General features: G+C 53.7%; 1 protein-coding gene across 2 annotated transcripts; it reads right to left on the bottom strand.

Annotated features, from left to right (window-relative positions):
* Window positions 1-50,877: 50,877 nt before the first annotated feature.
* On the bottom strand, window positions 50,878-172,071 carry RXRA (retinoid X receptor alpha). 2 transcript variants are annotated; one of them, XM_076355139.1, is made up of 11 exons: window positions 171,940-172,071; window positions 92,923-93,188; window positions 87,642-87,792; window positions 85,906-86,085; window positions 75,541-75,597; window positions 71,238-71,407; window positions 65,374-65,503; window positions 60,376-60,508; window positions 59,156-59,247; window positions 57,351-57,456; window positions 50,878-53,615 (listed from the first exon to the last, which is right to left on the bottom strand). In XM_076355139.1, the coding sequence occupies exons 1-11, from the start codon at window positions 171,965-171,967 to the stop codon at window positions 53,468-53,470; spliced, it is 1,461 nt and encodes a 486-aa protein (XP_076211254.1). In that variant the 5' UTR covers window positions 171,968-172,071; the 3' UTR covers window positions 50,878-53,467. The 2 variants fall into 2 exon arrangements, with proteins under 2 accessions (XP_076211254.1, XP_076211255.1); XM_076355140.1 differs by lacking the exon at window positions 75,541-75,597.
* Window positions 172,072-248,927: the final 76,856 nt, after the last annotated feature.

The following is a 248,927-nucleotide window of genomic DNA, read 5'->3' as shown; positions in this document are numbered from 1 at the left end:
GGCTACTGGGTGATTTTGGATGAGTCAATTCATCTCTTTGTGCTCATGTTTTCACCCTGTAAAGTAAAGAGGTCTCGATCTCCTATAGCTCTGCTCTACGTAAAAGGCGGTGGGAGGAGTACTGCTCTGCCAGGTTCAGCTGGCCTTTGCTGAAACGCGGGATGCTGATGTTTAGCGATCATTAGTCTGATCCAGGCAGGCCTCATCTATAATATCTCCCAGAGAGAAAAGTCCAAGGTGTTTAGAAGCAAGAGCCCTTGCTAAATTTATGTGGAGGCACAGTTTATACTATATTTAAAATTGACCAGAGAGCAAACGTTTGATCTGCGTTCAGCCTTTCCCCACTTCATTCTGAAGATAGTCACATTTGAGGATCTGAAGTCTGGATCTAATATATAGCACAGTATTAATAGATGTTGGAAAGGGTTGCTACAAGCTATTACTGAGGCAAAGTAAAAGAAATCAGATGTTTATATACAATTATGCTATTGTGCAGATCAGTGGCCGGGAGAGAGCAGAGACAGTAAAAGGGAAAAGTGCCTTTTTGCATTTGGGGATGGCGTCGAGATGGACAGATAAGGAGAGGAAGGCATGAGGGGCTCAGGTTTCCCCGACATCCCTCTTGCAAAGCGGCGCAGGGGAGAAACAAGTCCCAGATCTGCCGACTCCTGCTTCATGCGGATGGGGTGGGGGTCCCTGCTTGTGGTGCCCCCACCGAGCACGGAGCCATGGGTGGATGTACAGCATCGGAGCGTGAAGCCAAGCCTTTACCCTGCCCACGGTGACAGCAGTGCCTGGCCGGCAGCACGGGCAGCAGACCCTGCTCGGCTCAGGCCAGCACCCAGAGGGACTACTCTGCTCTGTGTCAGCTGCAGCAGCAATAAAACAATTTTCAGAGAGGTTGCTCTACTTCTCCTTTAATCATCTGGCTCTGTAACCCACCCAGCAGACAGCGGGATTGCCAGCAAATCAAAAAAGGTCGTTCATCTCCACCTTGACCCTGGGGTTGGCAATAGCCAAATTTCACTCTGAAACACACGCACTCGTACATCAGAATCATGGTTTTGTTGCAGCCTCCATCCGAATCCTCTAGCAGAGGGTTCCCCAGGCATCTGCGGTGCCGAGCCAGCCTGCACCAGTGGTGCTGGCCCCTGCCCTGTGCTGGAGCAGTGCCTCGTGGCACCCGAGCCTGGTGAGAGAGCCGCCCGTGCCCCTTGGGACAGCAGGACTGGCACGTCACCCGGAAGACGAGGAGACATCACGACCCACAGCTGCCCTGTGGTGCTGTCCCAGCCGGAGCTCACTCCTCGCTGCAGGCATGGGCTGCAAAAAAAAACCTCCACCAGCATCCCCAGGGAAGCTCCCATCGCCAGCGCCCCGGCCGTCCACGCGGCCCATGGGAGGATAAAGGCAGAAAGAGGGAGGGGGGGGAGAGAGATAAACAATTTCCTACACAGTCGTGGCTTGAGCCTATCTTACAAGAAACACATGGTCCCTGACACAATATTTAGCTCTACTGTAACATGGTCCATTTGGAGGCTGGTGGCTGTGTGGAGAGCTGTAGTAAAACATTCTTTGCTGGTAACACACACATACACAGAAAAACCCACCCTTAATAATAATAATTGTGGTTAACTCCATAAAGGCTGGAGAACAGGACGGCAGTGAGCTGCTTCTGGAGCTGGGATCTGCTTTGGCATCTTGGCAGGCTGAGCAAACCCCCAGCTCCGCTGGTTTGAAACGCTTGTCCCGACGGGTGCTGACCCCTTGGCTTTGCCTCATTAGACGAAGAGGAAAGGAGCCAGGGTCTTTTGGGGCTGGATATTTTCCTTCAGCGTGCTGTTTCTCTGCTCAGAAAACAGTCCCAGGGAGGATCGCTATGTTAAGCCAAAGAAAAAGCCTTCTTTTTTTTTTTTTTAATTCAACTTTTCTGCTCATTAGCTCAGGAACTTACAGTTGGAGTTGTCACTAGGCTCCTCCTGCCAACATATTGCAGGGCTTCGCGGGAGTTACATCATTTGGCCTCGGAGGACCAGCTAAGTGGAAACACATTTGCGTTCGCTCATGTTGCTCGGACTCCTTTTCGCTTGCTCCCCAGTTTCACGGGCGCAGAGCATGAGGTCAGGCAGCTCTCGGCACCCGTGCAGCGCAGGGTCCTGCGCCGGGGCATGCACTGCCCGGGAGATCGCATCCCATGGGCACTGAGCTCCCCCAAACCAACCAAAATCCTCCTGCAATGTGTCCAGATCACCTCTGCCTGGTGCTGGGCAAAAGCACGAAAGCCCGGGTATTTAGCTCATCCTGGCTAATCCCGGCAGGGAGTAATCCCTCCTGCCTCCTCACGTTTCCCTCGAATTTCTCCTTCCCCTCCCAGCTCGATCCGAGCCAGCGTGACCCCATGGTCATCACTCTCTGCTCTCTGCCCTTCCCACTCCTTTACTTTCTGCTCTGGAGCGCAAGGTCTGCTTTGCCCAGGCAAAATTTTTCTGCCATTTCTCCAGGAGTCAGCTGGCGTGTTCCTCTCCAATCAGCATCAGTGAGGAAATGGCTGTATCTGGCGTGGTCCATCACTCTGGTCCTCATCATCAAGAGTGGGAAGAGAAAAAAAGGGGCTAGATGGTCATAAGGAATTGTTTGTTTCTTTAAATATCCAACATTAAAATGTTTTGTAAAATAACTGAAGGAGAAGGAAGTTCAGGAAGATTTTTTTGCACCTCCCCTTCCCCTTTCACAGCCGGAAAATTCAAACAGAGGGTTTTCATTTACAATTAACACTGGCTCATCTTTCATCTTACGGCCTGTGGGCAGAAAGCGATGTCCTTCTCAGCACTCAGGGTACCTGCTGTTGGCAAGAGGTGAGTTAACACCGTGTCATTCACTGGGAAGAGTCTTTCTAGAATAGGTGGCTAAAACTAAGTGATAGCCCAGTTCCACGTGGTAGGAAACTCATGTCCCTTGGCTGCGCTAACGGTGCTTGGAATCTGGGGAGAAAAGCCTGTGGTGGTGAAAGCCTGTCTGCTGAAGTCAAGGAAAACCATGAGCTGTTACAGCAGAGAGCATCACATTTCTGAGCTTGCAAGTTCGGTTCAGGTCCTGGAGTAGCCCCATTACCGAGCCCATAAATGATGTCCATCTGGACCCGTTTGTTGCCCAGCTGTGCTTCCTCTGCCCGGTCAGAGCATGACCATTTCCAGCTCAGAGGAGGCCACTTCCCCGCACGTCGTGGCTCTGCTTCAAGGACTGTCTCCACAGCTAAGGAAAAATGGGCACCAGCGGTCCCGGCTGTAGCAGCAGCCTGTCAGCACCACCGTCCGCCTCCTCCCCAGCCCAGATGTCCTGATTTCCAACATTTCCCTCCCAAACGCCACGCAGGACCAGGAAAAGGGAAATGCTTTTTGCAAGAAGTGTTGCAGCCACTGAGCACTTTTGTCTCAAGGCTGCAATTTCACACTCCAAACAGCTTTTGCAACCTGCTGAAGGTAAGTAGCACATCAGTGATGTCCCAGACTGAAACGAGCCGCTGTGGGCACGGGGCAATTCCTCCTGCCTTTGGTGTGCGACTCTTTCCGTTCCTGTCCTGGCATCGGCTGCCCAACGCTGCCTGAGAAACGGGGAAAGATGGCAAAGGCGATCCCAGCTAGCGCGAGCGATGGGGGAACTGCAGGAAGCGAAGTAACACTGATGGCTTTCTCCGGTGCAGCCTGGCTATTTGCATTTGCAGGGTTTACATCATGGAAGAGCTCCTCTGCTAAAGCCATTTCTCGACTCAGCACAGTATTTGCATTTCTGGCCTGTCGGATTTTCCACTCTCTTAGTGCCGGGACACCCCAGGGGCCCAGCGGTCGTGCAGGGCAGGTTTCCGCGGGAGCCCCAGGGCTGTCTGCCACTCCCAGACAGCTAAAATGGGTGGGTTAACACCTTCACCTTGAGCGCCGTAGCTTGGCATAACCTGAGAGAAATCCCCACCCAGACTACTTGCTCTTTTACATCGTATCAGGTCATTAAAAACTGAAGTTAAAGGGTCCGTTAATGCCTGTTCATTTAAAAGAAAAATCAAACTTTACTAAAGAATTGAAAACACTGCCAACACCAGCCCAGTCTTGATATAACCAAGGGCAAATAAGATCCTGCAGAAGAAAATTTATTAATGATGTAGCCTGAAACGTTTCTGACCATGATGGGACTATGCAGCGTTAATATCACCTACAATGGCTTCATTTGCTCCTCTATTAGTCTATTAACAAAATTACAAGGGTGGCTGGCACCCAGCCATGCCTACAGTAACTCTCTACCTTGCGTGTTCCTTGCGCTGTTCTAACCGCCCTCAAACCCAAAGAGAAAGGGGATGATAAAGCAAAAAAACCGAGGGTCCCCACTGACAGGTTGGAGTGGGTTTTTAATTAGTTGCAGAAAGGTGCTGGCGACCCCGTCGCAGGGTGCCCGGCTGGCAGCGACTCCTGGTCTGCCCGTGCCCCAGCCTACCCGGGGAAGGGGACTTGCAGAAAGCCAGAGCTGATTTGAAGCTTCCCCACTGGTTTGCGTGTCAGTACAATCCCAGCTGCTCCTTTCCTGGGTGCCACAAGGAGCTGCTAATAAATAAATCATTATTTATAATAATAAAGCCAAGAAGCTGTCCTTTCAGAGGCCACCCCTGAGCTCCCTGCCAGTCATTAGCTTGCCACAGGAAGCTCTTTGAAAGGAGATGCGTTTGAGCAGACCTCACCAACACGAGCAACCGCTCTCCCTGCATCTGCCTCACGCCGCAACATCGACACCAGATTTTCCTCTGGGCTGGGGAGTCATTGATGATTTTTAAAGTAAATTTGTGGTCGTGGTTCATTTTTTCTGTACGTTGACGTTTAGTCATGAGAAAGCAATTTCTTCAGAGAATGCCCTGAGCCTCTCTTGCTCCTGTGTGGGTTTGTCTCGGAGGATGTGGTGCAGGGATGGCTGCAATGACTCACGGCTACGTGAGCCCCACGGCAGGCAGAGGACCCCGGGGAAAGGAGCCCGGTGCAGCGGTGCTGGCATGTGGCAGCAGGTCTGAAACATAGTCCTCCTCATGGAGAAAGCAGCCCCTCAGCCCTCATCCTCCTCCCTGTGTCCTCTCTGACTTTGAAAACAGTGTGAGGAGAAGAGTTTTGAATAAAAATGTCAGGGGCTTATTAGCTCAGCCTGATATATCAGATCTTAAAATCAGGATGTTAATTACTCCCATGCATTTGATCAAACAGCCAAAGCTGCTCACCTAGCCAGAGGTAACCTTCTGCAGCAGATCGGTGTCAGCTGCCAGAGGTAAATGATGTCCCTCTTTCCCTGCACAGTAAATGCTGTCCAAGTGGTTCTCCATCCTGAATGGGACCTGTTGGTGTCACCATGAGGCCGGTGAGGTTGGTGTGACAGCTGGCATTTAAGCCTGGGTTTGCCTTGGCCTCTCTGTGTGGTTTCCTTCACGTTTCTCTGTTTCTGGCTACAATTATCTTCCAAGAGCAAGAACAACTGGGGTGGTGGCACTGGCATTTGCACTGCGAGTGGTGTGAGGATCAGCCAAAACCATGACCTGGAAAGCTGGGGTTTCTCACAAACGGGGCAGAGCTCTGGGTTGCCTTGTGAGCTCTTACATGGACCTATGTATTGGCCTCAAATACGTCAGTTCCATAGCTGAGTTCATGATGCTCTGGAGGGTTTGCTCGCAGAGGAGGGTGGGAGCAAGTAGGAGGAAAAAGCTGAGAATTCAGCAAAATGAAGCCTTGCTTTGGTTCTGTTGCAGGTGCTCTGCCATCCCTGCCTTTCCCAACAGGGCTCTCTGGAGACTTGAAATATCCATATCTTGTCCAGCTCCACAAGAAAAATTACATTTAGATATCTTTTCCTGCAACAGTCTCTCCATCCCTGCAGAAGCTGGAACCCCTTTGGATGATGGGCAGGGTATGGAGTGCGTCTGTGCTCTCTCTCCTTGGAAGATTTCATGCTCTTGACTGAATGTCCCTGCTGCTTTCTGTACCTGGTGCCACATCCCGGGGCTGGGGCTGACCATCCCGTCTGGGAGTGACCACAGCCTCGGCCGATGATGCGGGAGGGCACTGCCGACCATGTGCTCCTCGCCTGCTGGGAATTCATCCCGTTACCATGAGCCTCTTGGCACCCTCCGGCTGAGTCAGCCCCATTTTCCAAGCACCGACTTCCTCCAAAGGACGAGGCACAGCTCTGTCCCCTGAGCTCAACCCTGAGAGATGTGAGGAGCGCCTGGTGAGCAGAAACATGACATTCCCAGACACAATTGTTTAGTGTCTGGCTGTGGCGGCTTATCAGCATTGAGTCAGCTGTGTGGGTGAGACTGTCTCCCTCCTCCTTGTGCCCCAGCACCTCCCCAGGGCCATTCACCCAGCGAGGAGGGGTAAGATCAGCCAGCTGTAGCTCAGGCTGTGTCTTATCAGCCAGGCATTTGGACAGGGGCTCCCAAAAGCCAGCGATCCTTCCACAAGAGAGAAAGTCCCCATCCTACCAGCCCCCATTTGAATGCCTGACTCCACCAGTAATGGGAGGACAGGACCTGCAAAAGGCTGTGCTCCAGTGGGTAGGGGCTCTGGGGAGGCACGTGTGTGTGTGTGTCTGTGTTCCCAGCTCATCACCAGCACAGGGAGCACCGACTGGGAGTTACAGCCAGTTGCCCCTACCCATGCTGCAGCTTTGCTCCCTTGGCCTCAAGAAACCCACGTCTGGTCAGGGTTCGAATCAGCACAAACCGATGCAGAGAGGGAACGGGGATCCCCGCGCCCCGTTGCAGGCTCACACCTACGGCCTTGAAGGGAGCAGCAGCAGAAAGGGCAGGTTCCCGTTAACACCCCAGGGATGCATCCTGCAACATGCTGAGCCCAGTCCCTTCCCCTTGAGGGCCTGGAGGCAAGCAGAGAGAAAGCAAGCATCTTCCTCATTGCCGCTATTATTAATGGCAAGACCGCCATCGCCCCCAAGGCCCCGAGGAGCGATGCCTGAGGACCACCAGGAGCCCCCCCGGAGCATCCCCGCGGCGCTGGCTCGCTGGGTGCCCGCTGCCCGGGCGCTGCTCCGGTGCTCCAGGAGCTCGGGAAAACGCAAGCGTTAGCACCATCTAGTGATGCCGGCTGCGGTCCTCTCGGTGGAGGGCTGCCCGGGCCAGGCCCTGAGCCAACTGGCCCCGAAAACCCCACGGTAGCCGGGCTGGGCGCTGGTGCGCTGGGTTGGGTGCCGTGCATGGCAGTCCTGCCCCAGGGAGGGGGGGAAGGGGAGAGCATCAGCAATCGGAAAATTGGGTAATCCCATCCCAGGGATAGATCCTGGGTGGTGCAAACCCTCCAGACCCTACTCACTAAGCGTGCTGCAAGCGCTTCATCCACCCGTCGCAGCCGATCCCCACTCTTCCACATCGGCCTCCGGCACAGCCCTGCCTGGGAGCACGTCGCAGGGCTTCCACCGTCCTTTGTGCAACGCAGGAGTGGTTAGCTCTGCGGGATGCTGCTCCGGCTTCAGGGTGTGTAAGTCCCTGCCCTGATAGTGCAGAGGATGCAGATGTCAGCAGGAGCCCACCCAGGCTCATGGACACGATGGCACTTGCTAGCAAGGGTCTTGGGGTAGCAGATACTCTTCTTAAAGACCCGATTCCCAGAACCATGTGGATTTATAAGAGTCTCAGTTTTCGCTTAATAGTACTTACTTGAAACACTAGGAAAATACGAGCTACGAGAGCGGCAGGGCTTCAGAAACTTGAAAAGCCAAGTGAAAGAGGCATCACAGATACTGAATTTTAGAGATGAGTGGTAAAAGGGCAGTTCCACTTAGTGAAAATTTTCAAGTTATCAAGGGAAAATGTGGTCTGTTCCATACTGAAAGCAAAATGTTTAAAAGTCAGGGGGATCACCTGGAAAATCAACCCTGCCCAGGACAGGCACCTCTGAGACTGGGGCATCTCCAGGCCGGTTTTGTAAAACTGCATTTTGAGCGATGAAGTGCCACCGAAAGCCTGCTCTGCTCTCTCACAAGGTGGGGGTTGTTCAGACTGGAATCCGAAATTATGCATTTTGCTAACAAAGCACAGCCTGACAGCCTCCTAGCACAAAATATTCATCATATTCTAGTTCTTTGCCCAATTCCAGTCGAAAACATCCCAAGCACCTTGTCCCAGAACAGCTGATACCTAAAGCACAACGGGGGACAGGCAGGCAATTTGCAGGGCATGGCAATAGCATGGATCACTGCAGTTATAATAACAGCAAGCATCTGGGAAGGGATTTTCAACCTCACTCTTCAGGGTTTAGGTTGGCCTGTTCTTATTAAAGACCGGGATGAGACTTAATATGGGCAGGCACACCCGCTGCTGTGGGAGTCCTCCACCTGCCTCCAGAGCAGCGGTATCCGGCTGCTGTAAGAAACACAGATGGGCTTCAGGTCTCATTTAACCTGGGATTTCCTATGTCCTCCCTGAGCAAGGTTTGACTGTGTCACTTAGACCTGCCTGCCGAGCATCAGCCCGCTTTTAGGTTGCATCCGATCCTCTGCATCTCACCTTTGCTGGTGCCTCTGCAAGAGGCGAGGCTTTCGTCCCTGCGAACAAGAGGGCAGCTGCCAAGCCCTAGTGATTTCCACTCCCCGGGACGGTTTGGGCTCCCCGGCAGCGCAGTGCTCGGTGGGGATTAGCTCTGTTCGCAGCCGAGCCCGCGAAGGCAAAAGGCAATGTGGTGTGGAGGGCTCCCCCAGAGCACAGGGTTGCTGCCCACGTCTCCGAAGCCTGAGCTGCATTTCCTGCCAGCTCAGCTCCGTCTCTCCCTTTTTTTAAGGAATACACAGCATTTTCCCAGGCTGGGCTGACAACCAGTTTCCCCTGTGTCCAGGGGCCCGCTGGCCCTTTCCTAGGTGAGCTAAGCAAGCACAAATGTCCTCCCTAAACAACAACAGAGAGGAGACAGCTGGATTTGAATGCGCGGTTCTTCTGCAGGCTCCCTTTCAAATGAGTCATAAAAGTTCCTTGGCAGCTGCCTCTGTATATCTAATTGGGATCAGGTTAGGGGCAATGTGGATAGCTGAGGATGGAAAATATGTGTCGAATTTACTCCTCTGTCCCACCGCTGATGCGAAGGCTTGGGAACGCTCCTGCTGGAGCCCTCTGCTACACGCCGGCTCCTTTCACTCTGGTCTGAGCCATTCAGGGGCTTGTTCTCCTTCCCATTCCCTGCTGGAGTCTGTCCTTCCATCCTCTCCCATCTGTCCCTCTGTATTCCCCCCTTGAAGCATTGCCTCGCCACGTTGGCAGGGCAAAGAGCGCTGGGGGAAGGGGGGGACAGCAGGCAGTAGCCTCGGATGCCCCAGGCACTCAGCATGACTCACATTGTCCAGGCCACAAAAAAGGCAGGCAGCGTGAGGACCGAGGCTTTTCCATCTCTTTTTTGTCTGAGAGCAGCAGCAACTGGCAAACCGTCCCATCCCCTCTCGGCAGGCAAGCGGGGAGCAGCAGCACCGTCCTGCCCTGCTTGCTACTTAGCAGAGGCATAGCAGAGCTCTCACTTGTGCAAAGCACAGTAATTCCCCCAGACCTTCTCTCTGGTGCAAATCCGTCAGAGTGGCTGCATGTTAGATCAGGCTGAGGCTAAATGATGAGTCCTGTCTCTCTCCGCTCAGCGATATTACTGCAATAGAAATTAGACATGCATGTCTCCAGTGCAGCCCAACCTGAGTCAGTGGAAAGCAAACCCAGTGAAAAATGCTCTCGGTCTTCTCTAGGCATTGCTTTAGTTTCAAAAACAGTGGCAGGGCCTGGAGGAAGCACCACGTTTCATAGCGCATGAGGCGCAGCTTGGACATGGTGCCCAGCACCTCGCTCTGTGCACCAGTGCAGCTGGATGAGGGCATCCCCCTGTCCTCGGTCCTGGAGTCTCGGTGCTCGCCCCACACACCTCTTCCCCACAGACCCACAGCGAAGGGAGGAAGGACCAGCATAAAGCTCTTGGAAGGAGGTTCCCAGGAAATGGAGACACTAAGTAGTCCCTGAAATCCTGACAGAAATGGAGCTCTTGGCAGAGACCAGAGCCATGTTTCTTAGTAGGTCTATATTTGGTTGAGAGAAAGAAAAGCCCCTCTAAGGAGCCTCTGCTTTCAAGGCAGAAAACAGCACCCTGGTTTGAACAGAGCCTGGAAGTAAGGAGGGAAATCCTACCAGAAACATCCTAAGAGGCTGCAAATTCCCTTCTGCACCCCATACCCTTCCCCTTGTCATGGCATCTCAGCCGCCAGTCCCACCACCAGCTGTCAAACCCGGCTGTCCATCTGCTCGCCTCCCTCTCCCACAGCCCTCCTTTCAAACATGAGCCATGATAAAAGAAACCCTGGAAAGCCCCTCTGCAGCACCCGCTGCCGCTGGGCACATCCCTCCCAGCATCACCATCAGTCAGCCAGATACTCTCCAGGCCTGTGGCCAAAAAAGCTGATGACTCTTCTTTTCTCAGCCATTTCTATGCCTTAAGTGGACATTTAAAAAGGAAAAAGTGAGAAATGAGCAGAGAGTACTGGGACCGCACGTACAGTCTCGCAGGGCCAAATGTGTGATGCCTGCCTGCCAACCTCCCTGCTCACTTCTTCCCCCGACCGTCCCCTTCCTGGTGGACACTTCCAGGGGCTCTTCGAGGTGCGAGTCTGTCACACTTTCTACTTTTTCCCTACGAAGGTGTTGAAGACCCCAGGAAAAGTATGAGCTCTGCTTAGACGGTCCCACACTGGTAATTCCGAGCCGTCACACAGCGTCTTAAAAGATCTCACCTGGTCAAGCCAAGGATGAACGGTGCTGGGGCTGCTCTTCACCAAACGGGGGCTCACTTGGCAATTTCCCTGCTGTTTTATGGGGCAGTACCTCCCAGATTTGGGATCTGGTACTCAGCTCACAGCAGCAATATCACAGCCCAACCTCGTCACAGCTGCTCGTGTCCATACAGGACCCATTTCTACACTGGCCAGCGAGCAGCCAAGACCACAGAAGGATGTCTAGGAGAGAAGGATTTGCTTGGGCAGAGGGTAAGGGGCAGGAAAGGCTCATCCCAGCAGGGAGGACCCATGCAGATGCTCACTCCAGGGGATGTTTGCAGAGCAAAGAGCTGGACACTGGATGCTCCTGGCTCCCAGCCCAGCAGCGTGCCCCTGCCCGCGGTGGGGACAAGCCGATGCGACGTCTGCAGTTTGGCTAAGATGTCTTAGCTCTTCTGCTGTTATTTTTGTAAGCATCCTCCTGGTGGTGTGTGGTGTGATCACAAAAGGAACTTTGCCCTCTCTCAGCTCACACTTTTCCTAAGAAAATAAGTTTGGGTCTTTGCCAAAAAGCTCAAAGTGAAAAAAGTTATCTTTTAAAGTTAAAATCTTCACTATTTTTGGTGTCCAGAAGCTTTATGGAGGAAAACATCAAATTGAAAATATCTCTACAAAAATTCTAAAGTAGTATTTTGACAGAAAACTTGGTGTTGCTGAAATTTCTCATGCATAAAAAAAATAAAAATTGAAGAACCATCTCAGCAGCGATGCTGATCCTGGAGCGTGTGGCACTCTCAACCATCAGATACTCGTGGGGCTTGATCAGATGCTCAGCATTTATTTGGAGAGAGAGGCTATCCACTTACAAGAAGAAGGACCGAAACAAATGCAAGGAGGAGCTATGGTCCTCCTGTTTTAGGACAGTGGCCTCTAATGGGTGGGAACTTCTCACAGGCAATGGGAGGTCACTGCTGTGGTAGGATATTGGGTCATGTGGACCATTGGTTTGATCTCTGATCTCCTCAGCAATTGTACTAGTCCTAAATTCCTAAAATTTCACGGTGGAAATAGTCTTAGGTTAACATTCAAATGGGGAGCGATTGGCTCCATATTCTGGTAATCTGTGGGATAAGGAGCGTGGAGCACCGTCTGATCCCACCGGGTTAGCGGAGCCAACGCCAGGCTCTCCGCTGCTCTTTGGGAGCTATTTAGAAATCATGGAAGTCAATAAATCTTTGAAGTTATTTTGGGCTGGAACCCAATGATGTTTAATCGGAAGCAGATGCTGATGGAGGTCTTTCCTGGAAGGCTGGTGTGGGGGCAGGCACATGGGCTCTAAAATATAGAGAATTTTTATTATTGTTACTATACGTTAACGTCCACGCTTTAGAAAATATTTCAAATGTACTTGGATGTGTCATAGGGTGCCTTGTACCAATGACAGGCAAAGGCTATACATTTCAGAGGAGTTCAAAATCGAATGAGAGCTGGATTTTGATGAAAACCCCCAAATCACTTAATTTACTGAGGCTAAATGTTCCTGCAAAGTCTGCTGGATTGGATGGACTATGTGGGTGGACGGCTGGGTGACCGGCAGTGGGCTCCTCCATCCCTGGTGCCCTCAGGCTGTTTTGCCTTGGGAGAAAAACACTATGCTTTTTGGACTGCCTCCAAATCTGCAAAACTGACTTAAATATTTCTAAAACCGCTGCTTTCTGGTGGGGAAGAGCCTGCCAAGGCCAGAGGCTGGGATGCTGCCTTACAGATGAGGTCTGCCGCCTGCATCCCAGCCCATCCAGCAAGGCATCCCCCGCCGCAGCCTGGCCGCAGCCCTGCCCAAGGCTCAGATGATGCCCTGGGCTTCCCTCGCAGGCGTGAGCCAAACACTACCTTGCATCTACAGCCCTTAAAATCACGTTGAAATGAAGAGGGGGGGACACACAACCCTATTATTTTTCCTACCCTGTAACAACCAGAAGGTGAGACAACTCTGCTACCACGCTGCAGCCAAACACTTTGCTGTCAGGAGCCACAAGAGGGCATTAGCTTTATATTTTTCCCTACCCAGAGAAATCCAAGACAATTTCTGGATAAAGTTCCATTTTCCTATGCCCAAGTAGAACTGTGGGAACATTAGCTTGTGAATCCTAAAGCCATAAGAAGATGGGTTGGCTAATAATGGTGAGCCTGACTTCCTTTTAATTCTTGCAATTTGGCTTTTTAGTTGCCTCTGTGGAATAAGGGGAAGGCGGAAAGCGTTCCCTCTATGTGGGAAAAGAACATTTTGAAAATTTGAAAATAAACAAAAAACAAATAAACCCAAGCCACAACATTGCCAGTGCCTGAAGAAATTGAGTAAGAATTAAAAGCAACATTTTTAAAAATGTTGCAAAACACCGTACTGATTACACCTCATGTGTCAACAATTTTTTGGGTAACGAAAGTAGATTCAGCGTGCCTGCTGGCATCCAGCTCTTCCTTCTGAGTTTGATTTCGAAGGAGGTATTTCCTACCCCGACAGCATCTGAACTGATGTGTGTCTGGTGTCACTCCAAGGTGTCCCACTGTCCTTAGCTGAGTTCACTGCCTTGAGTATAATTACGCTTGCTGGATTAGGGCCGTATGCTGCAAGTACCCTGCAAGCGTGCAGAGATATTTTTCAACCGTAAAGTGCCATTAGGCCTAGCCCCCTTAATGAAAAGATTGTGCAAAGCAGATGAATGTCATCAGGCTGAAGCAGAAAACAAATCGGCAACAGAGTGCCCCTTCGTCTTCAAAGTAGTTTAAGTATTTCAGCAATATCAATATTGAAACAGAAGTAGGTAAAGAAGTCAATATAGACCAACACATATAAAAATGAGACTTCTAGACTGGGGTTTAGAAGAGGAAGGTGCTATTAAAAATGTTACAGCTGCTATGTCCATCCAGAAGTGATGGAGCCGCCCGCAGCGGCTCAGGCAGCACCGTGCCCTTGGCGAGAGGCGATGTCAGGGCTGGAGTACGAGTGCAAGGGGAAATCCTCGGTGGAGGTGACAGCAATGCAGCAGCACGGCAAGGTCCCAGCGCTGACCCCCTGTTCTCTGCGCCCGCCCAGGGCCGTGCAACCATGCACATCCCTGCCAGGCTGCAGCAGGGACGTCTCCTCCACCCAAAATGGGACACGTCCCAGTGACATCGGTGTGTGGCAGCGGGCTGGCATTTCACATCCCAGGGTCTGCTGCAAAAGGCATGTCCTAGGGAAGGGCGGTACCCTGAGAAGGGTGAAGGCAGACCTAGACTGGTATTTGGCTTGTGCTGGTCTCCTTGTGCCATATGAATTGTTGGTAGACACAGCTTTCATTTCTGGTCTGCCGATGTAAGAGGCAACACAATGGAGCTGCTCAAAAAACATTCCCAAAACAGTTTTCTTGAGTTCAAAAAATGCACCGTTAGTTGAAACCATGGCTTTGGTGAAAATGCATCCACTCTGTGTAGGAGGCACCATCCTGGAGGTAAGAACAGCCAGCAAATATATGGGAACAAGTAGCGAAGGAACACAATGGTGGACAAGGAATGAAAAAAAAGGAATAACGAGGGAGCTGCACATCCTCAGCCAGTTCCCACGGGGACGGGGCTGTTTGCCGCTGGTCTGGTTCTCAAGAAGGGTTTGCTGCAGACATCTTCCCCCCACTCAGATCCAGAATGGACTTTCTAATTCCCTGTGCTCTTTCCCTTCCCTCTGCCTGCCTTTCCAGGGGGCTCCTGGCCTCCTGCGATTCCCTGCCTTCCTTCTTTTCCTATCACCGCATGCCAAATTTGATTAAAACGTTGCTGGTCTCTGCCAGCTCATGAGAGAGAAGGAGAAGAGAGGAGAGGAAGGAAAAGAAAAAACAATTGGCCCTTTCTCTCCTGCCTTTCCAGACTTTGCACAGGCTGCATGAGGTCTCGTCTAGGACACTGCCGTGTGTGTTTCTGGGGCGGTCAGGGCCCGTGCCAGGGAGCAGCAGACACCCATCCTTCCCGACGGCAGCGCTTTGGCTCAAGCACGATGCTCATGAGCTGGCTGGTGATTTCCTTCCCTTTGCTTCTCCTCTCCAACCTCGGCAGCAAACACGCAGCATCCCGGGGTGGTGCAGGGGTCCTGCATGCATCTGCATCACTGAGTGCCTCTCAGTGACACCCCCGAGGGGAAACAAGCCATCGAGCAAAAACTGGAGGAGACAGCGTAAGCCCATCCAGCTCCATGGGGTGCTATGGCCCTGCAATGCCAGACCTCTGCCAGCGATCCCCACCTCCTGAGCAAGGGAAAAAATAAAAAGACACAACCAGAGGGCTCCCATTCTCTCCACTGACCCCATAAAATGAGGGGATGAAAATTTTGGCAAATCTGTCCTTAAGCTAATTAAAGATTGACAAATGAGACAGCATGGACACAGGCCCATGAAAGCCATGAGTGATTTTCGCCGCATTTCCACTCTGCAATTTAATATTCATGAAAGGCCAAAAAAAGTCCATATCACCTCTTATTTGAAGGCTAACTAGGAAAAAAAAAACAACAGAAGAGGTTTAGAGGGTCAAGCCAGCCACAGTCATGCCATGTATTTCTGGAGGTTCAATGAGCCCCAGCTCAGCCGGGGGGACTGCATCCATCTGGCCGCACATCCGCATGAGACCCTGGGACCAACGTCTGTGCCATCAGCTGAACTTTGAGATCTCTCTACAGGGACTTCTGCACAGGGAAAAGGGATCTCTGGTCAGGGCACTGCCCTGCCACATCTTCCCCTGCTGTCACAAATGGCCAAGTTGAACTGTGAGCAGCTGAGGATAATCAGAGACATCCCGCAACTGCTCAAACTTCATCAAAACTGAGCAAATCTCTTAATCCTCAGACCCAGAGAGGCAGAAAGGTGGAATATGCAGCCCTCCGGCCACGAGGAATTCAGCCGCCAGCGCCGCACCTATGTGCACATGCCTGAGTGTGTCTGCAGGTGTCTGGGAGACAAACCTCTCTGAATCCTCTCCGTGAAGAGCCCTGAAGTCGTGGGGGAGGGCTGGAAACTCTGTCTCTCTTCCTTGGGGGATTTGATGTACTTCCAAACCATTTGGAGGCTGCCAGGTTCTCCATCTCAAGGGGAAACAACAACGTGCGTTAATCAAATGAATTTCAGGTTCCTGCTGCCAGCACGTGGCTGTGGCACATTCACTTCCCGAGCTGACATCTGCCATCATGCAAAGACGTGTGGATGCCAGCCCTCGCATAGCAGCACAAATACCTACCCCAGCTAACCCACCCCAGGTGAAGCTGGAATGGAGCCCATCGCACATACCGAGGATGAAAAATAAACCTCATCTCTGCAGGAAGCAAATCCCAGAGGGGAGAGCACGTCTCTGGTCTGCCCAGCCACCTCTCCTGGTTCAGGGTCCTTCCCCACCACCACCCTCCATCCCTTGGTGACCGAGCCAATACTGAGCTAAAAGATAGTAAATATCCCAACAGCCTTGCAGCTGTATCGTCTGGGGCAGTGGCATCCCCGGTGTCTTCTTCAGAGCTGCCTTTTCCTCTTTAATATGATATATTTTGAAGGCCAGATAATAAGGCCATTAATTCTTTGGCTCATGCTGTGAACTATTTAATGGAACATGACAAGAAAACAGTGTTTCTTTCCTGGGAGTAATTATTGTTTGACTTTAAGTCTTTACCTACGGCGATAGCTGTAAGGAGAATAGTCCCATTAAAGGCAGGTGGGGACTTTAAATCCTTAGAAATGAGCACCGTTTTTAAACCTGAAAGACATCATAAATGACCATAGCTGGGCCAGTTAATTCATACCTAATTTCAGAACATTTAATGGTGCTTCTTTTCATCGCTGAAGCAGACACTCGGAGACACTAATAGCTGGTGTTTTACTACATTGCACCTCTTCCCGTGCCTGGAGCCAGACCGGCCGTGGGGCTGAACGAGCGGGCGGCAACAAACTATTCCTCCTTACAGGGATGTTTCGGAGAGCTGCCCCGTTTCTCTTTCCAAGAATCAGTCTTTTCCAACAGCAAAGACAACACGTTTCAGGATGAAATATTTCCCCCAGGTCAGAGTAACCGCCCCTTTCCTCTGCCGTGGCAGAGGGATGCATCCCATGCTGAAGGCGGTGTTCAAGCGTATGCTTATATTTCAAGGAGGGGCTTAATTAAAGCCAACCACATGTGAAAGCACCATCCAGACAAGATGGTCCAAGCAGTCAAGGCCTGATTCAGAGCCTGCTACAATCCCTAGAGAGGCTCACGCTGCCGTTCGGCAGCATGCGGACCTGGCTCCCGACGCGGTCCAACCATGGCCAGCAGCTCTGACTGATATCAGCTGGGCTCTGGGGACATCACACGGCCGAGGGGATCTGGAGGGGGTCCACGTGGCAGTCTGCGATGGCTGCCGGCAGTGCAAGGGCCAGCGAGCAACACCCCATGAAAGGGATTTGGAAAAAAAAGCTTTAATAGAGAGAGGTGGATGGGAGGAGGATGGGGAAGGAAAAAAGGATGGAGGAGGTGTGACAGCAGCAGGCAGACACGGAGCCCTGACCTTGAAGCTGCATCGGACAAATACTTTGCCTCTCCTTTCCCTTCTCACAATCGCAGACCCTACCGCTGCCGGCTGGAAAATCCTCATCAAACATAATTAGCTTGTACGGGTTGGCTGTATAGGTTTATGAGAACTTCTCCCTCCAGTTTATTATTGTAGGGTTGCTCCCGATTGCTAGGCTACGCAGTGTTGCTGTTGGCGCTGAGGGATGTTGGCTGCGTCGGAGCCCACATGTGCAGCGCTAGGTGACTCATGAGATCTGGACCGAGCGTTTCAGGCTGCCTTTAAAATTTCTCAAGAAGAACATTCTCTTCTGCTGAGGCACGGCCCCAGCCACCACGGCTCCCCGACAGCCTGCACCAGCCCTCCAGGCAGGAGCGAGTCCCGGGCAGCCCTGCTCGGGACCCGAGCACCCGTACAACTCCAGATCTGTGGGGGAAGAGCCCTGGAGGGACTGCCCTGCTCCCATGCACCGGCACTGGGGGATGCTGGGGGACGCAGTGGCAGCGGAGCAGGACCCCATAGCCCCAGGGCAGCCCCGCTCCTCACCCAAACCATCCCCCCCCGGCTGCAAGCTCTCATCACAGCCCCCTTTCCGAGGAATGCTCAAAAAGTGGCTGCAGCACTGGCTGATTTCCCTTTTCAGAGCAAGCCTCCCAGGGGATCTCTCACTAATTAATATTGCTCTACGGACAGACCATGCTTCCCCGTGAATCAGCTGCTCTTTGCGTGCACAGCCCGGACACATGCTTTTGCCTTTTTTGTTGATTATTTGGATGTCACTTCCTCTGGCTCTTGGCATCCGAAATGGCATGGTCCGAGTGCCTGCTTTGAATTTGCAAGTGCCAAGAGTGATGAAGGCTCCATGGGTGAAAAAGCCACTCCTGGGGAGCCATATCCCCCATGTCCCGGGGGGCCCTGGGTGAGACAGCTTTCCCGGGAGCCAGGGCCAGCCCGGGGCTGGGCTGCAGCTCTGGGAAGTGTGTAGGAGTTCAGGAGTTCAGCCACGACTGATGTGAAACATCTCTAATCTGCAAAATTGGCCTGGAGAAAGCTGTGTCCCAGCCATTGGCTTCTCTTTAAAGTCAAAATCCCAAGAGTGGATAACAGACTCAGAGCCGAGCAGCCCCGCTCCGGACAGGGCTTACACTGAACTCGGCTCGCAGAGGAGAACAAGCATCCCACAGCTCCCATCTCCTTTCTTTTAACAATGTTTTGCTCCATAAATCAAAGAGCTACATGGAACCACAGCCCACCATCAGCTTTGCATATTTACTAGCAAACACACATCTAAAGCCCAGACCTCTGCATCTCACTTCCCCGCCTTGCTCCCCGGTTTTCCACGGCGCCCCAGCCTGCAGCTCCCGGCAGCCCTCGGAGACACCGAGTGGCTAGAAACTACATTACAGGCACACAAAAGCCTGGTAACTGCGAGTGTCGTGCTAGAGGATAGCCTTACCTCTTGTCCCTGCCCTTAAAAAGTTCTGGCATGTCTCTAATCAGCCCCTCAGGTGCCTGCTGGACCCTTGGATAGTAATAAATCTGGGATTCCAGCTTGCACAGATTTAATAAAAGGAGAAAGGAAAAACTGTTCCTCAAAAGTTGCCCTTTAATAGCAACTGTTTCTGGGACAGAAACCCCATTTTGTCCCAGTTTGTGCAGCACCTTGCAGAGGGTGCCAAACAAGTCTCGTGAGGACGGCTGGATGGCGTCTGGCAGGGGCTGTATTTTGGGGTGCATTGCCCTCTGCTCTGGGGATGCGGGGTCCTGCTCTGATCCCACATGCGTGGCTCTTTCCAGCTTATGTTGAGCAGCTCAGAAGTGACTGGGGTTGCAATGGTGAGCAAGGGCAGCACCTGCATGAAGGGGCACAGGGGTTACAGAGCAAGACTGAAATAATCTCTCTTTCTAGTTTTCAGCCTAGCTTTCTGCAAATACAGTGTTCAGGCCATCGCCTTGCCTGCATAGCTGTCAATCCTCCTCTCAAACCTCCTTGCCAACTTCTGCCAAATTTGGTGGAAGCCCAGAGGCCTGAAGGGGAAGAGTTTTGAAGTTTCATGAAAATGTGCAGCTGGATAAAGCTGGGAGGATCCTGCACCTGCCCCGTCTCAGACAGCAGGGCCAGCGCAACCCTACCAGCCGTCAGCGATCCCTCACCGCCCTGTTCTGGGGCTGGGCTGGCGGCCAGGTGCTCAGACATGGCCTCAACCTGCCATCTAGTGTTTTCCTCCTGGCTCTGGCTGCCAGAGCCTGCAGCAGGCAGGGAAGCGCAGCCCATGGCTCAGTTCGGCTGGGAGGCAGGAGGAGCCGTGGCAACACCTCCAATGGGACCCCCAAAAGCAGCGGGGCAGGAGGGTGCTGCCAGGCTCTGTCACCAAAGGCAGATGCAACACCCTGGGCTAGACCCTATAAAACCATCGGTGTTAGTGCCTGCAGGCCGTGGTCCCCTCCTGGTTGCTACCAGGGATGCCCTGGGCCTTTCCCAGGTGTGCAGGCAGCTGCCGGGGATGCTTTCTGCCTCCACCTCCTCCCAGTCGCTCTCTAGCCAGGACTGGGTGCTTGCTATGTGCCTTGCACAGTTGCAGCTGCTGGAGCTCAGCCCTGGAACGTCTCACGCCCGTGTTCGGACGGAGCAGACAGCCTGCCAGCTCCGGCAGCGCCCCGATTTGCTCAGCGCTTTAGGACTGGGTTTGCAAACTGGGCTGGGGGCAAGCCTGGAGGTAAGCCTGGCTTTGCCTTGGCATTTGCAAAATGCAGGCGAGATGCTGTCCCGCCGGCCAGCCCCCCCTCTCGGCAGCCCCCGCCGGGGAGGGCCGAGTCCCCGGCTGACCTCACCCCAGCATCTGGAGCTGCTCGAGGCTGCCCGGCGCTGCAGCTCTGACAGCGGGACACACATCGACACGCTCCTCCTTGCTGGGCTTCTGCTCTGGTTCGCCAGCAACAGAACAAGCAGACAGTGGGGTCAGCAGGGAGATTAAGGGCGTTTCAAGGCTGTGAGGACTTTTTGCTGTTCTTTATTTCCTCCCTCTTTCTGAAACTACTTTTTTCCCACAGCACAGCTCATCTTTGTCAGCAATGAGAGCTTGACCCTCATTGCTGGTTACCCGCCCTGTGCCTCACAGCTCTCCATTGCCGTCTGCTGTCTGCGTCCCCAAAAGCCAGCAGCGAGACTAGAACCCTGATGCGATGCGTATGTGACAGAGACATCTCAGAGAGACATCCCCTGCCGCAGACAAGGCTGTCACCCGTCCCAGGTGGCTCTGGTTCCACCGAGCACATATGGAGACATCACGCTAGTGAAAAGTGCTGATGGGATGAGCCAGGAAGTAGCAAAAATCAGAGCTGATTCATGAAGCTTGGTGGGTCTGGGCATCAGAGGTTAGAAAACCAGAGCTTGCTGCTGCTTCTCCCAGTTAAGGGTTGACCTGATGTTTCTATCACACACACAGCAGGAAAGCTCCTAGGAAAGCCCCCCGCTGCTGCCGGGGGAAAAAATCCTGGTTCCTAAGTCACTCTGATGGCTTATGAACTTGTCACTGTGTGTATCAGATACTTGCCCTTTTCCTTATACTTTTTTCCAGGAATCTCAGACACGAATTGCCTATGGTTACAGAATTGTCCAGATAGGATTTTCACATAGCACTGCTGGGCAAGTGCCATACTCCAAGGAAACAGAGCATCCAGCTCAGCCTCTGGCTTAAAACTGTTTATAAAAATCAGCAATTCTGAAAATGGAAAGATTAAATTAGTCCAAACAAAAAGGCCCACTCTAACCACCGCAGACTGAGCTGGAATGATGTCATGTAAACAGGGACGGGGTGGCCGCAGTTATTGTCAGGAGTCAGATGGAGCTGCCAAAGAAAATAATCAGGTTATTTCTCCCTTTGAAGATTTCAGGGTTTGACCCCAAAGCAGATGCAGGTGGACATCCTGAGATGCACCCCCGTGTCCTCGCACCAGGGCACTGCCTCTGAGGCCGGGAGAAAGGCGACCCGGAGGCATCGGGGCGAGCGGTGCCACAGCATCCCCAGCCCATGGGACAGGGTGGGCGGTGCTGGGATGGCAGCACCCCCAGCCCTTCTGCAGACGTGCTGCCTGGTCTCAGGGACAAGCTGTGGCCACCTTCGCCCCCGTCCCCAGAGACAGAGTAACGTGCTGGTCTTAAACAGCCTGGGTTAAGGGAGTCAAAAAACAAAGCAACTTTGGGAAAACAGCCTTTCCCCCTCTCTGTCTCAGCTTCCATTTGTTAACTTCCCTTTCAAAATGTGGAGGAGTTTGACATCAGGTGGTAAATTATCCCTGGACCCTTTAGAATAACAGATTACTCGTGCTTATAAGACACAGTGGTTTATTTGTTTTGTAAACCAGGGCCTCTCCTGCTGCTCCAGCACACACTCCCTCCCTGAGCTGAAATCCAAGCCCTTTGCACCGAACAGAAGCGCTATTCATTCCCCTGCCCCGTCAGCTCAACCCTCTTCGAGAATCCCCCTCCGGTCCCCTGGCTGCCACCGTTCAGGCAGACACAGAGGTTGGTGTTGCCAGCCTCAGGGCATGCAGAGAGGACAGTTTCAGAGGCTCACAGATGAGGCTGGCACAGGACTTTTTGGCTGTGATGCTTTGCCTCTGCCCTTCATCCTAGAATGAAGTTTTGTCCATAGGATGCCCGTGGGCTCCCTGCTGCTGCCTGGGACTGGAGCCATGCAACCCTCCACGGGCTCGGGTGCTGCACCCTGCGCTCCATGCCAGCGGCCAGCTGGCTGGCTGGGGACAGAAATGACACGGCAGCCGCTGGCATTTCCCAGAATGCTCTACAAAGCAAACAGGCACCAGGACACATCTCTCTGGACGATAACCATGATACCGAGAGGAGAGCTCAGCTGAAAGAGAAAAGGCATGGGCATGGGCATGGGCATGTACTGGTGCCGTGTCCCTTGGGATAGCAAGAACAAGACCTGGGGGAAAGGGGAGGCTGAACACCTGCAGCACACAGGCAGAGGGAACGCAGCCCGGCCAGCCGTACTCATGCTCCAGTGCTTTTAAGACGGAGAAGGGGTGTTTCATGCCAAGTCCACAGGGCCAAGGGTTTTCAATGCCCCATTTTAAGCACGACAGCTAGCGCTGCCTTGATCCTCTGCGGAAAAGGCAGCTGGACAAAGCGCCCTTGTCACTGCGCTCTCCCTTGAGAAACAGATGGCAGGTCGTAAAGGAGGAATAGCAGCTTGGCAGGAGATAGAAATCAAAACCAAATGGAAAGCAGCCTCTTGAGAGGTGTTCCCCTCCTGAAATGCTTATAGGAAAATGCACAGGCAGGCTCTGAGGTGGACTGTGGGACATGACACAGGTCGAGGCAGGAGGACACCCCTCTCCTAGAGGCAATACCCGGGGCAGCAAGCTGTTCAGCGAGTGCTGCCATTGTCTCCCCTCTCCTCCTTTGCCTACGCTCAGGACCTGGCGTAACCAGCCTGAAGAGCATCAATGTTATATAAAATTCGTGAGCTTATTTGCCTATTATCTCCAGTTCACTCTTCAACTTTCCATTGCCCCCGTAAAAATTTCCCCCAGGGGCCAGCAGGTTTGATGTAATACTTTGCCTGGCTCTTCCCACCCATTGCATCAATGCCTCCAGGCTGCACAGCAGCACGACGTGGCGTAGCCTTTCTGTGCGATTAACTGAGAGCCCGGCTGGGCTCAAGATGCAAGGCTGAGCCACACGCTATCCCAAATGCGTTCCAGATGATAGCGGAGCGGCATGTGGCAGGGTCCAGCTTTGCAAGGCTGCTAGAGCAACACCTCGTAATAACTCTTCACTGGCCAGAAAAGTTTGAATTTGAGGGACATTTCTATTTGGGGACCAGATGCTTTCTGATCGTGGGGCCTGATGGAGACCCCTCTACCAATTTTTTGGTTAATCCTGCTCCTCAGGAAGGGGCAATGCCACTTCCCAAAGGGTTAGACAGTCTTGATTATATCACATGGATTACAGGAATGACAAGAAGCCCCGATCATGGACAAGGCTGCAAATTCAGGAGGTGTCAAGCTGAACAGAAAATACCAGCGAAGGCAGTGCCTGCACCGACGGGGCTCTCCAGGGTTTCCTGATGCTCTGCCAGCCCAGGGCAGGAATTTCTTTCCCCACCTGCCAGCCAGTGGAAATGAACTCAGAGCTGACAACGCGCCAGGACCGGGGCTGCAGCTAAGCAGAACTCAGCTTGGCAATGTCAGCTGAGACAACAGCTGAACCAGCTCTGAGAGTCCAAATTAGCACGGTCTGGGAGACCCTAAACCCAAAGGAGACCTTCTCCCTTGGACTCCTGTGTCCTGGTAAAGCTGCACAAGGCGCCCACTCACCCATAACCTCCTTACTTCTGCGTTGAACAACGCACAGGTTTCCCCACTTCTTTGCATGCCCATATTTGAGGGCCATAACTATGTTTTATGCCCTGCCCTGGGGTCCCATTCACACTAAAGCAGTCCTGCTAGCAAGAATGGATCAGGCCTCAAACTCCCCCATGTACCTGCTTTCTCCCCGGTGTTACTGGGGAGCGGGGTGTAAAAGGGTGTGCAGCCCTGTCCCCCACTGCACAGCCCCTGGCAGAGCTGCCGTCCTGCCTGCTCCTCCCCACCGTGAGCTACGGCTATGCTGGCCCCGCACAGCGACTCTCCATCCCTCTCAGCTGCTCAGCTGGAAGCAGTAATCCATACTTCAGCAGCAGGGAAAGCAGGTTTCAAAGCCACGAGGCAGGCATCCTAGCAGGAAGGTGTTTGGCAATAAATGAGTTGATCTTCTTGGAACAGCAGTGAATAAAGAAATGCGTGAAAGACCATTAACATTAATGCCACATAAAAGTCAGCCCTTAGTAATCCTGATTTGTCAAGGAGATACTGAGAAGCTTCTGCTACCTGGTCAGATAATCACTTTCTTTATCAATACAAATAATAGATCAATGTCCACCTTCCTTCTCGCTTTCTAGTCCACTCAGTGCTGCAGGTCTTGGAGGTTTACTCTCCCAGCACCCGGTACCCTTCCCTAAATGCCATCTGTCACTTCCCGCTCAGCCTGGCCCAACGGGGCTTTATAGTTTCCGAGAACAGAGTGCAATGCATCCGCACTGCTTCCCGGGAAGCGGCAAGAGATGAGGCACGACCTGTGGGGAGCCTTTTCTCCTGGAGGAGGGGGACACTTTCCATCGAAGTTCCGCAAACACGTCCCACAAATCTCTCGACAAGGAAGGTCAGCAGGACTGGGGTGCAGAAGAGGGGGCTATATCTTTGCCCCATTGCAGATTTCCTGAAGACTCTAACAAGTCCCCTGACTTTCCCATGCCTTTGGTCCCCTGCAGCAAACGGTGATTTTTGCTGATCTCTGTTCCTGTGGAGCAGAGATTCCCTCGCCCACCATTTGCAAAGAGCAGGTCCCATTTCCAGACTGTTTGACTGTGCCCATGAATTAGCCCTGCCTTGGCTGGGTTATCTGCTTCCAGCAAGTGCTCCTTTAGCCCTAGCAATGCATGACTAAACCCCAAACCGCATCTGCAAGGCTGAGGCAAGGCCTCCTGCAGAGACCACCTTCCCAAAGGCGCCCTCTTCCCTGACAACCCAAACCATCCCAGAAACGACATTTCCTCCCGGCTTTGCAGCTCCGGTTACAGCTCGGGATCCGCAGTCATGACGCACCATCGTGGTCTCCAGGGCCACGAGCCACAGCTGAATTTGCAATCTGAGCAGGAGAGAGTGGGGAAGAAAGGAGGCGTTTGTACCCTGTTCAGCTGATGAAACCTGTACCGTTTAGCAAAAGCACACAAAAATGCAATGATTGCGCTGAATGCAAAGCCATGTGAAAAGCTCATTCCGTTTCTACAGTTCATCAGCCAGGCAGCTGAGACATTTCTAATGCTTGTGTCTCCTCAGAGGTTTTGGTCTATGCAGCATTATCATACAGTCAAAACCAAAACTCTTGGCTAGGCTCTTTGCAAAAAAAAGAAGGAACTGGCTTAAATTAAATGGCTCATCTCACTCTGTCAAACTCAACTGCAAGAAACCATGTGAGTTCAGCAAAAAATCTGCTATCTGCACTAAGCAAATACAAATAACCTGCCGAGCAGATGGGAGCAGCTGTCTAGGAAAATTTGTACTAATTGTTGCTTTGCTGGAGAATTCACGGCCTCAGCTGTGCAGTTTGAACAGCCACTAAAGCATGGGCGCTGTGCAAGCTCCGAGAAACACAGTGATCAGCTCTGGTTTGCTTTTCGGAAAGGAAGAGAGGCACGAAGGCCGGGGGTAAAGCTGGGTAAAGATCTGAACCCTAAATGCCAAAGTACAAGGAGGCAGAATGAGCCTCTAGAGACCCAGGCACCGAGAACAGCGTGCACCCCAGCCTGAGAGTATCATCACCACTGTACCCAGATGCCACTTGTTGGTAAGATTTATTAGACCTGATTTATTCCAATGAGACTTGGAACCACATATTTGCTAGCAGATACCAGACAACTTCAAACATTTCCTCTCCTGCATTACTCCAGACGCAGAATGGAGACAGCCTCTTTTCATTTAGCTTAGAGGAATGTTCAGTGCACGGCTTAGTGGTTTGGGTCATCTTTAAACAGGATTAAAGGGTAATTACAAAGTTTCTCTCTGCTTCAGAGAGAATATCGACTGCATCAGGCTGTAAGTGCTGCGGCACGGATGTGACTGAGCTCGGGCTACTCCTGGAGACTTCAGATGCGGAGGCCAGCGTCTGCATTTGCAGGGAGGATCTGCACAAAGCTGCCCTTTCAAAACCAGTCTTCGGTTTTCAACACCCAGAAATCTCTACCCAGTTCTCCATCCTCCATCACATCTACTGTCGCTGTGGAGGCAGGAGCTTCAGCACAGCCGTGGTGGGAAACCCATGCGAAAGAGGCAATGAAATTGCCCTGGTTTTTTTCATTCTCCAGGCTGAGCCACGAGCTGAAAGACGGCAAACCTGGGGAGCTTCAACCTCTCCGCCAGCATTTTCATGCTTCAGTGGAGTCACTGACTCTGCTGGGGTTCGCTGGAGAGGGAGGTATTATGGCCTAATGCAAACGGCACAAAGACGACTGAACATAATTAAGGCCCTAACGACAAACGTTGGACTTGGGTTTAATCTGCCAAAAAATCTCCTTCATAACATCCCCGCAGAGGTATAAAATGCTGAGCAAACCTGGAAAAAAGAAGATAGCGCTTTTCATTTCCTAGACTGATTTATGCTCTACAAACAGTATCACATGCTGTCGCTGACAATTTCATGCTGAGTTACTTATGCTGCCTTCCCGACATAACGATACCTACAGATGGGAAGGAGATTTGGTATGCCTCGAAAAGAAGCGAGGGAATATTTCTATTTGACAGCTTGTTTTCTTTGGTCAATGCATCGAAGGATCTTAGTTCATTATTTCATGTCTCGGCTCAGTTCCCAGCCACCAAAGGGACAGCCGAAGCCGTGGGGTTAGACAGAACTGAAATACTTTTCCTGATTTCGCCTGAGCAAGTGAGCAAGATGTGCCTGGGGACAGGGAAATGAATTAATTGCTGTAATCTGAGTCCTGAAGTCCTTGAATGAACATTTTAATTGGGTTAAAAAAAGGGGAATTCAGTGCTTTAAAGCACTTCTAGAGCCAAATGCCCTAAGCTACAAGGCACCCGCGGGTGCTCTGCTGGGACTGCAGCCCCGAGGGACCGTCTGGGGAGGAGATGCTGGTGGGAGCGGATGGAAGAGGAGGAGAAGGAGGAGGAAGAAGAGGCAGTAGCAGCACGGAGGTAGCAGTGGGGATGTGGCTGAGGGGGACCAGCGGGTCTGGCTCCCGGCCCTGCCAGGGCTCCTCCACGTAGTTGAGGAGTTTAGCCAGGCATGTTGTGCGGTGCCCTCGCCTTCACCCTACCTGCCTAATATCCATTCATGATTTAGGATTAGTCTTGGCTTCAAACAGCGAGGCTAGAGCTGTAACATGAGCTGAAATAGCACAGGGTAATAGCCTGTGTAAAGAACAGCAGTAAAGGAATAATATTTTCTTCATATGGCGATTAGGAAAGCAAAGGCGGGTGTTGGGAGAGGGTTTGGGGGGGTCGGGTATCTCCCATTCAATACCCAACTGATGGAAACTGGTGTGACTCTCATCCCTAAATATCTTTTCAGGGCTGTATGCATGTGTCTGTATGGCACAAAGGATGTTTGGACAGGAGAATCCCTTGCAAAGAGGGGCTGGAGGAGGCTGGTTGCGAGGCCCCATGAGCTGTAAACACTTGAATTCTCATTTGCACTCCTGCCTCCCCCTAAGGATTTGCAAAAAGCCAGCAAACCCTTCAAGGATGCTGAGAGCATTGTGTGCAGGGTGTTTACAGTGTATTATTGAAAGGCCTAACCTGCATCTCCGCAAACATGTCAGGAGATGCTATTTACTGCCACCGCTGAAAAATCTTGTAAAGGGTTCAAAATGTCATCCCATGGACAGTGTTAACAGCTTGAAAAGGTCAGGCTAGTAAAAACATATACACGGGACAGCTGAGGTGTAAATTGGCTGCATGGATTGCATGTATAAATGGGGCATTCACTGAGCACGGCCACCTTGAAAGCTCAAAGCAAAGACAAGAGCAACGTTGTGCTGCAAGGAGAGGTCACGTCCCAGGACCTGCGGACCTGATTTCTTCTCCTTCTGCTGAGGGCTCTGGAGAATGAGTCTCAGCAGGTTTAAACTTGACCGGTCCCAGCTGCTGCACTCATCCTGCCCCTCTGTATATGTTACTGCTCCTGGAGCAGGAGAGACCCAGAGTCTGCACAGGGCTTGGTTCACCATCCTAAGGACGCCCCTCGTATCCCTCCCTCTGAGAGGCTTTTGTGTGTGCCTTTGCTTAAATCCAACCACAACTGTTAATGCATCCATATTTGCAGTCCTTAAGTATTTGCTTTCCAGGAACATTTGTGTTTCGTTGTTTCCAGTGTGCGTGGAAATTAGCTTTTGGCTTTGATAACCCATAAAAGCAGCAAAAATGCCGTTCCCTCAGAACAAGCCTCACCAAAGCTGCTGGAGCGAGCAGAAGATTTGCATTGGCTTGAGTGAGCTTTTAATCTAGGCCTGGCTGTCGTCTGCAATCATGGCACACTTCAGGGCTTAGGAAAAGCAGCTCCAGCCAGGCTGGCTGGACTTGGGCTGCCTTGCTTTGCTGTGAGCTGCATGTGCCACCACACTGAGCGGCCGGTGGCAGGGAAGATCTGGGCTCTGTAGAAGTTCACGCTCCTTTTCAAGTGATTGCATTGGAGAAGGATGCAGGCACTCTGCAAAAAGCTTGCAGAACTCACTAGCTAAATGATTAAATGTGCAACAAATTGCTCAGCCCCAGAGACAGGACAGAGAGAAAGGAAAACCAGGGCTTTGGCATCCCCGGAAAAGTCACTTCTTCTTCCTCTGCCTCCTCTTTACTTGTTGCCTTTCTTGAGAAAACAGCAAGAACTTTGAGGCCAAGGACTCCGGAAAGTCAGTGTCCATCCCAAAGGGACTTTGACCTTATCTTAGTGTAATAGCAGAAAGCTAAGCAAATAATATTCATCACTGCAATCACCATTCTAATTAAGATTTAGCTAGCTGTGAGACAAAGATGCAGCGTGGGGGTTTCCGTAGGAACCTGGCTGAAGCTTAACTCCAGCGGGTTCCCCTTGGCCTTTCAAGCTGCACCTCGATGGGAAGAGAACTCAAAGCAAGAATTCAGCCCAAGTGCCACACTTTGCCAAGTTAGAAAAAGAAAAACCTATGGGAAGCAGCTGAACCTGAACCTGTTAGTGTGGAAAAGCCCAAGGCAGGCTTTGGGGCTGCCCCAAGCAATAAATGCATCTTTCACCTCCTTGAGGTGGACACAGCCATGCAAGCCAAACGGCTGGGGGCTGCAATGCCCAGGAGTTGAAGGGAACAGCTTCCAAAATGAGGCGAGAGACGTCCAACTCACCTGCTCAGGTGAGGTTTTTCCCTTCAGCTCTTCCCAGGGCAGCTGCACAACTGCAGCAGAGCTGACCTGCTGGTCCTCCCCCGGCACACCTCGCCTCTGGCTCCGGGGAGCCCGGGCACACTGTGCATGTACAGACCCATTCCCAGGGGGACACCAGCCATGCCTGGACTGATGTCTGCGTGCCTGCGGGCCCGCGCTTAACGCGGGAGGATTGCCTGGGACCTGGGCAAGGAGCATTCAGCCTCTCCAGGCTTTCTTCAGGTTCAGATGAGAGGAAACGTTGCATGTTTTAAATGCCTGCACATTAAAGGCTGCTATTTGATTGCCTGCAGAAAAGCTGTGTTGCTGGGACGTCTTTCACAGCGGCCGAGCACAGGGGGATGTTGGGGACCGGGTGGGCGCTGCTGGCTCCTCTTGCACACCCTTCCCTGCAGCCGAGACCCTGCTTCCCCATGTTCAGCTGGCTGCCTGTGAGCCGCAGGTGGGCCCTGAGCTGAGAGCCAAGTCCAAGGTTTGCAGCTGGCTCCGGTCTCCACAAGGAGCTAAAGCAAAGTCCCCGTTCTCCAAACACAGCTTGTGCTGGGAATGTGGGGATGCATTTTGGTGTCTGGCCATTTGCCAGGCAAGAGGGACATCCAAGGGTGGAAAACAGCCTTTTACTCCAGTGATCCAGCCCTCCAGCTATTCCAGCTGCCTGGAGATTGCCCACAGTCTCCTTTCCTGCCGGCCACCAGCACGCACACACAGGTACTGGGGTATCTCAGGTACCCGCTGTGGGTACACTGGCTCCCTCCCCTTATGCAGAGGTTGAGGACGGGATGAGCTTTCCTCCTCCCACCACCTCCAGGCAGTGGTCCCCTACTTTGTGACTGTGAAATAAAATCCCCTTTGCTGGAAGGAAACCAGGAAGGTTTCCCAGCATCACCCAGAGGGACGTCCCCTCCTACACCGCTCCCACCGTCTTGTACACCTGTACAGTTTGTTCACGCAGATCCGGGGAAGCTTTTATCTGCAAACAGATCTTTCCCTGGTAAACAGGGAGCTGTAAGAAGTCTCCCGCAGGACAAATCCCTGGAGGATGATGCTTTGCGAAGCTGGGGAAGCAGCATCTTTAAGTTCTGGGGAAATCAGGCTAAAGCTGATCCTTGCACAGAGCAGGGCAGTTGGGTTTGCTTTGCTTTGATCTCCCCCGTCTTTGGCTATTCCAGGTTTTACTAGGAAATGACTCTCGGAGAGAAACCCAAAAGCTCAGCGTGCATCGTCTCAGGAAGCTCTTAATCAAGCCGGGAGCTTTCCCAGGCGTGGAGCCACCCCCACGAGCCAGGAGGAAGCTCTTGCAGCCCGGCGTGGGCGCCGGCCACAGGCAGCCGAGGCCGGAGGCTGAATCACAGTGACAGCAAACCCCCCACAAACACAGACGCCAGAAACCAGAGGTCGAGTCCCACCTTGGGGTGCTCCCCATCTCCTCCTCCTTTCCCCGCACCCAGGGGCACCCTGCACCCCGCGCAGCCCCAGCACGCGGTGAGACACGGCTGCGAGAGCTGCAGGAGCTGGGCGGAGGGGAGAGTGGGGCAGGAGCAAGGGCTTTGGTTTCATGGGAGGCTGGAGGAAACGGGGAGCACCAGGTACTGCTTTACCTGCCGCAGTGGAACAGGGCCAGGGGACGGGCTCAAATGCTGCTGCAGAGCCCCTGGCACAACTCATGCTCCCCCAGACAACGCCAGGGACCAGGCTGCTTGGAGGCTGCACCCTGCTCCAGGACGGCAGAGCTCCGTTCACCGGGTGCAAGTCATGCTGTGCCACTTGCCCGCAGGGCCAGAGAGCAAACCTCGGCCCAGTTTACAGTATGGCCATCACCACGGGGTGAGAGGAGCCCAGCCCCGGGCCTCGCTGCTCCCAGCGCCCAGGACGTGCCCTGCAGCCTCAGGCACATCTCGAGCACGGAGAAGCTCAGAAAATCTGGCCCCTGTCCCAGGATCGCTGACAGTTTCCCTGACTGACCTTGGGCAAGTCGTTTAATTCTCCCACTTTCATCCTCTGTCCAAAAAACCTAAGATAATAGCACTTCCTTCTTCCTGTCCATTTACACCATAAGCTCTTTATGGGGTCACTCTGGCGGCGTGCGATGGAGATGAGTGTGCTTGTGGCTGTGCTGGTAAGGGCAGGGTGATGTCTGCCGTGAGCCCTCCAGGCCGCAACGAAAACCCGCTCACGACCCCCCGCTGTCCCTGGGGATGCTCAGGACCCGCAGGAAGGAGCAGACTCTGCAGTACGTGGTCCCTCGAGGGGCTGCCATCCCCTCATGTGCTCAGGGCTACATCAAGGCGGGAAGGAAGGAACTGGCCTCTGGGTTGGATGACCAGGAATTCTGGAGATGGAGCTGGGGAGGAGGGCTGCCTCTCCGTGGCTGGGCTGTGGCCCCCAGGACTCCCTTCAATCCCTAGGTTTTATGAACTCCCTGGATTTATCACCAATTCCCTCCATACAGGCAAAGCTCTGCCAGGATCTCTCTGTTGTTTTAAACTGCAAAGCAAAAGAAAAGGTTACGAGCTGATGGAGAGATGCCAGGAAAACCCCAGGAGGGCTAATCCGCGGCAAAACCTTCCTGTACGCAAGCTGATGGGCTGTTTCTGACTTCAGCCCAGGGGGAGGGACAGAGCGGGGAGCGCTGGACAGGCAAGGAGCCCCCAGGCACCCTCAGGGTGGGGGTCCCCAGGCAGGACAGGCAGGCAGCAGGCAGGTTTCAGACAAGGCAGATCCGCGGGGAGGTTTTACTCAAGCTGGATGAATTTTTCCATCCCTTCAGTGCCGGGAAGGAGAAGGGAAGGCAGCGCAGGCAGGGGTGTTTCACCACCGCGCACCACGCAGCACTTCAACATGGGAGATCTGTGGTAAAGAGAGGCTGTAGAGCATCGCCCGTCACTCCTGCTTTGCTCGGGGCTCCTCCAAAAACCTCAGCCAGGCCTGACTGGGCCACAGGGACCATCTCTGGGGCCACCACAGCCACCCATGAGGCCACGCTCTGTCCTGCTCGTGTGATCAGGAGTTTGGACTCACATCAGTGTTTCCACCCAGGCAGGGCAGGGCTTCCCCTTGATTTTAGGGTTTTTTTACTTCTCTTGACGAACTGGTGAAACCCAAGTTTTTTCTTGGATATTTTCCTTCAGACAACCCTGGGTTTGTACTGAAATAATCAGGGTCTGTGTCTTCAGCAATGGTGAGCTGAGAAATTCCAGCTGAGCACCGTTTTCTGAGTTTCAGCAGCCAAAAGATTAGGAAATAATCCTTTTTTTCAGCCAAAGCTCCTGGAGAATCTCCTCTGCCCTCATTTCTCATGAGCAAACACACACACACACACACACACACACACTTCTTTAAAAAGAGACTTTTGCGTGGAAGCTCCAGCAGCGCCCATTTGCTCCTCGGCATTAACACACTGATGCCCACCCGAGCCATGCCCCTTCCCCACCACCGTCCCCTGCCCCACGGGGAGAAGGGACCCCAACATCACCCTGGAGGCTGACGGGCGCCTTGCAGCGGGGTGACCACCCTGGTCCTGCCCTGCGAGCAATGCCCAGCGTTGGCTCTTTCCAAAGCTACTGCTCCAGGAAACCCCGAAACACTCAATGAAAGCAAGTCGCTGACATGTCCTCACATCAGCTGCTTAATCAGACATGCTGCGATCCAGAGCTGTTCATTTAAAAAAAAAAAGGAAAACACGAGAAACCCAAATTGCTGCTTTATCCACAGCCAAGGAGCGACTCGCACATTTTTCTAATACCTCCGCTCAGTCGCTGGCTCCCCCAGCATCAGCAGTGGTGGCTCTGGGCAACTGCCTTTGGCACGGGATTTCCCCTCCCCGTTTGCACACCTGATTTCTTCCCGTGGGAACTGGGGGCGTGGGGGGGAATCTTTCCATTATTCCCAAGCCTATTTTATGACAGCTTAACCCCTGTCAGCTGAAAGCCCAGCTCTCCTGCAACCTCCTGCTTTTTCCAACGGAAAGACCATTAAATCTGACAGCAACATCTTTATCCTTTCAAGTGGCTCTGTCCCAGTGCCCGGCTCCAGGCTCCGCACAGAGGCACTGCATCCAAACCTCCCGAAACTGGCCCAGGAGGCAGTGTCAAATGGGCAGGTTAGCTGGAAGTTGCCTGAAAACAGGAGTCCTCGTGGTTGCTAAACTGGGATCAACAGCTCCTGCTTATCCCATTCGCCAGCTGGGCTTCCAAAAAGTGAATAGTCCCTTGTCAGTGTGAGCAAGAAGGTCCCAGCCCGGGACATTTCTCAGCTGGGAGCAACCCAGACCCAGCACTGCCCACGGGGTCTGGGGGCTCGTGGCAGAAGCAGACTGCTGCAGAACAGAGGAGCAGTTCATTTGGATAGATACAGGAGTCATTTCTCCCTCTCCCAAGGGATCAGCAAGGCACAACCAAGGCTAGGAAAGCAAGAAAGAAAAAGCCCATCTGGACGGCGCCCTTCTTCTGATTCATAATGTTAAATAAAATGCCAGAAACTGATCTCTCTCTTTTTTTTTTTAAACAGCCAGTAGGCCCTTCATATTTTCCCACTTACATCATCCAACATGGTTTGAATCTACAGTGACTGGTAAAGCCTCAAAGGCATAATTGCAGTTGTCTTAGGAAAGTGAAATCATATGGTGTTCCCAAGATCCCCTCCCCCTTGCTTTTTTCCTTTTTTTTTTTCTTTTTTTTTTCCCCCCTCGCTTTTAATGTTTCTCACTCAGCTTCCAGATGTTTCCTGAGGAAAAAAGAAAAAGAGCAAGAAGCAAAGGAAGGCAGAGAGGAGGGTGCTGTAGTGGAAAAGGCCACGTGGCAGCGAGAGCTCCCCGGCCAAAGGAGGGGAGCGGTGAAAGCCGCAGCCTTCGTTCAGAGCCTCCCGGCAGCTCCCCGGCTGCTGGGGCACAGCGACCTTGCTGCCTGTGGGCCTGACGCTGGACCACGCTCTCTCATCCCATCCCATCCCATCCCAAGCCTGCCGGGAGCTGGCCCAGCCTCTCCATCACCCCACGGTCCAGGCTGGGAAGCCTCTAAAGGTCCTGAGCTGAGCAAGGGCTGCTGAGCATCAACATATGCCCCGGGCACAGTCAGCCTCCACATTTGGGAAGTCCCAGAGCCGCGTAGGACTTCTTGCAGCCCTACAACTCAGACCAGCCTGTCGCCCCGTACCGAAGTGGTGACTCCTGACAGAGCCTTCGCCAGTCCCTTCCTGAGCTCTGCGCACTTTCAGGACTTTGATAAACCGCCATTTCTATGGGTTGCCAAAGGCTTTGTGGTGGTACTTCCACCCACCCACAGACCTTGGGCTTAGAGGGTGAGTTTGCACCTAGAGACCCTCACATGAGGCACTTGCATCAGTTTTTAAACACCCCCAAGCACTGCAGGCATCCAAGCCCCACTGACCCTCGCGTATGATTGAGGGTAAAAATTTAGGACCGTGCAGGAGTGCCAAATGGCCTGGTAGAGACAGAGCCCTGCACACTGACTCCGGAGGAGCTCCTCTGTCCCTGCAAACAGCCTCGCTACAAGCAGAAATGCTCACCCCGCGATTTAGGCAAGCACAGCCTAGGCATGGTTTCAATTAGGGCTGTAATTTACTGAGCTGGCTTGGAGGAGGGTAATGCAAACTCCGAAGGAGGTGCCTGAAACCCTGCCTTCTCTCCGCCGAGCTCCCTTTCCTTGGGGAAAGGGAAGAAGGAGTCACACCCTGCTGAAAAAGCCTCTTTCTTCCTGCACAACCCCTGCTGTGCTGGGACCAGAAAAGCTGTGGTCCCAGAGGATCAGGGATAAGCCCCATCAGTGGGGCAGGCTGTGCTAACCCCTCCTTGTGCCTCTCCCTGCCCTGCGATGGGAGGAGAAGCCACACTGCCCACAGGAGGAGGTGGCGAGCGGTGAGCTCAGACTCCGAGGAGGGGAGGGCAGGGAGCAACGTCTGCAGTAGCCAGACCAGCCTTGCCTCCCCCCCAACCAGCAGAGAAATCCCACCTGCAGTGCTTTCCTGCAGTTTTGTAGGGGCTGTAAGAAAGCGAGGGTGGCCCCATGCTGCAGGAATGACCTTCCCTTTGAGCTGACAGAGCTAAGGATGCAGCAGCACTCTCAGCACCGTTCCCCCACAGCACACAGGGTGCTGCAACCCCAGGAGACCGCCAGGATGACACCACTTGACCAGTGGGCCCGGCACAGTTGTTAGGGAACGAGGCAGGTACATTTTGCCAGAAATGAATCAAGCACTTCCTAGGAACTAGAGAGCCCTCCGAACTAGTAGCATGAGGGGGTGGGAAGGGATGCAGCCAGCCAAGAATCGTTGAGAGTCTGGGTCAAACGCATCTCTGAATCAACTTAAAGACCTCAAAATTAAGTCATATCCAGTGTCTTCATAGCATCAAACTCCTAATAGTGAGGGGGTAGTTTCCAGCCTCCTGTTGGGAGTGCAAATACAGCTCATCCAAACCCATTCCAGATGTTCTGCCCTTGCTGGAGAGGAGGGAGGAACCATAGCTGCAGCCCCCTGGATCTATTCCTGAGTTGTTTTAGAAACAACAGTGAGTGCAATGCATCCCATCTCCCTGCTCAGAACATGTAGTAGGCTGAAGGGTTGTTTAGCGGTGCAAGATTGCTGTTTTGTGCCTCCCAGGGCAGGCACAAAAAGGGTTAAGTGTAATCTGTATGGGAACACATCTCATTTGTACAAAGCCAAGGCCTGGGAGGGCTTGTGCTTCATCCCACAGGCGGTGTTTGAAGGGCCTTCTCTACCCTCAGCACACAGTTTACCGTTCCCAGTGGAATAGAAATCTAGCTCCACCCAGGGCAAGAATGAGACCTGGCTGGAGGAGCCGGAGTCAGAAAAGGAAATTTGGCCTCTAAAAGATTGTCTTTAGTTTCTAGATAGTCTGCGCTTTTGCTTCTCAGCCTAGGCCAACCAGATGTTACTATCGCGGGCCGCTGCCCAGCTCCACACCAAGGCCTGCCTGTCTGCATCACTGTCCACAGTCAATAGAGCCACTATGTTCTTCCCCGGAGAATTCAGCACGACTGACCGTTGAAATGGGCATCTCAGTCCACACACCATGCAACACCCACCAGCACAGCAGCTCGGGAGATCAAACAGTGAAAAAGAGAAGAAAAAAGGGGCAGAGAGAGAAGAAAAGGAAGAGAGAACGTGTCTGGTATTCGGGTTTGGGAACGGCAGAGTCACAGAGGCAGCGTTAGCGAAGCGTTCAGCCTTGCACAACCCTCCCTGTATCACAGCGTGACTTGGTTTTGGCAGCAGTTTCACCCCGTTTTCCCCCCCCCGCCGCCCTCCTGCTCGGGGTGCGCTTTCAGGCAGGCACGCCTGGGTGCCTCCCCGCCGCCTCTGATCCCCCGGGGCAGAGACCGGGGAGGGCAGAGAAGGGGAAAGGGAGAGAGGCTGTGGGAGACCCAAGCGATGGTGGGGTGGAGGGATGGAGGGGGGGGGGGGGGGGGCAGGACCAGTTGCCAGCGCGTTGCCGTGGCAACGCGCCGGCGCAGCCAATGGGAGGGCGCGGCGGAGGTGGCTGCGCGGTGCTAGGGCGCCACCTGGTGGGCGCGACGGGGCGCGGCACCGGCACCGCGGGACGGATCCGGGCATCGCCCGGCCCGGCCCCGGCCCCGGCCCCGGCCCCGGCAACGGAGCCGAAACCCCGGGGGCTCACCCACGGGGGCAAGCTGAGGCCTCCCCGGTAATCCCGAGCCCCACCGGTTTGCAAGCTAAAGTTTCACGGCAGCTTGGTTTACACCACGCAATGCCGGAGCGGAGCACAAGAGTTAAGGGAGTTCTTTTCTCTTCTCTGATCTTGATAAAACCAGTGGGAACCTCAGGTCCCAAGTTTAAAAGCTTTGCTTCCTTGCATAAACTTGCCTTCATGTTAGCAAGCCACAGGCTTCCTCCGGTCCTCCCCAAAACTGCTTTGCAACGGGTGCGAGCTCTAACTTGTTCACACTAGGAAACAAAGCTGGTCAATGACAGCTTCCCGAGACTTCCCGAGAAACCTGTCCATAGCGCTGGCTTCTTATTCTGGTTCCTAACACTGGTTTCCATACTCTTATCTTCTTCAGATCATGCAAATCATGTAAACACAACAGGCCCAGGGAGGTTCCCTTCCCTTATGACACCAAGCTGATGCGCTGGATTTTCCTTTCAGGCTGAAATTTTCCCATGGGAAAAAAGAAAAACGCTGTTTATGCGGCACTGTCAGGAGTGGAAATAGCCCCCACACACACACACGCGCACACACTGCTGACATTACAGGTGCTAGAACCAAAGCTCTGTGGGAGAGGGGCAAAACTGTACAGCACCAGTCACCAAAACGTTCGGCCTCTCAGCAGAGCAGAGAGCATTAGTGTAGTTCAGAGCTGTTGTAGGCAAAAAACCCCACAGCTTAAATTGTGAAATCTTACAGGTGGGAGGTAACTGGATGTGTACCTATGGGGAGGCAAATGGCAAAATTGAAGTGTTGAGCTCTCAACCAGAAGCCTCCTATGCACAATCTGCAACCAGCACAGGCTGATTGTAAATTTTGACGAAAGAAAGTGGAATATCCTGAATCCTGCAACTAATAAAGAGGCAAGAGACAGAACCACTGATTAGGAGGCTGATCACACATTGTGCTCCTGCACATAGATTATTTAGATCAGGAAAAATGTGGACTTATATTTCTAGGAAGAAGACGAGACCAGAAAGAAGGGTTCCCGAACTGAAGAAGTGCTTTTGGAGAGAAGCAGGGAGCCTGGAAAGAAAGGAATTTCCTCATGGCTGGAGGAAACATCCTGGGACTGGTAAGATCCTGGAGATTAGGGAGGTGCGCGGAGGCAAACGTGGGGGATGCTCAGGGAGGTGAACGCAGCACTGGGGGGAGCAAGTGAGTCAGTGTGAGGGAACCGAGTCCGGGAAAAGCTCGGGTCTCGCCGATAGATAAACCCCAGCATCCAGATCCACTACGGGCTGTCCTTTACTCTGTCTTGCTCGTGACAAGGGCACACGGCTTTGCCATACCCCTGGTTTTCTCCTCTGTGCTCAGGATCGGAGCAACCCAGTGCTCCAAAGACTTCGTGCTGTCTTCTACTCAGGCTGGGAGGTGAAGGGCTCCTCTCTTTACTCCATTTTCTCCTCAGACCCTTTGTCCTGGCTCTCTGCCCAGCTCCTCCGCCACGTCCTCAACCTTCAGGTCACTGCCCAAGTGCCCTCCCTGTCCCCAAGGTCCCTCTGCCCTGTGGGCCAAGCGCTGCGATGGACAGCTGCTCCAGTGGGGCAAGCGTAGCAGGTACCGCCACCAAAATCCTTTGAGCAGGGTCTGCCCCTGAGCTCCACAGACCTCTCTGTGCTGTGACCGAGGACATGTATTCACGGGCCAGCTCTCTGAACCAGGGCTCATTATGGCGATGCTCAGGCAGAGGCTGCAGAATGAGTCTTCAGCCTTTTGTTTGGCTCCTTAGGACCCGGATTTTGACTTTTAAAACACTTTTATAAAACTCTCTAAATAAATCACATTCTGTGCGCTTGAGTCAACATTAGCCTAAAAACCACCCTCCTCATAGCTCATGTCAAGTAAATAAGACAGGCTTGATAACTGGCAAGAGTGATTTATAAAGGCACCATATGGGAGCTTGCCTAAGAATTATAATTGATTAGAGAGCGGCAGAAATATTGCCGTGGTAGGGAGCATGAATACCTCAAAGGTTTAGCTCCTTCAAGGGGCCTGGCGCTATAGTGACTCTGGCGTTCATTCCAACCCCAACCCTGCAAAATCACCCTCCATCCATACCCCAGTGGCAGCCAATTCCCTGAGGGGCATCTCACCCCCGTCACACAGGAGCAGCGGTGCTGAATCTGGAAGCCTGCTGATAACTCGAGGACGTCCCAGGATTGCAGAGGTAGGCATGTAAGTGCAGCCGTCCATCTGCCAAGCCCTTTGTTTTTTCTTAGTGCTCTAGGAAAAACTTCTGGCCTGGGATCTGTCTAGACACTGCAGGCAGGTATCAGGCAGCGGTTATTCTCGTGGAAATACCTCCAGGTGCCGACAGACAGTCCCAGGCAAGCAGGGAGGGGAGGAAAGTACCGTGGCTTCCCTCTTAATGAGGGATCTGGGGCTCAGGGAAAAGCAAACAAGACCCCGTGGCACACTGAGCACTTAGTACATGTCGGATTCATTCCCCACTGCGTTGCAGCTCATGCAGCTCGCCCAGGGCCGTCCTGAGTCTCAGCATGAAGTTGGGGGTCTCTCGGTGCTGTCTACACATAAAAAGTGCTCCTTACAGACCTGCGGCCTGAACTGTCTCCGTAGGCAAGAAGAGAGAAATAAAAGACTCTTTGGAGTGCGTGACAAAAATTCATATTTCTAGCAGTAGGTAGCATCCAGAGCACATTAGACAAGAGTTGTTGAGTTAATTAGAAATGTATATTTGATACCCAGTCTGAACAGGGCCCTGCACACTGCTAAGGTTTAATAATTGATTTGTAATTTATTTGCCCATTAATTCTTCCTCTTTCAGAGCGAAGCCAAGAGCTCGTGCACACTCGTCCATCATCCTGGCCAGCAGCACCACAGCCCCTTCTCCCACAGAGCTGTCGGAGGTGACAGACTGGAGCCTCGTGCAGGCTGTAATTAGTTACTTACTTCAGAAGCTTTTTATAGGAGACTGCGTGCCTCCTGAGTAAGATTAACAAAGGGTTTATTTCCTGCGGGCTCGGGCCACGTGTCAGCAAAACCCAGGCTCCAGAAATTATTGATTCGCTTTCCATAAGGTTTGCATTTTCAAGGTAAGTGATTTGGCTGTTACAGGCATCACGTCCCGGGGCTCCATCCATCACGACACAGAAACGGGGCTGACCAAACCACTGGGAGCAGGTTCGGGTTTAAACAGAGGCTGCAACACTTTCTCTCACTGTCACCATGTATTACAACAGGAGAAAGGGTTTCCAGGGTGCCCATTCCCAGCTAATCAGAGAGAAAACTTAATTGTGATCCCCAGGTTACTGCAAGACCCCCGCTCCCTTCTGCTGTCACAGGATCAGGGGTTTTACAGGCTCATTCCTATATGCTCATTCCTTTTATTTGCCATATGTTTTCTGATCCTTCAGGACTGTATGAGAGTTGTGGTTTTCAAGCCTTCTACCACAAAGCAGATTAGAAGCCCCCATTGCTTTCCAGAGGAAAACAAAGTTTCCCAGGTGACCAGGAGATCCCGGGGTCCTGGAAACCAGCAACAGCCCACATGGACCAGAGGACACGGAGACATCCAGGAGCACCAGGACAAACAAGCAAATCACCACCAGGATGGAAAAGGGCCCAAACAACAACAGTTGGCAAGCGAGAAAGTATTTCGAATAGTCAAGATGGACATTTCACAGAGGTAAAGATCACACTTTTAATAAAGAAACATATAGCTCACACTCTTGCTAGGAAGGAGAGCCCTCTGTTTCTGCCCAGTGCTGCAGGGCAGAAGCAACTGTCACTCCTCCCATCTCACCAGTCCTCGTCCTCTTTCCACTGGCCTGAAAAAACGCTGGCTGTGAGAAGTGCTCTAAAGATACAGGCAATAAGGGGAGAAAAAGAGGCGAATGTGAGTAGGAATGGCTCCTCCCCACATGGGCATGGCAGAGGCATGGCAAAGCCCCCCAGGAAGGCCGGGAGGCCCAGAGACAATTTTGGCAGGAGCAAGGCCATAGAACAAGCCAATCTTCATGTGTGAAATCTCACATAGAGCTGCTGCTATAAATAAGGTTGATGGATTGATTGCCATAAATCATAACCCTGCTTACATCCCAGAGCTCTCGCAAGCAGCAGGGATGCTCATGTGGCTGGTTGCTCTCCCTTGGCAGAGGCAGGAGAGAGATTAGTCATTTGTTGTGTTTCCTGAAACCACCTCCTCCCTCCCCCACAAGACAATGTCTTGAAAAGAAGGAAGGATTTGAAGCTCCTTGTGAAAAAGGCTACAACAGATCTTAATCATTGAGTTCCCCAGATTCGTAGGATCATGCCCTCATAGTCCCAGGGAAAATGCTGCCAACAGCAAGGTTACTGCTTATTTTGAGCAGAAGAAAACGAGAATCCAAATCATCTTCCTTTGAGGTTAAAAAACTCATTTCTACTGTGTTTACCGGGATGACACAGCGACTGTACGGTAGCCCTGTCCTCTTGACCAGATCAAAGGGTCTGCTCCCACCGGAGCTGGGTTCACCCTCGGCCGCAGGCTGACCTGGTGCAGCAAACGCTACAGAACTGCGCAAGGCGAGAGCTGTGGAGCAGGATTAGCTGTGTGCTCTGCTCGCACACAGCGATGGCATCTGCCTGGAGGATGATCCTCCTCAACAGCACAGAAACCCCACCCAAGGCTCTCCGTAGAGGCACAGCCTGGTTTAGTGGTTACAACCCGAGGCTGCACAAAAGCACCTGGTCCCTGTGTTTGATCTGCCTGTAACTTCCCTGGCTTCAACAGTGTTCCTGATTTACATCCCCGTGAAGATAGGACAGTCTCACCCTGGACAAGGTCCCTCAGCAAAACACCAGTGGTTGAAACCCAACAGCCCCAGCGACACCGCAGCCAGCAGCAGCCCAGGGACTGCTCCCCTCCTGTGAACCCTTTAAAACCTTTTCTACGAATATACTTTTCTTAAAGTTCAAAACATTCTGGGCATAAATCCTTCTCCTCCCTTCCATGCTGCTGGAAGTTTGCTACCGGCTGTATATTTTTAGATTTTAAAAATGTCACCCTCAACTGCTCTGGGCGCACATAAGTACTGTAAGAAACAAACCATATAGACTTCCTGTCAATAACACCAGCCTCAGATGGACTCCTGCAGCCCTGGCAGAGTAAATTACAGCCTTTCCCCCCCAAATGATGGCTGGCTGCTTATTATTGGCTTTCATCTTTATTGCCTCTTAAGGTAAAATGGTTGGAGTGACAACAGCAAATAGCTAGCCACAAATTGTCTCTCCTGCCAGCCTTCCTCCCGCTTGTCAGCAGGCTGAGATGCTCGGAGAGCCCCCAGCACACAGCAAGGATGCTGAAATGGGCTGCGCGCACCCTACCAAGCCATCCAGGGGGCCTTCCTAAATCCCACCCAGCCCTGGACATCCCCTGCTCTCTTCCCTCCCCTCTCCTGCCACAGTCCCTGCAGGGACCGAGTGACACAGGAGGGGCATACACCAAAGGAAGCACTGGACAGCTGGCCCCATTTCATCCCCTCACTTACACCACTACAAGTTTTCCTTGTGTGAGAGCATCCCCTGTTAGACACCAGTGAAGCCACAGCTAGCTGGATGGTGCAAATGGCTCTACACGTGGGGAATGTTTCATGTGGCTCATCCCTTGCTCACTACCGCAAATCAGCCCCTGAGACCCACTCCGCTCCCTCTGCTGCCACCAGAACAGTCCAGTTTGTGCTTGGGGACACGGTGCTCCGTAGGGTCAGAGCTAAAAACTGGCTGAACTGAGACGTACTGGCTTTGTAATGCAGAGCCTGAAACTCGCGGTGGGCACTTCTGATGTGCTTGAAGGAATCTCCTGTCAATGAGCCTCTTCCAAGGGGCAAGGCAGTGAGCTTGGGGCAGAAAAGGTGGGAATTTCCAACAGAGAAAGATGGCAGAGACAGTGGTCCCCTAAAAAGAAACAAGATCTATCAGCATGTGAAGACCAGATCCTTCCAGGCAGGGGTTAATCCATGGGGTCTTTGGGGACCCACCTCCACCCTCCAGATAGCAGGAAATTGTGCACAGCACGTTCTTTGCCATAAGGAGGGAAACATTTTTGGAGCAGGAACAGACAGGCCAGAGCAAGCTTTTCTCATCCAACCGGAGTCTGACGGGAGGATCCGGTTTCAGAGGATTAGGTAATGTCTTCGGATCGCCCAGGAACCCTCATCCTGATGTGTCTGCTCAGGCAGCGAGCTGGGAGGGGATGCAGATGTTGATGGCCATGGACACACAGGAGCAGCCCTCCCATCCTGGCTGCACTCAGCCTCCTCGCTCGGCGGCAGCGTGTGGGCAGGGATGGGGCAGGGATGATGGGCCCTGGCTAGTGGCTGATGGGGGGCAAGAGACCCAAGGGGACAGTGCCATCCCTCTCTCTGCTCGTCCTGTGGCACACTGTGGTCAGAGTCCATTTGATTGCCAGTCCAGGGGTGAGGAAGGGCTTTCCCCTCGTGCTGGGCTGGTGGGACGTTGCAGAGGCAAAGGTTTCCTCTGTCTGCAGCGTACGGTGTAACCCCCTCCCAGGCTCTGCCAGGACATTGGAGACCACCTTCCCTGTCATCGAGACAAAGCCCTCCGGCTCCTCCAGCCCCTCCTGGCAGCACAGTGTCCTTAGGGCCCCACCACCCTCCTACGATGGTGGCAGTGCCATACCCCTGCTCCTTTCCCACCGCAACCAGGACAAGTGGAAAGCAACACCCTGCACGGGGACAAAGGGGCAGGGAGCCCCAGGAAAGGGGCTCCAGCCTGCGAAGTTCACAAGCAGCAAAGCAGGAGGGTGGTGGGAGGCTGCAGTGGGCGGACGGGGCTGGGTGGGAGCACCCTCCCCGCTCTGCTCCCTCGCAGCCGGCCGACCTTGAGCCAGGTGATTCCCCCTCCCTCCTCTCATTTCCCTCCCCGGCTCACTCCAGCTCTGCGGTGAGCTCATACAAGGTAGCCCCTGCCACGGCGAAGAATGTGGCTGACTTATTACAAGGTAGGGTGCTTTTATGTTATAAATTAAAAGGTCCAGACAAAGTGAACACCAAGAGCTGTGTCCTCAGGAATCGCAGTGACTCAAACACAAGCTTTTTATAAGAAAATAAATTAAATGACTTGGCTGTTTTGCTCATCGGGCTGTTCTACCTTTAACAGTATCTTAGCAAACACTTGTGCCTTCATTTAATCTTCTTCAGCCTAATACCCACCATAAAAGAAATACAGCAGAACGCCCGCCTGATAACTTTAGCGAATCTCCATTTGACCCTCCCCCTGGGTTTTGGGTTGAGTGTTGAGTGAATGAGCTTTAAAAGCATCTTTTCATTTAGTCTTCCACAGCAGAAAATCACCGAGCCAAGAATCATACCTCACTTTGTCAGTAGAAAAACAAGATGTGGGCTTAGTGGAATTGAGTTGCGTTGGAGCACGGTATGGAAAATCTTGCATATAAAGCCAAACAAGGTTTCACTGCCAGTGTTGTAAGGGAGAGAGATGCAAAATTTTTGTGGCTAGTATTTCTCGCCTGTGCCTTGGGATCTCAGGCTCTTTGGAAATGAAAGATACTCATTTTAGGCAATGCTTTACTTTAAGCATTTTGTTAACCCTTTGTCATACTGCAAGGAAAAAGCAGACGCTTGTGTTCTTTCAAGGAAAACAAGTTAAAATCCTTAAGATAGAGTGTTTTAGGTGGTGGGTTGTTGATCTGCGCAACTCGCCACAGCAAGAAATTTCAGAGTCAGGACAGAAATTTCAGAGTCAGGGCAAGGAGGAGAGAGGGAAATGGAGGTGACCGACAGCAAAGCATCTTTCGGGGACAGAAAGCTGCTCAGCAGACGGGCTCAGAAAGCCCTGACGTCCACGCGTGGCACCAGGAAGCGTGAGAGGGAGGCAGAGCTTCGCTTCACGAATTTCGCAGCTTTCCAGGACGTTGTCAAAAGCGAGCGACAAACCAAAACACCATATTTTTTTTTTTTTTTTTTCACGGGTTGTTCCGTTCCAGCCCCGGGGATGCCCCGGGCAGGGGGAGCGGGAGCCCCGGGCAGGGGGAGCGGGCGTCCCGGGCAGGGGGAGCGGGAGCCCCGGGCAGGGGGAGCGGGCATCCCGGGCAGGGGGAGCGGGAGCCCCGGGCAGGGGGAGCGGGCATCCCGGGCAGGGGGAGCGGGAGCCCCGGGCAGGGGGAGCGGGCATCCCGGGCAGGGGGAGCGGGAGCCCCGGGCAGGGGGAGCGGGCATCCCGGGCAGCCGCTCCGCTCCTCCCGCACGGGCAGGGCTCGCTCCGGTCGGGAGGTGGCAGCAGCACTTTGCTCTTTGCTCGGACGGGCCACGCCGGACCCCAGGGGCTGCCCGAGGCGATGAGCCCCGCTCCTGGGAGCTGCTGGCCCGCAGCCTTCTCTAAATTCAGCCTCTGCGCTTCAGCCTCCTGCCCTGCGCGTACAGGCATCCCCGCTCGCTCCCAGCAGATGAAGAGCTCCCGGGGTCTCCAGCCCAAAGTCCCAGCAGGGAAACACCCGGAGCGCAGCTCCCACACCGCCCTGGGGAGCCGGGGATGGAGAGGGGAGCGCTGGGGCAGGGGAGGGTGATCAGCTGGGTCCTCAGCTGCGTCCCCACCGCTTGGAACCCCAAATTTTGTTTGTGCCAGGGACTGACCCTGAAACCCAGGTCCTCCAAGCTGGCTGTGCACTGTCCCAGTGCTCCCATCTGGTCCCATTTTCACCCACACATGGGCGAGGCGGCGGAGGCACCCTGAGGCACGCCTGGCGGTGGGTGTCTGTACGGCTTGGTGATGCCATGGGGAAACCCGTGGAAATGTCGCTTGGAAAACGTGATGCAGAAGGCCAAGGTGCCCTTTGCAGCCCCGGCGCGGGGGAGAAGGCTGCCCCGTGGGGGCACGGCGGGACCCCGACCCCGGCCCCGGGGCCAGCTGGGGTGAAAAGGCTACTTGAGAGAGGTCAGGAGGAGAAAACTAACCTGCTTTTCTTTGGCAATTATAAAGTGACAAATTACCAGTGAAAGAGCTCATCTGTCTGTATTTATTTGGAGAGTCCCTCCTAGCTGCAAAACTAAGGCACGGAGAGGACCGGGATCACAGCCCTTCTCTTAAGGATTTCAAAACAGTCTGCTGACACCTCACTCCATCTCTGTCAGCACTGGGGACGCGCAGAAATTAAGTGGCCAGCCTGGTGCCACCAAGCAAGATGCATTTCCGAGAGCGAGCACCCTGAGCATGCTCTGCACCCCCCACCCCACCCCCCGACACAGCATCTTCCACTCTGCATCCCCCCATGCACCCGGAGGACCGGGATGGTGTTCTGCAGAGGATGCTGAAGTCCACTCCCGATCCCACACCTCCAAGAGCTCAGACTTTAAGGAAATCTAATATTAGGAGGTTCCTGATAAACCAGAGAGCTCTGGACCCCTTTGTGCATGCCATCCCTGAGCTCCATGTCTCCATGCTGCTCACAAAGCAAGGGCGAATCCTGCGCACACCCAGCTCCGAGACACAACAAAAGCCCCAAGCCAGTGCATGTGAGAAATGTTTAATTGCATTACAACCATCTTCTGTTATCAAGGAATCAGGAGGGGAGTCAAAACAGGCACTTCGATCCCCGCGGAAGCTGGAGAAAGAGCAACGAGTTGGCCAAGGTGCAAACCTCCTCCTCCCTCCCCGGCAGCAGAGGAGGGGGAGCAGGGCCCTTCCCCAAAGCTGGGTTTGGGGGCCTGGGAAAGCCCCCCCACCTTCCCGGGGGAGGGCACAGCAAACACAGCAGCAATCACCCACAAGAAAAAAAAAAAATTAAAAAAAAATCAGTGGCCAGCTTGGCTTTGCTTGGCTTTCTGTTATTAGCATCTTCAAATATGGAAGCAAACCCGATTTTCAAAGCAAAGCGTGGTTTTCGAGCCAGTGGGCAGCAGTAACCCGGCCAGCCCGTGGCGCGAGGGCGAGCATCCCAGCGAGCGCTGCCCCACGGGTCCCGGCTCGCTCCACCCCGGGAGACGAGGGGAAAAAAAACCTCAGGAAGGGAGGTAAATATTTACTCTCTAAACACAAACTGCTGCCTGGAGGTTAACAAGACACATAAGCACCCTCTGCAACAGGAGCCATCAGATGTGTGAGTGTGGCCGGCCGGGTGCTCCCCAGTCCCTGGGGTCTCCCATAGCGGGGCAGGGGGGTGGGAGCAGGCAGCGGCCCCGCACTGAGGAGCAGCAGGTTGCTGCCGAGGCGGATAATCCCCTGCGCCCCTTCCCCTGCCCTCCGCAAGCCACCTCCCAGAGCTTCCCAAATGAAAAAATATTGCTGCCAAGTTAGAAACACACGGATCGTCACTAACCAAATTGAAACTCTTATTTTCCTTCCCTATTTGACCGGCTCTGCAGCCGTCGGGGAGGATTTATCTCTGCTGTAAACCCTAGAGCAAGTTGAATCTTGTTTGTACCTGGCAACAAATCCAGGTTAAGCTAAGGCCAGCGCTAACGGCTCCTGTTAGCTGCTGCACATGCTGCACCGGGGCTCCCAGCACCTCCCTGCTCCCCAGGCACTGATGTGACTCCAGGAGGGCTGGTGGCTGGAAAACAGCCCGCTGTGCCCACGCGTCCGCTGCAGGACAGCTCATCGATACGGCCCCGTCACCAGGCTGGGGGTGCTGCCCAGCCTCCCATGGCCCCGCGCTCTCAGGACGTGCCCCTGGGTCTGATGCTCCCCCTCCCCGAAGCCCAGTGCCCCAGGCAGAGCTGGGAGGACTTTGCCGGGTGCCATGATGGCACGGGGACCGTCCCTGCCCGCAGCCCTGCCATGGGCCCAGGGTGGCCTCGGTCACCCCACTGCCACCCACGCAGGGAAAGGCCACCACCCACAGCTGCCCGGCCAGCATGTCCCCCCGGGGGTCTGGCCACGCTGGGCATCCCAGCGGCCGCAACGGCCACTTGTCCTGTGTTTGGTGCAAGGCAAGGAGGAGGGGGACGCGCCGGGGGCGGGGGGAGTGATGGTGTCCCTAGCAGGGTGCCGCTGGAGATGTCAAAGGGATCTGAAATTCATTCAAGGGAGATCCCTGAGGGGAAGGAGGAAGGATCTCCTTCGCTGAGGCTTGGGGTTCCCCCACGGTTCTGCCGTTGCTCCTTACAACCAGCCTGGATTGACTCAGAGTCGGCCCCGCGGCAAGCAGGAGGGATGGTCCCCTGGGGACGGGCACCCTCCAGGGCGATGGGGACCCCCCCAATGGGGACAGCACCCCCATGGGGGGGACCTGAAGGAATAACTCAAGACACACCGGTGAAGAACAAAAGGACTTGCACTGGGTTATATTTTAAAATGCTCATATATTTTCTTTTTTTTTTTCTCCTTTTTTCTTTTTCTTTTTTTTTCTTTTTTTTTTTCACAATTCTAATACAATTGTTCATCAAAATACTGGCGTTTCCAGCAGCAATTCTTTTTTTTTTTCTTTTTTTTTCCTTTTTTTTAAGTGAATAATAATATACGGTAGTGATTTCACAGTAAAACAGACCTGCGGGAACGCCGGATATACGTGACAAAAGACACCCCCAGACCAGCCCGCCCCCTCCCTCCCCCCTCCCCGAAAAAGATTTTGGAAGTGGGGGGAAAATAAAAAGTTCATTCAAAAAAATTATTTCAAAAGAGATTTCATATAAAGCCTTTAAAACACGGTCAAAATTTTCTCCCTCTTCTCCAGATCCCTGTCCCTGTGGTTGAACATTTACAGAGAGAAAAAGAGAGAGAGAGAGAAAGAGAGAAAAATAGAGAGAGTTCATAACAATCTCTGTAGAAGAAACAGAACAATCCAGAAAGAAAATATCCAAGAATACGTAAGGGATAAAATTACATTTGTACAAAAATAGATTTTAACTTTATTGATGCTTTAGATATTTTTCCTTATCTTTTCTCTTTTTTTTGTCATTCTAAATTTTAACGTATTTTATTTTTTTTAGCTATGCATCCCATAGCCAAGGCATCCATCACTAAGTATTGGGAATTGCTAAAGCTATTTTTACTCAAAACCACCTGCTGCTCAAAAGAAAAACAAAAAAACAAACAAACAAAAAAACCAAAACAAAAAGGCATCTTAAAATAGATGCATTTCCTTTGTCTCGAGGAATACAGATCCACATTTGGCATCTGCCAATTCGGAAAGGGCTTCAGATACAATGTACTCGCTTACATGAAGCAAAAAAAAAAAAAAAGAAAAAAAAAAAAAAGCCAGAAAAAAATAGGAAAAAAGAATCGACTTAAAAACCACAAAAAGTCTGTAATTGCTACGGTTATAATATATGTATATGTGAGTGAGGATATTTATACAGTGTATATATCTACAGTACATACATGTATACACACGCACATATGTATCAACTTAAACCAGATCATGCACGGTCGGCACTGATGGGGACAGCATCAGCTCTTGAGCCACGGTCCCGCCATCTTCAACCCTTTCTATGAGCGGGAGCTGAGCCCAGCCAGCCGCCCAAGGGCTCTCCTCCCCGGCGAGCTGCGGGGCAGGGTGGGCGGTGAGGACCTGGGGGTGGTGGGGCAGGGGGGGCCGCCGGGTCCAAAGTGCAGAGAAGCTGCCGGCGAGCTTGGGGGGGGGGGGGGTCGGTGTGGGCTTCCCGCACCCGTGGGCACTGGGGAGACGAAGGTCCTTTGCCTGTAACTCCTCTCCTCAGGTCCCACCCAGCAGCGATGCTCGGCCCCTTCGATGCTGATGGATGCTCAGGAAGCTTCAGCACCCTCGCGGGGTGGCCCACGGGCGCGCTGGATTCGGCTCGGTTTGGGTTAGGGCTCGGTTGAAACGCGCACACGCAAGAAGGCAGCGAGGAACATCCAGGGTGGCAGGCGGGTGGCTGAAAAGCTGATGTTTGTGCTATCTTTAGAAAATTAAAGATTGTCCCACCAACAAAAAGGAATTTAAAAAAAAAAAAAATTAAAAAATAGATCACCCTAATCAAACCAGATTTTTGCTAGAGTACTAAGATCTGGTTAAATGAAAGTCCTACCTCTCTAGTGAATAATGTGCCTTTTTTTTTTCTTTTACCCATGTATCACCTCTTCAAACAAGCATGTAGTATATTTATAATTATTATGATGAGGACAAAAAAAAAAAAAAAAAAAGCCAAAAGTGAAAAAGAATACAAATGAAAGACTCAAACTCATGCAAAAGCACGTTGCTTTAAGGCTGCTCTGGCAGGTGTTACTAGACGCACAAAAGCTTTTCCTTCTGATGGGGAGGGCTGGGCTGGTGATGCTGGAGAGGGAGGCGCGGGGGTGGGCTGGGGTCCGGGCCCTGGGGGTTGATCACACGTGTTCAGGACCCGCCGGCAGCCCGAAATGCCCGGTGTGGCTGCCGGGGGAAATCAGAAGAGCTCTGCTGAAAGCAACAGTCAATGCTGAGTTACAGCAATGCAGGGGCTCCCTCGACACCTGCCGAAAACAGAAAGCCCAGGACAATGCTCAGCCTTTCCCCAAAACCCTCCTCAGCTGGGGGCATGAATCGAGGCCACGTGCTGTTCCAGCAGGGAAACTGAGGCACGGAGACATGCGTCCTGACCGAGAGCCCCTGGCCCACAGAGCCTTCCCCTTTGCACCACGCTACTTGCTGAAGACACCCCCTTGCTTGCGGTATTTTATTTTTATCAGGTCAAATGCTAACTGGGATGGGATGGGATGGGATGGGATGGGATGGGATGGGATGGGATGGGATGGGATGGGATGGGATGCGATGGCACGGCACGGCAGGGCACGGCAGGGCATGGCATGGCATGGGATGGGAGCTCCCCCTCTGCAGCCCGGCGGTGCCCAGGGCTGCAGCCGGCCAGACCGCAGCCTCGCAAGCCACCACAGCTCAGCACCCAGCACCAAACAGCCCCTTCCAAGACATCGATCAGGAACAAAGTGGTTCCACCCAACGGAGAAGGACAGCGGGTTTATTCTAGTGCACCGACTATCACAAAGCACCCTCACCCTCTCCAGCAAGTGAACTCCAGGCTCCTTTCCACCAGCAAGAGCCGGGCCGGGGGCTGCCGGCTGCCGGGGGCTGGTTTGGCTCCGGGTTGAGCTCCGCCGGCTGGCTGGGAGCTAACACCTCCCTGCAAGCCCCCCACGGGGCTGCGCCAGCCTTACGCTGGCAAGGAACAGCCTGCTCGTGTTTACTGGCACCCTTTACATATTTCATTTCTCTCGCCTAGTTTTCTTGGCAAATTCTTGCAGGATGAAGCTGTTTAATAATATTTTCGGCGGCGTGCAGGCTGCTGGAGAAACACAGCCAAAACACTTTCCCTGCCTCTCTGGATTTGCCACTTCGGGCCAGCCTAAGGGAAAGTTATGACCTGAAATCCTGAGCATTTATTTAGCAGTGAGATGGTCTGGTTAACTGCAGGGGATGGAACGGGGGACTCGAGCTGCCAGGCAGGATGCCGACAGGCGGGCAACAACTGTGTCCCCTCAAAAACAGAGGTGGGAGCTGGTGGGCACCGCTCCATCCCCCCTCCAGGCACAAAGGAGATGTTTGAAGAGCCAGCTACAACCCACAGGGAGAAAGAAGAGAAAGAAATACCTTGGAGACCTCACGCTTTGTTGTTTCAAAGCACAGAAGACATGAAAGCGGCGGGGAAGCCCTTGGCCCGAGGCCAACCACAGGCACCTCGTTCTTGGCTCCCAGCACCCGCCCCACGGTGTGTTCGGGATAGTCCATCCTGCCAAGGGGGGAAAAACCCTCCCCAACGTCCCCCACCGCTTGCTCTGCTTTTGGAGCTTTTTCCTAACTCATTTTTTCGGTGGGGCTCTGGAGACGCCCGCTGAAGGTGAAATGGGGATGTGAAGGGGAAACGCTCCCTGGCTAGGGGATCCTGTCCTGTGGGATGTGGGTACGTTCCTGGGACCACGTCCCTAATCCCTAAAAATCTGTCCATCTCCCTGCCGCCACGCAAAGATTCAAGGAAAGGACCGTGCAAAAAGTGCTTTTGGTGCTCTCGGCACCCCGGATGGGCCGGGGATGGGCACGCTGCCCTCACGGGCAGAGGCTGCTGCCGCGTCCCCCACCCAGCTGGGACCTCTCAGCCCCCACGTCCCTGCCCAATGGGGGAGATTCAGGGGAGGGGGAGCCCTGTTCTTGCTTCACCACTAATTAACAGCCACAATTACCAGCCTGGCCAAGCACTCCCACTAATTGTTGCCTTGCAGTGTTTTGCACCGCAGCTGCTGAATCAAGAGGAGCAGCCTCCTGGGCGAGTCGAAACCCCCTCGTGAGGCGAGGGCTCGGGCGCTGCCGGCCCAGGGGAAACCCCGCAATGCGGGCACGGAGGGGGCGTTTTGCCAAGCCCACCCCATCAGCTGGAAATGCCCCTCCAACCTCACTGAACCAGGTCAGGACCAAAAAAAAACAAGGAGCCATTGCCGACACGCCAGCTCCTGCTGCTCCAACGCAACAGCCCTTGAAATAAAGCGCGGGTCTGGCGGGACAGGCTGGACCGAGCCTCGAGAGCGGGGCCGTGCCGGGATGCTGGGCGCAGTGCTGAGGGCGGGGGTCCCGGCAAGACCCCACGAGCTGGGGAAGGGCGATGTTGAGTCCCTTGCAGCCTTAAAGCAAGTGCTCCAGCTGGCTCGTGTCCGCGTGGGCAGCTCCACACCAAGCGCAGAGGCGTATTTGGGAAGAGTAGTGATTCTCGGCTGCCCTCTGGGATGGCAAAAGGGGATTTTTCAGGTGCTGCCGCCCGCGGGACTCTCTGCACAGAGGGTGAGAGGGTGCCCTGACTCCCTGTGCCACCAGTCGCCTCGTTATTTGGGGGGGGATTCAGCGCAATCCCAAATCCTCTGCTTTTAATTGAAAGGAGAAGGCTCTGTGCAGCCACGGGTGACTCATTTGCGGGGCACGGGCCGGGCCGCCTCTCCAGCCCGCCTCTCCCTCCGTGAAGTAACTACCGAGACTACTAATAATAGTTAGAAACCAAAAATAGAACTCTTTTTTTTTTTTCCCCCCTTCTCTTTTTCAAAAACTCCATCCTCTGAAAATAGCCAGCTGCAATCCAGCGAGTTCAACCACTCCCCTCGGCTTGTCCAAACCCCACTGCCCCAAGGGCTGGGATCGTCCCCGTCCCTGCTCCTGCCCCGGGGGGAAGCACCACCGGCCGCGGCATGCACGCGGGGTGATGCCAAGTCTGGCCGGCGGCTCACCCCGAAACTCATGGAACGGCAGGGGCCGGGGCAGGGGTGCGAGCCGGGGCGGCGGGTGGCAAGCTCTCTCCACTCCCACTTCTCTACATCTAGCGCAGGGAACCAGCGAGCAGGTCTTGAGATGCAGCAGTGACAGCAAACGGACAAAGGTGAAGGTGACGAGGAGGCGAGGACGGCAGGGGGTCGCCCCGGATCAGACGGTGCCTCCAGCGCTGGGGAGAGGAGGGAAGGATGGGCTGGGGCGGTGGTGGAGGAAAGCAGAGGAAGGGGCCCCGTGAGACCCCAGCCGGGCGAGGGACTGACCCAGCAGCAGTTCTCTAAGTCATTTGATGGGGCGCTTCCAGCATTTCCATCAAGAAGGTGTCGATCGGCGTGTCGCCTATTAGCTTGAAGAAGAAGAGGTGCTCCAGGCATTTCAGGCCGATGGACCGGAGGGCTGGGAGACGGAGCAAGAGCTTTGCGAACCTGGGGGCAGGAGACATGACATGGTCAGCCATCCCACCGGCAGCCCCGCTTCTGCCCCGATCCCCAAAGCTTCTGTGGCCACTCCTGCTCAGAAGGGCTGGGAGTCAGACACAACCTCTTTTGCTACCAAAGTCATGGGGCTACACTCAGAGCTGTGCAGAGAAATCATTAATTATGTCCCCAGCCTTGAAGGTCAGGCAGCCACAGTGCATATTCACAACAAACATGTGCTGATAGCTGAGCTGGAAGAGTAAAATAAGAAATGAAAGGCCGTCCCCGGACTGGGGTGCACCACTGGCTTCATGCACCCGCCCAAGAAGCTTGTGGGGTCCCTACACCGCAGCCACAGGGAGGAGGCATCACGGGGCCAGCCTTGTCGCAGGCAGTGGTGTAAGCAGCTTCAGCAGGGTCTTTGGTCAGGGAAAAGGGCAAGCAGCCAGGGAGGGGATGGAAGAGATGCTGAGTGAGGTTAGTCGGCTCGGCGATGCCCCTTTCCTGCAGGCACCTGGCACCTCCCAGGCCACTCCGCCAGCCATCACTAGGGCTGCTTGCTGCCGAGCCCTGGGGGACTGCTGGCGTAGCAGAAACCCAGCTGACAGCCGGGCTGGAGGCTCCTCAGGGGTGAAGCCAATGGAAGGAGACAAGGGCTTTGACACAAAAGCTGGAAGGAGCGCTGCGAATCAGCCGGGACATGGGGTGCTCCCCTTCTCCCTGCCCAGAGCGGGGCTCCCACGAGCCCGAGCCAAACAAAAGCCCTTTCTCCCCAGCCTGCCCTGCCCAGCAGAGATGCTTGTCAGGTCGCACCCTCGATGCCGATGCCGGCAAGAGCCGACAGGCAGGAGGGGTGCGCAGCTGGGCAGGGGAGAGCCAGGGGGGCTGGGGAGAGCCGACAGCGCTGCAGGAGCTGGCCAGGGTGAAGAACATGAGCCTGAGGACCAGCCGGCTGTGCCGGGGAAAGTCTGCTGTGTGTTGGGCTCCGAGAGAGGCAGGAGGCTGCGGAGCCAGGAGAAAGTCACCGGCTCCTGCAAGGGTGCTTGGGAGCACCCCGCGGTGCCACCCGGGGTGCCCCCACCCTGCCTGCCCACACCCCAGGGGTGCAGGCAGCAACCCCAGGCGCTGCGGGATATCGCCTCCCCGCTCTCAAAATGGGGGAAAGGCCCTTTAATGGCCAGGGGCACATTTATTTGCTTTTACTGCTGCACAATCAGGGCTTGAAACCAGCCCAGGGAGAAGGGGACTCTCTAGAAAACACACAGATAGAGAGAGACATGCACAAACATACAGATATTATACATGCATGCACACTTCTCTCTCCCTGTTTTTTTTTTTTTTGCTGAGCTGGCGAGAACGGTGGGAGCAGAGCCAGGAAAAACAAATCAGTCCTACCATCCCATTCAGGAAGTTTCACTTTAAACCAAACCAGATGATGGCTCCAGCCCTTGGATACGTTTAACTGTGAGATAACCAGCCCGCAGCAAAATGTGCCAGGGCTGCGGCCAGGAGGGGAGAAAATAGCCCCGATTCCCCGCGGCTGCTTGGTGTCACGTACGCACCATGCCCTCCCTGCAGAGGAGCAGGGGCTGGCGCGGGGGGAGCACGGCTGGGTTTCTCCTAGGAATGCCTGCCTCCATCTCGCTGCTGCAGAGAAGTTCCCTTTTGGTGTTTACATGATGCTCGCAAGCTCTCGATGGCCGGGGACTAGGCTAAAGTCATGCACCAAAGGGCATCTGAAGTGGTGGGGAAGCCAAGCGCTCGCCGCAGCGTGGAGCAGGAGAGGGTGCCTGCCACGGGCTCGACCAGGCGCTTGCTCAACCACAGGAAGAACTTGTTTCCAGCCCCAGATGGTGATCACATTGTGCCATAAGACCAGGAGGATGGAGAGAGCTCCTGAGAGCTTTGTTTAGCTCTTGTGCAACTTTGGACTCCCAGCCCACGAGTTAACCCTCCCGAGCCACCCGGGCTTAGTCCACCATTGCCCTGCACCATACAAGAGATGCAGTAAGGTCAGCAATGCCTCTCAGGACAGCCCTAAGCATGCAAAAACCTTTAAGGTCACCAAGGAAGGGTGTGAGGATCACACAAGGAGGTCCCCAGCCCAAGGTCATTCAAAGCCAGTGAGAGATCAAACTCCAGAGCCCCTGGTGCAGGCTACTGAACCCAAAATGCTCCCTTACACATTGCTGATCATTGAGATAGAGCCCTGGGGAACTGATTTTGACTGGTGGCTCAGTGACTTTGCTCAGTCATGCACAGCGGCTTCGTGGTGGTTTGGTCGATGAAGAGCGGGGCTGTCCCCATGCCAGCCCCCTGCCCAGCCCCACCCCAGCCTGCGGCAGCGAGCAGCGGCGTGCGAGGGCAGCACGACTCAGCTGCAGACACTGGATGCCTGTGCGAAGCAAAGAGTTCATCCTGCTGGGGGAATAATCCAAGAGAGCTGCTGGCCACGATTCCCAACGCAGCTCTCCTTGTGCCAGGTATGGCTGGCTGCTCGTTGTGAGCCCCAAGGGAAGCAGAGCTCTTCTGAAACACCAGAACAGCCAAAGTCCAGGGTCTGGGTCTGGATTTGCTTAGGAACTGCAATTTAATAATGCTTTTTGGAAGAGGAGTCGGCTTGAGAGTTGGCCTGGGGTCCACATAAACCACCCGGGGGAGGAGAGGTAATCACCCCTGCTCCGTGCACCGTGCTCATCCCCCACTTCCCTCCTCACCACAAAGCCAAACACACCCAACAGTACCTCCATCCCAACTCTCCCCGCCACAAGCCAACCATGAACATCCAAGCAGCCCATTTACAATGTGTCTTTTTTCATCTGCCAGCACATTGGTACCCAAAGGGGGGGAAAACAAGTCCAATATTACTTCTGAGGGCGTGATCTGCCCACTGCGTTCATTGATGTAACAGCATCCTTTATTTTTTTAACCATCCAGACACGCAAGACTGGGAATGCAGGTGAGATGCAAATCCCAGTTGCTTGGGCTGTTTTTCCCAATATTCACGCCTCAGCAGCGATATGCACCAGCAGCAGTTTCCAGAGCTTTGCTTGGTTTCTCAAATGACTGTCAGTAACTTAACTGGCAGTTGCCAGCTTCAGGCTGTAACTGGGAAAATGCGCCCACTCAGCTCCAGAGCAGTCCAGGAAAACATTCCTAATTCCCCCTCCCATTCCCAGCTGGATTGGGGGAGGCGGGGAGGGGAGAAAAGAGCATCAATTGAGGCTTTCACTTCCCAGTAATGATGCTCATCTGCCACTGAAAATTAACTCCGTGTGCGTCTTATTTTCGCTGTGGTTTGCTCTCCGTGGTTGCCAAAAGGGAAATGATACCCCTTCCCCCATGTGCTCATCCCACTGCTGTGGCCGCCGGAGCCGGGGCTCCTCAGGTCTCGGCACCGCCGTTACTGCCCAGCCTTGTCCTGGCTGCGTTACGTTTACTGGCATGGGAATAAAGAGCTCTCTGCACTTCACAGGGGGATTTTCTAAGGACGTTCACAGCTGAAGCAGGTAGAAATGAGTGGTTTTCTCTGCAGAGAACGGTTCACTCCCAGAAGATGTGGGAACAGAGAGCCCTAAATGGAAGGGACCCAGCATCCGTACACTGCAGGTGCAGCGACCCCGGGGACGGCACCTGGACCCTGTCCTGGGCTGCAGCACCCTTTGCACCGGCTGCAGCACCCATTGCACGGGGCTTTGCAGGGGCGCGAGGCTGCAGGAGGACAGGGCACAGCCAGCAACTCACCTCCCGGGCTGGTCGGGGTATTTGTGTTTGCAGTATGCCTCTAGCGACGCGTACACCTTCTCCCGTAACGCCTCCACTTCAGCCGGGTTGGAGAGACCTTTCGAGTCTGGAAGGCAACGAAAGGACCATCAGCCAAAAAACCTCCAGGCTTTCCAGGCAGGCACGGACCCCCCTGTACACACCCCCCAGGATGCACAGCCCCCTCCATCCCTCCTTGCACCACCAGACCAGGGTACAGCATGGATGTGGGGTCTGAACCCCAGGAATTTGGGGCAGTACCTAACACCTCCTGGGGAGCGTTCAAGCCCTGCAGGGTTTGCCCTGTGACTACAGATCTGTTTTACCATATCTGTTGGGGTACCTCATACCCCAACCCCAACCATTTTGGCTCATTCCAGTGGTCACAGACCCTCACGAAAAGGGTTTAAGTCCTGGGCTGGTGGGATTTCTCCCTCCAGCACGAAGCACTGCGGCAGGGCTAAACGAAAAGCCCTCGCTCTGGCAGGTCCCCCACGATGCGATGAGGATCTGTTTTTAGTAGGGTGAAAGGGACAGTCAAGCAATCGATATCCCCGAGCACATGCGCCACGGGAACCTCTCCAGATTCCCCTTCTTCTACCATATACGGCTAATCCCAAATTACAGACAATAAATTACTGGTGATTACAAGGGGGGGGGATAAGTCAAGCAGAAAAACAAACTTAAGAAACAGCAATAAACCCTGCTGAAATGCCCTGGCCTGTGTTCGGTGGGAAAGGCCAGGGAAAGAGCTTTGCCTGGGCACAAACCATGCTCCTGCGAGGGCAGGGAGGGGAAGGGGTGGCCACAGTTGTGGAGGTCCACCCTTGTCTGCCATCTGCTTTTGCTCTGGACTGACCCATTCTAAAATACAGAGAACCCCCCAACAGATCTGTACAGGCATCTGCAAGCTGGCAGTCTATCTCCTGCTGCAGCAGGGCTTTGGTCTCTGAAACGCCGGAGACAACCCCAGGCACTGAACCTTCTTCTTCCCTTGGGCAGCTGGGGCCAAGGGGGAAAAGCAAGCAGCGTGAAGCCTCCTGGAGTCTGTAAAACTAAGCAAGCTGCAGACAAAAAATAAAGTTCTTGTGTATTTTATGAGCACGTTTCATGCCTTTCACCCTCTCCAGGTCTGCAGAGGGCTTTTCCAGAAATGCCATTAATAAAAGCCCTTGGATGTTGAGATCGAGAAACAGAGGACAATAATGTCCATGCTCTAACTTTGCTCTAATCCATACTTTTGTCTTAAAGGATATCTAGATTCATTTTTGCTCCTATTCAGGGACAACTCCCTTTCTACACTACATCTTTCTTTTTACAGAGTTGGCTGAAACACTGAAAATAGGAAGACTGGGTACGTTGATCAAGCCAAAGCCTCTCAAGCTCAGCAGAGAACTCAGCCCATCAGTAGGAGTCAGCTCCAAAAGCAGCATTCGCCATCTCCTCAGATGATCGCAGCCAAGTCCCGGCCCTGCATGGAGAATATTTTGGACCGTGAACCACGCTGCCCTCTACGAAGGGGAAAACGCCTTAGAAAGGGAGGCCTGGAGAGCAACCCTGGGCACAGAACCAGATCCATCCCTGACCTGCAAAGGACATGCTTGTAAGGTGACAGATGCATGTGCAGCACTTAATTTGACTTTCATTCTTGCCTCTCTTCCTTCTTGCCCTGTCCTCGGGAGTCGGGTGCCCTCAGTTATTTGCAATGGAGCTTTATAGGTAAGAAAAGGAGCCAAAAGGACACAGCATCAACCAAGAGAGGACAGGAGAGAAGTAAGGGCATGTACCGGGGTTGAAGAGGACAATGGCTCGCAGGCAGCCTAGCTCTGTCTTGTCCATCTGCATGTCTCGCATTTTTGACACGAGTTCTGTCAGTACTCTGCAAAGGACACAGAAATCACAGATGTCAGCGTTAAAAAGAAATGAAAAAACACCCCGGTGTCAGACCCAGAGAGAGGTCTTCTGGTGCATGGTTAATGAAGTCATGGGACAGTGCTCGCTCATACCAGCTGAGGATATGCCCTCATTTTCCTCCTGTATCAAAAATAGCTCATTAGGAACATCAATAGTTTCTGTGAGATACAACAGGGACCATAAAAACTGGCTTCATACATTCACTGAGGGGCTTTGGCACCTGAGAAAGCTGCCTAAAAATAAAAAATAATAATATAAAAAAAACCCCAACAGGTATCTAAAAGCAATTTCCTCTGCCGGTAATTTTTATTACTCCCTTTGCTCTTACTGCAGGTGCCGGTCTTGAAATATTTTCCACTGATTGCCCAGTTTTTCATGTTAGATCCTGCAGTGAAGTCATGATCTTGCACTTATGACCTCACAGGAAACAAATGATGTCACCCAGGTCCAAAGAACAATTTCCTTGCAAAGGTAAGAAGCAAAGGTGATTTGGTTTCAACTAAGCCATATCAAGATGAGTCCTGGGCAGAGAAATAAGCCACAATTTAAGCAGCGTCCGGAGCCACACTGTGGGTCAAACACCCTGGAAGTCTGGCTTTAAAACACTTTCCCAAAGCACGAGATTAAAGAGCCCTCGGGATACGCATGTGGAACCTGCTGGGTATTTTTGGTGGTTTTTCATTGTGAAAATAAAATCACGTCTTGGTCCAATTAAAGATGAAAAGAAACAAAGGAGTGGCCTCCTTGTAACATTAGAAGGCATCTGGGCCCCATGAAAGAGGCTTTGATTTGCACTGGGCAGCCCTCTCCCTGACTATTGCGGGCTGTTGGTTTCTGCAGGTTTAAGAGGAGGGATTTAAAGTCATTGCCTGCAGCAAAGACCATGACATTTCCATGCACGCTGTGGGATGGACACGCCTCAGCCTGGGCTCCTCCAACCACGAACCCCATATGCCAACGCATCTCCATCCGACCCCTCAAGCAGGTTGCAACGCCGGGAACGGAGGCAGACCGGTGCGGAGACAGAGACGGGGATGTCTAGGCAAGGTGGCATGAGATGCGTTCCCCACCATCCATCCCTCCCTCTGCCCACCTGTCAAAGATGGCCCCGACGCCAGCACTGTGCGCGCTGTTCCGGTGCACGTGGAGCCCGGTGGCTAAGAGGATCCCGTCTTTCACGGCTATGGAGCGGTGGGAGAAGGAGGCGATTAGGAGCTCATTCCACCCTGGGGAGGAGAAAACAACCAAGGCCGCAGGTTAGAGCCACGGGGTCCTCAGTGGGTTCGGGAATCGGCAACGTCACCTCCCCGGTGCTAAAAAGAGAGGAGGAAACCGCTCAAGAACCGCCTTTGCTAGAGTAACAAGGCTGGATATGGGAAGGGAGGGGGGAGCCTACCCTTTCTTGGATGTCAGGGAAGGAAAAAACCATTAAAGAACAAATGCACTAAAAATATAACGCTAATAAGGGAGGCAGTTTCCTCTATAAACCTTGCAGGCACCAGAGCAAACAGCTCTCTGCCCTGCTCCTCTCACTGTGAACCTACGAGTGGGTGTGGAGCCCTGCGTTCCCCCTCTGACCTTATACTCCGTGCCCCTGAGCAGTTAAAGACCTATTAACACTTTATATCAGCTAATTGGGCTCATTTTCAGGCCATAATGGGGCACAAAAGTTCATTCACCATTATTCAGCTGTGTAAATCGGGACCATGAAAACTCTTGCTTGCAGGTTTGTTGCTTCTGCCGTATAAATACTGGAAGGGATTGCCTCTCCTCTCACCTGCCGCTGTACAGGGACATCCCACGTCCATGACTGCTCCTCTAACAGCTTTCCATAGATGCTTGGAAATCAGCTTTTGTCTTATTAGTTACTGGACGTGCTACTTCAGGAGATAGGAAAACACATCCTCTGAGCCCGGACACCACTGGAGCAGTCTGGGCTAGTTACAAATGGGGAAGGGAAGGGAGATGCGACCTCCCTCCCCGCCTTCCAGCTCCCCTTCCTAATTTAACACGTCTTCAAATTCTTAAATCGGCTACCAGCTGAGTTCAAGAATGCCCAAAACAAACCCGTAACAAGAAGAAATGCTGTAAAGTTTTGAAGGGTGGAAATTTTGGTGACTTTGAACCAGGAGAGGCATCTCCAATAAAACAAGATGGGTCTTCTGCAACCCTGGGGAGTCTCACGCTCATCACGTAGCTGATTTACCCGGCCTGAATGTGTTCTGGTGTCCAGAACACAGGGCTCCTTGGCAGGGTCCAGAAATGTCAGGATATTCGATTTTATTTTTTTTTCCCAGGCCGGGAAAGCAATGCAACAACATCCTTCACCTCCTCTCCCGCCACAGAAACATGTCTTTTCTCGCTGACTGGAATAAATACAACGTCCACGTGTGCTGCATTTACCTACTGTTGCAGAGATGGGTTATGCCATTAGAAATGTTGACAAGGAATAAAGTTCACTCTTCCCTAAGTGGCCACAGGATGTTTCCACCCCAACCATGGGAACGTTTATTTGGCTATTTACTGGGCGAGGCCTGGCACTTGCAGAGGGATTGCAACACTGAAACCCAAGGAGGACGGAGGAGAAGACGTGGGACTGCACCAGGAGCCCGCAGGAACCGTGCTCCGTGGCTGAAGAGGACCTCCCAGAGCCAGACCCACAGAGAGGTGCCGTGGGTGCCTCCCACCAGCCGTCACAGGCAGACCCACAGCAACTCCACACGCAGCCCCTCCACGCAGCCCCAACCAACAGGAACCAGAGCTGGTTCACAACGTCCCTCCACGGCACCGGCTTTCACAGCTCTGCCCTGACTCTCGGCCATCACCCAACATCCCTCTGCCGCGGCTCCGCACAGCCCCAGCGGCGCCGAATCCAGCCTCCGGCTTGCCAAGAATCCGTGAAAGTGGTGAGGCTGCGGGGTGCCACCAATATGTGTGCTGGGCTTATTCCAGCTAAGGACCGCTGGATTAATCAGCACCCTTCAGCTGAATTATTCCCATTTAGAGCTGGGAAGTTTCGGCTGAAATGGGGAACCTGTTTCTACCCGGTGCTTTCACCAGAGCATCCCCAAAGAGCTGACAAGATAAAGCAGCAAGCAGGAAAAATTAGGTATAACCACAGGCAGCAAACCTGAGTTAGAGATCAAACAAGTCTACCCAAAGAGTTTTGCATTTCAGCCCAAGCTCTCGAGAAGCAGAGCAGATTTCTTTGATTCTTGCGACTCCTTTCTCATCAAACAAGGTGGCTGCAGCCTCCGGGGATGCTTTGGCTCCTCTGGGGTAGGGAAGGCACCTGGCAGCGTAGTGACCATCATGTTAATCCATCTCACTACCAAGTTTCCCCACCAGCCCTATAGAATGAACTGCAGCTGCAGAGATGTAGTGCTTAGCATCCTTTGCCAGGCTGGCCTCGATGCAGAGAAAACATCAGGTTATTCCTGTCTCAGCCATAGCAAGCTTGGAAACAACAAAACCCAGGGAAAACAGGCTTAAAAAGTTGGGTCTCCTCCTCCAAAAAGCTCAGAGAGGGAAGATTTTTAAGTGATTCAGGATTAGAGGAAAGCTACTGCTGGCCCATCCAGCAGCGCTCCTCCAAAGACGTGTGCTCCACTTAATTTTGCCTCCAAGGATGCACGACTGAACCTGACTGATGCTCTTAGCTACATTTTAATACTTAAATATTTCATGGGCAGGTGTTCTCAGCAGGCCGCTCTCCCCACTCAGTAATAGATAGAGCAACTAGTTAAAAGACTTGGGGGAGGTTATCTGAGGCCCTGACAGAGATGCTCGGAGCAGGGAGCCCATCGGAGCCGCTCCGGGTGCTAAGCCCACCTCATGGCCATGGGGTTAGAGCCACCATGAAATCTGGGATGCGATGGGGTCTGCAGCCCCCCATCCTACCCCGTGGAGTGGCCCCTCCAGCATGCCAGCTCGAAGCTGGTCATAACAAGCACCAGCACAAAGGAGAGAACGTCAGGTCAGAAAGTCTCCAGTTCAGCTTTCATTAGCCTTCTTCTAAAGAGAAAGGAAAACCTTGAACTGTTGTTGCGGGTTTTGTTTCCATTTCACAAAAGAAAAAGGCAGCTTTTTGTCTGAATCCAGTTCTTCCCTGCAATATTTGCAGAAAGCCCTCAAAGATTTCTATAGAGATGCTTCCCCTCCTCATCCACTCTCACAAGAGCCTCTAGAGACCCTCTTCAAAAATACACTTTTTGTATTTTCCAGAGAGGGCTGTGAGCCAGCTCTGGCAATGCTCACACCCACGGAAAAATGAGAGAAGCACCTTCACCGAAGGGCTAGCAGGAGCCGGCCAGGGAGGGCATGGGACTTGGCCAAGTCTGCAGCAAGAATAAAACCCCCAAATTCTCCATTCCCAGACTACTGCTGTAACCACTAGATGAATGTGACTATAAAAATCTCCTTTCAGTAATATAAGAAGAGTGGAAAACCTACACCAGTAAACGGTGTGACTTGATCGCCCAGAAACCACTGAGGTCAAGGATTTCGGAGAGGTTGCAAGAGGGACTGGGTATTTGTATGTAGGCCCAAGGTACGCAGTTACACTGGCTGACAGTCAATAAAAAATTGCAGAAAGTATTAAGATTCATGCATTTGGGCTACAGTCAGCCATATTAAACAGAATGACAGCTAGGGTTTGTGTGGCGGGAAGGGGGAAACACCAATCCCATCATCTTCCTACTCTGGAGCCCTTACACCTTCTCCTGAAGCAACCTTGGACCTGAAGGAGTTCTGGCAGTTCCTACGTTTTGTGTTGCAGTGAATACTTTGCACTTGGTTCTTAAAGCACTTTCCTGCCCAATTTCATGGGCATTTATTTTGGGGCATACACTTTCTACAGTAAGAAGCCAGAACGCTGCCATCAAGGTGGATCAGCGGTGTCTCATCTACAGAGGCCATTAACCCGAGGCCAGAAGAGTGCAGAGAGAGGAACACACACCCCTGGCAGGGTTTTCCTCTCTTGAATTCCCTACAAAAGTGCATTTTGGGGAAACAAGAGGAACTTTTAAAACTACCAGGGACTTCAGAGTCCTTGGCTTGCTGGGGTTTGGCTGCCGGGCTGGTTTGCACCAGGTAGCTCACCAGCTCGCCCTGCTCTGAGGCTGCACCTCTGCTCTGCACCAGACTCCTCCATCGTTCCCTTTTGAATTCCCTTGACTACTTCGAGTAGCCAAGGTCAGTGTCTCTCATTGCCAAGCGGAGAGCTGGGTGCCACTGCCAGCCGTCAAGGTCTCCTCATTTCCTCTCCCAGTCTCACCCTTCACATGGAGTTTGTCATCTGCTGGAAGCAGCTTCATGTGTCCCACTGACAACTTGCTTTCCTCTTTGTTTAAGGGAGCAAAGCTCTCCGCTGCATCAAGCCAAAGCCTTTTTAATCACTTCTCTGATGATTGGAACGATGCAAAGAGCTTCATGCCTAAAATGCACCCTCGTCAAGCTCTGCTCTTGATTTCTTGCCCTCCCTGGTCTTTGTGCGTAACCTGCCAGCAGTAGGGGCTTGAATTTACTCCGTGGGAGAAGACCCTTTTTACAGCTAACTGCTTTTCACCTCCCAAAGCCTCTCTGTTCCTGCAGACCCCCTGCCGCACAAGAAATTTAAAATAAGCCCAGAGAATTTTATTTTCATCTTGGTGGGTGGGAGAAGGAGGTTGATATATTTTTCTCTCCTTTCTGGTTTTAATTATGATCAAACATTTTAGTTTGATGAAATTTCATGGAGTCCCAGGCTCACTTGGTCTTTCAAGTCTCAGCTTGGGAGGAAGGCAGCGCGTAGCTCCCTTGGTTTAAATAATCCAGCGCACATCTCCAAGCGCCTCGCTCACCAGAGAGAAAGCCGGGCCATTTTGCAGCTGATTGGCAGCTGGTGCAACATTTTGGATCACATTCAGCAACACATCCCTTGGGGCTTTTTAAATCCTATTTAGCAATTGAATTATCAGAGGCTATTACTCAGAATCAGTTAATGGCTTTCAAGTTGCCAGGACCTAAATCTAAGTGTAATACCTGTCACCGTCGAGATGTAGTACTCCTATGGCCCCATGCCAGAGCCCACGCGGGGACAGTTCCCACTCACCTGCTCTGAGCAAGATGACCTGGTCGTCCAGGGGCAGCTCGGAGAAGTGGGGGATCCTCTTGGCCCACTCCACCAGGGTGAAGAGCTGTTTGTCTGCTGCCTGGCATATGTTCGTCACCGGGTCATTGGGCTGCCAAGAAAAGGAGATTGGAAGGCTCAGAGAAGGCACAGCAAGGAGAAGAGGAGAGACTAGAGGAGTAGCTGAAGGGACTTGCTGCCTCCCTGCTGCAGGGAAGGACCCCGAAGTCGAGAGCACCCCAGAAGTGGACGTTATCAGTCACAGGGAAAGGATGTGACTTGGCTTCTCCACCACATGGTTTTAAGTAGGTTTAGCAAGCTCCAAAACAGGAACCAGGAGTGTTGAGACCCAATATCCATCACACTGACTGATGAACCAAACTAGCTCCAGCCCAGGGATGGGCAGGCTTCTGCACCCGTGCAGCACGCACGTTCCCTGTGCCAGCATCTCCCAACTCGATAAACCAGCAGCAGAGGGGGCATTACAGAAAAAATGAGAAAAACCCTTTCCTTTGAAATATTATCCAGTAACAAAAACCATCTGCTCTCAAGGAGGACAGTCAGCCTAAACACACCAAATCCCTGTTTAAAGGAACTGCTAACAGCTCAAGTGGGCTTGTGATTAGGAACTGGAAGAGCCTGTCTAACCCTGGCGAAGACAGACCTCGCTAGTACAAGTGTGTATATAGGGTTTACCTCTCTGGACAGGGATGTATGAGCCCCTCCACATATCCCACTGTAATCCCTGCTGATATCCAGCGGCTTTGATTATACGATTATTTTTCTTCCATGTCCTTAAAAGAGCAGTTTCCAAATCGAAGGAGGAGTGTTTATTTCACCCCCAGATCGCCGGGGAGGAGGAGTGTGAATTCAGCACGGCCGAGATAGAGCAGACCCCACGCCAGCATAACCTCTCCCTCCAGCAAGTCTCAGTTTCAGCAGGACACGGCCATTCCTCACTGCCAGCTGGTTGCATTACGACAAACCCCTCTCCCAGGCTGGGCAGATGAGGATCACGCTGCTCAGTCTCACTCCTGCCCTCCGGAGCCATGCCTTGGACCCCTGCCCGGTCCCCTCCGCTGTCCCCTGGCAGCGAACACAAACTCTGAGCCTCAGTGGCCAAGGTCTCCCATGCTCCAAGCTTAAAATAACCAGCATCTGGCAAGCTCAGGGGCACCCGCCTTCGAAGTATTTTCACCTGTTGTGTGCAGAGATGGATGGGAATGGGCTCGCGTTCAGCAGTGCAGCTGAGGAGCAGGGAGCATCGTTACAGGGATTTTCCCTCCTTGCTCTGCCCGGCTGCAGCAGCTCCTCAAGGAGTGCAAGGGCAGAGGAGTCTTGCTCCGAGGGAGCTGGGGCTCTTCCCTGGGGAAAGAGATGTGAACAGGGACTGGGCTTTTCCTCGGGAGAGGGAGATAAAACAGGATTTCCTCTGGACAACAGGAAAACCCTAAACTGGGTGTGAGGAGGAGCTTTGTTTCACTAGGAACACGAGGAACATCAGCGTTCAGAGGCATTTGCGGGAAGGGTGAGAAGGGACACCCTTGGCCCAGGCTATAGGAACATCACCAACTTCAAGTCATCCCAGTTTGGTCAGCAAGCTGCAGCAGCCAGGTGAGAACCCAGGCGTCCCAGCTCCTGCGGGGCGGGATGGGGATGGAGCCCTGCTTGCCCCAGAGCGGGACACGACTTACGGGAGACTCCATGTTCCAGTAGAACCTGACCCACGAAGCAACAAGTGCCTGCACAGCCCCGTGAAAGGGGTATTTTAGGAAAGTTAGATGTCTTTGCCAAAGCTTTTATCAGGGGTTGCTTCTAGGCAGGTTGTCACCGTCTCTAGGACTCGCCCTGATGCAGCAAGCCGGGCTCCACGTCTCCCAGCCCTGGCTGTATCACCACCGCTCTGCAGGCAGCACAAGCTGTACCCAGCCTTCAGTGCTTCATACAAAGCCTCAGCGAGGGGCCCAGCCTTTAATTACACCTCAGATGGCAGTTCCCGGAATCACCACGGTGCTTTCTGGCAGAACTTCATCACCGTAGCTTGAGAGGCAGCTAAAAGTATCATCCCTGCAGGCCGAAAGGGCTGCCTGTCTCCAGGAGGGGATCTGCAAAGTGGTGCTAGAAACCCTCCTGGTGCACGGTAAGCAAATCCCCTCCTGCAGTAAAGAGCAAGGGCACGGTGCCGGAGTGTGACAGAACGAAAGGACACGCAGGCACCTGATGCTTCTGGAAAACCGGAGCTTGGAGACATCTTCCAGAAAATGGTGACTTGAAACCAGCCGCCCAAAGGCCAATTAAGAGCTAATGGGGATAACACCTCTCAGTTACAGGCTTTGCCTTTCAGTGGCCAGGAGCCCATCCGAGGTGGTGCTTACACTGCAGGAGCCCAGCTTTGCGGCTGCCGGGGACACGGGGCAGAGGCAAACCCATCCTCGCGCCCCGTCATACTGCTCGGGGACAGGTACCCGCTGAGGGCGTACGGCCAGTGCCCAGCTCCCGAGGGGCTGGGATCACACGGGGTCTCCGGGCTTGCTGGGACACACAGCATGGAGGAATCCTGCAGCCATGCTCATTTACAGCTTGTGGGAACCTCCCAAAGGGTTTATCCCCTTTGCCACAGTCAGAAGCCAGACAACCATTGCAATTAGCAGCTATTTGCAGCCTCTGAAGAGCTGTTATCAGGGGCTCACCAGTGCAATTACTTCAAGTGAGTGTTTTAGTGATGGTCATCAAAACGCTAGTCTTGGCACTCCCCTACCACCCAAGGCAGGAGAGCAGATTCGTAGGGGCAGATCGCTCTGTCTTAGCTGCTTTCTGCCTGGCTCAGCGTCCTTCCCCGTCCTGTCTGTGCCACCCACAAGGATTGCACCCCACTGTACTCCCCTTTCCCCATCATGGGCTTCAAACCATGAACATACCCCATCCTCTCTGGTATCAGTCAAGGTGTCAGGATAGAGATCCCCTCCCTGGTCCCATACTCGGCCTCAGAGCAGCACGCTTTGTCAGCAACACGTTTAGATACTAGGGCTGCCAGAACAGCTCACGGGTTGCAGCCCTCCACGCCTCCCCTTTACCAGCTCTGAGGACTGTGCTGAAGCCCCACGGAAGGGTCCCACACTGTCCTCGGTGGAAGAAATCAGTGCCAGCGCCAGCCTGGCAAAGCAGAGGGACCTCCCTCAACCAGAGTTGGGACCTCTGCTCTCAAGAGCAGCCGGGGACAAGCTGACAGTCACAGGCATGAGAGCATCTGGGAGAGGAGGGTCTTAACTCCTACAGTACCCTACCACCTCCATCCCAGCCTGGCACAGCCCGGTGGAAACGTCCTTGCACGCACTGGAGCTCTCCAGCTCACCGGCAGCATTCAATGCAGATCGACTAAGGTGCAGGGGCGCAAATAAAAGGACCCAACATCCCAGGCTAATAGGAAACAGCTTGTGTTTTACCCCGTGTCTATTAGGGACTGAATTTGTCTGCCTTTCCATCACATGGGCTCTCTGGGGAGGGCTGGGAAGAGGGCAGCTCCTCCGTCTTCCCTTGCCTCATCCGGTGGCCTCGTCACTGCGAGCTGCTGATCTCATACATCTGCTAAACCTGCTACAAATGTCACCTCGTGGACAGAAGCTGCTTGACAATAATAGGGCATTTCAACAAGCCTCCTGCTTCTATTTAGATGCAACACACATCCTTGTTCACAGTAATGCGTGTTGAATTATGCAGGAACCAGCTTTCAATTTGCTACAAGAGGCTGAGGAGACGCAGCGCCAGACGAAGCCATTTATTTCAGCTCGCTCTCTGGGGTTTGTTTTCAAGTCAGCATAACACCGGCTACAACTCCCCTGAAGTATTTTTAATCCTGATAGCCGTCAGAGCCTCTCCAAGCCCCACGCTAACCACGGCTGAGCTGCCTCCTCCAAAAAAGCCCCTTGCAGCTTCATGGTGATGGGACCCTCCGGCTGGAGGGCATTGCTGCCTGCAGGGTGCAGCTGGGCTCTCAAATGCAGGGGAGCACCATGGCCCTGTATCTGCTTCTGGAGAGTTTCCCTTAGGAATCGTCTCTGTCCTTAGCAGGAAGCCTTGTGCACTGAAAAGCCTCACTTTGCAAGCCAGCCATGAAGTGTCCTTGTAGGTAAAGGCCAAAAAGAGCATCCCATAGAGGCAAGTCAAGACTTAGACTCCTACAAGGAGCAGCCTGACTCCAAGATCTCTTGTCAAGCCCTGCCAGATAAGGTATTCCCTGCTCAATCCTCCAGCCTCGTATGAAGAAAGAGATAAAGTATTATTGTAGCAGAAAATAAATACCGCAGAGTCCCTCCACTTCCCAGAAATAGCTGCATTTCATCATCTCAGCCTCACAGACACCTAGCACAGAGCAATAGGAATTGCAGAGGGATATTTCAGTGTATGTTCCTGCTCTCCTGGGTTAGCCAGCCTGCACGCTCGCAGAGCACCAGCTGTATCTCTGTGCTCCCCTGAAGGACTGCCAGGCAGCCGGGAGATGCTCCCCACTCCAGCCTCTTCCCTCCCCAGCAGCAAGCCTGGCAATACCCTGCTGGGTATTGGGGTAATTTATACCCTCCGCAGCCCTGATGACACCTTGCAGCGGCGGTGCCCCCTCCGGCTAACAGAGCATGCCGTGGGATGGTGCGTGCCTCCCAGAAGGCATCGCTGTAAGGCAAATGAGAAATTAAACATGCGCAGCCGACCCCGGCCCCAAAAGCGCACACACAATGGCGCACGGCAGCTTATGTTTTTTCTTCTCCCTCTCCATCTCTTTGCTTTGAGACTTCCCAGTCCCTCAGTATCCCAGGGCTCCCCCGGTGTACCCGGGGTGGGGGTGATTAGCCCCACTCCTGACCCTACTGCTACATTAGTTGCCTCAATTGCAGTCCTACCTTTTAGAGGCATTCCTCTATTCCCATTACCTTCACGGGAACAGGGGCTATTGAGGAATGGGGAATGCATCCTAAATGCTGCCTAGACTGGGCAGCATGTACTTTCTCTGCGATAGGGCTCTTTATGAGGGCTTTGCATAGGGTCTATCCTAGAAACAGAATTTCAGAGGATAGGTTGGCTCTCACATTTGGAGGTAGCTGCTTTCCAGGGAGGCTTTCTCTAAGCAAGGCTATAACCTGTTGATAAGGGAATCTCTTGGGAAAGGGACCAAGACAGTTTCCCTCATCGCAGCTTCTCACTCTTCCTATTTCCGTCAGCTCTCTCTTGTTTACACAAGGCCCTGTTAGAGCCCAGATGCCTCGAGCAGGCCCAGTTATAATGCCAGCTTCTGAATGGGAAAGGAACACGAAAGCAAACGTCTCGGCAAACTTCTCCAGGTTTTCTCTTCTTAGAGCCAAGCAGCTGTATAATTCTGCATCTGAAAAGTCACACCCCGATTTTACAACTCTTATCTCTTTGCACTTCAGCCGCACAGCTCTGTTTATTGGCTTGATTGGACTCTGAGCTCTTCAGAGCATGGAGTGTCTTCCTGCCTTTTAGCACTAATGGCTGTTAACTAAAATAAATCTTCTCTGTGAGCCCTTCTAATTATGCCTTACAGTATCTGTTCCCCTGCTATGGCAGTGAGACAGACAAGTACCAGTGCTGGTGGCTGCGCAGGGGGAGAGGGGTTTGCTTTCCTCATGCTTTCATCTAAGCTCACACACGGCATCTACAGCAGAGCTAAGAAGTTGCGTTTCTGAGCTCTACTTATTTCTTTTCCCGTAAGATAACCCTCTCTGACCTAGGCTCGCTGCTGTATTCGTGCTAGGTCAATCCTGAGGCCCCACAAGCTATCCCTTCTGCCCCCTGTGCCCAGGATGGGGATGGGGCCAAGGGGAGAGGTGCCTTACCGAGCTCGGCGTCAAGCCCATATTTGCTTCAATGTACGTCTCTGTCTTTGGCTCCACTGCGAGTTCAGCTTCCAAGATCTTTTCCACGGGCATGTCCTCGTTAGCGCTACTTGTTGACTCCACCTCGTTCTCGTTGCGGTCCTTCCCCCGCTGCCTCTCCTCCTGGACGGCTGGAAGTGGATGGAGAAGAGACAGTGTCAGCCTAGGGCTCCCGGCCACAGTGTCACGGGCTGAGCTGGGACCCCGAAGCTCCACGGAGCTATGCGCGTTACTTAGCCATGAAAACCTAAAGCATCGTCAGTCCTTGTGACCTGTAGGAGCACACAGACATCTAGTGTCTTGCTCTCCCACCTGACCTTTCCACCAGTGTGGTCAGTGGGTCTCGGGCTTGGATAGTCCAAGGGGGGTATGAGGTTTGGGAAAGCCGCTGAGCAGCCCTGGCCTGGGGGAGCTGCTCCGTGCGCACTCCCGTGGGAGCACGGCAAGGGAGGCTCCTGCTCAAACCTGGCCTTTGCCAGGAAACTCCCCTTTCTGCAGAGGGAGAAATCCTGGAAGCAAAAAGGTTAAAGACACATGATGAAAAGCAAAGGAAGCAACACGGCGAGTCACCACGGGAGAGGGAAATGGATGGGTACTGCTGCAGGAGAAGAAGAAAACAAGGAGGTGAAGTGACAGCATAAGGGAATCCTAAAGAAAAGAGAAATCAGTCAGTTTAAAGCCTAAGTCCAGAGTTCAACCATCTTCTGAGCCTGTTAGTGCTGAACTTCCATGGAGGTCATGTCATGCATCTAGTTCCCTGGTCCAGCAGTGATGCTAATGGCTGCCACAAGGCTCCGTGGCAGGACGGTGCTACCGTGGGACAGGAGCTGGGAGCAGGGATCTGCCGTCAGGTGCTCTATGCAAACCACTATCCTGTCTTTGTCTCTGGGCAATTTCTAAACGGACAGGAGAGACCTGTCCCAAATCCTGTGTGGTAGGAGTAATCTAGCCAGAAGCATGTCACATGCTGATGAGTTAACGTCTGAGCAGTACATAGATGAAAAACACTTAATAGATGCCAATAACATTATTATTAATGATCTCCCTTTGAAACCAGCACACACGCTTTCCCTAAACCTGGAAAGTAGCTTTATGCAGACAGTTACGCCGGTAACTATCTCCTTCTCAATCATCATGTTACACACCCTAAATCACACACTTTTCCACACACCGTTGTTTCCCACAGTATGTTTTAGCCCAGTCTAGCTGAGAACAGCCCAAGCAACGGGGTTTCCATCACTGGTCATGAGAGACAACTCCTTGAACTTGTCCAGCTCTTTGTTGAGGTCTGAATGAGGCATTCAGTAACGTAAAAGGCCTGCTATTTATTGACAATTATCCTAATGCTTTACCTCTCTGCTGAATTTGAAGCTGGTTATGTGATGTTAAGAGAAAGCAGCAGGGGCACAGGTATTGTTCTAGGGAAATCAGAGCTGTCTGTAACACAATAAGGCTTTTTAGGCAATCAGTGGGAGCAGCTCTATGCAAGTGCAAAAATAAAACCTAGAATATAAAACTTATTTCTTAAAAAAACCAGGAAATTAAGACACATGCTAAAAGAGTCCTATATGGACGTTGATCCCATTAACCCAGCTCCACCCCAGCACACGAAGGCCTGGGGCTGTTTTCCACTGCTCGCTCTCCCCTCCTGCAGCAGCCGCCGGTGCAGCGTTGCTGTCTGCTGCATGTCAACAGTGTTCAGACGACTTCCATGTGAAAGCTGTTATGCAAAAAGCAAGAGGTTATTTTTTGCAAACTGCTCTTAAGTTTATGGGCTGCAGAGGCTCCCGAGGCCCACGCAACGTTTTCTGCTTGGTCTGCCAGAGCCAGGTAAGCTGCTGCTGTCAGAGCTCAGATTTGTGTCGTGGCTTTTGTCCATCTGGCTCTTGTCTGGCACAGATTCTTCTCTTCAGTTTTTCAGGCCAACATAAAATCCTGCTTAAATTTCTCCCCCCACCGCTACTCCTGCTTTCTCAGTCATCAAAAGGCTAGAAATTTTTGCTTAATGCCAACCCTTCTTCAACAGCACAGATGCACCAAAACTCCTTTGGGCACATTAGAAGAGATAAAACACCTACTAAATAACAGAAAAGCCTAAGAGAAAGGCAAACCCTCAACAAATGGGATTTTATAAAATGACTTAAATGCCAAAGACCTGATGCACAGTTGCAGCAGGTCTCAAGGATAAAGGTGCAAAGCGTGGTTCCTTGCTCTGAGATCAACCACCTCCAGGGCTGGGGCCACTCCACCGGGAAGGGGTGTTAGTCCAAAAAACACATCCTCTTGCTCAGCCGCCAGTGACTTAGCTGGACACTGGGATTTGTGGGAAAGCATTGCAGAGGTCTGGGGAGACAGCGGCTACTTAAAGCCTTAAATCTGCAAATCTCAACCTCATCAAAACCAACAGTCACATTCTTGGGGGTGAAGAATCAGATACGCTTGAAGGGTTATAGGAGAGTGAATCTTACAGGTCATCACGACAGCATTTGCTAGCGATTAGGCTGAATCTAGCTGATATAAACGAGATGGAAGAGACAGATGGAAAGAGATTATACATATAAGTAGTTATTTCTATTGATCTGTGCTTTGAGCTGCTACACCAGAAAGTTGGTGCTGCTGCTCGCTGCGGAGCTGGTCAGCAGAAAGCTGACTCATCCCAGCCTGCTCAGCCCCACACAAAGCCCTTGACGCTCGCCCCTGCCCAGCTGGCTGCCAGCAGCAATGACACACCAGGCAGAGCAGATGGCGTATTCTCACCGAGTATGTCAGGTCCAAAGATAAACCAAGCCCTTGCCAGGGAGAGCCTTACCTGCTTTGCTACCCCCGTGTTTCCAAGACCAGACAGCCCTCTCCAAAGCCAGGACAAGCCTGGCATCACTTTGCGATCCCCCGGGCAGCTTGGATGACCTCCATCCATCCCCTGTCCCTGGCTCTCTGGGCTGCAGGAAAGCAATGACCGCTTCCCAACACTGAGCTCAGAGACGCCGTTATCCTCACTAACCCCTAAGAAGCTGCTTCACGCACAGGTCTTCACCGAGGTGTGCATCTGCAGGATGAGGTGACTGTACTACGTGAAGTTCAGTTGCTGCTTCCTCGCAGGACTCGCGTTACCAGGCATTTATGAACCCGACCTGTTCCTCACTTGGAAACGATGCAGGACACCTGCCCAGCCCTGGTTGTAGGATGTAGCTTTCGGGGATGCCTGCGAGGCAGCGACTCCTCTAGACATTGACTCAGTTGTAGATGCTATTTTCTCTCCCTACAGTCAGCTCGAGGAATGAAGCGGGAACAGCTTCATTCTTCATGTGAGCAACAGGTTTGCTCCTGCAACAGTTCTGTGCCCGGCCTCGGGGTACAGTTGCCCTCTGATGATCATCTTACAGTCACCTCATTCTTCCAGGTGTGGCACTCCCAAAGTCCCTCTTCAGGATCCAGAGGTTGAATTCATTTCAAATCTAGCGTCCCCACTTTCCCAGTTTCAGATTCACCCTGAAGCATCATACAGCTCCAGGCGTGGCAAGCCCAACACGTCCTGAAAGGCGCGGGGATTTGCCATCGGCATTCAAGACTTGTACTCTGTGGGTTCCAAGACTTGGACTTCCCTGCAGACGCAGCCATCCTTGCAGCCTGTGCTTCAGAAGCTCAGCAGAACCGAGAGGACATCCAAGGTGCAAGGAGCAGGCAACAGTGTCTAAGAGCTGCCAGTCATACAGCTTCTTAGCAGAGTCCTCCATGTCTCTGATCTCCACTGGCATAAGCCCAGTGGTAGATGTCTGCAATTTACTGCAATCAGCATTTCCCCAGACCTGCTGAGGACCTGACAAGCTGGTGCTCCTTCTTAGCAGAGATGCTGAGGGACACATCGCCATTTCAGAAAAGATTGGGGACTGTGTTTCTTGAGATGTAGGAAAAATAGCAGGTGGGGTAAGGGGAAGGAAAGAAGGAGCAAGTATTCAAGCAAATCAGCTTTTTTTTTTTTTTTAAATCATGCAATATGAGATGTTTGCGTGAAGGAAAATCTTCAGTAGTGAAGAGACCCCCACCATAAAAACCTAGGACCTTATCTCTGGAGTCCACTCCCCACTCCCACTGGGGATTAGACAAATAAACCATGGTGGAGATGACAAAAATACATTTTTCAAATGGATTTGGTTTGGGAGCTGGGTTTCTTTGTGGCTTTGTTTTTTATTTATCTTTTAAAAAAGAGAAATACAAACGTGGTAGCTGCATGGCAGCTTGTTTGGTAATATTGAAATGGGAATACCTTGTTCTTCTTGGCTTCCCAGAAGTCTTGTGGGCCGGGATGGATGGTGCTCCATCCCTGTAACACAGTAAAATTTAGAAACAAAGATCATTATATCATTTGGTTCTTGTTGCTTCTGCTGGATTTTTCTCTTCCTTTCATGTAAGTTGTAAACTCACAGGCTAAAGACAGAAAAACAGAGGGGTTCTGTGACTGGCTCCTCCAACCCAAATTCTCCCTTGTGGCACAATCAATGTATATTTAAGAAAAAATAAATATTCTCAACTCTAGAGAGGCCACAAGATGCTTCTCCCTCCTGTCTCACACGTGATGCTTCACGGGATTAGCAAGGACAGGACACAGCGTGGCAATTCAGGGGAGCTGGTTCTGCTGCTAGCTCCCTTCTCCTGCTCATCATCGATGGCCCCCTCTGCACTGCGCCCTTCTGCTTAGCTGGGTGGGTAAGGAGACATCCAGCTTCTGTTCAAGAGGACCTTGGGAAGAGGATTAAACTAGAGAGTGCCTGTGATAACAAGGCACTTGACAGCATGACCTACGAGGACCTTTCCAAACCTCAGTTGGGCTCTCTTGCTCTTACTGCAATAAGATGGTGATAATGAGGTGAAGGGCTGGAGGACACATCCCCGCTGCTGCCGGCTGAGCTGCCGCGCACCAGGAGGAGGGAAGGGCTGGCAAGGGCTCTGCAAGACGAGCGTGACCCTCCCGTCTCCCATCACACTCAATTACTGCCTCAGCAGATGGGCTCATCTAGACAAACTATGGGGCTTGTCTCGGATGGATGCGGGGAAGCCATCGAGAGGAGCCCGTGCCCTTGTCCTTCCACCTCACCGCTCAGGCCGTAGGTGTTAGACAAGATCCACTCTTAGGACCACGCTGTTCCCAACGATGCTGATTTTTCTGGTCATGAGGGTGGCACAGCATTTAATCAACACTGTGGGTCTATTCATCTTAAATGTAGGAGGCGAGCCAGGCACATTGCTTGCTGCAACCCAGAAAACACTCTCCCGTGAGGCAAAGCAGTCCCAAGCTGTCGTTACACCAGCCCTGTCTGCCGCGCCGTGTTTCCAGAGATGAGCTTCCCCGCGCTCTCCTCTGTGTTGATGGCTGCACCAATGCTTTTATTTTTCTTCAAGGAGACTCGTATGGTTGAGAGGTTTTCTAGTCTGATTTTCTTAACATAAGGGAAGCATTTAAACCTTGCAATCCACTTGAGGAGAAAAAAAGATGTTGTAGTCAAAGAGCTCTGAGAGGCAGCCCCACCTCCTCCAGCTATGTCTCAGCCGAGCCAAGGACAGAAGCCTGTGTTTTCCATGGCACCTGATGAAGAGGCTCTCATGTTATTCTGCTTGATTTGGCCTGTACTTGCCTAAGGCTGGTTGCTGTCATTTTTCATCTCGAGCTTCTCCAGCCCATCTGCACTTCCCCAGGCCACGGTACAGAAAGATACGGAGCCCCATGTGTCAAGACCGCTTCTTGGTGACCTCTCTCTCTTTAAGAACCAAAATGTCTTGTCCCATGGATTGCAGATGAGTGTCAAGACTGCTTCTTGGTGACCTCTCCCTCTTTAAGAACCAAAATGTCTTGTCCCACGGATTGCAGATGAGCCTCAGCTGCCCGCGTGCAAGGGCTGATGTGCAAAAATGCCGGCTCCATCCTCTGCCGGTGTGCACATCAACACTGGATGCCTTGCCTTTGCTCGTGGTGCAGCATCTGATGGCTAAATAAGCAGGTTTGAGTCCACTGCAAAGTGAGCAACCAACCTAGCTCCGGTGCCCAAACCAACCAGCGCGGGTGGCTGCGGTTGAGTAATGAACTTTCCAGCTGCTGGAGAAGAACAAGCTGCTTGCTGAGGCTCTGGGGAGGACTTGGAGGACACTGTTGAGAAACCACTGCAGCATCTCCAACTCCTGCCACTTCATCACAAGCCTCGTGATGAACGTCGCTAAGTCCCTGCTCTTTGAGCCGTATGAACACCCCAGAATCCCAATCCTCCGGCAAAAGTTCTTTCCTTTTTAAGCCTTGGGCTCGTGGAGAGAAACCTGATGCTGTGATCTGCAGACTAATTAGATTTAAAAAAAAGAAAGATGTCAAGAGCATGCTCTGTTTTTAAAGCCTGGTCATAGATGCAATGCGGGCCCTTGCAGCCGGATGCCCCACGCCGCGGCACGGCCATCCGCCACGGGCACTGCCACGCTCAGCGGGCACCGCGCTTATGTGCCGGAGGAATGTTAACGAGGGGAGGAAGAGGCACAAAGGGGACAGGATTTTCCACCAAGGCAAAGGCGTTTCTGAGAGCCCCCGTGGGCAGGAGCATCGCAGGCTTGTTTGTTTGCTGGGAGAGATGTGGAGGCTACGGCGGCTCCCAGTTACCACTTACACAGCATTAATACAGATGAGCGCTTGTTTCTGAGACGAAAATCCATCCTTCCAGGAACAATAGCGTGGATGACTGGCTGGGGTTTGTTTCTTTTCGTGGGGGAGGAGGGGGAAGGATAATTCACTCTCACCAAAAATGGACTGAACGGGGTTTTCTCTGGGGGACAGATCCAGCGTCTGGAGTCCGTGGGCACGGGGAGCCCAGCACCGCGGGTGGCAGGCACCGACGCTCAGCCCCGTTCTTGGGCAGTGCGAAAGCCGTGGGCGAACAGAAGATGCACTTTTTGGCCTTGGCTCTCCCGTTCTTCTTAGCACGCTCCGATCCTTTCCCGCCTTCGTCCCTTTTGCTCCTTGCCATTCCCCGGCAGATGCAGGGATTCACAAAGCAAACAGGGATGATGATGCTTTCCAGACCACTCCAACCTGGATACATTCTGGGGACATGCCCCTGCATCGCCAGGGCACAGCACCCTCCTCCTGGAGAGCCCAGAGGCTCTGGTGGCCTCCGAGACCCAAACCTGCTCAGTCTTCTCTGAGCCTACAAGTGGGTGGCTGCTTTATTTATGAAGTGCTGGGTGGAGGGTTATTGGGGATTTGTGTCTCACTAGCGGTGGAATTTATTAGGCTCTGCTGCCTCTTTATGAAGCTACAACTTAGCCGTGTATCATCGGCATCCTGAAGCGCTTATGCCTGAGGTACCTGTTTATATCGAAAATGCCACGATAGCTGAGGAAACTAATTCAGACAGTGTTTCTTCTGCTTTGCTTTTGTGTGCCTCCTTTTTTTTCAAAGATGCAGCTTTCTACTACTGCAAACAGCCTCAAAAGCCGAGATACAAGAAATAAATGGTGTTTTTTTCTCCAACATTTTTTTAAGACAGGCAAAATACTGCCGTGATGTTAAAAAAATGTAACTTCAGTGAAATGGAGTGTTAAAAAGTGGATTGAAACCTTTGCATGCAGTCAATCCACACGGGGAACGGCTCTGGAAAACAAAAGCAAAAATCACTAGCTCACTTCACTCTCAAAAGCCGACACTGCGAAGTATAAGCAAACAGCAGCATTGCTAAAGCACTGAGAGAAAATCATAAACCAAACCCTTTTTCTCAACCTAAGAGTATCCTTAAAACCAAAAAACAAACCCAGCATCATTTAACCAGCTGGTTTAAAGAGCAGCACTTTAAAAGGATATAAGAAACAAGCTCATTAAGCTGAAAGACATTTTCCATTCCAAAATTACTACTAAAAATAACTGTGCTCTTGAACTCTGCCCCTTCACTGGGGTATGGCCACTTGCCTGCTTTTACATTCACTTGGACAGCGAGTTGGAGACCTGAATTCCTGCTCTTTCTCCCCAGACTCCTCTTGTTCCTGTTGGTCCCGAGAGATGCTCCGGGAGCCGGGATGGCTCTGGGGGGTGCAGGGGGGCTGCACAGCCATGGCAGGGGGATCAGGCACAACTCAACGACTGCCGTGTTAGTGCAGGAGCTGAGCTCCGAGTCACTCTGGGTTAAAACACGGAGAAACTTCGGTCCCTCTGGACTAAGTGATTTATCTGAGCAGCTCCCTGGAGACATGCGGAGGTCTCCGAGCTGCAGACTAGAGTTGCTCCCCACAACACTGCAAGTCAACTCCCCCCCATGTTAAATCCCTCAGCTCGACGGCAGTGCAAGCGAGAGGGGAAAAACCAACCCACAAACACAGGGGAAGAGCAAGAATTATCTCAAGCTGTGAAGTTTAATGAAGTCTTGGAGTCAGAGATCAGGCATGCAACCGGACAGAAGATGTCCTGGATCCTCAGAGCACGACTCTGGATCGTGTCACGGCAGCTGACAGAGGCAAGCTGCAGCTGTGCTGTACCCAGGCCACTGCTGTTACAGTATCTGCGCCTGGATTTCGGAACGATCTTGGGGGTCAGTTATGCAGCCTGAGCCGCAGCCGCTGGGGGATGACAGCCTTCTGGTCTCCAGATGGGCTAAGAGCTTCCTGGAGGAGATGCATCAACATTCATTTCACCCGGTCGGCATCAAACGCCGCTGTCAGTGCTCCGCAGCGCGCTCGGGCTGCAGGCTTCAGCTCGGCAAGTGGTAGCCCTGTTAACAAACTGGGCAGCCCAGCAGGTCCAATGTAGACAGCCTGGCTCACGCAAGGAGCCGCTCATGTCCGGAGGCAGCGCTGGGGGAAGGAGAGGCGGGAGACGGAGCGGGGCCGGGCTGTGTCGGTTCCCAACGTCTGCTCCCTGTGAGCCGTCCAAGGGCGGCCAGCGGGAGCATGAGAAAGGGCTGCTCGCTGGTATTTCCTGCTCGCTGTGCGATCCGGCGGCGTTGCCAGCAATGGTGGGGCCGGGACCTCGTCACACGACATAGCGACGCGCTGCAACGCGAGGCCGTGGAGTTTGTAGTCTCCGATGACCCCCTTCACCTCTGAAGTTAACCCCAGCTAACGGCATCGCACGCAAGACGCCTTTATCCCAAGACCCTCAGTGTTTACTCCCACCTCTTCACAAGACCTCTGCCTCTCTAACTCAAAGGCAGTTTCCACTTTTTCCCTTTAAAACATAAGGCTGTTGATACACAGACACCTTAGACCCTAATGAGTAACAGATCAAGCAGAGAGAGTTACACTTCTGGATGCAAACAGCCACCCCCACAATAATAATCCCTGCATTAGTCAAGATCCCTGATGGTAATCTTAATTTTGTTGACTATCCGGTATTTAGTGGGAGACAGAGTACAAAAACCAAAGCCTCACACAGCTGGCAGTAATTCATAGGGGAAAAATGCTCCCAGTTGCTTATTTATTATAGCTGCAATACCTCAGAGCCCATCAGGCTCATTCACCGTGGACACGGCATCAGGATCTGTCTTAAATGTTTTTAACAGGGAGCAGCAAGAAGAGATGCACACGCTAGAAGGAATCTTCCGCTTCTGCAGGCTTTCACCCCTTTAAGCCAAGATCCCCGAGACCTGATTGCAAAATCAAAGCCTCGTAGCCCTGAAGCAATCCCCCATCCTTCCAGCAGTACCCCACTGCCACCCCCTGCCTCCCTCCTCCGTGGGTACACTGCCTCATCTGCCCTGGCCAGGCTCCTTCCTGGAGCACGTGGTCAAGGTCCATCCCTCCACGTCTGCTCTTGGCATGTTCACCTGGAGATTCCCCAGGTGTCGGGATCAAACCCTTCCAGAGCTCCATCAGCTGCCCAAGAGGTCCTGGTGCCTCTACTCCTTTAAGCCAACTTCTTAGCTATGTAACAGAGCCTTTTCCTTTTACCCTTCTGGCACAGGTTTTTGGGTACGAACGTGGCCCTCACCCCTCTTCTTCCCAGCATCACTCTGCAGGTCGCAGCACTGCTCACCACCAAGCAGGATGCCTTATTCTCTCACCAGAGCTATAGCACTTAGTTTAGAGGGTTTTACTGTACTTCCATGACATATAAATACCTTTGGTCTACAGGAGAGAGATTTCCCCAGCAGGAATCTGCTATGCCTTTATGTAGCTATAAATTAGGTCTCCAGAGCAAGATATTTTTTAGGGAAATGAGGTCCATTACCCTGGCTCTGCTACTTAAAAGATGCAACAGTTTACACTAGAGGATAAAAAGCCAGCTATGTTGTAAGTGAGTATTTAGGCAAAAGGAATAAGCAATGCAGGATTTAGCCCAAAACTGTTCCCCAAAACAGAGGTGGTGTGGAGGCAGCGGGACTGGTGTAAGGACAAGGACAAGGCTCGTGGCTGGGAAAGTGGATGGGCAGCAGCGGTGAGGTGGGATGGATGCAATGGGAAGGAGATGTTTTGTTGACAAATCAGGTGGACATCACGCGTGAAACTCAAAGCCATGGCTTAGCGAGATCCAGCTTCTCACTTTCAGGTCTAGGACAACACTAGGACACCTCCAAAGCTGCCATGAGACACTGTGAATTTTTAGGTTTCTAACAAGAGAGAGCTTTATCTGGGGACCAGGGGAGTTATTCCAGCTTTCCCTACATGGGGATTATACCCCAAACATCTACTGACTGCCGATGCACCAGCTTTCTGCCCTTCTCTGAAGCTCTCCTCATGCAACGCCAGCATCAGAAGAACAGCCAGCACTGCCTGAGTGCAATTCTAGAGTTACAAAGATCCCATCTGTCACACTTTTAAATAATTGGCTGATCGTTATGAATTCATTTGGTATTCATTGTGATAATGTTAATCAAGACGAATTAATAGAGTCCTCATACTGTACGCGCTCCCTGGGGAATTCCACCACCATTTAGAAATTAATTAATGGACCTATAATTTTAGTGGTGCTGCCCATGCAATCACCGTTAACGGTAGGCATGAAGCAGGTACCCGATCACAGGATGTCAGCGCAGGCTACAGAGTTAAAGCATTACTGGTGAAGTTCCCCTCCCTACAGCCATTGGCTGAGATGTTCTAGGGGTCTGAAAGGAACAGTGGGTCTCCAGCTGCCGGTGCAAGGCTCCGGAGGCAACGCCAGGGTAATGGGATGCTCCACATCTATCTACACCTGCATTTCTCTCCTGAGAAGCAAGTGCTGCTGCTGAACACACAGGAGACTTCTTGGCTTCTTTTTAGTCACCCGAGTCTCCCAGGGCTGGAGATTAGACTTTCCTCCCTCCATTTCCTCCTCCTGCCACACATCTCCTGCGGGATCCAGCACGCTCCATGGTTCTGCCCATCTGCAAAGCAGCCAGGGCAATGCCAGCCCCTCGCACATGAAGCACCGTGCCTGCACTGTATCGCTCATCTTTAGAGGCATTTTCTGAATGTCTCAATCTCTCCATTTAAGCCTAGAGGTTTTTCTCTTTCCCCCCAAGCTGGAAATGATGCAAACAGGACGAGACAGACAGGAGAGAGGAAAGGGCAGAGGATGAGGAGTTGGGAGACCTTGCAACCGCTCCGTGGTGATGCTCCAAGGAGCAGCTTTTCTTTGTCACAGAGAAACCCTCTATCAAACGTGTATTGTTTTGGGTGAGTGTGGGGAAGGGGCCATGAGCACCCCAAGCTCTGCCCGGTGGTGTTCCTTGGAAGTTCCAGCTGTGCATTGTGTTTCTATCAAAAGCAACACATTATCATCTCTTCCACTCCTTCCAACCACATGCTCTCTCCAACTAGGTTTCTGCCTACAGCCGCTTCTGGCAGAGCCGCTGCCTCCTGTGCAACCCAGCCTTGCTTGGGCCAGAAAGCTTCGTTTCCGAGCACCGAAGGTGTTACCGTAAGTCGGCAGATGAATCAGCATGTAAATCACCCCAATGCGCTAACAAGCACCCCAACGGCGAGGTTTTTGGTATCTTTCCATCCGTCGCTAAATTCCCAACACTTTTACTCTTAAACAGTTTTACAAATCCTGATGCCATTACAACAAATATTCAAAGGTAATTATAAAATTATAATTACCAAATAACTATATATGAATTATATATATATTATATAATATATATATCTCAATATTAGTATATATGTGGCTCGCCAGTTATATAACCAAAGTCCAACCCAGCAATAGCTTTCGCTTATGACTTACGGGCTGACGCCTAGGCTTCCGACTGCAAAAGGGGTACCCCTCTTAGCCCCAACCCTGCGTAGCTTTCGCTGCGCCTTACAGGCAGGCTTTTTTCAACTGCAAAATACTCAAAGGTAACTACCGACAAAGTCCAACCCAGCAATAACTTTCGCTTATGCCTTACAGGCAGACACCTAGGTTTCCAACTGCAAAACGGGTATCCTCTTAGCCCCAACCCTGCGTAGCTTTCGCTGCGCCTTACAGGAAGGCTTTTTCAACTGCAAAATATTCAAGTTTTGAAAGAATGCCTTAATACTTACAAAACAATGTTCTTCACTCAGGGGCTCTTCGGTCCGGGGATCGGGAGGAATCCTCTCCGAGAATCCCTCGGTGCCAGATGAGGTTCCACGATCCCAGGATCCGTTGAGGCTCAAGAGCAGTGTCCCACCTGGGTCACCAAATCTGTTACCGTAAGTCGGCAGATGAGGAACTCTCTAAGACTCAATTTGGAGTTTTGGAAAGCAGGCATTCTTTAGCGCGGCGCCGGGTGCAAGGTGGAATTTCCACAAATCAAGCACACCTATGCCGAGATCACCGTTACGTTTATACACAAGAATTACAGGGTAGTACACTCCCAGTTACAATGATTGGTTAGTGATTTACATACAATTATAGTATCGGTTGTGTCATTCTCTTCTGTTACTACGCTTGCGCAGGGGAAGGGTCTTCACCTGGGCAAGGGTCGTCTTGACCTGTGGGTATGTCTTTTAATATTATAATGAAGGCAGTTCACTTCAGGACACCTTAAAAGTAGGTTTTGTTGCCAAGTTGGCCAGATATACATCTACCTTGTCAGCTTGTCAAATAACTCATCCCATATACAATAGAACCCAGGTGCTCAGGTTATGGTCTAGAGGGTCCAGAGAATAGGGACTTCAAGCAACACAGCCTCGGCTAACAAGTAACACAGCAACCCGTACGTAACGCTAACATAGAGGCTAACTTCTTAAGTCAAGATGTTCTTATCGTTGCTTATTTCACAAACAAACACAAAATATAGAAAGATTCAGTAAAACTTCAGATAATCTTCAACAAAGGGTTAAGCTCTGCAGGGCCGGGGAGGTCCCCTGGGTGCCCTCACCTCCCAGCCCGCTGCAATCCCCCCACACCTCGAGCAGAGACGGCTTAGACATCTGAAGACTCTGAGCGTCGTGGGTCCTTTGGTAACCCCATAAATTGAGCGTGGCAGGGTCTGCTCAACACTCAACGCAGCTCCGGTGCTGCCCTATTTAATCAATGCTCCAGACAAGACTAAGTGCTCTTCAAAGAGACCCGGGCTGAACCGCTGCTCGCCGCAACCAGAGCGACTCGGCAGAGGGATGGGTTTATTGGCTGGTCAGGGAGGCAAGTGTGGCTCTGAAAATGTAAGGGGAGAAGGCAGCAGAGAACTGAGCAGCACCACGGGGTCATTTTCACATCGTGTCTGGTAAAAGCCTGTTCTGCCAGGAGTTTAAAACAGACGCAGTCAGCATTTAAAAAGAGCATTTAGAAGAGGCACTGCCAGGGAGTTTTAGATCCTAAATTTAAATTCCAGTAAGGGGAGAGAGATCTTTTACGAGCCTGAATTTCTTTCTTCTTCCCAACGAGAAAAAAATCCAGTACTGCTACTGCTAGGGAATGCTACTGAGTTAGAGCAGCCGGTGCTCGGCGCTGGTGCCCAAGCAGCAGACTCCGACGAGAAGGACGATAATTCACTGAGTCTCCCTGCCCGTCCTGAGCGAGGTGTGCACTACAAACAGCGCGCAGCTGGGACACGCGCAGGAGCCTCTCACCTCCCCGGCAGCACGGTGATTAGTAACCAGCGAATTAAACGTGATCTTTACCTTGCCAATGTCCCCTAATCAGCTCCAGTTCTCCAGGATGCGACATCCCGTGTTGCACGGAGAAAGAAGGGCCAGGCCAGGTGGCAGCATTTGTCACCCGAAATGCACTCAGCCCCGACAGCTTTCGCACCTCTGTTTGATGGGGCTCTGCAGGGAAAGGGAAGAGCTCGGTCTATTTGCCATCGCTGCTCCCAACATGCGGCAGCCGGTGCGAAATGGGGAGTGCAAGTTCCAGGGCAGCAAATGACCTCGCGAGCACTGTCTGCTTTCATTGCCCCCCTGCTCCCCGGTGCTGTGCTCGGTGCCTCTGGGCGCTGGCTCATTTACTAATGCGCAACCATCCATCATTGGGGTACCATTCTGGGACTTAGCGCTGTTTTAGAGCCCATAAGGGGCCCCGGCTGTGGCGCAAAAGCAAAATATAAATGAGACACACACGTTTTTGGCACCCCGACGCCCGCAGTCCTTGGCAAGGCTCATGCTGGCTCTGGTGCACATGGTGCTGCCAGGTTGCCAACAGGCAGGAGCCTGCTTGAAGCCTCCTAACAAAGGAAAGGTACCTGCAGCACCCATGGGTGCTCGGGCCAGGCTCTCTCTGCCTTACCTTCTCGCTTCATCCCCATCGCAAGACACTTCTGATAGCGGCAGTACTGGCAGCGGTTGCGCTGGCGCTTGTCGATCAAGCAGTCCTTGTTGTCGCGGCAGGTGTAGGTGAGGTCTTTCCGCACCGTGCGCTTGAAGAAGCCTTTGCAGCCCTCACAGCTGTAAACCCCGTAATGTTTACCTGAGGAGGGATGCAACTCGGGTTAAAAGGACTCACTGAGTGTCCCAGGTTCCCCTAGCTCCACCCTTTGCTCTCCCTCCCCACAAAGACCATCAGCTCCTCCCAGGGCCTCTCCCAGCCGTGTCTGGGGGAAGCAGAGGTTTCTCGGAGCTGTGAGCAGGAGCTAAAGAGCAGTGGCTTTGCCTTGACTTGACTTCCATAAAATCAGGATGCCCTCCATGGGCTACAACCTGACTTTTATTTCCATTGCTTAGCCATACATCAGGGGAGAGGCAGCACAGCAGTGAAACAGGGGGTGCCCCCCTGTACCCCCCGTGACCCATCCGGACTCCCCACGCTGGACACACGACCCAGCCTGTACTGCACCACGTGCCCACCCTCCTCTTCCAGCCTAGAGCCCGACAGGCGCAGGAGGTGTCCCTAAGGACCTCACAAACTAGGCGACCAGAGCACTTATGGAGCAAAAAGCTTTTAAAATAGCATGAGAATAAAGGGAGCACATCTTTATCTCCCATGAGCGGAGAGACTCCATGAAGCTCATCTTTTTATCTGGCGCTATGTGACAATACCACTATGGATCAAAGGATGGGTAGAGAGAAGGACACTCACTAATACCTTGTCTTCAGATGGGCTGCGCTGCTCAGGGCTGAGGCTGTAACACCGCTGCTAAGCAGAGACCTGGGGTCCCCTGGCTCAGGTCAGAGCCTGCCCCAGACCAGACGGGCTGGGGGAGGCTGGTCAATAAGGGACTTTTCACCCCCTCCTCTGAGGGCACGGGCGGCTCCTCTCCCAGTGGAGAGTCCCCACCTGTGCTCGCTGCGCTGTAGGGACCCGGGTGTTACCGTAAGTCGGCAGATGAGGAACTGTCTAAGACTCAATTTGGAGTTTTGGAAAGCAGGCATTCTTAAGCGCGGCGCCAGGTGCAAGGTGGAATTTCCACAAATCAAGCACACCTATGCCGAGATCACCGTTACATTTATACACAAGAATTACAGGGTAGTACACTCCCAGTTACAATGATTGGTTAGTGATTTACATACAATTATAATATCTGTTGCGTCATTCTCTTCTGTTACTACGCTTGCGCAGGGGAAGGGTCTTCACCTGGGCAAGGGTCGTCTTGACCTGTGGGTATGTCTTTTAATATTATAATGAAGGCAGTTCACTTCAGGATACCTTAAAAGTAGGTTTTGTTGCCAAGTTGGCCAGATATACATCTACCTTGCCAGGTTGTCAAATAACTCATCCTATACACAATAGAACCCAGGTGCTCAGGTTATGGTCTAGAGGGTCCAGAGAATAGGGACTTCAAGCAACACAGCCTCGGCTAACAAGTAACACAGCAACCCGTACGTAACGCTAACATAGAGGCTAACTTCTTAAAATCAAGATGTTCTTATAGTTGCTTATTTCACAAATAAACACACGAAATATAAAAAGATTCAGTAAAACTTAAGATAATCTTCAACACGGGGAGCCATGCAAACCCTCACCACGCTCTCCCAGGGCATCCCCACGCCGCTGTGAGCCCCTCCCCGGGCAGGCGCCAGCCTTACCTGAAGATCTGTCCCCACAGATGGCACATATGTGCTTGGTGAAGGAGGCCATCGTTCCTGAGGGATGTGCTGGCACTTTGAGGACTCCATTGAGCCCCAGGGGTGGCTTAATGTCCTCTGAGCTGCTGACGGGGTTCATGGGCGAGTTGAGCTGTTGAGACAGAAGCACAGTGCTCAGCGAGGAGCCGGGGTGTGCAGGGCTGAGCCAGCTCCACAGCAGGGTTTGCCCATGCACTCAGACATGGGGCAGGGGAGTCAAGCAGGGGACAAGCTTCCAATGGGGACATGCACCGCTTAAAACACCCACCCACAAAGCTGAACCACGAAGAGGATTTGGGCACATGTGTCCAGTGACCAAAGGCACAAGCGCTCATCTGCTGCCCTGGCATAAAAGCCGGTGTGGCGCTGAGCTGGCAGCAGGATGCCACCAGGTCTCGCTGCTGACACCGGGTCAGAAGGAGCAAGGACACAGCCGGTCCCCCGTGCACCACCAGGAGCCACGCAGGGCTGACACCGCCTGCCCCACGAAGGACGCTCCTGCATGATTTAAGGGGAAGGCGAGTTCCTCCCGCACTGCCAGACCCCCGCCCACAGCACAGCCATGGCACAGCCACGGCAAAGCCCCCATGGCCAGGCGCTCGCAAGCCACCCCGGCTTCACGCCGCCTCGGGATGCAGAGCAGGGAAGATGATTTGCAGCGATGGTTCGTGGGAGAGCTGCTGGCTGGGAGCGAGCGCTTGCACGGATGATGAAGGCCAGGACACTCGCGCTTTAGCTCTGCAATTTATAGACATCCTTTTAGCATTATCTCTCCAAAGGAAAGCTTCACAGCAAATAAATAGATCCCAGATGCAACAGGGCCTGGCTTTCCAGAGCTGGCTTGGGTGGGACACTTCTCTGCAACTTCCAGCCTTCCAGCAGCCTGTCCACACGCCTCTCCTTCCCTCCCTGGTGAGCTCGGTCCCCAACAGTCGGTGAAGAAAGCGGAGAATTGGGTGGAAGCTGGGTGCTGGCATAGCCCCGTGGCACTGGTATGGAGTGAAGGATTCCTGAGTTGATTCGCACATCGCACTGTGCAGCAGGGCAGGGCTGTTATTCCCTCATGTACAGAGAGAAACTGAGGCATGGAGATGTAGGACCGACCCGTCTTGATAAGGGAGACAAGCTCACAGCAACCCTGCCCAGCCCCGGGCAGGTTCAAGGAGGTCCGAGGGTGGATGGGGGAGCCAGGCTCGGTCAGCTCAGGACGCAGCGCTTGGCCAGGACTGCTGCGGCTGTCCTCCTGGGGACCAGCCTGCCAGGGACTGTTGCAGAGCCTCCGTCCCTGCCAACATCTAAATCCAGGTTGGATACGCAGGATTTGTGCTTCAGTTTGTTGTGTTTCTCTACCCTAATAGAGGTACTCAGCAATCGCACCTACCACAAATTAATTCAGGGCAGTCCCAGGGCTTGTGATCTGTCAATTAGAGCAGCGCAGCCGTTCCTCTGGCTTTAAAGTCTCCAGGCTGCTGGGGAATATTTGGCAGGCAGATGACTAATAATCACAGACCAGCGCAAGGTAAACCCACCTTGGACAAAAGTGATGGGTCTGCCTCCCTCTCCCACCCTGCCTGTGCCAGCTGATGAATCAAAGGCAGCCGGGACCCGGTGCCACTGAGGGATACGCTCCTGGGCTTTAGCTGCTGTTTGGTTATGTTGCAATAGGGCAGAGAGGGGAGGGACGAGCGGGTCCCCAGGTAGGAGCATCTCTCTTTGGGATCTGTGGGTCCCCAGGCACTGACCCTGTCCCTGTGCTACCCTGTGAGCAGGGGCTGCCGGCACTGCGGTGGCACATCCCTCCATGGCTTCGGGGTCACCAGCTCCAGCAATTCCTCCCAGTGCACTTTCTGGGAAACGGAGCCATCTCCCAGGTGCAGCTGGTGGCTATGGCTCGTGTCGCGCTGCGTCACCGGCCGCTGCCACATGGGAGTGAGGGCAGAGGCCGTTGGCTGCCTGCTGAAGATAAGCCTTTCACCACCACTTTCCCCAGCCCCAGCAGCCCACAGAGTCCACCCAAGCAGCCCCCCCGAGAGCATTTGGGGGGGACGATGGGCAGAGCAAGACGGGGCAAGCGCTGCGCCCTGCCCCTGCACCAGCCCAGGAGGGTGGGGGGTTCTGCCGCCCTCCGCAGCCCCGTGCATCAGCAGGACGCTCCAGTCGGAGCTGAGTCATCCTTGGTCTGGAGTGAGGGAAGTCATTGGTTCCTCTCACAGAGCCGTCCCGAAACCTCAGCGGAGGCACCATGTGCACCCCGGGGTTCCCACACCGCCCTGGCGCCTGCCCTGTGCCTTCCCCTCCCCGCTGGCGGCCGCCGAGCGAAACTGGCAGCACGTGCAGGCAGGGAAGAGGCAGAAGGGGAGGCAGTGGCCCCCCGCCTTGGCACAGCACTTCTGCTCCGGGGCAGGACAACTCTGGCTCAGCAAGCGAGCGGGGATGAGGGAGGAACCGGTGCTCTGCTTCCCCAGTGACACCGGGACTCCTTGGCCTCTCTCCCTTCCCTGTACAGTTCATTGCACCGGGGACCAAATCCTGTCCCTTCTGGCAAGCAGAGCTTTATTCCTCCTCCCATCCAAAAAAAAAACCAACCCCTTCTCCGGTCCCCCAGGCACCCTTACAAAGAGCATTGTGCAAAGGCAGAGAGCGGCTCTGGAAAAGCCTAATCCTGCGTCTGATCTCTCCCTGCTCGCCCCCGGGCGCCCCAAGCTGCTGCCAGCGATGCCTGGGGTGGCTGCGCCGGCACAGCCCTGTGAACTGCATGGAAAGTCCCTCCCTTTCAGCTCTTACTGAAAATCCTGCTTTTTTTTCCTGTTTTCCCAGAATTTTTAGGTAAGAAGGTTTAAATATGTGTTAAATCCCAGTAAGCAGCAGAGCTGCTGGGTCTAGCCTCCCGGTCCGGCTGGAACCTTGCTCACCACTGCAAACTACCCCTGCTTTCAGCCGGCTCCTGCCCCGCACACCTCACCCCCAGCCCAGCTCGGCACCAGCATCCCCTCCCCGAGGGGGCCTGGGGGCTCCCTGGGTGCTGGGATCCCATGGCAGGACACCCTGCCTCGTGCCCTGATTTTGGGGCTGCGTCTGGAAACTGTGCAAGGTCCTGGGAAGTGCACGGTGCTGGAGGGAGGGCGCCGGGAGCGCTTTGAGCATCCTCCGGTGCTGGCACCGAGGGCTGCTGGCTCCTCACCTCCGCCGGACCAAACGGGAGAGGGATAGCGCCCCGGCTTTCGGGAGCCTGCCGGCTCCTTCCCACCCCGGTGCCGGCAGGAGCTGGGGTGGAGGAGACCCACCCTGCGGGACCCACCGCACCTCGCACGCCCCGTGCCCTTCTGCTCTGCTGGCTTTCCAGAGGCGACGAGGCGTGGCCTGATGGCAAGTGGCATCTGCCATCTGATTCAAACCACCTTCCATCAGTGCCATCCCCACCCGGCGACGGGGGCCGCATGCCTCATTACCCCCGGCGCTTTGCCGACTGGTGCAGTGGCGCGGGAGGCTGTGCTCCCCTCCGAGCATCGGTCCTGCTGCCTGCCTGCACCCTCCTCCTCCTCCTCCTCCTCCTCCTCCTCCTCCCGCACTCCTCTGCAGGCCCAGGTAGGCGCCTCTGCCTGCTGCAGGGACAGGGACGGGGACAGGGACCTAATGCGCCCAGACAGGGAACAGATGGCAGGAGCCATTAGGCTGAAGACCTCGTAACTGTCACCTCTAGGAAAACCACTTAAGACAAGTCCCTGAACAAAGGACAGGCACTTGCACCGCGCCGAGAGGGCTGGAGCCGCCGCGCTGCTAGCTTGCTTCCCAGCACCATCTGACCACACTCTCAATTCCCCTTTCTGCCCTGTGGCTGTGTTTTATTTCGGTTCCCCTGGCTCGCCGGTCCCTAAAGCAAACTGCGCTTTTTAATTGACGCTGGGGGTGCATCGCCCCTTCCCTGTTTCCTCCCCGGCTTGCGGCTCACCCCTGCGTTGCTTCACATCCCCCCTTCCCACTCCTTCCCCACCATTTTGGCTCTCTCGCTGCTAATTTTGCTCTGGCTGCCTGTTCCCAGGCACCGTTTCAGTTCCCCTTCCCTCAGCCACGGGACGGGAGGCGGCAAATCCACCCCACTCATCTCCCGCACCGGGGAGTGGGACCCAGCCGGACCCAGCCACACCGGGCTGCAGGGTGCAGGTCTCCGCACATCTATGAGGGTCACGGGCCGGATCCTGCATGGGAGAAGCCCATGAAAAGGCAAATAAAGCTGCCACCTCTCCGGCCGGCATGGAGATGCTGGGTCCTGGGGAAGCTGCCTGGGGGTCCCCGGGGACGGGACTCAGCACAGTACAGCCCTTCCCAGCCCCGGGTAGAAAGACCTGTTATCTCTGGAAATAAATCAGGCCAATATTTAAAAATAAAGGTGCTGGCAGGTGCTTGACTCCCAGAGAGGGCCTGGAATAAATAAACCCGCAGCGAGTGGCAGGTGGTGGCCAATTCCTTAATCTGCCCTTTTACTAAACATATACGGTGTGAGCAGCCAGCAACAGGTGGCAGGGGCTGGCCAGCGCGCCCCGATCTTGCTATTTTTAAAAAGAGCTTATCTCTCCGTAGTTGGAGGTTTTTTTACATAATCTTCAGCCAGCGAACGCCAGTCCTTCCCCTGCGAGGAGAAAGCAGCCCTGCCAGCGAGGGGCAGCGGGCAGGGGACCCCTCGGCGCATGCCATGGGGACCGCAGGCTGGCCCCGGAGGGGACGTGCCAGTTCCCCGAGAGGGGACAGGACTGCTCGGGCGAGAAGCACGGAGTGCAGATAGTCCTAGGGTGGCTCTGGCCCCTGCCAGAGCTACACCAGCCCCCAGGTGACCCAGGGGTAGTCACTGCTCCCCTTTCACCCCCAGCCTGGGGATGGAGAGGGCAGGACCGGAGGGGACAAGCGATGGGAGATGATGGATGGTCATACTCCGACTGTGCTGGTCTCCTGTAGCCCAGCCAGGGCAGCCCCAAAGGCGGCTGCAGCCGCCCAGCTCCGGTCAGAGGAGCAGGATGCCTCCAACTTGGTTTCCCCCTCGGGCTTCTGCTTTTTGCCACCCTTCAGCGCCCGCCTGCGCTGCCTGCAATGGAGTTTATCTCCCTGTGCTTGCCTGGCCAGCGCAGCCTCCTGCGAGCCGGGGCTTGCAGCGGGGAGACCAGAGCCAGGTCTGGATCGGGAACCCATGGAGGTGGCTTCTCCCCAGCTAAACAGGCAGCAGCGACGTCCCTTGTCACCTTCCCCTTACCTGCGGGCTGCTGGTGCCGAATCCCAGGCTGGGGGTGGAGGGGACGGACATCGAGTGCGGGCCCATGGGGGAGCTGATGACGGAGAATGGAGGTCCCATGCCATTGATGGGTGAGCTCAGGGTGCTGATGGGCGAGTGGAGCTGGCCCGGGGAGCCCAGCGAAGAGCCGATGCCCGGCCCGATGGACGGGTGGAGGGATGGGGTGGCCATGGGTCCCCGGCTCGTGGGAGAGTTCAGGGACGTGGAATTGACTTGGTTGGAGAAATCTGTTAAGAGAGGAAAGAGAGAAATAGGGCTGAGTCTTCCATCTAGGACAGGCTCTGACACATCGCCGCAGCAAGCCCTGAGCAGCAGCCCCCTGCTCCTCGCCCTGCCGAGGGGCTGCTTTTCAACCTGCCCCTGAAATTCCCAATGCATTCTCCATCTTTCAAAACCACCTTCTGCTGGAGTACCTACACAGGCGTTAAGACAGGCCCTGAGAGCATTTCCACCTCGAGAGCCAGCCGTCACTGCCCTCCTCTGTCTCGCTCACCCACTGTACCCCAGCTCTAAACTCTGCTGCGGAGGCAGCATCGCTGCTCCGGCTGATGCACGGGTAGAAACCCCACCACAGGAGCGGACAGATGCCCTCCATGCTGCAGGACAGTTCAGATTTATCACAGCATTGCAGTGCCAGGCCATGCATGGGGAGCGCGGAGGAGCTTGCATGCCCTGCAGCAACCCCACGTTGCGGCAGCGGGGAGGGCGGTTTGGTGGCGAGAGCGTGTTTGTGCATTGCACGTGTGGTTTGTGTGTCCGTCCAGGGCACGAGTGTGCGATGGGGAAGTCTGCGTGTGTTGGCAAGGAGGAACATGCCTGCCTGCTGCGCGGGTAGCAGGGGGCAGCTTTCCGCAGGCAGCAGCGGACGGGCTGCGTCTGCCTGCGCCCCAGCGGCTCTGTCGTCCCAGGGGAGCCGGAGGAGGAGGGGGGGGCGGGAAGGGGGGGTTAAAAATAGACTCCGATTCTCCCAAGAGAAGTCATGGAGCCATTCCTGGCACATTTCCTCCTCATCCTGTCACGCTGCTTGCAAAACAATCCCGCGCGAGGAAGGGGCTGGCTCGTGGCCCCCGGGTGGACTGCGAGGAGGAGCTGCTGGAAGGCAGCGGGGGCGGACGGGCAGCACGGGCAGGGGCCCCGCGGCATCGCCACCGCTCGCCCTGACACCCGCCGGGACCCCCCCAGTTCACACCAGCAAACACGGGCCCAGAGAAGGGGGGGGCACCGGCATGGCCACTTGGCCAGAGGCTGTTCACGGGGGAATCTGGGAGCCACTGCTTTTGGCTACAGGCCCCAAAGTTAACTAAATTCTGGGAAATATTGTCTTCAGTCACCTGTGTGGGGTCAGCTGCCTCCCCGGGATTCTGGAGCAATTAGCATACGAGCGTTACACAGTGGGAAACATGCTTGATGAACCCACAGCAAGCCCAGCCCCAGCAATCTCCCCCGTAGATCACCGATCCCGGTGGGGAAACCCCAGCACGGGGAAGTGAAGGCCCAGCAAGGCAGCGATGCTCCTCTCGCAAAAAGCCGTGCAGCCAGCATCCCACTGCTGCACCCAGAGTCCCATCACTGCACCCAGAGTCCCATGGCTGCCCCCAGCATCCCATTGCTGCACCCAGTGTCCCATCACTGTACCCAAAGTCCCATCGTTGCCCCCAGCATCCCATCACTGCACCCAGCATCTCATCCCTGCACCCAGCATCCCACCGCTGCCCCCAGCATCCCACCGCTGCACCCAGCATCCCACCGCTGCCCCCAGCATCACGCTGCTGCACCCCACGTGGTCACACCTCCTCCCCTGCCACCTTCTTCCCAGCCTTGATGCATTCAGCCCCATCCCCGCCTCGCGAGGGTGCTGGTGGGGCACAGAGACCTCCAAGGGCTTCCCCGCGCAGAGGCATTGCCAATGGGCAGCCGTGCTGCCCTGGTGCCCAGAGCCCCCCACGGCACGTGTCTCCCCCGCGCAGCCCGGCCGTCCCCAGCACACCCCCGATGTGCCTTCCCCGCCGTAAGCATAACAGGATTACACACGCCATGGGAGAGGCTCGCCCCCTGCATGGATAATTCCTTAAACTCCCAGATAAGAGCCAGAAACGGGAACCCCTGGGGTGGGGGGCAGAGGGGAGGGGCCTTGGATGCAAAAATGGGGATTAGGCTCCAGGGCTGGGATGTTGCCAGCTCCCTCTGCATGAGTGTCCTGTCCCGTCTGGGACAGGCAGAGGGGACATGTGCCTAGACCCTGTGCTCCAGCCAGGTGCCGCCATCAATGCCAAAACGAGCCCATGTGCCGGCACCGCCGGCCCCGGCAGGCGTCTCTGTGGCCGTGGCAGAGGCGAGCATCCCTGTCCCTGGGGGGCTGGCCTCGCATCGGCTCTCACAGGACGTTGATATAAAACAACTGCCGGCCACCGCGCCACCCGTGGCTGAGTGACGTGCGGGTGGCACAACAGGAACCCCGGGGAAATTCCTCGAGGCTTTGGGGTCTGCTCCTGGGGTTTAGCACAGCGGGACTGTGCTTCCTGGCTCTCTGCTTTTTGGCGTCTTTAAAACAGCTGGGAGGAGGAGCGGAGCTGGGCGCTGCGATGTGGCCTGGGGAGCCGGGATGTGGGCTGTGCCCCCGCCGCCATCCCGGGTGCAGGGGGAAAGGCAGGAGCTCATTCTGCGGCAGCCGTGTGTCTGGGTACGGCGTCCCAGCCAGCCCTTCTCTGAAGGACCCCCAGAAACACCCGCTAGCCAAGGTGATGGATGGACACCATCCAAGGATGCGCTGGATCTCCTGGCCAGGGGAAACAGGCACTTGACCTGCCGGCGAAGGGAAGGCAGCGAAGCACAGTCCTTCCTTTTAAAAGATCCTGAATATTTAAGGCAGGCGAGGTCACAGGCAGGTTACTGGCGACCGGCCCGTGCCTACTCAAGCACATCAGAAAGCAAAGCACGTGCGGGGCCGGCACCTCTCCCAAAATACCCATCCCCTGGGTACCACGGGAGATCCCCGTCCCTGGGCGCCCCGTGTCTCCGAGCCGGCTCCCCTCACCCATCCTGTTTACACACTTTGCTTTCCCAGCAGACGCAATCCCCGGCACCCAGCAAGGAACTGGGCGTGTGGTAGGGCTGGTCTGGAGAAAATAATTCAGGCAATAACAACAAAAAGGAAAGGAGGCGAGAGGAGGAGTAACCTTGCATTGAACAGGCCAGTCGGGGAGAAGCGTATGTAGGCACGGACACGCGTTTGGGTGTGTTTTCACCCAAAACTCTTGGCCGAACGCTCTGAAATCTGAACCAGACCTGAACTCCTTCAGAGCATCATGACTCAAAGCCCGGTTCAAAGCAATTCCTTGGACATTGGGATCTTTCCACTCCTCATCCAAATGTTTCCTCCTCCGCAGCCCAAAACCTCGCTGTAAGAGCGGCAGCAATGGGAAATGTTTACCTCCAACCGACCGGCAAATACGGAAAAGGGTTTGGCTTTTTTTTTTCCTTAGCAAAATCAAGAGTCTATCTTAGGCAACTCAGCACAGATGCTGCCAGCCCCCGGCTTGAGAGGGAACGCTTCCAGCGGGAAGATGCGTTTGGGGAAAATAATGACTCGAGGTGGAGGAACGGGGATCCAGAGCTGGACGTGAGAAGTCCGCCCTCCTCACTCATCACAAGCATCCTACAGGACCTTGAATGCTAAAGGAGCGCTAGAAAAAAATAAATTTAAAAAGGAAAAAAGCCTAGATTGAGGATATATCCTTAACAGAAACAAATTTAAGCAAATAAACCCCCAAACTGATGGATACCGCTTGGGCTGCAGCAAAGGGGGGAGGTATTTTCCCAAACACATTTTCAGATCAAGCAGTGTGAGACTATTCATTTCTCTTGCGTAGTTTTGCCATTTAAAGCCATTGTGTGTGACTCTCTCTTGACCAAAATAAACTCTGTGCCTGCTTCTAAATAAAAAAAAAAAAAGTAGTTCTCAAAGCATTTCCCCTCTTGCCGCACCCATAAATTGCAGCTATTTTCTCTGTGTGTCCTTTGTTTAAACACAAGGACCTCTATATATCTTGTAAGATGCCCCATGGCAGTTGGGAGATCGGAAACGAGAGCTCTTCAGCAGCTAAAGAATTTGCAATGAAGCTCTTTTACTTTCTCTAAACTACGAACCCGCGAGCCACAAAATTTGGATGGGAATTTTTCCCGAAGAATAAGACATTTAGGGCAGGGCCACATGATCCGTCTCAAGCGATCGAGTTATGCAGCTGCATGGAGCCACGTGCGTGCTTTCAGCTCTCCTCCGTGGCAGAGGAACACGCTTCAGCTGAAACCATCGCACGGAGACTAGAGCCAGCCGGTTTTGATCTGGCCTCAAGATAAGAAGCCTGAGTCTTGTTTTTCTGGCATGGCACTCATCGCTGCCCTTTCCCTCAGCAGATACCTGTCTTTACAAGATCTCTTTTGGATGCCATCATCCCTGCTTCACAGGCGGGGAAACCGAGGTACGGGGAGAGCAGTGCCTCCGACGAGGCAGCAGCCCCGCTAGCAGACACAGACGGCACAAGCAGGGCACAGGCTTCCGTGACCTTCACCAAGGTCATGCGGGAAATTGGAGCCAAAGCTGGGAATAGATCCTGGCTATTGCAAGGCCCAGGCTAGCATCTCGACCGCTGAATCAACCTTCCCCATATTTTTTTTTTTCCCCCTCCTGGCCAGCACTCTTTTACTAATTTTCAAAAAGGGAAGAAAACATTTTCATAAAACATTTGTCCCCATTCTCATCCGGCTGCATCAGACACTCAGACCAGTGCAGACAAGTACCAAATGTCCCTGGGCAGCTTCACCGCTATTTTCCGTCCCCTCGGCATTCTCGGGGCCGACAGCAGAAACCTCCAGATTGGGCCAGCAAACGTCCATCTCTGGACACGGCCCGGACGGGCAGGTTAGACCCCCTGGGAGCTGCAGTTGCTGAAAGCATCCGACCACGCCACCAGCCCTCGCAATACGTTCCTGTTGCGTCTCATCACCCAGTGCACGGGACTCTTCAAGCGTTGCTGCTTGGCCGGGGTACGCCTGCAGCAGCCCGACAGCTAATAACAGCTTTTGCTGATACGGCAATATCAAGAAGGGCTGTGATTTTAACATTTCTAGACCACAAAATGTCCCAGAGCAATAACAATTACAACAGCGCAGAGGTGCTTTTTTCCCAGGGTAGCTCATTTGTACCAGAATAAACTGTACCAGCATAAGCTTTCGCCAGTATAATCTTCATTTATGCTTAAGAGGCTTTGCCAGTAAAACTACAGTGACCTAGCTCTCCTGGAAAACCTTTTCTCGCATATCCAGGCAGTTTATTCAGCAGCTCGGTGGCTCGGCAGTCTGCTTCTGAGAGGGGGGAAGTTAAAAAAAAAACCATCTCAAGGCACAAACAGACTCCCAGACCTGTGCTTTTCTGCAGCCGAGCAGGGTTGCAGACCCAGGACACAACCCCACAGCCCATCCGAGTGGGATCAGAGCGGTCTACAGGCACCCCACGGCTCCAGAGAGCCGTCACGGTGCAAGCACTTCACGTGCCCAGCCCTGACGCCAGCCAAGATTTGGAAAGCCGCCCACACCCCCCTGCTTCCGCTTTTTTTTTTGCTTTTTTTTTTTTTCTCAGCACCTCTTCCTCCTTAATCAGAAAGCAGATCAATTCTGGGTATTAAACAGCAGGAAATTCTAAATTTGGGTTGCCACTCCCTTCCTTAAGTCAGCCCTCCGCGTTAGGGCTTTGCAGCTCTGTGGGGCCACGTTTGGAGGGGATCGGGACCAGCAGCTGAGATCAGGCTTTTGGAAACCTCCTCCTCCTCCTCTGCTCTCAAGTGTCACTTTGGTGTTGAACAGGTTCAAAACTCTGACACCCAAATGGACGTGAATCTGCACATAAATGCAGCACACCAAGCGCTGAGAGCACTGTTCCTTCTTTCAGTGCCTCTGCGGGTGGCGAGTTTCCCTAAACAAACTTGGTAGTGAAAATCACTGTCCGTTTGCTCTCATTCCTCAAAAGTAGTACAGAAATCTCCTCGTGTGCTTCCCATCCAAGGAAATTCAAATGATGGAGGTTTCCACCTCCCCTCCTTTCACCTTCCCCAGCGCAGCCAGCACAGCAAACCAAAGCACCGGTGGCAAACAGCCTGCACCCACCTACGAAGCGGGATGCTGAGAGCAACGGGCAGGCAGCAAATCTGGGCAGGACACGAGGGTTTGACCGTCGTTTTCATGTGAAAATTGCCATGGGAATACAGTGACCACAAGAGGTCAGGTCCTCACTTTTGTCCCTGATCAAAAACTAGAGTGGACAGAGAGTGTGTTCACAGCGGATGAATTTAAATAGCCCCTGGCCTACAATCTTGAGTAAGTTTGCTCTCAATTTGCACCAGCACAGCTGAGAACTGAAGCGAGGATGGAGCAAGAACTGCCTCTTCCCTTTCCAGTGCTGGCTGCTGCCGGCTGCTGCTGTGGACCTGACAGTGCCCGACTTGGGCAAACTCAGGGAGACGACCTGCGCGGCGCAGCGTGGCTGTTATCCCAGAAAACCACGCATGGGTCCAAGAAACAAGCATCATCTTGTGACCCAAGCACATTAAACTGCATTTATAGCACTTTGCCCCGCAAGGAGAGGCGATCGATCTCCTTAAACCAGCCGGGCGCCAGGCACATGGCAGAGGCATCCCTGGGAACACACACCCCGAGACGTCAGAAGATGCAGCTGTATGTTATCCATACATCCCTTCTGAGTATTGCCACCACGGCTATAGGCAAGAGGGTGTAGGAGCACTGGACCGCAGCGCAATCAAGCGCGTTCGTCCTGAGTAGCTGTGATTTCACCAAAAAGTAACTTGAATTGTTTTTTCTTTTTACATTTCTGGACTTGAGTACAAAGACAAACCCGAGAACATCCCTCTCAGACCCCCCCACAGTCTGCACAGGGGACAGCACACAGAAATGTGTCTTTTTGCGGGCATTCGAAAATCACCACGTGCAGTTTCTCTTCGGGAACCTGCTGCGAGGTTTGGGAGAGTTTCTTCAGCCGCACTCGGCACTTTCCCCTGAGAAGTGCTAGACGACGCTGTGGCGGTTCGAGCCGCTCGGGGATGGTGAGAAACTTGGTTTCGGCTGCTCTCTGCTCCGGGTGGGTTCCTCCTCCCGGCAGGTTTCACTTTGACCAAACTAAAACCTCAAAGCCACACGGCTTCTCATGCCCAGCTCCCCCCTCCCGCCCGAGCCAGCCAAAACCCGCCAGCAAGACCACTTGGCACGGCCGCCGCCAAACCCAGCGAGGAGCAGAGGCACGTTTCGGGGCTTCGAGCCCAGTGTTGGGGTCCCCTTCCAGGGGGTTTCCTGGGCTGGAGGAAATTTGTCAGCACCCCTCCACGTGCTGCCGGCCCGGCCCCTTGCAGGCGATCGACAGGCATTAGCTGCTGCCTCCTGACAGCATTTCTCCTTATGGGGTTGATGGGCTGTGGCATGAGATTACAGTGCCCACGAGCAGCTTTTCCAAGGCACTCCGCACGCCAACCTCCCCTTCCCCCAGCCTGAGTCCCCACCACCGCAGCTCAGGGAAACCTCTGCTCTCCTCCCGGAAGATGAAGGGGAAGAAGTACAAAAGCATCCCACCGCCGGGCCATGGGACAGGGCGGACGCGGGCTCTCCAGAGTGGTACCCACCTCAAACCTCACAGCAGCGCTCCTCAGAGCAGCATCCCTACCCCATGGAGCAGAGTTGGGACACCTCCGTCCCTGCAGCTCCCTCTCTATCCTATTTTATTTTCTCCTCCGGACACAGCTTTGCAGATAACATTAGACCTCCCCAGCACCAAAGGGAAGGACGACCGTGTGGTCGCAGCCGTGGGCTCAGGCTGGCAAGTGCTGGGTGGTGTTTGGGGGTCTCTCCCCAGGCTTTGCCGCTTCTGAGGCAACCTGCGTGGGTGACCATGGGTTCACCAATGTTCCCATTTTTTGGCAGCCCGGCTTAAAGCACCACGGGCTCCCCTTTGGGAGACGTTCACCCCTAACCCACCCCATCACCTGCTAAAGCCTGGACATCCAGAGGTCTGGTGACCCCCCATTGCAGGACCCACACCAAAAAATGGGATGCTTCTTCCTGACACTTCAGAGCTAGCATGGATGCAGGGGAGCAGCCTCACTGCAGACATATGTGTGCAGCAGAGGCACAGACCCCACACCAGGGCTGACAAAGCATGCTCAGCTCCGGCATGGGGGCTCATTTTGTCTTTTTTTGCCTTAAAAACCCCATCTCGCCCTCTCAGGAGCCCTGTAAAAGCACAGCCCGCTCCCGGAGCCACTGGCAGAGCCGGAAGCCTGCGGGGACTATTCCCGTCTCCAAGGGGGAAGGACTCAAAAAGGAATTTTCCAGAAGCTGCTCTCCCCGCGAGCTGCTGTGTCACCGGAGGAAATGCTTGCGAACGCCTCTTCCTCCGGCACTCCCCGGCTTCCTGCCCCGTGCAGACCCCCACCACCAACCATCTCCCCCACCCGTGGTGGACCCCCACCCATGTTTCTTCGGTTTGCATCTCCCAAGCATACGGGGCAGCGTCCGAGCCCCCCTCGGCAGGAGCCGGGGCGGCGGGTGGAGAAGGCAAAAGCAGGAAGCGTGAGCAAGCGGGAGAGCGTGACATATGGAAAGTGTGAGGAGCCCCTTGGAGAGAAGGGAAAGGCAAATGCAAAGGCAAGCCCAGGGGGAGGGGAGCGGGCAGCGCAGCTCGGCTCTCCCCCAGCCTGGCAGTAGTGGGTGGAGGGGGAGGGTGGACCCAGGCAAACAAGGATTCTGCTGATAAAGCAAATGTGACTCAATCACACGCTTGTGCAAAGATGTCACAACAGTCCTGAGAAATTACAGGCTCCTATTTCATCCCTCAAGGGCCAGCGCTGTCCTTGCTCTTACAATGCGCTCTGTTCTGCTGTCAGCAGCTCAGCGAGCGCCCCTAATTTACTGGCTGGGAACCCGCTGCAGAAACAGGCAATAATAGGTGCAGTGTAGTGCTGCTGCCAGGGCTCCTGGGCTGGCAGCGGGGCCGGGGAGACGTCTGCTGAAGGACTCAACGCGGCGGCTCTTTTGAGCTCATGCCATTGCAGTCAGAAGCAGCCTGAAGCGGGGCCTCGCTGTCCCCTCCAAGCCCTGCGCTTTCGGGGCGCAGGCGCTGCCTGGCACGTGTCAGCAGGACGGGGGGCAGCTGCCCCCAGCCCAGCTCTCTGCCCCAAACACGGTGGTGTTAGGAGCCCCCAGGCAAACCCCGCTTGGGGTTGCGTCTCTCCATCTTCTGGGGTGTCCCCGTGCACCCCCAAAAGGGAGGTTTGGGGAACCCAGACCTCGCTGCCAAAGCACAAGGGCTGAGCCCCCATCACTGCAATCTTCCCCTGCAGCTAACCTTCCCCAAACACAGCCAGGAGCAAACCAGGCCATGCCGAGAGGGAACTTGTACCTGCTGGCACCCTTCCAGCCTCCGAAGAGCATCGGTGAAGCCAAAACAGCAGCAAAAGATGTCAACAGAGGGGAAGACGCTCCCTCTGTTCTGCAAAGACGGAGGGCTGCACCTGGGGGTCCCTTCAACCTTCCCTGACGGGCGTCCCCAGCGCGGGCACACGGCGGTGGTGGCACCCGGGTGCTTCCCCACATCTGCCCATCCCATCCTGGGAACCACCAGGGAGCTCTGCTCGGAGCTCCTCATCCTCCCTGCAAACGCTGACCTTCGCAGCCTCCCTGACTCCATCCTGTTCTCCAAAAGGAGAATGGTAAGAGCAAAAGTGCAGTGGTCCCGCAGGTTGCTGAAGCTCATTATGGCCTTTTAATTACATTCAATTGCAGTTTTATGGGCTTACGGGCAAATTGGAAGTGATCTAATTGCCCTTGAGGGGGTGCTACGCTCTGAGCTATGAAAAACCAAGCAGGATCCAGTGAGACGCAAGGGGAGCTCGAAAGCATTAGGCTCGCTCTAGCAGAAAGAGGAGAAGTTTCGTCTCACGTCGAAGCTCCCCCAGGACCTTGCGGTAATGAGCTGCACACGTGGCACGTGCCGGGCCCGCCGGTGAACCCGGATCACACACTGCCCCACTGCCCCAGCTCGTCCCACCCGCTGCCCCCCAGCACCCGGGTCCCGTCCCCACGCTGGGCTCCAGGTGGGAGGATGGATGTGGAGAGGAGATGGGTCTCAGACCTGGAGTCTCCTCTCCTGGGGAAGCTGCTACCCTGAGCCCTAAAATATTCCTCTCCAAAGCAGGCAGGGAAAGAAGCAGCCAAAAGAGTGCAATGAAGCAGGGCTGAGAACTCTGGTAAACGGGAGCTCCCGGCTCTGAAACGGGGCTACCGACCCACACTGTCGGAGGGGAACCTCCGCTCCTCGCAAGACATGCCTGTGCATGGGTTACAGCCCACCGTGGGGCTCACAGCCCAGGGCATTCGGTAATAAATGTCCCCGCTGCTTCCCGCAGCGTTAACCCTCCAGACGTGCGGCTGCCCTGCCCTGCCCGCAGCTGGGGAGGGGACCCGGCAGCTCTCTGTATTCTCCCTCCAGGAGATCTGGGATGAGCCAAATCCTAAAGACCAGGAGCGGGAGCAGCCCAGCGGCTCTCCCTGCCACCAGCTTTGAGGTCTGTGGGCTAAAACATGTGTTCCCCCCTCACCAATGGGTCCTAGAGGCACACAGCCCCGGGACGCTGGGGGAAGTGCTCCATCTACCCTGGCTTTGCTAATTACGGGGATTGACCGGAGGCGCTGGCACTCCGCACTTCCCAGTTGCTCTTCTGCTCCCGTCTGCAGTCAGCGTTGAGAGCAACCGCCGCCCACATCACTTTAAAAGGTCCCACACTACATGTGCAGGATCCCTCCGACGGGACAAGCTCCATCCTCGGGGTCCGAGATGGCAGCAGGAGGTGAGAGGGGGAGGATACGGCCGCGTATTGCGGATCCCCTTCTGCGTCTGGCTTCCAGGAACAACGACCTACAAACCACCGGCCAGACGGATTATATTACGGTGCTGTGCGCACGCATTAATCCAGATTTGAGATAATTACAGTCATTCACTTGGCATAATGGGCTTTAATTGATCCAACGTGGCTGGCGCTGGTGCTCGCCACCAGCGTGCAGCTGGCATCCCAACACCCCGAAGCTGCACTGCCACTGGCCGCATCGTGACCAGCAAAAGGCAATGCCACTAAATGGTTTTCCAGAAAACCAGTTTTCCGGAAAACCAGTTATGGTAGTTTTCCTTAGGGGACGCTGGACGACAGCAGGTGACTGTAAGGCCACAGGGGTCTTGCCATCTCTCAGTTGGGAGCCAGCAAGCCTGGCTTGGACACGAGGTGTCATCTGGTCAGGAGACATCTCATGAGCATCCAAATGGGATGAGCCATCCCTCCAGAGGGCTTCGCTGCTGGGAGCTGTGCAAGGGCAGCCCATGGGAACACCATTTTCCAAGTCTCCTTGGAGAAATGCCCACCTCCCAGCCTGTGCTTGGCGGTAGGTTGTTCAACAGACCCCTGGAGGTCCCTCCCCACCAGCATTTTTGTGCTCTAATGCTCACAGAGCACACAGAGCTGGAAACCCAGAGGGGCAAAGGATCCTGGAGTCCCAAAACAGCCATCCCTTCCCATCTCAGCAACTCCTCCACATCTCCACCCATGACTGGAGCACGCTCTGGAGTGAGCTGGTTGCCTCAGGGACAAACCACCCACTTTGTGCATCGCAGCTGGAGGTCCAGAAGGAGCCTGAGAACTGGGTGCCTACCCAGGAAGGTGCCTGACAAGATAGGGAAGGCAGCTGCCAGAGCCAGGTCACCTTCAATAAAACCAAGTTCCCTCTGGAAACTAGACGGCATGCACCATTTTTCAAGAGAAAGAAGCTGCCTCCGGTCTTATGTGACCTCCCCTGGGGTTCAGCAACACACGCTGGGCAGGAGGGAAGGTTTAAGCCCCCTTGACACCAGCCGTGGGTCAGGCAGGGTCGGTGGGTTGCTCCCCCTTCCCGGGGCAGAGAAGAGGCTTGGGAAAGCCCAGGGCAGGCTGCAGCAAAGGATGATCTGCCTGCATCTAGTTTCTAGTTCGAGTACAAAGTTAATTAGGCTGCGCCAAGTCCAATCAGATAGCCTCAGCTAATTGAGCTCGGCACAGACGGGTCAATGTCCAGCGGGCCTCTGCGTTCCAAGCATTTTGACAGCCTGCAGATAACTGCCAGGGCCTGGGAAGGGGAAAGACCCTTAAAAAAATGTTTGCTTCATGTACAGCCAGAGCCTTTCCCTGCCGGAGCTGCATACAGCCCCAGGTTAACCCCTCGGACACTGCCAGCATCGTCCTCGTGCCTGAGTGTTGAAGATTATCTTAAGTTTTACTGAATCTTTCTATGTTTGGTTGTGAAATAATCAACAAAAAGAACATCTTGACTTAAGAAGTTAGCCTCTATGTTAGCGTTACGTACGGGTTGCTGTGTTACTTGTTAGCCGAGGCTGTGTTGCTTGAAGTCCCTATTCTCTGGACCCTCTAGACCATAACCTGAGCACCTGGGTTCTATTGTATATGGGATGAGTTATTTGACAACCTGGCAAGGTAGATGTATATCTGGCCAACTTGGCAACAAAACCTACTTTTAAGGTGTCCTGAAGTGAACTGCCTTCATTATAATATTAAAAGACATACCCACAGGTCAAGACGACCCTTGCCCAGGTGAAGACCCTTCCCCTGCGCAAGCGTAGTAACAGAAGAGAATGACGCAACAGATATTATAATTGTATGTAAATCACTAACCAATCATTGTAACTGGGAGTGTACTACCCTGTAATTCTTGTGTATAAACGTAACGGTGATCTCGGCATAGGTGTGCTTGATTTGTGGAAATTCCACCTTGCACCCGGCGCCGCGCTAAAGAATGCCTGCTTTCCAAAACTCCAAATTGAGTCTTAGAGAGTTCATCATCTGCCGACTTACGGTAACATGAGGAACCCCAACGGATTAAGATACCCCAACGGCAACACTGGGGCAGAGCCAAAAGTGAGCAACTGGAGGATGAAACAGGGGGACTGTCCACCATGCTCTGGCATGCATCTCTCACGGTGTCACCCTGAGAACAGGCGTTTGGTGAGCCACGCCACATGCCATACATCACCCGGGTAGCAGACCCACCAAACCATACAGCAAGAGCAAAACAGCTAAGTTCCCAGCCACGTGGCTACTGAAAAACCAGCAAGACTAACGCGGTGCGCTGTGTGCTCCGTGCTCTCCGCACAGCTACCAACACCTCCTCCAAAGCTGGCTTAGATGTGTCTGCACCAGACTGCAGCCTCCAGTCTACAAAAGTAGGGTTTGTCCAAGCTAACACCATGGCTCTGCGGGCAAACATGGCCACTGGCACAGGGTCAGCAGCGGTTCCCAGATGTGCCTGGGCATCACGACCTGGCTGTAGTCAGATGAGGAGCACGGAGGGGGACTGCAGGGCAGCCAAGCACTGGTCTCGGGGAGAGCAGCAAGGAAGACGTAGCAAGTGCCAGGGTGAGAAACGAGCTGGACGGGAGCGCTTTGCCCCCACGAGCAGGTCAGAGTCATGGAAAAGCCCCGCACAAACCCATGGCCAGATGCACAGTTGAACCCAGCAGCTGAGGCTGCTCCCGAGGCCGCGGGCGCATTTACTCCCAGCTGCCGAGCATCCGCTGTGCCTTCCCGGAACAGAAGCAACTGTACCCGAGGACAGAGAGCTGGGCAGAAGAGCGGAGAGGAGGAGAGGGGCTTTGAGGAAGGCTCCAACAAGCCCTTCCTCAGGTGGTTACCAGCCCTGCTGCAGAGCTCTGCCAGCTCCAGACTTCTACTGCAGGTTACAGCAAGGAAAATGACAACGTCCAGCTTCCTAAAAACCATGTACTTCCTCTTTCCCTCTAACCCTGCCTTTCTTTTCAGGTCAGAGCATCATCCACCTGGGCAGGAAGATGGCAGCCTCGATCTCTGCGACGGCAGCAGGAACGCCGAGTGCAATCCCCGCGTCCGCCCCCTCCACCTCCGGCTGCTGGGGAAAGGCTGTTCCTCTTCAGCTGACAAATAGATGAGACGTTTCATTAATAAACCTCAGCTTCTCCTAACACTTCTGATTACGATCTCTCTGTTTGGATCCGTGCTCATATTACATGTTCGTCTCAATTATATATTCCCTTCTCTTTAAATCCCCACTTATCTCCTTTACCACGTAAATCAGAGTGGGCTCTGGTTTTTGGGTTTTTTTTTCCTTCCTGCCTGCCTAACTTTCCCTGCTCCAACAGCAGTTAGAAAATAAACAGCAATTTAAATTGCAGTGTGTCCGGGTAGCCTCCAAGCTCATCTCCCAGCAAACCCATCCGAGGGGGCCAACACTGGTCCCACCGAGCCCCCCGCCAGCACTCGCCTCCAGCCCCGCCGTGTTTGCAAAACACTTTTATTTACTTCTTGCTCAGCGTGGGCCAAATCCTTACTCAGGCTTCACTGGGGACATCTCCCTGCAAGGTCCTCAGTCCAGCCCGAGCGGAGCATTGCTGCGCTGGGTTGCGAAACCCCGGCTGGAACGGCAGCACAGGGAGAGCCCAGGCTGGCTCCCCTCCCCACTGCCCCACATCCCTCTGGCAATTAAGGCAATTGCTTGCATGGAAACCTAATTATGTTAGGGAAGTATTTAGTAATTTTTAGCTGTTCTGCTGGTGGCTCGGCTCCCTCCCCCTCCTGCATACCAGCAGCGCTGGGCAGAAGTTGCAATGCTGGATTCCCCTCCTCTTCCACCGCTGCTTGTAAGAGCGAGAGCGAGGAAGAGGAGCAAGATGTGATGGGCAGGCAGCAGGCTGGGACTCAGGTGGTGGCCCAGGTGGCCCTGGGTGAGCCGGGGAGCTTCCGACTGCCCTCTGGCCCTGCAGCAGTTTGCCTGCGAGGTCTGCACGGGATGTCTGTGCCTCGCAAGCACGTACACCCAGCCCTGGCATGTGGTGGCCTCTCCACCATGAGAAAGACGCCCCACAACTCGCTGCACCAGGCAGGTGGTCAGCCCCTGGCACGATGTTCACCTCGACTGCAAATTCAACACCTCAGTCATTATAAGGTTTTGGCGTACCCTAGATCCCCCCCATGTATCTCCATCCTCCCCTGGTCACTGCTTCTGCATAAAAGCCCAGGTGGGCGAGAGCACAGCAGAGGCACCACTACGCAGAGACCAAGAGCTCCCCCCAGGCACCCACCCTGCGCCCAAGGCACCTTGGAAAAAATAACATACCCAGGAGCGTCTTGGTCCTGTTTGTACAGGGACCACGGGCAGCAGAGCAGGAGCCAACCATGGAGAGTGTTGCACCACCGAGAGCTCTGTACTGCGGAGAGCTTTGCACGACGGAAAATTTTGCACCAGAGCACTTTGCACGATGGAAAACTCTGTACCACAGAGAGCTTTAAACCATGGAGAGCTTTGCGCTAGGGAGAGCTTTGCACCACGGATTGTGTTGCACCATGGAGAGCTTTGCACCACAGAGAGTGTTGCAGGAGCCCCTCGTGCCGGCCCCCCCTCCGCAGGCACACCCAGCCCCAGCTTACCCGGGGGCCAGCAGGCACGCAAGGCTCCCCCAACCCGGCCCAGGCCCCCCGATTCCCCCACCTGGGGCTGGCCCGGCTGCCGGCTGCACCTTTAAGAGGCGAGGAGGGGAGCGTGATGGCCGGCGTTTTCCGAAGGACCATTAATTTGCCAGCGTCACATGCTTCGCAGCTGCAGCCTGGCAGTGATTTATACGCCTCTGAAGTTCATCAGAGGGAAAAGTACTTTCCAGGCGCAGTGTATCCCCCTTCCCTTCTCTCTTCCTCACCGGCGTGAGCTGCCCACGTCCAGAGCCCGGTCAAAAAACCGAGGCCCCATCCATCACCCCCGTGTGTCACCCCCTGCCCTCGCCACCCAGCCCAGGCACTCCCCCTCTCCCCGGCATCTGCGAGCAAAAGAAAACTTCCTCTGGCTTCCTCGCCTCCGTGACCCACCAACGAGAAAGCCATTAATTAATAAGGGGCAGTGCTGATCCGGCCCCTCCGCTGGCCGGGGGGCTGGCGAGCCCCCTCCTCCCCGTCCCCAGGCCCTGTAGCCAAAATAAACGGCAAGCAGAAGGCGGGCGTCCCCTCCTCCTGCCGCCACCCCCCTGCACGCCGTCCTCCAGGGAGGTTCAAAAGTTCAAGATTTTCACATTTCCCTAACGTTATTTCAGGAAATTGCTGGAGAAAGGAAAGACGGCACTGCCGAAAAAGCAATCCGCGTGTGGATATAATAATACACATAATCCAGAGGCAGGACTCGGTGTGCGCCAGGCGTGGTTCGGAAGGAGCCCCATCCCCACCCCGCATGGTACCCGTCTTTTATTTTTTGGCTCGGGAGCTTTCTTGCACACCGCTGCCTTTCGCAGAATTATTCCTAAAGCAACGCCGAGAGCAAAGCCTGGGCTCACCCACCACCACTCCAAAGCAAAGCAGCCCCAGCGGTGGCAGACACCAGGAGATGCTTCCACAAGGACCACGGGTCGGCCCTGGGAGCCGCAATGCTCAAAGCACCAGCACTTACCGAATCATAGCGGCTGGTTTGGTGGTAATGCTGCCAAGTAGGTTCAAAGCATCACCGAAAGCATCACCCGGCGCAGAGCCCAGGCGCCAGGCGTGCCGGCCCAGCAACACGGGTGCCTGGGTCCCAGGTCCCCAAGGAATTACAGCTTGGCCCCAGATGTGCACAGGGCTCCCAGCAAACACTGTCACTAGCTCCGACGTGCTTTTGGGTTCCTTTCATCCTTCCTCTTGAAAGCCTTCGAATTTCATGTTTGCACAAACCTCAAAAGTTGCTCAAAAGCGACTGAGTTGCACCTGGGTTTTCATCAAAACCAGGTTAAACTACAGCCTTTGCTGAAGGTTCATGGGAAAGGTTCATAAAACTACTGAAACTCTTGGCAAACCTGAATTTGGGGTTTTAATGAAATATGAAACTCAACTACTTTCATGTGGTTTGGGGTTTTTGTTGCAAAACATTTGGTGTAGCAGCTTGGGGCGAGAGCACGACAATCTAGTACACAACAGCGTGTCTATAGGAGTGAGGAATTCAGATACACCCCGGCAGCATTCGGCTGGCAAATGATTAACTCTTATTTGAAGCCATCTCATTAGCATAGGGGCTGGATCCGTGCCACCGCATGCTCGGGGACGTGGAGCAGAGCTCTTGGCGCTGGCAAGGACCCAAGGCAGGAAGATCGCCCTGCACCGTCGCACCGGTACGGCTCCGGCAGCGATGGAGCTGCGGTCATAGCAAGAGCCCGGCTCTGCCAGCATCTGCCGCGTGGACGGGCCGTAGCACGCCGAGACGCGCCCCAGGGAGACTGCTGACAGCTACCTGTGGGAGCAGGGGGATCGCACCCATCGCACTCCCGAGCTCCATCTCATTCAAACAGGGCACCGCACGCCTTTCACTACGAAGGGCAACCTTGGCTGATGGCAAAGAGGGGCTGGGAAACCTTCCTGCCCAAGTATTGCTTCATTCCTTCCAAGCACGCAGTCAGGGGGTTGGGGTTGGTTTCTTCCGGGTTTTTTTTAAGTTTGCTGAGTTCTTGGGGCATTTGGAGTTGGAGCTTCTGCTTTGGGTTCACTTTGGATTGTGCTCTGGCTTCACCATCCTGCAGCATTGTATAGAGATGGCCTGACGCTCGGTAAGACCTTACCTACACCATAAGGTCAACCAGGGTGGGGAGGAGGAAGAGCAAGCTTGCCCACACCAGCACCACTATTTCCAGTTGGAAAGTGGTGGTGAAATGATGAAGCCAACACCTTGAAAATGAGCATCATAAGCACCCCAGATTATCGACTTCTTCGAAGGAATGCGATTCTCCCCAATGAGCTGTTCCAGTTATCCATCACCCTCAGCCTCCATTAACCCCTTGCTCCTGCTCTCTGAAAGCAAGCTCTCCTCAGGCTCTGGAGGGTCACTTGCCATGACAGAAAGTGGCTGACACATCTAAGGAGGTTTCTGAAGACGATGGTGGCACCTGAAGTCTGCGTACATGCAAAGATGGCACACTGGCCAAGCAAACACTAACGGCAGTGAAAAAACTGCCTGCATCCCTGGTCCCACTGAGACGCAGCTTGAACAGGTCCTCCTGCACTCCCGCGACCTGCTGGCATCACCCAGACCACCGCAGGTGGGAAAGAACTGCGACGGATCGATATCTGCATTTTCACACCCGCCCTTCAGGCTCTGCACGGCGTCCGCGGCTGGGAAGGGAGCTGGGACGGTGCAGGGACAGGGCCAGGCTGGTGACGGTGCTCCGGGCACCAGGCATTGCCTCTGAGGGAAACCACATTTGAAAAGGGAGAGTGGGACGCCCAGCCTAGGCGCCCGGAGGTCGACCAGAATCCAGGACATTTGGAAGGCCTATTAATGAAGTTTGTATTAATTACAGAAACGTGCTAATACCCTGGGAGAGCCACCAACCCTGAAATGCTGTGCAAACACGGCACTGCTCTTCCTAAGCCACTGCCCCTTTCTGCACGCCGGCACCCAGCTCCCCCAGCGCGGCTCAGCCCCACTCCACCGCAGCCTCCGCCGTTCCACCCCTGCATCATACCTCTGCCAGGTCCCAGCCTCCTCACGCCCACCTCCTCCTATTTACGTCCCTGGGCCATTTTTTTCCCCCTCCCTTATACATTTTAAAGCAGCCCATTTTGAAGCACTGATGAAAATCCCCAAGACATCCCAGGTAGGTTTACGGTTGCACAGAAACCAGGTGACACTGGGGCCAAGAAGCAGCACTGGGATGTTGGGTCACTTTCTGAACACGGCCCAGGCTAGGAAGGGATTAAACTCATTCATATCTAAACAATAAATAATAATAAAAATAATAATGTCATTTTTGCAGTGCAGTTCTTTCAATATGGGCTGATTAATGTATTTGTAATGAGCAACGGTAAAGATTTTCAAGCCATCTAATTAGAAGGCCGTTTCCTTTCCAGACATGCCCAAGTCTCTTTGGAAAAGGAAACGTGGCCTCCAAAGCTACCTCAGTGCTGTGGAAAGGCTACCCTGTGTCCTGAAGATTAATCAGACGCTCAACTTCCCCGGGGCACCATTTGCAATCCCCGATCACCAATATCCCGGAGCCACCTCCTTGGTGCCTCGCGCTGAATGAGTATCCGGCGGCAGCCGGCATCACGCAAGCTCTGCTCCAAAAGGCACCGAAAATCCCAGAGAGGTGCCAGCGTGCGGAGCCGTCCCAGCTCACAGTGGCAGCGATGGTGCCAGGGGAAAGTCAAACATGATGGGGAGGAGAAAGGGACTGTGCCACCTTGCACGCACCCATGCAAGGGATGCGCATGTGGGGCAGCTCATCCTATACATCACGGCGCCCACCACCCGTGTTGAGGTACTTTTCTGTTCGTGTCTGGCATTCCCAGAAAACACTAACTTCATTATTGATTTGTGCTCGTTTGTCATTTTTATAACCTGGCCAGCACTTCTACTGAAGGCCGTGACTAATTCCACTTCCCCAGGCTGAAAGGGGCGAGAGCCTTTAACTCTTTCAGGACGGGTTCTGCCGACTCGCTCCCCACTCGCAGGGCACCGACAGAAACCCCGGGGTGTTCGGCAGGGGAGCAGGCAGGACTGAGCTGAGGAGCAGGCAGCAGCTCAATGTGGGTCGATCGGGGCTGTGCTGGGTTTTGCAGCACCCTCCCGTTCCTTTCCCAACCCAAAATGGCTGTAGCAGAAAGACAGATGGTCCGGTAGCTGAGACAGGGCTGAGTAACGCTCGCTGCTGGCGGCAGAGAGCTTGGGGAAAAAAAGGACTTTCCACCCATTACTCTTATGCCAAAACAAACCGCCTCCCGCCCTGGTTTGGAGGTGAGCTGCACCCCCACGCAGCCCGCCCGGTCAGCGAGCAGATCTAAGAGGAGGGTGGGTTTGCCTGTCAGCGCCGGTGAGCATCCAGCCTTCGACACGCACCCACCGGGTCAGCAAACCAAGCCAGCCGTGTGTCAATCCACCACCCTGGGGGTCACAGGGACCTCCCCGGCTGAACTCTCCCTCCTGGCCAGCAGACCCTGTGCCAGCATGCTCTGCCCTTCAGGGCCAGCAAAGCCCCGGAGAAACCAGTGCCAAGGAGAGGAAACACCCGACGGCTGCATCTCCCAGGAAGCCCCTGGTCCCTCACCCCACAGCAGGCAGCGAAGGCCACCCAAGCCATGCCTGCACTTGCTGCCCACGCAGCCCCAGCCACGCTCATGGAGAGGTTATCCTCAACAGGGAACGAGGAGCACGTCCTGCTCACGTACCATGGGGCCCCCTCCAAGCCTTGAGCTGCTCATGCATCCTCAAGTGCCTTCTCATCAAAAGAAGAACCAGTAGCAGGACTTAGCCCTGGCCTTGGCACACTCTGCTCCTTGGGGTCCAGCAAACAGAGGGAGCAACGGTAGCTCCTAAGTGACTCTCACAAATAGCTACATACAAATTAAACTCCAAATATTTTAGGCAGGTTGGAATAAAGCCTGTCCATGGCAATGGGGAGAATGTGCCATGATGTGGGGGGACACTTGCCCTCCCCAGCTGAGCAACCAGCAACCACCACGTACCAGGGGAAAACCCCCGAGTGCTGGGGAGGCTGACGGGACCAGCTCTCCTTCCCTCCTTCCAGGCGCTTCCCAGAAGAGTCAGGATCAAACTCCCAGAGGAGAACGTCCATTGAGTTAAATGCAGCAGATGCTGTTTCTGAGGGGTGGGATATGGGGAGTACCAAACACGACACCTGCAATTATGGAAAACCAGATAAAGAAAATCAAATCTCAGGTTTCAGGGCATGGGCTGATGAGTACAAGGGTCAGGAAGGAATTTCTCTCCCCTTACACAGCAGTGCACAATTGGGTCAGCGCATTACCGGGTGGCACAAGTCCTTGATTGTTTTTCCCTTTCCTTTATGAAGCCCTGCGGCCTCGCCGTTGTCAGAAGAGCTGTATCTGAGGGAGCAATGGCTTAACCTGGTGTGGCAGAGCTGATGCTTCTCCTATCACCCACCTTGCTAAAGCTCAGCATCCCTAGTCTCAGTTGAAAGATTGCAGGAGGACCTCGCTCAAAGCCGGTCCTTTTGCCTTGCTGCTCTGACACCGGTCTGCAGGGCTGCCTGCCCCCTCTCAGCCTTAATTACTTCCGTTACAACCATCTAAATTATAATAAAAACTCCTCCGAGTAAGGACCTTTTCTTCCCCTGTGTTTGTAAAGCGCTGTGTACACCTCTGGCACTATTTAAATAATAAGCAGTAGTAATAAAACTTGCAATGTTGGCTTAGAAAATAACTGCCCTGCAAAAGGGGCCAAACGGGGAGAAGTGAGCAAAGAGCGCCAATGGTTTTGTTAACAGAGGTCGGGAAGCGTTTGCGGTAACAGCGGTTGCTCTCACTTTACGCCGCGTCCAGCATCCTTTCTCTTCCTTAAGCAACTTCTCTCTGCTAAAACTTGCTTAGCTGGGAGGATCTAACCACAGGGAAAAGGCTTGAGTTTCAAATTAAAACAAAGCGAGCAAACAAATGCAAAGATGGTCCGTAACATGTGTCTATCTGCATTCAACCCTTGCTAAGCCAGGCTTTGCCAAACCACATGTTTCATAATGTGGACAAACAGTTATTGGTCTTTTCCCGCTGCCAAGCAGCTATTTAGCAGCGATTCTGTGTCACCAGGGGTGGCATTTTTAAATGTGCTCTGTATCAGTCTTGTTCTACACCCGCTGCAGCCAGCCACTTTCCATCGACCCCACAAGACCACACTTTGCAAATCCTATCAAATAGGATTGATTGGGTTTTTCATCAAACAAGACCTATGATTAGTGCAATCTGAAATATTAGATTAATTAACGCTGACCACTGTCTGATGACACGAATGCACCCAACTCTACTCACTGCAACCGTCTACCTGACACTGAACTTGGGGGGCCTATAGCTCCATAGGTGCCACGGTCAACCAGCCAGGCTGGGGCACGGCGTCCCTGCCCCAGGAACCCACGGGTGAGCCCAGCACCCGCGTCGGGAGCCTGAGCCCCGTGGCCAGCATCACCCGCCTGACCCTGCTACCTCGCCATCAAGCTAATTTTGGAGTTTAGGGCAAGACGAGTTGTCCCAGAAAGGCATACATCAGCCAGAGGAAGCCAGAGGGTCGGTGTCGAGCTCTGAAACCCACTGCTATCCAGCAAACCTCGCAGCCGCACACCGCGCCGGCACATCCGCGGGGCAGTGAGTCACGTCTGCACGGCTTCCAGGATCCAGCCCCGGGGTGCCAGGGGAAAGGGGGAATCAAAGGTATGAAAATGTATTGAATGGGAATTGGCATGCCCAGACTTGGTCCCTACAATCCAGAAGCTGAGCCAAGAAAAGAAAGCAGGCGCAGAAGATTGGGATGGGGCAACGGGAGTTTCAGCATTGCAAACATGTTGCAGACAAGTGGGAGAATAATCTTCGGGGGAATGTTTGAAGGAGCCTGTGGTGGCTTGCTCGGGAAAAGAAAAAAAAAATAAAGAGAAACAGTAACAAAAGAAAGAAAAGAAGGTGAAAACAGCAGCTCTGGAAGCGGCTGGGTGCTGTGGTCAGGCGCTGCGAGGGCTGTGTGTGTCAGCATCTCTCAGCAGCATGAAGAGCGCTTCCTCCCCGCGGTGCGCTGGTGGGGCTGGACACGGTGGCCAAGACTTGGAAAACAAAACCGAAGGAAGCGGTGGATGAGGCCAGGAGCCCAGCGGCGGCTGTCGGGCGCGGGGAAGTGCACGCCGCTGGGGATCAGTGCAGAAGGACAGCACGGGGCTGAGGACGGTCTTGCCGTGGGGCTGGCACGCAGCGATGGGGAGAGGAGGGGGCTGTGCTGGGGCATCTGGGCTGCACTTTGAGCTGGTTCCTGCCCTTAGCATCATTTCGTGCCCTCAGGTCTGATATTTCAGTTGCCTGCGTGCCTCGATTTCCCCCGCAGGCGATGGAGCCATGAAGCCTCACCTGCCCGCATCCACCTCCCCGTCCCTCTACTCAGCAAAGCTGCAGCCATGCCCGAACCCACCGAAACGGAGTGCTCGCGCCAAGCCAGGCAGCTGTGGCCACCACACAGAGGAGCCTCACCGAGATGTCCTCCTCCAGCTAACACCCCCCTTGCACGGCCGATGCCACCGTGTCCCAGAGCTCATGCAACAGCAGAGAGGCCAAAGCCCCTTCCACTCCGGCCCCGTCCGGGACACTCCCAGGCTGGCGGAGCAGCTCAGAGCAAGCTGGGAACAACATCAACCATGCTGGGAACAAAGCAGTGGTTGTATCATGGTCACTGGGAGAGCTGGGAGGGGAGTTCCTTTTTTAAGTAGAAGGGCTTGGGAGGGTTGGGTTTGGGGTTTTTTTTTGGTAGGTTTGTTTTTTCCCTTGTTAACCAAAAATGTCAATGAAACCAAGCCTCTTCCCAGAAAAAGGACTTAAACAGATGAATTAATTTCATGTTTGAGGGAAGGGGGGAAATAACAATGCAAATTCTCAAAAGATCCCATGTCAACAGTTTTTTTAAAAAAAAAAGTTTTGTATTGAAACAAATTCTTGTTTCTGCTCCTTTGCGGTGACACGAAACTCTCTGCAAAGGCTGAAATCAAACCGAAATATTCCTAGTCGTCCTTTCTGGGTCTCTGGTCCGTGTGGGAGCATGATGGTCCTGATTCTGAGATGTTTTCAAAGCCCCGGGGTCTCCCAGGAGAAAGCCATTCCTCCATCCAGCCCTAGTCCTCTTTATCCTTTGCCTTCCCCCTTTTGCATCGAGAAGGAGCCAGGTAAGAGCAAGGACAGTGCCTGAGTGCCCCGGCCTCCCCGGAGGCACAGGTCTGCTCCCTCCACCAACCCAACCAGCTGGCAGCTCGCAGGCAGCGCTGGGCCGCAACCCCGCAGCCCTTGCAGGCAGGGCACAGGCAAGGACTGCGGTTCCCGTTACCAAACCTCTGTCTGACCGCACCGTGCCAGGGAAGAATTTGAGAGAACTTAATTCAACCCATCAAATACTTTCCCCAAACACCCTTGGGCCTGGGCTCCCAAGGGCTGTGGATTTGCCCTTGTTAGGAGGGGTTGGTTCGCCATCCGAACCCTGTGGGTAGGGAAGGGGTGACACATCCCCATGTCCTAGTAAGACCACCTCAGGGGCAGGACCCGGCTCTAGGACTCCAGGTCCAAGTGAGCAGCTTCACCCAAAACATGCTCTGACATGGCACAGTCTTGGGGACACCAGAAAGTGACACTGGATTACTGAGCTCCAGAAGATTAAAAAAATCCCCAAAAAAGAGAAGGAAGAACCACAGGCTGAGTTGTGAGTCAGGGCTGCACCATTGCAAAGAGGTGTCCAGAGTCAGCCTGGGAGGGTTTGGCTCCATAGCTCTGACCAGCATCACAGAAATGGTGTTTTCCTTTGCTCCCCATCACCTCTCCTCCTCCATCCCCGGGTTCCTTAGATCTTCCATTTGCCACAAGCGTTGACTCAGTCTGCTTCAAATTACCGTAACAATGCTGGGCCCCAAGTGGACATGTAAAGTGTCTCAAATTTATTGTAATTTTAAGCCATCCCTAAAACTGCACAGACATTGCTGGAATATTTCCTCCTCCTTTAAGACCCTCTGATGACTCCGCAAGCCAGCGAGAGGGACGCGAGGACAGGCGGGAGAAGATGACTGGAGCCAGCTGCTTTTGCTCGGGGCTTTGCTTGCTGTGCTGCCAGGCTGGGGCATGGGAAGGGAGCAGCGGGGCTCCCCGAGGTGATGCTGAAACAGGGGCAACGTCCCCTGGGACATGCAGCGATGGACGGGGCTGAGCGGCTGCCGAACCCGCGCTCCGTCTCATGCTTCGGGGAGGGAAACAGCACAGGGCAGAAGCGCTTTTGCCGGGGACAGGACCACCGTGCACGGCTGAAAGCCCGCGAATGCCAGCCCCTTGCTGCCCAACAGATCCTTTCACGGAGGTGGTTTTTCCCGGTGCAGCACCTGGGAGAGCTCGGGATGCGCTGGGGCAGCTGCGCCGGCAGGGCTGCATCCCTGCTGCCTGCACCCGCTGCCCCCCGCACCGCCCTGCATCCCTGCCAGCACTCGTGCTGCCGGCAGCCGCACTGCCGGGCAGGCGCTGAGCCTCTGCCCGGAGTCAGCGTAATGTTATCACACGAATTGCACCTGTGAAACTGTTACAAGAATTAATTGATCATATAAGTACAGTAATTGGAACTTGCAAAGCATAGATAATTACCTTTTATTAGTTCCTGTAGATAATCCATTATGCACTGATTAGGCCTAAGTAAGGATCTTATAGTCCCAGTTTGATTAATGGCAGATTATGGATATTAAACTCAAACGGGAATAGATAACTTACTACTTTCTTTCTTGCCTTAGGAGTAGTATGTCGCCCTATGAGTCATGGTCAGAAGTTTTCCAGGTGCCTGATTTGTCCCAGGGGAAAGTCAGGCACATCCAAAATTCCCACCTGACCTGACCGTGGTCCCTCTCCCATGGCAGGTACCAGCTCCCAACGCTTCCCGGCGGCTCGAGAGCCACCAGCTTCAGTCTCAGCAACGCGCTCGCCCACTAACAGCTCTGTGTCACGCGAGGCCTGACCAGCTCCCAAACCTGGTTTTGGCTCAGAACAACTTGTCACCGTCCCTTTCAATCCGAAGCATCGAAACCTCTCCCAAGCATCTCGCCCCCCCCCCCCCTCGGATGCTCTCATTTCCACAGATGTTCAGACCGTATATTTATTTTCCATGACTCTCTGCCCAAGACAGTATATCGACAGGTATTTTGCACCTGCAATCGCTCCACTGCTGGTCCTGCCCGCCCCTCCACCAGGCTCAGAGGGACCGTCCCTGCATAGGAGCCGCTGTGTCCCCTGCGAGAGGGATCCTCAGGGGGATCTGCCTGTAGCATCACGGTTCTGCTCCGATTGCCATCACTCTCACGCCCTGTTTGCAGAGCAGGGAGCACAGGAGCAGGATGGGGGCAACCGGACAAAATCTGCCTGCAGGCTATAGGAGGCTTTACTTAAGAGGAATAAAAAAAAAAATAATGCTGTGATTACCTCGGGCCACTCTCCAGCTGCCACCCAGAGACGGGGAGGGGGGCATTTTTCCAGTGAATAAACAAAACCGAGCGGATGTGACATGCCGAGGGACAGGGACAGATTCCTCCTTTCTTCCTGGCCAGATAACCCCGTTACCGGCACGGCGGAGGGGACTAGGAAGGAGAGGAGGAAGGGAGGAAAAGAGCAAATGTGGGCAAGGAGGGGGGGGGAAATATCCAGCGGAGAAGCTGGCCAGAGGGAGCGCAGGAGCGAGGAGGCTGAGTTCAGCACTAGCCTATTCATCCCGCACACTCCTGACTGCCAGGGCTGGGGATGAATGAGATTTACTGCCCATTAAAATAAAGCCCTTTCTGTAGTTTATAAACAATGTTGCCGCTCGGTGGGAGGCTGGACATTTTAGTTCATTAAGCAGCAAATAATCTCTGTCACTTTTTATTTTTAAGTTTATTTACATGTAGGGGGTTTTTTTTTACCCCTTCCTCCTCCTCCTGCCACCCCCGCAGTTGTAGGCAGTGAGCTTGTGAGCCGCAGCACCGGCCGCTGCTGAGCTGGCGCCGGCCAGCAGCAAAAGAGCGTATGTGCACACAGCCGAAATGCTGCTCCGGACCCTGAGCTCGCTCCTTCTGTGGACGTTGGCCAAGCCACTAAAATAATCCTGTTTATCTATCATCAAAAATGGTCCTTACAGTAAGAAGAAATTTATTTCCTCCTAAAAACCAGGCGTGGGTGAATGGGGTGTCAGAGCAGCACTGCTGGGGCACAGAGGGAGGCTCAGCAGCCGCCCCGGGAACCAAGGGCAGAATTGAGCCCTGGGGGAAAGCCAGAGACATCAGCAGTGACCGCCAGGTCCCACTGTGGCCGGGGACAGGGCTGCCAGCAGCATCAGAGACCCTGGTGCCGGGCAGCCCCGAGTGCAGCACGTGGAGATGCCCAGTGGGAATGCAAACCAGACCTTTCCCTTGGCATTACAATAATACTCTGCATGTCTGCCCAGAAATGCCACCCCTGCCTGGGAGCCTCTGCTTGTGCAGGGAGATGCAGGGCAGCACCTTTTCGCAGGGGCGGAGGTGGCGTGCAAGGGATTGCAGTAGGGTGCACAGGGTGACACAGCTCCAGCGAAATCCTTGCGGCACCTCCAGCTGCGTGTGGCTGCGAGCGCTGGCCCCCTTCCAGCAGCTGGCAGAGGCAGCGGGAGATGCTGCCGGCCAGCACTCCTCAGCCCCTGGCTCCGCACCAACATGGAGCAAACCCCTCCAGCAGCAGAGGGAAACCTGCGCGTCAGGCAGGATGCTGCCGGCTGCTGACACCGACTGTTCTTCGAGGCTACGGATGCTCAAGCCCTCTCTACCCTAAAAATACCCCGGTGCAGGGATGGCACCATGGTACAGCCAGGAGCCTCGGCTGAGGGGCTGTAGTCCCCTCTCCACCTCCAGCACCACGCAAGGCTGGGAGGGAACGAGGGCATCTGTGGGGGTCGACACCCAGTTTAGTCTCCAGCAGCCCGTAAAGATGCTGTGACGGGTCTTTTGCAAGAGGATGTGAACTCCCTTCTCAGGTGAACTGCAGCCTGGGTCATGGATACCCTCCTGAACCATACTTCCACTGCAGTGCTAAGTGGCTCCCGCATCCTCCCCCGCTTCCTCCGGCGGACACCGCCGCGCTCGGCTAAACCCCGCCGTGACTCAGCCCCGGCATCGCTGCGGTTCCCTGGTGGGCAGAAGAAATCCCTCCTCATGTTATCTAGATCCTAAAGCATTTGAGCAGACGGCGAATGTGCAAGCCTTTATATCATTCACTCACTATCAAAAGCTCACACAGTGGCACTTAATTACAGCCCCGGAAGCGCAGGCTTCCTTAATAAATCAAAGAAATAAAGTCAGGGATGATGCACTGAACAGAGGGGGTGGGGTGGGGGGAATAAAGAGCTTACAGTTTCCCACTGTGTGTCCCCTTTAGATAACAGATGCTCTCTTCTTAACCTCTCGCTTCATCAGATCAGCTCCAGCTGTGTTTGGATCAAGTGCACAGCCTGGCCCCTGTCCAGCCTGCCTGCTTCCCCGCTTCGGTGCCAGCTCCATCCCTCCGGCTCAAGGGCTGGCTGTGCCGGGGTGGCAGGGAGGAGGCGAGCCCCCGCCAAGCCAGGCCCGTTTCATTAAGCACATTTTACCCTATTCCTGCTTCCAGCGACCCAAACCCCTTCATAAGAGGATCTCTGGGACTCTCAAAGAGGGCTGAACACCGGTCCCATCAGCACCCCGAGACTGCCCCTGGCCAGGCTCCTGGGGAGGGCACAAGGAGGCTGGGAGCTGGTCGTGTCGCAGGAGCGATGCACGGGTGATGTTTTCCCTTGCAACCCCCACGAGCAGCCCACACCAGCGTAACAGCCAGGAGACCACACTGTTAGTAAACAGCTTCCAAAGGCCGCGCTGATAGCTCCGCATCGCCTTGGCCATAAATCACGGGAGAAGTCCCCCGGGACGCCCTCCACTCCCTGCCTCTGCGCGCACCACCCACCTCCCTGTTTATTTGTAAGTGTCACCTCCTCCCTCCCGCTGGCGCACAGCCCGCCGCGGGAGCGCGGTGATGAATGGGGCTGCAACAGCATTAAAAGGAGATCCCTCATGGCAGAGCCTCGCCAGCCTCTGCCGGGGCCGGGTGCTAGCAGCCCCCCGTGCCGGGCCCCCCCCTCGCCCAGAGCCGCTGCACCCGCACCCACCGCCCCCAGCCTCTGGCACGTACCCCCGCGGGAAGGCAAGCAGTGCCGGAGGGCTGGCAGAGCCCAGGTCCTCTTACCCACCTGCAAACGTGCCTCGCAGCCCAAGGACCTTAGCAGAGATAAAGCCTTTGAGAAATCCCACTGCTCCTAATCCCCCAATAGCACAAAAATAATGAAGCATTATCTCATCAGGCCTTAACCCAGTAATTACCCAGGGGTTGGCTTAATAAGGAAGGGACACCCACCTGCCAAATACAGCCTAAGCCTGTCTCCTGTCCAGTTACACAACACAAGGCTAGGCACGGCGGCCTGTGCATCCTTCAGCCCTCTCGGACCAACCCAGGCAGGGAAAGGGGAGCAGCCCTGTCCCCAAACCAGGGGGGTTGAAGGAGCCCAGACACCCACGAGACTCAACTCCTTCCCCAGAGCAGGGGCCATCACTGCCCCAAACGTCCCTCCCGGACCCAGCCAGGAGGAGGCAAGCCCTGCCGCCAGGAAAAGCTGTCTGCCCCCAAACTCCCTGAAGCGGCCCCAAAATCTCAGCCGGCGCAGTGGCTGGGCTGAGGGAAGCGCCTGCTCGCAGGCACTCCGCACCGCCCTCCCCTCGCCAGCGTGGCTGATGCCGTGCCACCTCCTCCCCGCACACCACATCCTTCCTGCCAGCCCTCCCTGGGCACACCCCGATGCTCCAGCCGTGACGCCCGGGCGGCTGGGAGAGGGGACAGCAGCGGGGACGGCTCAGAGACGGGTTTTAAACCCCACGGTGGCAGCTTGACCTGCAGGTGCCGGGGGTTGTTTCTAGCCCATCCTGCAAGACAGACATCTCCTCGCCGCGACGGCCCAAATCACGAGCAGCTTCAGCAAATCTTAGTCAGGGCTCCGAGTTGGACCACGTGCCCTGCTCGGTTAACAGAGCTGGAGCGTGAAAAGTGAGCTGGTCGGAGGAGAGCACTTGGGTTACAGCTCGGAGCAGCCGCTGCGGGGACGGAGCAGGCTCTGACAGCTCCTGGCTGCTCCCTGGGCAGCGATATCTCCAGATCTTTTACAAATAAATATCATTGCTCATTATCTCGGCATTAAAGTTACATGCTGGGTGAGATGGGTACTGAGCTTTCTCTCGCTAATCTAAAACGGATGCCAACATTTCTATTATTAATCTCCCAGGTCGCAGCTCCCTACTCCTCTGTCGCTGCCAGCTCTGCCACTGCCACCCCCTGTCCCCGCAGGAGGAGAGGGGACAGCGGAGCAGCCCGACAGCCCCTCTGTTCTTGTTCACACGTAGCCCAGTGGCTTCACTCCCTGGCTGAGCCACACTGCTCCTGGGGGGGTAAAGCCTCTGACGACGACGGGGCCGGGCGTCTCCTGAGGTTTGATTTCGCTGAACCCACTTCCACGTGCAGCCACAGTGAAGATGAGCAAGTGGCAGTGGGGACAGCGGCGGTTCCTCCTTCCATGGCAGCATGGGGGTGCAAGGACCCACAGAGCCAGGAGCATCTGGGAGGGCTCGCATCAAAGCTCAAAAAGGCTTGTGCCTGCAGACCAGCTACCCGCTAAGTGAGGGCTACCAGCCCCAGGGAAGGTCTTTGCAAAAAACCTCCCCGCACAAGCAAAACTGAGACCAAAAACTCTTGGTGCTTGTGTCCGGCCCAAGCTAGAGCTGCTCAGGAGCAGCACGCCAGCCCCAGCGTCCTGATGTGCTCACAGACCAGCTGCCGGGAGTGTGTGCCTTGCAAGGAACCGAGCGGGTTTGACTCCCACACCCTGCCATATCGCAGACTCCTGCTCCAGCATGGCGTGGGGCTGAGCCGCTGCAGGATGTGGCCAAGCCCGGCAGGGCAGAGCTGAGTGCTGCCCTGCTGCCCATGCACATCAGCATCTCCAGCAGCTGCTTCCTCGGAAGCCAGAAGATTCTGAGTCACCGGCACAGAGCTACCCAGCTCGTCCTCTCGCTCTCTGCAGCTGGAGGTACCGCGGGCACGTTTGCAATACAGGGCCCAGCAGCAGCAGAAGCAGCAGCGGCAGCTTCAGGACGGGGACGGATGTCGCGGCTGCCAGCCCCCAGCCCAGCCCAGGGTAAACACAGCGCTTCCCGCAGCCTGGCAGCAATCTGTGCCGTGCCTCATCTCTAGTGGGCTTTAATCGCGATGATGGGTATCGCCGTTAGATGTCAGCTTGCTCAGAGAAAGGAGAGAACGGTGGAAGAGCTGAGCACCGGGGCTGACCAAGGGTGAGCCGAGCCTGCCGTGGAGCAGGGAGGGTTTAGCATATCCCCAGGAGATGGGCTCGTCCTCGCTGCCTACAGCACATGGCAGCCCCAATGCCCAGACAAACCCCACTGGATGTTGATCTTATATAGAGAAAGTCCCAAGAAGTCCCCAAAGTCCCAATACAGAAAGTTTCCCCTCCCCAAATCACACACTGAGGGACCAAGGGAGAAAGCGAAGCAGCTTTTCCCACTTCCCCAGGAGGAGCGGGCCAGCTTTGCAGGGGGCGGATGGGGTTAGTGCCTGGAGCATCTGCCCCGTCCCCGCTCCAAGCACCATGAAATCATCCACCGGAGCCCTAAGACAAGGCGAGGTGACACCACCCATCAGCACTACACCTCCCGCCCCAGGTAGGCTCCCCTCCCTTCGCATCTCCTTTTTAAGAGAACAATTAAACTTCAGCCTTTTTATCATCCACACCAGATCCCGACTGTGGGGTTGCTGCATCCTCCCCGGCTCCTAACCCCTCCCATTGCATCTTACCCGCGAGAGGGGGGTCACCCCCAGCCCCCAGCTGGATTACCGCAGTCCCCGCAGGACAAGGGTGCCTCGTGCCGGGCACTCGCTCGCCAAGGGGGGGACGTTTGCTTGCGTCCCCTGACGTCACGCGGCCCGCATCGGGAAGTGAGTGCTGATTTCGACATACTTCGGTTCATCAGCTGCTCGTTTCAACATCCCTACAGTAAACCCTCAAAAAAAGCACACCCTGTCACTCCCTCGCAATCCTCCTTCTGCTAACTTGCCTTCATCCAGAAGAGTATTTGTCACCTCCAAATAAATATTTATTAACCAAATTGCAGGTGTCTGGGGCTTCCCACCTCCTCTGCTTTCAGCTGTGCTGACACCAGAGCTCTGCTGAGCACCCAGATGTCAGCTGGTAACAGCTCCGGCAGCGTTTCTGCCGCCTCCTTTGAGCCTGGCGTTCAAATAACTTCTCAAATCTTCCCACTAACCTCAGTGGGAACAGCCTGATTAAGAGACATCTCAGAGCAAGCAGGATGAAAAAGCAGTGGTGGGAGGGAGCCTTCCTCGGGCTTTTTCTCTCTGTGAAGTCTTGGGACAGATAGAGGGGAAATGCAAAGTCCAAAGCCAAGGGCCAGTCCCGAAGGACAGGCTCTCCTCAGCCCAGCTACTGCAGGTGTGGAATAAAGACCTTCTGGGCAACATCGTCTCCTTTGTGCTTCGCACCAAATCCAGAGATTCTTGGTGTCCTCTGCATCCCCTGGGCAAAGCTCCTTGGAGGGAAAGACTCCCAGTACTGGAGCATCCTCCACCAGCTGAGGGGCTTAAAGAAATGTCTACCACCCACCAGCACACTGGACTTCTTGGCTTTGGAAATGCAACCCCAGGTCCCAGAGCTGCACAGAAGATGAGGGGGACACCCAGGGGACATAGCCCCTCGTACAAAGCCAGGGGGGTCCATCTCTAAGAGAAGCTCATCCAGGAGAGCCAGGCCAGGGCAGACCACTGCTGCGCTCACGTGCACCTCATGGTGGAAGACACGGAGGAAGATGGGGCAGCAAGAGGCACAAGGGGAGGTGCACCCAACACCTTCCTAAAATCCCAGGACCTGCAAGAGCACCTGTGGTTTAAATATGGGGGTGAGCTCTGTACCCCAACATGGCTCCAAATTTGTAAGGATTGGGAAGGGGAAGCCAGGAATAGCTGCAAATGACCCTGGTTCCCCCCAGCAGTGACCTCTGAAAAGGTGGCCCGCAGCCCTGGCAAGGGGGGATCCGATGGCCTCGTCCCACACTGCCGCAGGAGAGAAGAGCCTCGCCGGAGCGGATGCACAGGTTGGCACGGCTGGCCGGTATTTCCTGCCGACGAGCCCGGGCCGGCAGCGGCCAGGGCGGTGCAGAGCCGTGGCCAGGCGTGTGCAGGCTCTACACGATGGGAAAGCAGCCTGGAGGGGGGCTGCAGGAGGACGTTGGTGTTGGATGAGGCCCCGGAGACCAGGAGGGAGCTACATGGAGGACGGCAATGAGCCACTGCAGCTCTTTGCTCCCTAGAGCATCACGTTCACCCAACGCCAAAGCAAGAAAAAACTAAGCTGCAGAGAGCCAAAAGGAGAGGTGAGGGAGGGCAGGGTGCACGCCGCAGATGGCTCCAGCCCAAGGAAAATGCCCTGGAATTCATATAAAAGCTGCACGATTTAATTATCAACTTGTTTTATGAGGCAGGGATGTGCCGGGCGCCTTCCCTCTCCCCCAGTTCTCCCTTTCACCAGGTTGGACGTTGCCTCCCAGTGCCACTGGCTGGGGTTGGGGCTGCAAAGGGAGCCAGAGGTTGCAACACCCTGAGGATTCCCCCAGCTGGACTCTGCCTCACCAGGACAGGAGGAAAAAAGTTAATTTTAGGGCATTTTATTTTCATCGAGTCCTTTAACCAAGGTCCCTGGTTAAACCAATGGGGCTGTATTTGCCCATCCGGGCTGTATTTGCCCATTAACTTGCCAAGTAGGTACCAGGACCCTCATTCAGTAGGAGGGCTGGGACTCCAGGGTCCCTTTGCTGCTTCTGACCCAGGTTTCCTGCCCAATTTCTCGGGGGCCGTGCACCCCCCGTCGCTGGGAGCACAGAGGCAGCCAGCCCCGTGCCTGCGTGGGCAGGCGGCAGCTCGACCCGCTTTGCAGAGAGGACGGGGAAGAGGCCGTTCGCCTGCCGAGCAATGCACCGCCTGATTCCGCAACCAAACAAAAGTAAGAGCCACCTGCTGTGACAGTTCATCCCGGAATAACGGTGGGATAGATTTAAAGAATGCTCTTGAAAAGAGAGTTTCCTCGTCCCGCCTGCTCCATGGTGGTACGGGACCAAGGGATGGGTTTGCCAGCCGTCCTCCCCATCCCATCTCACCCTCCCTGGCAACATAGAAATGGGGGAAAAAAAGAGGGAAAAATAGAAGAGAGTCCAAAACAGACTAGCAGCAGCCCAGGGCGGTTCGACTGTGGGAATGGAAACCTTCCCAACACGCATCCCTGGCATCCCCAGCTGACAGACAACGGGAACCACAAGAAAAGGGAAAGCACGAACTGGAGATTTAGTGACCCACCACGATGGGGGAAATGCCTATGCCAAGGTCAGCGTGCAGAAAGGGCGTAGGGGTCCCTGTCCCCTTTGGGGACAGCCCAAGGCCATCCTTGAGGCACAAAGCAAAGGGATTTAGGCACCTCGAATGCCCTTGGGGACGCTGCCGGGCTCCTCTCCAGCACAGCCTCCCACCCAGGGTGACGATAAATCGGAGATTGGGAAGCGCTCAGATGCTGCTGCAAACACGGGGAGCGTTTTAACAGCCCGGCCTCTCCCCCTCCATCCCTCCTCACTGCTGTCACTGCGTCCTCTTCCTCCCTCCCACCTCTTTCAAATTAGCAGCCATCGACCTCCTCCCCCTGCGGAGCTGACATTAATCCGGCAATGTTTGTTTAACAACAGCTCCCATTGATCTGTAGCCTGATCCCCCAAGTCAATACAGGCTTTCGCCAGGGTCTGGAGTGCAGGATCCGGCTCCAGAGTGGCCCGTCAAGCTAAAACGGCTGCGCGGGCTGATAGGATCAGATGCTGTCAGTGCTGCTCTGGGACCCATTAGCTTTAATTAGCTGATGATGCTGTAGAGGCCACATAAAACAATGAAGGGGATTGATCCCTCGTGTAACACTATTGACAGTGGAGCTGCATCTGGGATCAGTTTGGTGCCGGATGCATCTGTAGGGTCTATAAAACCAAGGCCTGTTTTCTTTTTCTTTCCTTTTTTTTTTTTCCCTTTAATTTTAAAATCCCATAATGGTAGGCCTGCCAGTTTAAAAGCAATAGCAAAAAAAAAAAAAAAGAGAAAAGCCAAAAGTCAACTGCAGAGAACCCTCTCTGATTCCCATTGATAATAAGTTAGGGCACATTTAACCACTTCCACCATCCCTCCCTGCTAAAGACCCTCGTGTGTATTGCACACGCCAATCATTAAGGCACGCAAGCCTGCTTCCAGGTCACTGTCATTACCCCTGTTTTAAAAACAAGACGCCAGCTTTCTCCACGTGCTCTGCTTGGAAGCGCACATCAGCCCCCGAACCACCTGCAAAGCTCTTTCCCTCTGCGCAGTGTCACCCATCAAGCCTGCAGCGAGGGACCAGGGTACCACAAGTAATGCGCTGCACCAAAGGAATGGTGGAGGGAACCCAAAAAATACTGGGATGCTGTGAAGAGCTCTTTCGTTTTCATCTCCCCTGCTGCAATCATCTGGCTGAGCATCTCCATGTGCCCCACACATGCAGCGGGGATTTCCCCTGAGGGACTGAGATGCTGACACCCAAATGCCTTTATGCCCCAGGTACCCCCTTACGTATGAAGAAATCCCGGTGAGATAAACCCACAGTCATTACAGGCAAGCACAGCCACGGCTCTTGGCGCAGAGAGCACCTCTCCCAACACCTCCCAGCAGCACCGGGGAATCACACAGGTTTCAGCCCCCCGAGCTCCCCTCTTTAACGCCCAGCATTTAGCAGACGGAGCACCACATCCCTACCGTGTTGCAGCCCAGGGATGCAGATTTTGCCAGCCCAGAAACAGGGCCAGGAGCCGAAAACTCCCCCGAGCCGGCAGGGAGTCCCTGCAAAGCGCGCAAAGAGGAGGATTTACATCGCATCTCTCCCTGCTGCCTCCCAGCAGGCAGCAGAGCTGAGGACCACAGCAGAGCATCCCTGCCCGCAGCAGCTCCTGCCTGCAGAGATCAACCCTTGGGGGTCCCGGGAGCCATCTCTCCCCGCCTTCCCCATGGCAGCTACAAAAGCTCCCTCAGAACTCCCCGAAAAGGGGAGGCGGATAAAACTCAGCCCCGCAGCTCTCTGGGGAAGGCAGCTCGAAGCCTGAGCGCAGCGGCAGGCAGACAGGCAGGGTGGCGAGCAGGCAGGGCGGCAGGCAGGCAGGGCGGCGGGAACAAGCGCGCCGGGGGGAGCGCATGCCAGCCGCCCGGCTCTGACGGCTGACACTCTGGCGTAACACTTTCCAGATGTGGCTGGAGGAAGACAGAAGCAGAGCTGTTCCCTGCTGAGGAAGCTGGAAACGGTCGGAGATAATGTGGAATTCCTGAACGGGAGCCAGCACCGGCCGGGGCCGAGGCGCAGGGACAGCCAGGGAGAGGCAGTGCGCCGGGGCCGATACAAAACTCCTCTCTCTTTTGTGTGTGTGTGTGTTTTATTTCAGGAACTCTGCATGTAAAAGCCCTTAATTTATACGCTGTGTGGGTTGACGGCTGTACCCAACAAATGGAACATTTTCTCCATACCCTTGTGTGTGTGATAAACAGCCGCTGCGGAGAGGCAGGGAACAGAGCCTTTTTCTTCACCGTGATAAATACACTCCCAGCAGCTCCGAGTTTCTTGGCTTGGGGATTATTATTTTTTCCTCCTTGTCGAAGGGGGAGGCCTCGGCCCCCTCGCCAGGTACTCTGCGCAGCACCAGGCAGGCGAGCGGGGCGGCGGGCAGGGCGGTCACTGCCACTGGTCCCTGCCTGCGCTGCCTGTCTCGCCTTGCTACCTCTTCCTCCCTCAGCAGCGCTGAAGCTGACTAGTAACGGAGGAGGCGAGGCCAAAAAGCCCCACACCGGGCACAGATGGGCACCCATCTGCTCCCATCCCTCTGCAGCTCCCTGGCTAGGGTGCTTTATAGGAGGCACCCCGGTGCCAGGGTGCTATAAGGAACGACCCTGTGCAGGGCACTATAGGAGGCACCCCCTTGCATGCCTCTGTCTCAGCCCCTGGGCTGCTCAGCGAGCAGCCGCAGGCAGTACTGTAACACAGGTTTTGGAAAGGGTGCTGCTTCAACAAGGGAGAGAGGGAGCAATGGCGGGGGTCGCCACAGAAATCCCCATACACCATCACCCAGAGGGGAGGGTGGAGAGCAGAGGGCGATGGGGTACGCAGCTTCAGCAAAGCCCCAACCTCCAGACAGACATCCCGTACCTGCTGGGCAACCTGGGACAACGCACCCGGCCCCTCGAGCAAGCCCACCCTACCCGACTGCTCCGGCTGCCCCAGCCCCGCCAGCAGCGCAGTGGACATCCCAAACCTCACCGCACGGCAGGGACCAGCGCCGGGCAGCTCACCAGCAGCAGCCCACCGGGTCACGCCAGCAAGTGGCTTTATGGTCGTCCACCATGCCACCATCCAGCGAGCTAGGGTGCAGACCACCCAGCAACTCCCCTGGCACCATAAAGTCTATTGTTTTGCATCTATTAAGCAATGGATATAAATATCTATATCATATCTATACACGCACATTGCATAACATGACATACATTCGTCTTCTGTAGAATAAAATGCGGAGCCATTTGGGGTGCCCTGTGCAAGGGGGGTAACACTCCCCAGCACGCCGAGCCGCCCCGGCCGCAGCAAACTTGGGAAGCCGCCGGGCAGGAGCACGAAGCACCCGCACAGCCACTGCTCCCAGCAAGGATCTGCAGCACAGAGCTGCTTCCTCCGCTGCCCGTGTATTTGCACAGCCGGTCCTGACGGGAGTCCAGTTAAGCCGGCGATAATGGACTTGCAGTGGGTTAAAACGGATGTTTGCTGTGAGCAAAAAAAAAGGACCCAAAGCCAGAGACGAGGCCAAAGTCAGGAAATTTGCCTCCAAGTCAGCCATGCCCAAGGATATCAGCGCTCGCGTGCAAAAAAATAACAGAATCAACAGTCGGTTTTGCAAAAAGAAGCCCTGGCCTGGCTGCAGCGAACAAGTGTGGGGGCCCCCAGTGCACCCCGAGCTGGCTGCCACGTTCACCAGGACAGCCACCACACGCATCCCCCCGGCGTGCTCCAGGGTGCACCCCATCCCCAATAGCCAAAATCTGCCTCTCTGCCGCCGTGACACCTGGGGACCCGCTGAGGTTGCTGCAGCCGACACACAGGCACCCAAGCCAAGGTTTCAGCTGGCAGAACAAAACTCAGCCCGTTTTCCTCCTGCGCCCCAGGAGGGTGCCAGTGCCGGGGCACAGGCACGGTGGCACCCACGGCCATGCCAAGCCGCTCCCTCGGGGCCACTTGCGCCCATTTTGTGCCCAAACTCTGGCCGGTTCCTGGGTGAAACAAACTTCAGAGAGCTGAAGCCCAGGACGAGAAAACTGGCCTTTCATCCAAACTTGGGTTTTTTTTTCCCGTTTCTGGCCGAGACATTATCTCAGAAAAACGACGTTTCCTGTGGTATTTCAACACTTTCTTTTCTCAGATGGAGCCATGTGAGAACGGCTTCCAGGGCCATCAACGGGCTTTGGAGCAGGCCCAGGAGAAGAACAACCACAGGGAATTGGGAGGGTTTCTTGGAGCATCACTCAGGGGTTCGGCTCGGCTAGCACACGGGGCAGAAACGGGGCTCGTGCAGGCACAGGCGACACGGGGCAGGGGCAGAGACCGCAGCGGCGAAGCGCCGACAAGTTCAACCAGGAACCCTGCGAATGCCTCCATGTTGGCAGCCTGCAGAAATTGGGGTATCCCAAACAGGCTGTCAGCTATTCCCATTTGTAATCCAGCTGATGGGGAGTTCAGGCATCCAGCGGTCCGGCAGCTTGGTATTAAATGTTTCCCAAAAAAAGGGGGGTGTCACTTCAGGCAGCGTGCAGGAAGGCATGAATGTGCCGCACACCTTGGGTGCGGCACTGGGGAGATCTCAGCGTTGCTGTTTTGCCACCCGTTTCCTTACGGCATTGCTAATATTCCCTGGGCACCTGCGGGAATGGGATGGCTCAAGGGAACATGAAGAGGCTGTGGCACACGTCAGCTCAAGGGATGCTTCGGGGTCCTTCCAGACAAGCAGCTGGCAGTGCTCCGGTCCAAAACCTCTCCGGTGACGCCTGGGTGATGGCTGAGGGGTCTCCTGTGTGCTCCGAGAGGACAGACGTTTCTGCAGCACTCCCCCCAGGAGATGCCCAGCCTGTCCCCCGTCGCGGCAGAAAGTCAAGATGGAACACGCTAAAGGCGGCAAATCCTCCCATTGCCTCCCAAAATGTCCCCTTGGTGACCATGCAGGGGCTGTGGCTTTCACCACAGTTGGTAACACCAAAACATCTCCCAGGAGCCCTTTGGAGAGCTGGAACCAAGCTGGCGGGGAGACCCTGGGAAGCAGCCTGGGAAGAGGGAGCAGCTCCTGCCAGTCACCCCTGCCCTTCCCACCCCATGCATCCAGGGACCTTCACGTTGACACCTACAACCTGCCCCGTGCACAGACCCAGCGTCCTGCTCCCTGTCACCACAAGGCGTAGCAGCACCCTCCCCCGGGGTGAGCAGCACCCGCCGCCAAGACCTCCCCAGCTGCTCTGGGGACGACCAACCCAAACATATTTTCCACACCAGTTACATCTGCATTTTCTTAAGGGACAGGCCAGGGGGAACGGCTGCTCCTCAGCGGGCGGCTCCAGCATCAGCCACCCCCCGCAGCAGCGGTTGCTTCCCCCTGCTGCCCCCTCCCACCCTCCCCTTCTCCCCCTGCCCCCGGTGATTTTCTCCCTCTGCTTGGGGAAGCGGGTGGGTGGGCGGGGGTGGCAGGGCGAGGGGGAGCCTAATGAGCAGCGCCACTGGCAGAGGTTACCATTAATGATTTTCCCAACAGATCACACCGCTCCCCTTTTAACCTCTGTTAGCGAGCCGAAGTCCTCGAATTATACAGGCGAGTGCACCCACCCCACCTCCCTCCGGCTCTGCCCATAAAACCCCTCACGTTGGCCGAGCCCCCCGTGCCCCAGCAGCCTCCCGCAGGAAGGCCAGCCCAGCCTTGCACCCCAGCCGCTGCCACCGCCAGCATCCCGAGACGTCGAAAGGCAGCAAAGCTGATGCTGATGGGCATGAAGGTCAGCAGAGAGGGAAGGTCGTCTCTGGCGGCAGAGCCGGCCGCCCCGCGGGCAGCAGCGACTGCTGCGTGCTCGCTCCCCCAGCCAGCGGCGACCGCCGCGTGCCCGCTCCCCCGGCCCTGCCTACGCCAGGGCATCCCTTCCCAAAGTCTGTCCTGGGGGTTGGCTTGAGCAGAGCTCTCTCCACGGACAAATAAACCTTGTAAATGCATTGTTGGGGGAACATGAGAGAAAAGCAAACCTACGTCTGTATTTACCCCGAACAGCACTGCTGGTACCTCCGGGTCCCACCTCTCCCATTCTCTGCTGTCATTTCCACCGTGAAAGCCAAAGAGGTCGGTTGGCTCCTGCTCTCCCCCTCTCCCCAGGGAAAGTGTGGGGCTCTGGCAAGCTCCCGGTGCAATGGGAGGAACAGGGATGCTGTTTGCCACAGCGGGCTGTGATTCGGCATGGTTCAGTGCATGGCGATGCACCCAGCACGGGCAGCGACCCTTCCAGCTAGCCACAACCATCCCATTCCTGTTTCACTGCTGGGGGAAACTGAGGCACAGAGGAACCCTACCAGGGCTGAACAATTGCCGGAGACTGACCCACGTTACAGCACTGCCCTTTCATCCCACTGCAAAACCCATCCCTGGGCGATTGCAGCCGCCCCCCTTAGCAGCGTGAGCCGGCGCTGCAGAGCCCAGCGAGAAGAGCCGTGCCCCTCAGCGCTGCCCCCTGACCAGCCGCGGACAGGCCAGCGCCGTGCCCGCATCTCTCCTCTGCTTTCCCACTTGTTTCTGTCTGCACTCTGCAAAGAGAGGGTGCAACGCTCACGCGTGCCTTGCGGTCCGCAACCCTGCCTGCCTAGCTGCGTGCGTGCACACACGAGGGCAAAAAAGCCGCCCGTAATCTCCTTTACATCTGCTGTTCCTAGCTCGTCCTCATGTGAGCGACCCCATCATCTACCGAACACAAGAGGAGTAACGCAAATTCACTGCCTCGGCTCCCCGCCACTGTCCGTCAGCGCTCCACGCAGCAAAGGTCGGGGTGCACGCACACTCCGAGGGGACACGACTCCTTCCCAGCCCGGCTCCGTGACTCGAGGCTCGTGTGGCAGCCCGTGGGGTCTGCAGAGAAGGAGAGGCCATGGCCAAGCAGGACCTGGCTGGATGGGGGAGAGGAAAACCACACGTCCAGGGACACAGGGGTGGGACACAAGGAAGAAGCCCGCAGCCCGGGTGGGCTGGGCACCATAAGCCCCGCTCTTGATGCTCTGCCTCCCTGCTTCCCCATCTTTAGGCGGGGGTTTCACCCTCTCCCCTCTAACCTGGGAGTGAACACAGCCCCTGAGGAGAAACACAAACCCACCGCGCGTCCCATCCCTCCTCTCACAGCTCCTCCCGGCCAGCGCGTGAGCGACGGGGGCTCCAGCCAAGCTGCTGTCGCTTGTGATTTGTAGCGTTAATATTTCAGGGGAGGGGTGGAAAGGGGGTGACAACGGCTGGGGAGAGCCAGCTCTTGGAAGTCAACTAGAAGGGTTATAGCTGAAGGCAAAGCAATAACACTGATGGATCTGAGGACCTGGGGTGGCAGAGGCTGGAGGAGGAGGAAAGGAGAGAAGAAAGCAGACGAGGAAGGGTGGCAAACAGCATAAATACATTCTGCCTTTACATGAGGTTGCCATGAGCTTGTTACAGCCGTTTCATTAATTAGCCCTCTCCTGCACCAGGGAGGGAGCATCACACCATCCCAGAAGGGGACCAGGGCTGGCAGGAGAGCCAGGCAGCAATGGGACGAGGCGATGGGCCCCGCTGCTCCCCGAGGGGCTGCTCAGCCGCCGTGCTGGGCTGGATCCTCAGCGCTGGGAGCGTTTCCCTGCCAGCTGCTCCGCTGCCGGAGGGTGCCAGCAGCTGCCAAAGCTGCACCCACCCACCCCACACACCCACAGGCATCTTTTCCTGAGCCTCTTCGTGCTGCCAGGGGAAGCCGCGGTTCAGCCAGCCCCACTGCCCCCAGCCCCAATAATGCCCCGACAGCCCCAATAATGCCCCGACAGCCCCAGCCCCCTCCAACCTGGCAGTGGACGGACCCAACAGCCGGGGCCCTTTTTAAGACCTGCAACACTTGAGAGGCTTAACGACAAGAATATCTCAATTATCCACACCCAGAGCCCTCGAGCAGCCCCTGCTGCTCTCAAGCGGCTTAAAGGATGGGAATTACCGGCGGGGGCACCCAAGACCCCTCCACTGCATCACTGCCATTGCCGCCTCCGGCTCCTGCAGCCCGCTGGTGCCTCTCCTTCCAAGGGATGACAAATATCCACATAAACCCCCCTAAATCACCACCCCAGTCTCCTCCCTGGCGCTTTTCACACCTTCCATCAGCAGCGAGGCATGTGTGACTGGCAACGGGCCACAGCCAGGCCCACCGCGGTGTGGAGACGGTAACATTTTGCTGGGAAAAGGGCAATTTAATTATCCTGCCTTCTGTTTCGTGACAACACAGGAACGTGCTGCTCAGACACAGAAAGCGCCGTGCAGGCAAACGGCGTTATGTATGGCATTGGCAACCCTGCCTGGCGCTGCCCGGAGGTGAGCCTTCGCTTCCCGGCTTTCCACTGGCGGCAAAGAGGGGCTGGGAAAGGCGAGCATACGGAAACGACGGGGTTAAAGCAAAGTCCCAAACCTCCAGGTTTTTCAATAGCCCAAAGAAGCAGCAAAAATGTTTTTGTTGTCCAGCTGCAATGCTTCTTCCCAGCTCAAAGCAAGCGCCGTCTCTCATCTGGGGGCTGTTTGGCCAGCGCGGGTCTATTTACAAGGAAAATGGTATTTTGAAGGGGAAGGCTGATCAGAAAAGGAAGAAGTATTAAAAATACTGCAGTCCTCTTTTGGGAGATCAAACTATTCACTGAATCCAGCCAGACTTCATAAATCGTGTCTGACCTTCCGCTTACCAGAAAATTTACTATTAAAATGTATTAAATGTAAAATATATTAAAATCCACCCTTTAACTCAGCTCTACCCAAGGACAAGGAGTCAAGGCAGGAGTCTGGTGTCTGTCCTGCTGGGTGGGTTGCAGTTGGGATCATGCAGTGAGGCAGTGCTGGCCCTGCTCCGTTCCCCTGGGGCCAAGGGGAACGAGGACAGAGCATGCTGCCGGGAGCAGCTCCCGTACCATGGGGCAGGCAGGAGAGTGCCGGGGATGCTGGTCCTGCCCGGCTGAAACCCTGCAGTGGCCGGCCGGGCTCGGTGCACGGGCAGCACGTGTGCCGCGGTGTTTGTTGTGACAGTGGCTCCATTAGCACCGAGGAGCCAAGCCGCCTTCCCAAGGACGTGGCACAGACACCCTAATTAGTACGTTAATTATACTTGTTGGCCAGGAGACAGCAGGTGCAAGAGGATGGAGGGGGAGCAGGAGTGTCGGTGCAGGACGATGGCAGCCCGACCACCAGGGTGGCTGCACCAAGGGACAGCCTGACCACCCGGCTCAGAGGCAGGGTAGGAGGATGGAGAGCCCGGCTGCGTGAGGCGCGGCTCCTCCTTGCTCCTCCGGCTGAGCAAGGTCCTTCCAAGATCCCCAAGTGCCGCTGCTGCTTGCAGGGCAAGAGCTGCAGTGACAGTAAATAAGCGTGAGAGGGAAGAAAGGGACTTCCCAGGTAGGAAAGTTGTCTTCCCGTCACAGGGGAGAGAAGGAGAAAACAGATTTGTGTGGGACACACGAATGGGGCAGGTGTTGTGCTGGCTCAGTCAGGGAGCGCTGCCTCGGTCCCTACAGCAATGCCGCAGTCACCCGAAATCCCCGGCACTAGGAAGTTCCCACGCCCCGGTGCAAACCCAGTGACAATCCCAGTGATGAGCTGGCGTGACCTGCGACACGCGAAATGACCTGGCAGCCTGGCTTACAAACACATGACAAAGCAACAAGCTTTCTGCCCACTCAGGAGGGTTGGCGGCGGTGATAGCACCTTGGGGACGCCAGTCCTGCTTCCCCGCCAACGGCCTGTGCGCTGTAGAGCCCTTGCGATGCAGGAGAGCCCCGGGAGCATTCTTCCAGGGTCCCCTTAAGAAGCAGTTTGCACTCTCACAGGTCCCCCTGATTAAATTTTCACTCCCTTCCCCACATCCAGGACCAGCACGCTCAGAGGCTCCCGGCCCTGCAGCCGCACACACCCCCTCGCTGCAGGTCAGGAGCAATAACAGACTGCAGAGCCGCTTCGGAAGTACCCAATGCAGCAGAGGAGGCCCTATAGCAAATGCCCAAGACCAGGCTGGGTGACAAAAGGCATTTCTGTCCTCGCAGAAATCCGTTCCCTCATGCCTGTTGGGGAGCAGCCAGGGCTCTGCTTTTTGCAGTGCCGGCCAGCCTTGCACCAGCTCAGCTCCCCGAGGAGCAGCACGGCTATCCCCCCTCTCCTCCTGCTTCGTCTTTTATGCAAGCAATGAGTCACGAAGCGCTCGCAGGGCTTTGCGGTTCCTGAAGCACGCACACAGCAGCCGTGGCACCCGGCATCGCTACCCAGTGAAGGACAGGTTAGGCCGGCCCCGCGCTGCCCCGTCTCCAGGCAGGTGCTCAGCCAGGCAGCGATGGGCGCCACCGGGCAGGTCGGACCCCGGCACCCCGAGTACCGAGCTGGCTTGTGCACAAGCTTACGTTAACCGGCTCTGATGGCTGCTTCGAAACAGCCGCCGTGGGGAAAGCCCCGGCTGGGCACACCTGCCCCTCACTGCGGCGGTGGCAGCGGGGGGCCACAGGGGTACCGGCCCTGCGAGGCCATGGTTCGGGTGACCGCTGCCTGACCCCCCTGCACTGGCTTGGGGTCAAACTGATCGAACACCTGAGCAGGGCTGATGGTGGCCAGAGGGGCTGGCGATGCAGCCGGCCACACGTTCCACCTGCTCCCTGCGCTGTGCTGAACCCGGGTCGGCACCCACCCGAGCCCTCCCCGGCCCCCCAGCATCATCGGGGCCACCCCCACTCCCAGGCTGAAGCAGAGCCCCCCCCAGACTGCACCACCCCACTGCTCCACCTCCCCTCCCTCGGCAATTTGCACATGGGCGTTAATCATCCTATGGTCCAGAGCGTGCACAGGGCTGGCTCCAAATGCTCCTCCACCGGCGGGGGTGGATGCGCATCCCCCCCTACTGCTGCTGCATCCCATGGGACCTCGTGCCAGGAGGTCCAAGGTGGAGTGCGGGAACCAAAGGTCCTGCCATTTAGGGTGATGTAAGGTGGTGCTCCACCCAAGAGGACAAGTCGACCCCTGGGCTCAAGGCACACGTGGCCCCAGGAGCAGCCGGTTCCCCCACAGTGCCCAGCAGCACGAGCTCAGCTGTGCCTGCCAGGGGAGCCAGAGCAGCAGGGGACCCTGCAAAAGGGGGTGCCCTGCAAAAGGGGGGACCCCACCCCGCAGCTCTGCATGGCTCACGGACACGTCCCCGCACCGGAGCCCGTCAGTGCAGCTGCCCGCCCCAGCCAGGAACGGAGATCACAGTGCGTTTGCACACAGGTGAGCGAGGAGGAACACGCTCATCTAACTCATCTCTTCATCTGTCTGCAAAAACAACCACGGCCACGCACATCCCTAAGAGGCGTCTGAATTGGAGATGAGCAACAAGAGTCCAGACTTCAAGGATGTCGGCATTAGATGTCATTTGGGATGTTTTTCTTAATCAAGTCCATTGTCAACACTCAAAAATGTGCCTCTGACACCCTGGGGACGCTTATTCCTGACGCTGTCTCAGGAGCAGCAAAAATGCAGATGATTCAGCTCCAAAATTATCGACAGTGGGATGTAAGCCTCCAAGCAGATCTCTGGCTATTCCTGGGCAAAAGCTCAAAGCCGCCTTTGCTTCTCTCTCCTCCTCTTGAAATCATCAGAGAATATATTCACTTTTTTTTTTTTTTTTTTTTTGCTTTCTTTTTGCTATGAATACATTCTTCTCCCTCCCAGCCCTGCAAGAAGGGAACGGAGCAGGAGCTCTCGGGACAGCTGCCCGCGCTGGCCGGCAGCCCGGCGTGCCAGCGGTGCCGGGGCACATGTACGCCAGGAAGGGCGAACACGACCCCGTCGGCCTTTCCCATCTGCTGGGAGGATTTGCACCGACTCGCGCCGGGGCTTGGACGGCGGCGTGCTGCTGCCGCTGCTATTTTCTCTCTGTTTTCCTAGACATTAACACTTCCTCCCTTCACCCACAAGATGGTTTCCAGGCTTCGATTCTCTTCCCTATGGCAACAAAAACCCAGCCAGGAAACCGCAACCCACTCGCCCGACTCTCTCGCAAACCCACTCGCCCGACTCTCTCGCAGGCGAGGGAGGTGGAGGGAGCCCCGGCCCCTCCGGGCTGGTCACTTCAGCTCGACACAAAACTATTTTAAAGCAAAACTTTTAGCATTATCGTAAAGCAAACTTTGCCACACGGGTGGGTCATCTGGGTCCAAGGCTGTGCAGTCCCCAGGAGCATCACCAGACCCCCCCGGCGAGCAGGAGGACACCGAGAGAAGGAAGAGCAACATTGCAGCAACCCCCGTTGCACCTGCACCCCAGCCCAGCCAGGGCTGAATCTGCTCAGCCGCCGGGCTGGAGCACGGGACAGATGCTGCTTTCCAGCCTGCAGCCACCCTGCTCCAACAGCAGGTACACCAGGGACGCTGCACGACGCACACGCTTCTCCTAAAATACCAAATTTGTTCGTCAGGGAAAGGACAGAGCAAAGAGTGGATGCTGAAGAGGAAAAGGGGGAGGAAGGATAAGAGAGCAAACAAATCATATCAACTCAAATCAAAACAGGTCACGGAAATGATTGCACTTAAGTTTTTCACGCCTGGCTAATTTTTTTACTATTCAAAGAAATTCCTGTTTTTGTTTTGCCTCCTCGAAGGAAGAACCAGAGGGGAGAGAGATCCTCCAGCAATCACAGATAATAACCACCGCAGAAAAAAGGGCTTCCTGCTCAAACAATGGGAGACAATTAGCACGAGCCCCGGTGCAGGAGCATCTTTTAATCTGCCCTGCCTTGTCAAAACAAAAAAAGAAACGTTTCGCGGGAAAGAAGGCTGCAATTAGGTATTTATTTTGGGTCGGAAAGCCACGAACCCTGCCACTGCATCGTGCGCTTTGCTGCCGCTGCAAAACAGCGGCGTTGCAGGATCTCCGGGAGAAAGTGGGCCAGGGGACGCTCCAAGGATGCCAGGCGAGTCCGAGCAGCGAGGACACGCTGCACCAGGCAGGATGCAACCCTCGAGGCGGCCGCTGGGCTCACAACCACGTTTGCATCCCTCGTTTCAGCCGCGTTACTGCTCGGGACTGCCCGGCGGGGAGGGATGAGGAGTAAACTGTGATCAAGCTCAGGCTCCTGCAAGACTTTAGCATGTGTCTTTGCTTTTTCATGGCGCTCCCATGCAAGTCACACAAAGCCACCCATCAGCCTCAGAAGGACCTTTTCCCTCTAGGATGGCTCTCTCATGTCAGTGGAGGGCTGAAGCCCTTCGATTCCCACCACATGGCTTCCGAGATGCTTCTCCAGCCGCTCAGCCCGATGCAGAGCCCACCCGAGGAAGAGCAGCCTTCCTCCCGCGCGGCAGCAGCGCCCGTGCCAGCCGCTGCTCCTTTAACTCCGCTGTCAGAGGCACCAGGAGAAAACACCCGCACTGAAAATCCAACTGTGCGTCATTCAGCTCTCATTTTGATTGTTAAAAATTCATTAATGAGAGCAGATTGGTATTATATCGCTGCCTTAATTAAAGAGGGCTACGGAACAGCATTTTAAATAGCAATGTCATTTTCTAATTGACACAGCTACATTATAAAGAAAAATACTTAAACAGAACTTGAAACCGAGCCGGTTTCTTCTGATGGCAGGGCTCATTTTGGCTTGAATTTTTAATCTGCTCATGAAATATTTACAGGCAAGGAAAGGGATAATGTTTCTCCAGGTGTACAGTTCCCCTCCACCGGTCCAGTCCCCCACGAAGTTGCTGTGGGAGGAAGGCTTCACCACCCAGGGAAGCTGCTTCTGCATCCTCCTCCATGCAGGACCCCGTGGCCGCAACCCTTCCCGAGACCCAGGAGCTGCACCGAGCCCCGGGAGACCCCAAGCTCCACTCAAGTCACTGCTCTGCCTGCATCCTTTTGGCCAAACCCCACTGGATTTGAGTGAAAAAAGTGGGGGTTTTGGTGCCTTTCTTGGGCCATGCATTTCTTCCCTACCAAGGGCAGAGGGATGACTGGGGCTGAGCACATCCGTGCCCACGGCAGGTGCCAGCGCCGGCTGGCTGGGAACCCGTGGGCTCAACAGGGAAGCATGGGGATGCGGCACGGCTCAGGCACCGGCCAAAAGCATCCCGTGTCAGGCCACGTTCAGACGCCGGATCTCCCCCCGCTCACACGCAGACGCTCAACACCTCTCTCCTGCTGTAAGGTGCTTCATACACAAACCTCCTACAGCCTACAGCTAATTCCACACATCTAAGAGCACAGATTCCTCCTGTTTTCCATTTAGGAAAAAATCTGGTCACCACTTCAAGTACCAGGACAGCAAATCAGGGAAGAAAATGGCTTCGTACGCCTGAATGCAAAATCCTCTGGAAGGCAGCGTGTCCCCCTCTCCCCCACCCCGCACGGCCGCACGCCCCAAGGCACGCAGCAGCCTGGGGAGCCGGTCCCCGCTCATGCCAGCAAGAGATTTTTCCACCGGCATTAGTGGAAATTAGTGGCATTAGTCCACGCCTGCGTTTCACCAGCCAGACAGAGTGAACTCATAGAAAAGTCGTCCGTACGCCAAGTCCATTGAAACCGGTAGCACCGTGCTTTGGCCACTGCACTCAGTACAAGCACGAGGGCAGGGTTAGCCAGAGGACAGGTTGCTCAGCGGCTTAAACTCTGGATCTGCCTCGTGCTAGCTTTTCAGATGACCTTTCAGATCTTAAGAGACAGCCCACCACCCTGCCTCAGTTTCCCTTCTTGCCAAACATCGCTGCTTATCTCCTTTTTGCAGGCACTTTTACGGCACCCCTGGCCATGGGTCAAGGTGAGCCTGGAGGCCGGGGGTGATGCTACACCCAGCCGCAGGTGTCCGCTGTGTTCCTCACTCTCTGCCTTTTCACAACAACAACTTCCAAAAGCAAAATGCCATCAGCCCGCAGGGTGGCTTGGCATCGCTGTGTTAGTTTTTTAAAGGGGAAAAGACTTGGAAAGCCAACAAGAGAGGGGAAACGTCAACTCCTCCGCTCCTCCTTCTCCCTTGCTGTCCGAGGGAGGGATGCTCACCTCCATACGCCATGGAAACCCACGGGAAAGTGAAGGGCAAGAGCTGGCGCCACGCAGGACGTGCCCAGGGAGGTGACAGCACGCCCAAGGGATGCACACCCCACTGCAGGAGGGTTCGGTCCAACCCCTTCCCCATCCAAGTATCCCTCTGCCACCCTCTGCCCCGTGTCCCCAGCTCCCGTTGCTTCCCCTCCTGTCGCAAGAGGGTGAGACTGTCCAGCTGGCTCGCAAAGGATCTGGACAGGCTGTTTAATCAGGGAGAGCGATTCAGCTGTAATTTCTTCTGATAAAGTATTACAGATGCTACATTTCTAGCCATCTGGCAGCAGGCTGCGTTTCCTGCCTCTGCTTCTTGTGCTCTCAGGAGAAGAGGGGAGAGAGGGATCAAAAATTAAAGGTAGGATGGCGGGGAGGGCTGTGCCGGGACAGGAAGGGGAGCAGGGCAGAAATTCCCGTCTCCCATCCCTCCCGATGCCACACTGCCCATCCCGCAGGCTGGCAGCCCACACATACCACTCGGCAGAGGATGGGACCAGCGAAGAGCATGTCAATGTTCCCAGGAAAAGCAGAGCAAGTGGGGCTGGAGCTGTTAAAAGCCAGGCTGTCCCCCGGCAGGGCAAGGACAGAGCCCCCAGACCACCCTCCTCAACTGGAAACCCCTCCTGGTGGGGCAAAGCCCCTTGTCCCCAGCTGCCCCGTGCATCAGCCCCGGCACAGGCACCGATCTGGATCCCCAGACCCTCGATCCCATTCACAGTACAGGGGAAAGCATCTGCACCCACGCTAATCAGACCGGGGAGAGCCCAAAAACAAACACAGCAGGGTCCATCCAGCCTCACAACCTAACGAGTAATTTACCCCGAGACGAGCAATCGGGCAGCGCGGGGGGAGGCTCTGCAAACAAAAGACAGCTCGCTCGGATTTACCAGAGCCTGAGCAGAACCGTCGCAGGGTTCAGCGCATTAAAAATAACTGAAGAGAAGGGCTCACACTTCATTACTTTCGACAGAACTGGGTCTTGGTCACACCAAGTATCTGCTGGGGAGCAATCACGGCACCGCACGCCACAGCCCTCCCTCGTGCCGCTCAGGTGTGAAGCCGAAGCTAAACGGGGCCAGGGATGAAAGGGGGCTGCAGGGGGCTTTATTTTCCTCTTCTCCCTGACCTGCCGTTGCAAAATGTAAAGATCCTTTATGCCCAGCACCCTTTGCATCCCTGCTCCTGCTCTCAGGACTGCATCTCTCCATCCATGTTTCGGGGAGATGGGGATGTAGGTAACCCCCGGGAGGGCTGGGCAGCACAGCACGTGGCAGCAGCAATGCTTTCGTCTCGTCAGCAGCACCAGACGAGTGATGCACGGGAGACGCCTTGGCAAAGGGTACCACTGATGCCAGCGGTGGTGCATGGGATAACCAGCCCTGGCTGAAGTTTCTTTGTGAACCACAGAGAGTTAAAGGCTGGCTGAGGCCCTGAAGCATGAGGATTATGCATATGTAGCTAATGTAATACAATTATACATTAATATATAACTAACAGTCATGGTAATACAACATTACAGTGGGTAGATTATCCCATCTCCTGTAATTTATTATTGTTATTTGTAATCCATTAGTGTCCAGAGCTGAACCCGGGTCAGAGTGCAGCGTCCTGGCACGCTTTCGCTTGCCCCGGCAGGAGCGAGCGGATGGAAGACCCTCCTGCTATGGGGCCAAATCCTGCCCCAAGCTCCTGTGGCCGCGAGTCCTGGGCAGAGACCTGCCTCCCGGCCAGGACCAGGACCCACTCTCGGGGCTTGGGGTCCCAATGGGAGACATCCACCAACACTGGATAAAGCCACAAGGCATTGCCTGCCTGACATCCCCCTGTGCCATGCCCCAAAACTGGGGCCAAACAGGCCGAGGGGCTCAGCAGGTGTATCTGGCAGGGGTATCTGGCAGCGCCAGGGCCGGGCCACCGCCTCGCCATCACCACGGAGCCATTCCAGTTGCCTTTGAGGAGAAGGAACAAAGCCCAACTGGTTTCACGCAGCTACCAATTAATCTTGATCGACACCACCCTCCATAGTGAGTCATCCACCCGAAGTCAATTTACATTTTTATTAAATCACACAGGAAAATTAGAAGCGTTATTACTTCCCTCCGATTCAATACGTGTTCTGTGTTCCCCCACCATTCACCGTGTGGGAAAACATCCCGGCATCTCCGGTTTAACTGTTTCTTCCCAGCACTCCCCACCCCAAAGCATCCCTTTTGCGTAGCCTGGAAAGAAATCAGGCCGGCCTTTGCAGGAGGGGAGCAGGAGAGAAACCAGATACTTCGAGAGAAAACGTGACAGTCAGTGATGCCACTACCCGGGGAAGGAGGACCACAAAGGCAAACAGCGGCAGCCCCCGGCACGGTGCATCCCTGGCCACACCAATGCGTGCCGCAGGCAGCCCCACTGATCCGGACCCTGGAGGGACCCCCCCCCAGCTCCAACCTGCTGCTCTTCTCCGCAGGGACAAATCCTTCCACTCGTGCAACCGCCACAGTCCTCGCACGAAGATGGATCTGCCCCGGGAAGTTCATTGGGAGGGAAAGGCAGATCTGTATGCACTGCAGCAGCTGGGCGATCAATACTCATTTATATCCATCCTTAAACCCATCCCATTCTGCCATGTCTGCTGCGTGCAAGATTATATCATCCTCGCTGCTACAACACAAGCATCTAAATTCAACATCAATTTATTTATGGTCTCCACATGATACAAGTAGATCTGCGAGAGAGCAGGAAATGTATCTTCGGAGAAAGATAAAAATGTGCGTGTGCACGAGCGAGCCCAGAGGGCTTCCCCAGGAGCAGCTGCATGTGTGCGCGAATCTGGGTTTGCGGTGCACACCTCTACGCTTACGTGGCTATTTAGTGAGGCAAAACAAGAGGAAGGTCCTCCCATCACTCCTAGAATTAATATTTGCTTGAAGGCAAAGTCCAAAAGCTCCCACTGGGATCACACCTCCGTTCTGCTGGGGACTGGGATGGAGAGTCCTTGCTCTGAAGAACACTTAATTTGACTGGGTCAGAAAATTATTTCTCAAGGATGAATGCTCCTATGATGAAAGTATTTCCCAAGGATGAATGCTGACTGTTTGCAAAGTCCAATCAATTTGGACCATATTTCCTGTGGATGGAGCAAGAGGAAGGAGGGGAATTTCCATTTTGCGATTAAATTCCAAAAGTGTTATATTTTTGTCCTAAATCAGGACAAAAGCACAGTTTGAAACCTCTGTGCTTCCTGCCAATGGGGAAGCCTCCAAGTTTCAACCACACTCTTTGCAATTCAATTAGCTGTGTCCTAGACAAGGACCGAAAACCAAGCGACTTGCCCATGGCCACGCAGGAGGGCGGGTGGCAGCCCCAGCAGACAAGCGGAGCCCGTGCCTCCCCACCGCCTCCACGGCGTCCAAGCTCCGATCCCTGCCGCTGTTGGCAAACCCATCGCTGCAGCTCTCCAAACTCTACTGCTTGGAGACTTGCACACTGCTACATAAAAATGGGCTCTTCTGGGTGCGTGCACGGCTGCTTAGCGCAGGCAGGGTGCTCGCAAACTGCCTGCCCCTCGGCACGGTCCAGTGAGCAAAACGGGCACCGAGCCGGGCACGGCCACAGTCTCATCTCTGCCTGTCCACAAAGCCCGGCTGCCCGCTCGCAAGCCCTGCGCTGAGCCCTCCTGCCAGGTCCTCAATGCAGCAGGAGCAGAAATCTCCCAGGTGCACCAGCTCGCAGCATGAGGATGGATGCTCATGGCACAGGGATGCTCATGGCACGGGGATGGTCGCAGCACGGGGAGCCTTTCGGAAACACGCTGCTGTTGAACCCCAGCTTGTACAAACGCCTAGCACAGCCCTGTCCACCTCTCCGGGCTGTCCCCTCGCTTACCTCCGCGTGGATCTGCTGGCTCAGCACGACGGCGCCTGCACCCACCCCTACACCTGAAAGAGAAGCCACGAGCGGAGCCGGGAGAGGGAATCCCCTCGCAAGCGAGGTGCGGAGCCCCACTCGCCCCGCCACGTCCCCGCGAGGCACGCTCCTCCTCGGGGGGAAGCCACGATGTAACTTCGGATTTCCCAGGCTGCCTGAAAAGGGCCTTTCGCAAATTCCTCCAATGCCTTCAGCGCTTCTGAAGTCCTGTTTTTCCACTCCAGCAGCCCCCCCTCGTTTTCCTTCTCCGGCTGCTGACCCAGATTTCATAATGAATGAATCCATGCAGCGCTCTTCAGACTTTAATTATTTTTTCACTTTTTCTCATCATACATTATGCATCAATAAAAAAAAAAAACCACACCACAGCACAATTAATTTAAGCTTGAATGGTTAACTCCTGCCTATCACTAATAGCAAAAGTGTCTGGAAATTGCAGCTCTTATTTTAGACCTTGCGTTAATGTCAGGGATGAAAACAAACAGTTTTTAAGAGGCTGCAGTAGCTTGGCTAAGACGGCAGACAACAGCTAATGAATTTCTTCATAAAAGCTTCTTTTTTAGGCTATTTACAGCAAGAACCTGCCATGCACCTGCCCCTTCCTCCCCGGCTCTCACCCACAAGCGAGCTCTGCGCATGGTTTGGGCAGGATGGCAACAGGATCCAGCACGGTCTCGGGCAGAGCTGCCTGCGACGGGCAGGCTCAGCCCCACGGCCACTGCAGCCCCACCGGGCTTGGCCCCCCGCGACTCAGTGGGTGCCGTCCCCACGGGCCGCGCTCCCCGAGCGGGTGATGGCTGGGCTCCCGGGGAGCGAGCCCACGCGCGCAGCGCCTGCCTCCGAGACCTGAAGGCACTTTGCAAACATTCATGAATGAACGCTCCCGGCAGCCCGCGGGAAGGTTATTATTAGCCGGCCCGGAGGTCTGAGCAGCAGAAAGACATTTTCCTCTCTGCTCTGTCAGCTCGGCTCCGATGCTTTCAAAGGGGTGGTACCGAGCTAGCAGAGCCGGTGCAGCACCGGGTGCCCTGGCGCATCCCGAGCATCCCCCACATCCCCCCCATGCTGCAGGAAGGACCGTGGCTGCAGGGACGCTCCCATCCTGCAGAGACGGATCAGAGCAGATTAACGCCCCGGCATCGTGACAGCTGATTTTTGGCACAAGTACGGTGATCTCCTCTCAGCGAAGACGTCCCAGGGGATGAGGCGCTTAACCACAAACCTAATTACTGTCCTCCTCCCCGCTCCTCAAGCCCGTCACTAGCAGAAGGCCGGATTTCCCTGCGCCTCCTCCCCGCTCACGGCTGTTTCTGCGGTGCTGAGAGCGCAGCCAGCACGACGCTGCCTCAAGTGCGGCAATGGAGCAGCTGCAGAGGGGACCAGAAGCCCACGCTGCCTGGAAATTACAGTAATGGCTGGTTCATTGGATCAGCGTAAAAGCAAGGGGGTGTCAAGAAACAGGCCCCGCTGGGAGAGGCACGGAGGAGCGCACAGCGGCTCGTTTTCAAATCACACATCCATCCCTCCCTCAGCCTCCCAGCCGCCGCCTCCTGCTCTGGGAGTAGGCGCCTTTGGGCTGGCGCATCCATCCTGCAAAGGGCTCAGCACCCTCTGCAGAGCCCGGTGCCGCACCAAGCCCGGCCCGACCCGAAGGGCAGCCACAGCACAAGCAGGACCAGAAGAAGCTCCCATGGGATCCCACCTAGAGCGTGGGTGACACTGGGTGGGGCGGAGCACCCTGCCAGCTCTTCCCGGCGGAGCTGGGGCAATGGAGGAGCAGGAACAAACTCCCCCCTTCCCCAGGACCGCAGGGACGTCAGTGGAAACATCCCAGCTCACAACCAGCGGGATGCTATCTCTTTTCCCAAGGGATAAGATTTTAATCCCTCCAACCCCCAGGCCAGGGAAGTCCCTGAGCCAACCCCCCCGGGGTGGCCTTGCGGGGAATGCCGCGGGCTCCGGGGCTCTGCTGGCTGCATCCACACCTCTCCCTTCCAGGCAAGGCCAGAAACGCATCCCCGACTGAAGACAAATTCTGGACCAATTCTGACCTTTCCAACTGAAATCCCAGCCCTGCCGTGGGTAAAGACAGTACTGCCCTGATTTAAGGATGGTCAGGATCTGACCGTCTATCTGCCAAGCTCTTCTTGCAGCCCTGCCTATGTAAGTCACTTTAAAAAAAACCCGAAACACAAGCAAACACAAAAGGCCCTAATTTGATCATATTCCTCTGAACTAAAAGCACCTTTGACCTAAATTCCCACCGTGGGTTGGAATTCACCCTCTGCAGGCAAAGGATTACGGGAGAAAATAGCCATGCATGCACGGAGAGATGTGCGCTCCTGCTCCCGCCCTGGGCAGAGGGCAAGGAGGACAGAAACCCCCAGCAAGCCCGACCCAGGCCTAAGAGTGCCTGGGTGTCTCGATTTCTGTAAAATGGAGCTAATTTCATATTATCATATGATATTAAAGTAGCCTACCTCTCTCCTCCATCCCATGTGCAAAACCTGTGAGCGGAGCTATGGGAAGCATATGGAAAAACATCTCCAAGCGCAAACATCCACCTACTGCGTGAGCTGTTGAAAGTCAGAGAGCTATCCAAAAGGGGGGGATCACAAAAGCGGTTTTAACCAAAAGAAAACAGCCTTGTGTGTATTTCTCTTCCTCCAAAAACACCCAGAGACTGAAGCTCTGCCTAAACACATGCCTTGCATTTTTGCTACTTCTGGCGGTTTAAAAGGCAGCTCGCAGTGTTCGCTGGTTTTGTTATTAAGGTAACAGCCAGAATTATCCCTGCTCTGTCCTTAGGAGCAGGTTTCCATCCCCTCTGAGCCAGCCAGGCTCCCGCAGGTGAGGAGAGGCTCCGGCGGCGGCAGATGGGTTTGGTGGGCGCTCGGGGGGACCGAGCCAACCGCACGCTGCTCCTGCACCGCGGCTCGGCATAACCTCGCGCACCGGCTCGGCCACAGCATCCTCTGAGTTTGTCAACACCTTTGCAAGAGGTTTCCTGGGGAGAAGGGAGAAAGGAGATTACAAAGTGTTGACAAGCTCATGGGATGTTTTCGAGATGCCCTGCAAGCTGTCAGCCTCCGCTGAGCTTCCTCCCGGGACGGCACGGAGAGCGGAGACCCCACGGCACGGCACGGCACGGTCCCCACTCAGCAGTGGGAACGAGTGGCCAGCCCACCTGAGACGAGACCGTCAGGTCACGCTGGGCTGATTCACCTAATCTACCAGTTCTCATCAATCCTTCTGGCAAGAGGAACAAATAATCCTCAGGGAAAGCTGTTTTTGGAGGCTGCTGAATTGTTCTTGGCACTGCTCAGAGAGCTTCAATTCGCTAGAAAATCCCAAGCATCTTAATATAGCCAGAATATTTGCTCGCAGGATGACTAGCCCCGCCACAAAATGGGATCCAGCCTCCGCAGAGCCGGCCCATCGCAGGGACACTTCTCTGCTGCCTTGTTAATGTTGGGGGGGAAGGATGCCAAGATGGAGCCCGGGTCACCTCCTATGCACAGTGTCACGGCCGTCGGGATCTGCGGACACGAGACCCGCCTGGCCTGGCTAGGAACCATTTCCCAGCAGGAGCTGGACCAGCCCCGAGCCATTGGGGGTGGGTTGCCGCAACCAGCCGCTTGCTCAGCACAACCGTGGGTCCCCAGCGCGCATCCAGCGCAGCCAAGCACCGCAACCTCCCCCCTGTCCCTGCAGCGCTGCCGGATGCCGTTAGACCAGGGGGTTATAATCCTCGCCTCGTCCCCACGCCGCTCTCTGCCATGTCCTTTCCCGGCAGCGGCTGCTGCCAGCCAGGAGCAGCCCTGGCCACCTCCCGTGTTGACTTTGGCTGGCGGCAGCCGCGTCTCTTCCTTGGGGCCACCTCGCAGGTGGTCAGCCGACGCCAGCAGCCTGTTTCCCCTTGGCCCAGGGGAAAACGCCTAATTATTATTTTTTTTTTTCTTTCTTCTATTTTAAGATGAGAGGCCTAAAATTAGCTCTGCTCACACAATGGGCCTCTGAGATTTAATCCCTTCCCTCCCCAAACAGCTGACAAAATAAGTTGCTGTTTGCAGCATTTCTACAAACTTCTCAGGCCACCAAAATAAGTAAATAAACAAACAAACAGTAAGCATGTGAGGGCCAAACCATTCTGTCCAGTGGGATTTAAAAATAGCTGTACCTGCACAAACCCTGCTGCCTACGTACTCTCACCCGGAGAGGAGCCCGTGCGCTCAGAGGGTCCCTCTCCCTCTGCAAAACCTCCACCGTGCTGTGCGTACCGCAGACACCGCTCATGCTGCTGCTCTTGGGGACCACAGTAAAAAGCCAACGGACACAAGATTGCCTGCGCGGGCGATGGTTACCGAGAGCATCATGGCTACGGCTGCCTCCCCCTAAAATGCACGTGGGGATGGAGCAGGCAGCGAGATCCTCAGGCTCCAAAGTCCACAGGGTGCAGTTTGCTTCCCCAGAAAAGTGGATAGGAGCCTACGTTGGGATCTGACCCTGCCGTGCCCGAAACCCCGGGTAACTGTTCACCACGTCAACCGGAGCAGAGTTAGCCCTCAGCTTTAGTCGTAGCCCTGATGCTAATGCACCTCGACTGTGGGTGCACGGCTCCTCCACACCTCAGTGCCTCAGTCTGTAAGGTGGGATAATTGTACAGACCTTGTTCATAGCAAAACAATTCGTTAATATTTGTAAAGTGCCCTGGAGTTAATTAATTGCCATTAACTCATTAGCTAGATTTTGACCTCCTCAGCCCAGCTTTAAGCCGTGCCCCGCTAGGCAGGGGCGGGTGTGCTCAGCCAGCTCCATGCGTGCAGAGCCCTTGCACAGCTCGCTTCACTGGTGCCCCAGCGGCGCTGCCTGCGCTCTGCAGGGTGTTTCTGCACGGCTGCACAAGGCCGGCGAGCCGTGCCACTGGCACACTGCCCAGCCCTCCCGCGCCGTGCTCCCAGGGGAGGCTTCGGGGCTGTCCCCCATGGGGGTCCAAGCCACACCGCCGAGTGCTGCCCGGCTGCGTGTGCGGGAGCTGCACGGGCCCACCGGGGGCCAGGGAAATGGAAGCAAATTCCCATCTGGCAGCGGATTACCTGCCATATGCTTCCCATACGAACGTGTCTGCCTGCAGCCCGGCGCGAGGGGAGGAGCGCACCTTCCCCCTGCGCCCCGTGACATCCCTCACCCAGCACGCATCCCTCCCGCAGCGTCCCCAGCCAGGCTGGTGCCCACGAGAAAGCAGAAGGGTGAAAACCTGCCAACACGGTGAGCGCGGACAACCATGCCCTCTCCCTGTGCGTATACACCCGCGGCCATCTCCCCCGCCCCAGTAAGTGATGTCCCTCCCCGGGGGAGCAGCCAGCACCACCTGAGACCATGCCAACTTTGCCCGGTCGCCGCAGCTGCAAACCTGCAGCCAGCGACGTGGCCCGGGGCCAGATCTTGCCTCTCCATCCCCAGGGCAACGTTGGCTCAAAACACTGGGTGGGAGCCGGGAGCCAGAGCTGCTTCCCCCCAGAAACCACAACCCCTGCCCGTCCTGCCAGATGCTGCAGCACTTGCAGGTCTCGGACCCCGCGCAGGAGCGATGCTGCTGGACCGCAGTGCAGCCCCTCGGGGACGGATGCTGCAGGCAACGACCAGCAAGCGATGCTGGTCTCTGCTGGAAAATCACCTGCCATGCCCCGCCAGCCCTCTGCAGGAAACCCCAGCATTTTATTTCACCCCAAACAGATCCCTGCCAGGCCAGCAGCAAGTCCCACGAGCAGCAGCATCTCTTCACTTCGCAAATGCACCCCGGTCACCGCCCCGCACAGCCGCCCTTCTCAACCGGCTTTGCAGGAACAAACCCGCACGTGCCACGGAGCAAAACCCACACTAACGCGAAGGGCAGAGCCCAGCCCCGGCCACCCCACGCCGGCTCCCCGGGCAGCCCGCTGCGGGCCGGCAGGAGCCCGGCACGCGAGACTGCGGCCTCCGGAGCAGCCAACAACAACAAACTCGTGTGTGAGCGACAAAGGGAAAAACTCAGCGAGGAAACAATATTCAGTTCGACTCTTCCCAAGCGCGTATTGTAAATAACGCCGCATATGGGTTTGTTTTATTTGTTTTAATTATGAAAACATAGCCCGGATTGTCCTGCTGGCTTGGGCAAGCTCCGTCCCCGAGCAGGGGAAGCGAACTAGCAGCCCCGCAGAGCCACGCTACGTCCGGCAACCCTACAATAAACAAAGGACCCGCCGCACCTCGCCGGCCTCATCCCTGCCCTGAGGAACTGTGAGCTCAGTGCAATCCTCAGCGGCCACGTTATCACTCTACCAGGCTGAGCCAGGCTTAGGTGCAGGAGCAGCTCAGGCTCCCCAGGCTGCGGCAGGAGCCAAGCACCGTGCCAGTGGCCGGGCAGCCAGCACAGGCGGCACACAGAGGCCAGCGGTGCCGGTGTCCTGCGACAGCTCCACAGCTGGGAGGGAAACAAGCATCTGGAGACAGAAATATCGTGCACTTCAATGGCCGCTTCCAAGGCAATCACGTATCTGGGTCCGTCAGTCCTGCGTGTTGGGGGCTACAAGCCTTTTGAGACATTTATCCCCTTTCCTTTTTTTCCCCCTAACTATCTTAACACCAGATTTTCTTGTCGATGTCTCCATCACTGCTGCTTTTGTCCTCGGACATACCAGTGCCGTTGCTCCATGCTCCTGCTGTGTATGTTGGGCAACAGGGCCAAGCAGGAGGCAACCTCTGAAATTATTTTTTTTACGTCAGAACGAACCTTTCCTTCTCTCGCTTCCTCCTCCCAGGCTGGGCTGGGACGGAGGATTTGGCCCTCACCTCCCAGCACATCCACCTCAGTGCATGCTGGGCCAGGAGAAAGCCGAGCAGCCCGAAGCTGAGACAAGCTTCAGACACAACCAAGTTAAAAATACATACTTTTCAGACAAAAGTTCAGTCCCCAAATGGTAAGAGAATCCAGGAAAAATGCGGCAGGCCCGGCTGGTGGCCAGCTTCCAGCACGAGCACCTCCCTTCGGAGGAATCCGGCGAGGAGTCTCAACTAATCCACCCAGGACACACCAGCATTTCTTCCTCGTATTATTGGGTTGGGTGGTGGTTTTTTTTTTTTTTTTTCCTTTCTTTCTTTTTTCCGTCTGCTCAGCAGATTTGACATTTGCTGGGAAGGCGCTCGCAGCCGCGGCGACCGAGCCGGGGTGCTGTGCCAGGGGACGGCCGGAGGGACCCCACCGCTCGCTGTGTGCTCCTGGCACCAGCCCAGGGTCCGCAGGTAGGAGTGGCTGGAAAAGAAGGGACCGGTGCAAGAGCCTGGAGCCACCGCGCATGTGCTCAGCACTCACGCAAAATAAGCACACAACATTATCCCCGTGCCTCAGTTTCCCTTCCCCTCGGAGGCGTGCTGGGGGGGGGGGGGGGTGGAAGGTAACACAAGCACTTTAGGGGAACAAGGCTCTCGAGGTGAGACAGTGCTGCAGGCACCCCAGCAGGACGGGTCCCCAAGTGCCTCCTCCAATCCCAGTGAGGACCCAGGTCTCCCCCCGAGGCCATCCCACCCCACCACACCATCACGGACGCTGCCTCCACGTCCTGCTCCTGCCCTTGCTCGCCTGCAATTCCCAAAGCAGGCACCCCAACCCCCCCCTTCACCTCGCTCTCTACGGCTGCCTCTCCCCAGCTCTGCGCCCAGGGACCCCTCGCCTCCCCAACAAGCCCCACGTGCTCCCCAGGAGTTTTTTGCCTGGGGCAGATCCACCGTCCCCACTGGGCACCGTTCCCGCAGCTCCTCGGGCCAGTTCCTTCACGCTGGCTGGAGCAGCAGGACGGGGACAGGACGGGGACAGAACACATGTGGCCTTGCCATCTGCATCAGCTCGTTACTGCCAGGAGGGACGGGAGCAGGGGTCTTATGCCTGGCCCTCGCAGACTCGGCACTGGCCCCTCCACAGCCTGTCACCGGGGAGGAGCTGCCACTTTCGGGTCAGCCGGCAGGCGCTGCTTTCCCTCCCGGTGAGATGCCCGCTGAGGAATTTGCACTTCATTCCTTGACACCCGCTTTAATTATAGGTATCAAGTTGGCTTCTCTCTTTCACAAGAGCCATGAGCTAATTTCCTGCTCCCCTTTCTCTGCGAGGGGTTCATGAGTCACTCACTCCCTCCGCATACAAGCGGAGGGTGGTGGGCTCTGCCAAAGCCCTCTCCAAGGGCCAGGGCATAAACGCCCGGCACCGAAGCCGTCAGCTACAACATCCCAGGATGATCTTCAAAAACCTCAGCCCCAGTTTCCCGCGGTTACCAAGACGAGAAGACGGGCAGTAGGTGACACCGCGACATGATAGGCACCGTCTAATGCCTCAGAGGCTCCCAGCACACAAAAGGATGCTCTGTGCTCGCCCGCCGGCCAGCGCAGCACATTTCTCCGATGGCAAAACGCTGACGGTCTCTCCAAAATCCTTACCCAGAAGCACAGCAAGCACATCCCGAGGCGAGGCTGCTGGGGAAGCCCGGCACGCGTCCCCGGGATGCAGACCACACCACTGCCTACCAGGCTGTGCAGTTAGCAAGTACACCCTGATGTCAGCTTTATTTTCCTCCCCAGCTGCCGAAGCAGCAGTGGGGCTGTGGCAAGAGCTCCATCGCGCCACCGCCCCATCACCCGTTTCTTCCTGAAGGGTCTTCCTTTGCAGGGTGGTGGTTTTGGCTTTTTTTGTTGTTGTTGTTGTTGTTTTAAAAATAAACTCATTAATCCCAGTGTAATGAGGACTTTCCTGGCTGTGGATTATCATTATTCAGTTCAAGGAGACACAGATAATTGTTCACGAGCAGATGAATCTCTACAGTCTATGAAAGGATCCTCAACCCCACTGATGGGAGAGGCGGTGGGTCCCCAGGAGCGGGGCAGTTGCCCCTTGCCTCGCTCGGGTGTGTGCGACCCAGCGTGCGGAGGGCTCCCACCCCAACACCCACCTCTCCGTCCCCAGCCGAGCTGTTCTCCCAGCCGGACAGGTCATTCCACTGCGACACTGCCATTTGCCTTTACCCTACCATCCCCAGCATGTTCTTCTCCTAAATCCCCCCGGAGCAGCCCGTCCCTGGTCCACACGGCTCAGGCACGCGCTGGGAACCCCATGGGGGCTCAGGGAAGGGACCCCCCAGGTCACAGCAGCCACGCTGCATTGCTGTTTGCTTTATTTTTTAATCAAGTCACGAGACAGGGCGGATGCTGCTCGAAATAAACCATCAGCCACAACAGCAATAAGGACAACCGGGCGGCCTCAGGTCGGACTTTGTGAGCACAGGACCAGCGGACGAGCTGCCACCGCCCCATAGCTGACGGGGTGACGGAGCAGCTCTTCTGCCATGACTGGACACTGCAGGTTGTCACCGAGGAAATGGTGACACGGTTGTACCAGGAGAGGAAAGACAGCTGCGGACACAGCCAGCCAGGCCAGCCGCACGCCCTCGTACCACCAGGAAAAAGCGATCAAGGGCTGTGGTGGTCCCTCGGATACTCGCCCCGGGGACAAGCATCCCTCCTCGCTCGGGGCTGCATCTCCCCCTTCCAGCCTTCTCCAGCCCCAGGCCCAAGGGTAAAAGGGGAAAGAAAATCTGTGCATGCCTCTCCCCCGTCAGGTGCCACCAAGGCTCTTCTGCAAAGATTGAGCAACATGAGGATGGCAACAGAGCCAGCAGCATCTCCCCAGCCCCCACGAGCCCCACACTGCTGCCTGCACCCTGTGTCGCAGCACAGCCGGCCCCCCAGCCCTGCAGGGACCCACAGGCTGGCTCCCAGGAGCCCACCCCCCGGGATCCCGTGCAATAAAAAGCATCTCTGCTCCTGCACAGAGGATCTGGCCCTTCCTCTGCATCAGCCAGCGCCAGGCAGGATCCGGCCGGGCAGGAGTGCCGGGTCGCTGCATCCACACCGGAGTCCCTCCGGCCCCCGCACGGCTTGCGGCAGACGGATGTTCTCCCTTTCTTCTCCAGGAGGATTAGACACACTTCTTTTCTCTCATTGCTTTTCAAAAGAGAGGCTTTTTATCACTGCTGATCCCTGAGGGAAATCTTTTTCTCTCTCTCTCATGCTTTTATAGCTTGGACAGGGGGAAAGGAAGTTTTCCTTCATCTCAATCTCTCTGCTGACAGGCACCACGAGCGCGATGGACGGAGCGGCTCCTCAGGTCCCTGCCTGCACCCGGGCAGCACCCGAGCGTCACCCCGACGCCGCTGGGGCTCCCCACCGCCTCCCTGCGCCGCGGGCTGTATCGCCAGCAACGCGCCCGGCGCCGAGCCCCGGAGAACGCCCAGGCAAAACCCCGTCTTACTTATTTCGAAAGCCATGTCGCCATTGCGAAATCCCAGCTTGTAAAAACCCCGGCAGAACAAAAGCAGCAAACCCAGCTCAAGGCAGCTACAGGTGCTCTGCCCTTGCCTACCTGCTCCCCATTCTCTGGAAGTTGCAATTCCGTTTTCCAGTGTTTCTTAAATGTGTTGGGTTTTTTTTTTCCCCCTCTTCCTGACTGCTGCGGAACAGATCAAGCCAAAGAGAGGAAACCAAAGCTTGGAGCTGGCAAAGCTTTAGACACGCACAGCTATTTTAATGGACCACTCGCATGCAGAAAGCTAAGAACATGCCTAAGTGCGCGCAGGATCGCGGCACGATCAGCTCTACAGCAAAACAAGTAAAGCCAGTGATCCCTGAAGTGCCGTCAAAAGCTCTAAGTACCCAAAAGTGAAATCATGTTGTTTTTTCACCCTCTGAGCTCTCTCCATTACCGAAATCAGGGCTGAGGTTTGTCACAGAGACAGACCGGGTGTTTTTTTAATTGTCAACCATGCTGCAACATTTTCTCTTTATTTTTAGGCGTCCCTTTAAAACTATAGAGGAAATCATCCAAAAGAAGTTTGTTCAAACGGCCTGTCAGTTTGAGGAAGTGAAATTAAACCAGAAGAAAAAGCCCTGAATCCTAATAAATCACACATCCACACACACAAAATTGGAGCAATCTGGGCATGCCTCCAAAGCCAAGTAAATGGATGATAAACAAAACAAACCTAGCTCTGCCCAGTAATAAAGGCTTCCACAGTGGGAATTTCTCACCCGGGAATCACTTCCACCGAGGGCACAGCTCGTGGCACATGGGGACCTTTCCCGCTCCCCTGCAAAGGTGTGCCTCCAGGGACTGCCAGGGACGCCGTCCCACACTGAGCTGGTCTCAACGGGCACAAATCCTGCATCGCCCCTGCTTGCACGAATTTCCCCCCTGCAAAGCCCTTGGCCCTTTCGGGGGAGCACGCCCTGTCCCCGTCCCCGCTGCCAACGCATCTATCACCCCGTGACGCAGAGAGGGTGGCTGTTTGGTTTTGCTGGAGTCACGGGAAAGCCCCGTTCACCCCCTGCACAGGCACCGCTCGAGCCCTGGGCCCGCAGCGGGGACCCACCCGGGGCTCGCAAACCCACTCACAAACAAGACTCACAACCTGCAGAAACCCCCCCCCATGCAAAACAAAAGCAAGGGAAAGGGCAAGAGGAATAAGGATGAAGATGCTGGAATAAACCCCCCCGGGGACCCAGGTGCCTGAAGCAGGAGGCAAATCCAGCATACGGGACAGCAAAAAAAGCAGCAGCCAAGTCTCCTTTCAACCTTCAGATGTAGCTTCCCATTGATATGGATGCTGCAGAGCAATGCCCACCCCCTCCCCGGCAAACGGGGTTCATCTTTTCAGGCCACACAGCAGGAGGGAGAGCAAAGGGAGGAGGGCAGGGACACACGCTGAGATGTGTCCCAAGGAGGACAGTCCGGTGACCCTGGTGCAGCCTCTGCATGCCCAGAGCTGGATTTTGGGGGGCCCATACTACCTGGCACAGCTGGGCCAAGAGCCCAGGGTATGACAGCAAAGCCAGTGGAGGGGTGGACACGTGCAGTGACGACCCCAGCACCAGCCAACACGGTTCCCATCGCCTCCCCAGCGTGGCCGCAAGTGAGCTCCCACTGCAGGGACCTGACCCCGGGAGGGCAGCCCACCCTCTCCCCAATTCTCTCTTTGTTTTCCAGCAGAGATCGCCACGAAACAGTTAAAGGTTTCTAAGCTGGGCTCTCCTGAGGACTCCAGTTAAAAGTCCACCGGGTATTTTCCCATCGTGGACTTTAGCCCCGGAGCGCGGCTGCGATAACGCACACGGAGGTGCCAGCTTGCCATGGGACCCACCACCGGCTGCTCCAGCGCTGCCGCAGCAGGATGGGGTGCCACCAAGGCGGGCAGCCCCTGCAAAACACGCAGGGCCCCACACAGGACAGAAAACCGCAGAACAGGCCTCAGAGCAGCATTTTGGGTTTTGGTAGCATGAGGTTATACGGAGCGTTTGCAGAGCGGGGAGCAGTGGTGTGCTACAGGCCCTCCGTGTTTCTGCCAGAGGAGCTAACCCACCTCCCACGATAATGATTCGGCTACCCCCGAGGAGCCCGTTTCACCCATCTCCAGCCCACACCAGGCACCCAGGCACAAATTCCCCCCAGGGATATTGCGCAGGGGCAAAGCCCAGAGATTTCTCTCCGTGTTGGTCCCGAGGGAGATGCAAGGGCAGCAGCCGCGCTGCCCTCCCTGCTGGGAACAGACACACAGCTCTCCTCTCCAAGGTTGTCTGCAAATCCTCTTTCACCAGGACTACACATACCATTTTTTAAAAGCTGGGTGATGTAACCAACCAGTATTTATAATGCTGAAAACATCCCAAAGCTCCATCTCTTCCAGCTCCCAAGCACACTGTGTACTCTTAATAAAATAATTGCAATGATGAATAGCTCCTTATAACGTTCCTCTTTTGCAGCTACTGACAGGGCCAAGAGCTGGGATGGAAAGTCCTTCTCCTAACGCTCCTTCAAGGTACATTCAGGATTTTGCCTCTTCACAGCAAAAGATACAGTGAAAATTTGGAAAAGGTGTCAGTCCTGCCCCAAGCCACCCCACCGTGCAGAGATGGGAACGACAAGCTCCCTCTCCCCCAGCCCAGCCACATCATCGTCTTAATAATAAAGTCAGCAAATCACCGTGGGTCAATCTCAGTCCTTAGTTAAGCTGACACGATCTCGAACCGATTCGATGAAATCAATGCCGAGCTGCTGATCCCGCCGGTGCTCGTGGGGGGTCCGCACCAGCCGAACCACCCTGGCCAAGGCTCCTCTGCCAAAGGGTCGCCCGTGACACCCCCAGCCCCGGCGCGGGGCTGGGCAGCATTGGGAGGCTCATTTCCTCTGCTTTTGAAACAAGGCTGCGGATTTAATTATTTGCTTGCAAGTCCTCATGTGCCCGTGATTTCCACATTGGCAATTACAGGGGCAAGCCAACGCATTAGTTTGGGGGTTTTTTTTCAGTAGAGTCACTTCTACCTTATTAATTTGTAAAGGTGCATTCAGTTAGGGAGCACACTGGCTTCGCCTTCCCTTCCCATGCAAAGCAAGCTTTTACTCCCAGCCAGGGCCAGGCTCTCTGGGTGCTTTCCCCAACACAGAGTCTCTGCTCCCAAAGCTTTGCAATCGAGCCATCAGGACCAGCCAAGGAAGAGCGTTACCCCGTCACCCAGCTGGGAGCCGAGGGATGCCCAAACTGGGTGACTTGCACAAGGCCACCCGGGGAAGCAGTGGCAGAGAGGGACACGGGATGAGCCCTCAGCCTTGACTGCAACTCGGGGGATTTCCAAGTGCCCAGCCCTGCGTGGGGGAGAACTGGCAGGACCGGCTGCTCCCGCCCTGCGGGCACCTCCCCGTGCCCAGAGTGCACCGCCAGCCCTGCACTCTCGCCCCCTTCCCACCCATCGCGGGCAGCAAGGACCCCAACCCGCATCCTGACCCAGCGCGGGCACTTTTCTGCCCCGACACGCATTCTCATCCCTCCGAAGGGCTGTTTTGGGGTCCCCACATTTCAGACAGGACTGGAAGCATCCCTCTGCTCTCGGGGACGAGCCAGGATGAGCTTCGTCCTCCACACCACTGCTGCCCTGGCCGTATCCTGGGGCTTGCCTGCTTCTGAATCCCCGAGAAGAGCTTTTCAGCTTCCCCAACGCCGGCCGCTGCTCCCAGGGTGCTGCTGAGCTACACCAGGCTGCAGCCCCAGGGTGGGCTGCACCTCACGGCAACGGGGGCAGCGTCCAGGGGCAAATGCCACTGCTCCAAGAAAGAGCCCTGGGAGGATGCCCGGATCAGCCCCGTATCCCCTGCACTGCCGCGGGGTTTTGGGAAGGCGCAGGGAGAGGTGGAGCCTCTGCATTTGCATAGGTGGGGGCTTTAGATGGGCACCGCACTGTTATCTGCCACCCAGGGCTTGCTGCAAGAAATCCCTGCCCTGCAACGTTTCCTGCACACACCTAGAGGCCGTGAAACCTTGCTGGAGAAGCCAGACATGGTTTTCCGTGCCCGCACAGCCTCGGCTCCCGTGGCATAACACCCGGCTGACCAGAGCACCTGGGTGCCCACGGGGAGCGGCGCCGAACGCCCCTCGGCAATAGCAGCACAGGTGGAAAAACAACAAAGATGAGAAAACCAAGCGCCCAAGATAAACAAAGCCCACGGTGACCGATGGCCCCTGATTTCCACAGCCTAAACCTGCCCCACAGGTGAGGCACGGAGAGGGAGTGACTTCCATAAGGGAACTGCTGGCTTTTCCCCCCTGAGAAGAGGGCGAAACCCTGAGGCAGAGCTGCACCGGAGCTCCAAGGCAAAGCCCGAGAGCTGCAGGGCACGGCAGCACCGCTACCAAAATACAACTCGAAACACAGGCAAAAACCCTGACAAACTAAGTATGTGTCTCCCAACCCTGTAAGCAGCAGAGAAACCTGCTGGCAGGGTGTAATTCGGGGTACTGCCTTGCCATATATCTCGGCAGCAAGTCCCCGCGTAGCATCAGCCTCCCCGCAGCAGGTTAGCAGAGCCCCCCCCCCTCCCCAGAGCATCTGGGATTCCTGCTCCCAGCAAGCCCCGGCTCTGAACCGCTGTTTAGATAAAGTCTCCGACATTTGCAAACAATAGGTATCAGCTGGCCTGGGGCCAGGCTGTCTCCAGCAGGGATCACGCCTAAGCCTTCCTAAGTGCTTAAATGGGGGCCTTCAGGTAATTGTCCCAGAAGTCTTAACTCTTCCCAGAGCCACCTCTGATGTCCGGTCCCTGACCAGGAGCACAGGGCAGCCGGCTGACACGGCTCACTTGCAGAAAACCAGCCCAGCGAGGACGGCAGTGGGGAGGACGGGGACTTAGGGCTGCGCCGTGGCAGCACAGCTTCCAGCACAGGTCATGGCATCCTGCCCTCCCCGAGCCCAGCTCCTGCTCCCCAACCACGGGGTCGAACGGTTGCGGTGCTCCCCCGGAGGCTGCCCAGGCATCCTATAAATACCACCGCAGAGACTCGGAGGAAGCACGTTGTTAAGTGCAAAGTATTAGCTGGCACTGCTTGCTCACAACGCGCCCATCCAGCAGACCACAATTTGCTTAGGGGTGCGGAAAGTTTCGGCTTTAGCAGGTTTACCCTGACAGGAAGGGAGCCTGGGTGGCCTGTGTAGGTACAGGAAACCCCTTTCTATCACGCACATCACTCCGCTTCCTCTGGATTTCTTTAACCTTTCACTCTTGGTCTGATTTATGCCTTCACACTGATTTTTGCATGCGTGCACTTCCCTGCTCTCCACTCCCGTGCTGTGGCTCCACACGAGCAAAAATGCTGGCAGGGCCTCGGCATCCGTCTGCCCAGAGCCGGAGCAATCTCTGCAGGGAAGCCTCCTCCTCTGCCTCTCTCCAGAGGAGCCAGATTTTTGCAGGCAGCAAGGAGGGGAACATGCACGTGTCCCACGCTGCTGGGCTCGGTGCCGCGCTGTGCTTTGGGGCTGCGCAGCCAACACACGGCTCCCAGCCACCCGTGGGATCTGCGCTGGGTATGCGTGTGATGGGGAGGCAGCGGGCAAAGCACTGGAGTGGCTAATCTGGGACCCCGGGGACACATCCCAGCAAAGGAAAATCAGAGATGAAGGTTTTGCTGCAAAGGCAGTGAGCCCCAGGCTCCGGTGCAGCAAGCCCAGCAGCGCAAAGATGGACTTAATTTTCCTTGCAGAGAGGGAAAGGATCCATGACCAGCTCAGTCCTGAGCCCTCCAAACAGGGGAGCAGCGGACTGGGGAGGCTGGGGGAGCCCAACTGCTGCCACCCGCTCCCCGTCCCCGGGATGAGCCAGCCCGGTTGGGATGCAGCAGGCAGCGCCCCATTGAGAAAGGGCATCCCCAGTACCGTGAGCACATGGAGCGGTGCCCGGTGATGCCTTCGGAGGTAGGAGGGCACGAGGGTGTCAGGGACACAGCCTTAACGTCACCTAAAGGGCCTCTTGGGTGGGAAGATTAGCAGCTTGTTCCCAGCCTCGCGGGGATCCTGGCGCAAGAGGAGCGAAACGTCAGACCGTGTCGGGAAACTTATCGGCTTCCCGGGAGCAGACAAGGGGGAACATGCCTCTGGTGAGGCCAAAGGCTCTGGGGCAGCATCTGAGCAGCACAGAGCCCAGGGGAAGCACCGGGGCAGGTGTTTGGGGAGGAATCGCACTTAAGGTCAATCCTCCAGGCCCCCAATTTGGGGCATTTTTAACCTGTGCAGCCAGATAAATGCGGAGGGTGGGAGCAGGTGGCCCTGGTGCCACCAGCCATCACCAGGGAGGAGGGATGCGGGGACACAGCCAGTGCACTGACACAGGTTTTGCATCCCCGCTCTCATGTCCTAAAGCTCCACGCAACAGCCCGCACCGTCCCGTCCTTACAGCTGCCACCATCCAGGGAAGAAAAAAAGAGAAAACCCCAAAGCGAGTGCGAGCCAGGAGAGTGCCTCTTCGTTCCATTTGCATGGGAGGTGGCAGGTCACCCCCGAGAGCCACCCGCTCGCAGCGCTCCCCCAGCCCGGCACGGCCACCGCAGCCGAAGGGAAATGAAGTTGCAAAGGTTATCGTCTCAGTGTTTGGCTGAGCATAAAAACCCTGCTCTGAAAACAAAAAAAGGGGAAAGGGGGACAGGGAGAGCGGCAGGGGAGGAGAGGGGCAACAATTCACGGCACGACGGCCCCAGAAACGCGGGAGAGGGGGTGCGAGGGCTCACACCACACTAACACACATCTCCATTTCAGAAGAGTTTCCTGGGAAAATAAATGCAAAGTCTGTTATAAAAGTTTATCTGCGTGTGCGAGAAAGAGCAAGTGCGCCTGACTACGGTATAGAGATGTCATTATTTTCATGCATCTGCCTTACCCAATTTTATTTAGTTGCTTTCTGCACCATTTCATGCTCATTCTGCTGCTGAGCTAGACAATTGCTTTATAACTCTAGGGTGCAATTTCACTGTCTGTGAGCCACACGCACACGTATGCACACGGGGTCTGTGCTGGGATGGAGCACGGAGCTGCACCTCCCTCCCTCCCTCCCCACCCTGACGTTTGGGAGCTTGCATTGAAACGGGTTTTCTTAATAAATAAAAAAAGAGAATAAATTAAAATGCTAAGCCACCATCTCTAATGTATTATAATTCAAGGAGCGCATGGGGGGGAAGAGACCCAGAAAGCAACGGCTCCCCATTAAGAACGAGGAGCATGAACTGGAGGGCAATTTGCTCTCTCACGCTAAGTGAATGCGGAGAGACGGAGTCCGGCAGGCTGGAGGGCAGAAGCGCTGTGAATCACGCTGGATTTTTATGATCAATTGAAAGTCACACTTGAACAAGTGCAGGTCAAAAGGGAGGGCTGGCCATGCAGGTGCAGAGCTCTGAGACAGAGGTTTTCAACTTGCTAAAGTTGCCTGGTCCCTCGCAAGGTTCGGGTGCCCTCATAGGGACCTCTGCTTTTACCCCACACCCCTGGCCCCCCGCTAAGCCTCCCCCCAGGCTGCAGCAGCCCCACGGGTGTGGGTCAGGGCAGCTGTTAGGGTGCAAGGGGGTCTCCAGAAGCAGCCCCAACACCGATGCGAGGAAACACGGGGCCGCGCATCTCCCCACCATGGCATGGGCGAGCATCTCCGGGCACAACCTGCCGCTGATACGCTGTCATCTGCCGCCGCCAGGCCCTGCTCGGTGGTGTTAGAGGCCACAGCTCCTCCACGAGGGGCAGAGCTCACAGCTTCCCAGGCCTGATAAAGTCACTCATCTTGCAAAAACGGGGCAGCAAAAAGAGGAGGTGGGGGCAGAAGGGGAGTCCAGCACAGTCTGGCAAGATGACCAGTGGGGAAAGGGGGTCTGTCTGTCTTTTTCCCCCCCCCTTTTGCAAGAGCCCTCACCTGCACATGGGTCCTCGGGGAGAGGCTGCTCCCCACGGTGCAGGGCAGGGAAGCCACAGCGCTGGCAAGCCACTCTCGCCCATCCCTGGCCCCCCCCCCGGGGCAGCCAAAACAGCTTTCCCAGCTCCATGCAATGCCCCCGGGGATTGCTCCTCCACGCTCCCGCCTCTCTCTGACCCCGCTCCTCTCTACGCCCCTTTGTGCCTCTGCCATCGCTCACCGTCTCACCCGCTCAGAGCAAGCCTCCTCCGTCGCATCCCGCGCCAACCCGGCACAGCCTAACCCCGTCTCCCCGCTTTGTCACCTCCACATCTCCGGGCACATCTCGGCTGGAAGCGCACCCCCTCTCTCGCGTTTCTCCTTCCGCTCTTGCTTCACCGCTGTCATTGCCTCATTTCGACTCCGTAATGGGCATGTAGGAGACGTGCTGCCCACAATAAAATTGTCTCGCAGCAGCCCACAGAGTTCACAGCAAAAAAAAAAAAAAAAAAAAAAACAACAAAAAACCACACCACCAAAAAAAAAAAAACTTTCCAGCACTTACTCGTCGGCCAAAAATGGAAAAACAATAATCAAATGTTTCTGCCTTCGCGCCCAGCGCCGCACAGCCAGCTGAAACTAGACAGGGCATCCCCTCCCTAATCCGCTCCTGGCAGCCCCAGCACAAAGGATTTGCTCCATGAGCTGAGGGGGCTGTAAACCTCGGGGGGGCTCCAGGGCTGCCCTCAGCTCCCCTCCCCTTATTTTTTCTTTTTTTTTTTTTTTTTTTTTAAAAGTCTGTAAAAGCTGAAGAAAGCCAAAACTCCACAAAAGAGGAGACCATGAAAAGTAACAACCAGATGGGAATCCCATTACCATTTTATTGGTCACAAATACCAGTATTGCACCTTTTATCTCTTCACTCCGCAGTGATCTCGCATTCGATGCGATCCGGGGAAAGGGTTACGGCTCAGACAAGACCCAAACCCAAATACGCCACCAACCTCCACTCAGGGCCCACCAAAACCAAGAGATTAACCCCCCCAAAAAAATAAAAATCCCCTGGGGTTTGAAAGAAGGAGCAATGCCCACGGCGAGAGGAACCATCTTCCGCTAGAGCAGAAAGGGGATGCGAGCCCTGCTCCTGATGCTTAATAAAACAAGTATTTAGGGTGTTTCTTCCTTGCGCTCTGGTTTGGGAGCACCTGGCTTACACACAAACCCCATCTGCGAGCTTTTCTCTGCTCCCAGGCCAAAAAGCAGCTTGGGGTTTTTTGGCTACCAGGAGCTGGGACCCTCAAAAGGCCACGGGAGCCCTGTGGAGCTCAGATCCCAGACGGATCTGCTCTGTGGGGCTGGAAGCCGCCGTCCCAGCCGAGGTTTCACAACCACCCCACACCCTCGCTCCCGGCCCCATTCCCAGCTTCGCCGGCGCTCAGACGCACCCGCGTGCCTCAATTTCCCACCCTGTATCTGTCTCATCGGGGCAGACTACGAGTTTTCAAGGCAAGAAAACTTGTCCCCTCCTGATGCGCAGAGGCAGGAGCTGGCACAAACAGAGCTGCGATCGGAATTACAGCCCCAAGGTGCAACCTTGAAACTTTTATTGTAGATCACAATAAAAGAAAAAAACAAAAAACCAACAACCGTTTTATGCTTACGAGTGGTCTGTTTGAACAGGATTATTTTTTAACTCCATGTTAAACAAAATTTCAAAGGAGGGGAGCTGCTTTTGGGCTTAATTTGAACCCTTTCTTCCCTTTCTTGAAAGGGAATTGTTCCCTGTTTATCTCAGAAAACACCCTCCATTTTGAAATGCTCCGTCTTCTCTAAATAAAAACTCAGGTTGTTTCCCTGACTTTGCTTTGCTTTTTCTAAGCAAAACATTGTCAGAAAAGGCAAGTTCTCACAGCCAGTTTCCATCTCAACAATAAGAGCATTTTCCCAGGCTAAATTGCTTCTGTCTGAAAATCTTCTAGCAGTTTGAGCTGGCTGGCATGTGTGGGGATCCTTCTGTAGGGTTTTTTAAATCCTTATTTGCAATATTATTTCGTCTGCTTTGCGCTGCCTTGATGTTCGAGCAGCCTTTGGAGAGACACAACCACTCCTCCCTCCTCCTCCTCTGTCCTCCCTCCAGGCACACGCTTTCCTTTGAGGAGGAGGACAGGGGAGAAATAAAATAAAAGACAAGCAAAGAGGAAAATGTCAGAAAGCTGCTTTTTGTGTGTGTGTCAAACGTTCAAAGTTATTCCAGAGTCTAGTCTTTAAATGTAATAAAATACAGCAACTCCTGACAAAATCAATTAAAATAAAACCACCCAGGCTGCCTCCCCTATCGCTTTGTAGCTATACTGACTTTGAGAGCCCACCTGGGCCTTTTAGGAAGCAATTATGGAACTGCCGGGTTGGATCCTGCACCAGCAGCGTGCTCGCTCTGCTGAGCATCCCTCCGCACCGCGGGCCAGAGGGAGGAGAGACCCAGCTCCTTCGCCCGCAAAGGGAGGCGATGACGGGGAGACGCGCTGGGCATCCGAGCCAGAGAACAGGATTAATTAGAGCCCAATTAGGTTACCGAGCTCCCAGGGAAGGTCCCCGCAATACCCAGCACTTCACCGGCAGTGATTTGAGGTGTCCCCGGCTTTGGTTACCACCGGCAGCCCAGCTCAGCGGAGAGGAGCCCGACCGGCGGGCAGGGACCCCCTCGGCATCCCCGCCACACTCGGTTAAGCCCCTTGCCAAGGGCCACCGCCCCTTGCTGTCTCACCGCCTCCCGCAGCGGGGTCGTGGGATATTTATAGCAAGAATGATTCGGTGATTTCAGGCAGCTGAGCGCCTCGGGGGAATACCCTGCTCGCACACAGTCCCCCCCCCCCGAAAGGCACCGGGATGCTCGTAGGAACGAGCACCCTGTGCAAGAGGCAGGACCAAAGAACATCCCAAAGCCCAAGGCCCTGCCCCGCGGCACCCACAGCTCCGCTGTTTGTTTTCCTAACCATCCCAGAAAAAAAAAAAATTAAAAAAAAAAAAATTCAGCCGGGTGACAGGGCTCTGGCATATGGGAATCCACCCCTGCTCCCAGAAAACAATACTCCAACAAAAAGGTTTTTAACCCGTTTCTTAATAAATATTTATTTTCGCCTTCAAGATGTGGGTGGGACGAAGCCAGGGTGTATTTTCCAGTGAAATGTTTTGATTCTCTCCTTGATTTTTTTTTCAACAGGAGCAAAATGCCAATAATAATATTTGCAATGAATAACTAAAATTCCGTGGCTTTCTCCCCCGCTCTCTTTTAAATAAATAAAATGCCCTAAATACAAGAAATACAAACGCTCTCTCCAACACAGCAGGACGACGTGGAGTAAACTCAGGGACTCTCAGAGGATTTATTTAACTGTCACAGCCCAGATTCTGAAATAGGCAAAAATTCCTTCCCGGCTTGTTTTGCATACGTCAACTGGGAGAGGTCGAGCCCTACACTATGCTTCAGCAAGAGAGACCAGGACATGCTCTCTGACTTTCCCTCTTGCCCCTAGGCCCCTCTCCGGTGCTGCACCGGCAGCCCCACAGGGCCGGCCAGCATCTTCCAGATGTGGGGCAGAGGATTCCTCCTTCCTCAGAGGGATGCTCAGGCAAGCTGTGATACTTTCTGCATCTTTCATAATTTTTCCTCCCTACGGATTTTCCCCACCAGCTGTAAATTTTTGAAGCTAAAAGCAGCAGAATTGAGGATCATGCTGAGGTCTCAACCCAGACGTGGGCTCCTACCAGTCTGCCTTGGGTTTTGCACAGCATCCAGGCTCATCCCGGCCACGTGCCCGATGGCAAGGCCAGGGATGCGGGATGAAGATGTCTCATGGATGCTCACACTCCCACGCTCTCTTCCACCTGAAGCAGCCCCCGTGCTCCGGGTTGCTCCCACTCAACCTGACACGGGGGGTTGTTTTGCTGTTTTCCTCGGAGGCGTTCCCGCTCCGGCCTCGGCAGGGCCGTGCATGGACAGTTCTCACCCCACATCCTGAGCAGCTGCAGCCGGCCCTGGCACGGCCACGCGGCTGGGAAGACAAACTCGCAGAGGTTGCAACCCGGTGAACTGACCTCCGGGAGGGACGCACCGGCCTCGGACACCCATTAACTGTTTCTTCCCGCCATGAGGCTGAGCCTCGAGGGAGGGCTCCCCAAGCTCACCATCCCCCTTTTGCTCCCCAGGAGCTACCACCTTCTTAGGGGAACGGGCAAAGAAGAAAATGAAGCAATAAAAGGATTGCAACGGTCAGAGCCTTGGGAACAAGCAGCTACCCGAAGAACCAAGCTCCTTGGTTTGCACATCAGTCCCCAACCTGGCCCCGTGCCAAGCCTGACCTCGGCACGCGCACCCCACCAGGCTGGAGATGTGGATCCCCCCCAGCCTCGCGGGCACTTGCGTGATGGCTTTTTCTTGATCTTCCTCCTCCCAGAGACTCAGCACAGCACAGCCCCCCCCAGAAGAACAAAAGCAAGACATCCCCGATCATCCAAAACCTGGTAAAGGGAGATCTGTAGCCCCAGACAGCTTCTAAGGCAGCATCTGCTGGACCCCGAGGCGTTTATGAGCCTCACCCAGGGCTGTGGTGGTACCTGCGCCATGCGGGAAGGCTGCACGCAGGCAGACACGGGGCAGGCGCAGGCAGCCCCGCTGCCCACAGACCCCACCGTCAGGCTGCAGGTTGTCCTGGGAGCAAGACAGCAGACGGAGCCGCAGGGCGATGGCATCCAGCCCGGGAGATGCCCAGGGACGCGCTGTCCTCATGGGGAGCTTCTGCCCGGCATCTGCCAGCAGCTCCCAAGAGGAGCAGGAAAATGAGATACTATTATTAAAAGTGCCCAGCACTGGCCATGCTTCCACCCATGACATCAGCAGGGTTATCTGAGTCTAACCGCGACTTGGCCAGGAACCTCCACTGGGTTAGCCTTTTTAGGCCAAACTGAGCTGAGATTTTGATGGGGCCACACAGTAACGGAGCCCAATTTTGGCCCCCAGTTGCTCCTGTTCTCCAGCTCAGGCCCATACTGGTGTGCAGGGAAACAAACTCCACAAGCTTGGCTATTTTTTTTCCCCTCGGCTTGCAAATGCCAGCTCCCAGTAACGACATGGGATGGGGTTGGCAAAAACACCCTGGCACGCTGCAAAATCGGGACCCGGCGGGTTTTGGACCAGCCCACCTCCAAAAAGCACCGAGGCCCCGCAGCCCCCCGGCTCCGCTCTGGTTTCACTGGGAAGGTCTCTGCTCGCCCTCCTCGAGGCTCCCCTCGCTCCTACAAACTCCTCACATGCTTTCAGGCTCAACCTGCCTCCCGTGCTTAGAGAGGGACCAAGATCTCCCCCTCCAAAACCTGCAGAATCCACTGCCCTTACAACCAAAGCTGATTTTTCCAGTAATCGGTGACCAAAGGCCAGCGGATAAAGTTTAGGAGTCGCTTCTGCAGCAGACGCAAACCCAGACCACGCACCCTAAACAGCTCCCGCGGGCAGCTGAATTTTCCCCTAAGCCAGTGATGCGAAGTTATAACCCCTACCCAGCAGCGCTGCCCTGGGGTGACTGCCTTGTTTTTCCTCTGGATGCTCCCGGCGTGCTGAACAGCATTTTGCAAAGACCCACCCTCTCCCCGCCATAGGCACACATACATTTATAAATGAGCAGATAAATCAGTTGTTGTTTTTCATTTGCACCAGTGTGAAAATCCTTACCCGAGCCGGCAGCAAGGTGACACACGCTCCCCCTCTCCTCCCCCATCAAAGTCAACATGACTAATAACACAACGTATTATTTAGCATCTACAGCGTAACAGGAGAGCTCCGGCCTGAAAGAAAATGCAAGCATATACATAGGGGCCTGATCCTGCCCGTATCAACAGAGGTTTGGACTGTCTTCCACAAGAGCATCAAAGGAAATGCAAATACTTTAAACGGCCACCTCTAAGATTAAACCCCTTTTGTGTGGCAAGAGATAGGCACTTTCTGCTTCGGTGGGTGTGTTTGCGATGATCCCCGACACCTGCATTTCATCCACCCAACAGGAGCGGGTTTGACTCTGAAAGCAGGACCCGCTCCTGGGGGACACTGCAGGTGAGATGCTTTTAGCCCAAACAGCAACTCTGGGCAAGTCAACCCAGCAGCATTTCCCATCTCACAGCTGAATCAACGAGGAGCACTCTAAAATCATGATTCTGGGGGAAAGCAGATGCCAGCTGAAGACCTGCCAGCCCACGGGGCCAGGCTCTCCCTGCCAAAGCCCCCAGACCACAGCAGTCCTGGAAACCCTGCCGGGGGGGCAGGGCTAGCTGGGGACCTTGTGATGTTGTTTATATTTATTCGCTCTTAGGAAGGAACAACCGAAATTGCAATTCTTAAACAAAAAAAACCCAAAAAACATAAAAAAAGAAAGAAACGAAACACACCGCCACAGGCTAGCAGAGGTTGAGCACAGATTTAAAGCCCAGAGAAGCCGGAGTGGATGTTCTCACTGGCCGTGGGCTTGCTCGGCCAGAGGCTGGGAGCCCACGCGCCGCCGCGCTGAGCGGTGACAGGGATGGCAGGATTCATCTTTCTTCCCCCTCGCCTGGACTTGGCGCCGGGCTACTTCGCTAAAACTTTTCTTCCCCCCCACCCTGAACACTGAGCTCTGCAATATCACTTCTCCTGAAACCGAGACGCGAGGAGGCATTCACCCTTACAAGCCAGGACTTGACTCAGTCACCGAAACGATGGCAAACTCCAGCTGGAAATGGGTTTTAAAATGTAACTAAAAAAAAGAGAGGAAAGGAAAAAAAAAAAAAAGAAAGAAAAAAAGGCAGGAGGGTCCCAAACGTGCCGGCTCCTGGGAGCCGCCAGCGAGGGAGGATGCGAGCGGAGGGGCCGGTGCGGGCGCAGCACGGGGGTCCCCGCGGGCGCTCCGCCTCCCCCTGCCCGGCTGCGCGCCCCAGATGCCGGCGGGGACAGGCGGGGAGGGAGAAAGGGGAGGAAAGAAAAAATTAAAAAAAAAAAAGAAACCGAGAGAGAAAAGCGGGGGGGGGGAGGAGGAGGAAAGGCTCTGAGATGCCAGGCCCTCCTGCAGGACTAGCTCCTGGCAGCCCCCGGCGGGGAGGGGGCTCTCCCGGCCGAACCCGGGTGCCCGCTGCCCCGTTTGAAAATACCGCTTGCGCCGCCGCCGCTGCCCTCCCGCCGCCGCCGGCCGCTCGCCCGGCTCGGCCCGACCCGGCCGGGCTCCCCGCCCGGGGCCCGCCGCCCCCCGGCTGCGCCTCTCCCCCCCCCAAAAAAAAAAAAAATAGAGGGGGGGGAAACAACCCAAAAAATAATAACTAAATTAAGGCGGACGGAGCGGGGGCCACGGGGCAGGCCCGCCCGGCACTTTCCCCGGCGCTGCCCCGGAGCTGACACCAACTCTCCCCGCGGGGCTGCCGGCCCTCCCCGGGTAAGGGGCGCAGCGCATCCCCCGCCCGCCGCCTCCCCGGCGCGGGCAGCTGGAAGGGGAAGGGAGGAGGGGGCAGGTCGGGCGCTTATTTTATTTTATTTAACCACCACCACCACCACCACCCCCCCCCTCGCCCCGCCGCAGGAACGGAGAATCTTTTTCGGAACAAAACTCACCCAGTGGCAGGAAGTGTTTGGTGTCCATAGCTGGTGCTTAACTCATGCCAAGGGGCTTGGTGAAGATCGGCGGCGAAAAACACACACACAAACACACAGGGCGCGCAGAGGGGAGGAGAGCGAAATCAAAGCGAAAGGGGGAGAGGGAGGGGGGGGAAGGGGGGGGGGGAAAGCCCAAGGGGCGGAGGAGGAGGAGGAGGAGGCGGGGAAGGCTGCAGCCCCGCACCGGCGGCCCCGCGCAGCGCCGGGCGCGCAGACGAGGCCGCGGAGTTGTTGCAAACTCCCAACAATGTAACTCCGCCGCTCGGCTCCGCTGGGCGCGATCGGCTCCGCGCCGGGGCCCGCGCAGGGGGGAGCGAGCGCCGCGACCGCCCCGCAGCGACCGCCCGCCCGCCCCGCCGCGCCGCGCAGCGCCGCCCCGCGCCCGGCCCCGCCGGGGTCGGGGGAAATAGCGACAATAATTTTATTTAGTTATTTATTTTAAAGTGATGGGGAAAGCGGGGGGTGGGGGAGGAGAAAAGAAAAAAAAAAAGGGGGGGGTACGGAGCGCTGAGGTGGCAACCTCGGGGGGGGGGGCCTCTTCGGGTGATGCTGAGCAATCTCAGCTGACCCCAGCCTCAGAGCAGCCGGTGAGACCCTCAGCCCTGTTCCCTGTCCCTGGAGCCCGTCACGCGGCGGCCGGCGTTCAAAACGCAATTTATTTCATTTCCCATAAATGAGGCACGACAAATAAGTCTCTGCGCCCGTGCAGTTCGTCTGCAAACTCTCACCTCCTCAGCGCTGCGGGTACCACCCCACCAGCACCGCTGGCTGCTTCCCAGAGCAGCCGGGGCCCTGGCCCCCACCCTCCCCGGCATGCCTCCAGGTTTAATAAATGATACTCGGCCTTGTAAGAATGTGTATTAGTGACTTGATGGACCAAAGCGACTCCACTATGTATGAAGCATATTAAACATCATATCGACCCTCACTCTTGATGGCGGTAACATGCATAACAAACAGGCTCAGTCCACGGCTGCAGCTGCTCACGTGCAGCGGGGAGCGACAGGGTCACACGGGAAGCCTGAAATGCCACCAGGGACAATTGCTGGGGGTTTCTGCTGGCACAGGTTACTCCCGACGCAGAGCCCAGCTCTCCTGCAGCAAGTGGGGTTGGGGGAAATGGGGGGGTAGCTGGGAGAGCCAGGGCACCCATCACCATCCTGGTTTAGAACACGCAAACACGGGTACAGTGCTGCCACCAACCATCATCTCGCTGTGTGGCGGATCCGGCCATGGAGCGCTTCCGAACCTCTTATCTGCCATGATTTATTCTTTAATTGGGAAAGCGTCTCGTGTCATAAACGTTAGCAATCTAGCACCTCCTCCCATAAAAATGAAGCCTCTTATCTGTCTTTCATTGCCATATCCCTGTCTATCACCTTGTGCACTTATCAATCTCTCATACCTATCACTATAGTATCTAAAGCCACACAGGAGGGGCCCTGGAAAGGCCCTAATACCTGATTTCTCTTACAACTCTTGCCTGCTCTTCTGTGCGTGTCTGCCAGGGGATAGCCCCTGCCTTTCTTTCTGGGCAGACCCACATGCGGGTGGTAAGACGAGGGGTACACAGCTGGCAACCCCTCAGGACCCTGGTTTGGACCAGCTCGGGACCCCCGTCTCTTCCCTGGCACAGCAAGAGATGCATTGCAATTCATCAGCTTTAATTATAACAAGGAGAAGAAAAACACCAAGAGGACCCATCTTGCATCAGGCAAGTGGCTGCAAACTGACACTCACGCAGAGCTGCAGAAGTTAAAACAAAATAAAACATCTTGGATCCTTTTTATCCTCTGCTCCTGTAATTTCAGCATGTCCAAACAGATTTTGGTGTGTGTTTATAACTGGTAACTTCATTTGCTCCCGGGCTGGGACCTTAAATGCCAAGTTTCATCTTCAAGTCAGTTTTTATGGCTGAGTTACATTAACTCCTGGGAGAAAAGGGAAAAAAGGAAATACATAAGGATATAAAAGAAAGTTGGGGGTTGTTAGAAAAAGCAGGTCCAAAGCCTCTAAGAGTGGGTCAGCAGGGCAAAAATCATAGATCTCATGGATACCTGCGTACAAACCCCGACAGCAAAAAGGTAGAAATCGGTTTCCTGATACACAAACTAAAGGCTCATCGTTGTGTCTGATAAGGGAAAACACATCTGGGGGCAATGCTCCTCCGTGCCTCGCCAGGGCAGATCCAGGCTCTCGCCTGCCTGTACCACCCAAACGCCATTTGAGTCATCGGTGCCGTAACAGCCTAAGATGAGCGTGGGCCTTCACGGCTTTGAGCATGTCCAAGGTGATCAGATAGCCTGCCAGCCGGTGTAAATGGCTTACCCCGCCACTGAGCACAGGTGGGGATCTGGCCCCAAACCTCGGGATCCCAAAGCACGCTTAGGTTGATGGCTGCAGCAGATATCAGGGTTATTAGACCCATGGCTGAAAATCTACCTTTGTAGACTCTAACACATGAAATTACCATAACTAGGACATTTCACACTCCTCTCCCATCAAGCTGTTTAGAGCAAATTAAATTTCTCCCTAACCAGCCTGTAACAGTTCATGTTAGATGTGGATCTAAATGTTAATTGCAGTGACAATAACAGGTCTGATCCTGCAGTCCTTATTTGGGTAAAGCCTCCCACAGAAGCCAAAGGAATTTTGCCCCAGAGAAGACAGCTGGATGCAGTCCCACATTTCCAGTCTCTTGAAGATGCCAGAAGGTAGCAAGGATATTTCTGTGATGTTACAAACCTTCTCTTTCCCTTTTCCCCCCCACCCGCCACCCCTCAATTCTTTAATGCACTATTAATTTAATAAGCTCTACCAGGCTGCCTAATGCTGTGCTCAACTTCAGCTTTGCGCTTCCTAGCTAAGGACTTTAATCATCATGGGGGGTGATGGGGGGATGTTAAGATAATTTTTGCAGGTCATTGGCTTGTACATCTGCTTGATGCAGGGATGCTTGAAGGTCCTACACTGTCTGGGAGAGCTGTCTTGTGAAACTGAGTGGCTCTTGTTCTCTCTGTCCTTGGGTAATGCAAATACCCTTTAGCCTGGGATGCTAAGGAAGGCAGGTGATGTGGTGGGATGATTTGGGGTCTGCCTGTCCTCATTTGAACAGCTTTCAATCCCATGACTCAATTCTGGCCAAATCTGACAAAGAGAGAGATACTATGTTCATTCCCAGGTCAGAGACAGGTAGGCAAAGGCTTCTCCCTCCATCCCCACACTCCCTCTCTGTTGCCTCCACATGTGCTCAAGACATTTGGGGCAAAGGGATCTAGGTGCATGTGGCCATGGGCAGGAGGCAGGCACTGAGTTGCTTCAGGGGGCTGAGACCTGAGACTGCATTCAGAACTGGGCACCTGGGCCCAGTAAGGGGATTTGGAAATCATAGTTGGGTTCCCTCCCCCCCAAGTGATTCCAGCTTATCTTGTCCATAACCCAGAATTATCTTACGGGACAAAAGCAAAACCTGCTGTGCTTCCCCTACTGTTTCATGCCCTCCTGCAGAGTTAGAAAAAACATCTATTTCCCTCCCTGGCTGCATTTTATTACAGATTAAAGAAAGAATAAATACAAAGTCTGAGTGAGAAAGAACAGGAGAAGCTCACGGGCCATGTCTGGGCTCCATCTCCCCCAGCACAGCTAGGGGCAAGGCTGCAATGGGTGGCCAGAGCTACCCTGATGTAGGGGCAAGGGTGGTTGCAGCCACTGGCCTGGGGCTCATGGCCACAGAGTCCCTCCCCGAGAAGGCTATGTGTGACTCCGGCAATCTGGTTGCATATGCGAGCTGAAAACCAAATGCAGACGGAGAAAGACACCTTCCACTCATGCACACTTTGTGGGACTTTCCCAGGCTTGTCCTCAACTCCAGCAACCCGCTCCCCCAAAGACACTGCAGGTTCCAGGACCTTGAACCCTTTGGATGCCGTAGGACCAGGATCTGCGTTACCTGTCTCCTCCAGGAGACTTACCCCAGGCAGAAAGTTCCACAGTGCATGGACGTTTCAGCAGCGTGTATCTGGACTGTAGGTCTTCGGAACAGGACCTACCTCGTGTTCTCAGGGGCGAGAGGAGTTCACATGTTGCTTTTCTTCCCAGTATCAGCCAGGCTCCCTTGCAGCTAAGAGACACGGCAGGACTTTGGGGGACGGGACCATGGCATCACACAGGGAACCTGGAGTCTGAAAAGTGGAGGTAGTCCCCAAGCACACAAGTCAGCTGAGTCTTGCCAGGACCTCTCAGCATCTGTCAGACACAACCGAACCACCCTTGCAAACCCAAACGGCTGCAGAGGGTGGGTCCCCGCTCCTCGGGGAGGTACTACACACACAAACTAGCAAAAACTCTAAAGGACAAGACATTTCTCTGGGTGCTGGAGATTCAAACTGCTTTGGTTTTTTTCCCAGCTGCATTTAACAGGCTGATGTTTGTTTATGAAGTGAAATGCACATGATTTATTTGATCTGCTGGAGCTGGAGAGCCACATTCCCACGCCAAGGACAGGCAGAGACACTGCATTCTCCCCTCTTTTGGAGACTGCTCAGATAAAATAATGTATCACACAGTCAGAAGTACTGTGCTGCACTTTCAGCTGCTTCTGAACTGGACATCCAATGCTTATTAGAGACCTCCTAACTTCCAAGCCATAAAGTTGCATTTGTTTTTATCTGTCTCCGCATATGGAGCAAGTCTTAATAAAGTGTTCAAGCAGTTACAACAGGTTTAGGGAAGAGTCTCAGGGCACCTGGGCTCTTGTCTGGATCTAGCTTGAATAATCCTAGGGGAAGTTTCTTCCTCTCTCGTGCTTTGCTGGTGGATTGGGTTTAGCATGTCTCACCTGGTTTGCAGGGACAGTGGTTTGACTGCTTTGCAAAAAGACTCTGTAAATGGAAAGTCTAGTTCTGCCTTCTATAACACCTGGAGATCTCTTTATTTCATCTCATCACCCAGACCAGGGCTTGACTGCCAAGGAAGCCAGCAAAGAAAGCATTAACAGATGGAAGATGAAACGCAGTACATGAACTATAAGATTTAGCGCTCTTTGGGGAAAGCGCATTTAGCATCACCCATCCAGCAAGCGGGACATGAGCCAAATCCTCACCTGATGTGAAGCAGCAGCACACTGACCAAGCCAGTGCCTGGGCACCAGCTGAAGCTCATGCTACACTGCTGTAAGGGGTTTGTGCCTCAGCTGCTGCTGATCAGCCTCGTGGCAGAGAAGCCACCTAATTTACACCAGGGCTTGAGGATGTGTCCCACTCGCTTAACAGAGCCTTCTCTGCCAGCCTTCTCCTAGTTCCTGCATACAAAACACTTTGCAAATGAAGTGTGAAGATAATATGCTTTATCATAGGCATTTATTACTGATGATTGTTGTATAATCTCCCTCCATTCACATACATATACATAAGGTGTATATAAATATGCAGTATCCGGCAGTACCCAGAGCCTTTTTGACGATGTCAATGTAGCCCCCATAAAGATAGCAGGAAATGATTCATAATATTTATATGACAGACATGATATGAACTGTAATAGCCTGTTGGGATCGAGAATATCCATAGGTCTCTGTCAGCCACAAATGTGATTTAAATATTATATATGTGGCAACTGTAGCATTAGTAATATGATAGCTGTTATTGATAGTGGTCATAAAATGCAGTAGTTTTGCACTGAAGAATGTGAAAAATAATCTAGTGGTTTTCCTAATGGTCTTCCCAGCAACGCACTGAAAGGAAGTGTACTTTCAATGCCTCCTTTTTTCAAGGCCTCCTCCTCTCCTCCCCCCGCCCCAAATTACCATCAAGTTCTATCGGATTACTGCCAGGGCCATATTTTACTCTGCTGATGTCAGGTTGTGGCATCTCATCCTCCTGGGTCTGTCTGGGAGGCTGGGGAGGGCGAGGGGTCCCTGCAGAGCCCCAGGGCTGTCGGCGTGAGGCTGCTCGGAGGTGGCGTGTGCTGGGACGGTTGCGCTGTCGGTGCTTTCTCCGACTGTACAGAGCAGGAGGGCAAGGAGCGGCAGGAGAGGGGCTCAAAGGAGAAGCTGGTACAGTGCTGGGTGTGATGGTGAGGTGTTTATCCAGCAGGCTGGGCAATGGCAAAGGGTCCTCAGCCAGCACAAAACAGCACAGCCCTATAAAAACAATACAGCTACGCTGATTTATGCTCGCTAGGCTTCTCAAGTGGGCCTCTGGCACCCAGAAGTGGGAGTTGGAGCACCTGAATCCTCTTCCCTCCACTGGCCTTCTGTGCCCAAAGCCTGCCCCAGCCAGGGGTCTGCTGGAGGACTGCAGCATCACTCCCTTCCCTGCACCAGTTCACAGCAGGGGGAGGATGGCTGGAGATAAATGCATCTTTGACCCTCTCTGTGCAAGGGCCTACTTGGGCTAGAGCACAGAAAAGCTGGAAGAGCTGTGGGTGACACCACTGACCCCAAGTTATTTGCTATTTGGCCATCACACACCTCCACAAAAGGCTGGCGGCTTTGCACTGCAGCAAAAGGCTCCTTAGGGCACAGCACAGAGGCTGGTGGGAGCTGAGGGACCCCCATCCACAAAACCAGACCCACATCTGAGCAAAAACAACATCCTTCCATCACTACCAAAGAAGCAAAGGTCCCCTTCCCTCCCGGCTGCCAGCCTGCCTTCATCTCCCCCGTCTCTGTCCCAACTTTTTCCAAGAGCAAATAAGAAGGGGAAAAACACTCCAGTCCATGATAAACCAGTGGCTGCCACAGTCACTAATTACAACAGTCCCTGTTTTTCCTCCATTAGCAGAACCAAGTGAGGATGAGACTTGCCTGGGTGAAGAGCCTGGCTCGGCAGGATCCCTCGGACGCGGCAGCCCTGGTCTCCCCCAGCGGGGTCTGCAGGGGGATTCAGGAGCACAGATCACACCCAGCACTGATGCCTGGTGTCAATCCAGCATCACTACCCTGCAGGCAGGGGAGCTGCTTTTAATGGCAGCCGTCTAACGGGGATCAGGTGTTGCATGAAGAGCCCAGGAGTTAACTCGGGATGCTGCGCCTGCTTGTGTCAAGGGGAAGGGAGCAGCCTCAGAGGCAGGTATCAAGATGCTAGTTACATCCTTCCACATCACAGAGAATAAATCAAGGAAATGATATATGCTCCAAACAAACCAGACCGCAGGGCAAAGCATTGATCAGCTCCCTCGTGTGTAGCCTTAAAAAATAAGTTAATTAGAGTTATGTTAGTGGGTCTTTGCAGAGGAACTCACTTGTGCCCTCAGCTCCGGCTCCGATAAGGGCCCTCCTTGCTCTGCACGCTAACGAGTGGGAAAGGCCGTGCTGCAGGCTGCCCTGTCACACTGCTGTCTTAAGGGATTTCATTCCCCAGGATTACATTTTAATATTTTAAAGCAAACAGAACACACACGCTTCACTTTAATCCAAAGCACCAGATTCTTGGTGGACAGGATTGGGCCCGAGGAAGAGAGAAGCAGTTTCTGCACAAATGGGCAAAAGAAACTGGAGCAAGGAGGGGGTGCAGACTGATTCTCCCCAAAAAGTAGAGGGGAACGGGGGCTGCAACCTGCCCTCTCCATCAACACGGGAGCAGTAGCAACCTGTCCTGGCCTTCCCTCCTGGCTGTTCTCCTCCCATGCATTTGTAACTTTGACAATACAGTACATTTTATAAAAGAAAGCAAAAGTATATTTGAAAGTAAGGGTCTCGGTGCACTTTAATGACAGTTTTCTACATCATTTGCAATGCAAGGGACCTGATCTTCCTCTTCCTCACCCCGGTGTGAGCCAGGCATTGCTCCAGGGAAAACCATGGGCCTATTGCTGCGGTCGTTTACACGAACATGAATCAGAAATTTACTCAGTTGAAATAAGTGGAACTGCACCAGTGTAAAACCAGTGTGAGATCAGAGTTACAGTGCTATAAAAGCAGTGTGAGATTAGAATCAGCCTCAGTATATTATGGAGATGGTTTGAGGAAAGCCTGGGGAAATTAGTAGTATTGAAATTGGAAAAAAGAAAGAAAAATGGCATGTGATTTCCTGATGATTTGGAAAATCAGATCCTCAAGGCCAGCATTCATATTCCTTCCTCCCGCTGAGATGTCTGTACTGGTGAGCACTTCTGCCAGAATGGTGTTTCTGTATTATTTCTCTTCTGGGTGAAGCAGCTGTGAGATGCTCTGTATGAAGATGCCGTACAAAAATAAATTGAATCGAATTAGGGAAACAACTAAAGTCATTTCTTCTCTGTCCTCACTTTAATCCATTTAGGTTGATTCTTTGGGTGCTTTGAAGGGGATTTGCATCACTATCCTGTCAGCATCCACAGTCCCTTCCTGTCCTCTCAAACAAGTCTCGGCACCTCCTAGTTCCATGTCTTTTTATTATCCTCCCCCCTCCACCTGCCCCTGCATGGAGACTTCAAGGAGATTTTTACGGGGCAATTGGCTTTCCTGGCAGGTTGGATTAAGCTGCGATCTGCAGCTCCCAATTGCAACGAGCAACAATGTTCTAAGAGATTTTTTTGGGATGTGAATTAAGGGAAGGAAAAACAAATACTGTCTTTTAAATGAAATAATGATGCGTAAGGCCTGAAATATAATGAGAAGCATATCAGTGGCAATTTGAGTTGTTAATGGAGCCTGTGCATTGATATGCGGTGGCAAGCACGCTCAGAGGCAGTCAAAGCAATTCTGGCGTCACGGACCCGGCGGAGGCTGGGACAACATCCCCATCCAGCGTGGATTTCTACTGCTCTAAAATTATACGTTGTGTTTCCAAGAGGATGAATTCCAGAAAGTCCCAGGGCCTGGGCTGTAAGTAGGTCAGGCTAGATGTTCATCGCCACGGTCTCATATGGCCTTGCAGTCTCTGTGCCCTGCGGTGAGGATGCAGAGCAAGCAGTAAATAGCACACAGCCGGGGGACAAAGGCTCCATCCCCCTGCCAGGCTCGGCGGAGGGGACCTGACATGGAAATGGCTGCAGAGACGCGGTGCAGAGACACCCCGGGGCTCCTGCCTGTGGTGGCCCAGATACTAATGTACTCCCCATCCTAGTGCGGGACATTTTGGGGGCTGCTCTGGTTCATCCCTGCTTCCACTCCTGCCAAGTCTCTCGAGGTACACTCATGTATTTCCACAAGCAAGCAGGGGAGCTGCCTTTGCAAAGTCTCCCCTGCATTATCCCATGAAAATCACCATCACTGCCACAAGGCGTAATTCACCCCTTGATGATGGCGATCAGCCCTGCTCATCTCAGCTCGGCGACAGCACGGCAGCACCAGCCACACTTCACATCAGCCAAAGGGAGAGGCTGGGGGGACTGCTGATTTTTTTCCTCTTCTGTGTTGGTAAAAAAACAGAATTTGTCATGAAGAGGTGGGAAACCCCAGAGTCACGCTCAAACTGAGATAGTTCCTGGGGCAGGAGGTCCTGTCCTGCCTGGCTCAGCCCAAGGAATTGAACTTGGCTCTCTCCTGCTGCCCCGAGCCCTGGCCACTGCGCTGTGCAATTCCCCTTCTCCTCCTCCTCGGGAGCCCGGGAGGGTTTCTCTGCTAAAGCTTCGATTTCAGCTCATTGGAATTTCCCTGCAGAAAAGAAAATCCACCAGAAAATTCCCACTTGGCTCTGTTGCACATGCAAAAGGTGCAGGCACAGGGGTTTGCGGTTACACAGCCCATGCGATGGCCAGGGATGCCGCGATTGGGTCTGGCAGCACAAGCCCCGCTGCCACGGCTCACTCTCATCCTGCCTGTACAGCCCCGGTCCTGTAACACTTCCCGAAGGTGCTTCATTTTGCTTTGGAAGAGCGATGCCCGGCCCATTCACAGCACTCATGCCTCCCTCTCTCAGCACGGGGGTTTCCAGGATGCGGCCGGGGTTTCAGATCACTAGCTGCTGACACTGCACGTTTCAACAAGAGAGATGCATTGCACGGATTTCCAGTGTAAATCGTGAGACAATCCAACATAAACATTTCGAAAGAGATGGCAGAAGGGGGGATGAAGAGAAGCATTGGCGGGGAGGGCAGATCCTGCTGCCATTTATGCGATGGGAAATTGGACGTCACTTCCCAGCCTGAAGTGACCTTGGCCGAGTCCCCCAGATTTACTCGGCTTTCGCAGCAGCATCACCGAGAGCAGGATCCGACCCCTGAGGTCTTGCTTAGCAAGCAAGGTTGGAATTTCAAGAAAGCCTTTTCCCGAGATGTCTTGAAATCTCTTGGTTTCCTCCCCCAGCCCCCTGTGCTGACCCCAGTTCCCAGGGGACCCGCAGGGGTTTGTACCCCCCCCAGCACAGCTCTGCTCCACAAATGCAATAGATCCAGGCTCGGGCTCAGCCTCAGGGCATTTGGCACTGACATGTCGCAGCCACGGACCGATGAGCGAGGCAGGTAACATCTTCCCTTGGCTTTTTGGGAACGTCTGGTTTTGATGCTGCTTGAAGCAGTTTTCGATCCCGTTGTTGTGTGCGCCACAGAAACGCAGTTTCTGGTCCACCGTGCTCTAGGAAATATTACCATCCTAAAGAGATTATAAAAATAAAACCCCAGAGGTAACGCCGTACATACAGGTCCTGCCTGCCTGGTGGAACAGGAGTCCTCTACTTAGAGGACCCATTTCAACCACCACCGAGGGAGATCTGCTTGGGGCAGGAGTGGTTGGCCTGTCCTTTCTTCTGCTCCTAAAGTTTTGCAGTTGTGATAGAGGACATGGTAAGGCAATAACCAGGACAGTTTTATTTCCCTTGACCGCTTTTTCTCAAGGCTCAATAGTTCCAGGAGTTTTTGCCAGACGAACCCTAGTTAAGTATATCTTGGCTTTAAACGGATCACTCAAGGTTGAGGACTGGCTCATGCTCAGCGTCTCAGCAGGCAATGAATTTGAATCTGGTTTCAATGTGGTTCTAGGCTTTGTATAGCTCCCAAATGGTTTTGATTTAAAAATTAGTTTTGGCATTCATAGTATGTGATCATTCCCTAATGCAGCCTAAATACCTTCGCTGCCCGGAAAGTGAGACCCAGCGGGGTGCCAGTCCTGGGGTGCCAGTCCTGGGGTGCCACGCATGCCCCTGCTCCGGGCAGGGATCCACCCTCCAACACTGGCAAACGTGCTGCCTTCGGCCAGAGACCAGCGCAGTCCTGTTGCACCAGGCTGCTGGCCGCATTGCGCTCCCAAATTGTATGCGGGTCTGCACCTATTGCTCAATTTTATCCAGCATTGCTCAAGTTTCTCCATCGAGTGCTTGCAGCTTCAGCAGGAAGATGGCATAAAGCAATAGCACTTTGAAAGCCTGGGGAGAAAAAAGGGGAGAGAGGTGGGAAAACCCACCCGCGTGCAGAGCAAGCCCCACGTCCGCCGCCATGGGCCGTCCCAGCCCCTGCCCCTGCCCCGCTGCCCGCTCGGCTGCCAGCGCAGGCAGCCCTGCCAGACCTCCCACCGGGGGCAATTGGCAGAGCTCAGTAACACCTAATTACACCAGCTGGGTACCTGGCCCCTTAACGCCGCGGCTCCGCAAAGTGAACCTGCGTTCATTTAGACCTGCTTAGTTTTCAGCCCTGACCAGGCTTTTTAATAACCTGCCGATGAGCGTGCAGTGGTGCGTTTTTCGTGGCCAAGGCAGTGTAATCAGAGATGCTGGGTTTGCTGCGGAAGCAAAATACAAAATAAAACATTATTACAAATAATAATGGTGTTTGTGAGCTGCACTACGTAAGAGCTCGGCGTTGGGATTGTTGCTTCATTACAGAGCTCTCTCCTGCTAAATCTTTTCTGACGTTAAAGCTGGCTCGATAGGGTCCTGATCCCCGGTTGAAACATCAATGTTACTAATAAATAGAAATAACAAGTGAGGTAAAGGGCCAGACCAGCGTGACCTGCTTTATGAATTAATGTAGTGAAAACTGGCCATTTTCCTACAGCCTTTATATACTACAGGCACACATACGAACTTCATACGCATTGATTGGGCATCAGTGCACTGAAATAAAGCTGGCGCGATGCTCTAACCTAATTACTGACTTGCTACGGTGTGCCAGGGAAAAAGTAGGGAAGGCCCATTGCATACACCCCTGTGGCTTTCAGAAACGCTCGCTATTTCTCTCACTGGGCAGATGAAATCGTCTCTTCCAGCCAGGCTTTTTCTCGGCGTGGATCTCCTCCCGGCTCCGGAGCCAACAGCGGAGCAGGCGGCTGCAAGGTGTTTCTGTGGGAGCCGGAGCTCCCTGTTTGCAGGGATTTTAGTCGGAGCTTGCAGTCCCCTGCGCGATGCCTGGGTGTTACGACAGGGACGTGTTTGGTCGGGAGCCGGGGCACGGGGGGATGACTGTCAATGGGAGATGGGCAATCTGACCCCTCTCGTCCTGAGCATGAGCATATTCTCCGTGCATACAAGTGCATGTGCTTGTGGCTATATTTATCTCTCTATATATATCTATATATACCCATACATACATATGTGGAGAGAGAGATGATGTGCATTTCTCCGTTCATCTGTAATTCTGTCCTGTGATTTTTGCACCCTGGGTGATTATTATCGGGAGGTGTGAAGCAGACGTGACTGTGCTTTGCTATGCAATATGATACTATCGTCACAGTAATGTTATATCCAGGCACGGTGGGCCGGATCCAGCTCCTGGGAACGCCGGCCTGCCAGACTCGTTGCCAGCAATGCCACGCGGCTTTACACCGCCATAACGGCAAGCCGGGTCCGGCCCTTCCTCCCAGACAGAGACACCACGTTGTGTCCATAATTTATAAGCTATTCAAAATTTATCGCTGAGAGCAAACTCTGACTACAGAAGGGTTTTAAATCCTTGTTAAGTATTAAAGTGGAAATAACCGTGCTAACGCAGCGCTGGCAGGCAGCAGGGATGGGGCAGCATCCTCCCTGCCTGCCCCCCAGCTGAGACTGCCCCCGTGCCCCCCGGCAGCTGACTCGATAGGGCTCAAATTATTTTTTTTATCCCCTTTTTTTTCCTTTTTCCCCCTCTTTTTCCCTTTCTCTTCCCTCTCCACTGCCATTTCTCCAGCCACAGGAGCCCCCGGGTCAGGGCCAGGTCGGGGGCTGGCTGTGCCCACCCCCACCCCCCCCCCGCTGCCCCAAGCCCCCTTCTTGGGGGGGACCCTTGGCTTTGCCGCAGGGGGCCCAGCCCACACCAACGACGGGCTGACAGAGCCATACAACCGCTTGTCACCCCGCCGGTGACGAATCGGCCTCAGCTGACAAGAACGGATGGCGACGCTTCCCAGGCTGATGCAGGGGGCGAGAGCGGGGCCGGATCGGGGCCCTGGGGGGGATGCGGGAGGGGTGCCGGCGGTGCCACCGGGGAGGATGGCGAGGTGGGACTCAGGTGGCCGAGCCGGGGCAGCCCTGCGCTGGGGCTGGTGTTTGGGGTCTGGGCTGGGGCAAATTTAATAAGTCTTACGGTGGCCTCCTCCCAGAGCTTGGCTTAATGGGATGCCAGAGACGACAGGGTTGCCTCATTCCCTGGGCCTGGGGAACCATCCATCTTGCTCTAACCCTATTTTAAAAAAATATAAAAGGAAAGAAAAGGAGGGGGTGGGGGAGAAAGAAAAATGATAAATCTGTTCAGGGCTTTTGTTTGCCTGCGATTCCTGTAAAGGACAAAAAAATGAAATAAAAGCCAGGCCCATTTTTTCCCCGCTTGGTGTTGCCATGGGATAGAAAACCCCCCGTTCTCAAGAGTGCAGTGCCTTTGGGAGGGGAAAAAAAACCCACCCTCATTAACGTTATGAGTTGCATCTGTTCCCTGAGTCTGGGTCACTTCCAGCCCGCCAGCTCTCTGTTGCCTGCCTCCCCCACCCCCGCACATTCCCATTGCTAATTTATTTGGCTATCCATGCCCTCAGAAATCAAAGGGGAGATCCATGCTCCCCGCTCAGGCTCCGAGACAATGACCGCCGTGCTGAGAGCATCCCGGCTCGGAGAGCATCCCAGCTCTCGGCTGGGTGCGGGAGGCAGAGGGCAGCGGCCGGAGCAGGGTCTTGGAGCGGGACGCCTTGTGCATCCCTCTGGAAAACAGAAATAATAACCCTGGGTCGCCGCTGCAAGAGGCAGGAGAGGGAATTCCCGCTTGGACAACGCTGTGGGCAGGAGGGGTTTGGAGCAGCGTCATAGGATATTGATCCTCCGCACCTTCTTCTGCTGGGACCTCTGACCTGCCAGGCCCAAGCCCTTAAGAAACCAAATGAACAAACCTCCCTTTTCTGCTCCTGCTCGGCTCCCTGGCTCTTTCCGTGCTCAGGGAATGCATGTGCATCAGGACCCAGTGCTATTTACCACATCCACGAGGGGGGGGAGGAGTAAAAAAAGATCTTTGATGTAACACACTGTCATAAAAACATGTTTGTACAGTAGAGCAGAAGCTCTCCAGGACTTTGCAGAATGAGGGAATTTGCTTGATATTTCCAATTGCATGCGATAAGGAACGTGCATGCAATTGCCCTTATCGGAGCTGCAAGGTAAAATACAGCAGACGGCGCAGGGCTGGGAGCCATAAAGCAAAGAGCTTTGCAGTGAGAGACAATACAGCCAGAACCAGTGCGGGGAGAGGAGGATTTTCTTACCCGGCTGTGGCTCCTATCTACCCGGCTCTCATTTCCAGTCTATTTATAAATGAAGTGCTGGGCAAAGGCTGGTCGTTGTGTGCACCGAGTCCCCCAGCACTGCGTGCATGGCTTCCCACACTGCACTGCTAAAATGCATCCAGTTCTCTGGAGAACTGGCTCTGAGAGCAGAGGGAGCGGCAGCCCTGACCATCCAGGTCCGTATCTGCAGCAGGGATAAGTCCAAAGTGAGTTTTGGTGGGTGCAGGGCGCGACACAGGGCTGCAGGGAGGGAGGAAGGAGGAAAAGTGATTTCGGCTGCTGTAAAACGGAGGTTTGGTGCCTGCTGTGCTAATGGCGTACATGAGCCGGGCACTAAAATATGGCTGTCCCGGTGCAGGAGGCTCCGAGCTGGTGCATGTCCCGAATGGGATGAGCGGCAGGGCTGTGCCATGCTGTGCCAAAACATGCCATGTTGAGCCATGCCATGCCATGCCATGCCATGCCGAGCCATGCCGTGCCGTGCCGAGCCGCGCTGTGCCAGCTGCACCGTACCATGCCTTGCCAAGCCATGCAGTGCCACCCTGGCTGGGGACACGCTCACGAGTCCCAGGCCAGCGGCACGGCTCGGCACAGGCTCACAACCAGGCAGAAGCATCTGCGCCGTGCTCACGGCGCTGGTCGAAGCCTGGCATCGTTGGAAGGAAATGTGGTGGTTGTGCCTGCAAGCCAAGGAGAGAAGCATGCACAAAAGCCTGCTCTGCACACTCTGGGGACCATTGGGTAACACCACGGCTTGCAGGTATCAGTTTGCTGGATTATGTGTAAAAGGCTTCACAGTCTTTATTATAAACACTATAAATAGGTTTGTGGTTCTTCTTTGAGTTTAAGAACAAAAGGCTGTTTCATTATCATTAAACTTGCGTTTGAGTTGCTCTGTGACTGGGTGTCTGGCTTTTTATTGCAAGCCAGGGCTTTCAAAAGCTCCTTAAATGTTAATGTCACCTTTAAAACAACAGTGGCGAGGCCTTTGATCAGCAGAGCCGGTCACTTCTTGCAGCAGAAGTAAGAACCAGTGACTGACTGATCTTGGGATTTTAATATTTCCCCCTTCCCCCTGCTGACCACCGGCACCAGGAGAGAAGCCGGGCTTTGATCAGACCCGATTTTTTGCCATCTCAATGACCTGCTGCTTAAAGGAGATGTTCAGCGCTGGGTTTTCATGGCTCGATGTGATGGGGGAGGGCAGGGCATGGCCAGCACAGCTGGCGGGTCCTGCAAGAGTCACCCGACCACGCTGTCCCTGCCAGGCTTTGGGGACAGGAGGGGGGTCCTTCTCCACCCCTGCTGCCGTGGACCTGCAGGATTCCCCCGGAGATGTGGTTTGGGGCCACCAGCAGCACCCGCTTGTCTTCGCTGCAGAGGCATCCCTGCAATTCAGAGGCTGGGGGTGAATAGGATCTTCTCAAAGTCTTTCCCTTCTCATGGCACCAGCATTGCCCTTCACCAAAAACTCACAGCAAGACCACACACCCATCGCTCATTGTCCGTCATCCATCCGCTGCCCCTGTCCCCATCCCCTCCACGCTCATGCCCATGCACACGGCCACTGTGTTTGCTGCTGCTGAGCTTGCCGGGCTTGGGGACAGGGTCACCCACATCACTCCACGAGCAGGCGGGAGCGTAACGCCGGAGGAAAGCACATTTCAGGTTCAATTAATGCCATCGCGGCAAAGGCGGCTGTCCTGGTGCTGGTCTGGGTACAAGGATATGTTTGCAGAGATAAGTGTGAGTGTAACCTGATGACACAAGTTGCCTGCTTCCAAATGTCAGGCAAAGTTCATGCAACCCATGTGAAACGAGTTAAAATTTAGCAGAAATCTGCAAAGTGTTGTGTTGTAATTGAATCCATGATGTGGACGGGAGGCATGTTCAGACACATCCCAAATTTGCCTAAACCATAGTATTCTTCTTGAAAAAAGGTCGATGTAAAGGAGGCTGCTTGCTGCTAAATATGCGTGCGCCCCCTCCTTCCCCTTCTGCAAGGAGAAAGCTCTGTCTGAAAACTTCTGAGTCATTCTGCATCGGTTTTGATGTGTCAAAATTGGTTTAAAAAATCACAGCTGAAGCAGCAGCAAGGAGAGCTCAGCTCAAGCACATGCAGATGAATGCAAAGTGCTGCAGAGCTGAACCGCATCGGACTCCGCATCGAGAACAAGAGTCATTTAAGCTGTACCCTCACATTAAGAAGGAAAAAGGCTTTTTGGCTTCTCTGTCACTGTGATGTGGCTTTGTGTTGTTTTTCTCTTTGCTGGCTGCTAATTCTCCCTTTGTCCTGGCATGGTGGGGTGCAAACTCCTTCAAGCTTTAGAAATGGAAAGTTGTTTTGTTGTTTTTGTACTCCATTTCTATAGCTCCAGCAGCGAGTTCAGTCCTGAAGCCCTCCCTACGCGGTCTTTGGGCCGAGCAGGCAGCGGTGGCCAGATGGTGAGCAGTACACCCCATCGCAGCCTCGCGCGGGGTGGGACAACCTCTCCACGCCTGCGATTGCAAAGCAGCCATCCCGGCACCCTTTTTTTCTCCCTTTCCATTTCTCCCTTCCCACACTCCCTGGGCTGAATCCTGCTCGGGTCCTGCATCCCAAGCCTGCACGCCAGCTGCCGAAACAGCAGTGGCACAGCAAGGAGGAAGAGGCAGGAGAAATGAGCTCTGTGCTCTGGCTCGCTTGGAGGTTTTTTTGTCTATCATCTTTTCCATTTAGGGAGTTTATTACACTAAGTGATTGACGGAATGGATTAAAAAAAAGAAGTGGATGCCCATCTTAGCTTGGACTAACTGAAGACAGCCCCCTGCCCGGGCTGGCTCCATGCACAGCAACCCCATGGGGGGATCTGGGGCTTGGCTCTGCTTTATCCCCTGCTCCTCACCAGCAGATTAAAACTCGGTGGTTTCCTTGTGATACTAATGATCGGTGCTTCTCACTGTCCCTCTGGGGCAGCTGCACAGCCAGGCTCTCCGCTGGACACGGCAGGCTTGGAGGAAAGCTGCAAGGGATGACTGAGACCCTTGTGTGCTTTTACTCTGCAAGGGCTTTTCATAAGGGAGCTAAAAACAAATTTAGCACTTAATGCTCTGAAGAGTAAACACTTAAATGCCCTATCATCTGCCCAAGTGCTTTGTTTATTATTCAGAGAAGCCAAACTGAAGCAGTTTTCCATGGAGATGTAGTACCTCCTTCAGATTAGCCCGCTTAATTAGATCCTGGTTGCACAGCATTCTGCTCTGGAAGAGGTGCTGATGAGGGAAAGTCAAACAACTGCTTCCAGAGGCCAAGCCTTGGCTCTAGCTGCCTCCAGGCACCCCGGTGCACCCCCGGTGCAGGGCAGTATTTTGGGAGGTGAAGCTGGACATCTCGAGTTCTGGTTCAAGGCTGCTGATCAGCGAGGGGGACAGGGACAAACCCAACACGGGCGCTGGGAGCAGAGAGGAGCCACCATCCGCTCCCAGCTGCGCCAGGCTCTGGCCCAGCTACCAGCCCAGTCACACCAGCTCCAAATCCCAGCAGGTACAAACCTCACCTCCAGCAAGGGCTGACAGCTTTACACGAGCTATTTGTCCCTGGGCTTTAAAGAAAGTTGGGAGGGAAGATGCCGGTTTAGGTACTAAGTGCTGGCAAATGCCACTCTTGAATGCTGGCTGCTGTGAGCGGCACTCCCTGAAGCATAAAAACTCCAGTCTCCCATTTATAAGCTATTAAAGCTGTTACATCCCATAATGGACATCCTCAGGTGAAGAAGACAAACAACGGAAAATGCTGAAACACAACCGCAACGCTAGACACAATAACAGACACGGCACAAGAAGGATATGACACGGGGAGACAAACAGGAGCAAAATTTATGTCACTGGAGATTACAAGGGCATCATATATCAGGAATGGAGACGGGCTCTGAACGCCAGCGCGAGGGCTGGCCTCACCTTTCAGAGAAAAATCTCAGAGCAACAATAACGGCCAAGAAAAAAAGCAGAGCTGTGTCCCTCTGGCAGCTGCCCGCTCTTGGGGAGAGACGGGGAGTTTAGTAGCAAAGAGAGGAAGATGCCAAAAACCATGCGGTAGCCACGTGCCTGGTGCCTAATGCAATAACAAAAGGCGCTGTTTGCTGGCTATTAATGATACAAGGCTAGAAAGTATTTACATGAGGAGCTAGCGGACACCTGTGCCATGATGTGAAGGCCGCTCAGGTTTGCACCTCCTGGTCAAAATGGCATCGCTTTGGGCGTCAATGGCTAATCCTACTGTTTGAGCTGATCAGGCTGGTCTTTGCCCCTCCTCAGCCCCTGCCCATCACACGCTGCCCTCCCAAAGCAACTCTTGTAGTCCAGGGCCCTGGCTGAAGGTTTTGGGAAGGGGAAACCAAAGGCCAAGCGCAGCCCAAAAACCAAACTGCCACGGCGTGGAGCGGAATCCTGCCCTACCTGGTGCAAAAGATCACGAGCAACCGAGAACGGGTCCATCATGCGGAAGCCCCGTTGTGAATGGCTTTAATAACATCATGTGCCCCAGCTGAACTAGTCTGCAGAGGAAGGTTTTACCGACAGCTTATGGGATTTGGCCGTTCCTATATCAACTTTCTCATGTTTATCCAAAAACCTGTAAATAGTCATGAAAACTCAGGAACAGTAGAAGGGTGTTGCCCTTCAGTTGGATTTTGTGTAATGTGAGTACTTTGGACTTTGCTTAACACTAAGATGAATTGTGGGCTGCTTGTCTTCCAGCACAGAACCTTATTTTCTCGTTTGAAATGACTATTTGCAAACATGCAATATCTGCCATGCTGCAGCGCTCTCCCCACTCAGCCCCTTGCAACTGCTCTTGCAAGAATCGAAAATCACTGAGAGAGGCTGGATATGGCCATTGCCATTTCGTATGCTGGCAAAGGGAGAAATCATAAGCAATTTTTGCCCGTGGTCACAAAATAAGCCTATGGCCATGCTGGGACCTGAACTCAGGAATATCTGTCTAGTTTCCAACTACTTCTGGTGTCGGAAGAGCCGCTGCCAGCCTGCCCAGGGTGCCGGGGTGTGAAGCAGAGATGAAGGGCTGCCTTTTGCTGTGCTGTGCCTGCCAGGCAGGATGAGTCCTAGCAGCAGCCCAAGATGGAAAAGGATTTAAGCATCCACCTAAAGAAGGGTGGCTGCTACAGAAACAGAGGGGTCCTGCAGGTCTTGGTTGCTCAGCTGTAAGTCACTTGCAACTCCCAGCTCTCATTATTTCACTCCAAGTCAGTACACCAGCACTCATACTTCAGAGTAAAAACTGTCCTACTTTCGAATAACTAAATGCAATACGTGCTTTAGATTCCTTTTGTCATGTACGCACGTTTCCAGTCGAATGGGCCTCCCCGGTTTGGATGGTTCCGCTCTGTTCTTGGGTTACATGAGCCGAAATCGGTGCTGATCTGTCTAGCCCCAGAGCAGTAAATTGCCCTGCTGCCTCAGCTGGCAGTAACACAGGGGCAAGATTACTTCATTGCTGGATGAACTCATCACAGGAGCATTTCAGCCGTTTGTTAAGCGCTCCCCTTCATGGAGTGTATCTGTCACAGGCTCCGCGGGGATCGGACACCCTCAACCTCCGCATCACAAATAAAAAATGCCTTTTCTTCTCCAGCTGCACAAAGCGGCGGCTCTGCCTCCTAGCCTAGAGGCCAGCGGCAGCGGCAAAACCCCCTTCCCTTCCTTCCCCCTTGTACGCAGAGATATTGCATTCATTCATCTCGGGGGCCGCAGTGTGCTTGCAGGCTGACAATACATTATGGTGATGTAGGTCTTCATTTCGCGCTGTCAGGGACTATAACAACTGTATCTATTATCCAGGAGGCCAAACGGGGCAGCTTTCCCCCAGCTCGTCTACCTGCACCCAGGCTAACCCGACTTGGGGGGGGTCCCCTGCCCTGTCCCCGGTCCCCTGCCCGCAAGGCACCGGGAGGAGGGGGCAGCGGCCGGTGCTCTGGGTGCCGGGACGGAGGGAGGTGGGAGCCGGGAGATCAATGGCCCCGAGCGCTGCAAACACAATGAGGTAATTCCACCCAGCAGAGGCTCATCAATCCCCCGGCTCCGGTGCGGCGTCCCCATGGCTCGGCCACAGCTACGGTTCGCCTGGGTGATAGCCCAGGTGTGTGGCTGTCACGGAGATAAAAGAGGCTTAATTAAGACTCAATAAGCTAAGTGATTTGTTATCTCGGTGCAATATATTACTCCAGCCTATCGATCCCAGAAATGCACATGTGTCCAAGAGCCGCCGACAAGGCTCGATCCCTCCCTGGCAAATACCCACCGCTGCATTCCCACCGGCACGCCAGCCCCAAGCGCCTGCCGCTGGGTGCAGGCAGGGGACGGGGACCAGCCCCTAATATCTCCCCACTGCTGGGTGTATGCACAAAAATATCAGGATTTGCTTCTCCCAAGGGGAGAACTCGCTGAAATCTGGTGCTGCTCAGCTTTGCCTAAAGCCTGGAGCCTGCCGTCCCAGTCTGCAGAGCTGGGCAGAGCGCAGAGGCTCAGCATGCTGGGACACCCCTCCCGGTACACGGTGGCCTCGCTCTGCAGGCAGGGCTGCCTGGACCCATCCTGCAGCCATGCATGGCTGCAGGGTCTGCCAGAGCACGCTGGGCTATCATTTGCAGGACCATGGTATCTGCAAGCTGCGGTTCCAAAATGGGACCGACCCCCTGTTCAGCGTCACACTGGCAGGTGCTCAGGAAGGTCCCCAACGCGGGCAGGTAGGACAGAGGTTGGAGCAGGAGTGGGTCTGGAAGGTGACAGCGAGGGAAAAGCCAGTTTCCATAAATCAACACGAGCTCAGCTGGCGAACGGGAAGCCCCAAGGCCATGGCGTGTCCCCGTCCCAAGCAGGGCTGATGTCCACCAAGCAGGCGGCTGGGTCCTGCACAGCCAAGTGCACACGTGCCCATGACCTTCGCGCTCCAGACTGGCCAGCGCCACGCTTCCCCGGAGCTGCCGAAACGCTCCCTTCCAAGCTAAAATCAAACCATTTATTTTTCAAAACTTGGAGGCAGGGGTGAAGGGGAGAGAGAGGGGAACCCAATTCATTTAACATTTGAAATGTTAAACCGCTCAAGAAGTTCTTTGATCTTTTGAGGTTTTGCTGCAAAGGGAACACCCTTTCCCCATTGGTTTAATGACTCACGCTTATTACTTCAATGCAGAAATATCCTTTATGTCAAGTGTATAAATATCCAGCTCTACACTTCAGAAGCCTTTTCCTTTTTTCTTTTTTTCTGTCTGTCTTTTTTTTCCTTTTTTTTTTTTTGGAGGAGCGCGTTTCACGCTCTCCCGGAGCCACCTGCACTCTCCCTCACAGTCGCAATGGCTTCCCAGCAGGAAAGCATGGGTGCCTCCGGAGGGGCTGCTCCCCAGAGAGCACCCTGCCCAGGGCCATCCCCCTCTGCATCCTCCCCAAATTTCTTGCAGCCCGTCAGCCTGGGAAACCAGACAGAAAGCAGGAGGGAGGAAGATGGTAGAAGAGCCGGCCTGGCATTGCAGCTGTGTTGCACTTGGAGGACCCCAGGATGCCCCTATTGCAAGGCCGTGTGTCTCTGCTGGGATGTGCAACCTGCCCCAAAAGCAAGGACTGAGGAGCGGTCGTACAAACGGGCGTACGCCTGCCGAGCCCCAGCGCTCCCATGTTTTCTGCCCACACCACTGGCATCTTTTGGCCATGGCTCGGGTTCAAAGTGGCCACAGGTGTGGAGGAAAGCCCTTGGGCAGAGGCATGGCTGGCACGCGATGCCGTCGGCACCCACGCACCCGCCACCCAGACCTCCCGCAGAAGGGTCTGGAGCCAGGCTGCGGCAGCTCCTTCCCAGCTGCCCCACAACTTGGCCTAGAGCTACGTCTGCAAATGTGCTTGTTTAAACAGTATTGATGGCAGGCAAGTCGGAGCTTGAGGAGTGGTGCTGGGGCTGCAAGGCAGCAGCCTGAGCCCCAGGAGCCCGGGCGCTTGCTTTCATGCAGAAAGAGTCAGCGTTCCCCGTACACCCCAGCTCAGCCATGGGGAGCAGGGTCCAGCACCCACCTGCCTTGTTTCGGCTTCCGAGGAGGACGTCAGACCCCAACAGGGAGTGCGTCAGGCCATAGCGGTGCCAGGAGCTGTACCAGCAAATGCAAAGCATGTTTAAAACCATGCCACAGCTTAACAGCCCTGACTTTCCTTCGTCTTCAAGGAAAGCCCCCAGTATTCAGCAAACCATGAACCTCGCTCAGCCCTGAACACCCTTAGCCAGGCGAAGCAGAGGCATTCTTGATGGCCTCCCCAAAACGGGACAGCTTTCCCCCTCTGGGCAGCCTTGGCCGAGAGGGGCCAAAGCTTTTAGGACACCCATCTCCCTCCCGGCTCTCGCTGTGAGCCAAGGCTGGATGCTCACTCTTATTAACTTGGGAGCTCAGAGCTACCTCAGCCATCACCTCTGAGGACCACCAAGCAGAGCCCCGACCAGCTCTCAGTTCAGCCTCCCCAAATGAGGAGTTATATCAAGAATGACAACCTGGTGAGCCAGAGCAACAAGAAGAGACCCCGTCTGGCAGAGGGATAAGGGCTCATGCTGTGTGGCAGCTCTCTCAGGGATGTGTGTCTTCTCCGTGCCCATCCAGCCCCCTCCTCCTCTGCGGCACGTACCAGCGCAGCGGGCATGAACTAACAACATCAATCCCTTGTGCTACATGGGCTCTCGGCTGCTTTTGATGGCAGTGGCATTTCCAGTGGTCTTGCCCCAGTACCCACTGCTCTGGGTGGACCCCGATCCATCCCCAGCCACGCTGCGAGACCCCGACCCTGCCACTTGCCCCCTCCCAAAGGGGCTGAGCGGGAAGAGATGTGCTGGGCTCTGGACTCCCCCAACACAGTAGGGTGGGCGGTTGAGCAGGTCTGCGCCCATCCGGGGCTGCCAGGGCCCCCAGGGCTCCCAGCTAACACCTATCCCTGCACTCCCGCTTACTCACATCCCAGCATGGAAGCGGGCGCATGCTTTCCTTTTTCTTCCCTTTTTTTCCCCCGCGAAGGAGGTCCGATTACATAACCAGCAGCCAGCTCTCGGCAAAGCAAACAAACTTGACATTCACATAACCTGCCGCGCTCTCTCCGGCAGGGATTATTAAGTCATTAGAGTCTGTTAGCAAATTTTCCCAAATAACTTTTGCTTCTTCCCAGGGGCACCTTGATGGTTAATGATCCCAGACTACCGGCTGGGCTTAAATTCACCCACTCCGGTCCAGCAACCCACTCCAGTGATCCTCAGGGTGTGAGAGCGCTGCGGAGGGGGGGTCAGGAGTGACCCTTAAGAAAATCCCCCCGCGTAAGGATGCTCATCTCGAATGGCAGAGATTCACCAGGGTGAGGGGAGGGTCGGTGGATGCAGCCCAGGGAGGGGAAGGGGAGAGGGAGGGAGGTGATGCCCCATCCTCCCTCAGTAACACACACCCGCTTTTCTCCTTCGCTGAGCTGGCAGCCCAGGGCAATATTTCTAACAGGCAAGTGTATTGCCTAACTGGAGACAGAATAAAAAATAATCATAAAAAAACCAGTCAGGCAGGCCAGTTAAGTAGAGAGGAGATAGGTTTCACCCACCTGCAGCTGACTTGCCCTCTCGTTCTCAGGCTGAACAGCGTGTACATCAACAGCCCGATGATCTGCGGGTTGGTAGCAGGGGACAGCAGGCTGGCCGTGCCCTTCCCTGGCCCCAAAGCCCCTGTGCATTAGCAGCACCGATTCAAAATCTACCGGCGGCTTTTTAACGGGGTCCCCCTCGCAGGTTTATGTTTGTTGTAGAAGCAAGGTCTGAGGGAAGGGCTACGGCTACGATCCAAGGTACAGGCAAGCAGGGAACCCCACACGAAGGTCTCATATTTTAGCCCCACGACTTTTAAAAATAATCCTGTACGTTTAAAAGGATTTGGTATCCATTCAGTAATTAGAAAACCTTCATAATTTTTATGAATATCAGTAAAACCAGCAATAATAGTAAACCGATTGCTACCAAAGGGTACCTCCAGGTAGCTCTGTACAGAAAGAAACATGCTTTCCATTCAGATGAGCCATATGACACTGCGGTCCCCATGACCCTGCAGCCTTGAAAGCCTTTTAATAGACCAGGGGAAGCCGTGGTTTCCACCCCGAGCCATCTTTCTTTTTGCCGCCCCGGAGAACCACGCATGCAGGATATTATTCGGGAGGGAGTCATCTGGGTACATCTGACACGAGGTACAGACTGTACAGTAATTCAATCCGCACATTCCTGGAGCCACGGGTGAAACACCCGAGCCGGCTGCTCGCCCCACCGCCGGCCGGGCAGGGGCTGGACCACCAGGCAGGAGCTCGTGGGTGCTGCCGGCCGTGTAAGCCCCGTCTGCTGCTGCACAGAGCCCGGGGCACCACCCAGACCTCCGGTCCCCAGCCGCTGGCGGTATTTTTAGAACAATCTTTGCCATAACTCCAATGTCCCCAAGGCTACGTTACATGTGAGAGAGACGCTCCTAGTTGCTGGCATTAAGGCAGCGGAGGACGAGGGAAACGAGCAGCATTGGGATGGGGCTGCTGGAAGGCGGCGACAGCACTAATCTTAGCTGCAGAAAACTACCTGATTTCCCAAGCAAGTGCAAGCACCTCGGTGATGTTGGCAGACGCCGGCCCTGCCTTTCCTTAAAAACATCTCCCTTGATGCGATGCCCTGCAGGTTTGGAGCCCAGGCTGGGGCCTGTGGCCATGGGGGCGGACGGGAATGTCTTTGCTCTGGGAGCTGCGCTGGCTTCCCTGGGATGGGCTGCGAGATAGGGAAAGCGAGCCCGACACAGACTCTGATCTTCCCACCCCAGCCTGCAGCTACTCAGATCCGCAGCTGGGGGTGGGACGGTCCCCTTGCAGTCCCTGCCGTCCCGCGTCTCATGGCAGGGAGCTGGGTTTGCAGGTGGGACCCAAGCCTGCCTGGGCTGGGTCCGTCCCACAGCTCCCAAGACACGCGATGGAGCCCTGCATCACAGCCCCTGGCAGGGACCAGTGGCCCCCCCGGTGTGACCGTCCCCTCTGCCTGCCCCGCGGCAGCCGGGCAGAGACCGGGGAACCAGCGAGTCGCAAATGCTCTGCACCTCCTCGCCAAAGTTGCTCATGGAAGGAGGTTCGTCACATGAGCCTGTTTACTTCTGAAATAAATCTCCCTTTAAGGCAGGTAAATCTCAGGCAGAATCTGTAAGATACCCTAATGTGGCATTAAGCTGAAGCTAAGGTTATATTCCTCCAGGGATGCCAGATGGGATTTGCTTTCCTTGAAGACAGGACACGTATTTCAACTTTAATGGGTTGATGGAGGCCCTTTTATCTTGTAAATATGAATAAGGAAGGGGGAGCTGTTAAATAAATGGAGGGGTTTTACCTGAACTTTTTTCCCTGTCATTGGCTTGGACTGTGTTAAAGACCTTTGTTTTCTCAGCGGAAAACTCGCTCAATCACTCAGAAAGGGAACTAAATGCCTTTTGAGAACATAACCTTTATTTTCCAGATAAATGGTTCACTCAGAGCAATTTGCATGTGGGAAGCTAGTATATAGCACAGTAAAAAAATATATTTAAAACCCAACAGCAATGTAGGTCATGATACAAACATCTACTGCTGAGATGACTTCTCTGGGGTTGAAAAGTTAGGGAGCTCAAGGCAATTTAAAAGGATGGGGAGGTTTTGTGCAGCAGCTCTGCTCAGGGCTGAGTGGGTAGATGGATGAGTGAACTAATCCATACCGGTCCAGATAAAAAGGGGTTGGGCAATGCGAAGATACAGTCAACCAGATGATAAACTCTGCAAATGCTTCCCACCATCCAAAGCCCGCTCTGCAGCCTTCCTCCCAAAGGCTGGGTTTGCAAACCCATCCCAGCCCTTTGGTCTTTTTTTCTCCCGATCTCTTTCCAGCATTGATACCACCAGAAGTGTCACGGTCCCCGGCAGCCATCACGCGGACCCCAGTGGCACTCGGCCACTTCTGCCCGAGGAAGGGACCCTGCACAGATGCAATTCCCGTGGCAAAGCCGACCGAGGGAGCTACTGCGGCCACATCAGCAGGTCAGGGACAAACCACCGCTCCACAACTGATTTTCCTCCAGCAGTGGGTTTTCCTAAACCTCTCTAAACCGGTGCACCCCAAAATTTCTCAGGGTGACTCCTCATCCCACTGTATAAGTGTTTGCCTGCTGAGAACGGACCCACTCGTCCAAGTCATCTAATACAGATCAGAAATAGCCTCCAGACTTCCAGGGGTCTGCAGACCATGGGCTGGGAACCGCAACCATCCCCTCTGAAGTGAGAAAGGACCCTGAGAGGCATCACCCTCCCCACCCTGGCTTCTCCCCCCCCCCCACTATCGGGTGGAGGAGGCAGGGCTGCACCCCTGGGAAAGCTCCCTGCTGGGAGCAGCTGCAGCAAAGACTGGTGCCAACTCCAGCTGCTTGTTAATTACGGTAACATGTTGTCTCATGTACGCACCTCCGCGAAGACGCTGTATTAGCTTGATAAGTATTTAACACTTGGCACAGGGGGAAATTTCCACTTAGCATCCAGCAGGGCTGAGCAGCAGGGGGGAAAGGTGGCACAGGCAGGGCATTCGGAGAGGGCACAGGCAGGGCAGGAGGCAGCACGGTCCCCGGGGACGGCTGGGGATTCAGCCTCGCATGGCCTCGGTTAGCACTGCTGGGGACGGGGACGGGATCGTGCAGGAGCCGGGGATTTTGTAGCCTCTGCCACCACACTGGGAGCTTATAGCCCAAGGCTGCCCCTGGTACAAAGCCCAGGCACTGCTCTGGGTTTAATCTACCCCGCTAACAGGGATTGTACTCGCTTGTGCCTTTCTTCAGCAGGCTTTTCTTGTTTGCTCTGCATGACCGGCCCGCTGTGCAGCGCCTATTGTGCTGGAGCGGAGGAACCGTGCAAACACGCTTTCAGGTCCAATGCGCTGCTCACTAGACATCTTCATCCCCAGAGCCACCTTCCTGCATGGAGGCCACGGGAGAAGGGGCCAGACGTGTCCCCAGGGACAGTGAGGTGTCCCCAGAGCCGAGGGAAACAGAAAGAGCTGGGACCCACCCGGCCCAGGCAGCTCTGCAGAAAAATGGCTATTGTTGCAAAAGTCACCTTTTGCAAGCAAATTTCCCTCCAGCATGGCCAGTTCTGTGCGGGGACGAGGGTGACCAGACGCTCCCTGGCCTCAGGGGCTCATCTCAGCCCCACATGCAACATACAAGTTGGGATGAGAAAGCTGGTTCCAGTCCACAGTGCGCTTCCCAATCCTTACACAGGGCCATGGACAACTTAGCAGCACTGCCTCCCCTTTTCACTACCAGGTCACATTAGCATTTTCCATATGTTTGAATGCAGATAAATCTTTTGTCTGAATTGAAATCAGTAATTATGAGTCACTGTTAGCACAGAGCGGGTGAGTCAGGCGCAAAAGCATTTTTGCCTCGTACCCTCAAGGTCCAAGATACATGGCTCACCTGAGCCTCCTGTGTGTGGTCTTAGTTCAAGGTTTTCACAAACATTGTTAAGAGTCCACCAGTGAGCGCGGCAGCAACCCGCAGCCAAAGCTGCCACCTCCTCTTCGATTCCCCGGGGTGGGAAAGCACCCTCAGCACCTGGGAAACGCGTAGATGGCCTCCGCTTGCTCCGCGCTGGGGATGCTGCGGAGGGGTTTCTCCCTCACCCACAACACTCAGCTCACTCTCAGCCGGCTGGCTGAGCGCAAAGCTGTCCCCTAGGATGGCTGGGTAGCAGCTCCGTGCCAAGCCCATCACCTTCCCGGTTGTTTGCTGGGAAGCCAAGGTGGCTGCAGGAAAAGGGGTGGCTGCTCTGCGGTGCCAAAGGCTGGGCATCTTCTCCCCTCAGCTGGACCTGGAAGCCCCCCAGCACAAGGGCCTGGCTTCAGGCCCCGCTGCTGGCACCTCCCCGGGCAGGACTGGAGCTGGCTGGGCTCCCTGCACTGCCACGGGCCCCTGCACCTCAGAGCTATGGGAGGGCTCGGTGTGGTCCGAGGCTGCTGAGCAGGGTCCAGGTCACCCAGGGGCTGGCCAGACATCACACACCAGCAGCTCAGGCCTCCCCAAATCTCTGTGCAGCCAGGCGCCTGACCTCCCCTTTCAGGCTGTCCGCCCCAGAGCTCTCCCACAGAGGAGCCTTGGGCTTGCGTTCACTTGCCTTTCAGCTCTGATGGGATGTGGGTTATTAGAGGGGATGTTTTATTGACGGGTGGGGCTGGTTATAGTTGGAGGTTTGTCTACCCACTCCCTTTGATCCCCCGACTCATATCCTTACCCCATCTCCTCTGCTTACGCCTCCGTGGAATTTAACTCCATCCTTTCCTCCGACACAGCATCTCATCCTCCTGTAAGCCGGGCTTGCACTAGGGAAGATGTTTAGATCCTCAGAGGTGATGTGGGCTGTAGGTTAATTTATTCACCCAGCTGCAAGGAAGGAGCTACCACCCAGCAGCAACCCTGGTGAGCTGGTCCCAGGATGGACCCTGCTGCTGAGTCGAGTTTTAGAAATACATGGACAGACCAGTACACGGGTAGCAGGGGCAGGAGGGCTCTTTGTGCACCTCCTGCCCAAATCCTGCATCTCTGCAAGGGCCACGCTGCCACCGCCACCCCAGTGAGACACTCACCACGTCTCTTCTGCTCCTGGCTGCCTATGGCCATGGAAAATGTCCGAGTATAACTTCTTTAGGGGTTTTATCCTAATGAGGCTGGAACTGGCCCGTGGCTCCAAAAGTTATTAGCAGGGAGAACACGGTCTGAGACATTGTCCTGGTTTCGGCACACACCCAGCGTGATCATCTAAACTTCATTTAATTTGAAGATGCCACAAAAGAGTAATGACACCCTGACAAGTGCCACAAGCCCAGACTGCATGTGTATGGGAGGACATCTCCATGCTCATTGTTTGAGCCATATCAGAGATAAAAATCCCATTGGCATGACCTAGGAAGGAGCTCAGCCTCCAGCACTGCATCAAGGAGATTAGCCCAGTGAGCATGTGTTTGCTTTCTTTGCCTTAAAGCACGCAAAAGCCCAACAAAACAGACTTTGTTTACTGCTTGTCCTGTAAACCGCTTAGGCAGTTGGAGATGAGCTGAAAGCTTAGACAAGCTGCAGAGTTACAGCCAGATGTGGTTTCGAATGGCTGAGTTAGGCACCTCTGAAACCTGAGGTTTATTAATGAAGGTGCCTGCTGAACCATAACAGGCTGTTGTAATTACCTCCACCGCAGCATCCCCTGCTCCTGGAGGACGGCAGCCGGGTTCTGCTGCCATGGCCCTGCTGTGAGCGCCCGGCCAAGCGGACACGGCATCTTGTGGAGGTGAGTAAATAGGTTAAGGTCATTCCCCACGATGACAGGTCTACGGCTCCGTTGGATGACTGGGGAGAGATAACAAACCAACAGGGGTCACCACCGATAAGAGATGAAAAGGCTCCAGAGGTGAGGAATAATTACGTGTGAAGGGTGATGTTTTTCTCCCAGTGACAAGCTCTTCGTCAGAGCCCTTCAGCACCGAGAATGCTCCACTGAGGGATCGGCCACAGCCAGGCAGCACCGAGCTGTGTGTCTGGAGCACTGGGCGGGAGGCTCCTTCCCTGCAGCCCAGACAGTACCTTCCCAGTTCAGACCAGTGCACGGAACAGAGAGGAGGGGTGCCCTCCTCCCAGAGCACCCCCATTGCATCTCCATAGGATGATCCCAACGCTCACCTCACCGGCCACCCCCGGACGAGCTCCGGCATGCTCAGGAAGCGATGCTGGGTTGTGCTCGGGCATGAGCAGCTGAAGCTGCATGCAGCCAAGAGCCCACAGCAGAGGGAGTGGAAAAGCCACCATGGCTGAGGACCAGAGAGGAGTCTACACCAGGTCACTGGGCTGATGGCGACCGGGAAGACAAAGCACGGCATCCAGGAGGGGGTCACGAAGCAGGGGGACCGCAGTGCCTCTGCAGGGGACCGGGTGTCCCTCCCCAGCAGGAGCAGGGACACGTCCTTTTCCTCTTTCCCCGAAGCGCAGCCCTCATGGATGGAAGTCAACGCCTTGCCAAGGAAATACTCGCTGGGAGCTTTTCACACCTGGTTTTGTCTCTTGACGTTTCACACCAATGAATAACTGTGACCTCAGGAGGGGAGTGTATCAGCTATATTTCCCAAATATCAGCAAATTGTGTGAGAGAAAGAGATATGCTAAGGGGGCAGACTGCTCAAACCATTACCATCCTTCTTAGTACCACTTAGCTGAACCGTTAAAAAGATCCAGGGCTCCCAAAGACAATTAAGCTCAAGGGAAGCCATAAATCTCAATAAACATCAGGCCAAGTTTTCTTCACTGCTTGAAACAACAGATATAATTTCATTGGTTACTGAGCTCATGCTCCCAAAGGGATTTCAGATAAAAAGCCACTTATTCAAAACACCAAACCCAGGCTTCTACTGTCTCTCAGGCTACCGAGGGGTCAGATTTCCTAGCATGGGAACATGTGCCCCGCAATCTGCAGAGGTGGAGCTTGACTGGAGAAAACCTTTGCAGATTTATGATGTCTGCAGCACGGCGCTGTGACCTGCCGCCGAGGTCAGGTGGCCGGCACCTGCGTGCGAAGGTGGCCCTTCCCAATGGGAGGCAGCCGTCCAGCAGAAAGGGACCCGGCTGCTGGAGACAGCCCTCCATCCTCGGCTGTTGCGGTGGGCAAGCGGGGAGGCTTGGCAGGACGTGGACCTGGTGGAGGTGGACCTCTGCTCTGGGTCTGTGTACACGTTCCCAGGGGCCAAGGTCCTGCACGACCAAGGCTGGAGGGAGCATGTCCTGTATCTCAAAGCTGAGTGCCACCCTTTCCTTGATATCTCCGACGTACTTGAGGAGCCTGAATAGGCAACACGGAGTACAACAGCTCTCCTTGCTGTCCCAGGAGCAACCTGGCAGCTTGCCCTTGTGCCATTTACCCAGCCCATGACCAGCCTACCCTGTCTACGTGCTTTCCGCTGCGGAGATCAGAGCATTTCCCAGTGCAAACCCCATGCCAAGGAAGCACACAGCAGCCTGAAGTCTGCACGCCAGCCTTGCGGGGGTTTTTTTCTGGCAGGTTTTGCATTTGCAGGGCTGGGGCCCTGGTTTTGACAGCTCTCTGCAAGGTCGCTCCATTCGCCAAGTGCTGCTTCCTTGTGCTTTGATTTAAGTTCTTGCATGCCTCTTGTATTGATTTCTCTCAGATGTATTTTATGGGGAATAAGCACTCAAACCAGAAGGCCAAGACCTCCTGCCTTGTGCACAGAATAGTAATGGATGAGCTCCTTCTCACGCTCACTCCCTCCCCCTCTCCCCACTTCTCTCACCTTTTATTTAATCCACTTTCAAATGCACTGGGGTGAAGGATGGCAAACGCACAAACACATGAGGTTTCTCTGCTCTGGATACTTAACTCCGTGAGCCAAGCAGGGGATGGCTTCAGGAGGGCTGCATTTAGATGTGAGTAGAAAGACTTCTCCCAGCTATTGTCACAAGCTTCAGCTGCAAAAGTATTTCCCAGCTTGCAGAGATGATAGCAAGCACCCACTGGCTCTGGGCACCCGAAGCCCCAGGAGCCCTGCTCGGCCACGGGAAGAAGGCAGCAGCCCAGAGCCACACACACAAGGCTTTCCTCCCCACTCAGCCTCTGAAGCCCTAAGGATTCATCCATCATCTGCTTCTGGGTTCTCCTTGACCACTTGGCAGAGCTTTGAGAGCCTCAGAAAGCGTTAAGAAATGCATTCAGTTTTTATTCACATTAAACATATCTTGTCATTATTTAGAGCCTAAAAGCTGAAGGTAGTAGAACCAACTCACACCTAAACTTTTCTCCCCAAGCTATACCCATCTTCACGATTCAGAAATGCTCTGGCAAGATGGTAGGGATTTTGTCCTCACGCTTGTTTTGCTGTCTGTGCAGTCTATCTGGGGCCAAACGCATCCAAACATCCCAGGCAAGGCTCTTCTGCCGGCTGCAAATCTTCTGACCTCAGAAGAAGTTGAGATGCGCGGAGTCTCGGGGGACTGCCTGATCTATCGAGGTTTCCAGCCCAGCGGTTTATCAGCATCCAAGGCGTGCGCTCTGGGTTTGCTGCATCCAGCACAGCTAGAGGTGACCTTGGTCCTGCATTGCTGACGTCCTAGTTAAACCCCAGACTTAGAAGGGACCTAAGGTAAGTCTCAGTTGGTATCAGCAGCATGTTTCAGGGAACAAAACCTCAACAGTCTCCAGGGATGTTTTTTCCTGTATTAGTAAACGAACTATCTGTGATCCCTATTGCTAGCATCAGGTTTCCCAAAATCCTGAATCCAGACTGCTGAAATAATGACACTGTCATAAAAATGAGGAATCCAAAAACCCTGTGCAATATATTTTCATCTGACGATGTAAGCCTAGCTAAGGAGTCAGAATCTGGAAGGCAGCCCTCTCTCTGTACACAGGAGGAATAAAAACATTATTATTGTTTTTCTCAGTGAACTGCAAAGCCTGTTTTTAAGTGAAACCTGAGCTTCCCATCTCATCACGTGCTTCCAGGAGCTAGAGCTTTCAGAAGACCAAATACTTTGAAACTCTGGATAAGACCATTAGAGTTGCTCAATTTCCTTTATGTCCATCTGTTTCAGTTCAGCTCAGTTGCTTCTGTCCCAGACAAGACATTTGGCTCTTCTAAATAAATCTTATAGCCCATTTGGATTAAAGACTTTCTGATGCAGCCTCTGACTATAATCCCTCTGATTTGCATCTCAAAGAAATTGAGTTAAAACCAAGTAAGAACCATACACAGAGTGCTTGGAATTGCTCGGGTATGTGAACCACTCACGAGGTCCCATATGGATAATGGTGCTTTTGTTTTTAATTTATCATGAACTCCTGCGTTCCTATGGCTGTGGTCGCACCAGGCACACTCCAGGGCTTTCAAAGCAGACAGGGTGAAGACGTAATTGACTGGTTTTGCTGTTGTCCAAGGCTTGAGTCTTGCACCCGAGAAACTGAGAACGCTGCAGAGAAAGTGTGAGACACTTGGAAAGTCTGGGGCAACAGATGCCACCGCGGTGATAGCGGAGGATGAATGACAAATAACATCCGAGCTCAATCAGGTTCAGTGTTATTCTGCTCATTAGCCCTTAATAGGTATTTTTCACATCAAGGAAGATCTGAGAGTCTTTGCTCGGACAACAGCGCAGCGTGCTTGCAAGCGACGACTAGAGCACATTGATCATCCTAAGAGGCAGCACTTGCAGGGGTCTTCATGGTGCTTTCCCAAGGCTGCTCAGCGTCTGTCACTGGAAATGTTATCTCATTTTTTTGCAGGAGAGCCTGGGTCACGGGACACCAGGGTGCTATTCCTGGCAGTGACGCAGCCGCCTTCCTTCCCAGGCGAGTGCTTTTACCCTTTCCATGTCCCAGGGTACCTGTCTATGAAACATGCCTTGCGAAACAGTCGAAACATGCTCTGAGATTCCCCAGATAAGAGGCTCCGTTCGAGGGTTACTGCTGTCATAAGTTTGGCAGCAGCCCAGGTGCTCCCTAACTGCAGTACGTGCTGTGGCTGTCCCCCCAGTTCTTCTTACGAGCATTTTTAAGAAGGTGGAGGCGCTTGTGCTGGTAAAGCACAGGAACAGCCACTTCCCATTTGCTCACCTTCAGAGCAGTAAAATCCTGAAAAAAAGAAAACTCAGACAATCATTAAAAAAAAATTAAGAAAAGCCTTGCTCCACCACCATTGCTGCCCATTGCATAGCTGTGCTCCAGCTGGCACGGGACTCAGGAGGGGGTATCCTGAGCCAGCGGAGCCCATCACAGCCTCCTTTGGTAACATAATCGTAAGAGGAATGGACACAGACACACTGGCAAATCTCCAAACATCCTCCCAAAGGCCCCAGTATTATTACCTCCTCTGTGTGATGGGAAACTGAGTCACGGAGCAGGTAGGTGGTGTGGATATCAGCCCTATAGCTTACAGGGTTACATCAGAGGATTAGATCCACGGCACACAGAGGGGTGCAGGCAGGAATCCCAGCTGCTAGGGCAAAGCAGACACCCACGCTCCTAACAATGATAATAATTAATTACGGGGCAGGAAGAAGGGACAGAGCAGAACTGCCCCAGCCTGAACCCTTACCCAGAAAAACCTCATTTTCTCTCGGTGAGAAGAGCCTCAGTTGTTTACCATCAAGGAGCAAGGGGTAGAGACAAGCTGGACCCAGCACAGACCATCACTCCCTTCCCCTCTGCCATTGCCTCAGCTCCAGATGAAGCAGCTCTAGAGACATTACAGAGCCATTAAAAGCCAAATTCATTTCCACGGCTGAAACCAACTACCCGTAATACAGTATCTTTTGCAGCTGTGGTTCAGTGTGGCACCTGAGAGCTGTGAGGTTAATGACACAGGGCTGTCAGCAGCCTTAATTATATTCCCATTTTTCCAGCCCCTGATTAGCTTTAGAGCTCATCTGGTGTCAGAAATTTGGTGCCTAAGCTTTGACAAAAGTGTTTCATTATTACTTAATAAACGGGCAAAAAGGGAGGGCATGTCTTTAAGCTCTGGCTTGTAAAAGCTTCCTTTTTTTTAGTTATTTTTTATTTAACCTCACAAAAGCTCCCCTACCTCAGCCACTTTGGGCTGACGCCATTCTCAGTGCCCAGCCAGGAGCCCCCCCATTGCTGGGAGCCCCCGCGCAGGGGTGCTGGCCAGTCTCACCCTCCTGGCACCTCCAAACCTGACTCCGATTCCCCCATAAATGTCCTGTGTTCAGCTGGGAGCCTGCTGCTCCCTGTCAGCTGATGGCCAATTAATAAGAATCATTTATTACTGTTATATCACCTCTAAAGTGGGCCAGGTGTTTGCAGGGGGGAAAAAAAAAAGGAGATTTAAAAATAATAATAATAAAAGCACAAGCTTTGAATCAAAAGCTCCAAACGGCTTAAAATCTAAAGCAGAGCTTAGGTTCTTCTTGAGATTCAATTTCCTCCAGCCCTCAGTGAAATTAATTAGCTTGAATATTAATAAAAATGGTGAGAAGGAGCCTGGTATCTTTTAGCTCCTTCTCTAAAAGCACAGCGAACCCACGCTCCATCACAAACCCCTCCGTGACTTACGAACCACCAGCAGCTGCCTGCCCTTGCTCAAACCCTCGAAGGCAGGGCGGTCCCCAATTCCCGGTTACTTCCCCCAAAACCTTTGCAGCTCTCAACCTTTGTCTTTCTTCCTTTTGCAGGAAATTCCTGGAGTGAAATCGGGGCAGATAATCACAAAATATTATACCTGTGCTTGGGACTCAAATAGCTGGCACTGCCTAGATGGCTGGACAAGATTTTTAAAACCAACGGGTGGCTCTTCAGCATCATGAGTTGGATGCTCTCTTCCACCTGACCCTGCAGTCAACCCCCAAAATCCCTCCTGTATTTGTGAGCATCAGTAGCAGCATTTTGCCTGTTTCTCTGAAGTCGTGACGGGGCCTGCCCAGAGGAGCGGTCACGTGTGGTCGGATTTATGGTGCAGGTTTGTTGCTAGTCGCTCTCTGGGCTTGGCCATTTTCATGGTGGTTGCTTGAGATGAAGGACGCTCTCAATGACTTTATCCTTGACCTGTGATCAGTCGGAAACCATGGAAGTTTCCAGCAACTTCAACCACTTAATGTTTAACTTCTGTGGTAGCTTCTGGAGGCTGATACGATATAATTTTGGCTTTGCGAAGACAACTTGGCTCTAAGGAGCTGACTGCAAATCATTAGCAGGACTGTTCTCACCCTGGTTCTTTGCTTTTTAATTGCCAAGCAGAGCGGCATGAAACATTCATAGCAAAAAGCTGCAACCACATGAAATTTGCTTCATTTGAGGTTTCGTTCCAGCAGAGCAGCGGGTGATGGAAACCAGGTTGATATTAACAGAGCTGCTTCCAGTGTCTCCAGTGGTGACAGGGCTGGAGTTTGGCTCAGAAGTCTTCCAGAGTCCGGAGATGGACAAGGAAGAACAATTGCTTTTAATTAATGGCCTCAGTTCAGCAGAAAGCATCCAAGCAGGCAGGATGGGATATTTTCGGCACAGTCCCCACTGCCCTATCTAGAGCTCTGCATGTATCTGTCATGTTTGGCCCCTGTCCCCGTAGGCTGAGTGCATTAAAACAGGCTCCATTAAAAGGGAACCGTGGGGAAGGTTCGTGACTTCTGTGTGTCCAGCTTTTAAATTATTCCTGTGTCCAGGAATACCTGAAACCATTGAAAATAATCCACCTCCTTCCACTTCCCTCCCACCTGAAGGAAATACCATTTGCTTTGAGGGAAACAACCAGCTGGAGCAGAAATGGTCTTCCTCAGCCTCGCAAGGACAGCTGATGTGGTGTCTCCTAATGCCCGCTCCGAGGTGGCCGAACCCACGGTGGCTCCCTCTGAATGGGGAAGGACTTTGGTCCCACGACTCCCAGCCACCTCCCAGCAAGGCGCCGGTAACGTCAGCCCTGCCGCGTCAAAACCAGCCCGTCCCCATCTCATTTCCAGGGCTGGGTAACGAAGGGCAAATACCAAGGTTGGCAGCAGTGCCACCATGCTGCTCATTGCATCGAACCCACCCAGGCTAATAACTATTAATTACAGCACACGGCCCCTTCTTCCCACTGTAAATCTCTATTAGCAATAAACTGGAAGGGCCATAAAAGGGAGTTTACAATGAACCCACAAGGCGATACGTGTCTGAATCCTTGGCTTTGTTGCAGCTGGCAATAAAGCCGTCTTTTATTATAGCATATACCCTGCCCCCGACATAACGTACAAGGCCCAGGACTCCTCGAAGAAATGATGCAAAGCCATTTGTTGCACTTTGATTTGCTGCAAAGCTATGTGGAGGTGGGAAAGTGGAGGGATCCGGCTAACAGGCTCTAGTTGTTCCCTTGATCCCAGCCTGACACTGAATCACCGCGGTGTGCGGCACTGCGGAGCAATAGCCTCTGTAATTTTACATCGTAAATGTTACTCTGCCCTGCAGGGGGGAAAACTCGAGTAAACATTAAAAAAAAAAAAAGTTTGAGGTTGATTAAGAAACACAAGGAAATCTCTCATATGAGAAGGCGATTCTTGGTTAGCAAAATGTTGTGGTGGTGTGATGGGTGGGGGTTAATATTTAAGCTTCTGGTTTTGTTTATAGTAGTCAGGAGCAGATAATACTGAATATCCTAGAAATAGGCACAGATCCATCCAGGGGCACGAGGTCCAGGCCTGGAAGAGATTTGTCGGCTTCAAAGTTCCAGGCAGGCTGGTTCAAAAAGAGAAAAAAAGAAGAAGAAAAAAAAAAAAAGACAAGCAAGGAAAGATTGGTATTTGCAACTTGTGGGAGACGAGAGAACCAGCCAGCCCAGCACACCGGTCCCAGTAAAGCTGTCCCACTCTCTGCTTGCCTCTCTAGCATGCAGCAAAGTTTGTTTTCCTGGAAGGCAAACGTCACCGCTGCTTAGCATCACTGGTCGGCACAATGTTGACCCTCCACCCTGCTCCTGGTCCCAGGATGGGATGCATGCAAGCCCTAAAAAAGGAACCTGAAGTCCTCGGGCTTACAAGACCCTTTGAGAGGCAACAACACACTCATTAATTCAAGCTCAGTCGAAGGCTGCTGTAGACACCGGTATGAAATCATCGGTTTTATTTAGCTCAGTGGTTAGGTATGATTGTTCTGAACTGCGATTCAACCCTGTTCTCTTATATATCTCACAGTGTTAAAAGTAACAAGTCTATCACCTCTGGAGCCATTTCTCTGTCGTTCGTACCCTTGCTGGAGCTGCGGTGTTTAGCTGGAGGGCTTCATCTCTTTTAGACAGCCACCTGTCAATTATCTGTCTCCTCCATAAATAAAATAAACCGCTGGTGACTTTTTTTATATCTATAAAAAGTAGCTCTCCCTCTGTGTTTGCAGTAAAGCTGGTGGCACCATGTTAGGAGGAGGCAAAGAGATTTTTCCAGGGAGCTTTGTACCTGGCTCCAACCCTGTGGTTTGGACTTCCTTTCAAGTTGAAATTCAACTACGCAGCATCCCTTCACACTGCTGCCTTTATGCTGGCTGAAGCCACTATGAGGCATATTTCCATTCTTGCTGTAAATACTCACAGTTTTGGGGCTGTTGCTGGTCCAGCGTCTGCTCCCCTGTACGATGGTGAAAACCCATCGGGGTTGCCAGATGAACGGGACGAGTGGTCCCCTCCGAGTGACGTGCTGTCCCCAGCGTGGCATTTTTTAAATGCTGGCATCAGCGCGCTCTGGACGCCGGCTCTTCTCCTTACTCCCAGCCCAGCTCAGCCCCAAACCCTGGACCCAACACCTCCAAGCTCACACGAGGAGCTCCAAAACCAGACCCACCCCAGGCTCCTCTCTCCATACAGCAGTGCCAGGCACAGGCAAGTGTGGGACATTCACACCCACGGGCAGCATCACTGTCCCCTCCTAAATACTGCTGGCCATGAGCACCGCTGGTACATGGGCCACAGCTGGTGGGAGCAGAGATGGATGCCCAGTGCCTCCTAGACTCTGGCACATCCCAAAACCGAGGCAGGTGCCACCTGATTTCCCTGAGTGACATAAATAGATACCTGGAATGTGAGCTTCGGATTAAAAAAAGATGCCATCCACCACCCAGGATGTGACCAGTGGACCTGGTTCTCCCTTCACTGTCTGTATTTTCTCCATTAGAAAGGAAGCAGGTTTGCTGTGGAAAATAACCCCTACCTCCAACGAGGGGATAAATCACCAGCGCAGGGTAATGAGGACGGGGAGAGGGGAGGGTCGAGCACAAGGCAGAAGGGATGCTCAACCCCCCCTTTATAAGGAGACAAAGGAGGTAACTAGAAAACTGCACTTGCTCATTCAGTATGAAAGGTTCTGTATCCATAGTCAACAGCAGCACTGCTGGCAGCGCCTGTCCCGGTGCGATGCTGCCCACCGTGCATTAACCCGCTGGCTGCCGGCTGCAGCCAGCCCCAGCGCCTTTGGGGAACCCGCTCATCCCAGCCCGGCACACCCTCTCCTGCACTCTTCTCTCCCCCAGTTAGAGCTTTTCTCGGTTGGGTTTACATGCCAGCCAAACTCTCAAAGTCAAGGGGAGAAAAATAATGTGCTGGAAGCACTGAAGCACTGGGCCTGGCTTTTTTAAGATGAATATTCCGCAGAAAAATTACTCATTGTTTTTTGTGGCTCTTTTACAGAGACAGAGAAAGAAAAGAAACTGATGTAATAGGAGGTATTAGCCAAGCCATCTGACTAATGCACCTCACTCCTGATCTGTGACATCCAGCCTGCTCTCTCTGATTCCTCCAGCCAGCCCCAGCCTGGGCTCTGCTCTCGCTGCCTGGCCTGGGCAGCAAAGGGGTCTGCGAGAAACACACCGAGATCAGCCTCTGCAACCGCCTCTGAGCCCACCCCAGCTCCCCCCGGGGAAACCGGGGCTCTGAGGAAGATGGGGAGCCCCACCAGCCTGCAGCCAGGCTTGGAAGGGACCTTGGGTCTCTCCTGGGCCCTTTGCCCACCAGACGGTCCTTCCCACTGGGCGGCTCTTCCTCTCTACAGCTTCTGCTACCGAGAGTGCCCGGTAGCCAGCAGGGCCATAACAAACATTACTCATCCACATCCAGTACTTACCAGCTCCAGCTTCTATCCATCTTGCATGACGCATATGTTTACCACCAGTGGGAGGGGTTTTTTATATTTTTATTTTTTTTTTTTTTTACTGCAGTGAGCGTCCCTGTTTCTGGGGACAGAGGAATTATTACCCACTGCTTTCATGGTATAATAAAGAGCATGTGTTGTACCCTGCATAAATTTAGCTTCTGATCTGCTGAACAAGGAAATTTTTTCCCTTCTCTGTCCCTAATTGTATAGATGAGTGCTTACGTTCCTCCATAAGGGGAGCAGGAAAGGGACTGCTTGGTGAAAAGTGAGAATAAGGCACACATGCGCACGCACACGGACACATGCACCCATGCATATTGAGCTAGAAAAACACTGAAGCTTTCTAAATCTACCCAGCAATCCTTCGCTAATCTGCTCAGTCGCAGTCACAAATATAACTCAGGGACAATAAATAAACTAACAGGAGTTAAATAAGTTCAGCTTCTTAACCTTTGGACAGATCAATCCCCGTGTTATCTCATTTGTCCCTTGTCTCTCTCCATCCCTCCCGTCTTGTTCCCTTCTTCTCCCTGCTGCACTGTTTGTTAGCGCCGGGCAGACTGACAGCTGGGCAAACACAGCGATGTGAAGCAGGTAGCCAGAAGCACAGGCGGAAGACCCAGATCTGTAACCAAAAAAAAAAAAAAATCACTAACCACTTCCTTTCTAAAATCTGGGTTTGTGTGTGCATGTGTAGTGACGGGTTTCGTTGCCTGCTGTGCGTCCCAAATCTCAGAAGGTCCAGCCTCTTCAGGAGGAGAGACAACCCCCAGGGTGCATGTGTTTAAAAGCCCCGGGTTGAAAAGCGCTGGCCGTGGCTCCTGCCTGTCTCTGCCTGTACTTCCCACCCTGCCAGCTGGGAATGAAATAGCCCAGGTGGCTGGGAGTTGAGATCTGGAAGGTGCCCAGTCCTGTGTGTGCTAGAAGGGAGTTCATCGTGCCTTCCTGCCCCTCACCGTGACTCATTTGCTGCTATGAAACATACTCATTGGGAAAGTATGATGTGGCCAGGAGCATCTTAGTGAGCTGCTACCCGGCAGATGCTGTGCTGGAAGGGGACGGTCTCGTGAATCTGCACTTCTTGGTGCATCCTCCTGGCGTACATACCTATCCCAAGTGGGAACAAGTCTTCCCTCCCAGCTGGATTCTCAGTTCCCTCAAGAATGATGCATCTCCACCCTTGTTGCTGCTGCCGTCTCAAGGCTCAGGCCACGGTCTTTTTAGGTCTTTTCCAAGGTGGTCAATATACGCAGCCACCGTCTTCCTTTCCTGAAGTCCAGGGAGGGCTGTTTTCTCTGAGCTGGGAAAAAGAAGCTGCTTTCCAGACCCCCGCCCTCAGAAGATGAGTCGGAGGAAATTAGCAATGATGCACAACTGAAAAAATTGAATTGTTCGAGCAAGTTCAAAGCTGAGCCCGTCTGGAGACATCTGCACACCACATGCCAGGCTCAGTGAAACGCTAATAAATCTTTCCAGGCTGGCACCGATATAGGAAAGCTTGAGCACTGCTCAACCCAACTGGGAAAGCTCCCAGTGCTTCTGTTTCTGAGGTGGCTGAAGGGTCTCGGTGGGAAGGAGAGTTAAGGCACAGGTGAGGGAAGAAAAACAACTTTGGGGAAAATGTTGAGCTATCCAAGTTATCTTCATTTTGGAGATGGCTATCGCTCTAGTTACCAGAATGTGGTGTCCATTAGAAAGTGCATTTTCTGATTCAAACCCAGATAGATTTTCAAAATTGTTAGGACAAATATGATGAAAACCTTTATAAAATTCGACGGCAACTATGAATTAAAATGGCAGAGAAAAATGGAGACGAGAGCCCAATTTTATTTCCAGAGAAAAGGCCATTTTTTCAATAAAAATAAAAGAACCTTCCCAGGTGAAAAATGTCACCTTTAACAGAGATCAATAATGCGATACAATCAGTCTGCTCATGCCGGCTGCCGCTGATCTATTGCTGTTTGCAAAAGCCTTTCATTCTGCCTGTCTTTACAATTTAGCTAATAGTAAAAAACTTCATAGTGTTAAAAAGAAAACCGAGTAAATGACCCAGAATCAAAGGTCCAGGAGCTCTGCACCCGAATGGCCTCAGGATCCTGCACGCTGGGGGAAGAGATGCCAACCAGAGTGGTAAAATCCTGTCTTACCTGAGCTCAACGGGAGGTTTGTCATCAACTCCAACAGAGGCAGGATTTTACCCGCTGTGTTTTTCTGAATTTCTATGTCATCCTCAACTCCATCCCACAGAATTGAGAAAATGCCATGCCTGGAGCAAGGTAGTTCTAGGAAACTTTTAGGGTCCACATTTAATAAGTGTAAATATCCCTTTGGGAAAATACAGACACATGTCAATGAGATGGATGGAGTCCTCCACCTTCAAGACCTTCTCCAGGCTGAGATGACAGGTATGCTGCTGATGGGTTACCTTGCTGGGAAATCCCATACGGACGGGGTGCTGCACTTCATCTCCGATGCTCAACAAACCACACTAAAGCCCCATCTCCCCACCCAGCTCCAGCTGTGCCACGACCACTGTGCCTTTGGTAGTACACTCTCGTAGCAGACATTACCTCCTCCTACGAAAAACTGAGGTCAAGCGCAGTCTAAATTGCCATGACCAGCCCCGTGCCTTCCAGATGGCTGCTCTGCTGGTCTTTACATGTGAAAAGGGCTCCTGGCCTTCAGGTATAATGGGAAGATGCCAAGAGCCCCTATACAAGGAACAGCGTGGGAATATAGTCACTGCTTTCTCACAAGTAACAACCCTCCAGGGACAGCAAACAGACTTTTGGGAATGGAGCTACCCACCATAATCCCTGCCCATGACCCCCTCTGCTCTGCTGGGTGGTTCCTTGTGTCCCATCTCACCAGCCCTGGTCTCTGGCTAGCTCCTGGAGGAGAATCTCCCCAGAGAGCCCGAATAATACCAAAGAAATTCAAATAAATCAAAATCTATTCTCAACATCTGAAGTATCTGCCACTTTCTGGAGATGGGAGACAGAAGCAAGAAGCTGGGTTAGGGCTGGCCCACGAGCAGAGGAGCAGAGACGTGAGAATCGAGCCCCGTGCCTCCAGGTGTGCTGCCTCTCCTCTAAGAGAGGAGTTTCACACAGACCTGAAACCAGATTGTCAGAGCAGGCAGTTTGCAGAAGTGCTTCCGTGCTGGGGGACTCCCATGGGGATGCTCGAGACCAGACTTTCCTAAAGTGCTCAGTGCTCACCTAATATGCTCTGCTTTCTGGAAACTCCGACACACACAGCAGATAGCTGTAGACACTGCTGTCTCATATATGTATGGCTGACTCAGATATATATATATAGCTATATATATATGACTGGCTTAACATACTTCCCTTTCTTCCTCCCCTTCCCCCCACCCCGAGTTTTGCATGTCTGAAGCTGCTTCAGATAAAAGATACCAAAATTGAAAATGCATTTGGGATGTCTGGGAACTAAAAAGTCAGACTGCAAGAAAACCAGACAGGGTTAGAGACCAAAAATCCCTGTCTCCTGCCAGAAATCTAAACCCGCTGCCGACTTCAGGTTCTGAGGCTCCGTGTGCTCAGCGGCAGCGGCGGCCGTCGCCGGGGCTATTTCGAAAGTGTATTCCATCAGCGGTAATGGGTCTTTCCTCATAAGCTGTGTTTTCATAGTAAATCTTCAGTCTTACATTGCATTACAGAGTTCAGCTGCCGCTAATCCTTAAAAACAATTCATTTCCAACTGCAAAGTGCAATAAAGAAAGGATAATCACTATTAATATTAGTTATTGTTATTGATTTCAGCTTTAAAGAATTGATTTTCAGTCCTGGCTGCATTTATGAGTCTCTTTGCTGAAGATGCATATACAGGGCCCACCACTATTTTTAGATCCTTGTCCCAGCTGCCGCTGCAGACCCAGGAGGAAGAGGCTGGGGGAGGCAGAGGAGGGACCTCGTGGAGAAGATCCCGCCGGGTGAGGGAGGGCACCTCCACGTGGCTTCGCCCCCCTCTCCCTCGCGGGGGATGCTCACCTTCCCAAGACGCTGGCTTACCTCCAGCTGGTCACCCGCTGGAGCAGCTTTGGGCAGCTGCCTGCAAACCTGCCCGGCTTGGGTGCCTTCACCCCAGAGCAGCCCTGGGGATTCAGTCCCAAACTGCCCCATCCCTCCACCTCACCGTCTGCAGCGGCACCCTGAGACGTCCAGAGCAACGGTTGTTACTGGTGTCTCGGTGACCGTCGTTCGCACCCACGCCATCCCTGTCTGGCATCAAGCAGGGTTGCGTGCCGGTCTGGGGAGCAGGGACGAAGCACCTCGCAGGCCCACGCACCTCCGATCCTTGTCTTCAAACCCCATTGCTCCTTTGCAGGCACGGCGGTGTCTCAGCACTTTGGCTGAGCCCATCCTAATTCTGCACTGGACAAAGCAACAGCTAAGTGCGAGTGACCTTCCTGCAACAGAGGCACAAGTTATCCTTCTCCTCAAAACCACGACAGGGTGCGTGCACACGCACACAGAGAGGAAAACATGGAGATTAAAAAGGAAAGTATTATTGCTTTCTGCCAGTGAGTCCCTACGATATCAGCGAGTCTTCCCAATCCTTCGTGAGCTGTAAATTCGGCTTTAACCTCTGCTAATGGGGCCTTCTTTGCCTGGAGTTTTCCTGCCTGACACCTCCCCACTCCGCCCATAGTTTACTTGCTAAATATAACACTAAAATATAAACAAAATGGTCTTAGTGCAGATGACCCACTCATGTCCGGGGGGCTCATCCCTCTGAGGATGCACAGCATCCCTCCACTGAGCAAAGCTGTGCGAACGCCCCAAAACAGCTTCCTGGCGTGGGAGGGGGGGCGGTGGGGTGCCGCTGGGCAGCGTGTCCCCGGAGGGCTGGTCTGGGAGGGGGGGCTCGGGGAAGGGATGCGGACGGGCAGGTGGGAAATGTTTTTGCCACTTGTGGTCGAAGCAGACGCCCGGGGGAGGGATGCTGAGAGTAAAAAAGAGAAAGGTTTCACTTCCCTGTTTTTAAGGCAAAAAGGGAGTTGGGTTTTTCGAATCAACGTCTTGCTTCAAAAGTCACTAAAGTTTTGTTTCAAGGGCATAAATGCTAAGAACTTCAAAAGCAGAAGGAAGGGGGTTGGGTTTTTAAGTCAGCAAAATGTTTCAGTGGGCTTGAAATGAAAAGGTTTTCAACATATTGCTTGGGAAGAAATTTTGGAAATTTTTTCAATCCCAGTCAACCTGCAGCAAACGCTTCTTCTTCCCAGTTGTTTGGAAATGGCAGCATATAAAAAAATACCATATATAGCTCTATTTTCTCTGAGCTTTAAAAAGTCTCCCTCTAGATATTTTGAATATAATCTGGTGAGGATGTGGGAATGAAACTGGGATAAAAAACCCTAGCCAAGACTGCGAAATAATTAAATGAGCATTTAACCAAGATCATTATTTTCCACAATTTTTATTTATATGCTAGATTGGATACAATGGTCTTGAATATTGTTCCACACTATTACTGTGCTATAAATTATTTGAGCAAAGCACAGCAAGGCACCATAATGTAATATATTTTTATAGTGCCATAAAGTAATTACGCACCAGACAACAAAATCCTACAGAAGTGACATATTTTATGCTTAAATTATAATTACATTAAAAGTGTCTCTTCCATGCGATGTTTATAGAGCGCACACAACTGCTGTCAGTTGGCCTGCGAACAAAGAGGATCTCTCGTTGAGAGCAGGGCTGGGCCGGGGAGGTGCAGCTAGGAAATATTCCCTGAGTTCTGGTGTTTTCAGAATGTTTCTGACGATCTTTGCTACCTATCAGTAGCCAAGCTCAGAGTAACGTAACTATTTCTTGGGTTGGTTTCTCCTGCTGTCTGTTTGAGCCTGTAGATACGGTCCCACCTAGGAAAAGCAACGCAATGTAATGGTGTCCCAAGAGTTGGGGTGGTTTTTTTCCCTTCGGTTCACGTCTCCTGGACATGAGGAATGGGTGAGTTACCCAAATTAACATTTGCACCCCTGCAGCCTCCGCTACAAGGAAACACAACAACCTCCCTCAATAGCGACCTCAAGCCATCTTCTTCCAATACCATTTTTCTACTAATCTTGCAATGTTCTGGGGACTAATTCAGTCCAGAAGAGAGAATAACATCCTAAAATTTGCACTTGGAGCCAAGGGTGCCTGTTCTTTGGTAGGAAGAGCCTGGAGTCATGGATTTTTTGCCTCGAAGCTGGAGGGGTTGTAGCCCGCGGGAAAGGTCTACAAATCTCCACATGGGGCATAGTGGTTTTTCTTAGTGGATGGTGTCTGGTTTGGGTTAAAACTGACCGAGAAGCTTAGGGCAGCGATGCAGAGAGGGGTCGTTAATCCAGGGAAGCTGCAGAAGGAGTAAGACGAGCAATGAGGCAGTGATGGTCCCATGGTCGTCTTCATGCCAGAACGCCCTTCTGGGAGCAGCCCAGAGGGTGGGCAAGCAGCAGCTCCGCAGTGAGGATGTGTGGGAGCAAATCTCAACCTCAGGAGGGCTCAGCATGTGCAAAGCAGTTGTTTCTGGCAGGGGCATAATGGCTCGAGTCTGCAAGGAAATGGCTTCTGTGGTTTCAGCCCAGCTTTTCCTGGAAAGTGCCCAACTCCCACCTCGCGACTCTGAGCTCTTCCTGCATGACTCATGCATGCACACAGACTCACGAAGGTGGGTGTTCACCATCCTTTACAGGAGGTGACATCTTCACAGAGGTGTGACGGGGATCATAACTCGGGCAACACGGTGAGGGGCAGCGGTTAGAAGAGAGGATGGAGGACTGGGCTCCTGGGTCTGCCATGCCTGGCTTTGCTTCCTGCATGTCATGGGACCTTAAAAGTTACTTTACTGCTACGTGCCTCAGTTTCCCCATCCAGGTGGGAGCTATGCATGAAGGGAAGGAGTACAGGATCAGGCCTGAGACATTAACACTGTGCAAATACTGCCACACTCAGGAACGGTGTGAAGATACATGAAGTCCCCTTCCAAAGGCATCAAAACCTACAAAACCTACATTAGAAATGAGGGCAGTTAAAACAAGGTTTTGTGAAGGCTGCATTTGTATGCCTCTATTTCTCTCCCTACCCCACACACTATCTATCTGTCTATCTGTCTGTCTATCTATCTGTCTATTTATCTATCTATCCATCTTTGCATCTCCTTGTGAAATGGTGGCACTCTTCCAGAGCTGACAACCCTTTAGAACAAATCCATACTATGATAGTTAGTGTTTTGCTAGAGAAAGGTCACTTAAGCTATTTGTATGACAGAGCCGAAGCCAACTCAATATCCTTCCTGTCTTGACATCCTTTTTCAGGCTGAAGTCCTTTCTGGAAGCACGCAGAGGAAAAGCACAGAACAATCGCTAGGAATATCTGCCTTTACTTCCCCCTCCTGTGCCATATCCTTCAATGCCCCACCGACCAGGGGCTATACTTGCTGGACTCCACACTGAAAGAAGAAGAAAAGGCTCTTAAATCATCTCTACACATCGCCGCTCTCTGGGTTTATTCAACAAACAGCAATGTCTCCCGGTGTGCAGGTGCACTCCTTAAGAAGACGGCCAACCTGGGTAGCTCAGAGCAGAGCAGTGATGGTTTGAAAGTCTTGCTTGGCTGCTGCAGTTTCCTTTCTCTTGGGTCTTTGTTGTGACATGCCTGGACAAGGTGACATACACCTGCACAAACTGGGAGTCCCTCTGCTCCATCAGCCTCCTTGTGCTTCCTCCTGCATCGAGCTCTTCCCGGGAACTTACGCTAAGAGCAAGAGCAGCGATGCTGCAGGCTCTGCTGGAAGAGGAAGGAGGGAGGAGAGGGCAGGGGTTAAATTCAGACCTTGGAGACCTGAAATATTCCAAACATAAAGCGGATGTGGCACTTCCCAGACTGCATGTAAATCAGAGACACATGGTCCCTCTGGTATGGCAGCACATGTGCACTGTTTATTTGGAGGACCCACATTGTCTTCTTTTTTCTGTTTCAACCCATCAGGACTGAAGAGAGTTTGCTCCAGCCCTACGTTGCATTATAACATGGGGTCTCTCTCCCCCAAGGACTGATGGCATGAAAGCTACCTTCAATTTTTGACCAAAAGGACTCAACGGTGCCCTTTTGAAATGAGCTCCAGATCCCTCACCAGCCCTGGCGCTTTCTCTTCCTCTGAACCCTGCCAGGAGCAACTCAACATCAGGAAACTATTCGAGGGACTGTTCCACATTAACCGCAATCCAATTATTAGCTGCAGCCTGATGATGTCTTCCTGTGCCCCTTCCCAGGCCATGATGATGCCTGCAGCACTGGGCAGGTTGGAGGTGGCCAGCCGTTCCCCCGCGCCAGGGACAGCCCGGTTAGTGGGCAGCATGCAAAGGGGCACGTGCTGAGGTCTGTGCCTCTGGCTGTTTGCACAAGCCCAAATTTGCATCGTCTCGCTGGCAGCAGTGTCCTTGGGGTGAAGTCCAGTGCTATGCTGTCAGCGGGCGAAGGGCACGGGCACTGTGGAGCACTTTAAGCAGCCAGAGGATCGAACGGGGACAGACGTCCAGGGAGAACAGACTTACACGGCCAGGGCAGTGAAAGGGTGCATGCACCAGACATGGGTAGCTCCCTGAAAACCTCCACGGTGCAGTGGTGCACAGGGCCAGGTGCAAGGCTGGTCTAGCTTCCCTCTTCGGTGTCTCCTCTAGGTATTTTGCAAGCAGATACTCTTTGCTGGCTTGAGCCAGCCCTGGCTTCATGCCGGGACCTGTGGCTGTAGTTAATGCTGTGCTGAGCCACTGCTAACAAACCCAGCCTGCTGAGCATCTGCCCTCACACAGCCCTCAGCAGCTCAGTGTGACTTGCAGAGCACCTCACCCGCCACGTAGCTCTTACTCGCATCCTCCACGTTGCCCTGGGTCCTTTCTTGCCCGATTGCAATTTAGCTCTTGCTGAAATTTTTCCCTTTGCTCAGCATCCAGCCCAGCAACGAGGCAGGGTCTCTGGCAGGGACCATGACACGGATGATAGCAATCTGTAGGTGGGATCTGGGGTCCTGGGGAAGGTCCTCCCTGCCATTCTGCCTTGCATCTTTACTCTGAGTTTTGCATTGGTAAGGTAGGAAAACAACACTGCAGGCAGTGCATTTCTGCAGGGTTATTAATCTGCTCAGCTGGTTATAGTCACTTAGCCTCCAAACCTCCAGCATTACAGCAGCACTCGAGGCATGCAATAATCTGTCAGGAGTGCAACATCTGCCGCATCACCCTGGAAGCATATATTTTTGACTAGCATCTACCCTACGACCAGAGCAGAGAGTGAGGATTGGGCCAGCTCTGCGTTGAAGTGGCCTTGTGTCACCCAGGAGAGGCTGGGCCGTGTTGCTGTCCCCACTTGCAGAGCCATCAGCCAGATGTGACTTGTCCAGTGATATGTAAACGCCTACGCTTAAGCTTTCTTGGTTTTCTTTCCTTCCCGGTGCCCTCAGCCTAGCCGAGCTGATGGCAGGGATGAAGAAGGTGGCTGAGATGCTGGGGATGAAACCTGCTGCCTCCTGGCACGTGAGTTCTGTGTCCCCAGTGACTGATTCACCTTGACTCACCTTCGCCCCAGGGCAGCCCTGGGACACTGGAGGCTGCCGCGTTGCTGGACCACCTGGCAAGGTTTGGTACCCAGCCACGCACAAGCATCCTCCTCTGGTGGAAGGAGAAGGGCACGAAGACAGAAAATGGACCTGGATCCAGCAGCCAATTCCCACCAGGCCCAGAGGGGCAGAGGGACTGGGGCAACTGGCCAACTTAACAGGTGATGGGTGCTAGGAGGCTCACACTGGACAAGTATGGGTAGCAAAAGCCACCCTAGAGAGGATGCAAAAAGGCTATTTGCAGCCATATGCCAGCTTGCTTTTCCCTGCTGGATTCAGACAGGTTTCGCTCCCTGTTGAACCCAGGACTGATAGAAAAGGACCCACCCAGAGCAAGCCCCACTGCATTTTTTGGCTCTGTGATGCCCATGCCCATCCCACAGCAGAAGCCTACAGACAAACCCAGGGAGTTTGGAGCCGCCGGGGCTTGCCCAGCTGGAGGGGATGTTTCTGAACCCACTCACAGCATGGCGCCGCAGGAAAAACAGCCGAGGAGGGCTGGGATGGAGAGGGCTGGGGGAGGCAAGAAAACCAAAACAGAAACAGAGCTCGGAGGGAGGGAGGGATGTCCTTGTTTTTCATCCCCAGGTGAGGCAAGGCGAGGAAGAGGAATGCTTTCCTCTGAATCCACTAGGCCCCAGTCCATGAATGCACCCACAGCCTGAGCCCCTGGGGGGACTGCCTTCGCCCCTGAGAGCACAGGCTCAGGCCGTCCGGGCCAGCTCAGCAGCTGTGGCACATCGCATTGATCCCTGCTCAGCAGGCAGCTCAAAATGCAGCAGCTTTGGAGGGAGAGCAGCAGGGGGGTGGTGAGGAGGGAGTGGGGGGTCCCCACTCTGCAGCCTCCACCATCCCAAGGAACTCTGCAAACTTGCCTGCCCAGCCCAGCAGCAGCAGCGAAAGCAGGCGACCGCGTACCACGGAACCTGGCAGCAGCACACCCGATGCTTTCCTCCCACTCAAGACAAATCAACCTTTATCTCCCAGCTAAGTGGGCAAGAGGTGCCTCTTCCGACGATGACTGTGCTTGCTGCCGAGAGCCGGGAGCGCGAGGCATGCCACGGGCAGGACATACAATGGCTCTTTGTAATGGGTTTTGAGGAAGCTGCAAGCCCGGGGAAGCAGAACAGGTTTGGCTTACAGGCTGAGCAAAGACCAAAATCCTCTCAGGAGCAATTATCAGGGGATCCGAGTGTAAGAAAATCCCCAGCTCCCTCTGGCCCCCCTAATTTGGATGTGAGGACAGCCTCACCTACAAAGACACAGGTAAAAGAGAGAGAATCATTCAGTGAGTGCTCCTGGGGATGTTGCCGGTGGCAGATCTGTTGATCAAAAGTCCTGCCAGCACGGCCATTCGGCTTCCTACGGCAACACAAAAAACCACGTTGCGAGGAAGGACTAACTTCTGCTTAATTCAGAGCTGGAAAAGATCACACTCCTTTAGATGGCTTAGAAGCATATTGATTTGACTGTCATGGTCCTAGGCTGTCGTGCTGTGTCAAAGCGAGATGTTTTGATAAGACTGAAGCAAAGGAAATGTTGAATTTTCCCTTCAGGAAAAGAATTCCCAGGACTGTGATTTTCATCCTGGCTTGGGAATGAAGGAGACTGCCCTGCCTCAGCCTTTCCCGTGGGACAGGGACGTTTTCTTCTCTTTTCCAAGCCCTTGTTCTCAGGACCTTACTTCTGAAATTCGGGATTTAGTCTTCCCAGAGGGGTCAGGTTTATTCATAACCAGGGATGTCAGAAGGCCTTTTTACTAGTATTGTAATTATAATTGAAATGTCCATAGAATCAGGACTCCAGAGAGAGTAGAGACTAAAGACGATCATCAAATGCCTCAGGACCCTTGAGGAAATGAGGACATCTGGCACACGTATTTGGAGAGCCATGGATAAGCCGTGAAAGCCCTTGTTAGTGCTATTCTGCATCACGCTTATGACCGTAATACCAAACCAGAGCTCCCACAGGGAGGCCATACAGGAGCACCAAAACAAACGGCGGTGAATGGAGAAACATCTCCCACCTGCTGCTGTCAAAGGCTTTTTCTCCTGGAAGTGCAGCAATACGGACTCAGATACCAAATCCAGTCACTGCAGCTCGGCAGCTTTAGCTAACACACACATCTTGAGTCACAGGATGGCTTCCTATTTCTATTTTCTATTTCTTTGCAGGCCAGTTTGTATTGGTACAAGATTTTGTCACGCACACTCTTTAACAGATGTCTGTGTTGAGGCATTTCACGGCCATGCCGCCTACGTCTCCTGCTGTGCGGGAGATTTCCATGTCCACCTGCGTGCATGAGTGACGAAGCAGGAGGACATGCACAGCCACGTCCAAGGCTCGCTCAGGTAGGCACCAGGCTGCAAGAACAGGCTCCAAAGCATGGCATCTCTTGATGGAAATCCAAAGCAGACTATTTCCAGAACGCGCCTGCCTGTTTCAGCATCAGTCCCCAAATTTTGATCATTCAACCACCCACATCAATACCCGTGAAACAAGTTTCCTAGTCCCCTTCCCACCTGCCTGTAATGTATCTGGTACTGGGATGACCTCAGGTATAAGCGAGGGAATTGGGATATCTAGTTGCTCTTCGTAACCTACTCGCAGCCCAGAAATATGATCGGACTTTGCTCATGGCATCAGATCCACCACTGGAACCCAAGAGGTTTTGTGGCCTTTTCAATCCCATGCTCAGAACTACAACCCACTGTGCAATGGTTGACCTAAATGATCGTGAAGGGCTTAGAGATATTTGGACACAAGCAACGTCCCGGCAATGCCAAGAACTAGCTTCACTCTGAAATCTGCAAAACCTACTTCTGCATGACTCCTGCCAAAAGAGCAGTAATTCCATCTGTAAAGCCGAGGCCGAGCTAGCCCAAGCCAGGGAAGCTATGGCCCTGTTCCATTTCAGAGCAGCAAGAAGGTTTTACATTAAAGAAGCAGATTTCAAAATGAGTATGTTCAGAAAAAGAATATGCCGTCGTGGGAACCCACTGCTCAGGGCAGGTGAAATTTGCCCACGTGGCTGCCCAAAAGGGGTAAGGCGCCAAAACAGGGAAAGATTTAAGGTTACTTCTTTAGAAATTGAGGAACGTTTAGAAATTGGTGTGGGTACCGTAGGTGATCCTCAGTAAAAGCAACTCAGGCTTCTGTGTGTGCTGCTTCCATTCTCAGCAGAAAAAAAGATGCAGCAAATTAGGGGTTTATTTTAAACATTACCTCCTGGCTCTTCTGCTCCTCATTCAATAGAGTCACACTCCTGATTTACACCATTTCAGAGATAGTTTTGCTCTTGGAAATGGATCTGGAGAAGCTTTTCCAGATACCCAGGTGGATCAGGTCCTCCGGCAGGGACGAAGCCCTTTCTTTCCAGAAGCAAAGTGCAAACATGGGGCTAGGGCTGGGAAGTGGGTCTGGGATTTGGTTGTGAAATATATGCATGACCTGTACACGGGGCTCATTCCCTGCTCCCTGCCTGGCTCCTGCCTGGAAATGAGCTGGATCCATGCACACAGAAACTGCTCAGTCCTCCTCTGGCAGCTTTCCCAATGCAAAGAAAAGGATAAAAAAGGAGAAAAATATTATTTTTAAAACAGTATGAAAGGAAAGAACTGTGCTGAGATCAGGTTAAACACATATTTCAAGCTCAGTCCTCTTCCCTCCCCCAGAATCAGCAGAAGGGCTCCCATTTTGGTACTCAGTACAGAGGGAGAATTACCCTGACATGCAAATGCATTCATTTCAGAGACCTCCTTTTGCTGGTCCTTCCCTCCACAGCTCCAATGCTACCTGCGTGGAAACTGCCATTATACTGATGTTGCCTGGATCAGAAATCTACTCAGACAGTGCAAGTCTGCTGCCAGTCCCACCAGGTGTACCCTAACCCCTCCAGAAGCGAGGTGAAGTGCCCTCAGGAGGCAGAGCCCTGGGCTAGGACATGGGAATGGCCTTTCCCACCACCTTGCTGGACCATTTCAGGTGACCCTTTGCAACTCATTTTTCCCACCTCCAGGGAGTCAGCATCGATGCTTAGGTCTTTGCAAAGTGCTTTGAATTCTACAAATTCACAAGTGCCGGTGCAAAGGCAGACATTATTAAACGCAGGGCTACTTTTGGCCCAAGAACTGCAGCTGGACGTTTGGATTTTGATTCAGCCACTCATGCAACCATCAGTTAAATTTTAAGCGATGTACAGAAGTCCTGTTGGCTTCCGTGAGACCAAAGGACACATCTGAAGTGAAGTGTGGGGTTAAACCAGGCTTTCCAAAGGAGTCTAATTGAGTTAAACATTCAACTCCCGATGAAACAGCATGCGGGCACCTGCCCGAATCCCTAAACCTTTTCTGAAAACAGGATGTGAAGATAACATTGCTTCACCTGGATAAATGACTTGAAGAGTTTTATGCCCAGCTTGGCCCTGTGTCTTTCCCAAAACGTCATGTTTTCCATTAAAGGGAGCCATTCAGGAAACAAATTACTCTGAGCCTTCACAAATGTTGAAGCCATGTAAATAAGGATGGGTACCCAATGGTGCCAGTAGTTTTGTGTTAGTGGCTCATCCCTGACAATGGTGGAGTGGCTCCTGATCCCACGGTGACATCAGAAGTGCCTCGTGATTTTGCAGAGCATTTGAGAACTTGAGCTCTATTCTGCTTAAGCAATCCTTGTCTTGAAAATGAGGTTATGGAGAATCCACTGAAAATCCCTTTGCATTTCTTTAGCACTGAGGAAGTGAATGAGATCAACTGCAAACTCTTGCAGCGAGCATGCCTTGCCAGAAATACTTGTGCTTGGACCAGCAAAGCCAACCTTCCCAGGCTGGCTTGGGAGACCAGACGCTTTGCTATTTGACTCCAAGGGAAAATGCTGCCAGCTGCCAGCGTTTAAACCAGCAGTGTTTCTTCTGAGCACGAAATCAGCCAGGCAAGACATTGTGATGGGGAGACAGAAGGGGAGAAAGAAGGGCACGGACTCAGTACAGAAACCACCACGCCGAGAAACCCAGCTGTGGCACAGAGCTAGAACGTGCCCGGGGGTGAAGCCAGGTGATATCAAGCAATTGGGACTGTTCGCTTCATATTACTGCCATCCTTCACCCATTACTTGTCCTAGGAAAGGGGGCAGGAGCTTCTAAAAATGAGCTAATGCTATTGCTTGTGATTGCCTGACCCTGCTCCTAGTCTGACAGCCTGGAGCGGACTGATCCACGGTGTGACCGTATGCCCCACGCTCCGCTCTGGATATCTGGATATTGCACTGGGAAGATGACTCAATCTCATCTAGGCACTGAGGATGAACTCAGGTTGAATTACTTTGGAAGATGATTATTTTTTTTCATGGGGCCCATCAGCGTGATTGCTCCCACATCGCGCCCACGTCCTCTCTCTGCCTTTTCCCCACTCCCCTCGGCACTTCCAGAAGCAGCGAGATGAAAGCAGATGTTGGCAGCTTGCAAGACTTTTCTTTCTGAGCCAGGCGAAAGTGACTTTGATTTTCCATGCTGTTCTAGCAGATTTTTCTGACTGAGTGTATGGATGGATATGGCTAATGGTGAATTTACCAAAGGAGTTGGGAGCTATAGAGTTGTACATATATATGGATATCAAATGCCTGATTCAAATGAATATCCCAAGACTGTTCTTTATAAAAACAAGAATTTATACATGAAAAAATGTTAACATCAGTATGTTTCCTACAAAGAGAAAGCTGCACAGAGGTTGGTTTCGTGGGCGTACGTTGCCTACATTTCAAAATCTGCCCACAAATATTTTCTGTCTTAAACACATCAAAAACTCCCCAGCAAAAAGTGACAGAGTGTATCTCTCTGCAGTCAGAAATGTGATTGCATCATATGTAGACATATCCAGGCTAGCTTTAAGCTAGTTAGCTCCAATCCCAATAGCAGCATTGCTTGAACAAAGCTGTAAGAGACCCAGGGCACGTATCCTGGTAGTTTCATGATGGGGAGGTCCATGCCACAGAGGCTGGGGTTCCCTGGAAGGCCATGCTGATGCCACCTTGAACATTTCCATGTACTTCCAGGAACATTCTTCCAGTTCCTCAAACATTAAAATATCAGTTGGGAAAATATTCCAAATTTCTTTTCAGAAGTGAAAAAAAAAATTAAAAAATGAAATCTGGAATGTCTTCCTAAATAAAAAATAAGAGCTTTAAATTTTATTTTATTTTATTTTAGGGGATGTCTCAATTTAATATTTTTTTACATTATTTGATGACAGGAAAGAAATTGTAGTGCGTAATAGAAGTGTCATTGCTAATGAACATGTCATAACACAATGTGGCGTGTCAATCGGTGATAGAATAGGTGGAAGTTTAATACTCAGGGCACTGCTGTCTGGCGCTGGTTACCCTTCTACCCCAGCTTCCTTGCAAAGTGTAGGTTAATGAAAAGGCAAGAGCCTGCAGACTGGGTCCTGGGCACTGCAAGCTGCAGCTGGAGGCTCATGGTGCCAATGGCTGATGAAGACGCTCTGAAGATGCTGCTCCGTGCAGGGAGCTGTGCTGGTCCTGGGTATGAAAGCCAGTGCAGCAGCAGCCTCCAAGTGCTTTGTTACACAGTTAATATGAATTAAAAAATCCCGCTGTCTCCAGCCAGTTGTAATTAAATTGTAAAAAATTTGCTCCAGGTGGCAATTTGGCATCTGCTTTCATTTCACCCCTGCACTGAGGGATTGCAGGCAACGTTAACGAGTGGCTAATTTTGCACACAGTGGGCCACATCCCCAGCTTGTACAAACCAGAGGAAGCACCATTAAATGTGAAGCAAGCCCGTCAGCTTACACCAGCGGAGGAATTGAGCCCTGGGTGTCAGTCCTTCCAACCAACCAGCAACAGTGGCTTAAAGCTGCGAGTTTTGGGCTGCAGCCTGGGACAGGTCACGGGGTTGCTGTTTGCATCCACAGCCCTTTTAAACGTCCGCTCTCGTGCCGTGTTATCGCTCTGGCATTCCAGAGCACTGAGCCCTGGCCTCAAGCAGCCAGAGGAATTTGCTCCCCGAGTGCTAATTCCTTCTTTTTCCCCAGAAGAAGCCCATGGGACGGCTCCTGTTGTGCAACGAGGATGGGCTGGTCTCCTGCCAGTCTCCAGATCCGGGCTCTGGCCTTGGTCCCTCCAGTGCACCCAAGCTCCGCAGCGGGAGCCGGGTGATGGGACCATCATGCTCCAGCTGTGGTGGGACTGGGACAAGCCCAGGGTGAAGAAGGCCTGCAGGAATGGGTGCTGCTGGAGGGCAGCAGCCTCCTCCAACCCCTTCCACCCCACGGGTGCCCAGGTTTGCATCAGCTTATCCAGAGGCAGAATTAGGACCTGATCTGGGGGAGATGTGCCACGTCTCCGGTCCTCATTCCTATTATTCCCACAGATTTTGAGGACAAAAGGGAAGGTTTCTCTGCACGGAGGGTAGCTCAGCTGCGGGACTCCTCGCCTCAGGGCAAAGCTGCAGCAGAGTTTCAGCGTGGACTGAATTCACAAGGGATAATAAGAAATTGTACACATACAAGAGCAATAGTTTAAAAAATAATGATGTGGGGAAGAGATAGAAAAGCTTCAGGATGAAAACCAGGCTAATTGCTTGGGTTAGGAGGAGGTTCAACCACATCTGCTTACTGCAGGGGTTTTTTACCTCTTCTGCTGCAGTCGCTGTTGGTGGAGAAAGGCTTTGGGACTAACCAGGCTGGTGGGGGTGGTGAATCATTCCGGGCGAGCTCCAAAGGAGCCAGCGAGCTTTTCCAGAGTCTTTTTGTTGACAAGAACATTGTGCTGAAAAAACAGCCCATTTTCCCCAGTCTAACCTCCTCCTTATCAGCCATTCGTTACAGGAGTGTTGGCTGACACGGGATCGTGGCAGACGCAGATTATTAAGTTGTTGACAGAAAGCTCATCCACTTTGAACAGTTATCATCGCAGAGAGCATCCACCACGCAGGCTGCTTCTGACAGACTCTCTCATCAGCCAGATGTCATGTGTCGGGGAGCCTCCTTGAGACGCACGCCCCCATTTTCCCTCTTAATGTATTTAAATGAGTTTCCCAGCAGTGACACGGTTGATTAGCCCTGCAGAGCAATTTATGAGGGGACACAGCGACAAATAGGCCTGGAAACCCTTCTTACCTGTCCCTCCAGATGCGAACATCTCTGCAAGGGAATAGTTATGGAGGTAGGAGGGTGATTAATTTGGGTGAATGCTGTTGTGACTGTTGTCCTAACGAACCGGGAGAGGAAGGAGGAGTGCTGAACCATGCCTTTATGGATGGGGAAAGCCCACCAGACCAGACCTACGTCTTGCCAAGACCTCCATTGCTTTACTAATTTCGGTATAAGGCTACTGATTGCACCAAGTGGCTGAAAGCCATGCCAAAGGCTGGGATTAAAAAGCCAGGGCGCTGTTTGGTGCTTTTTTCCCGAGCTCACTAAATTTGTCCCCTCCTGGAAACAGTGCTCAATGATAACAGGTTTAGTGGATGGGCTCGGCCATCTGGGCAACCTCTCAGAGCAGGGTAGGAAGGAAGGAGGTAGAAAGGATAGAAAAGAGCAGGGCAGGAGGAGGAAGATTTTGGTGAAATGTCCTCATTCCTGCTCCTCTGTCTGCTGGGACACGGCGCTCCCTTCCCGCTGCTTTGCCATCCGGGCAGCTCATCTGCTAATCACATGGAAGCAGCAAGAACACCCCAAGCCCATGATGCAGCACTGGAAAACTCAAGGTTTCACTTTGATGTCTGCCTGAAAGATGAAAAGTCTTAATCAAAGCCAAGAGCATGTAAAACAGCAGACTCTCAAATAATTGGGCACTCCAGCCTTCTTAGGTAAGTGCAGGAGGGTTATTGTGGCATGGGTAGTCAAACGTGTATAAGCTTTAATCTAACTGGAATAGGACACAGGCAGTGAGAGCACGGCGATGCAGGCTTGAGCACACACGATGTAAGACTTGCCAAAAAGTACTACGGTCTCCCGCGGGCCCAGGGATCGTGCTGCTCTCTGCTCTTCTCCCTGTGCTGGCTGCATTAAAGCTGCCCGGGGCAGGGCTGCCAGGTTTGGCCGGCACTTTGCTTGCAAGCCCCAGGAGTAGCTGGTTTTACAGAGGGGATTTGTCTACCCGGGAAGTCCAGGTCCTTTGCTTCATTTCCCTATGTTAAAGGGTTTCAAAAGGCCTCTGCCTGCAAGGCTGAAGAAGACTTTTAAAAGGTTTTAAACTGGTCATTGCTGCTGGGGACAGGACTGGACATAGGTTTCGTAAGAGAATCGTCTTCCCAGTGCTCTTAGGACAATGTGCCAGGGAACATGGGACAACCATGACGTCCAGATAGGCCAGACCAGTGCAAAGGGCTGCAGAAATCAGGAGGGATGGAGACAAGAGGGCTTGCTGCAGGCCAAGCTCTTGCTAGGCTCCAGCAACACGCTTGCTCCTTGCACTCAGTGCTTGAAGAGAAAACATCAGAGCTGGCCTGGCAGAGGGTGGCCTGGACCACCGTCTCAGATGATGATGTGGTGATGCTGGAGCAGAACCCAGATATGCCCATTTCTTGTTGCAACACTCGTTTGTGTCACGTTGGCTCCCAGCATTTCACAGCCACGCTCCATGTGCAACGACATGCACACATGAGTGAGCGCTTCTGGCGCGGGGAGGTTTCTGCCGTTGAAAAGGTGCTTTTTCCCTGATTGGAAAAGCTAATTAGTAATTAGAGGGGAAGGAGCATCACATCAAGTAGATTTGCAGGTTCTTTTCTAGCCCATCGCATTTGCAGAGAGCAAGGGGACAGCTTCTCCTGCAAGCCGGCGGGGGCGGGGGGGGATGGACAAAGGAGAGTCTTTAAGAATCAAGAGGACATGAGACAAAATGTTCTTGCTCAATGTTGTAAACAACCCTAAAGTGTTTTGAAAGACTCTGTCAATATAAATTACTGAGAAACAAGATGCTGGAATTGCAAAAGAGGAACCCAGCTGGAGAAAGGCTGCTCGCAGAGTGCCTCGCCGCCATCCACCTCAGACACTCAACGACGCTGGCACCGCTCTCCTCTGCCCCCACACATTCTTCTCTATTCTTCCCCCTCTCACATGGAGGAGATGCATCAAGTGCTCTGTGCGAGATGAGTGCGTTAAAGCATCCTCCGGTCCCAGCTCCTGCAGCCTTGCAAGCAGTGGGAACTTACCAGCAGAGCTCTCTGCTCAGCGTTTTCCTGCTGCAAATTCCCTGTGCAAGCCCTCCCTGTGTACAGCCACGTGAGCACGCTGCCGCAGGCTGCACCCAGGGTGTAGGTTTGCAAGGTTTGCTCAGCAGTGTCTGTGTCCTGCTCCTGCCCCGTGGGCAGCTCATCCCCATCCCCGCAGGGCAGCCGATCACGGAGCTCTTTGCATTCACCATGGGGTAAACGTGCACTTAGGCCGTGGCCAGGGAGCAGCTGCTGTGCCGTAAATTCACACCCTAGGTTACCTCGTGTTAACTTTCTCATGTGGCTGTACCTTCTGCTGGGATGGCAGCCAGAGCTCTGCGAGAAACAGCCATGGCAGTGCCTGCCTGACTCGGCTGGGGTAGCAGACAACCCAGGCAGTAACACCGGCAAAAAAAGCCCAAACCAGAGCAACGCTGTGCTTTTAACCATGGCCTGGAGTGATTTGAGCTTGCAGGAAAGGTGGTGCACACTCCCTGAGTGCATCAGGATGCAGTGATGGGGAGAATCATAGAATGATAGAATAGTTTGGGTTGGAAGGGACCTTTAAAGGTCATCTAGTCCAACCCCCCCGCCGTGGGCAGGGACATCTTCAACTAGATCAGGTTGCTCAGAGCCCCGTCCAACCTGACCTGGAATGTTTCCAGGAATGGGGCATCCACCACCTCTCTGGGCAACCTGTGCCAGTGCTTCACCACCCTCAGCGTAAAAAATTTCTTCCTTATATCTAGTCTAAATCTACCCTCTTTTAGTTTAAAGCCATTCCCCCTTGTCCTGTCGCAACAGGCCCTGCTAAAAAGTTTGTCCCCATCTTTCTTATAAGCCCCCTTTAAGTACTGACAGGCTGCAATAAGGTCTCCCCGAAGCCTTCTCCTCTCCAGGCTGAACAACCCCAACTCTCTCAGCCTTTCTTCATAGGAGAGGTGTTCCAGCCCCCTGATCATTTTTGTGACCCTCCTCTGGACCCGCTCCAACAGGTCCGTGTCTTTCTTATGCTGAGGGCTCCAGAGCTGGACGCAGTGCTCCAGGTGGGGTCTCACCAGAGCAGAGCAGAGGGGCAGAGTCACCTCCCTCGACCTGCTGGCCACGCTGCAGCCAGGATACAATTGGCCTTCTGGGCTGCGAGTGCACATTGTTGGCTCATGTCCAGCTTTTCATCCACCAGTACCCCCAAGTCCTTCTCGGCAGGGCTGCTCTCAATCCCTTCATCCCCCAGCCTGTATTGATACCAGGGGTTGCCCTGACCCAGGCGCAGGACCCTGCACTTGGCCACGTTGAACCTCATGAGGTTCACACAGGCCCACTTCTCGAGCTTGTCCAGGTCCCTCTGGATGGCATCCCGTTCCTCTGGCGTGTCGACCACACCACTCAGCTTGGTGTCATCTGCAAACTTGCTGAGGGTGCACTCGATCCCACTGTCTATGTCATTGATGAAGATATTAAACAGTACCGGTCCCAATACAGACCCCTGCGGGACACCACTCGTCACCAATCTCCATCTGGACATTGAGCCGTTGACCACTAACTCTGGATGTGACCATCCAACCAATTCCTCACCCACCGGACAGTCCACCCATCAAATCCATATCTCTCCAATTTAGAGAGAAGGATGTTGTGGGGGACCATGTCAAAGGCCTTACAGAGGTCCAGATAGACGACATCCATAGCCTTTCCCATGTCCACTGATGTAGTCACTCCATCATAGAAGGCCACAAGGTTGGTCAGGCAGGACTTGCCCTTGGTGAAGCCATGCTGGTTGTCTCGAATCACCTCCCTGTCCTCCATGTGCCTTAGCATAGCTTCCAGGGGGATCTGTTCCATGACCTTCCCAGGCACAAGCCAAACCCTTGACTGTGGCACAAGTCCCATAACCATTTGTTGATTTGCCAGATTCAACTGGCCCTTTCAAACCCCTTCCCTTTGACCGGGAGGATTGATGAAAAAGCTACCTGTGCTCCCGAGTCCCTTACCGCTGCTCCCAGGGCTCTGTAGTCCTTCTTGATAGTCCTCAGGCTGCTCCTGGCTGTGTCACTGGTGCCCGCGTGAAACAGCAGCAGCAGATAATAGTCAGTGGACTGTACGAGGCTCGGTAGCCTCTCGGTGACATCCCTGATGCGAGCCCCCAGTAAGAAGCACACCTCTCTAGAGAGTGCATCTGGTCGGCAAATGGGTGCCTCCGTACCCCTCAGAAGAGAGTCGCCTACTACTGTCACCCGTCGCCTTTTCTTCGTTGCGCTGGTTGTTATACGGGGGGCAGATGGGGCTGCCTTACTCAGCTCCAGCGTCTCTCCTGATGTGATGGGTCTTTCCTCTTCAGCCTGCAGAGCGGTGAAGCGGTTCTGCAAGGGCACCTCAGGTTTCGGGGGGAAGTCTCTTCCTCCTGCTGGTCCTTGCCGTTGCAACCGTCCATTCTTCTGCATTATTGGCCCCCCTCACTTCTGTGTGTGCCGGTGGGGGAGTTTTTGGCTGTTTGGCGGTGGGCTGTGGGTCCACTGCAGACTGTGCTTGGAACCAGCTATCTAACTCCTCAGAGTCAACCTGTACCACACCCACACAAGTCATGCTGTGGTACAGGTAGGGGCCAAAAGTCCCTTTTTTGGGGTGTGTTAAACCTCTCCCAAACAGATCAATTGACAAACCCTTGCAGGGGGTGTCGGTGTGGAGAGCCCCCAGCCCAGCCCAGCCCCAGCACCAGCCCTCTTCCCATCAGGGCTCTGGTGGTAAATCTCAGGAGGATTTCAATTATACCGGTGGGAGTTACAAACGTCAAAACCTTTCTGGATCTGAACCTGAATTACCAAATCCTGCTGAGTCAAAAAAAAAGGCTCCAAAGTCCACTGCAGTCCCTCAAAATGTCTCCATTTGCACCTCTGATGTTTTAATCTGGTACCTAATGAGTAAGACAGAGGAAACAGATGAAAAACAGGAACTTCTGCACCCAAAGACTCTCTACCAATTCCCGATACCACCCCGTGAATGGCATGAATTAGGGCTCTGCATTTTTTCTTTGCTGTTTAAAGCGTGAACATCTAAGCAGAGCTCCAGGAAGAGAACTCTGCCTGGTGCAGAGCCGTGGCACGCACATGGTGATGGTTTAAAGCCATATGGGATTTCCACCGGGCCCTAGTGTACTTGGGCCCCGAGTTCAGAGCAAGGGGAGTCCTGCCGTGCCCCTCGCCTGGAGGGGTGGCTTTACTAGCTGCATAAATAAACTGGAGCAGCTTCATCCACCACTGAAATACAAACACGGCCGGGATGGCAGTAAGCCAAGCAGAGAGATAATATTTTTCTTAGATATTAGCCTAGTATGAAATCAGAGCAGAAGTATACTCAAAGAAAGTCTTGATGGGTATTAATGAGAGTTTCAGGTGGGCTTTTAAAATTTAACCAGAAAGCTGAGAAAATGATGAATTCTAACAATCCTCCCTATGATTAAAGGGTCTCAGCGCTACCCCCCGCAGCGGCACCGGTAGGAAGTGCTTTTCAGAAGGATTTAGTGGTTATCTCTGCTTCTGCTTACATTAAGGGAGGCTCCAGGAGAGCCAGCCGCGCGGCGCCTGGAGCTCACCAGTCCTTTAGCAGCGATGAGCCCAGCTCTGCCAATGGCACTGGTGCCCACCAAGCCCTGTCCTGGCACGGAGGTCTCCATGGGGCTGGGGGATTGGGCAGGGCTGCCCTTGAACCAGGGCTCCTGCAGCTTGCCAGAGCCACAGGGCTTTGGGGCAGAGCCTGAGCCTCTCCAAGGAGCAGAAATCAAAGCCAGCCCAGGATGCAAGCAAGGACCGGAGAGAAGGTCTTCTCCCTGTGCATATTGCTGCCGCTCAGTCAGCTCTGACTCCGCTTGGGGCTAAAAATACCTTGCTGAGACACCAATGGGGATCCTAGAACAGAGCTGGGGTGACAGCCTGACCGGGGATGGGGGGCTGGGGGAGGCAAAGGGAAAGACAGAGAGAAACCACCCATTTTTGCTTCCACCGAGACGCTAGCAATGATCCCGTGCAGGGGCATCACTCCGCAGCCAGCCCACGAGGAGCGTTTTGGCTGCTGCCTCTCCCTGTCAGCCTTCAGAAACATGAGACGATGGACGGTTCTCAGGAGCAGAACTAACAAGCCAACAAATCAGGCCGCTGCCATCTCCTCCGCCCCTCTCTGTCTCGTTCAATAACAGCCGATGGGGGAGGCTCCCAGAACTGCTGAATGGTTCGATAACCAGGAGCCAAAAACATTCAAAACCACACGTCTAAATTAATTCATCCCAAAGCATCCACAGACAGCAAAGGGGGAGGGGGGTAGGGGGGGAAGGAGGAGGTGGAGGAAAAGAAACAGAAGAAGAAGAAAGGACTTGGCCTCTTTTCAAGCCCTTTCTAAAAATGCTGAAAGAGTTTGGCAATACTAATAAAAAACCCTGTACAGCAGTTGCCCTAATTTCTCCGAGTAACATCACTAGGATGCAGGCAACAGGATGGCTGTGGCATGTAAAATAAGGGCTGAAAAGGATGAGGAAAGGGTTTGGAGGTGCCAGATGTCAAAATGACGGTAGTAGGCTGGAGTCTGGCAGGATGGAGGGAGAGACCCGAGGCAGCCGAGCTGCTGGAGCCCCGCTCGGATGACTCTCGGCTCTGTCTCTGGTCTTCCACAGCTCACCCCAAACCCCCTCCCAGGTTTTTGTGCTGTAAGCCACTCTCCATGTGCACGGCTCAGCGCGCTCAGCCGACCACCTCGAGAATGGCAGAGATGGATTTTAACATCATACAAAGGAAGCATAGGAGGTAAGACTGTCTGCTGGAATGAAATTCAACAGAGCCTCGACGAGAGGCAAGCGAGCACAAAAGCAAAACGTTAGTATTCAGAGCGAGCCAGGCAGACTGCTTGCCTGTAACGTGGTGCAGAGAACATTTTTTCTTCAAACAGCGTGAAATCCGTACAGGAGAAAAGTTTGAGAGTGAGCCAACTCAGCCTTCGAACCCCCTCCTAAGAAGATAAGGGTTGAGGAAGCACTGTGAGATTCCTGCAGGCATGGGCAGTGTGGCCAAGGTTTTCTGAAGTGCCACCAAAGCTGCATTTTGGGCTCAATTTCTATGAAAAAATGTTTGTCACTCCAGAGCAGCACTGGTGGCATGCTATGTGGTCATACCCAGCTCGTCATGGCCAAAGAGGGATGCTTTGGGGTGCCTTTGAAGTTGACTTCATCAATTAGAAGCTCTGGAAACAAGGTCCCTTAGGAATTTCAAGCTCAGCACCTTATATTTTAGGTTTCCAACATTAAACATCATGTTAGTAATGGAGTTTAGATAACTCCATTCCTGGAGGTGTAATTTCAAGACTGCTGGCTGGTTTTCCCAGCTGTTGAACGATGGCATTTCTAGGGCAGTGGTAGACCCAGGTACATGTTAGGGGTTGCTAATTTGAAAAGCTAGCATCGATGTTAGCAACACAACATTTAAGGACTGCAGCCCATCAAACCACCAGAACAACCAAGGTCAAAATCATTTTTGAGACATTCCATCGAGTCTTACAGGGATATATATAAATAATTGTACAGGCTAAAGCTAACGGCTGAATGCAAACACTCCCACTGCTGCAGAACTTGGTGACATTCAGCCAAAAGGTCATTTTTCTCACGGTGGTATTTGCATTCTCCATCTACATACATTAGAAGGAAAGCAAAGGAACTGAAAGAGGCAGATGAATGGCCTGGAAATGCTGACAGGTCTCTGGTTTGAATAGGGCCTTGCATTTATTTTCATCCCTTTAACTATTAAGGCTGAGCAACAAAGCACCTCCTGGGGCGTTGGGTCTTTTACTCCCTCTGACCAAGAGCCCCTTAGGGTGAGGACAACACACCTGTGTGGGGCCAGGAGCCCCAGCAGAGCAAGGTGGGGAGATTGAGGCTGCTACATAAGACCTGGGGCAACCCTCAGCTGGGGCTTGCTTGCTGGGAAGATGCTGAGGGCTCTTGTGGGGATCAACAGAGAATGGGATTGTTCTACCAGAGCTACTTTAACTCAAGAGAGGCGGGGCTGGAAGAAGAAAACTGTGAACTCAAGCTCTATTACGGTATGTAGCATTTTTAGGGTGCCCCTCATCTCAGTAATAGTTGAGAGCAATTAAAGATTACAGAGGGAAACTCACAGCCTTTGGGCAGGGGCCACTGAATCCCCATATGACTCCAGGCTGGCCATTTCCAGTCGGGATGAGCGAGAAAGAGGGCTTTTCTGTCTTCCAGAGCTAATGTTTGTTATCTGGGGAGTGCGGTGAGGGAAGAGGTTTTAGGAAATCTCTCTGACTCAGTCTTCAAACTTCCTCAATCAAAATGTCCACTGCATGTAGTGTGCTACATCTGAGGGATTTCTTCCTCTGAGCCCTACCCAAGTTGCAGAAGAAGATACGGCTCCAAAAGTTTAAACCTCCAGCTAATTGTAGAGGGACTGTCCTATTAGTCTTCAAGCTTGCATCAGTTAAACCTTGTTTCTTTGTGGTAGGGGACATAGGACACATCTGTAGCAGTGAAGATGGGCTTAGTCAGAGCATTTCTGAAGCCTGAGGCTTGCTGTACCAAATGGCTGTTCTTAATGCAGTTTCTGCTGATGTCTGAGGCATCTCAGACAGCAGAATGCATCTTTTTAATCAAAAAGAAAAAGGCTGCAGCGTACATGAACCTTGTGAACCACATCCTCAAAGTCTGATGAAGGATCAAAGTCAGATAACCCTCCGCCTTTCTCCCCAGAACAGGCTGGCACGCTGGCTTGTTGCACTGACTGTACATGAATTTGAAGTCCCAGTTAGGATTTTAACCACAGCAGATGGTTGAGAAGAAAGCAAAGACCCTCCAGAGCAGCCAAACCTGGAATACAGGCTGTGCTATAACAGAGGAGACTGACGGTGGGGTCTGGCTTGCTCGTCTCACAGATACCAGAGGTTTTGAAGCACCTCCTAATGCACCTTTATGAGATCATGTGCAATGGGAAGACATCCCACCCTGGCTTTGGGAGATGTCCACTCTAAGCTCTCGGCTAGGGGAAACCATCGATAAAGACTCAAAATAGGAAATGCCTTCAAAAAAAATTTAGGGGGAAAACTAGTCTTTGCCGACCTTATCAGAGGGGAAACGGGAATCGGGCTTTTGGGAGGAGACATTTCCCACCGCTGAGGGCTGCCAAGCCACCCCGCGCTGCAGCAGAGCGCTGGCAGCGGTGGTGTGCAGGATGCAGGAGAAGGCCTCTGCAACATTTCTTTCAAAAGTAGAGCAGGGGTTACCCTTTCTTTCAAAACTCCTCCCGGGAAGGAGCCGCCCTCTCCCCAGCGCCTCGCCGTCCAGTTGCTCTGTGCACCTTAACCCCAGGCTCAGCCCCGCTGGGGGGTCCAGCTTGGCTCTTCCCCACACATTGGGGCTGTATTCACCAGGCACTTCTGGTGGGCAGGTCCCACTTCTCCTGCTGATGGCTTCCCATATGGCCCCAAAAAGTTCAAGGTAACACCAGGGGAAAGTGGGGATGCGACCATCTAGCTTAATAACAGGGCGCTCCCCCGTGCTCCAGCCCCCAGCAGGGCTGTAAGCCAGCCAAGCAGGAGACCGTCCAGAGCTTATGCTGGAAGAGGAGCTATAGCAGAAATTTTAGGAGAAACGCCAGATCCCTGCAAGTCATCAGCATGAGACAACCCCATGCTGCTCAGCTCTCTCAAGACAGATGTTTCCAGGTGTGGCCAGCCCAGACCATCAGACAGCTGGGCTACCTTAGAGTCAAAACGATGACACTTTCAGAGGTTTGGTGCCCAGAGGGTTACACACCAGTTCAGCAGGGAGATGAAGGGTGGCGATTTGGCAGATTACAAGTGGCAAAGTCCCACGAGTCCCTTTTAACAGGCTGAAGATTGTTTTGTGGATGCAGGCCATCTCTGCTCCTGGGTTTGCACCTGTTTAAAAATCAATAAAATAATACTGGCCTTCTGGAGGGTGTTGTGACACTCCGTGGATGTGGCTGGAGCGTTTTTAAGTTCCGCCTCTGGAAAGAGCTCTGCAAGTGCAAATTGAAATTGCTATTAACCTTTTCCTGGGTCTTGTACAGACCAGTTTCACTCTAGCATCCAGGGCATCCAAGGGTCTCTTCTGCAAGGTAATAAAACATAGCCAAAGGCCACGTTCAGATGGATTTGTCAGCCAAACGAAAAGGAAACGGGGAAAGAAGAAATCGCGAGCATCCCCATTGAATGGGTGAGGGGATGGGAGAATGAGCCAAGCTGCAGCCAGACAAGGAGCTGAGATTTTACCTCTGCTCTCTGCAGTCCCAACCCAGAACTCTGCTCTCCTGAGCATCCGTCCTGGTGCTGCTGCTGCTCCTCTCGCTGTGGGAGGGATTGCATCTACTATGGCTGCATTACCTGCAGGGCATGCAGGCTAATTACCAGCCACACACTCCAGCAAATGGCTCTGCCATAGAAAAGTGTTATTGACTGAATAAGAGTGCAGGAAAATGGCCCGATCTCTGCTAAGGTAACCTCCTTTTTCTAAACGGTTAATCTCCAACATTAGAGCTAGTGTGTTAAAGGAGGTTTAGGACAATTTAATAGCTCATAAAACTTTATGGTCCCAGTTGAAATTGGAGTGATAACTCTGGAGTGTAAAGCTATACTTTGCTAAATGTCTCCCTTAGATTTTTTCTTTTATTTTATTTTATTATTGGAAACTTAACATCTGCTACAGCAAAATAAAACGGAACAATTTTCACTGTTGAGAGACGTGAGCATTCTGCTTCTCTTCATTCTGTTTATATGTTTACTGCTTAAAACTTTGGCGTCGATATTATCCTTGATTATTAAGATTTCAATCACTTCAAGGAAGGGAGAGATAAAAGAAGCCAAAATGGACCCATGATCAGTTTAACCTGTGAGCAGAATAGAAACCAAGAGGATGCTAAATCATAGACATCGATATTGTCTGGAGTCCTTTTAAATTTCAATTAATGGTATGGTTCCTTGGCCAAATTTTGTCTGTAACAGTGCTACATAAAGCAACATGCAAATCGTCATGAAAAGGGAAATGGGGAGGATCTGGAAGGTGTTTGACCTCTGACAGTCCCTGTCTTGGTACAAGGTGCGGCAGTGCCTCAGTTTCCCCGGATGTCAAATGACTCTTCTCCTCCCGAGTAGAGACCTACAGCTGAAAGGCTCATCCCAAAGGTTAGGTACCATTGCTGCACCGGGCGGTAAAGCTGGCTGTGGTAAATCCCTACATCTTTGGCAGACCATGTTCTTCGCAAGTCCCAGCATTGAGGGGTTCTCTATAATGCCCAAAGTATTTTTTTTTCCCTCCAACAAGTACCTATTTGTTATTCTTTCCCAATTCTTTTCAGCATAAATCTCAGTTCACACTTTCAGGCCACATATTTAAGGGGAAAAATATGTTTCTAAAAGGGCCGTATGAGAAATGAACTGGTGACTTATGAAGCCAGGAACAGCCAGAGCGTGAGCAGCGATTGACACGGAAAATGAAATGAGAATGTTAGTGAACTCCAGCAAAGAATGCTCCAGCCGGGAGAGGGTCAGCGCAGCCCAGCACAGGCTCCTGCACAGCTGATCATTGGTCCCTGGGGCATATTAAAGGAAGTTTGGGATTTATTCAAAGGTCCTTGTGTAGAAGCCAACTTAACTCGGTCCAAGTCCCAAAGCAGGGCTGCTGAGAGCCTGGAGGTCTGGTTTAAGCCTGGCTCTTATTTGGTGTCCCTTGCTCAGCACATCGCCCAGGGCTTCATTACCCGGAGTCACTGGTAATGACTGGGTGCTCCTGGAACGCAGAGTGGCAAGCTTTCCCCCTGTTGCCAGTGGTCCCCCAAAGAGGCTTCTCTATAATTTTCTGTATTTAATTGCCACTCGGAACATAAGGAAACTGTTTTGGCACGGACCTGACAAGAGCAGGACGTCATGTACAGGCTTAAAACGGCTCGTTCCTCCCTGACAAGCCCCAGCTCTGGTATGTCGCCGTACAGGCTGGACGCTGCGGTCGGTCAGGCTGTCTGGCTGGGCTCAGCGTGGGAGGACACAAGTGGGCGACCCACTCGTCTTGAAGAGTCGGTTCCTCCGCTTTCCCCTGACGTGCTTTCCCAGACGGATGGTGGCATGCACAGATGTCCCCATTCCTTTTAATTCCTCCCCAATTTCTCCTCGCACAGAAGCGCGCGGCTTCCCTGCCTGTCAGCTGCTTCCCGTGGGCAGGGCAGCTTTGCATGGGTGCTTTCCCAGCTAGCCCATGATTCAGCAAATAGCAGGGCAGCAGCTGAAGAGTTAAAGAGCCTCTTGTTAAGTTGCCCCAAGGGATCCCTTCCCAAGCTTCAGTCTTGGCCTTTGCTGAAAGATTTCCTCCTTCCATGAGATGTCATTTAGGCCATTAGGGGATCTTTTGCAGGGAATAATGCCTATCCCTTACATGTGGTCCCCTTAATTAGTAATTAGGGTAATGCAATATTGAAAAAGCAAGGCACAAATTTAATTAGTTGTGTTTTATTAGAGTAACTAAGGAGAAGGCCCCCGGACTCCACTGGAGGAAAGAGATCAATACCGAACATCTATTTTCACTAGAAAACAATTGCAGCTGACGGCTGTCTGCGGAGCCTGGCGTGGCGTGATGGAGCGGCTGCCCACCGCAACGATCCCTGCCCACCAAAGGGGAAGAGGAAGCACAGGGCCCGGTAAATAAATGATCGATATCTCCAGAGAGTATCTGTGTATTCTCAGCTAACGTTACAGAGCAGCTAATAGGAGCTGACACATAGCTATAGGGAGATGGCTTCCATTGCTCAATTAACTAATTATCTTTTAAGCTGTTCTGACTCAAATGGGAAATAACAGCAGAGGAGCTTGGCTTTTGCATCTCTTTTCCTTTTTGGTGAGTTGGTTGGTCTGTTTTGCAAGCAAACCCCTTCCCGCTGCCGCCCTCTCATCCCCCGGCTCGCCCCGGGGGTGCACAGGGCCGCGTGGAGGCACCGACCCGGCGCGGCTGCACCGTGGCACGGGCGTGCGTGCGCGGTGTCACCCCGCACATCTGCTGGGAGCAGCCACCGTGTTCCTTCCATGCCAGTCCTCCCCGCTCCCTCCGCAGAGGCTCACCGCACACCTCGGTGCGGGCTGCGGAGGGGCTTGGCGTGTCTCCATGCTACTGAGATGAAATAACGCGTTTGTTTGCTCTGCACACGCTTCTCGTGGAGACACTGCGAGAGATGTTTCCTCCTTGGCAGGGCTGGTGTGCACACAAACTTGCCTTTATTTATGTGCTTTCTTCTTGCTATGAAAACCTCCCATCTGGGCACATGTACACCACGTTATATCAGTGCCAATGAGTCAATAAGAGCCATAGCTTTGCATGACTTAATAAAGCCACCAGACAGATTCCAGCCTACCTTTTCCTACCTCTGCCTCTGTTCCATAATTGTTAGCTAGTCTTCCTGCATTTCGTCAAGTACCAAAACCAGGGCCCTGCTGTGCCAGGAACTGTACAAGTACCTCATAAGATAAAGGGACAGCACGCAGGCACTTGTAGCTCAGGTAGGAAGATAAAGGCTGCAAGAAAAGAATGATTCTTGTCTAGTGTAGTTGAGGGAGAGAGAAAAGGGTTGCTGAGGGTTGCAGAGAGCAGTGATGGCCACCGCTCCGAGGGTCCCAGCCCAGCGCGGCGGCCACGAAGGCAGCCAAGACCCAGCAGCATGATGCCGAGCTGGGCAAAAAATTAGACTCAAAACCACATGGGATTGAACGGAGGTCAGGCTTCAAAAAAAAACAATGGCAAAGATAAAAGATGAACTCACACCTATCTCTCAGCCCGGCTGATTGAATCACCCAGCCAATGCTGCCCCGGTCCTTGCCGGAGAGGGGAGGCAGCGACACAAAGGGAGACAGGCTGTGAACCCAACCTCCCCGTAGGCTGGTGGAAGCGGAGCCTTTCACGATATTTAATGCTCTCCAGTGCGATTTCGTATATAGAGATCCGTCAGGCTTTGATAAGATCATATCAGGAGGACAGGAGGAAATTGCAGTCTTGCCCAATGCTTGATCTTATGCTGCTGAACTTGCTGTATCTGGGACATTATAGTCCAGCCTTAATAGCATCATATTAAGCTGAGACAATGCAGCCCTGTGACCTTGTGATGCTTCATAGCCATATGTGCTATTTTAATGAAAAATTGGGACTTAAGTAAATGGCTGCCCATCGGCAGAGGGCTGTTAACGGGATCTCGCTCCGAGCGAAGCCCGGGCCGGGGGAAGGGCAGGGGAAAGGAACTGGGATGTAATAGCCATAATCATCCCTTAGTGAATGACCTTCCGCCTCCTCTGATCATGGTCCATGATGCTCGTGGAGAGGCAACACCAACAGGACCGCCACCCCCCCCGGGGCCAGACCCGGGGCTGCTGGGCTCTGCCTTCGGCGTGCACCCGAATTTGGTGACGGGCCTCGGTTTCCCCCCGCCGGAGCCGAACAAGCTGCTGCCGCCACATCACTTGGCTGCGTTAAAGCCAAAGCACAACCGGATTCCCAGCCGTTCCCCCTTGCTCCGCTCCAGCCTCCCCCGTGCCAACACCCACCGCCAGCGAGCAGGGACTCGGGGCGGACACCCCTTCCAGGCACACGCACCGGTTTCCTCCCCCGACAAATTGAAGCTGTAAATATTGATAGCCGCCTCTTCCAGGGCTTTTTAATGCCCTCTGATACTTAGGAACTATTAAGCGCACCCATCATTACTAACCTGCAAAGTAAATGCGTCCTAATGGGCAGGGGAGCTACGCTGGCCCCAACAAATCATTTCTAATGAATAGCACCTGGCACATCCATCACCCTTAAATGCCAAAGCAAATCCATCTGCGTTAGCCGCTGAAAAGAGCCAGGCAGATCTCGCCCTCCCTTTCTTTCCAAGGTAGGGGAGGGTTTGGCTTGTAACACGTAAGTGTGACTGTTTCCAATCTTTTCCCATTCCTGCAGTCAGGATCTTCAAGGCGCGTTTCTCAATAGCCAGGCTGCTCCCGCACACAATGGCGAGAGGTCTCTGGCAGCGGCATGAAAGGTTTTAAATAGAAACCAGCGTTTCTCCCTCGCGCGCACACAATGCTTCCCTGACCCTTTCCCGACCTCACCCTCAAATCTGGGGTTCACAGCCCCAGCCTTGAACCCGGCTCTGTTTTTTCATGTTTGGCCTCTCTATTTCCTGAGGTCAGGCAGCCCACCGCTCCATTAGCATGAAGCAACTCAGGGCTCATTTGCCAAAACTGACATCCTGGGAAAGTCCTGATGAATTTATGAATTAGATGCTACAGATGCCAGTAAAAGAATTAAGGACTTATTTATTTATGTATATAATTTTTTTTTTATTATTATTTGCAGGAAATCAGCTGTTTTCTTTTAAAGAGGAAAAAACACATTTTTAAAGGCCTGTTGTTTTTTTTGGTTGTTGGGTTTTTTTGTTTCTTTAAAGGAAGGGCCAGAGGAAGAAAGTTCAGCGAGCAGGAGGGCGAGGGAGCCGGCACAGCGTCCCCGCGGGGTGAGGTGCTCTCACCTTGCAGAATGTAGCGATTGCAACACCGAAGCAAAGAGGTAAAATTTATATCCCATAAATCACATGTCAAGTGCCTGCAAGGAGGGGTCATTAAACAGATGTATGAGGCAAGAGGCAAAGTCCATCCATTTCAGAAGACGCTCCCAGTGTCAGCAGCTCTCCAGAAGCCTCGAGAGGCAGGGATCCAACCAGCGCAGCAGAAGCTTTCCCGATAGTCTTATTTATTTCCTCCTCTATTTATTTGATTGCGTTTTCTTTATTGGAATAACTTCCCGGGCTTTCCCCTGTCAGAGCCGCCCGATGGGGGGGGATGCGGAATGGGAGAGCGGAGGGCAGAACATCAAACAGCTCGGGAGGCACGGAGGGATGGAGTGATGGATGGAGGCCGCCCTGTGATTAATAATCAAACCAAGAGCTTTTACTGGGAGTCATGTGGAAAATGTGGCTTTGGAAACATTTGTCTTCATCCCACAAACAACAAGTGCTGTTTCTCTCCCTTTCTTTGTTTCTCACCCCCCTTTCCTCCCTCCCTCTCCCTCTTTTGGCTTTTCTTGCCCAGATTCACTGATTAAAATCTTTTCCATCCTTTACCTGCTCCAAGTGGCTCCTGTTCTGGTTTGATTTATGCTTTGCTTATCTCAGGCTTCAGTGGAAAAATAATGACCAGATAATAAAGAGCACTAAGTAGCTTTTCAAATGACATGGCATCCACTGCTCAGGACTGGATTTTGCAGGAGCAGGGAGGGAAACGCTGCGATGGCCTTAGGCCAAAGCGGAGGGAGGATAACGGAGTGAAACTCTGCTCCCACCTCGGCCGTGGTCCAGCGGCATCTCACCGGGTGAAAGCCAGGCGCATCTTCCAGCGGGGGCCTCAGCCAGCCCCTCCATGACGTACCGAGGGTCAGGCAATTTCACTTGGCAAATCGGCGTTGTGATTTTCCCAGGGCTTTTGGCCGGTATTGCAGTGGCTGTTGGTCCTCCCAGTTACACGCGGTCCAGGACACCGGTTTCTCTCGAGCAGGCTCACCAGGATGCTCTTTCCCACCTCCTTGTTCATCTCCCGGACAAACCCTGCCAGCAAGAGTGGAGACCCCCGGCTCCATCCTTCGGCTGACCCAGGGCGCCCAAACCCCGCTGCCTCCTGCAGCCTCTGGGTCTTGCTGCTCCCAACAGACCTGCAAGGGCTCCAGATCCATGGGGCTTCACCCACAGCAGTAGGGATCAGACTTTACTATAGGATTGGGACCTATAGGTTTCCCTGCCTTATTCCTTGCTGTCTGCAGGGACACACAGCTTCACTGTTCCAGCTTTCCCCAGCCCCTGCACCAGTGTCATCTGGTTAAAGAATTGCCATTAATTTTAGGGTGGGAAGGACCCATTGTTTACTGCGTGATCAGGGAAAAGGGAATGTTTTTGTTGCCAATGAACTATTTTTAATTGTAATGTAGATCCAGTATGGCCAGCAAAGTAGCTGCTGCATAGGAATAGCAGGTTGTTTGCAGAACAAGTTGGATGGCAGACCGCAGGGAGAAGCTTTGCAGGGACAAACGCTGCTCGTCGTCCCGCAGCAAAACCCCGAGACGTCTGCCCTGCGCAAGCGTGCACCCGGCGTGTGGTGATGCACAGCAGTGCTCGCTCGGACCGGGAGGCAGCGGTAGCCAGCCCTGTCCCTTCCAGTACACATTTCGAACAAATCATCCCCAAAAATGCGCTGCTCTGTTTAATTTAAAGGGGAGAAGAGACACAAGCCAGCTCAGGACTTGCAGCGTGAAATTATTGTAGAGGAGGGATAGCAGAGGTCCCTTCTGGCTTTAAGAAATCCTAAAAAATAGATGTCTCTGGATTGCCTCCTGGCTCTTTCCAAGGAGTAAGCGGTGCATGTGTGAGTTTGTCGGGAAAGGGGAGGGATGCCTGTTTATGTCCCCCTCTCCTCTGGCAGGGAGCCAGCGGCTTACACCTATGGCAGCACCGGAGCCCTCTCCGCCGAGCATACATTCCCCGCACTGTATGCTCTATAAATACGTGTGCATGACAGATTTGGCACCGCGTATTCCTGTAAGTGATGTAATCTTTGGGAAGTTACTTAGCAACCATGGAAAATGTTTTGGAGGCTCTAATTTTTCAGTATGGTAAAATCGTATATTTATGCAGTGCAGCTAATCAGCTTGCTGGCAAGTCAGCGACGATGATCTCATTTTCTTCATCATTATTTTATGTGAATTGGGCTTTTAGCACTAAAGAGACCACAAAGATTTAATTCAAAAATGTGATTGCTTTATGTTTCCAGGGTATCATTAACATGGCATCTACGCAAATAACCATGGTAACAAACTGGTAATTAGTACATATATGGCACTTATTATTAATACAGAAACAGGACAAGTTCCAAATCAGCGCAGATTACAGTACATTATTACCATAGTAATTACCTGCAGTAACACACACAAATTGAACTAAATGGCCAATTGAACTAGAGTGAATGGCTTTTTATTCCAGTCCCTAAATAATGTGCATTCTTGGCTGAGTAGTTCAAGGTAAATAAAACTGTTTTAAATTTATTGCTAACTTTTTTTTTTTCCTTTAGTGGGGAAGGGCTGGGAATGGCAGGAGTCAAGAACTTTTTTTGCCATGCATACAGTATAATTATTGTACAGACTAAGCCACTCCTGACTCCCACAGAAAGACAAAGAGGGTAAAAGTTATTAGTTTCTATTTTATTAGTGGGTTTATTTCTGTAATTTCAGCCATGAAGTAATGTTTAACATATCTAAAAGACTCAATGCCAAGTAACGTAGGGTCCAAATTCAGTCTTTTGGTTGCGGGGGGGGGGGGGGGTGTTGAGAGAGAAAGAGAATGAATAACTGCATTTGGAGGAGGCTAGAAAACTAGACTTTTTTTAAATGATCACATTTACTAAAATAATGGAAAAACAGGGTTTTGGCCTAACCCTCCCCCCATGGTTTGGGGCCTCAATATAAAAGTATTAAACCCACGAACCCCGAGTCAAACCCAACGAGTCAAACGCACTGGCTGGAGCCAGCGGTGCTGAGACGAAGCCAGCTGCCGAAAAAAGAGAGAAGCTCCGAATCACTTCTGATTATCCTCATTTTGCTACGTTCTGTTGGTGCCCAGATGCCTATCGCAGCCCGGGGAGAGCTGGAAAGCCTCTCTTTCCGGGGTGTAAAAACATGCTGATGCCCCAGGGCTCAGAGAAGCGGCGGTGGATCGGGGTGAGCCGAGAGCAGTCCTGCCTGTGGGGTGCTGCCGGGGAGGAACCCTTTAAAGGTGAAAGCCATCTATGC

Source organism: Aptenodytes patagonicus, chromosome 18 (genome assembly GCF_965638725.1).
Source record: "Aptenodytes patagonicus chromosome 18, bAptPat1.pri.cur, whole genome shotgun sequence".
Taxonomy (NCBI): domain Eukaryota; kingdom Metazoa; phylum Chordata; class Aves; order Sphenisciformes; family Spheniscidae; genus Aptenodytes; species Aptenodytes patagonicus.
Note: the sequence above shows the minus strand (reverse complement) of the source record. Positions and strands in the feature narration are given on the sequence as shown.

Coding starts and splice junctions, on each gene's coding strand:
- RXRA (XM_076355139.1), bottom strand. CDS start 171,967: ATGGACACCAAACACTTCCTGCCACTGG. Junction 87,793..92,922: donor TCGGCACCAGCAGCCCGCAG/GTAAGGGGAAGG, acceptor CTGTCTCAACAG/CTCAACTCGCCCATGAACCC. Junction 75,598..85,905: donor GATGGGGATGAAGCGAGAAG/GTAAGGCAGAGA, acceptor ACTGTGTTACAG/GGATGGAGCACCATCCATCC.